Genomic DNA, 235,128 nt, shown 5'->3' with positions numbered 1-235,128 from the left:
GCTAATTAGGGGTAAAATGGTCAAATAGTACCCAAGGGGAAAAATATCTAAAACTTAGTAAACTTTTCAACCGGCACGTCGCCGCGGCGACGAATCTTTCTTCGCTGCGGCGAAACTGTCCAGCAGCTTCCCCCCGTGGCTCAACACCTCTTCGCCGTGGCGACAAATATCCTTCGCCCCGGCGAGCCCTGTAACATCAAAACCCTTCTAACTTTGACTAAATCCAAGGCAAAAACTCAATATTTCAATACAACCTAAGACCAACCAACCACTATTCACAAAAACCGACTCAATTAAGAGCGAAATATGAAACATTAGCAACGTACCTCAAGTGGGGCGTTACAGCTTGATACTTTCTCTTAAACCTTAAACACAAACTCAATAAGGATCCTATTCTTTCACCAATAAAATTCACATCTTCTCACCTTTAAGTGCTTAGGATCAACTTGTATCAATTTCTAGTCAAAAGCTCTTCAAAGATCCTAGGAAAATTGAATGAAAGTTTGAGAGAATTGAAGGATGAAAGAGGCAGTGGAGAAGAATGAATGAAAGGGTTTCTACAGCTAAACCCTTAATATCTCATATTTTCTCCACTCTTTCCCAACATACCCTTGCTCCTTCTTTGAAATTACACTTATGCCCTTTAATTCTTTGCAAAAACATCCCTATTCAAACTATTCTCCATGCAATTTCCTTGCATTTCACTCCCTACTTTTCCTGCTAATTAGGGGTAGAATGGTCATTGAGTCCCAAAAGGAAGAATTCTCTAAAAACTCAAGGGAAAATTTCAGCCAAGTCTTCACAGCGGTGAAGCTATTTCTTAGCCCCGGCAAAAACTCACAGCAGCTACACGGGGGTTGTAGCCCTTCATCGCTGCGGCGAAGCTTCTTCTTCGCCCCGGTGAAGACTGTAACATCAAGATTTCACCAAGTCTTACCAATTTTCAGGGCAACCAATCAACCAAACCAATACACCCTTTCAACCAAGGCCCAACCAAACAATATTAACAACATATAGACTCAAATGAGGATAAATCAATAACCATTCAAGCTATTCATCAAATCTTAACTACGTACCTCAAGTGGGGCGTTACAAGTAGAGATTTCTTTATGCATGTATATATGATGCTTGTTGAGAAATTGAGTAGAGATATATGTCTACTTGTCGAGAAATTGAGTTGAGATGAGAATTCATGTTATGTTTGTTGGATATAGTTCCTTTATGAAAAGTGTTGATGTGTGATAAGTTTGAGATGAAGTTGGAGGAGATTGAGTAAATTTTTGGTGAGTGTTCTCCTATGATAGGAATTATGTCCATAGAAGGGAGCTTCCTCCCATTGTGGTTGGTTACAAAGAGAAATAGAGTTGTAGTTAGAGAAGAGTTTTTGTATGCACATGAGGTGTTTGATGAAATGCCTAAGAGAAATATGAGCATGAGTTGTGAGCCTTAATTCTTGCAACATTGCATATTGGCATTTCCTAAGTGCATTAATGAGCATGAACCATCCATGTATGTGCATTAATTGTGCATTGAGAAGTAGCTTAAGAAAGAGTAGAGAACTTTGTGAATAGACTACTCTAAGAGTTAAGCTACACTATGAGTTTTAGCTTGAGAAAGAGTAGAGATCTTTGTGAATAAATTACTCTAACAGTAAAGAGAATGAGAACACTCTAATTGTAAGAGAAAGAGAGATTGAGCTGTAGAGAAAAAGAGAGAGAAAAGTGTTAAAGAAGAGAATAGAGTAGGTTGTGCGATGGGGAACCTGTGAGTGATAAGAGAAGTCACGAAGAGTAGGTTGGTGCTTTGTGATCTCCACCTGGTCGTGCCTCCAGTTAGATGCGGCCGTGACAGTCACGAAGAGTGGGATGAGTACCCAGCAGTGCCTCCGGTAAGATGAGGCTGTGACATTCAAAGAGAGAGAGAGAATACACTCACGTGGCCAAGGGTTTCGAATCCATACATGAACGAGTCCGATCGGCAAAGAATGAGTAGAATGGTAACGAGAGTGGGTGCTTTGTGATCCCCAGTCGTGCCTTCGGTAAGATGAGGCCATGAGATGCAAGTGAGGAAGAATGAGCAAACATGAGAAAGAATAAAGAAAGATCGATAGAGAATCAGTAGAAGTCACGTAGAGCGGGAGAAGTCCCGGCCGTGCCTCTGGTAAGATGGGGCCCTGACATTTAAAGAGAGAGTTAGTAGAAAAGAATTATGAGAAATGAGAAAGAGATAATAGAGAGAACTAAAGGATGAGAAAGCTTGAGAAAGAATGAGATAGAATGTGAGAGTATGAGAAAGAATGAGAGAACTTGAGCTAGTAAGAATAGAGAGTAGGAGAAAAAGACATGCAGTTCTTTTGCATTAATTGCATGTACATCTCATACATGCATGCACCATGATTTTCCTTCATGGTGAGTATGATGAGAATAAGAGAGAACCATGATTTTCCTTCATGGTGAGTATGATGAGAATAAGAGAGAACCATGATTTTCCTTCATGGTGAGTATGATGAGAATAAGAGAGAACCATGATTTTCCTTCATGGTTAGTAAGAATAAGAGAAGGAGAAAAGAGAATAAAAACAAAGAGAAAGAAAGAATAAAAAGAACAAAACAAAGATCAAGGAGAATAAAAGTATTAGAAAGAAAGAGAAAAACAGTGAGAATTAGAAATAGAAGATCGGTAGAGTAAGGAAAGAACCAAAGAGTGAGTTGCGGGGAAAGGTAGTAGGGGATTTACTTACTGAGCATTGTTGTGCTCACCCCATTGTTCTTCCCTGTTTTGCAGGAACTAGGAGCAGCGGTCGAATGGACGTCGAGGAGCGGAGAGTATTGGCACTACTGTCCACCAGTTTTCATATTTTTGTACATGATATTTTGTACTATGTAGAGAGCTTCTATACATAGTATTTTGTATATGTAAAGAATTATATTTTGTGAGTAAAGAAAAGTTTGAGCCCACTATCTTCCATACGCTATGTATATCTATAATTTACATAGTATGTATTATAATAATAGTACTAGAAAGCAGGTGTTATAGTCTACAATTAAGATGGCGCCTTACGAGGCTTTGTATGGTAGACAATGTAGGTCTCCACTACATTGGGATGAGATTGGTGAAAAGGATGAGTTGAGTATAATTTTTGGGCCAGAGATGGCTATGAACATGCTAGAGGATGTAACGTTAATCAGAAACAGAATGAAGCAAGCCCAAGACAGACAGAAAAGTTATGCCAACTTGAAGAGAAAAGAGGTAGATTTCCAAGTGGGTGATAAAGTGTTTTTGAGAGTTTCCTCCTACAAGCGAGTGATGCGCTTTGGGAATAAAGGGAAGTTAGCACCGAGATACATAGGTCCATTTGAGATTTTGCAGTGAGTAGGAAAGGTAGCCTACAGATTGGCACTACCACCTAGTATGGACAAGGTGCATGATGTCTTCCATGTCTCGATGCTGCGGAAGTATGTAAGTGACCCCTCCCATATTCTGAGTGTAAAGGCTGTTGAGTTAGCAGAGAACCTTGTGTACGAGGAACGCCCAATTCAGATTTTAGACCGAAGACTTAAAGAGCTCCAGAATAAGAGTATTCCATTAGTGAAGGTCCTTTGGAGAAATCACAAGGTAAAAGAAGCCACATGGGAGGTTGAGCAAGACATGCAAAGTCGTTACCCTGAGCTATTTATGTGAATTTCGAGGCTGAAATTCTTTTAAGGTTGGGGGGGGGGGGGGGAATTGTAACGCCCCACTTGAGGTATGTAGCTAATTTATGTTGCATTGCTCGAATCTTTATTGTTTTGCTCTTAATGGAGTTGTTATATTGTTAATCTTGTTTGGTTGGCCCTCGGTTGAAGTGATGTGTTGGTTTGGTTGAGTTTTTGCCTTGAAATTGGTTAAGACTTGGCGAATTTTGAAGTTGTGGTTTTCGTCGGGGCGAAGAAGAGTCTTCATCGCGGCGATGTATGCCCTGGATTTCTTCCCCTGAGTTTTGTATTGAATTTGCTAGATATTTTTCCCTAAAGGCAAATGGACCATTCTACCCCTAATTAGCAGGAAAAGTGGGGAGTGAAATGTAAGGAAATTTCATGGAGAATATGTTAGTGTGGGGTTGTGAGTGTAAGGAATCAAAGGACAAGGATGGAATTCTAAGAAAGAGTAAGGGCATTATGGGAATGAACGAAGATATTTTGAACTAAAAAGGGATTAAACTTTGTAACCCCTTCATTCTTCATCTTCCACAACCTCTTTCATTCTCCATTTCCTCTTCAAGTTTTCCTTCAATCTTTCAAGGATTCTAGAGGGCTTTTTGAGTGATTTTGGTAGAAAGTTAATCTAAAGCATCCTAAGGTAAGGATTCTTGCTTTAGATGTGAATTTTACCTATTAAGGAGTTGAATTCTTATAGTATGGTTGGTTAAAATTGTAAAGAAAAGACAAGTTACCAAAGGTAAAGAGAAGTGCTAGTGGAATCACTCCATTACAAGTAAATCCAACCCAAGTTGAGATTTAAGAACTCTTTTGAGTAGAGAATTATGTATGCATGTGTATGCTATATTATTGAGAATTGAATTGAGATGAGTATTTGCTTTGTGGTTGTTGAATACACCTCATTTATGAGAAGTGTTGAGATTGCATGATGTGTGATGAGTGAGATGAAATTGGAGGAGATTGAGAAATCTTTTTAGAAGTGTTTTCCTTGATAGGAATTATAGCTATGTGAGGGAGTTTTCTCCCATTTTGGATGGTGAAAGAGAGTAGTAGAGTTATAGATAAACTAAAGTTTTTATATGCACTTGAGTTGTTTGATAAAATGCCTAGGAGAAGTTTGAGCATGAATAGCAAACCTTATTTCTTGCAACATTGCATATTGGCATTTCATTAGTGCATTAATGAACTTGAATCATCCATACGCATTAATTGTGCGTTGAGAAGTAGCTTGAGGAAGAGTAGAGAATTTTGAGTATAAGTTACTCTAAGAGTAATGAGAATGAGAAAACTCAAAGAGTAGAGTAAAAGAGAGAATAAGCACTAGAGAATAAATGCAAGAGTAGTGCTAAACAAGAGAATAGAGTAGGTCATGCGATGGGGAACCTGTGAGTGATGAGTAGAATCGTCACGAGTAGTGGGAGCTTTGTGATCTTCCAGCCGTGCCTCCGGTAAGATGAGGTTGTGACACTCGAGAGAGAGAGAGAGAGAGAGAGAGAGAGAGAGAGAGAATACACTCACGTGGCCAAGGGTTCCGAATCCATGCATAACCGAATCCGATCAGCAGAGGATGAATTAAGGTCACGAGTAGTGGAAGCTTTGTGATCTTCCGGCGTGCCTCCGGTAAGATGGGGCCGTGACACTTGAATGAGTATTGATCACGTAGAGTGGGCTTGAGTTCTCGGCCGTGCCTCCGGTAAGACGAGGCCGTGACATATGACTAAGTAGAAGTCACATAGAGCGAGATTGAGTTCCCGGTCGTGCCTCTGGTAAGATGAGGTCGTGACATTTAAATGAGAAAGAATAGAAAGAGAGAAAAGTATAAGTCACGAAGAGTGGAGTGAGTTCCAACTGTGAAATTCAACGAGAGAGTAATGTAAGGAAAGAATTAAGAGAAAGAGTTACAAGGATAGATGAGTAGAGGATTCACTTACTGTGCCTTTTTGTGCTCACCCCGTTGTTTCTATGTGTTTTGCAGGAACTAGGTGAGGACGCGGTCGAATGGGCGTCGGCAAGCGAAGAGCAATAGTTACACTGTCCATCATGTTTTTGATGACTTTTTGTATATGACACTTTATTTTGTGTAAAGTATATGTATATTTAATGAAAGAAAAATTTCGGCCCATCTAATTATGTTATTATACACGTATTTTATTATATGTATTTTTATGAGTATATGAGTAGAAAGGAGTCGTTACAGAGTGGGGAGTGGAATGCAAGGAAATTTCAAGGAGAATGCATTGGAGTGGGGGTGTATTTGCAAAGAATTAAAGGATAAAGATGGAATTTTCAAGAAAGTGCAAGGGTAAAATGGGAAAGAGTGCTTATTTATATGAGCTAGCAAGGGTTTAGCCTTAGAAACCCTCCCATTCTCTATACCCCATACACTTCTACTGCTCTCCATTTCTCTCATTTCTTCATCCATTTTGCTAAGGGAATTGAGGGCTTTTAATTGGATTTTGATAAGGATTTGATCCTAAGCATCAAAAGGTAAGGATTTTTGCGCTAGTTATGAGATTAAATTGAATAATGTTGAATTCTTATCAAGTTTATGCTTAGGGTTTGAGGGAAAGAACAAGTTTACGAAAGATCAAGAGCTTTTTGTGGAACTACCCAAGCACAAGGTAAGTAAATCCAACCTAAGCTAAGATTTAAGTGATCAAATGTGTTGTTTTGCATGTATATCTTATGCTTTTGTGATTGATTGTTGAGAATAAATCTATTGTTGAGTATATGGCTTTTGATGAGTAAATTTAAGCCATGAGAAGTGGAGTTGAGATTGTAGTGACCAAGTGAAGTTGGTTACAATTAGAAAGAATTTGAGTAGAATATTTGGAAGTGTATTTCCTGGCCAGGATTTGTGATGATTCAAAGGAGTTGTACTCCAATTATGGATGGTCCAAGAAAGAAGTAGAATTATGGTTAAAATAGAATTTTTGCATGCATGCTTATTGTTTGATGAAATGCCTAAGAGAAGCATATACATTAGTAGAGAAACTTAATTTTGTGCAACATTGCATATTTGCATTGCATAATTGCACCTAAGAAAGAAGCATAAGGAAGAACTATCCACATGCATAGATTAGCATATGCATAAGAACTTAAAGAAATAATAAAGAATTTTTAAGAATAAAGAGAAAGAAAGAAAAGCACTAAAGAACTAAAGAAAGAAAAGTACTAAAGAAGAGAAAAGAATAGGTTGCTGCGATAGGGAACCCCGTGGGTGATAAGATGAAGAAATTCTCATATACACGCCACCTTAATTGAGTGGCATAAGAAGAAGAAGAAGAATTTGTATGGCCCGTAAGATTGTATGTGGATGAGGGCTGTACCAAGAAGAAAGTCCTACATGCACGCCACCTTAATTGAGTGGCCTAAGAAGAAGAAAGAATTTGTACAGTCCACAAGAGTGCATGTAGATGAGGACTATACTCACTCACACGGCCAGGGTTCTGAATCCATGCAACAACCTAGTCTGATCGTCAAAAACATAAGAATAAGAATAAGAAAGAATGAGAAAGAATGAGAAAGCTGAGCAAGCAAGAAAAGAAAAGAAAAGAAAAGAAGAGCTCGAGCAAGCAAGAAAAAAAAAACAGAATAAGAAATAGAAAGAAGAAAAGAAAACGCATGTCTATGCATTACTGCATATGCATTTCATTCTTGCATGTTACCATGATTTCCATCATGGTTAGTGAGAATAAGGAAAGAAAGAATAGAAAGAAATAACATAGAGAATTAGAGTAAGGAAAGAACCAAAGTATAAGTCGCGGGGATAAAGGAGTAGAGGATTTACTTACTGAGCATTTTTGTGCTCACCCTGTTGTTTTTCCATGTTTTGTAGGAAATAGGTGAGAAGCGGTCGGATGGACATCAACAAGTGGAGAGAAATGGCATTACTGTCCACCATTGTAAAAGTTTTTGTATATGTGATTTTGTTATGTACAGAATAATATATGTTAAGTAAATAAAAAATTTGGGCCCAGCTACTTTTTATTTATTAAGTATGAATATTTTTCATAGTATATTTTCTAAGTATACTAGTAGAAAAGGACGTATTACACTAGGTTATTACAAATGGCTGTGGTAATACCTAGAAATGAAAGATGCCATGCCTATCTTGATTACCTCTGTGAATGGATGATCTGTGTCTATACGAATTGGTTCCTTTGTTGTTTAGACTAGGCTATACGCCACTAGCTAGTTTGAATGATGAAAGTACTAGGTTGAACTCGAAGATGTATGAACCCTAGAATGGAGTGGGGAGAATGATAGTTTGATGATGAACATGTAGCTTGATAATTATGATGGAGTTAGAGCCCTAAGATTCTTTGTAGATAGTTAGATTTTGATTTACTTTAAAGTCGATTTTATGCTTTCTTTATTTAAATTCTTGTTACTTTCGTCAAGGCTTAGTTTGTAGGATCACGAGAGCATCTCCAGTCTTTGTGGGATTGACCCTTACTCGTGCACTATGCTACAATTGCGACTCATACACTTGCAGATGAATTAAAGTTGTTTTTAACCAAACAGTAGTGAGTAGTTCGTGACTGTTAGAGTAGGTGCCCTAAAGCCAATCAATTATTGTAAAATTGACTCTGTAATAAATGTTTATTTATCATAAAAGGCATATTTTTCTATATCGTGCATGTAACGATATATGTCCTTAGGATGGTAGAACCATGACGAGGGTATCAAGTGTTTCAAATCTTGATAGTGAGAACCTTATGATCACATATGGTGGCCATTCTGGAAATGTCCGTAGCCCTAGTATTATTCTGACCAAGGACACAGATAATACGGTAAGGCAATTATAGTGTTGAACGACCCTGTCGAAAGGCAGTGACTAATCTCACTTCTCAAGGTTGTTTGCCGACAACCTGGTACTAGAGGCAAGTTCACTGGACAGACCCACCAGAGGATTCCATATGGATGGTAACCCCAGTGTCTATGGAATATGTAATGACTTCTTTCTACTAATATACTCATAACATATACTTAATAAAAATACATGCATAATTAATAGAAAATAGTTGGGCCCAAATTTTTCTTTACGTAATATATACATTCTTTACATAAAAATACATGTATAATTAATAGAAAATAGTTGGGATCTTCGCCCTGGCAAAAAATTACAGAAGATTCTTCTTCACCCCGACGAAGTCTGTAACTCTAGGATTTTGCCAAGTCTTCACCAAATTCAGGGCAACCACTTAACCAAAACAACGTATCAATTAAATTAGGAACCAACCAAGCAACATCAACAACATACAAGTTTAGCTAAGGGCAAACAAGAACATACATTAGCTACATACCTCAAGTGAGCGTTACAATTCCCCCCTCCCCCCCCCCCCCCCCCCCCCCCTCCCCAAAAGAATTTCATCCCAAAAATTTAACCGAACAACTCCGGGTAACGGTTTTGCATATCTTGCTCTATCTCACATGTGGCTTCTTCAACCTTGTGGTTTTGCCAGAGGACTTTCACAAACGGAATACTCTTAGGTCGGAGCTCTTTAATCTTCCTATCTAATATCTGAACTGGACGCTCCTCATACACAAGATCCTCTTCTAAGTCTACGTCCTCAATGCTCAGTATATGGGAGGGATCACTTACATACTTCCGAAGCATCGAGACATGGAAAACATCATGCACTTTGTCCATGCTAGGTGGTAGTGCCAATCTATAGGCCACCTTTCCCACTCGCTGTAATACCTCATATGGACCAATGTATCTCGGTGATAACTTCCTTTTGCTACCGAAACGCATCACATGTTTGTAGGGGGAAACTTTCAGAAAAACTTTATCACCCACTTTGAACTCAACATCCTTTCTTTTCAAATTGGCATAACTTTTCTATCTGTCTTGAGCTTGTTTCATTCTGCTTATGATTAACTTTACATCTTCTATCAATTTCTGAGTTATTTCTGGCCCAAGAGTTGATCTCAACTCATCTTTCTCGCCTATCTCATCCCAATGCAATGGAGATCTACAACCTCTACCATACAAGGCCTCATACAGAGCCATTTTAATCGTGGACTGGTAGCTATTATTATAAGCAAACTCCACTAAGGGCAACATCTCATGCCAGGATACTCTATAATCCCTACAGCATGCTCTCAACATATCCTCAAGCACTTGATTTGTTCTCTCTATCTGACCATCTGTTTGAGGATGATAGGCAGTGCTAAAAGTTCCTCTGTAAACTCGTCCAAAAAGCGGAGACAAATTTAGAATCTCTGTCTGATACCATCGTCTTGGGTACTCTATGCAATCTCACTATCCCTTTGATGTAAATCTAGGCCAATTGATCCGAAGTAGTGCTCTCCTTTACTGGAAGAAAATGGGCTGACTTAGTCAATCTATCCACAATCACCCATATAGCATTATACCCTTTCTATACTCTAAGGAGACCTATGATAAAATCCATTGAAATACTCTCCCATTTCCACTCTGGAATACTAAGTGACTAAAGCAACCCTGACGGTCTTTGGTGTTCTGCTTTCACTTGCTGACAAACCAAGCATTTATCTACAAATTCTGCAATAGTTTTTTTTCATACCTAGCCACCAATAGCCTTTCTTTAAGTCTTGATACATCTTGGTTGCTCCAGGATGAGCAGTGTACGGTGTGTCATGAGCCTCTATCAGAATTCTCTTTCTCAACTCATCAACCTGAGGAATACACAACCGATTCCTAAAACGAAGGACACTATCTATTATGTGGAAATCTGGTATCTCACTTTCATACACCCTCTGAATTATTTTCTGACACCACTCGTCGGCTACTTGCTTTTCTTTAATCTCTTCTAGCAAAGTAGGCTGAACCTCTAATCTGACAATCCTTCCCGAACTCACCTCAATTTGCTCTCTACAGAACTCTTCTATTAATTCTTTCTGCTTAGTAAGTCGGGACAGATAACCTTTTCTGCTTAAAGCATCGGCTACTACATTAGCTTTCCCCGGCTGATACTTAATCTCACATTCTTAATCCTTGACTAGCTCTAGCCATCTTCTCTGTCTCATATTCAGCTCCCTCTGAGTAAAGAAATACTTTAGACTCTTATGATCGGTGTAGATATTACTCTTGGCACCATAAAGGTATTGCCTCCAAATCTTCAATGCAAAGACCACAGCTGCCAACTCCAAATCATGCATAGGGTATCTTGTCTCATACTCTTTCAATTGCCAAGAAGCATAGGCTATAACCCTACCTAATTGCATCAACACAACACCAAGTCCCTGCAGTGAGGCATCTGTATAAATATCATAATCCACACCCTCCTGTGGTAACACTAACACGGGAGCTGTCGTCAATCTTTTCTTCAACTCTTGAAAACTCTCTTCACAGGCATCTGACCATACAAACGGAGTTCTCTGTTTGGTAAGAGCTGTGAACAGCTTATCTAGCTAAGCAAACCCTATTACAAATCGCTGGTAGTAGCTTGCTAGTCCCAAGAAACTTCTGACCTCTTTTACTGTCTTCAGCTTTTGCCATTCAAGGATTGCCGTCACTTTACTAGGATCCACTAATATTCCTTCTTTAGAAACAGTATGGCCCAGAAATATCACTTGATCGAGCCAGAATTCAAACTTAGAAAACTTGGCATACATCTTCTTTTCTCTCAACCGCTGCAGCACTAATCTTAAATATTCCTTATGCTCTTCTCTCGACTTAGAATAAACCAAGATATCATCTATAAAAACCACTATAAACTAATCCAAGCAATCCATAAAAATTGCAGGGGCATTGGTTAATCCAAAAGGCATCACCACAAATTCATAATGCCCATATCTTGTATGGAAAGCAGTCTTAGCTACATCTTGTTCAGTCACTCTTACTTGATGGTACCTCGACCTCAAATCAATTTTGGAGAATACTGCAGCTTCTTTCAACTGATCAAACAAATCATCTATACGAGGTAGTGGGTACTTATTCTTCACTGTTACTTTATTCAACTCTATACACATCTGTAATGATCCATTTTTCTTCTTCATGAAAAGTATTGGAGCTCCCTAAGGAGAATGACTTGGTCGGATAAAACCTTTATCTAGAAGCTCTTGGAGTTGCTTCTTCAATTCCTGTAGCTCGGTTGGGGCCATTCGATAAGGGGCCTTAGAAATTGGTGCTGTTCTTGGTGCCAGTTCACGACTAAACTCTACTTCTCTTTCCGGAGGTAAACCCGATAAATCTTTCGGAAACACGTCTAGAAATTCTCGGACCACTGGCACATTCTGAATCTCTGGCTATGGAACATCACTAATCTGCACCACATGAGCAATATACCCAAAACACCCATTTCTTAACATCTTTCTAGCCTTTATACTACTGATCAACATACTCAACTGATGGCCCTCTCCAAAACCTAACTTATCTCCACTATCGAGATTAAATCTCGCTTTCTTCTTTCGACAGTCAATTTCTACTCCATACTTCCCTAGGAAATCTACACCCAAAATCACATCAAAGTTGGGCATATCAAATACTATTAAATCAACTATTAATTCTCTGCCTTGAATCACTACGGCCTCTCCTGGAAGCATCTCATGGGTCAAAATACTAACCCTATCAGGTAACTCTATCTTAATGGGTTGGTCTACCACAACAGATTTCAGACCTAATCTTTCTATCATCCCATGAGATATAAAAGAATGAGTGGCTCTAAAATCATTTAAAGCATATAAAGGAACTGCATGAAATAATAACTGACCAGTTACAGCTGATGGACTGGCCTCTACTTCACCCTCTGCCACAGTAAACAACCTGGCATTTGTACATCTAAAAGTCTGTGCTACAGGTGGAAGAAGAGCTTTACAATCCTTCATTAGGTGTCGTGGCTGCCAACACCTATAACAAACATTACAGCCTAACTCCTTTAAACACTCTGCTAGATGGTTCTTCCCACACTTTGGACATGGGGGAAATTCAGTAGTTCTAGGCAGCTTACTCTACCAATCTCTTTTATTTTTCTTTGGGTGGAATCTTTTCTTATTTCTTATTTCTCTGCTTCTCGCAATCTCAACTCTTTCTTTCTGTGGAGCGGGGATGGTTCACTCAATACGGTTGTGGATGGCCCCTCTATACTAAGCTTGTTTACAAAAATCTCTGTCCTCAAAGCCCGCTCTAAGGCTTCACTATAGGTATGAGGGGGCTCGGCTCCTGCCATAACATCATGGGCTATTTCTGGCTTCAACCCGTGATCAAACTTGTCTCTTCTCAACTCTGGGGTACTAACTATTCTGGGTGCAAACCTTGCAAGGGAATTAAATCTCACCCAATACTCTTTCACTATACTCGACCCTTGCTTCAGATAAATAAATTCTTGTATTTTCTCATGAACCCGGTCCACTGTTTTGTACTCGGCATCAAACAACCTTCTAAACTCTCCCCAAGTCATCACAGACACATCATGAGTGTCTTCCATCAATTCCCACCAGATTCGGGCATCATCCCGAAACAAGAAACTGGCATACTGAATCTTCTCCTGGTTTGTCATGGGAAACAAAGTCGTCGTATGCTCCACGGACCTAAACCATTCCTCTGCCACTAAAGGGTCCGTTGTACCTTTAAACTCTGACTGTTGATGTTGGCTCAGAAGCCCATAAATCGGCTCAATCTGATTCTATACTGGTAGAGGTACTGGCCTTTCTCTTTCTGCACTTGTGGTCGGTACTTGTACGGGTCTCAACTCTTCCCTGACTTTCTACTAACACTTGTTGTATAAGACCCTGAATTTGGGCTTCATCAAAGGGAAGAGGCGTAGGTTCTGGTGGGTTAGAAGGTTCCCTCGTGCCCACTGTCTTTCTACTACTGGATCGGGTTCTACGCCTTATCTACAAGGCAACCATACTTAAATAACATTGTAAGTAAGGGAAGAATTAACTTACAGTAGTTGCCTACAGAATGTCGTGGCGGGGAGAAGAGCACACTATCAAATCCCAAAATCTTGGCTTTGATACCAAAAAAGTAATGACTTCTTTCTACTAATATGCTCATAACATATATGTAATAAAAATACATGTATAATTAATAGAAAATAGTTGGGCCCAAATTTTTCTTTACTTAATATATACATTCTTTACATAGTACAAAATAAGATGTACAAAAAAACTATCAAAATGGCGGACAGTGTAGTCGTTTCTCTCCACCTGCTGACATCCATCCGACTGCATCCTTACCTATTTCCTACAAAAACATAGAAAACAACGGGGTGAGCACAAAAATTTTCAGTAAGTAAATCCTCTACACCGCTATCCCCGTGTACTACTCTTTGATTCTTTCCTTACTCTACCCTTTTTCTTCTTTTTATTTCTTTCTTGCTCTTTCTATTTTATTCTTTGTTTCTATCCTTTCTTTCTTTCTGCGTCTCTCTTTCTTTCTGTTTCTTTGACAAAACATGATAGAAACCATGATAACAATGCATGAATGGAATGTACATGCAGTAATGCATAGGAATGCATTCTCTTTCTTCTCTTCTATTTTTCTTATTCTGTTTTCTATTTTGTGCATTTTTTTTCCTATTCTTTTCTTTCTCGTGTTTTCTCATTCTTATTCTTTCTTATTCTATGCTGATCGGACTCAGTTGATGCATGGATTCGAAACCCTTGGCCATGTGAGTGTATTCTCTCTCTCGGGTATAGCCCTCATCCGCGTGCAATCTCACGAGCTATACCAAGTCTTCTTCTCATTCTCAAGCCACTCACTAAAGGTGGCGTATATGCGGGAACATTCTGCTCATCACTCACGGGTTCCCCATCGCACAACCTATTCTTTTCTCTTCTTTAGCACTTTTCTTTCTTTTATTCTCCAGTGTTTATTCTTTCTTTCTCTAGTGCTTCTTAAGTATCCCACATATATAACTACATGCATATGGATGGCTCATGCTTAGAATTCTTTCTTAAATGCATTCATGAAATGCAATATGCAATGTTGCATAAATTAAGGTTTTCTACTCATACTCATGCTTCTTTTAGGCATTTCATCAAACAACTAATGTGCATACATAAACTCCACTTTAACTATAATTCTACTTGTCTCTTAAACCATCCAAAATGGGACTAAAACTCCCTTGCATCATCACAATCCCTGCAGGGGAAAAACACTACCAAAAGTTTTCTCAAACTCTTCCAATTTCAACCAAACTTCAATCCATCATCATACAATCAAAACACTTCTTATAACCCAAATATATTCAACAACAAGCATAAGCATAAATAAACACCAATCTCATCTCAATTCCTCAAAAATCATAGCATATACATACATAAAGAAATCTCTACTCAATTGATTTCTTAAACCTTAACTTGGGTTGGATTTACTTACCTTATACTTGAGTAATCTTCACTAAGGCTCTCTACTCTTGTTGGACTCAAACTTTCTCTTATTTCCTAAGCATAAACTGAATAAGGATTCAACTCTTGCACAAATAAAACTCATAAATATAGCAAGGATTCTTGCCTCTTGTTGCTTAGGATCAATTCCTTGTCAAAAACCACTCAAAAGCCTCAAAAATCCTTGGAAAATTGAGTGAAGGATTGAGAGAAAATGAAGGATGGCAATGGCAGTGGAAGAAGAGAAATGAGGGGGTTTATAATACTAAACCCTTAATATCTCATATTAACAAGCATCCTTTCCCATTTTGCCCTCACACTTTCCTAGAATTCCATCTTTGCCCTTTAATTCATTGCAATCACAACCCCAACTCTAATATATTCTCCATGAAATTTTCTTAGATTTCACTCCCCACTTTTCCTTCTAATTAGGAGTAGAATAGTCACTTTGCCCCTAAGGAAAAATTCTTGAGAAACTTCATCAAGAAGTTCAGCCGACTCTTCGCGACGGTGAAGACTTTTTCCTCGCCCCAGCGAAAAATTACAAAACCTCATCGCTGCGGCAAAGATTCTTCTTTGCCTCGGCCAAGTTTGTAACTCCAAGATTTCGCCAAGTCTTCACCAAATTCAAGGCAACCACTTCAAAACAACATATCAATTCAATTAGGAACCAACCAAGCAATATCAACAACATACAAGTTTAACTAAGGGCAAACCATCAATACTAAGGGCAAAATGAACATACATTAGCTACATACCTCAAGTGGGCATTACAGAATAAATCCTCTAATAGATGGTGGTGCATGTGATCCTTAGACTTGAGATCACCGAAGCGCCTTATGCACCAATTGGTGTAGTTTGACACTAGCCCAACATAGTTCTATTCAGAGCTATCAATACGAAAGTGATTGGCTATATTGAGAACTGTATCGAGACTATGGTGGATTGAAAAAGTATTCATCGCTCCTGGGTACAGAAGAAGTTATCTCATTGGGTAATTTAGTAAATGACAATGACACTAAATCTGTAGCTACAGTGGGATTGAGTTGATGGTCAATCCAATTTAATATTCCTATCATTGGTCTAGTAACTGAATACAAACATGTTGAGGATATCTGAGGTTGACACTATTTTTGTACCTCAGTCTCGATGAGATAACAATTTATGAAAGGATTTGATTGCACGGTAACCTTACCATTGACAGGCTGCGATTTCGCTGAATCCGAATCTATCGGGTGCCCATGATGCCTTGTTAGGGGTTAATCTTGGTCTGTGTGTAATGAGACGATTAATTGGTGTTAATCGCAATACTACACACTACCGATATGATGAGGAGCCTACTGGTCACATACTTAGAATTTAAGAATCAATTTGTGAGAAAGGTATTTTCATCTTTAAGGATGAAAGGGTATTTTGGTAATCTCACAGTGCAATTAAATTTGAAGGTTGTTGCCTGTATTTAATTTTAATATTAAAATTAAATTAGTGAGATTATATTTAAATATATCATGTATATATATTTAAATGAATTATTATTATTAATTAAATGTTAATAAATTATTATATATATTAATTGATTTTAATTGTAATAATAATTAATTAATTAAAATACCATAAAGGGTGTGTTTGGTTGCAAGGGTGAACCAGGGTTGGAGCCCATGGCTATTCCTAAGTGGAATAGGGTTTTAATTGTTGCACTATATAAGTGCAACTTAAAATTAAAACAAAGAGAATTATTCATTCAATTAAAACCCTAGCCACCCAAAAGGTTCTCTCTCTCTCACGTTTTCTTCTTCAAGTGAAGAAGAAAGTTTTTCAATTTTGATTATTCTTGATTCTTGATGCCGGCAATTGTTCTAGTAAAACAATTATCGGTTCTTCAGATTATCTTTGTGTGGACTTCCATGAATGCGACCCTATATTGAATCGATTAGCGAAGAATCACGTGAACAGTAACCGGTGAATAGTAACTAGTGAATAGTGTTTGTGTCTGAAATCAGAGCTATTCGGGGGAGCCTCCAAACATCGGTATGAGCTAATTCCTTGTATGGATTTGTTTTTAATACAGTTTTATTTTACGTTTCAGTTTATGCATAAAAACATTATAATCTGTACTCGGATATTGGTTCGTGTAATTGATCGATTCATTTTAAATATTACGTTTTTCTGCTGCGCGAATCCAGTCAATTACTAACAGTGGTATCAGAGCCTCGGGTACTAGATTATAATGTTTAATCGTTGATTGATAACATGTATATTTAATTGATACATGTTGATGCATAAATTGATTGTTTTTAAATCTGTAAAATTTAGTTTAATTGATCAATTTACTAATGATGTGTTGATGAGTTATTTTTGGTTGGTTGATGTCCTGGTCGAATGCTTATGCATTCGATTTGATTAGGATGCATATCGTTATGTGAAAAACTGTAAAAAGGGTTACTGTACGATTCACTGTTTTGCGGCATTAGCCGTGGCAAAATAACATTTCACCACGGCGACCTGCCGGAAAAGTAGATCTAGCCACGACAAAATAAAACTTCGCCGCGGCAAAAAAGTCTTTGGAACGTTTTGTGTTTTTTGGAAGTTTATGGTATTTGCCACGATGAAACAAAACTTCGCCATAGCAACCATGTGTGTATGAACTTTGCCGCAGGAAGAAAGCTACTATTCCATTTTGCTTTTCTGTTTTTCGCACAGGGGGCCAAATTATAGTTTTTGAACCTATAAAGCCAATAATAATTCTGCACATGTAAAAAGGGTAATTTAATAATTCCACCCACCCAAATTCAAAATGTTAATTTTGGATGTATGCAATGTTCTTGTTTGAAATTGCACGGTGCCTAGTACATGAGCCTTAGACCTTTGGTTTGTTTTTGTAATTCTGGGTTTGCTTGTAATTTTATAAAGAAATAAGACTTGCGTGTCCTGCCTCTCTCTGTCTCTTATATCTCCATGTATTTCTTCTTCTCATCTCACTCCCCTCATATGTAACGCGAGATTTCTATTTTATCAATGTAAATTAGAATAGGAATTTTATTATAAAATACTTTGTAATGATCATGAAGAAGAAACGAAGGAGCTATGAAGAGGAATAACTTGAAGACCCAAGATTTACTTTTAAAACCCTAGGTTGACCCACCGATTCCTCTAGGCTTGAGGAAAATGGTTTTAGTGGGCCATGTACTGGTACATTTTGTTTTGTTCAGAATGCATGCTAAGGTTGAATGTTCAATAACATGCTAAACAATGACATTCTAACAAAGATAATAATCTGGTGAGATATTAAATAAAAACCCTCAACTTAAGTATATTAAGTCACATATGCCTTCCATCACCATGGTTTTAATCAAACCATTGTTTGTCAGAACCTTGTTTGCCAAAGCGAAGGGTACACTTCTACCAGTGGGAGGTTAAAATTCATTGGAGTTTTCCTTAATGGTAATGGGTCGACTTAAAATGACTATTTGGCTTGTTCACCAAAGCAAAGGTTGATAAACATGTCATAGGCATAGTAGGGAAGTACACTTGTTATGTGTCCGTGGTGACATGTAGTGTCCACTCTACTAATACTAAGAATCACACTTGAGGACAATGGCTTCAGTCATCGTTTTGTGTGATTGGCTTGTTGGCTTGCTTCACATTTGAGGTTGGTAGTGAGAGCTATCAACTGGTGTGGATTAAGTTTGTTGGCCTACCTAATCAACCCATTTTGGCTTGTTTGCCAATGTGAAGGTTTGAAATGGGCCAGATGGGATCTCAGTCCACCAGGAAAGCCAACGGGCTTTCCGAGTTAATAGTGAGGGCTATTGGCTTGAGGAAAATAGTGGGAGTATTTTTTTAATAAAAGACCGTATGAAGGAATAATAAACATTATATTGACTTTACTTTTCTGAATTGTAGATTCACTTAAAAATGAGCATTATTGTAAGTAATTGATCTACCATAGGTAGCGGAAAACGAAAATTCAATCTGTAAATCAATTACCTTTCTTTGCCTAGATCCGAGTATAGATTATACCGTTTACATGTTTATAAACAAAAATCTGTATAAAGTAAATCCATTCAAGGATTAGAATACTTACGTACATTTGGAGCCTACTTCGAATATCTCTGATTTAGGACAGGAACACTGTTCACGATTACTGTTCACTTGATTTTTCGCCAATCGATCTAAAGCAAGATCGCACTCACAGAAGTCCACATGAAGATAATCCGCAGAACGCTTGATTATTTTGCTAGAACAATCAAGGGCTTCAAGAATCAAGAAAGAAGAACAAGAAGAATTTTCTTCTTGAGAGAGAGAGAGAGATAGGTGGCTAGGGTTTTAATTGAATGAATAATTCTTTATGTTTTAATTTTAAGTTGCACTTATATAGTGCAACAATTAAAACCTTACTCCACTTAGGAGTAGCCATGGGCTCCAACCCTAGTTCACCCTTGCAACCGAACACACCCTTTATGGTATTTTAATTAATTAATTATTATTATAATTAAAATCAATTAATATATTATAATATATTAACATTTAATTAATAATAATAATTCATTTAAATATATACAGAGATATATATTTAAATATAATCTAACTAATTTAATTTTAATATTAAAATTAAATACAGGCAACAACCTCAGCAAATTTAATTGCGTTGTGAGATTACCAAAATACCTTTTCATCCTAAAAGATGAAAATACCCTTCTCACAAATTGATTCTTAAATTATCTTCCAAGTGTGTGACCCGTAGGCACTTTATCATATCGGCAGTGAGTAGTACCGCGATTAACACCAATTAATCGTCTTACTAAACAGAGACCAAGATTGGCCTCTAACAAGGCATCATGGCCACCCGATAAATTTGGATTCAGTGAAACCGCAGCCTATCAACAATATGGTTACCGTGCAATCAAATCCTTTCATCAACTATTATCTCATCGAGACTGAGGTACAAAAATAGTGTCAACCTCAGATATCCTTGACATGTTTGTATTCAGTTACTGGACCAATGACATGAATATTAAATTGGATTGAGCATCAACTCAATCCCATTGTAGCTACAGATTTAGTGTCATCGCCATTTACTGAATTACCCAGTGAGATAACTTCTCCCGTACCCAGGAGTGATTAATCCTTTGTCGATCCACCATAGTCTTGATACACTTCTCAATGTAGCCAACCACTACCGTATTGATAGCTCTGAATAGAACTACGTTGGGCTAGTGTCAAATTACACCAATTGGTGCACAAGGCGCTCCAGTGATCTCAACTCTAAGGATCACATGCACCACCACCCGTTAGAGGATTTATTCCATAAACACTGGGGTTACCATCTGTATGGAATCCTCTAGTGGGTCTATCCAGTGAACTTGCCTCTAGCAAGCACCCGTACATTACACTGGGTTGTCGACAAACAACCTTGACAAGTGGGATCAGTCATTGCCTTTCGATAGAGTCATTCAACACTATGATAGCCTTACCATATTACCTTTGTCCTTGGTCAGTATAATACTGGGGCTACAGACGTTTCTAGAATGGCCACCATATGTGATCATAAGGTTCTCTCTATCAAGATTTGAAACACTTGATACCCTCGTCACGGTTCTTCCATCCTAAAGACATATATCAATACATATAATATGATTTACATTATATAGCAGAATATGCCTTTTATTGATGATTAAACATTTATTACAGAGTCAATTTTGCAATAATTGATTGGCTCTAGGGTACCTAGTCTAACAATCTCCCACTTGCACTATAGCCAATCATTCATGTATTTAATACCAAATAACCTTAAATGTTTTTCATGCTTTTGCTACGACAGAGGCTTCTTCAGTGGATCGGTGAGATTGTCATCGGTATGCGCTTTACTGATGTGTACATCTTTCCTCTCAACCATTTCTCTGATGAGATGAAAATGTCAAAGCATGTGTCTGGACTTCTGGTGAGACTGTGGTTCCTTTGCTTGAACGATTGCTCCATTGTTGTCACAATCGACATCTAGCGAATCAACAATCATGGAAACCACACCAAGTTCGGTGACAAGCTTCTTAATCCAGACTGCCTCCTTGGTCATATTGGATAATGCAATATACTCAGACTCCATGGTAGAGTGCGCTGCAGTGCTTTACTTGGAGCTCTTCCAGCTCACTACACCCCCATTAAGACAAATTACAAACCCTGATTGAGATCGATAATGATCTTTATCCGTTTGGGAACTAGCATCACTGTATCCTCTTATAGTGAGCTCATCTTCCCCTCCATAAACCAAGAACATGTCCTTAGTCCTCTTCAGGTACTTAAGGATGTTCTTAATAGCCATCCAGTGACGCTCACCTGGATTCGATTGATATCTACTACAAGTGCTTAACACACATGAAACATCAATCCGAGTACATAACATGGCATACATTATGGATCCAATTGCTGACGCATATGGGATCCTTTTCATTCTATCTCTCTCATCGTGTGTTTTAGGACACATATCTTTAAAGAGATAGGCACCATGTGACATCGGAAGAAATCCCTTCTTGGATTCTTCCATACTGAATCTCTTCAGTTCCTTGTTAATGTATATACTCTGACTTAGGCCAAGCAACCTATGTGATCTGTCTCGGTAGATCTTTATTATGAGGATGTATGTTGCTTCTCCTAAGTCTTTCATGGAAAAGCACTTGGATAACCAAGTCTTTACCGACTGCAAGTTCGATATATCATTCCCGATCAGAAGTATGTCATCGACATACAACACTAGGAATGCTACTGCACTCACACTCATTTTCTTGTAAACACAAGGCTCATCTTCGTTCTTGATAAAACCGAATTCTTTTACGGCTTTATCAAAACAAATGTTCCAGCTCCTTAAAGCTTGCTTGAGTCCATAAATGGATCTCTGCAACTTGCATACCTTCTCAGCTTGCCCATCAAGAACGAAACCATCGGGTTGTGTCATATACACATCTTCTTCAAGGTTTCCGTTTAGGAAAGCTGTTTTGACATCCATTTGCCAAATCCCATAATCATGATATGCAGCAATCGCAAGCATAATCTGGATGGATTTAATCATAGCAACCAATGAAAAGGTTTCCTTATAGTCAATACCATGTTGTTTGAAACCTTTGGCAACCAGTTGTGCTTTATAAGTGTGCACCTTGCCATCCATGTCAGTCTTCTTCTTGAAGACCCATTTATACCCTATGGGTTTTACCCCTTCAGGTGGTTCCACCAAAGACCATACTTGGTTCTGGTACATGGAGTCCATCTCAGATTTCATGGCTTTAAGTCATTTAACAGAATCTAAATCCGATATAGCGTCTTCGTAGGTTCTGGGTTCATTGTCTTGGTAGACAAGTACGTCACCATGTTGAGTCACGAGATAACCGTATCTCTTAGGCTCATGGCGTACTCTCCCAAATCTACGTAGCTCGTGTGCTATTTGAGATGGTTCACTTTGATCCACAAGTTGTGTAGTAACCTCCTCTTGATGTTCAACCACTGCTTGTGGCACATCTTCCCGTCCTTCATCTAGTATATCTTGTGGCTCTAGAACTTCATCGAGTTCTATATTTCTCCTACTAGTTCTTCTTAGAAAAAATTCCTTTTCTAGGAAGACACCATTACGAGCAACAAAAATTTTGTGCTTTTCTGAATGGTAGAAATAGTATCCTTTTGTCTCTTTAGGATACCCCACAAATATACATTTGTAGGATTTTGGGCCCAACATGTTCGAAGTCAATTTCTTAACATAAGCTACACAACCCGAAATCCTTAGATAAGACAAATTGGGCTTTCGCTCATTCCATAGTTCAAATGGAGAATTGTCTACAGATTTTGATGGCACATGATTCAAAATGTGAGTTGCAATCTCTAGGGCATAACCCCAAAATGATGTAGGTAAATCACTAAAACTCATCATGGGCCTAACCATGTCAAGTAAGGTCCTATTCCTCATTTCAGACATTCCATTGTGTTGGGGTGTATACGGAGGGGTAAGTTGTGATACTATCCCACATTCCTTTAGGTATTCAGAAAACCCTGAGCTTAAGTATTCACCTCCTCAATCCGCCCGAAAAGCTTTAATAATTTTGCCCAACATATTCCATACTTCATTCCTGAATTCTTTGAACTTATCAAAGACTTCAGATTTATGTCTCATGAGGTAGACATAACCATATCTACTGAAATAATCAGTAAATGTGATGAAATAGGAATAATCACCTCTAGCTTCAACTGTTAGTGGACCACATACATCAATGTGGATGATGCCTAACAGTTCAGTAGCCCTTTCACTTTGTCCTGTGAAAGGTGACTTGGTCATCTTGCCTAAAAGGCATGACTCGCATACTTCAAACGTTTGGAAGTCAAAAGGGTCCAAAATTCCATCCCTTTGAAGTTTTGCAATACGGGTCTGATTAACATGACCCAATCTACAATGCTAGAGGTATGTATGGTTTTGTTCGCTATGTTTAGCTTTCTTAGTTTCAACGTTGAGAATATCCTTATTGTTCAAATCAAGAACATATAATCCGTTATATAACCTTGCAATTCCAAATAGAATACCATTCAAACTAAAGGACAACAATCCATTAGAAATCTTAAAATGATATCCTATGTTATCCAAAGCAGATACTAAAATAATGTTTCTAGAAATCGCAGGTACAAAATAAAAGTCTTTGAGTTCTTATAATAAGCCCAAAGGCAAAGACAAACAATAAGTCCCTACAGCTAATGTAGTCACATGTGCTCCATTTCCAACTCGTAGGTCCACTTCTCCTTTAGCGAGCAATCTATTCTACCTTAGTCCCTACACATCAGTACAAATGTGAGTACCACATCCTATGTCAAGACCCAAGATGTTGAAGGAGAGAAGTTAATCTCAATCATAAACATACTTGAAGTTGAAGCATCTGACTTCTTCTTGTTTGTGAGGAAAGCCTTGCAGTGTTTCCTCCAGTGGCCAGGCTTACCACAATAAAAGCAGACTACCTTCCCACCTTTCCCAACACCACCCGTAGGCTTGAGAGCATCCTGTCCTTTAGGCTTGGGCTTGGGATTGGCCTTGGCCTTTCCCTTACCCTTTCCTTTACTGGCAACTACTAGTAAAACAGGCTTGGACTTCTTAAAGTCTTGCTCTGCAGTCCTTAGCATGTTCAAAAGCTCCGACATGGTTTTCACCATAGCATTCATATTGAAGTTCATTATGAACGGTGCATAAGAATCAAGTTCATAATGCTCATTTTGGTGAATCTACAATTGCAGAAAAAGAAAAAGTCATTATAAAGTTCATTATTATTTAAGATGGTCTTTTATTAAACGACGCTCCCACTATTTTTCTCAAGTCAATAGCCCTCACTATTAACTCGGGAAAGCTCATTGGCTTTCCTAGTGGATTGAGATCCCATCTAGCCCATTTCAAACCTTTGCTATGGCAAACAAGCCAAAATGGGTTGATTAGGTAGGCCAACAAACTTAATCCACACCAATTGATAGCTCCTGAAGTAAGCCAACTAGCCAATCACATAATCCAACGGCCTAGCCATCGTCCTCAAGTGTGATTCCCAGTATTAGTAGAGTGGACACTATATGTTGCCACATACATTGAACATATGTACTTATCTACTATGCCTATGACGTGTTTATCAACCTTCAGTGTGGCGAACAAGCAAAACTATCCTTTTAAGTCGACCCATCATCATTAAGGAAAACTCCAATGAATTTTAACCTCCCATTTGTAGAAGTGTACCCTTCGTTGTGGCGAACAAGGTTCCGCGAACAGTGGTTTGATTAAAACCATGGTGATGAAAGGCATACGTGACTTAATATATCTTATTTGAGGGTTTTTATTTAATGTCTCACCAAACTATTATCTTTGATAGAATGACATTCTTTGGCATGTTATTGAACATTCAACCTTAGCATGCATTCTAAACAAAAAACTTAAACATGCTGGTACATGGCCCACTAAAACTGATTTCCTCAAGCCTAGTGGAATCGGTGGGTCAATCTAAGGTTTAAAAATAAATCCTGGATCTTCAAGTTATTCCTCTTCATAGCTCCTTCGTTTCTTCTTCACAATCATTACAAATAATTTTATAATAAAAAACCTATTCTAATTTACATAAATAAAATAGAAACCTCGCGTTACATATGAGGGAGTGAGATGAGGAGAAGAAATACATGGAGATTTAAGAGAGAGAGGTAGGACACGCAGGTCCTATTTGTTTATAAAAAATTACAAACAAACCCAATAAACAATAAACAATAGGTCTAAGGCTCATGTACCGGGCACCATGCAATTATCAAACAAGAACATTGCATACATTAAAAAACAATCAATTTTTGAATTGGGTGGGTTGAATTATCAAGTTACCACCTTAAACGTGCAGAATGAATATTGGCTTTAAAGGTTCAAAAAACTAAAATTTAGCCCTATGCGAAAAGCGGAAAGCAAAAACGGAATAGTAGGTTTCTTGCCTGGGCAAAGAATTGCAGAAAACACAAATCGTTCCAGAAAACACAAATCATTCCAAAGAGTTTTATTTTGCCATGGCAAAGTATTATTTCAGAACGAAAAGCAAAAATGAAGTTCATGCACACATGGTCGCTACAGCGAAGTTTTATTTTGCCGCGGCGACCGTGAACTTCCAGAATACACAAATCGTTCCAGAGAGTTTTATGTTGTAGCGAAGTTTTATTTCGCCATGACTAGATCTACTTTTCTGGAATTTCACTGCGGCGAAGGTTTATTTCGCCGTGGCCAGATTTACTTTTTGCATCTCGCCGTAGCGAAGTGTTATTTCGCCGCAACTAACATCGCAAAACAATGAATCAGGCACAATAACGTCTTTTACAATTTTTCACATAATGACACAAATCCAAATCCAATCAAATGCTTAAACATTCGACCAGGAGACTAACCAACCAATACACATTCAATCAACACATTATTTAATCAATTTATTAATTAAGACATTCAACATACAGAATCTTTCTAGCTTTAAAAAAAAAAAACACTTCAAATCATGCAATAACATGTTATCAAACAAATATACATGTTATCAAACATCAATTAAACAATATAATCTAACACCTGAGGCTCTGATACCACTGTAAGTAATTGATCTACCATGCACAGCGAAAACAAAAATTCAATTAGTAAATCAAATACCTTTTTTTACCTAGATCCGAGTATAGATTATAATGTTTACATGTCTATAAACAAAAATCTGTATAAAGTAAATCCATTTAAGGATTAGAATACTTACGTACGTTTGGAGGTTCCTTCGAATATCTCTGATTTCGGACAAGAACACTGTTCACGGTTACTGTTCACCATCTACTATTCACATGATTTTTCGCTAATCGATCCAAAGTAAGATCGCATTCACGGAAGTCCACCAGAAGATAATCCGCAAAAGCCTTGATTATTTTGCTAGAACAATCAAGGGCTTCAAGAATCAAGAAAGAAGAACAAAAAAAATTTTCTTCTTAAGAGAGAGAGACATAGGGTGGCTAGGGTTTTAATTGAATGAATAATTCTCTATGTTTTAATTTTAAGTTGCACTTATACAGTGCAACAATTAAAACCCTATTCCACTTAGGAATAGCCATGGGCTCCAACCCTAGTTCACCCTTGTAACCAAACACACCCTTTATTGTATTTTAATTAATTAATTATTATTATAATTAAAATCAATTAATATATAATAATAAATTAACATTTAATTAATAATAATAATTTATTTAAATAATATATATTTAAATATAATCTCACTAATTTAATTTTAATATTAAAATTAAATACAGGCAACAACCTCAGCAAATTTAATTGTACAGTGAGATTACCAAAATACCATTTCATCCTAAAAGACAAAAATACCCTTCTTTCAAATTGATTCTTAAATTATCTTCTAAGTGTGTGACCCATAGGCTTCTTATCATATCTGCAGTGAGTAGTATCACGATTAACACCAATTAATTGTCTCACTACATACAGACTAAGATTGGCCCTTAGCAAGGCATCATGGCCACTCGATACATTCAGATTCAATGAAACTGCAGCCTGTCAACGATATGGTTACCGTGCAATCAAATCCTTTTATCAACTATCATCTCATCAAGACTGAGGTACAAAAATAGTGTCAACCTCAGATATCCTTGACATGTTTGTATTTAGTTACTGGACCAATGACAAGAATATTAAATTGGATTGAGCATCAACTAAATCCCACCGTGGCCACAGATTTAGTATCATTGCTATTTACTGAATTACCCAATGAGATAACTTCTCCCGTACCCAGGAGTGATGAATCCTTTGTCGATCCATGATAGTCTCGATTCATTTCTCAGTACAGCCAATCACTACCATATTGATAGCTCTAAATAGAACTATGTTAGGCTAGTGTCAAACTACACCAATTGGTGCACAAGGTGCTCCAGTGATCTCAAGTCTAAGGATCACATGCACCACCATTCGTTAGAGGATTTATTCCATAGACACTAGGGTTACCATCCATATGGAATCCTCTGGTGGGTCTGTCTAGTGAACTTGCTTCTAGCAAGCACTCATGCGTTGCACCAGGTTGTCAGTAAACAACCTTGACAAGTGAGATCAGCCACTGCCTTTCGACAGGGTCGTTTAACACTATGATAGCCTTATCGTATTATCTGTGTCCTTGGTCAGAATAATACTAGAGCTATGGACGTTTCTAGAATGGCCACCATATATGATCATAGGGTTCGCACTATCAAGATTTGAAACACTTCATACTCTCGTGATGGTTCTACCAGCTTAAGGACATATATCAATACATATTATATGATTTATGTGATATAGTAGAATATGCCTTTTATTGACAAATAAACATTTATTACAGAGTCAATTTTACAATAATTGATTGGCTCTAGGGCACCTACTCAAACATTATGAACCTGCGACCTATAATCGAGAAACAAAACAGGTTGGATGGATCCAATTTCTTGGACTGGTATCTTAATCTTCAGATGATACTCAAGTATGAAAAGAAATTGTATATCCTTGATAAGCCATATATGGTTAAGCTTGATCCTGATGCCACTCAGGAAGTAAAGGATACTTATCAAATGTTCCTTGATGATGCTGATGGCGTTCAGTGCTTGATGTTAGCATCGATGACACTAGTGCTGCAATAGCAGCATGAGAATATGGACACTGCTTCCATTATTCTACACCTCAAGAAGCTTTACGAAGTGAATGCTCAACATGAGAGGTACAAGGCGTCAAAAGCACTGTTTGGAAGTCGCCTGACCGAGGGAGCCCAAGTTGGCCCTCATGTGCTCAAAATGATTGAGCACACGGAGAGGCTTGAGACTTTGGGGTTTGAGTTAGATACAGAATTACAAGTGAATTTAATTTTGCAATCCTTGCCTGACTCTTATGCACCATTCATAATGAAATTTAATATGAACACAATGGTGAAAACCCTGTCGGAGCTTTTGAACAGGTTAAGGACTGCAGAGCAGGACTTGAAGAAGTCCAAGCCTGTTTTACTAGTTGCTGCCAATAAAGGAAATGGTAAGGGCAAGGGAAAGGCCAAGGCCAATCCCAAGCCCAAGCCTAAAGGTTAGGATGCTCTCAAGCTTGAGGTTGGTGTTAGGAAAGGTGGGAAGGTAGTCTGCTTCTATTGTGGCAAGCCTGGCCACTAAAGGAAACGCTGCAAGGCTTTCCTGCAGCGTTTCCTCACGAACAAGAAGAAGTCAGATGCTTCGACTTCAGTGTAACACCCACACAGAGGTATGTAATTTAAATTATGTTTTATAGCCCTTAGTTGATTTTTGTTAGAATTATTTTAAGAGAATATGAAGAAATTGCCTTAAACTTGCATTAAGGGTAAAATAGTCTTTTCACTCAAAATTAGTTAAAATTGTGGGTAGTGAAAAGAGATAGAATTTCATAGAGAATACAATAAAAATGAGGGCATTATGGTAATTAACTAAGGGACAAAGATGGAATTTCCAAGAAAGAGTAAGGGCAAAATGGGAAAGTGTGGTTATAAAATAAAATGTCAAGGGTTTGAAACCTTTATCTCTCTTTCCACCGCCACTCTCCTTCTCCTTTTTTCTCTCAATTTTTCACTCAATTCTCCAAGGATTTTGAGGGCTTTTGAGTTGATTTTAATAGGGTTTTGATCCTAGGCAACAAGAGATAAGAATTCTTGCTATTTATCTATGATTTATTTATGTAAAAGCTGAGTTCTTATGAAGTTTATGCTTAGGGTTAAGAGAAGGTTTCAATCCAACAAGAGTAGAGAGCTTAGTAGAGATTACTCAAGTATAAGGTAAGTGAATTCCACTCAAAATCCAACTTAAATTAAAGTTTAAGAAATCAAGTGAGTGGAGATTTCTTCTAAGCATGCATATGTTAAGATTATTGAGAAGTTGAGATGAGATTGATGATTATTTATGCTTGTTGTTGGATATATTTGAGTATGAGAAGTGTATGTGATGGTATGATGATGGGTTGAAATTGGAAGAATTGGAGAAAACTTTTGGGAGTGTTTTTGCCATGTAGGTATGCTGATGAGACAAGAGAGTTTTTCCCTCAATTTGGATGGTTTACGAAACAAATAGAATGATAATTAAATTAGGGTTTGTATATGCACATTTATGTGTTGATGAAATGCCTAAGAGAAGTATGAGTATGAGTAGAAACTATTTGATGCAACATTGCATATTTGCATTTCATGAGTGCATTTAAGTAAGAATTTTAGCATGAGCCATCCATATGCATATATTTGTATATGTGTAATAATTTAAGAAAGAATGAAGAATTTTTAGAATAAACACTTTAAGAGTAAAGAGAAAGAAAGAATAAGCATTAAAGAATTAAAAAAGAACACAAAGGTAAAGAAAAGAAAAGAATAGGTTGGTGTGATGGGGAACCGTGAGTGTTGAGAAGAAATTCCCACATACACGCCACCTTAATTGAGTGGCATAAGAAGAAGAAGAATTGTACGACCCGTAAGAATGTATGTGGATGAGGGTTGTACCAAGAAGAATTTCCTACATGCATGCCACCTTAATTGAGTGACCTAAGAAGAAAGAAGAATTTGTACGGTCCGCAAGAGTGCATGTAGATGAGGACTGTACTCACTCACATAGCCAAGGTTCCAAATCCATGCATCAACCGAGTCCGATCGGCAAAGAATAAGAAAATAAAGAATAAGAATAAGAAAGAATGAGAAGGCTTGAACAAGCAAAGAAAAGAAAAGAAAAGAAAAGAAAATAGAAAAATAAATAGAAAGAAGAAAGAAAATGCATTTTTATGCATTATTGCATATGCATTTCATTCATGCATATCACCATGAATTTCATCATGGTTAGAAAGAATAGAAAAAATAGAAAGAAAGAAAGAAAGAAAGAACAAAGTGAAGGAAAGAACAGTGAGACTTAGGAAGAAAGAAAGAACAGTAAGAATTAGAAACAGGGAAAGAAAAAAGAAAGAACTAAGAATGCAAGAAAGAAAGAAGAAGAGAATTAAGTAAGGAAATAACCAAAGAAGGAGAAGAGTTAAGGGATTTACTTACTGAGCATTTTTATGCTCACCCCGTTGTTTTTCCATGTTTTTGCAGGACATAGGTGAGCAGCAGTTGGAAGGACGTCGACAAGCAGAGAGGATTGGCATTACTGTCCACCGCTGCTAAGTTTTTGTACTTGTTATTTTGATATATGTAAAGAATTATATTTTGTAAGTAATGAAAAAAAAAATTGGGCCCAACTATTTTCATATGCTAATTATGTATATTTTTATTGTATATGTTCTAAAATATACTATTAGAAAGAAGTCATTACATTCGGGTATGTGTATGATTGAGATTAAGTTTTCTCCTTCAACATCTTGGGTCATTGACACAGGATGTGGTACTCACATTTGTACTGATGTGTAGGGATTAAGGCAGAGTAGATTGCTCGCCAAGGGAGAAATGGACCTACGAGTTGGAAATGAAGCACATGTGGCTACATTAGCTGTAGGAACTTATTGTTTGTCTTTGCCTTCAGGCTTATTATTAGAACTCAAAGATTGTTATTCTGTACCTATGATTTCTAGAAATATTATTTCAGTATCAGCTTTGGATAATATAGGATATCGTTTTGAGATTTCTAATGGATTGTTGTCCTTTAGTTTGAATGGTATTCTATTTGGAATTGCAAGGTTATATAACAGTTTATATGTTCTTGATTTGAACAATAAGGATATTCTCAACATTGAAACTAAGAAAGCTAAACATAGCGAACAAAACCATTAATACCAATGGCATTATAGATTGGGTCATGTTAATCAGACCCGCATTGCAAAACTTCAAAGGGATGGAGTTTTGGACCCTTTTGACTTCCAATCATTTGAGGTATGCAAGTCATGCCTTTTAGGCAAGATGACCAAGTCACCTTTCACGGGACAAAGTGAAAAGGCTATTGAACTGTTATGCATCATCCATAGTGATGTATGTGGTCCACTAACAGTTGAAGCCAAAGGTGGATATTCCTACTTCATCATATTTACTGATGATTTCAGTCGATATGGTTATGTCTACTGATAATCTGAGAACTATATTGTTTTTATTAGGGTTTTAGGCTGGATTTTAGATACTTCTTAGTTCATTTATGCCTAAATTGCTACTTATTTCTTTACATTTTGTGTTTCAGGCTAAAATGCACATTTTGAGCAAATAATGAGCGAATTGGAGTTTTTGGACTCATAAGTAAGTGGGTCTCAGAATTTGGGAGAGTTCTGAAGCAGAGTGAAGCACTATGAAGCTTGTTCCCATGGGAGAGCATCAAAGATCAAAGATTCAAGCAAAGAAGCAAGCGGAGGGCAATTCTGTAATTTCAGAATTCTTCATGGAGGTTCGCCACAGAGAAGTTTGTTCTTCGCCATGGCAAAATGAGTCATGCACGAGAATCCATTTCACTTCGTCGCCGCGGTGAGATTTCTTCTTCGCCGCGGCGAAGTTTGCAGTTTTCAGTTTCTTTAAAACGCACAGTTTCAATTTTAGGCAAATTGTTAGGTTTTTGGGCAAGGTATAAAAGCGAAACTTTACCATTTTGAGAGGGGGTTGAGTTTTCCTTATTCTAGAGCAGCTTTTTCATCTTCTTAGTTTTAGATTTGACGAATTTGTGTTGAAAAGTGAGAAGATTTGGGATTAACTCCGGTGGATTCTTCAATTAGAGGAGATTTCTTGTCTTTTTTCTCATTTTTATTATGTTGAACTTTGTGTTTATTGTTTTTCCTGCTTATTGTATTGATTTAGCTATGAACTAACCCATTTTGGGTTAGGGTTTTGATGTAGTTCGGATTCTCATGGATTGAGCAATTGATTTTTATTATTTTCATATGCTAATGCAAAGATTGTGTGATTATTCTGAATTTATTGTTTTTAATTGATGAACATGACGAGATTGAGAAATGAGTCATGTTAAGCTTCTTGGGTAATCACCATTGTAGTATTAAATGCTAGAGATAGATTTAAGAATCAATGAAATCAATCTAGGATTCTAGGTGCTTAATGAGCTTAGAACTATTAATCTTTAAATTATTGGGTGTGGAAGTTTAATAGGGAAAAGTAGGAAAACATAGCCTGAGAAGATATGTTTACAATTTAGAGAATTCGATTTCCAATCAATGCATGTGAATATGGAAATAACTTAATCTGTAGGTTTAATCCATAGAGTCCGAATGAAATCAAAACCCTACCCATTTGTTTAAATTGATATTACCTTGTTTTTAATACTGCTTTCATAATGCAGCTTTGAATATTTAGAAATTTTGTTTTAGTTTTAAGTTTAATTTTCTCCCAGTAATCCAAACAAACTCGATTGCTCCAACTTGAAAATAGTAGAAAACTTAGTGCTTAGCAACCAATCCTCATGGGAACGATACTCACTCATCACTTTATTACTTTGTGCGACTAGTACACTTGCTATTTATGCATGTTGTATTAAATACGCATCAAGTTTTTGGGGCCGTTGCTCGGGATTGAGTTTTGTGTTAACATTAAAATTTTCTTGTGTTAGCTAGATTGGAGTGTTATTTTTACTTAATTGTTGTTGTTTAATTTTTGTTAGTCTTTTAGGTTGGTTTGATCTCACTCTTTCTATCTTTCTGTGTAGTTTATGCGAAGAGTAAGACGTCGGCCAGTGGTTCCTGTTGATCCTGAGATTGAAAGAACCACTTGAAGACTGAACAGAGAGAGAAGAGAAAGAGAAGCTATAGTTGAACCAGAAGTAATAGTTGTAGAGATGGCAGAGAATAGAACACTGAGGGAATTCTCAGTTCCCATAGTTGAAGGTAGTGGGTCAAGTATTACTAGACCAGCAGTATAAGCCAACAACTTTGAGATAAAGCCGACAATCATCCAGATAATCCAGCAGTCGGTTCAGTTCAGGGGTGATTTGAAGGAAGATCCGAATCTACACATTACAAATTTTTTGGAGATTTGTGATACGTTCAAGTCAAACGGGGTGTCAGATGATGCAATCAAATTGAGACTATTCCCATTTTCATTGAAGGATAAAGCTAAGGGATGGTTACTGGCACTACCATCTGGAACAATCACCACATGGAATTATTTAGCATAGAAGTTCCTGACCAAATTCTTTCCTCCAGCAAAGTCAGCAAAGTTGATAAATGATATCATGTCATTCATTCAGGAAGAGTTGGAATCATTGTATGAGGCTTGGGAGAGATACAAAGAATTATTGAGAAGGTGTCCACATCATGGGTTGCCAGTTTGGATGCAAGTCTAAACATTTTATAATGGATTAATGGTGAATGTGCAAACTATGGTGGATGCAGCCTTGGGGGGAGCACTACAGAATAAGACTCCGGAAGAAGCTCATGAGTTGCTTGAGGTTCTAGCAAGCAACAATTATCAAAGACCTAATAAGAGGGTGCAACCAAAGAAATCTATGGGTCTTTATGGAGTTGATGCATACACAGCCATTTCAGCCTAACTGACAGAACTTCAAAAACAATTGGGAGGTATGCAGGTAAACTCTAAAGAAGCTCCTCAACTAACTTGTGATTTTTGTGCAGGTAATCACGTGAGCAGTGACTATCAAGTGGGGACTACGTTTGCTTCAACATCATCATCAGAGTAGGTTAACTACTTGGCTGGAAATCAAAGGCAACCGAACAATTCGTACTCCAACACATATAATCCTGGTAAGAGGAATCACCCGAACCTGTCTTGGGCCAATCAAAACCAACAGAATCAGCAAAACAATCAATGGAATTAAAGGGCATTGCCAAACAACCAAACAGGGGTGAACAACCAACAAGGAGACCCAGGAGTGACAAAATTGGAAGACATGTTTGGGAAGTTTATGCAAGAGACCACAGGTTTTATGAATGAGACGAGAACTAATTTTAGAAATCAAGGGGCATCCATTCAGAACTTGGAGGTACAGATGGGGCAGTTAGCTGAAAAGCTAAATGAGAGACCACAAGGGTCTTTACTGAGCAACACAGTGGCTAACCCACGAGAGCAAGTGAACGCAATAACCTTGAGAAGTGGGACAGTCTTGGAAGAGGTGGAACAATCAAGGAAGGAGAAAACCCCATCGAGGAAAAATGAAGAATCTGATGAGTAAGTTGATGAAGAAATCATTGCTGAAGAGAAACCACCTTGTCCTAGGGAGGATGAGCGGAAGCGGGAAGAGAGGCAAAATAGAAGGAAAGAGAAATTGCCATTTCTCGAGATACCACCAGAATTGGCACATCACACTCCACCTGTGTCTTTTCCTCAGAGGCTCATAAAAGAAAAACAGGATAAGCAGTTCATTAAATTTTTTGATGTATTTAAAAAACTACATATTAACATTCCTTTTGCAGATGCATTGCAACAGATGCCAAGCTACGCAAAATTTCTCAAGGAGATCTTATCAAACAAAAGGAAGTTAGAGGATGAGGAAACATTGATGCTTACGGAGGAGTGCAGCGCCATTCTCCAGAAGAAGCTACCCCTGAAACTAAAAGATCTAGGGAGTTTTACTATTTCTTGCATTATAGGAGATATTACTTTTGATCGAGTTTTATATGATTTAGGTGCAAGCATAAATCTTATGCCTTTTGTTGTTTTCAAGAAATTAGGAATTGGTGAAGTGAAGTTGACAACCATATGCTTGCAGCTTGCAGATAGATCCATAAAGCATCCTAGGGGCATCGTTGAAGATGTGCTGGTTAAGGTGGACAAATTTATTTTTCTGGTAGATTTCTCTGTGTTGGATATGGAAGAAGATAAGGAGATTCCTCTCATCCTGGGATGACCATTTCTGGCAACTGGAAGAGCGTTAATTGATGTTCAAGAGGGGAAGTTGATAATGAGGATGCAAAATGAAGAAGTGACATTTAATGTCCTTGAATCTCTAAAAGCTCCATTAAAGCAAGAGTCATGCTTCAAAAAGGATTCGGTGGGTCAGTCCACAATTGAAACTTCCCAACTTAATGCTCACAATTCATCTATTAAAGGATGCACGATCAAGTCAAGGCGACCTAATGAGGAGGACCACAACCCAGAGAGTTTTACACCAGTCCAAGATAAGCCACAACTGAGCATGTATCCTCAGAAGGGACGGATCCCTCCACTTAAACAACCAAAAGAAAAATCAAGAAAACTGAAAGCTATTGGTAAGAATGTTCAAGCCATGAGAGGAATGATGAAGGAATGGAAATGGGTGGTTAAGCTCTCAACAAGGGCCCCAGGTGACAAAAATCATCAGCAATTGAAACTTCGATGTAAGGACAATGCTTGGGAGTTGATGCATTTAGATAGTCCGGATTGACATGAGAACTTAAAAGAGTCGAGCTTTCCGACTATAAACAAGAACTCCTTGGGAGGCAACCCAAGTGTTTTTAGTTGTTGTTGTTATTTTTAATTGTTTAGTTTTCTTATAATTTTAGATGAAGTCTAATTTGTGTTTTTTTTGGGTGTTTCAGGTGAGTTATTGAATCAAGGCGAAAAACGGAATTGTCCAGTTTTCGCCACGGCGAAGCACATTTGTGAAAAATTGGAATTTGAAAAGTCCCAGCCTTCGCCGTGGTGAAGTATCTTTTTCGCCGAGCCGATTCATCTCTATAATTTTTAGCTGCGGTGAAGAAAGTTTGGCAAAAATCATAGAGGGCAATTTTGCTGGGGCGATTCGCTATTGGAATTTTTCGCTGAGGCGAAGACAAATGGGTTGTTTATAGGGTTTGAAATGAAGAACTTCGCCGAGGCGAAAACTGGTTTTTATAAAAACGCGCGTGACTTTTCATTTTTTCACAAAACTTTTCAAAGCCATTTGAGAGAAAAATTTTCCAACTTCAGTCCAGAGACTTCCCAGTGATTTCCCAGCCAAGTTTCTCACTCCTTAACTTCCTAAACACCAAAACAACTCGATCTAACCACGATCTTTACGAAAAATTGAAGAAATTTGTGGGTTCAAGAAATTGGGGATTTTGCGATCTAGGTGATTTTTGGCTAAATTGGTTGCACATACTCCATTGTTTTAGTAAGATTTCAAGTTCCCTTAACTTTTAATCGCAATTTTTCGAGTTTAAATTTGTGGATTTGAAAATTTTGATTGTGGTTGAATGTGTGAATTTTGGTGATATTGTGCGTGGATTTGAGTTAGGGGAAGTGTTGATTTTTAATATTGTGATATTGAGGAGTGTGGATTTTAATTTTTGAAGTGTTTGGTTGAGTTTGGAAAAATTGCAGTTTGGGGGTTAAGTGCAAATTTTTGGAAGTGTTGTTTTACTGCAGGGTTGATTGTGTTTCTCATAGGGCGAGTTGAGTTGAGTTTTTAAGTTGAATTTGTGAGTTGATTGAGAGTTTAGAAAAATGCCGCTCAAAGTGTTGTCCAAGGGAAAAGGAAATGGAAAGAAAATGGACAACCGATTTGTGAGTGATGAGGCCCGGAAACGCTATGAAGAGGCAGCCCAAAGGAAAGATAAAGGATTTATCCCTGAGCGTGGATTAACCGCAAGCCAGGCTATGGATTGAAGTCAAGGGAGACATTGGGGACTGTTTATGAGTGTACCTACACCAACAGCGGTAGAGCCGCTAGTGAGAGAATTTTATGCCAAGCTCCTGGATTGTGCATCTGATACTGTGTTTGTGAGGGGTAATGATGTGGCATTTACTGCGAAGGTCATCAATGAATTTTATAAATTGCCTAACATTTACCGTGATGAGTATGAGGAATTCAGGAATACACAGAAAAGGGATGAGGTAATCCTTCATGCTATAGCAAAACCGAACACCACTTGGGAGGTTTCAAAAAAGGGTAAAAAGAGCATCAAGGGAACTAACTTGACACCGGTGGCTCGGTTGTGGCAGTATTTTATTTGTACTAGGATGATGTCGGAGACGCACTATAGTACGGTGACGTATAAGAAGGCATTACTGCTCTATTCTATTGCCACGGGAAAGAATATGGATATGGGACAAATTATCCTGACCAACATTCGGCATGCAACCAAACCAGGGCGAGGAAGTTACCCGTTCCCACATCTCATTCTAGCTTTGTGCACTAAAGTAGGAATCGAGGTACATGATGTTGAGCCACTTATCCATGCTGCCCCAATCCTCGACTCACACTACTATCACAAGCACCTTGAACGTCTAGACGATGAGCAACCTAGCGTCTGGACAAAACGACAGAGAACTGCACAAGGAGCTACCACATCATCCAGTTCCACAGCCATTATGAAGGAAATGATGCAGCAGATGATGTGTCAGATGAGACATATGGCAAAACGTCAGGATTGGCTGGCAAAGTAGACCTATATGATGTATGACATGTAGAAGAGTAGCTTCGACAAGCTCAACATTAATACTGCGGCATTCCAATGGGCTGACTAGGATTCAGATGAATGGATGGGCTCCGAATCATAAGAGGATGACGCTGAGGGAGACGAGGAGGCCGACGAATGAACCGAAGCACCTGTTTTGTATTTTGTTTTTGTTTGTTTTTATTTTGGTTTATTGTTGGGTATTGTGGAACTTTGAACTGATTTTTGATTTGTTTGTGGTTTGTTTTTGGATTGTTTTTCGTTTAGTTTAAATTTTTACTAAACTTTTTAGTTGAAAATACGAGATTAGGGTTGTAATATTTCCATATTAGTTCATGAATTTTTCTAACACAGTGGACACCACAGTTTTCAATTGTTTTAAAAATTTTGGTGATGAAAAAGTCAAAGATCGAGTGTGCACACTGTTAAGCGAAACTTCAACTTCACGGATTAAATCAGGGAACTATCTCGTTCCTTTATCAATTTTATTTTTCTATTCCTAATTTGTGCATAATGTGACATTGGGGATAATGTCATCTTTAGTTTGGGGGTAGGAAAAATTTGAGATCTTTAGTTTGGGGGTAGGAAAAATTTGAGAATTTTTGAACTTTTTATTTTATTTTTTTTCTATGTTTTGTTGTGTATGCCAATGATGAATTGTATAAATTATTGATGAGATTAGGGTTGTTGGGATTTTATTATTGAAAAATGTTAAGCATTGCTTCAAGTTTTTGTTTATTGATTGGATTTTGATTGATGTTTGTTGAGTGGTTCAGCCACTATTTTCATTTATTTCGACATGCTTAGATTCATTTTATGTGGTTAGGTAAAGTTTGATAATGTTGGTGGATTGTAGAACCTAATGGAGAAATGCTTGAGGCAAAATTCTAGGAATAGACATTGTTGAGGAAATGATTTAGGCATTTTTCGGAACGTTTGAGCCTTCCCAGCCAACCCACGAATGAATTGTTCCCTAGTCACCCACTTGAGCCTTATGAGATTATCATTGCTTTGTAGTTTCTTACAAACCAAAAATTTTCCAATCCAACTATCCTAAACACATAATCATATCCTTTAGGAGAATTTTGGACTTAATGCAAACACAAGGAACCTGAAGAGTTGTATGAATGTACTAAAAGAATAGTTTGGTGGTTGTGAGATGAACAAGAAGAATAAGAGAGGGTTTTAACCTAAATTGATGTGTAAAAAAAAAATATAAAAAATAAAATAAAATTTTAGTTTGAGAATTGCATTACAATAGCAGCAATAAGAATTGTTCATGGTTGAAGCTTGTTAAATGGTTGACATTTTGAGTAATGGTTGAGAAAAGAAGTGGGAGTTGGAGTAAGTCTTAGTGTTTGCTTTAAGGAAACCAAGTTCTTTTGTTTGTTTATCTTTTTTTTCTTTCCTTTGGAGCCCACTACCCGAGCCTAATGTTATAAGCCTACAAAGACCTTTTGATTCTTAGCGATGTCTAATCCTCATTAGTGGAGAGTAGTTCGATATTTAGGCTTATGAAGTTTGCCGCCATTTGATAAACTTTACATATCTGCATAAAATAATCCGAGAAGTCGGAAGGTGGATTAAAGTGGGGATCACCTACTCGGGGGACCAATAAAGAAAGATAGTCGATGTAACTTATAACTTCTTGGAGTGTTGAACATTTTTCCAGTAATAATTTTTCAACAATCTTTGAGACTTTTATAAATTCTAGGCAATTCGTATGTTGAGTGAAGTCTAATTCTTGTTGTTCATTTCTAGTCTTATTGTGTTGTGTTTTAGTTTTTATTGTTTTCTTTTTGAGTTTTGTACATGATGCTCGAGGACGAGCATGTCCTTAGTTTGGGGGTATTTGATAATCTGAGAATTATACTGTTTTTATTAGGCTTTTAGGCTGGATTTAGATACTTCTTAGTTCATTTATGCTTGAATTGCTACCTATTTCTTTACATTTTGTGTTTCAGGATAAAATGGATATTTTGAGCAAATAATGAGCGAATTGGAGTTTCTGAACTCAGAAGTAAGCGGATCTCAGAATTTGGGAGAGTTCTAAAGTAGAGTGAAGCACTATGAAGCTTGTTCCCATGGGAGAGCATCGAAGATCGAAGATTCAAGCAAAGAAGCAAGCGGAGGGCAATTCTATAATTTCAGAATTCTTCATGGAGGTTCGCCACGGCGAAGTTTGTTCTTCGCCGCGGCAAAATGAGTCAAGCACGAGAACCCATTTCACTTCGTCGCCGCGGCGAGATTTCTTCTTCGCCGTGGCGAAGTCTGCAGTTTTCAGTTTCTTTAAAATGCACAGTTTCAATTTTAGGCAAGTTGTTAGGTTTTTGGGCGAGGTATAAAAGCGAAAATTTACCATTTTGAGAGGGGGTTGAGTTTTCCTTAGTCGAGAGTAGCTTTTTCATCTTCTTAGTTTTAGATTTGACGAATTTGTGTTGAAAAGTGGGAAGATTTGGGATTAACTCTGGTGGATTCTTAAATTAGGGGAGATTTCTTGTATTTTCTCTCATTTTTATTATGTTGAACTTTGTGTTTACTGTTTTTCCTGCTTATTGTATTGATTTAGCTATGAACTAACCCATTTTGGGTTAGGGTTTGATGTAGTTCGGATTCTCATGGATTGAGCAATTGATTTTTATTATTTTTATATACTAGTGCAAAGACTGTGTGAGTATTCTAAATTTATTGTTTTTAATTGATGAACATGACGAGATTGAGAAATGAGTCATGTTAAGCTTTTTGGGTAATCACTATTTTAGTATTAAATGCCAGAGATAGATTTAAGAATCAATGAAATCAAACTAGGATTCTAGGTGCTTCATGAGCTTAGAACTATTAATCTTGAAATTGTCGGGTGCGGAAGTTTAATAGGGAAAAGTAAGAAAACATAGCCTGAGAAGGTATGTTTACAATTTAGAGAATTCGATTTACAATCAATACATGTGAATATGGAAATAGGATAATCTGTAGATTTAATCCATAGAGTCCGAATGAAATCAAAACCCTACCCATTTGTTTAAATTGATATTACCTTGTTTTTAATCTTGCTTTCATAATTTAGCTTTGAATATTTATAAATTTTGTTTTAGTTTTAAGTTTAATTTTCTCCCAATAATCCAAACAAACTCGATTGCTCCAACTTGAAAACAGTAGAAAACTTAGTGCTTAGCAACAAATCCTCATGGGAACGATACTCACTCATCACTTTATTACTTTGTGCAACTAGTGCACTTGCTATTTTTGCATGTTGTAGTAAATACACATCATCTACCTTATAAGACATAAATTTAAAGCCTTTGATAAGTTCAAAGAATTCAGTATGTTAGGCAAAAGTATTAGGGCTTTTCGATCAGATCGAGGAGGTGAATACTTGAGCTTACGGTTATATGAATACTTGAAAGAATGTGGGATTGTATCATAACTCAACCCTCCGTATACACCCCAGCACAATAGAGTGTCTGAGAGGAGAAATAGGACCTTACTTGACATGGTTAGGTCCATGATGAGTTTTAGTAGAGGAGAAGTAGGACCTTACTTGACATGGTAAGGTCCATGATGAGTTTTAATGATCTATCTGCATCATTCTGGGGCTATGCCCTAGAGACTACGACACATGTATTGAACCGTGTGCCATCAAAGTTTGTAGATAAGACTCCATATGAACTATGGAGTGGGCAAAAACCTAACTTGTCTTATCTAAGGATTTGGTGTTGTGAAGCTTATGTCAAGAAATTAACTTCGAACAAGCTGGGCCCAAAATCTGAGAGATTTTTTTTTTTATCGGGTATCCTAGGGAAACCAAAGGGTACTATTTCTACCACCTAGAAGAGCGTAAAATTTTTATTGCTCGTACTGGTGTCTTCTTAGAAAATGAATTTTTCTTAAGAAGTACTAGTGGGAGAAAAGTATAATTGAATGAAGTTCTAGAACCACAAGGTACATTAGATGCAGGACGGAAAGATGTGCCACAGGAAGTGGTTGAACATTGTGAGGAGGCCACTCCACAATCCGTGGATCAAAGTGAACCACCTCAAGTAGCACAGGAGCTACATAGGTATGGGAGAGTATGCCATGAGCCAGAGAGATACAATTATCTCGTGACTCAACATGGGGATATACTAGTCTACCAAGACGATGAATCGATCCAGATTCCATTAAATGGCTTGAAGCCATGAAATCTGAGATGGATTCCATGTACCAAAACCAAGTATGGTCTCTGGTGGAACCACCTGAAGGGGTGAAACCCATAGGGTATAAATGGGTGTTCAAGAAGAAGACTGACATGGATGGCAAGGTAGACACTTATAAGGCACGACTGGTTGCCAAAGGTTTCAAACAAATTCATGGTATTGACTATGAAGAAACCTTTTCACTGGTTGCCATGATTAAATCGACCCGGATTATGCTTGCGATTGTAGCATATCATGATTATGAGATTTGGAAAATGGATGTCAAAACGGCTTTCCTCAACAGAAACCTTGAAGGGGATATGTATATGACACAACCCAATGGTTTCGTTCTTGATGGGCAAGCTGAGAAGGTATGCAAGTTGTAGAGATCCATCTATGGACTCAAGCAAGCTTTAAGGAGCTAGAACATTCGTTTTGATGAAGCTGTAAAAGAATTCGATTTTATCAAGAATGAAGATGAGCCCTGTGTTTAAAAGAAAATGAGTGGGAGTGCAGTAGCATTCTTGGTGTAGTATGTCGATGATGTACTTCTGATCAGGAATGATATACTAAACTTGCAGCCGGTAAACACTTGGTTATCCAACTGCTTATCCATGAAGGACTTAGGAGAAGCAGCCTACATCCTTGGAATAAAGATCTACCGAGACAGATCAAGTAGGTTGCTTGGCCTAAGCCAGAGTATATACATTGACAAGGTATTGAAGAGATTCAGTATGGAAGAATCCATGAAAGGATTTCTTTCGATGCCACATGGTGTATGTCTCTCTAAGGATACGTGTCCTAAAACACATGATGAGAGAGATAAAATGAAAAGGATCCCATATGCGTCAGCAATTAGATCCACCATGTATGCCATGTTATGTACTCGAATTGATGTCTCATGTGCGTTAAGCACTTATAGTAGATATCAATCGGATCCAGGTGAGCATCACTGGATAGCTATGAAGAACATCCTTAAGCACTTGAAGAGGACTAAGGACATGTTCTTGGTTTATGGAGGGGAAGATGAGCTCACTGTAAGAGGATACAGTGATGCTAGTTTCCAAACGGATAAAGATGATTATTGATCTTAATCAGGGTTTGTATTTTGTCTCAATGGGGGTGTAGTGAGCTGGAAGAGCTCCAAGAAAAGCACTGTAGCGGACTCTACAATGGAGGCTTAGTATATTGCATTATCCGATGCGGCCAAAGAGGTGGTCTGGATTAAGAAGTTCATCACCAAACTTGGTGTGGTTTCTACGATTGTTGATCCAATAGATGTCTATTGTGACAACAATGGAGCAATAGCTCAAGCAAAGGAACCACAGTCTCACCAGAAGTCTAGACACATACTCAGATGTTTTCATCTCATCAGAGAAATGGTTGAGAGGAAAGATGTATAGATCAGTAAAGTGCATACTGATGACAATCTCGCCGATCCACTAACGAAGCCTCTGTCGCAACAAAAGCATGAAAAACACTTAAAGTCATTCAGTATTAAATACATGAATGATTGGCTATAGTGCAAGTATGAGATTGTTAGAGTAGGTGCCCTAGAGCCAATCAATTATTGTAAAATTGACTCTATAATGAATGTTTATTTATCAATAAAAGGCATATTCTTCTATATCGTGTATGTAATGATATGTGTCCTTGGGATGGTAGAACCATGATGAGGATATCAAGTGTTTCAAATCTTGATAGTGAGAACCCTATGATCACATATGGTGGCCATTCTAGAAACGTCCGTAGCCCCAGTATTATTCTGACCAAGGACACAGATAATACGGTAAGGCTATCATAGTATTAAATGACCCTATCAAAAGGCAGTGACTGATCTCACTTGTCAAGGTTGTTTGTTGACAACCTGGTGCAACGCATGGGTGCTTGCTGGAGGCAAGTTTACTGGATAGACCCACTAGAGGATTCCATATGGATGGTAACCCCAGTGTCTATGGAATAAATCATCTAACGGATGGTGGTGCATGTGATCCTTAGACTTGAGATCACCGGAGTGCCTTGTGCACCAATTGGTGTAGTTTGACACTAGCCCAACATAGTTCTATTTAGAGCTATCAATATGGTAGTGATTAGCTATATTGAGAAATGAATCGAGACTATGGTGGATCAACAAAGGATTCATCACTCCTAGGTACGGGAGAAGTTATCACATTAGGTAATTCAGTAAATGGCAATGACACTAAATATGTGGCTATAGTGGGATTGAGTTCATGCTCAATCCAATTTAATATTCCTGTCATTGGTCTAGTAACTGAATACAAAAATGTCAAGGATGTCTAAGGTTGACACTATTTTTGTACCTCAGTCTCGATCCTAGTTATTAAAAACACGTATTATACGCGAATTGTACGGACAGCCGTATAATTTGCATATAAAATGCACGTATACGTATTTTGTAAAATCTGCCAAATTATACGCTTATAATAAGGCTTCCCGTATAATTCGCAAATTATTGGGAAAAAAAAAAAAATAGAAGCTCACCCCCAAAAGGACGTCGTTTTAGTGGGTTTTTACTAAAAATTAAAACAGATCTCTTTTATCTCTTCTTCGGTTCTTCTTCAGTTCTTCAGTTCTTCTTCTTCCTCAGTTCTTCTTCAGCTTTTCTTCCTCAATTCTTCACATTTTCAACTTTTCTTCATCTCTTGTTCTCTTCTTCCAAGCTTCAACTTCAAGTTCAGGACTTCAAGGTACACACTTAACACTTGTTCTCTTCTCTTTGAATCTCATTGGTTGATTGCTTGTGTTTGTGTTGGTGTGACTTGTGAGTAGTAGTAGTAGGAGGGGCTGGTGGATTGATGGATTTGTTATGTTGATGGATTGATGGATTTGTTTGAAACATGTTTGATGAAATGCTTGTGAAAGTTATATTTGTATTTGTTAATTGTTACTGTGGTCTTTGCAACATATATGTATGAATTACTTATTATCGAATCAAATAGAGGTTTGTTGTTTATAAACTGGGCCAAGTTGAGCAAATATAAGTAAGTATTTAAACATTAATCATAAAATGGCTTTTGATGATCATGGAGATTGGTGGACTCTGGGCTTGATTGGTCGTCTGGTTGCACGAATGGCTTGAGGGGATGCTTTTAAGTTTGAAGTAACTCATGATGAGTAGTACATTTTTAGGAGTTTGGTGTCATAGGGGACCTGATGCCCTGATTCTTTTGTTGTTCCAAATCTCAAGTTCCCTTTTGCTTTAAGTACAGTTTCAGACATATATGGATTATCATTTTGCTTTTGATGCCATAACTGGATTGAAGTGCATAGGGTGCTCTGTTTTGGATCTCATCCTTAGTAAAGAAACAACATAAAAGTGCAAAAAGTTTGAGCTCTCTTTAACTTTCCAATTTAATATTTTTCTTGTTCAAAGAATTAGTCTTTTTTTTATCTTTTAAATCTTACACGGATGGAAAGCTTAGATGTACAATTAGCATGATGAAATGCATTAATTTCCGTAACTTTTTGGCTTTTCAATTGGATATGGTTTTAGAGTAAAAGGAAAAAGTTACAATTGTGAGATGCAATGCATGGTACAAGTTATAAAATTTAGAGGAAAATATTTCATTCACTTTATTACACACACTGAGTTTCACATTGTTTATTGATTTCATTTTCGTAGCCTTGTGTTGAGAGAATAGAAGAATAAAAATTTTAGTTTTTATTTTTTAGTACTAATAATATATCGGAATATTGAAGTGTGTTGGGTTTCATGTAGTGGATATATGGTTGGAAAAGCAAGAATATATCAGTACCAAACATCGAGTGGGGTCTGCCTCATAATCATTCAAAGTAGAGAAATTAAGATGATTAGATGGTTGTAAGACAATTGAATCATACTTTTACGTTATTAACATTTCTGATCTTACTACAAAATTTTGCTGTTAATCTGAAAATTTTGATACAGACACTATCGAGAAGATTTAAAGTTTATTTTATCAATAATTTCCGTCCAGAACCTTATAGATTAAAGACTGATCTCCCTCTGCACCTGACAAATAATTATACGTTTCCTCTTTGACTCAAGGCCTCAAATCTATGGATTGCATGGCAGATTAGTTGATAATAATCTTAACTAAATTCATGTATACGTGTGATGTAATAGCCACTGTCTACTCAAATACTTATATAATAAAATACATATAAAATAGTATAAAGAGTTGGGCCCAAAATTTTATTTTTATTAAACATATACATTCTTTACACCAAATTTGTATCATGTACAAAAGTTATCGAAAACATGATGGATAGTGTAACCACTTCTCTTCGCGTGCCGACGTCCATCCAACCGTGTCCTCACCTAGATCCTGCAAAACATAGGAAACAACGGGGTGAGCACTAAAACAATGCTCAGTAAGTAAATCCTCTGCTCGTCTAACCCCATAACTCTCTCTCTAATTCTTTCTTTACAAATTCTCATTTACTCTCTCTTTTGTACTTCTTTCTGTGTCTCTTTCTTAGAACTCTTTTCTGCTGACTCTCTTTAGTAAGTCACGGCTCCATCTTACCGGGGGCACGGCCAGGACTCATCCCGCTCTCTGTGACTTCCACTCTTTCTTAGCCGATCGGACTTAGTTATGCATGGATTTGGAACCCTTGGCCATGTGAGTATATAATCTCTCTCTTGGGTACTCTCGGGTATAGCCCTCATCCGCATGCACCCTCACGGGTACACCACTTCTCTCTCTTATACTCATGTCACTCTCTCAATGCGGCGTACATGTGGGAATACTCTACCCATTACTCATGGGTTCCCCATCGCACAACCTACTCTATTCTCTTTTCTCTTTTTAGAGACACACCCAAAATACTCTACTCTTTTTCTACTCTTTCTCTAATGCATAATTAATGCATATGGATGATTTATGCTCATTAATGCACTTATGAAATGCAATTATGCTATGTAGCAATAATTAAGGTTCTTTACTCTTACTCATGCCTTTCTCAAGCATTTCATCATACAACTCATGTGCATCTAAAACTTTACTTTAACTATAACTATTCTCTTTTCTTTAATCATCCAAAAATGGGAGAAAACTCCCTNAGCTTAAAATAAAAAAGTTTATTTCAATTTATTCACTCCTATTCATAACATTACAACCCATTAAAGCTCAGGCTTCACTATCGATCTTCTCAAACATTTCAATCGTAACATAAAGTAGCAAAACGCCATAAAGTAACCAATGTTTTAAAACCCGATCCAGTCCAACCAGTTGAATCAGGGCCCAAGGCCTTCATCGGGCCAAGTTACCAATTTTGTTGTTCCTGACAAACCCTAGAGATTAGAAAGACTATCGACGAACAATTGATGGCTAAGATGTTAGGGGTTTTGAAAAAGAAGGCCGATGAGTCAAAAGAAGGCGATGAAGGTGATTTTTGGTGAGTGAAACAACCTGAAATTCCAAAAATTGATTGACAGCAACAACGCAATGTTGCCAGCAATTGGCGAAGCGAACAAGGGTAGGGTGAGATAGGTTTTGGTTAGGAGGTTGAGAGGAGAGTTTTTGTGGTGACAAGGTGTGTTGTCGATGCCAGAAACATGCCCTATTTGGCCTAGGTTGTCGACACCAATAGTGTAATTTAGGATGTTTTTGTAAGATTTCAAACCTATAAAAACATAAGTGTAATTTGTAAAGATGTTTTTGTTGAATTTCAAACCTTTATATACATGTTGATGTCACCGATTTAACCTGCTAGTCAAACCGGTTCAACTAATCAACTTGAGACCCAACCACTTTGCTAAGTTCCACCTTGGGCCGGGTTTGAAAGCCTTGAAAGGAACACATTTCGCATCGAGTGTCACTATCTTGCTGAATATTGATTCATCTTCGTTTTATTAACTCAAAACTTTTAATTTACAAATTAGTTTTATTAATTTATGCTTACATTGGTAATAATTGATATTTGTCTACGTCTCTTTGTCCAGGTTTTGCACATTCATATATATGTATTTCGAACCAAATGCTTACAAAATATGAAACTTGAGACTTGAGTGGGTGGGCACAAAGTCATGGAGCTCTTCATCATTGACAAGCCAGAGAGACAAAACCAAGCTTGAACCAAAATGCTCTCATTATACGTTACAAAATATAATACAAGTATACACATTGTTTCAACTGGAAAAGACAGTTTCAGGATCAGACCGTTGATATGGAGCACGACGCTCAGGTACCCCTTCTTCAGCACGTCTGTCCTCAAACCACTTCACAATTCTTCGGCGGGGCAGGTTAGTCACTTGAACAATGCTGCTTATCAATGCATTCTGCATCGCTTGCAAAAAAGAGCACAGAATATTAAAAACAATGTTCAACCACAGAACAGGAGTTGACTCATTACCAATAAGCTGCTTCATGGTGCAGCAAAGTTGTTAACCAAATGAAAACAAGGTTTATAAACAATCAAATTTAGAGACGTAAGAAGCACATATAACTTTTCAATTACAGATGAAAAATTTGTTCCAGTGCATAAATTGCAATATTAATCTAGAGAAATATTTACTTACAGTGGGTCGCTTTGATCTTCTATAAACCAGTTCAAGGGTTTCCACTTGTACTTTCTTCAGTCTCTTTTGTGCAAACCATCTATGTTGCCTAGCATGGACTGGCTCTTTCACCTTAGACTCAAGTTCTACAGCATCAACGGCAGTTTCCTCCATAACAGTTTCTTCTGGTTTGACTTCAGGGACTGATACTCTAGGTGTTGGTTCATCAGGTAAAGCAGCACTCATCATAACAAGACTTGGAGGGGGATCACGAAGCATTTCAAGAACAACAGCCCTATCAAGACAAAGCTCAGCAGCAAGATTCTTTATCTGCACAATAAGAGGAGAGTGGTCATAATCTAAATTATCAAGAAACATGATCAAGCACCTAACTAGCACAGTCAATTAATTGAAAACCATGCTGAGAGGATTTTCTTCCATTTATGCACGCTGAACAAATATTTTCTGCATACAAATCAAAGGGCTATGAAGAAAATTAAAATTAACCTTGCTGTAAGTCCACAATCACACCAGGATTTCAAACAAGAACAATTCTTCAGGAATTCTATTTCTCTTTCAACATAGAGGCATTTTCTGAACTAATCTTTGACCACATAATTGAACAAATTATAGCAATTTTCCCAAAGAAATGTTATAATTTACCCAACAGATTTTCAATTTCATACGGATTCCCCCAAGTTATTATCAAGTGAAGCAGATAGAGTTCACTATGCGAGATGTCCAGCTAGGGTCTTGCAAATTCCAAGCAAACCGTACATCAACCATATTTATAATAATTAAGGTAATGGATCTCATTTTTTTAATTAATACCACTATTGATTTTCAATCGAACATTCAACCTACTTAACAATTTGGCCATTGGGAAACGAAGGACTGTGCAGCTGATGGGTAATTAGATTTTATATGTTCTGGTCCACATTTGACAAAACACAAGGATCAAATTGACAGACTTACACTAGTTTTACGACGGCCAGTTTTTAAAGCATAAGCCAATTTTCGAAGTTGCCAATTCTTAAGCCTGACTTGTCCTTCTTTTTCTTCTTCTTCTTCTTCTTCTTCTTCTTCATTGTCTTCATCTTCTTCATCCTCATCATCGTCATCATCATCATCATCATCATCATCATCTTCTTCTTCTTCTTCTTCTTTTTCTGCCACTACTACTTCTTGAGCATCATCACCATCGCTTTCTGTCTCAGTTGTATCTGTATTTGACATTTCCATATCAATATCCCCAAGTGCCTCCGCTAATTCACATGCAAGCTTATCAATATCTTCTTCATTAATCTCATCGTCATCATCTACCTCTGAGTCATCATTTTTAAGATCTTCTTCCAGCAGACTAAATAGCGCCTCAAAAGGATCATCCTCAAAATCATCACCAGCGTCATCTGTTTTAGGCCTAATCTTCTGTGGAAACAAGGAGACATATCATTCAAAACAAATACTTATATGCCAGAACTAAGTATAAATAAGTTCCTTATTGACAGATGATATCAAAATTCAGTCAAAAATTATATCAGCAAGGATAAAAAGGTATCAAGAAAAAACTAATTAATTAATTAAAAACAAAATCCATAGCAGCCAAAAACATTTATTGGTAAAAAATTTAGTTGCTTTAGCTCAGGTAAGCGTTAAGTTTCAATTTTTTTTTTTTTCCATAATAATTGCTGGAGCAGGTAGATTCAACATGATAATTGGAGGAAGCATAATGAACAAATTCATTAAGTCATTACTATCCCACGCAGAAACCAAGTACTCAATCCGAGGCAAGATAGAAAAAATTTCTAGCACAACCCCAAACAACAGAAAATGCACAAATTTAAAATTCGAGTGCCGTATTCTATTTCTCAGAAACCAAACAAGACAAAGTTGTTAGTCTTACCTTGTTTTTCTTCTTAGAAGAAGATGAGGTGACTGCAGGGCGGTTGTTTCGACGGCGTGAGCAGACGAGAGTAGAGGGAGGAGGAAGATAACGTGGGAGAACCAAATTGACGGGTTTAGAATGGCCCAAAAAGAGTCGTTCTTTGTGAGAAGAAGTTAAGCACCGAACACCCTTATAACTGAAAATCCTGGTCGATAAAGCTAACTCCATGGCTCTCTCTTGCTCCCTCCTCTGGGGTTTTGGGATGGTTTTATACTATCCACGAAATAAGGAATGCCGTTCCAAACCCTTTGCCAAACACAAACTACTTAAACGTAATTACAAAAAATTATTGATACATTAATCTACTTTAATTAATAAATATAATATCACCGTTGTGGTTCTGGGCTTCTGGCATCTTCAACTTCGTGAGGTATCTAGACTAAGAGTAAAGCTACAGAGTATATATTGAATTTGTACATCGTGATAAAATTCTGATCATTAATTTATTATCAATAATCAATAGTCAGAATTTTATCATATCATTCAATACACAAATTCAGTGTAAATTTTTCGATAATTCTATCATTTTCCCTAAACTAAAATCCCCTGTTAAGTACTGGTGGAAGAGGTGGGGGATAAAAATCATGTTTAATGAAACCTAATCGGCCTTTTATCATGCTTGGGTCTGGTACTTTGGGCTCTTCAGCCCACTTAGTCGTGGCTTCATCATCTCATTTAATTTAATGATTCAACAAATTTCTTACATTCTTAACTTAATTTGTTTGACACTTTTATGAACCGATCATTTCCATTAATCCAACAGTTTTAAAGTTAAAAATTCAATCTTTAATATTATTTACATTTTCTAGAAACATAAAGTTTTAATTGTGTAATAATCAAATATGGAAGACATAACAATTATATATTAACTAAAATGAGACTTTCGGATATATTATTCGAGAAGTCTTGAGTTTATAACTCTTCAATTGCTAATAAGTTATTAGAGGGTTTATCTAATTGTTAATTTCAAAAACCTGGAGAATTAAACGAGTGATACGTAAATTAATCTAAACACTTTGGAAAAAAAAATAAAAAATTATCTTATTAAAATTTGTCCATAACATTAATTATGGGGTTATGACTGTGGAGAGCGGAGAACCTTTGGGCAAATATAGTCTTTAAATTAATTAAATGATTAAAAATATCATGGGATGTGTTTGACTTATTATTTTTATCCATATTTCTAATCTTATTCTTCAAATATTGTCTAATACGTTATTCCCAAAATATTAGTCTATTTTTTTTAATTACTTTTAAACCCTATAAGTTTATTAATTTCATTAAATACCCAAAAAAAAAAAAAAAAAGGTTTAAAAACTAACAAAAACACTTCCATCCACCAATACTTGCCAGATTCTGGCAATCACCGCCGGTGGTGGCTGGAATCTGTCACAACAGTCACATGAGCACCGAAAATGGCCGGTAATGGCTAGATATGGCCGTCAGCGATGGTCATATCTTTGGCCGTCAACGACCCACATCCGGCCTTAGATCTGGCATTTTCCAACCAGATCCGTGGTGGATATGGCCAGAAAAAGCCATATCGATCAAATACCAGCCAGATCCGACCGGTATATGTGGTTATCTAATTTTTTGGCCAGATTCTAACGATGGTGGCTGAAATCTGGCACTACTGGTATAGGAATGTTTTTATCATTTTATAATATTTTAATATATTGGGGTGTTTATTAAATTAGAAAACCTTGAAAGCTTTTTTATAACTTTTTAAATTTTATTTCGTAATACTTTCCTATCCAACTATCCCTAAAATACTACCCAAAATAATAAACCAAACGCCACCATGAGTGCAATAGCCAACGAAGCAAGCATATGATAGCGAAATAATTGTTAGATTTTGAAACCCCAAAACAAAAACTGTCCATAGCGATGTTGTGTAATTAGGCACTAGAACTAGACTGTTCGATTCTGATACCACGACTTTTGAGAGGTAAGTTGAGTTGAACCTTCCCTTAACAATGGCAACTCCTTCATCATCATCAAAAGGATGGATAAGCAATATTACATCAGTTGCATCTCGGGTTTATTTCTTCCTAATCATTCTCCAGATCCCGCTCTTCAGGTATTACAATCACATAACCAATACCCAGATTAAGAATTGTTCTTTTACCTTCTGGGTTTTACCTTTTTTTTTTTTAAACGCATATAAGTGTTTGTGGGTTTTTTGGGTCTCAGAATTCACTCTAACTAGCTTATCTGATCATCAAACTGAAAGGAAAAAGTTACACGAAATGCCACAGATTGGGCCTTATAATATGGTGGTGATAATTTTTATCAATCGGTTTTGAGGTTGACTTTTGATAATTTTGCAGAATTCTGCGTGTTAGACATCTGTGTGGTACTCAAACGTGTTTCTGAGTTTTCTCTTTAATCATGAATAATTTTATTTTGCACCTTTGTGGCTAATTTTGCTTTTGATTGTTCTTGATGCTTGCTTGAGTTAGCACTTAAATCCAGAGTTGCGCAAGAATTTTTATATGTATGAATTACTTGTTATCTAATCAAATAGAGGTTTGTTGTTTATAAACTGGGCTAAGTTGAGCATATATAATTAAGTATTTAAACATTAATCATAAAATGGCTTTTAGTGATCATGGAGATTGGTGGACTCTGGGCTTGATTGGTCGTCTGGTTGCACGAATGGCTTGATGGGATGCTTTTAAGTTTGAAGTAACTCATGATGAGTGCTACATTTTTAGGAGTTTGGTGTCATAGGGGACCCGATGCTCTGATTCTTTTGTTGTTCCAAATCTCAAGTTCCCTTTTGCTTTAAGTACAGTTTCAGCACATTTTAGGATTATCATTTTTCTTTGATGCCATAACTGGATTGAAGTGCATAGGGTGCTCTGTTTGGATCTATCCTTAGTAAAGAAACGACAGAAAAGTGAAAAAAGTTTGAGCTCTCTTAACTTTCAATTTAATACTTTTCTTGTTCAAAGAATTAGGCTTTTTTTTATCTTTAAATCTTACAGGATGGAAGCTTAGATGTACAATTAGCATGATGGAAATGCATTAATTTCCGTAACTTTTGGCTTTTCAATTGGATAGGGTTTAGAGTATAAAGGAAAAAAGTTACAATTGTGAGATGATACAAAGCTGATTTATGCTATTTTTAGTTTGATTCTCTAATCATGTTATGTTGACTTTGATGAAGTTTCAATGAACTTTCAATTTAGGTAAGCTGGATTCACTGCTCAACTGCCTCTAAAAATTGTTCTGCCATTTTCTAATAGCATATTTTGTGGAAAAAGAGATGTAGTTCAGACAAGCATATCTATTTGTCTACTGCTGTGTAGATTAGAAATCCAAAAATAAGTGAAAAAAGTTGATGTATTTGCTTCAGTTGGCTTAGTTTCTTTAAATTTTTGTTTTTACAGGGTCCATGCAGAGCTGGTATGTGGCAACACCCATCCATGTCACTTTTCTCAGGTGATTGCAAGTGATATCTTTCCCACCTGTGTGAAGGCCCTTCTTTATCCTGGAGCTGTTGTGCACGGCCTTCTCCAAGACATGACTGTTCCAAGCTGGGATAACTGTTGGACTTATAACTTAACCAGCGGGAAGGAGGCCTCTGCAGTGACTGATCTCCAGCGCTTAGAGGTTCCAATTTTCCACTTTTCATCTTCCTCTAATTGATTTTTGTTATTTATTCATAAGTGGTTCTCAATCTTCCCCCCAAGTTTCCCAGTCAGATCTTTGATATGCAAATCATTTCTAGAATATACAATGACTTGTGTACATCTAAGAAATTGGGAATTTAAGTAGACAACATAATTGATCCTAAGCCACAGAATCGTGTTGTCCACTGGTAACTGGCTTCACTTTTGTTCTCAAATTCCCTGGATTTAATTTTTACTGTAATATGTCATATTTTGAGTTCGTTTTCTAATTGTAGCTATTATTGATTTCTCTGTCATGCTGTTTTGTACCAGGTTCTTGCAGGAAGCTACTCTCTGTGGCAGGAGCACTTGTGGGTATCTTAAAACCTGGAAGGATGGGTATGTTTGGGAACTTTTAATAAATGGGGCCTTATCAAGGAAGGGATCCTCGGAAAGTCAGCAAGCAGATCTACCAAATCTGTCTATGTCATCCAACAATGTTGATTGGTGCTATGTGCCTTCTATCAATCAAGTATGATATGAAGAAGTTGGAAGAATGCACCAGCTCGACCATTGCAAAACTGGGCAGAGGTCTTCAAAATCTAAACTGAAATGGTTGAAAGTTAATTCAGATTGAATGACTCAATTTTTGTGGTTCTTGAGTTCAAACTGTAAACCCGCTGGCAATTTTCAGGACTTGTGGGCGTGGAACTGTACTCCTGTCTGAAGTACAACATTCAAGAATTTTTCCAATTTGATCATTTGAAAGAACCAAAAGAAACAAAATGGGCGATATTTATTTAAGTACTCCATTTGTTCAAATTTTCCCCACATCATCATATAATACTAATTTTTTCGTAAGTTTAACACTATTTTGAGCGTTTGGATAGTATATTTGGGTGGCTAAAATTCAATTAGCTCATTTTTAATGCCAAGTATAGCAACATAGCAAACATATCAATTAAAAACATCTACAAAAACAGTATATCTTTAGTATAGATGAAGATGAAGTTACACCAAACAAATAGCCTTTAGATGCTAAAGACTGATGCTATGTAAAAAGAATGCATCCTCTATATGAAGTGCCCTCTCTTCGGCCCCTACACACCATAAGTGACCTTGCAACTCCAAAACCCCTTCATGTTTGCTGTTTCCCTATAAACTTGAACAATCTAACTGCCCTGTCACATGCTAACTCCTCTCCAGACCATCTTTCCTCACCTGATGTCAGAATTCTTCCCATGCACAGTGTAAACTTGTTCTCACCACTTGGATATATATTCACAAAACATCCACTTCAATGTCCTAACTTGTCCATACAGGTAATACACCAAGAGTGTGAATAAGCATTGCGATGAGTGACCCAATGTCTTGGAAAGTTTCTTCCGCAGTAAGATTCTTGATGTCGAACCTCTGTATCCAATATTACAACCAAACACTCCTGATTTGAAACAATCCTTCTCTCATGACTTCAAGCTTCGACATTGATAAAGTAACCCTTTTCACTGTCTGAACACTTGATGAGATCATTGACATCTCAAGAAATTCTTCCATTTGCAGGAAACTGGAGAATCGACAACTTTTGCAGAGTTAAGCTTCATCCATGACATGGAGTCAAGATCATTGGAAGTTTCCGGTCAGCTAAAAACTTTAGACAGCTGGAAACAATCTGCTGACCCATCTTGTCCCTTGGTGGGGCATGATTCAATAAATCAATTTCTAATTTCAATTCATTAATATCTCTCAGTGCACGGTCCATATCCGGGTGTGTAACCGTGGGCATATAGTGAGACGAACAGACTTCCTTTGCTGGGGAGAAACTTTGAGGAAGTCGTTCACCTTGGTGAGTGAATTCACAACCAAAGGCTCTTTTCCCCTGGTTTATCAAAACAAATCAGTGGGGCACTTTTTGAATCCCCTAAGGAGGACACCACATTCTTCTGTATCCTTTGCTGAACTGAAGGACACCCAAGAAAAACCCTTACAAACGACTTAAAAGTACGCCTTCTATTCTCAACGCCTTCATCAATGACAACCGAATCATCTTTGATATTAAACTAGTCTCATCAATCAAATCCACATTTTTAAATAACTGGCTCATCTTGTTATCTTTGGAAACACTTTCTCATACATGCATAGCTCAAAAATTCTTTAGGGGACTCTCCAGAGCAGTGTAAACATAAACGTCAATTGCACAGCTCCATTCCGCTTGGTTTATAATATTTTGAACCTTGTAGAAATATTCCACTTGTATAAGCCATAGCTAGTCAAACCTCAAAACAGAAGTGTAAATTTAGCTCCTTACTGACCTGCAAAACCAAAACTCAAATTCCAGGTATAATTAAATAAAATAAAATAAAATTCTCTGAAGCATATATCGAACATATGGTAGTAGGGCCATATTGGATAAAAGAATACAGGAGACTAAAACGTAAAACTTGCCTTAAACTCCTTGATGCAAAAATCACAATTACAGAACCCGGCAACATTCTCTATTTTTGTTCAAAGGCCTTTTTTAACGTCGGCCGAAGCTTAGGTGAAGCAAACGGTCCACTTCATTTAAAAACTTTGGGTTAAATAGACTTTGTGAGTGTTCTGGAGCTGGGCGTAGGCCCATTAGTATATATATAGAGAATGGGTTAAGTTTTGCAGAGAAGGGTAAAACGTTTTTCTTCATTTGTTAATTGATGAGGTTGGAAACAAATGTAGATTTCTGTTTGTTGATGCTTAAAGCGGGTTCAGGAACATTACGGGTCCATTGGTTTGTGATTTTAGATAAGATTTTGGAAACTATTAGGTAGTTGAATAGGGTGAGTATTACGAGGTAAAATTTAAAATAACAAAAACCTCGTAGGTTTGCTAATTTAATTAAACACCCTATAATAAAATTTTATAAAATGACAAAAAACACCCCCCACCACACAGTGCCAGATTCGGCCACCACGTCGGAATTGGTCTAAAAATGGCGTTACGAGCAGACGATCGGATCTGGTAGGTTGTGCGGCGATATGACATTTTTCGGTAGAAATACCAGATCTGGCTGTCGACCACCTAAAAGGCCAGATCAACGAATAAACAGCCAATTCCGATCGTTTCTACGTCGTTGTGACAGATTTCGGCAACCACCGACGATGGCTGCCGAATCTGGAAACTATGGGTGGGGGGGTGTTTTTGTTAATTTTAAACTTTTTTCTAAGGGTGTTTAATTAAATTAATAACTTAAAGAGTCTAAAAGTAATTAAAAACATATAATATATTTCTCAAATAAAAACAAACAGTTATTTTGGGAATATGATAGAGAATATGTATGAAATAATAAAAAAAGGAATCCTAGGCTCCGTTTGGTTCAAAATTGGGGGTTTTGGGAAAGTTTTTTGAAAAAAAGTTAAAAAAAAGTTGATGGGGGGTATACGATGTAGAATTTATAAATTAAAAAATACCCTTATGTGTTTTTTACAAATACCCCCTTAATAAAACATTAAAGTTAACAAAAATACCCCTAACCCACCTCAAACACCCCTAGCCGCGACCACCATCGGAGGTGGCCGGAGTCGCCTGATGGGGGCATGACCGGTTGGATCTGCGATATGCGTCGTATGGCCTTTTCGGCCAGATCCACGGTGGATCTGGCCGTATTTGCTCTCAACAACGGCACACAAACGGTCGTCGTTGATGGTCAACGACGACCGTTTGTTGGTCATCGTGACCGAGTGTTACGGCCAAAGATCTGGCCGTCAACGGCCAGATCTTTGGCCTTAGATCTGGCCTTTTCGGCCAGATCGCCATCCTACCAGATTCGGCCATTTTCCGGTAGTGGTGGCCGGAATCTGGTAAATGTGGATTATGGGGTGTTTTTGTAATTTTAAAAAAATATTTAGGGGTATTTAATAAATTAACAAATTTAGAGGGTTTAAAAAAATTAAATAAATTGAAATAGTATCCCAAAAATGAGAATTTTAGGTATTTTACTGTTTAACTTTTGGGAATACCAAGAGTAGTATTCCAACTGAACCCAACGGAGCCTAATATTGTACATTTCATTAACTTTCTCCCAATATAGTGTGCCATGGAGGTTACATACAACTCAATAAGAAAGATTTTTAACACTTTGGGTTGCTAATAAAGATAGTTACTGGAATTTTTATCCAACCAAGAATTTTAAAGTCTCGAAATATTAGTTGAGGTGCACGTAAGTTAGCCTGACACCAAAAAGAATAAATAAAAGTTGAATATTTCAGCACCCCACCCCTTGGAGATCTGCTTCTACCATCGCTGCAATCAGCTATCATAAAGAATAAATTCAGACTTCAGTTCAGCATCAGCCATGTGATTCTAATATCAGAATTTTGATTTTTAAATCTATCATTTATGTGTAAAACAATTTAATTGGAAGTGTAACCTTAGTTGCATTACTGAACCAGCAGAATCAAAATCCATATAAAAACTTTCTGTTGAGCATTATATCGAACACATTGCGTCTGCATATTATAGTATAAATACTAATTAACAAACAAACATACTATGTGAATAATTTAGGGTTCGTTTGTTTTATTATTTTGGATATGATTTTGAGAATAATATTGGGTAGTTGAATAGGGGAGTATTACGAGGTAAAATTTAAAAATTTACACAAAAACCCCCTAGGTTTGTTAATTTAACTAAACACGCCAATACATAAAAATTTTGTAAAATAACAAAAACACCTCCACCACCCACAGTGCCAGATTCCGGCCACCACCATCGAAATCTGACTGAAAAATGGCGTTACGACCCAGACCAGTCGGATCTGGTGAGTAAGGCGTCGATATGGTCTTTTCCGGTCAGATCCACCACGGATCTAGCCATCGACGGTCGTAAAAGTCCAAATCTAGCCGTCAACGACGACCAAAGATATGACCATCATTGTTGGTCAACGATGGCCAAGATTTGGCTGTCGTTGACCGTCAATGACGGCTAGATCGGTGAATTACTAGCCAGTTCCAATCGTTTGTAGGCGGTTGTGACAGATTTTGGCTATCACCGACGGTGGTTGTCAGAATCTGGCAAGTATGGGTGGGTGGGGGTGTTTTTGTTAATTTTTAAACTTTTTTTCTAGGGCTATTTAATGAAATTAATAAACTTAAGGGGTCTACAAATAATTAAAAAAATATACTAATATTTCTCAAATAACAAAACAAATAAGTATTTTAAAAATAAGATTGGAAATATGGGTAGAAATAATAAAACAAACAGAGCCTTAATCATATGGGATCCAAAATACGAGCACCTAAACTCTTAAAACTAACCTTCAATTTCTTGATGCAAACGCCATTTTTTGTTTTTTGTTTTTTTTGTCTTTTTGTCTTTTTGTTTTGAATCATGATGAACCAAACTTCCACTTTATTTGAAATTTGGACTAAATTGTGGACCTTCCCAAGCTGGACTTCGGCTCAAATAGGGTTAGTGTCAATTGGGTTAGGGTTAGGTTTTTCAAAGAAATCTCCATGAACCAACTAAGAATTGATAAAAGGTGAAAAATCTAGTTGTAAGTATATGTATATCCCGGCTATAATTATATAACACCAAATTTAGATTTAAATAAAAGGCAGAATGTTAAGATGATATAATACGACAAGTAATGATGTTCCCTGAAAAATTAAAAGATGCATGCATGCTTGGTTTTATTAAGATAAAAAAGGGAATTACTTTGACGATATTTGAACATGGTGCTTGGTGGTATATAAAGTTTACAAAAGGAAAAAACTTTAAAAAAGGAAATATTAGAGAGAAAAAAGTTGTCTTGTTTTTCTTAGCATTTGACTATCACAGTTGTTGTTGATTAAATATATTTCAACTCTTAACACTGAATTTCTTCAGTTTCAGATCAGTAGTATAGCTAGTTTCGATGGTGTTTTCTGGGACCCAATTCCGCCATTTAAATTCACCATTAAAGATCCTCATGTTCTTCTTTCTTCAGCATCGATCCTCTCCATCTATTGTCTTGTCTTGTCTTTGTTGTAATTACTTATCTTAATCATCTATCAATAACCTCCTCATCATCATCATCATCTCTCCAATTAGAAACTACAACAAGAACTATTAATTATAAAATATAAATAGAAAAAACATGATTAAATGAGATGTACTTGGCTTCACTAACATCAAAAAAAGTAAAGCAAAAACGTAACATAAAGCTTAAGCTTTAAAGTGAAACAAAGAATCTTGCTAAAAGCTAAGTAATGGAGTGTAGTAGCAGACACTAATGAATGTGTGGTTACTTTTTGACCAATCAATAAAATATTTTTCGCTGTTATATAAACCCAAAGAGGTCAATGAGGGAACCCATGAAAGTTTGTTTTTAGCTTAAAAAGCTTTGGAATCCTATGTGAATTTTCTTACTTTTCTTACTTTTCTTTTTTTCTTTTTAAACAGACTCTCCCATTTAACTTCATTTTCCCTCATTCAAACTTAACCCCATCCGTTAATCATAATAAGATCATTTTTCATTACAGAATTAAGGACATGCTATGCATATGCATGTAAACTGTCAAATAATGTATCAGATCCAGGGGGTTTACATTACATAGAGCTTATCAGCAAAACATTCAGTTCTCCAGTAAAATATACAGATATAGTTGATGAGAGATCGATGCATCTGATTCTCATGTTAAACATAATTAATTCTCATCTTTAATATGTAGATATGATTCTTATTAATTTAAGTAGGGTATTGTTTCATGTCTGTAGCCAGAAGGTTAGATTAATACTCCAAAGATAGGGTTTGAATATCATTATCTCTGTCTTTTATCTTGCATTGGTATGAACAAAAGATCCCATAGTGGTCCATCTATATAACCCCTTTAAATTGCTTTGCAGAGACGAGCAATATGCTAATTGTTTACAGTTATAAGTCAAATATTCCTTGGACCACTTGTAGTTCATCAAAAAAATAAAGCAGTCTTGAACTATCGATAATTTTAACACATTCACAAAGATATATATAATTAAAGAGATCTAGAGAGAGAGAGAGAGAAGAAACATGAGCAACCATTTTTAAAGTAGCTTCAAATTAAACCATCACAAAAAAAAGACACTGATAGATATCAGATTGATAATACAGAACTACATGCGTATACTTGATATTAGAAACCTCACAAAATGCTAACAACTGAAGCCTTCATCCCTAGCTAGCAGAAGAAAACCCTTAAATCTCTAAAATTAAGAAATAAATAGATATGTAGATAGGGAGCAAAAAGGAGACTGAATTCTTCGATGCCATAGCCATTGTCTTAATTTCTTCATTCCATGTTGGACTGCAGTGGCTGAAAATTTGAAGTTAGTCAGTCTTTTACATGAAAGAAATTAATATTGTAAATTATTAAGGAAATATATATTAATTAATTAGAAAACCCTTACTCGAAAATTTAAGGACAATATGATTAATACGAAAACTTATTGCCAGAATCCCTAGGAGCATTGCATCTGAAACATTCCATACGACTAGCAAAGTTGTGTTCATTGCAACCAGACCTGTCCAATTCAATCAAGCTTATCAACAAGAATAGTATTTGAAATCACAGTGCATCGCATGCACGGACTCGTACACCATATAATATATCTATAAAGAGAGAGATGTGCAAATTTATGTTTGCACTAGACGTTTCCAAAAGGAAAAATGTAACGAGCAAATTAAATTAATGAACCTGGTACAAATCCAGTCCCCAGATTTCCATCCAGAGCGACTAGAGCTACCACTGGCGAAGCCAAAACTACTTCTCATTCGAGGCATGTCACCCTCAACTAATCCACCAGAGTCATCTTTGGAAGCGCCACACTTGAAGCAGCTGGAGCGGCTAGCGAAGTTATGGGCTCCGCAGTTGCCAACGGTGCAGTACCAGTCACCAGGCCTAACATCAGGACCAGTACTGAATCCAAAAGATGAGCTACTACCTCTCCCACCAAAACTTCCGTAATCACCAGGTCTTGGCTCTCCACACCGTTGGCATGAGTCCCTTCTTTGGAAGTTCAAGTGGTTGCATGACCTGCAATTCCAGTCTCCTGGCCTACTCATGATCTGATCATCAACTCACCCCACAAGACAAGAGAAAGTTATTAAATGAAATAAAAATAAATAAGTGCCGTAACATATAACATAATTGATAACTTTACATGCATAGAATTAGTTGCAGAAATATATAGGAAATGAAGAAGAGAAGAGGAAAAGCATGAAAATTAAAATAGATGTGGTGTGTAAGCTCTCACCTCAACCAAACAGAGTTGAAAAGGAGTGTTTAGGAAGAGAACAAGAGAGATTTGTGATTTTGGATTGGGGGTTAAGGTGGTTTATATACTTGTTATAAGACCTCGAGAATCGGAGCAGATTGAGGTTGCCAGAGGGAGGCTTACATTTTCTTTTTCATAGTCTTCACTTTCGCTCCTTGAACAATGGAATCACACAACACAACAAACTAAAATTTAAAGAAGAAATAAAAATTTTGAATTTGGATTTAAAAGATACTATTAAAGCCAATTACATTACACCCTCTTTTGAGGCTTCTAGTTCTAAAGGTGGCAACTGCTTAAACAATATGGCCACAACACAAATTGCATATCCAAGTTCCAAAAATGCCCACACAATAGCTTCTTGTATTGTAAAAGCACAACTTAATTAATTTGAAGAAAACTATATAGAATTCGATCCTCTGTCCATCAAATTTGAGATATTTCTAATAATCTCCTAAGGGAAATTAAGAATTATATATCATGGAAACCCTTAAAGGGTTGGTTTGACAGTCAAAAAAGTTTGTTCAATTCTTTGAGTTCTTACGTTCAAACTTTGAGGTCACTTATCACAATAACATTGTGGCTTACCTGATTATTTAAGCTTGTAGGATGTTTAAAAGATATCAAAGATTAGTTGAGGTACGCATAAACTGCTTCAATCACCCCGATTACCAAAAAGAAAGATTATATATCATAGAAGTATGACAATTTATATTCAGGCCCTCAATTTCTGTGTTGTCAACTGAATTAGGGTTCATGCTAATAGTAGAAGTATGGCCTAAATGTTTTCTTTATGAGTGGGGATAGGATGATGAGGAACAAAGTTCACTATATATGTCTCAAACAGACAAAATGAATATTCTTCAAAGCAGAACAAAATAGATAAATAAATAAATAAACCTTAGGGAAAAAGGACCCACGTCCCTTATTCTTATTTATATCTTAAGATATAACCAAGGACTTGTCATGTCTCCTCTCGCATTCCATACTTTGTAACTTTGAGATCCCACTTCCTCCACAGTCACTGTATGAGGGAAAATGGTGGTTACTTTTCAAATTTGAATATTCCTTCTATTTTTTCTTCGTACTTCAAACCCTAATTTTACAAAAAATAAGTCAAATGGGTTCTTATGAAACCCTAATTAATTAAATTTTCCAAGAGTTTGGACATCTTTTGCTAGACCATTAAATACCCTGATCGATCGTATGCTTGGTCATATATCTTCTGGTCATATATCTTCGTCAGTAAAAATCATTGGATTGCCTGTGTGTATATTATTATCTTAATTGGGGCCACTCGTGCATGTCAGATTTGGTAAATTTAGAGGGATATATTTGGTACTACTGAGCCTGAATCAACGTCGCGAAGGTTAAAGTAAAAGTTGTGCATGGCTATAATTTCAAGAAACGTTGTTTAAATATTTTATAGGAGTTAGATTGTTGAAATTAATATAGAATTGAATGAGACGAGACGAGAAAATTAATATATGATGATAATTATTTAAGAGAAGAGAATAAATATAGAGAGAGAGCTAGGGGAATTAAAGGAAATGGTAGAGTTTCGATAAAGATAGTCGAAGCTGATGATGGAAGAGGATCGAAGTCTTCGAGGTTCATCAAATTTTGACCATCTTTTTCTTTTCTTTTTCTCTTCACTACTGCAATGGCTTTTTCTCTGTCATTTTCTTTTTCCCCCTTCTCGTCCTCTTAATTGGTTTTTTTTTTTTTTTTTTTTTTTTCGAAATCTTGATCAATCTCTCTCTCTCTAGAGAGGAACAACTTGGAAAGACAGAAAAGAAAAAATAAATAAATAAAAATCCATAAGAGATCTCTACCAATTTCTTGGGCTGGTAAAGAAGCTGTAGCAACTGTGAAAAAGCAAAAGGAAAGGGGGACTGATTCGATTCTCTTATTGGGAAATCTCCATGCATACCATGACCAACCCAATACACCCTAACGTATACATATACACATCCCTTTCTCTTCTCTTTCAACTTTAAACTCTCTGGTTTACTCTCTTTTTCTCCTCTAACAATCTCAATATATCAAGACATGGTAACGCACCCTTGCATGAAGAAGTAAATATGTCTTTTGGATTTTTATACGTACGTGCTCTGAAAAATATATATATTTTTTATTTATATTTAATTTACAATTGTATTATTTATTGTTACTGTATTTGTTTACGTAATGCGTGCTAGCAGGTTGCATGCACGTGAGGTTGCGTAGATAATAGTTACCACATTAATGAATAATGTAAAGTTCTCCCTTTCTTTACTTTTTAGTTATCCAATACTTTCTCTTCTCATCGTGACTTCCCAAATGTCCTCCTCTCCTCTCTTTCTTATTCACCATTTTCACTCATTTTTTTACTTTCAATTCTACTATTATTGTATAAATTTAACAAAGAGCCCACTCTAGACCACCAAATTTACTGGAAGACGAGAATAACTAAATGGCTTAACTCTGTTGTCGAACCACACCATTCGATCAAAAACTCACCTTGTCTTCTCAACCTCTTAAATTTTATCCATATTCCCCATTTTTTCTCATTCTCTTGACTTTTCAACCCTAAAAAATAAATTTCACACTTCTCTTATCAATCTATACAACTTAATACGGGCTTATATGTCAACCATATTATCCAACTCTCTCTTTCTCTCTCTCTCTCTGTGTGTATATATATATATATATGTTTGCTAATATGAAGTTTAAAGGGGTATTTTTCTTCCAAACCCTTTTTGTCAATATTTTGTTATACAGGTATATATATAGATATTACAAGATAAAGACACCACAACATGTATATTTACCAATTGGATGATCCATTTCAGGAAGATGAGATTGAACTAGAAATAGAAATAATTACCCTACAAAATAGAATGATATAGCTGTAATGCTCCCCTAGATTAGATGCAAACTCATGATTAGACTCGAAGTCATGAACATGAATTACTCTGAGTTTACGTTGTACCGTCACTTTTAACTCTAACCCTAAGAGCAATGTCTTACTTACACTTAGTCATACTAGATAAAAAAACAAGGACATAATAGTTATTTTATATGAATTTTGTGTAATTTTTGTTTGGTTGTATAATTCGATTGATAACTCAGTTGAAGTAAAATATATTGAAACCCTAAAAACTAATTAAGAGATTAATTATATTGCATAATAATTCGCATACATCTTAAACAGTAGAAAATTAAAGACCACAAAAATATTTATATGAAGAATCCAAAATAAACCCTAAGCCAGTCTTCACCTTTGTCCACTCATTAATAAATTTATAACAAAACTAATTATTATTGCTGGGAATGGGACATTGCATGGTGATGGGTTAAGTTTCTGTCTGAGATTTGATGGGCTTCGGCCCATGGACCATAAGTCCAAAAAAGGCCTGACTAATTAAATTTCCGCTCGGATTTTGAATGCCCGCCCTCTTAGCCGCTACGTCTCTCTGCCACACGCATTTCACTGTAATAAAGATAAAAATTAATTAAAGAAAAAAAACAAATTAAGATTTTTTTTTTTCATCAGTTTCAACTCTCAGTTTTCAGAAGATTAGCAGCCAGTGGGCGAGAAGAAAATGCAGAGACTGACCTCAACGATTAGTGTCTCTTCTTCTCTTAGATTCTCCTGAGCCAACTGCCAAAACTACCACCGCCGCCTCTGCCTCTGCCTCCGCCTCCGCCTCCGGCGCCACCTTAGCTACTCCATCATCAGCTTCTCCAGTTCAAGTAACTACACATTACTTACAATTTAATTTTATTTGCTGGTCTTGTTTTATTTTTTTTATAGATTTTTACCAGCATTTGCAGTTTTTGTGGATCTCATTCTATTGTGACATTTTTGGTATGTTGTGTGTCAGATGGGTGGGAAATTTCGTTACTTAGTTGGCTTCGTTCTAGTATTAATTTAGGTTTTAAAAGTGTTTTCATTGCTTAATTGTGTTGGTGTGATTGGGCTTTTGTGGATGTATATTATCTAGATAGTTGTGAAAGTTTTTTTTTTTTATTGAGTAACCGGTGACACAATTTTGAAGTTAATTGATGTGGTAAATGCATAATATAGATTCATTTTCATTAAATTTTGTTGTTGCAATAAGATTAAAGTGGGTTTACTAGCTCTTTTACTGATGTTTATAGTTTACTAGGGCATGGCTTCAAAAAGGATAATCCCATTTACTTAATTTATTGGTGTAACTTGTATGTCTTAACTACATCTTTTGCAATTCTAGGTCTATGTTTCTTTCTTTGTTTATTGGTTTTTGCATATGCAGTGATTGATTGCTTATAATAACTGAAGGATACAAAGATTTTTGAGTTCATTTAATTTTTATCCATAATGCGTAGTCCATTGACAAATGAAGTCGCTTATTAAGTAAAACAAGTGTAGGAGTATCTACTGGAGTTAAATCCCTTTGCTTGTTTGGAACCTATACCAGACACTGAAGGTTTTTGATATTGTTTTCTTTAGTAGTTCTTAACCCATGCAGTTTTTTGTACAAGTCTGAGTATTGTGTTTCATTTACTTTGTGATCCACTAGGGGAAGTTAACTAATGGTGTTCCCTTATTATTTCAGGAATCTCCTTTCTCTAATTTCCTTAGCAACCTATCCCCTATAGGGCCTGTCAAAGCACCCCATGTATTACAAGGGTTCTTGGGACTTAATTCTCCTCCACTTGTATTCACTTCTCCACGCATAAATGCACTCCGAGAAACAAGTTTCTTTAAAAGGTTTGAGAAAACTTTAATTTCAGATTGTTTTCAAATTGATATCAACTGTAACTTGAACATTGGATGTGACACTTCATGTTTGTTATCAGGTCTCCGTGTCCTCAGTTGCCCAGTGCAGAAGTGCCCCAACATGATGATGGAGCCAGAAAGTCTGCTGATGGTCCTGGTGATCTGGAGAAATCAGATTTGTTATTGCATGGTGGGTTGACTGCCGTCACTCATAAAGACAGTGATATAAAGTACTCAGTGCAAGTACAACCCAGCAGCCCCGCAGGGTGTGTGGATGAATACTTGGCTGATCATGTGGAGGTTGATGGTGCAAACTCTACTTCTGTAGCTCAAAATTCGAAACAGTCTTCCAATGTGGTTCAGTTGTCACAAAGTGGTACAAGCGACTCAAAGAAGACCATGTTAAAATTTGATGACCAAACTTATATGAAGACGAAAGTGGTTGTACCTGAGGCTATGCCTGGGGAAACTGAACAAAACATTCAAGGAAAAACCACATTTGATTGTGAGCCAAACAAGATTAAAGATGAGAAAACATGTGGAGAATGGACATCTAATGAAGGCTCAAATATTGAGTCTAACTTGTCTTTGGACCATGCTTCCAGTAAGCAACAATACGAAGGCTCAAATGCTCAGGTACCCACTTATTTTGCATTCTCAATTTTAGTTAGGATGGAATCCATTATTTTGAATTCTTAATTTTAGTTAGGGGTCCATCTTGATGCATAGGAGAAAAAATATTATACTCATATTTTCCTTTTTACCTTGCAGAATGACGCGAGTGCCCATGGGGATGAATCTAATTGGCCCCCTCAATTGCTGCCTGGACAATTGCAGATTGTTCAGACATATGAGCATTCTGAAGAAAATGCCGGAGCAATCCCGCGTGCACTCGTTGATAGTACAACAAATAATCCTGAGGTATGAATAACCAATCTCAAATTTTTCTGATAAATTCTAATGTCATTTCTCTATAGCTAGTTTTGCAGATTTCTTTTATTTTTTATTTTTAAAACTTAGGAATAGTCTATTGTTGTATTTTGACGTTTTTCCTTGTGGATGGGATGCCTTTTTTACTCTAAGCTTTATATATGGCCCAACATAAAGTTGTATAGGGTGGAGGGAAGAACTTTTAGTCCGCTGTTGGGAAAAGTGGCAATTGTTCTTTATGTCAAATATTCCATGGTGAATTTCATCATTTCATAATTCTATGGAGAGATGCCTGTGCTAATTACCCTTGATGTTTATTTGTTTTTTGGTTCTAGAATTCATTAACTGCAATGCTTTTTTGGCATGGCATTTTTATCTGCTAGTTAGACAAAAATGTTCCCAAATTTTGATATATGGCAATAACATAACCTGAACCTTTTTTTATTTTTTGTTATCAAATCCTACTTTATATTCTTTGCTATAAAATAATTGCCACAGTCAATGTAGGCCAGTCAAAACCAACGTGGCATGAGTAGGCGTTGCCTTCAATTTGAAGAAGCTCAACCTAAAGCTATTGTGAAAAGCACAAATCCTTCGGATCAGGCAAATGATGTAACTGATTCAAGATCACCTGCTACCCCCCCAGAATCAGAGAGCTTGGACTCGTCTTACTTGGATTTAAGTGCAACTTTCAGCAAGAGGCAGCTGGTTAACTTGCCCCAACCAGTGACTCCCCTGTTTCCTCCTCGTCATACTGGAAAGTCTCCCTTAACTATTTCTAAGCCATCAGGCATTGGCCTGCATCTAAACAGCATTGTCAATGCTTTGCCTAAGGGTCATGCTGCAACAGTTGGTGTAAAATTAACTACTGCTGAATATGGGATGCTTGAAACTAAGACTTCAATTGCTGTGAGTTCTATGACTTCTGAATCATTTGACAACATGCCTTTGCATATTTTGCCTCCGATTGAACATCATGCAACTCCTCATGCTAAAAGAAAGTATAACTCAGAGCATACTGACAGTTTTGAGGAGTTCAATCAAACAAGCCCGAAAAAGAAAAGGCAAGTTTGTATGTGATCTTTCCTGATTCGATTCCATATTTTTGATACTTTTCCCGAGCACTCAAGTTTGTACAATTTCTTCAGGAAGAAACCATTAGGCACCATAGATGGTGAAGGTTGCAAACGTTGCAATTGTAAGAAGACGAAATGCTTGAAACTGTAAGTTATATTATTTTTTTTGTGTAAAAGTCACACTTCCATACCCCATATAATTCCCATATATGTTTCTTTTAAACCTTTGTTTTTTATTTTATTGTCAAACAGTTACTGTGATTGTTTTGCTGCTGGAATCTATTGTGCTGAACCTTGTGCCTGCCAAGGGTGCTTTAACAGACCAGAGTATGAAGATACTGTTCTTGAGACAAGGCAACAAATTGAATCCCGTAATCCACTAGCTTTTGCTCCCAAGGTTGTGCAGCATGCTACTGAATTTCCGGTAAGCCATGGGGCACTGAAACCTCCAAGTTCAATCTCTTAAGAATTTTTCTTCTTGATTCTCTTTTCTTTGGTTTGGCAATTTCGTAATGGTACACCCTCCACAGGATGATGGAAACCGAATGACACCAGCCTCAGCTAGGCACAAAAGAGGCTGCAATTGCAAAAAGTCAATGTGTCTGAAGAAATATTGTGAATGTTATCAGGTGAAACTTTTTCTCTGTGCCACATTTCATATAATTAATTTGTCTCTCAATTACTAGCTATATATTAAATAGGCTGATCTTCCATTTTTTGGTTTATTTTGAATAGGCTAATGTTGGCTGCTCAAGTGGATGTCGATGTGAGGGTTGTAAAAATGTCTATGGAAGGAAGGAAGGTGAGAAATCACGCTCGAACTTTTAGCTCTCAATTCTGTATGCCATCATGATGAATCATGTCATGTGTCGAATTAGTAATTGTCATCACAATGCAGGGAAAGAAGAATTAATGGTTTCCTAGTCACTTGCTAATCTCCATTGATAATATTTTGAACTGACATTTTAAGGGTTAAAGCTTTGCCTCGTAGGGCTCCTTTTCTCTATTGGTTAAGGGTTCATTTTTTTATTGCAATTTTGAAGCTGATATGTACTAGGTAACCTTTGGTTTTGAGTACTCAATTGAATCACGGTTTATTGTTACTATAAACCTTTGGTTTTGGGTACTCAATTGAATCACGGTTTATTGTTACTATAAAATATCACTCTTGTTTTGAATATTTGCATTTTTTCAATTTCTACATTCTATCTTCTTAACAATACAGCCCAAGATATATACACAGACTACAATTATATATATGCCCTTGACTACATATATACATAGTTTCTAACACTCTCCTTTAAGTTGGAGCATATATATCTATTATACCCAGCTTGTTACAAATATAAGTTATCCTTTTACCAACTAGAGACTTTGTAAAGATGTTAGTTAGTTGTTCCCCTGTTCTAACATGATTAGAAGTAATTAGCTTTTGTTCAAGTTTTTCTCGCACAAAATGACAATCCACTTCTATATGCTTAGTCCGCTCGTGAAAAACTGGATTGTTTGCTATATGTATGACTTTTTGGTTGTCACATCACAAGTCCATAATCCTTGGATCACCAAACTCAACTTCTCTAAGAAGATGTCTTGTCCATATAAGCACACAAGTTATTTGTGTCATAGCTTGATACTCATACTCTGTACTTGATCTAGCTACAATTGGTTGTTTTTTACTTTTCCAATAAATAAGATTTTCTCCAACAAAAACACAAAACTTAGTCACAGACCGTCTATCCACAAAAGATCCTGCCCAATCTATATTTGAAAATCCTTCTACCTTATTATGACCATGATTACTATAAAGAATCCCACGTCTAGTGGCTCTTTTTAGATACTTCAAAATATGGTGGATCGCATCCCAATGAGATGTCCTAGGAGATGACCTAAATTGACTCACCACACTCACTAGAAAAGCAATATTTGGACGGGTTATTGTAAGATAGTTCAACTTTTCAACTATCCGTCTATATTTCTCTGGATCACCAAACATCTCTCCATCCTTAGCACTCAATCTCACATTAGGAACCATATGTGTGTCACAAGGCTTAGCCTTAATTAGGCTTATTTTGGTCAACAAATCTAACACATATTTGCGTTGAGAGAGGAAAATCCTTTTCTTACTCTGAGAAACCTGGACTCCCAAAAAATACTTTAGAGTGCCCAAATCTTTTGTGTGAAATTTGGAAGCCAAAAAGTTTTTCAAACTTTGAATGCCAACATCATCACTGTTAGTGATTACAATGTTATCAACATAAACAACCAAAAGAATGATGCCATAACTAGATTGTTTATAAACGACAGAATGATCACAAGCATTCCTATGTAAACCAAACTGAGTCACCACTTCGTTGAACCTCTCAAACCAAGCCCATGGAGATTGTTTTAACCCATATAAAAATTTCCTTAGTTTGCATACCTTTCCTGACTCCTCCTGAGCAACAAACCTCAGAGGTTGCTCTATGTAAACCTTTTCAAGAAGATCACCATGTAAAAAGACATTTTTTATGTCAAGTTGGTGAAGAGGCCAACTATATAAAGCTGCAAGTGAGATGAATAGCCGGACAGAGGTCATTTTAGCGACTGGGAAGAATGTCTCAGAGTAATCAATACCATACGTCTAGGCATAACCCTTAGCAACCAACCGAGCCACAGACCCATCGGGATTAGACCTTCACTATGAAAACCCATTTGCACCCAATGACCTTTTTATTTTTGGGTAAGTCCATTAGAACCCATGTATCATTATGTTTTAGAGCCAACATCTCTTCTTCTATAGCTCTTTGCCACCCATCATGAGTAATTGCTTGAGGCACAGAGTTAGGAACAGACACAGAATCTAAAGAGGCAATAAAAGGCTTGAAAGACGAAGACAAAGAGTGATAGGAAACAAATGAAGAGATAGGATAGGTATGAGAGCGCTTACCTTTACGAAGAGCAATAGGAAGATCTAGGTAAGAAGCAAGAGGAACTGGATTTGAGGGCGAGGTAGTTGATAGAGGCAATGGATCATATGTTGATGCAAGTGCCTCATGGTGCTGGTGAATCTTGTGAGAGTATACCTGGGTGATAGGAGGACAAGATGGTAGAGGACCATAATAGGTAATGTTGTAAACAAGAAAATCATCAGGGGGGCTTCAAGAGAAGTAGATGGAATGAAGGACTCAATATATAGAATGGTTTCAAAAAAGGAAACATCAGCTAAGACAAGGTACTTACCTAGGATAGGAGAAGCAATGATAACCCTTCTGATATCGGGAATAACCCAAGAATATACACTTAGGGATCTAGATTCTAATTTGGAGACATGGGGTCTAACATCTTGAACAAAGCATGTGCACCCAAACACTTTAGGAGGAAGGGAGAATAAAGGTTGAGATGGAAAAAGGATGGAGTACGGGATTTGACCACCCAAAACAGAGAAAGGGATGCGATTGATCAAGTGACATGCAGTAGAGATAGCATTTGCCCAAAACTCTGTAGAGACTTTCATGTGAAAGAGGAGAGTACGAGCGACTTCTAATAAATGATAATTTTTTCATTCAACAATCCCATTTTGCTGAGGTGTATATACACATGATGATTGATGAATAATACCTTTAGTAGACAAAAAGGTGGAGAAAGGTGCAGAAAAGTATTTTTTGGTATTATCACTTCTAAAAATTTTAATAGATGAAGTAAATTGATTTTGTATTTCAGCATAAAAGGTACAAAATATGGAGAATAATTCAGAACGATTTTTCATAAAGTATAACCAAGTCACACATGAAAAATCATCCACAAAAGTAACAAAGTATCGATAACTAAACTTAGACAATATAGGGCAAAGACCCCAAACATCAGAGTGTATAACATCAAAAGGGGTTGACTCTTTTGTTTATCCCAGGGCTATACCTTACACTAGGACATAACTTTTTCAAAATAAGAAGGAGGGATGACCAAGGCGACCATGTAATATGGATAGAGATAAATCACTAGTACACATAACAGGTTAAGGAACTGGAGTGGAGACATCATCGAGCATATACATGCCACCTGATACACAACCCCTACCAATAATTTGCCTCGTCTCAAGATCCTAAAATATACAATGAGTAGGAAAAAAATAAACACCATAGTTGAATGCATTAGTATTTTGACTAACAAATAATTGGTTAAAGGGAAAGTGAGGAAGACATAAAACAGAGAAGAGAGACATAGATTTGGTGAGATTAGCGGTACCACATCCAATAATAGGTGCAGTAGATCCGTTAGCTAAGGTAACAGAAGACAAATTGGAAGAAGGTGTAAATGAGAAGAGAATACTTGTATCGCTCGTCATATGGTGAGTAGCATCAGAATCAATGACCCAGTTACTACTAAAAGTGGATAAACAGGCTGTAGGATTACCTAACTAGGTTAATGTAATGGTAGTCAATGGGATGGGTGACTGAGAGCTAGAATTCTGAGTGAGGCGAGCATATTTAGTTGTAGAGATAATAACCTGTGATGGGGTGGGTAAGAGATCATCTTGAGTTGCAACATGAGCAAACTTCCGAGTGCCTTGCATATTTGAAGGCCTGCCATGGAGTTTCCAACAATTCTTTTTTACGTGGCCCTCAGCACCACAGTGAAAGCTAGTACGAGGGCCATTACCACAATTGCTCCCAGTATCATGACTTGCCCTTTTGTTGCCTTGCCATCACTATGTTTCATGCTAGCTAGGGCCACATGATCTACATTAGGATCTTTAAGGGTTTTTTTGTCTTTAGAAACTCCTCGATCTTTCCCTTTACTAACTCTGAGAAGTCGAGCAAAGACATCCATAAGAGAGGGAAGTGTCTCGCCGATAAAAAGTTGTGTATGAGTTATCTCATATTTCGGCCTCAACCCAACCAGAAAACATTGCACTACCACTTGTTCTTCTTTTGCTTGCATCATCTTCACATCATTAGGGACAAGAAATATAGCCTTTTTTTCTTCCAAGGCTTGTTTTATCTCTGTATAATATTCGAGCAACGTCTTCTCTTGCATATTTGCTCTGTAGATCTTCAATAACAATTCATGAGCATGAGACAAGTCTTGTTTACTAGCATACTGTCAAAGAGTTATTGTCGGAGGAAGCAGATGATGGGACTAGTCACTGTAATTGTAGTGTGTGTATATAATAGAACTCAGAGGAATCAGAGGGATTGCGTCGCTAGAAAATCGAGATGAACAGAGAGGAACCAGAGGAGAGATCACCAGAATGAGCAAAAGAATGGGACAAGTTAATTGGAACAGAACCAGCATTTGTCGGAAAGGGAGAGGTTGAGAGCAGAAGTCGCCTGAAAGAGAGAAACCAAGAGTAGACGTCGTCGGAGATTACAAAGGAGGCCAAGGGTTTGTCGGAAAGATTCAGATGTTGCCGAAAAGAGAGAAACCATGGACAGAAGGTTCGTCAGAATCGTCGACCGCCGGAAAACAGAAACGCAGAAATGGGTTCTAGGGTTTAGTCCTGCTCTGATACCATGTTTTGAATATTTGCATTTTTTCAATTTCTATATTCTATCTTCTCAACAGTACAGCCTAACATATATACCCTTGACTACGTATATACATAGTTTCCAACAACTCTCAGCATCCTTGCATGAAAATAAAAATGAAAAATCAGTCACTCTTAACAACTGAACGATGCACATCTATGTCATCTTTATTCTTGTTATACAGATTATGTTGAAAATGAAGAAATGGTGAGCAACAGGTTAAGCAAAGACAGATCAGAAGGAACATTTGAGGACAGGCTAGAAACAATAACAAACAAGAATGATTTCTTACATTCTGAGTTGTATGATTCCCGCAACCTGACGCCATTGACCCCGTCATTCGATTGCTCAGAGTAAGGTTTCTTTGATCATAATTTTTTTTTTTTTTTTTATTTATTAAATTTTGGCTGGAAGGTTGAGATAATTAAATTCAACTTGAACAAAGCTGATAAAATCCTTGTACTTTATTTAGCCATGGAAAGGATGCACCAAAATCTCGAATTCTCTTTGGAAAATGCATTCCATCACCCGAGTCTGATCTTACCATATTGTCATCTTATACAAGAACACTGAGATCTCTGGAAAAATCAGATTTTAATGACATGCTTCTTGAAACAAGTAAAGAAGTACTGGATGTAGGTGCTTGTGGTCAGAGAATGGATTACAACAGCACAGACATGACAGACCAGTTCTCTTCAAGATGTGACACGCTAGCTGATTTTCGCAATCTCACTCCGCTGGATTTTCCTTCAACAGCCATGGCCTCCTCAACTTCATGCAAGGTATCTGACTGGACAAATGCTTCAAGACTCCAATTATGCCCCAAAAGTGGTAGCCTCTCATCAGGTAGTTCCCTTCGTTGGCGTAGTTCACCTATTACCCCACTGACTCAGTCAGATGGGACCAAGAATCACCAGGAGCTTGACTCTGACAACAGGCTTTGTGACATTCTGGAAGATGATACACCTGACATTTTGAAAGATGCATCTACTCCCATTAAATCGGTTAAAGTAAGTTCCCCTAGTCGCAAGCGAGTTTCACCTCCTCACACTCGTGGGCATGAGCTTAGGTCAAGCTCTTCAGGAGCCTTGAAAAGTGGCCGCAAGTTCATATTAAAGGCAGTGCCATCTTTTCCACCTCTCACCCCTTGTATTGATTCCAAAGGAAGCACCAATCAGAACAAAAGTGATTTTCAGGAAAAGAAGTAATAGCAACAAATGATTGATGCCCCGGCCATGTGAGGTAAGTCAATAAATTTTAACATGCCAACTCATTATACGGTCATATACTAATTGTCTAATGCTAATATTTGTTTATTTCTGGCTACAGCAAACTCTTTCTAGGCGACAGTGGTGTTGGGTTGATCTTGAGCTCAGAAGTTAGAATCTTTAATTGAAGCTATTGTGCCAGGTTTGGATATGAAGACCTCTATTGACTTGGTACAATATTTTATGTGCGATTCCCTATCACAATCATCACGTATTGTTGTGCTGTATAGGTGCTAGAGTAGCCACGTGTTCAAAGGAGCAGGGCACGGTTCAATTATAGATACTTTTACTGCATCACCAGTTGTAATATTGTCTTTCCATAATTCCCTTTATTTTATCTTTGTTTAAATGCCATTATATCTTTGTTGAATTGGATTATATTGTTGTTAATTTCTGTTGCATATTTCATGGTTGGAGGAGACTATTCTGGGATATCCGATTCAACAGGGCAAAATAAATCCACTTACTGAATCATGGTTGAAACAGTCTTCTTGTCCCTTTCATTTTTTTCTTTTGTAGTCAATATTTTGTCTTTTATAATATAATTCAATCTTCTTTGTTTGCCAAGATGTTGGTTATCAGATTTTATCATTTTGTCTTTGATTTTTTTAGCTCTTCACCGCTACAAATGTCAAATGTGTAATAGCGTTGGGGAAATGCTTTTTATCAGTTTTATTTTTCATATTTACTGGTTTCAGCAGTACCAGACTCAATATTAAGGCTTGTGTATGTGTATATCCAGGCAGATTTGATAAAGCAAGGATAGACAGTACGGAATGAGAAATAAATTAAACCCACCCTGAATTACCTTTTATTATCAACTTCAAAATACATCCAATGTTAGGGCACATAACAATACAGTAATAAATTCACCCAAGCAACAAAATTTCCTAAGAACCAAAGCAACTGAGAGTCATCTATCTCCACTCCATCCCAACCCAATTTCTCGGTAGCAAACCAAATACAATCTAACCCATATTTTAAAAGTTTATTTCTTCTCTCATCCCCCTCCCCCCCCTCCCCCCAAGAAAAAGAAAAAAAAAAGAAAAAGATTACATTGGAATAGTAAGTCAAACCATGCCGCTATACCATATACCCAACACCAAACTTGTATTCTAGAGTGCCTTCTCTAATCCTTGTACACAATATGACTACCCTTCTGCCGTATCCCCTCGTTGCTTTGATAAAATTCTTGTCATCATGCTTACAAACCCTCAAGTCCCAACTTGGCCATTAGCCAATTACAGACTTCATCCATCTCTTCAGGGACGGTATAATGACCTAGCCTGCATAACAACGTTAGGGATCATGAGTACTATTTTATATACAGTGTGCACAAACACACACACACACACACACACACACACACATGATGTCGCATTTCAATACCCGTTATATGATCTAAATGTGAGATCCCGAAAGCCAACCGAATTTAAGGTCTGTGCTGATCTCTCTCCATGTCTATATGCAACTACATCATCACCTGCAGGAAGAAGAAAAGTAAACTTTATGCTTAGAGAAAAATATTTCTTAAATACAGAGAAGTGTAAATCAATCAAGCATTATATCAAGTTTTTGTTCAACAATTTGCTTTTTCGAATAGGGTAGGCGAAGAAGAGACAAGACTGATACACATAATTGTTTGAAACAAAAGATGAGCTATGTTACTGGTACTTATGGCCTATGGGTGTATATGATAAATGTGTTAGCATGCATAATAGGTCTGTTTCACTTTTATAATGGCTGCCTATGGGTTGTTTATGTTACTTTAATAATAGATTATTCTATATCCTTTTAATTACAGACAAGCTCAGGCAAGATGCTTGAGCTGCAGAACCATTATATTAATATTTTACAGACACTAAAATAGGCAGTAAAAATTTAACTCTCTAATCTATATCACTTTGACACCTAAAGAGGAGCTGCTCCAAAACTTTTTATAGAGAAGTTAAGACATTCTATTGTTGACCATTCAAAAAATATTTGTAAGATCTACAAACCCATTAACTCAGCATCTTGTTACTCCTCCAAATAAGTCAGAGTCTGACTTTGTCATATCAAAATAGTGATGTGTTTACTGAGAGTAAATTGAACCAGTCTCATTAAAATTTAAGAGATGAAAAGGAATACCTAAACCATGGCAGAGCAAAATAGGCAAGGATGCAGCTCGCCTTGCTGCCTCGTGTGATCTTTCCATTCGACTTTTCAATGTCCTACCAGGAAAAAAGAAAAAAAACAACAGCTGCTGAGCTGAATGAATAGGTAACCAGTTTGAGGACAACTGAGTTCTAGATGAGCTAATATGTGCATGTCTCAGTGCATGTAACAGGTGTCAAACCTTGAACATGGAAGCCAGCCACTTAAACCCACAACTGCACTTAGGTTGACCGAATAGGGATTTCCATTTCCATATTGTCCTAATATGCGGCAAGTGGCAGAATAAAGTGCTGTTGCAGCACCCATACTGAAGCCACCAATTCCAAGTTTGACTGCAATATATCAATATACTCAAGTGAATTATGATATAGTACATATAATATGCTGCATGATTTCAAGGAAACTGTGCAATTTGGACATGATCACAAGAAGCTTACATATTCAGAAGGCTACATGGTTAAATTCAGTTATTACATCATATAATTTTTAATGAATTAAAAAAATTACAATTCAATTTAATTTTACAGTTCTGCTTCTGTAAACTTTAATCTCCTTTCCTTTCCTTCTCTTTTCTTTTTAATCAAAACTTCTCAAATCTAAGTGTTACAATGACTTTATAGATGGAAAGGCAGATGAATTTTCTAGCAAACGAGCTCTTACTCACCAAGAAGTAATACTGGAAATTAAGTTCTGAAAAATCAAAGTGACTTGGTATCAAAGTATTGCCATGACAAATGAACAGGTTCATCAAAAGGACATTAGAAACACAAGATTCCATTAACCATCTCAAAATGAATCTATTCAAACGAAAGTGAGAAGCAAAGAGAAGAGCAAGTAAAGAGAGAGAGAGAGAGAGAGAGAGAGAGAGAGAGAGAGAGAGAGAGATTGCAAAGAAGAAAAATCAGTTTTAGGTCATGAACACTGAAAGATCAAGGGGCACAACCAAATTCATCTTTATAGTAAAATGAAACTGGGAAGAGTTAGAATGATAAAAAGATAAATGACCTTAGCCTTTTCCACTCTTACTTTTTAACAAAAATAAAGTAATGTATCCACCCCGGAGTATTCAGAAACCCTGGAAAATATTTAATTTATTTATACACTTAAGTGAACAAATTTATTAGACTCCTGTGATCCATTGGAACTCATTTTATAAAATATTCATCCATAAAGAACTAAGTATTTATATCTTATGCTATTCTGAAAACTACCAAGGGAAAAACCTACTGTCAGCAGGTTCTGTTGACAAAAGATTAGCCACATGTGCTGCTGAAGCATCTAACCCCTCCAAATCATCAGGAGCATCTTCTGAAAGATCTCCAACATCAAACCCTGTGATAGAAATTATCAAGCTAGTTATACCATATTCATTAATGTCAAAATAACAGAGAAAATACCAATTGTTCGCATAAAATTCATTTTGATGGGATATTGGGGTCATATACGAGAACTTTAATGTGGAACTGGACACAAGTTTGAAGTTTTCAACCATGGATGTTTAGAACACATTGAATTCAGAACCAGTTAAAACAATTAAATCTTACAAGCAGTGCAAGAATATCCACCAAATATCGCTACTGGCCTAGTAGGAGCAGTTGGGCAAATCCACTTAATCTGCAACAATAACATTTCGACAGATAATTACAAAATAAAATCATTGTCAATTGAAAACTCCATCTATGAAAATTAGGGTAACCAGTGATGCATGTTGCATGTGCACACAAATTGAAGAAACTAACTTACATTTGGAAGAGGAAGTGTTTCCAAGAGCTGGGACCAGCTGCAAAAGGAAAAAAAAAAAGGCACAAAAATTCACCTTAGGCCCCATTAGATATCCTTTATGAAAGTTTGACTAGCAATAAGATGCTGAAATATTATGATATCACAATTTAAGGTTTGCTAACGCCCTTCAGGAAGTTTGAAGACATTATAATATAATGTAAGGAGTACCCTGAACCATTTAACTTTGGGACCACATGCAAAGTTGAGTACAGAGCAACAGACCTTAACAACTCTTTGTATAATTCTAACAACCTGAAAATATAAATTACTCATCTAGAATTGGTTTCGCAATATGTTAGAAAAATAAGAATAAATTTCTTGATCATAATATTATATCATTTAAGATTAGTATATATCATTTAAGATTAGTATATTTCTCTTAGCTGAAATGAAAGGACATCAAGCTAGTGAAGCAGTGGTCCCCCATTCTGAGTTTTGTAATATGTACTTTTTGCATTCGAGGCTGTTCCAATATACCTTAGAATCAATATAGAGAGGATGGAGGAAAATGACAACTATTAATGTTATTGTTTAGTACACAGCACTACTGCTCTCTCCCACCAATTCAATCATTGTGAGAATCTTCTAGAAAGGGAAGCAAAATTCAGCGAGTTATGTGAACACCAAATTTCTCCACCAGAAAAGGACAAGACATTGACATTCTTTAAGTCCCTTTTGTTTATTTTGGAACAAAACAAGTCCACCATTCCCACACAAGGAATATGCTTAGTATAAAGAGAAAAGAATCGAACTTCATGAAATGTCATTTGCAAAGCAAGAACACAATGATATAAGATGATTATTAGTAGCTCAAAGTAAATCTTGATATTTTTTTTTTAATCCATGCATAACCATGATTTTTCTTATAAAAGAAAGCATAGTATTTTACTTAATATTTGTGAGTTGTAACAACAGAATTATAAATAAATTTATCTATGACTTCCATTTCCATGAAACAACCAACTTGAAGAATCAGGCTTTCCCAGCTAGAATATCAAATGCAAACCAAAAAACAGAAATAAAAAAAATAAAAAATAAAAAAAAACAATAATGTTAGAGAGGAAAAAACCCATGAAAAACTAGCTCCACTACCTTGATCCCTTATCACCAAGGCCATGCAGCCAAACTATGGTGGCCTGGTGTTTCCCCTTGGGCCTAACCACATGGGTTCTTCCATACTCGAATGTACTTCTAGTAGTTCTACTACCTGAAACGTTGCAATTATACACTTAAAAAGTCATTACAAAGAAGAGCCAGAACCAACAGAGTTAATACTTAAAATGAATCAATAAGTACACAACATATTTACAAAGAACAGCAAGTGAAAGAGGAAAAAAAAGACTAACCAGAACCCATATTGGAGCCACTATAACTCATTATATTCAACCAAAATAAGCACACTACGCAAAGCGCTGGTTGCAATGTTCAGGCTGAGTTCCTGCAATGAAGCAAATAACAATCGACCATCTCTATTTATAAACATATAGGAGGGTGAAAATGGAATAGAACCTATCAAATCACATCGACTATTCTTGCTTACACCAGTTATACACTCCCTGAAACCTTCCAAAGAAACTAGCAAGAAAGTGAAAGGCACCCAAGAAAAGATGAAAGAGAGTAATAAAGAAAGGGACAAAAAACAAAAAAGCAATCACTCTTTATATGCAAAGAATCTACAAACGATCGAAGCACATTAATGCAAAAAAAAAATGAAGTAACACAGTCTATAGGCTGCAATGCATAGAGTGAGAAAGAATCAATGCTTGTGTAAAATGGACAAAATAAAGCACTTCAACTAGAAGAGAATATAACCACAAATTTAAAATTACAAAAAAGAAAAACCAATCTTTGCCATATGTTTGATAGACACCATTTACCCAGAAAAGAATAAGTTAAAATTTGACTTGATGAATGAGTTATATAAGTAGAATGAACTTACAAGATCTGATTAAAAAAAAAAAAAAAAAAAAAAGGAATGGTAATATGAATAAGTAGAGTTACCAAGCTATGTAGACAGAGAAAAAAACCAAACCCAAAAGCATAAGAACTTTTTCACTTTCCTATCTCTTTGTATTGCCTTTCTTTGCTTCCCCACAACTTTCTGCTGCTTGCTTTTCTCCTTGTTTTAGTTTGTTCATACTACTGTCTATTACTGCTACTTTCACAGTGAAACCCCCAAACACATTAATCACACAAAGACAAAACCTTATAAAACCTCCGAATTTTTACTGGTCCTCTTTTTCTTGACCAAAATGTCCTCCAAAAACTTTAAGACCAAAATGAATCAAAAAAATTTCAAATAAATAATTTAACTTTATTTTAAAAGAGTGAGTAATGAGAATTTCCTTTACTAACTATATAAATTTTATAATATAATAAAGTAAAGGGTTGTCGGATTAGGTCATAAATAAAATCACGTAAATTAACCTAAATTAGATGTGTTCTTGGTTAATCGTCTATTTAAAAAAACACACGTGCCCGTTTTTTATGAAGGAATTATTAGATTGATTGGAGAATATTTTTGGGGACCATTAACAATGCAAATCTTTGCTTTAAATTAAATAAATAGGACACAATTAATTAATTAATTAATTAGAAGGAAAGCCCGCCTCATCACATGACAACAACATTCATATTACTATGCAGGAATTTATATAAACCGAAACATGAAAACGAAGAGAAAAATAAAGAAAGCATTTTTTTTTTTTTCCAAATTGGCGTCTAGGATTTTGCTTTTAGGAAAGTTGTAAGAACAAAGTGTTTCTCTTCACATTCACTTAGAATATGATTGCATGGGCCTCTCTATACATTAATTCACATCAAAGGGTCACTAATGGCATGCATCATAGGTTTCTTGAAAAAGGCAACCCTTCTACTTACAACTTTTGCCATTTTAGTATTTCAATTATACTTAATACCTAACTCACAACTTTTTTTTTTTTTTTTTTTTTTCCGGTATTCGAGGCTATCCGAACCAGCTTGTACCACATAGCCCTGAAGTTAACAGTAGGGGTGTTCAGTTCCAGGTACCCTACATTTTTTGAAGGAACCGAAACCGACGGTTTTGGTTTCTAGGTACCCAGAACCGGAACCTGTAACAATGGTTCCGGTTTCGGTTCTGGGTACCCTATAAAATTCAATTACCCCCAAAAGTTTTTAAAATGATAAAAAAAAAAAAAAACCTTAAAAACTTACAAATACCCCCCACCTGGCACTTGTTAACAAAAATTAAATTACAAATTATAAATTCAAAATTACAAACTCTGTTACTTTGTAAAAGTAGATTCTCAAAAGTCAAACCAACTTACTTTAAATGTAATGAAATATAAATATAAATGTATTCACATTACTTTTTCTACAAAAGTTTTTATTAACCCCCCCTACTTTTTAATTTTGTTTTATATTAGTCTCGGTTACCGGTTACCGGTTACCGGTTTCGGTTCCTAATCCTAACTATAGGAACTGGAACAGGAACCGCACAGTAACGGTTCCAAAAATTTAGAACTGGAACCTATCCATTGATGACCGGTTCCGACTAAGAACCGGAACCAAACCCCAGGTACCCGCTGGTTCCGATTCCAATAGGTTCTTTTGAACACCCCTAGTTAATGGCTATGTAAGTCTTCAATAACTACCCCTTATTAATAGTCGTTAGGGTTCGAACTCATGATCTCTTGAGTAATACACCTAAGAATTCCAAATGAACCGTCAAGCTACCTAGAAGTAGTTACTATACTCAATACCCAACTCACTACTTTTCTTTTCCCTTCTTTTTAAAGTATTGGGTTTCATACCATTTTCTATCAATCGATTACCTCAATGTTTTGTATAACCATTACAAATTACTCGAAACCCTAACTCTATTATTTCGACATTAGTATCCAAATGTTGACGAAGTTAGGACAAGTGGGTATTAGTGATACAATTTCTAAAGTAGAAGGGTGCATTAAAAATGGGATTAAAATTCACAAAACTTTAGAGTTGTCAACTCTATAGGCATACCCTACACCAAAAAAAAAAAATGGTGGGTTTGGAATAATCATGGAATGGACCTACAATAGATTTTGGCACTAGCTTTAAGCTTTGTACAAATTAGAATTACATATTAATTAATCAATGATAATTGGTAAAGTGAACATATGCTGATGCCACTATAACTATTCTCTTCAAAAAGTCTTAATATATTTATTACCTANACGAAGTTAGGACAAGTGGGTATTAGTGATACAATTTCTAAAGTAGAAGGGTGCATTAAAAATGGGATTAAAATTCACAAAACTTTAGAGTTGTCAACTCTATAGGCATACCCTACACCAAAAAAAAAAATGGTGGGTTTGGAATAATCATGGAATGGACCTACAATAGATTTTGGCACTAGCTTTAAGCTTTGTACAAATTAGAATTACATATTAATTAATCAATGATAATTGGTAAAGTGAACATATGCTGATGCCACTATAACTATTCTCTTCAAAAAGTCTTAATATATTTATTACCTAAGATTAGACAAAAAGTTCCATTTTATTATTACATTTTTGTCGGGAATTTTTCGAATTTTTCAATGATTTTCGATGTGCTTCTTAAACAAGTTATATATGAAATCGAATCACGTGAAGAGGATCCAAGAATTTCACGTACAATGGAGGCTTAAATTTAAGAATTATAATAATGTTAGTGGAATTTGATTAGCATAAACACTAAACACTAAAAGTGGGGGAGATTAGAGGTGTTATTTTTATATTTTATATTATACTATCAGGGTTTTCATGCTAGTTTACACGTATCTTAACTATTCCTCTAAAATTCTGAAACTGTCGATAAGTAAGAGCCCCGATAACCACCTCTATTAGTGTCTAGATAATTCAAATTCAGGAACTTATAAAATCTCTTTTTATTCTTTTACTACCAGATCACCTTATTAGAGGTGTTGATTGCAAAGCCATCCGGTTAGAACTACAATTACAATGAAATGAAACGAAAGAATGAATTGAGCATTGAATTAGAGAAGAAGAAGACGAAATTGCGTATCAATATTTGATTTGGCCATAGGGCAATAGCCATAGTGAGTGGGTATCTTAAATGTTCCCAATCATCATTTTTTGATTTAATTTTAGTGGAATCAGAATCACCCTATAATCATTCATGGGTAATTAATTTGAATTGATGTTGAAGTTGAAGTTGAAGTTGAGGGTGAGCTCACTATGATAACGAAAGTAATGGCTACTTAAAAATGATCTCATAATTAATTAAATATGAACGGTGAAGAAGCATGCTTCCCAGCTTTTATATACAAGAAAAGATTGATTCTATATAGCTTTATCATCCTCACTTAAAAATCTTTTTTTTTTTTCCTTTTTTGTACATTGATTATACAGAAACCTAATTTTATTCTACCCATCTCATTAACCAATTAATTATTCAGTTTTTTCTTTAATCTTTGAAGCATGAAATATGGGGATTTCCATGCTTCAATTCAATACCCAGCTCATTTTCATGGTGTATTCTTTGTCAATTTGTGATTCTATTAATAATTATTATTATACTTTTAGCTGCTCTTCATTATCATCATCATTTGAGACAATGAATGACACACAACTCCACCTAATTTGTCCTGTAATACATATTTATGGACATGATCATGGCGATTTGAAACCTTACTGGCACTGCCCCCACCACTTATTTTCAGATACATGGCTGGGAATGAATTGAAAGGATCAAGTTTTCAGGGTTTATCCAAATCCAATGTCATTTCTTGTTCTTAAACACAAACCCACCAAGAAAATAAGGAAAACTATTGCACCAGAAAACTTATATAACTTAGTTGCATTTTGCAGCTCAATATAACCTCTTGAACAAAAGTTGTAAGCTAATTGAAATTATGAACCAGTCGTGTATTACTGTATGCATAAATTGTATAAACGTTAGTAACATTTAGCAAGTTCAAATCACCTTAATGGTGGCTTAATCTAACCATTTTGTCTTCCAAGATTGAACTAGTTAACAGTTTGAAAAATTGTTGTTTTCATTAATTAGTTTAAACTGAAATTCTCAACAAGGAGGAGGATCATCAGTCCAACCTTGCTCTATTACCATTGATAAAACATGGAGTTTCCATCACTATATGATTCCAAATTAGCTTCCATCATCTTCTTCATCAACTGACCAGCCCTTTCACGAGCTATAGCTGATCCCCTGATTGAAAGATCGGCCAGCACACTTGAGGATTCCGATAGCCGTAATGCATCTCTCACACAACCCTCACTTTCATCAAACAGGCGAATCAGAATTTCAGCTGCACCCTCCTTACTAAACATGCACCTCCTTTTTAACACATCAAACATTGAACTCACAATCTGGTCTGTTTTTCTCAAAGCATTCAACCCTTCATCAAACCTTGCAAGAAGACCAAGAACGGCAAGCGAAGTTCCAGCTAGATCCTCAGTTTCCGTGTTTCCTATTACTTGGATTAGTATCGTGACAGCTTCTGATCGGACTGCTAGAGTGCAATTCCCATGGAAGTGCACTAGCTCAGCCAAACAACTAAGGAGATGATGGCCAGCAGGACCATTTGGTGCTGAAACTTCCTTCACAAGCAACTGTATGGTACCGGCTACGCCAAACTTTGCCTTGTTCTTGTCTAGCATTGCCAAGCTGCAGATCAGAGAGGAAGCTAATTTGCTGGATTCTGGGGAAGCTGGGGACTCAATTACTGCATTGAGAAGATGAATGGTTTCCATCTCTGCCAGAGAGAGCTTAAGGTCAGGATTCAGGGACAGGTTGAAAAGAATGGACAACGAGAGAGTTTGGATGAAGGTAGAGGATGATTCTGAGAGCTCGAGAAGGGTTGATATTGCTCCATCTGTTTGTGCTAGCAAACTCCTGTTTCGAGGACTGACTTTAGTAATGGAAGCTAGGGTTTGGAGAGCTTTCTGTTGAACTTCGTCGGAATCTGATTGCAGTTCATAGAGACAATCAACAATGGTTTCACGAAGCCGAGGTGCTGACATGACTTGAAAGTTCAAACAGTTGTTCTACAAAGCATAACAATTCTCTATCCTTAAAAATTCTATAAAGGTGTCCAAAATGTTCCAGGTTAAATATTGATCATTCAAGTCTTGACACAGTGTAGATAGTTTCAATGTTCAAAACCATTGGAAAATCCTTCTTGAGCTGAGAAAGCAAATGTTATATCGAAGCGTTGAAGAATCGTTCCAGTACACAAGGAATTTAGGATTTAACGGAAATGGAAAAGAAAATTATTTGTATTTTGTCTGTAGATGGCCGCACTATCCCAAGCATCCCAATGTTAGAAGCAAAATACATTACCAAGAAACAATGTAGGAAAGAAATAATAATAATTATAAAAAATCCCATGGTTTCACTTTCATCACTTGAAGACACAACACTCACCAACAAAGTGCCATAAACAATTATGCAATATATTTGGGACAAGAAAATTCATGAAACAGATTTATTAACATTGGAATTGCTAACAACAATCTTCTATAAGCTCTTATTCATTCACTCATACGATAAAACTATTATACATAAGCATAATGACAAAACTGAACTTAGAAGAAATCAATCACTATCATTTGACTCTTTCATCCATAACGCCTTGGTGTTACTTCGTGAATAAATTAAAACAGCCACATTACTGTCATGTGTAGAAGAAGATAAAAAGAAAGTGCTAAACAGCACATACAGAATATTCAGGGCAAAATAATTTGAAGAAATCAAAATGTAGCCATCTATTATTTCATAATGCATTGAATACGGCTAAAAAGAATCATGTGGTCCATTGGATAACTAGGACATGAATCCAAAACCATTGTTGGACACAGTAAACTCAGTATAAAACCGCCAAGAAAGAAACAGAACAAAAGGTGTTTCGTCTGCAGAGTGTAGCAGACGGTCAGCTCAACAATTAATAAAACTTTTCTCCAAAAGAAACTAGCAAGCCAGATCAATGATGGTCATTGTCTCAATGGCCACCTGGTGGACCTCCAGAGCCGTCCACTTCCAGCTGTAGTTGCAATGTAATAGAAATTAGATAAACTTCACTGAATCAACCAAAGATGTTTGCTTTATAAAATCAATGAAGTGGAGTGAAGGATGAAGGGGTTTCATTAAATGAGAACTTTTAAGGAAGAACACGAAAACTTTAACCTTGAAGTGTTGAGAACACACTGGGCATTCATGAGGCTTGCCTTTCTCCAGCCAAAACCACACAACGTCATGCTCATCCTCTATAGATATCATCCAGAAACATGATTAATTACCAAACCATTAAATGAAAACATAGATTGGTACAGAAAACATAAATTTTCTAAGGGAGGCAAAAGACTCAAAACAACAAACAAAAAATCATGAAAAGAGGAGGGTCTTACCTCCCTCGCCACCAGGACATCCTACTATTCTTTTATCATAAACAGACTTAACAATTGCAGGTGCTTCCTACAATCAGAAGATTAAGAAGCATAAATTTTTGCATCTTCACATAAGCACAATACAAGAGATTACCATTGAAATTGATCAATCAAGATTATATGAAATAAACAAAAGTAAATAAATGATATACATCATTTCGCTCATCATGTGCACAAACTTCACCTTCATCGGTACTGAAAAAACTTAAACGTGTAAATTATTGAAGGCATGCTTCTCAAAGTAATTTCAACTAATGGGAACATTAATTTTCTATTTTTATAAGCAAGTTTATGTTACCATTAATCAGCTGATACATCATTAAATGAGAATCCAAGGTGAAAATAGAATGGATACTGACCTTGGTACCAAAAGGACCAACAGGATGATTGATTTCAAGAACGTTCCTTCCCTGTCATATACCAAATCAAATCACTCCACTCGGTTCTCGAAAAACTAAAATTTATACGAAGTGTAATTGTAACAAATATATATAAATCATAAATAAAACCTGAAGCTCAGCGTCAAGTTCCTCAAGCTCGTGTCCAGTAGCAATGGGCATTATATCTTCAACCTTTTTCCTCAAATTAATATCTACTTTATTAAACACAAAAATCACATATTTTTTTTGTACAATTAAAATTAAAATTATGATTTTGTAGTGTTTGAAAATGAATGATGCTATGGTTACCGGAAGAGGCGGTGAGTTGGTGAGATGAAAAAGTAGGTGTAGCGAGGAACGGCGTGGTGGAAGAATAGGAGGATGTTGATGGAGCAGAGTTGAGAGATCGTCTGAGATTGAGAGTAGAGGATCGCCATAAACTTGTTAGGGTAACGAGCTTAGTTGATCTTCCCCACATCTTGTTCTTGCTTCTGAATTCTGATAATCAACTCTCGCTCTCACCATACCTTTATTCCGTCAGGTTCAGGGATAGTCCCCTCAATTACAAGTGTCAACACTAAGTTAGCCAGACAAAATGACTTTTCTCTCCCCACTTCCGCACCAATCCATTATAATAAATGGATTCTAAACTTTTAACATTATTCTTATGCGATAATGAATTTAAAGATGCAGTAAATAATTAAAATAAAACCAATTTATAATAAGATTTTGTAAACATAATTTGTCTTAAAATATGCAATGCATTCAAACCAAGCTAAGATTTAGTGGAAAATTCAGTAAATTGTCACAAGCCAAAATAGTGAGACAACCTGCCATAACTAATTCTCTCATTTTCTTGTCTCTAAAATAAATAATGTCATTATTCAAATATATATATATTCTTAACAACACACCAAATGTGAAACTAAACCAAACTACATATTCCATCAGCATCAGCTAAAAATTCAACTCTTCAAGCATTATATGCCTAACCGGCATTTAGAAGTCAATAAGACTTCAAAAAGTCACAAGCCACCTCAACACCATGATAAATACTGATTAGCTCGTTGGTATCGACAACTATAAATAAATTCACCGCCCTGAATCTGGAGAACCATCTTCATATGAAACCAGACCCTTCTTCCCATCTGGGCTATCAGATGAAGATCTTGACCTTGCTTTGCTACTTCGCTTTGGCGACTCAGAGTCAAGTGAAGACCGTGATTCTGAGGGACTCCTACTTCGAGATGGTGACCTCCTCCTCTCATTCCGTGGAGACAAACGAGATCTATACACCTCAACTGGGGAACGGCTCTTGATGGGGCTACGGCTATAGCGACGGCTTCGGTAGCGAGGGCTACGTGATACAGATAGACTACGGCTCCGGCTTCTCCTGCCTCTGTATCTGCATATAGGTGTTTAAAATGTCTAAGATATCACCAGAAATAAAACCACCTAGAGAAGAAGTCAGACAAGGACCAAATATCATTCATACGTGTGTATTTTTTCACATTATTAAATAACCTTCCATTTAATCTATTCAATAGTTGAAAGAAGTTGCATGTTGTTTGACTAATTTAAGTGTGTCAAAAATTTAAGTATCCCAACCCTACAGACACCAATATTAACCAGGCATCCAACACACAGCACGACATTAAAATGGCCCTTGAGGCGGCCAAAGGCCATATACGCAAACATGAAAACTTGAACCATTGACATTTGTGTGACTAATGAAAAATAGACAACAACCACAACCAACCCTTAAGAAAATAAGAACCAAAGAGCCTAAAGAAATAACTATCCAAGAACTCTTTTAATAGATGAGCTGAATAAAGAAAAAAGAAGAGTTTTGGACATCTGTATAACCCAAGGCCCAAAGAGATGCTGGAAACAAGGTCCAGTCCAATATGAAAATACCCCAGATGTACACACAGATGCAGAGAGCTTCCCCGAACATAAACAGGCAAGGAAAAGCAAGTAGCCAAAATAATAATAATAATAATAAAACTGCTGTACCATACATGTAAAAAAGAACGGCAAATATAATAAAAGCACATACCTGGGCGGAGTTCTTCCTCTTGGAGGACTTCTAAATCGCCTAGGTGAGAACCTTCTGTAACTTGAATACCTGGGAGAGAAACCATTCAGGCAGCGAAATCAGCACTCACATTAATAGCATCATTAATGAACTAATCATTGAAAAAATTCAGGCCCACACCAACTCCTTGGAAAGAAAGAGATTAAATATTTAAACATAAATTTGCTGGCCACTAACCTGTCGCGGTCACCTCTACCACCATAACGGTAAGACCTGACTGGAGAACGATCAGGTGAAGGGGTTCGATATCGTCGAGCATACGAGTAACGCTGACTGAAACCCCTGCCCCTTCTGATGCGCTTGGGCGACCCATCAGGGGAAACACTCCTGGACAAACTTCTTCGAACAAAAGGAGGAGACCTTGCCCTACGTACAGGACTAGGGCTTCTAGAGTAAGTGCGACGGTTAGTCCTGCTTGGAGCCCTAATGGGGCTTCGACTAATACTTCTCCTAGAAGCAGCCCTGCCCGAGCTTCTGCTTATGCTTCTCCGAGAAGATCGAACAGGGCTTCTGCTAATGCTTCTCCTAGAGGATCGAACTGGGCTTCTGCTAATGCTTCTCCGAGAAGATCGAACAGGGCTTCTGCTAATGCTTCTCCTAGAGGATCGAACTGGGCTTCTGCTAATGCTTCTCCGAGAGGACCGAACTGGGCTTCTGCTAATGCTTCTCCGCAAAGATCGAATTGGACTTCTGCTAATGCTTCTCTGAGAAGACCGAATTAGGCTTCTGCTTAAGCTTCTATGAGAAGATCGAATAGGGCTTCTGCTTATACTTTTCTGAGAAAATCGAACAGGACTTCTGCTCACACTTCTCTGAGAAGATTGAACTGGGCTTCTGCTTATGCTTCTTTTGGTAACTCTTATGGGGCTTTTGCTAATTGATTTTCGCAATAATGTTCTCCGAGGGCTCCTGCTTTGAGTTCTTCGGGACAGGGACCTCACAGGGCTCCTACTCAAGCTTCTTCGAGACTGAGCTCTCACTGGGCTCTCACTGATGCTCCTTTCTTTTCTACTCCTCAATGGGCTCCTACTGCTGCTGCTTCGAGGAGGACTTTTGCTGATACTTCTCCTCTGCTGAGGTGGGCTTCTACTCACACTGGGAGTCCTACCCATACTACGATTAGGACTAATACTACGGCTCCTGCTCAGACTCCTCCTGGGACTAATACTCATACTCTTACTCATGGTCCTCCTAGGACTCATGCTTCGGCTCCTGCTCATCAACTTTAAATAAAATACCAGATCGGGAAGAATCCGTAAACATAAAGAATAACTAAGTCAGAAGTATGGAAAGTAGACCTAGATTTGCCTGGGTGATCATCTACCACATCAGGTTGTCTATCTGTAATTCTGTAAGATTTAGCATCTGCTCCAATGCCATTGCTCCGCTGATCACCATTTTCCTTGGGAGTTTCTTCACCCTCTTTTTCAAACATGTCATCCTCCCTCTTTTTCAGCCGGAAGGAAGCAGCTTCTTTTTCCACAAGCAAAGCAGACTTATTACCAACTGCAGATTAAACAGAACATTGTCAATGAATAAACTTCCATTCAAATGTCAAATGAATGGAGTAATGTATTATTAAAAGCCATGAATGCCTTAATTACAAGACATGGCTTTTAATAATGCATCTACTTTCCAATAAAATGACCAGACAGTGTAAAATTCCAACCCATTAGAAGCCTCTATATGTACGTGTAAGCTTATGTTGCCAAGAATTATTTTACCATTTGTTTAGCAGAAAGTCAAACCAAGGGAAAAAACTAAAACCACAAACATGAGAAAAGAAACATTTGCAAATTTTTTCACTGACTAATAACACTTGGTCAATAAAAAGATATTAACAGCAACCAGCTAACTGAGGAAAGTACCAGCTTTCTGAGTAGGGTCTTTCCGTTTTCGATCTTTAGCTTGAACATCAAGATCATCATCTTCACTGCTAGTATCACTTTTACTATCACTTCCAGTATCTGTAATACTATCCGATGACCTAATAAAAAGAAGAGAGGGGTATTTTAGCATAAATTACAAAGAAATCATCCCAAGTTAGCTCATCCATCATGCAGACTAATTTCCATCAATATTAGCTTATATCTGTTCATAGAACAAGACTACAAGAGGTATCTGATATAAAAATAGCAAGCTATAACAAATAAAGTTAATAGCAAATATCAAGCTACAACATCAAGAAAAATGCATATATATAGTGACAGATCACAACCAAGAAAAATCCCAATCTTAAACCCTCAATGTTTTCCAAGCAAGGCACACTCACAATCAAGAGCATTAAAGAAAAAAAAGATCCTCCTTTTCTCAAAAAAGAAATAATAAATAAAACAAAAAATAACCTTCTTATATGCAAGGATGAGCACACTCCATTCATATACAAAGAAAGCCTTTTGTTATGCATGAACAGGTGTGCTGTTACCTATGATATTCTTTGAAAAACAATATACAACAGAAGGAAAACACAATAGACATGTATCAACCTATAAATATAGGTTACATCTACCAATTGAGGAGCCTCTCAACATATGCCCAGAAAATTTCTAGCCAAATTTTGGTAGGATTGTAATAATTAACAAATGGATAATAACATTCAAGATTTAAAGATATTGTGCACACAACCTTCTTGATCTGTGTTTGGATCTCTTATCACGCCTCTTCCGCTTCTTGTCACGCCGTCTATCTCTTCGTTTTCCACGTCTATTTTTTTCCCGTTTAGAAGATCTCTTTCTTTTTTTACGCCTGTCATCACTTGAAGAACTAATGTCAGATGAGGAGGATAAATATGAATCAGAATCGCTATCAGAATCAGACGATTCCATCTCAGAATCTGAGGAACTCTCTGAATCAGAGGAATAGTATCTTCTCCGCTTCTTCCTCTTGTCTCTAGAAGATTTCTTGTGCTTTCCCTTCCTCCTCACTTCATAATTGTTATCATCCAAGGAAGCATCCTTCGCCATCTTCAGTTTGTTTCCTTTCTTTTTATCTACATTTTGGAACAATCAAATTAATACATCATATTAATAATTGATCTCAAAAAGAAAACAAGACTATCCAACACAGAGGTAGAATAATTACTTACCATCACCAAATTCACCACAATTGATTATCTTCACTGTTACAGTTGGCCTCCCTTCTTCATCACCAGCATTTTCAATTTTTTTCAATACCTCTTTCCCCTGCACAAGCTCCCCAAAGACTACATATTTCCTGTTAATAAATGACAAAGAACCCACACTAATTAAATGAATATTCATTGAAATAATATATAAACAAAAGAAAATGTTAGCCATAAACTAATAGATAAGTTATTTTATAACTAGAAACTGTTAAAAACTTAAATCTGCATAATTAAACTAACATACCTGTCAAGATTATGATTAGCCTTAAAGGTGATGATAAAATGAGATCCCAATGAGTCGCGGTCAGCAACAGACATAGATAAGAGACCAGGTCCATCATGTTTTAGCCTGGGTGACTCATCTGAAATTACATCACAGCTACCACTTGTTACTAAGCAGTAAAATTATTCAAGAGACTTGTTTGTCTAAATCATCTATATAAACACTATAGTAGCATCTCAATAATACTTGGAAAGGGATATTAACAAATTTTAAGAGCATATCAGTTACATCTTTCATAAATTTAAAATGAAATAGTTTGATCAATTTCTACAGCCACGAATAGAAGATTTTAGATGCAGCTGAACTGTAAATGGCTTAAAATTAATAAATTAAAGAATCAAAACTACAGTCATAATGAGAAAATAGATATAAACATAACATGAAATGCCTGATTTAAAGGAATTCTACAACATAATATCTAAGTATGTAGTAGCATCCAAAAGAAGGCAATTTAGAAGCACCTTGCAATGGGGAAAGTCAAACAAACGTTTCACAACCTGCTTGTCATACATAATCAGGAACCACTCAGATAAACTAGTATTCACAAAAAATAAATTACAAATCCTCACATCAATGAGCATAATATAAACGATGCATTATTCTAACAGTACATGGGAAACTCTAAAAATTTTACAATATAAGTAGACATTTTTTTTTTTAAAAAATAAGTAAATTATTTACTCATGAAATTTCCCACTATTCATACATCCTAACTGATGGTGTTAAACTTATAGGGCAGGAAACATCCTCACCTGGAAAATTTCCCTCAAAAATGCTTTCGCCACTAGTCCCTGCAAAATCAAATGAAATTGTTCAGCCAATAAAAAATAAGGTTCAAAAAATAAACCATGGCTGCATTATCCCACATAAATTCTTAATTATGATTACTAAGCTAGTCCATACATTATCTGAAAACCACAAAAGTACTAGTAAAACATCAAGACAGTTCCCAAATAATTATGACAAAGAAAAATCACTTGTAATCAGGACAACATAACCTAGACAGAAGCACAAACTCCCATGATATGATCATGGAGTTAAAAATGTTTGGGGTGCAATTCCCATAACCTGTAAATCCTACACTCTAGTACCCTCAATATATTACTTTACAATGATATCATACCACCAACATATAGTTCAAGTAACAACCCCGAAGTTTGCTCAAATTTCCCTTCTATGTGGTCACTAGTTCATAATAGTTCTATGGTCAATAGTTCATAATAGTCCAAACAAGAACTCAAAATTAGCATAACTCCACAGCCACTATTGATGGTAGTGACCAGAAAAGCAAACATGACTAGCAAGAGGTTTAAAAATCAAAAGGGCTGTATTGTACTCGAGCATGGCAATTTCCAATAAAGACAATACCCAACAGCATTGGGAGAAAATTATTGAAGAAATCAAATTGTATCATCAGAACACCTTTAGTTTAGGCATACCAGAAAGCTGTCACTGTAATAAAAAAATTCAGCTCAAGATATTGGAAACGATAAATCTAACAGATTCATTATTCCACCACATAATACATTGGTCAGCTTTTTAGGCAATAATATATTTAATACTACATTTCCTTTATAGCCCCTAACTTAAGAACTTTTTTATTAGCCTTTTAAGAGTTCAACCTGAGAATTTCCGCTTAATCCAAAATTACAAAACAAAACTATACAAATTACATGTAACATTAATGCCTATTGAATAAACAAAACTAAAGTCTATAAATATACAAAAATGAAGTGTTTATGCAAAGAATACATACCATCTCGTTTTACAAAATCACCACCCTGCAAACGGAAACAAACTATTAGTGCACCAGTAAGCAAAATAAGACAACTGAAGTTGACAAAACTGCATTGGGTGAGGTTAAGCTCAGTAAATTTTGAATATAGACAACTTAGTAAGTACAACCTTAAAACTACATCACAAGAAAAGCAGTCGTGACCATCAGCCCTGTGTCCTACAGCATAAACAATAGTAACTGACTAAAGTAACTGACTGAAAGACAGACCACTTCTAAGCCATGTTCAACAAAAATGAGAAAACACATATTCTGAATCCATTCAAAGGAAAAACAACTAAATGTAAATAAGATAAAACAACAAACCTCAGCCATGGAACCTTTAATGATGCGATGAAAGAAGGACCCTTTATAGTGCAGTGGTTTCCCAGTTTTTAGACCAATTCCTTTTTCCCCTGAAGATGCAATAATAGTTAAACAATATAAATGTCTCAGCAAAACCATAAAATGATTGAAATTAGACCAGATGAATCAAAAGGTAATGCTACAATATCACAACCATGAGCCTACTATAGAAAAACATGTGACAAAAAAAGAAGCTATACACATGTATTACCTGTACAAAGTGCTCGAAAATTTTCTGCAGTCTTAGGAGCAACATCAGCAAACAGCTGTATGATAAAGAGAAACCATGCAATTAATTCAAGCAGAAAATTTGGAAGGGGGAGGGGAGAATGCCAAAAAATCATAAAGATGGTGAGTCCAAGCATAATAATACCTCAAAAACCATTCTTTCAACAGGATCACCATCGATTGAAACATCCATAAAAACCAGAGGATTCTTCTTCTTCGCCATTTATGCTTTCCAATATCAAAAATCAAGCTAGCTTAACAATGATCTATCTGACAAAATTAACAGGAACCCAAATCAAGCCAGTTCATCTGATTACATTCATGGAAAGCATAAAACTAAGTCAACTATACTGAGATACTGGATAAAAGTAACGCCAAAGAGCACCACTTCAGCATTGTGGAGACATCAATTTTATATTTCGGGATAAAAAAAGAAAGCATCTCTAGAGAGAGTTAACCCTCCAGAACTTTGCACTTCACACTCGTACATATTACAGACCGAACTCCAGTTGACAAAAACCAACATTTGTGACCAAAAATATCGATGGCTTAAGTGACAAGAAATATATCTCAGTTAACAAGTCAAGGCATCAAATCAATGCTGGTAGCTAACAACCATCTGGAGTAAAGCTCACAAGAAAATTATTCAGTGCTTGTCATCGGAGAAATCATATGTCCAAATAAACTCCAAAGTAGTAATGGCATTCAGCTAATATGAGAAAGATCAGTAAATCAATTGAGCAACCAGTAAAACCAATCTAGAGTAACCACAGATCTAAACTCCAAGCTTTATAAGCTTATGAACAGAATGAATCGAATAGAAGTCTAAAAAGCAAAAGAATCTGAACTTCCCTCAAGTTAACCAATGACCATCAAACTGATTTCACCCAAACAAAACGAAAAAACGAACGCATTAACAATCGTAGACAGGTCAAATAAACTAGAACAGTAAACCCTAGCAAGATTCCCGCAAAACCCTAATCTAAAACTAAACATGATTTAACAGCGAATAGGCTGAGAAATAGTTAATTACATTAACCACGAATTAGATGTAAACTAAAATCAAGTATATACAAACAAATTCAAGCAATATTAAAAATAATTGAGCAGAATAAAATAAATTTGACTAAGAATCAGATTAATGGTTTGAGAAAACGAGATAAAACAAAATAAAAATAATTGACATATAAAAGTTATTTACTCGTGTTGCAGAAAGAGTAAGCAATAAACCCTAGAATTCACCTGAGAAATGCAGAGCCACATAAAAAATGCAACGATATGACAGAAAGAACAGAAACCTTCCCCCAGCAAAACCTAGTCGCCTTTAAAAGAAGCCTAGCTACTTCTGCTCGCTAAGTGAAATTATCCATCCGTCCTCAAATTTCAAAGCATATTCTCTTAATTACCCTTTCCTTTTCTTAAAATCACGTGCACATCCTCCGTTGGATACTTGTATTCGAACATAAATAATATAATTCATTTTAATTTTAATTATATAATTCATATTAATTTTAATAATATAATTCATTTTACTTTTAATAATATAATCCATTTTATTACTCATTAACATAAAGGTATTATTAGTGAAATTCTTCTTAATATTTTGGATTTAATTATAAAATTTGTCGTAACTCTTTTCTTATTTTTTTTTATATAATTTGGAAAAAAATATGTAGACCAAAATCTTATAGAAAATAAAGATTTCCACACAAGATTGTAATATTGAATGATTTTATTCTCTCTTAGGAGGAATTATGCTCTGAAATGAACATATTTTGATTAGACATTAGTTGTTTTCTTGTCTTCTCAACTTGAAAATACTGCTTTATTCTTGTTCATAAGCATACTACAAGCTACCTTCCACCCTCAGATTTTTCACCTTCACCCCAAATAGCATAAGCTTCTTCCCCATGAATAGCTTCATCACCAATCTCCATGTCTTCATCAGACATTCTCAGAGGTATAAATAGTTTAATTAAATTACAGATTAAGCTTGTACTAATGATGTTAAGAGTGACGATATAGACAATTCCAAGAAGCTGAATTCCAATTTGCCGGAATCCGATATGGATTTTTCCCATATCAAAACCATAGAACAGACCAACATATTCACCATATGAAGCATAGAACAAATAGTTGAGTCTTGGTTTTGCAAAGAGACCACTTAGGATTCCCCCAAGAGCGCCGGCAATGGCATGAGTGTGTAGAACTGCCATTGTGTCATCAACTTTTTGAAGAAGCTCAGATCTCTTATGCACAACCATCATGGTGAACCATGGAATTGAGCCTGAGCATATCCCCATTACAATTGCTGCCCATCCTTGGACAACCCCTACATCAAAGCATGAGCAAAACCTTATTATAAAATTTCTTTCCATGTGATATGATAAAGTTTTATGTAACACACAATTAGATGCATTGTTGACTTACCAGCTGCTGGGGTGATGCAAACTAAACCAGTGATCATGCCTTGAACGGCACCAATGACAGAAGATTTGCCAAAAAATACAAGATCTAGCTTGACCCAAACAAGCAAGCTGGTTGCAGTACATATATGTGTGTTTAAAACTGCCAAGGAAGCATCAGTGCTTACAACGTAAGGGTCTCCTCCATTGAACCCTGTCCAACCCATCCACAGAAGCCCTGCTCCCATTAACATGAGAAGAATATTATTTGGGGGAAATCTTTCCCTGTCCTTGGTTAGACGAGGACCGACCTGTGATGAAAATTAGAGTGTAATATGATCAAATGGATTTTTTAATGCATACTAGTCCTTAATTATTCTAACATACTAATACATATATAAAAATTACTAATCCACGGTGATTCTAAGTCACTTTTTTTGTCCTAAAACAAAACTTCTGCCAAAAAAAGGGGTTAATAGTTCTAGTATTCTAGAGTTGGATTAGCTGCTTATATTGATCCAAGTAAAATGAATTTTATGAAAAAATTTCATACCCAAAATGCAGCTGTGTAACCAGCAACTCCTGCAGACAGGTGAATCACATACCCACCAGAGTAATCTATAAGGCCTTTCTTGAAGAGGAAACCATTAGGACTCCAGATACTAAATGCTCCAATTGTGTAGGAAAAGGTTAGCCACAGTGGCACAAACATCATCCATGCATAGAAGTTCATGCGTCCTAGCACGGCTCCAGCAATCAAAATCAAGGTAATTGCTGCAAAAACAAATTGGAAATACACCATAGTAGCGTTGGGAAACTTTCCAGAAAATGTCTGTTCAAGGAGAAAACCGTTCCCTAATGAAGCATTTGGAACTCCCCAAAATGGAACATACCTTGTCCCAAAAGACATCCTGTAGCCCCAACAAACCCAACAAAGAAGAACACAAGCAAAAGCATAAAGTGCCATGAATGCAGAATTGACAGCCCATTTTTTCTTCACCCCTCCTCCATAAAGGAGAATAAGTCCTGGAACACTTTGCATACCAACCAGTGTAGCAGCTGTGAGTTGCCATGCATTATCACCTTTGTTCATCCAACCAGGGCTTGCCTCATCTGGCGCTAGATTTGAAGGGAAAGGAAAGGGTGCATCAGCCATGTTTAGCTATCCTAATTCTGAATCAAACAACGTGATAATAATTCTCAAGAATAGATTTAAGTTCTACATTGGTGAGCTTATAACCAGGCCTTTGTTGTTTTGATTCTGCCGATAAGCTGTCTCACTGACAGTATCTCTCTTGTCATTGTTTAAATTTTTTTAACTTTTCTATGACATTGTTTGGATTGTATACTTGCTAAGGCTCATCATTACTGATATTTTATTAATATTGGCGGTTACTCCAACCAAATTGAACGGTATTTACAAAGATACATTAGCATCTTGCTGTTGCATATTTACAGCCGCAATTAGCATGGCATATTCCAGGCTGTCTACTAATCGAAGTGGGTCTTGGAATGTCATATGTAACTCTTAGTATGCACACAAATATTAGAAATTAGAGTTCTATCAGTATCTGAGCAATAGTATCTTCCCTTCTTCTTCCTTTTGTCTCCAGAAGATTTCTAGTGTTTTCCCTTCCTCTCAGTACTTCATATTGATTGTCATCCAAGGAAATATCCTTCACCATCATTCAGTATCTGTATTTAGAAACAATCAAATTAATAATTGATACTTAACCTACAGTCTCAGGTTCGATTCTCCGTTAGACACAAAGGTAATGCTTTTCCTTATAATTCACCTGAGGGTTGTGGCGGTGGGTTACTGTGAGATAACTTCCCTTAAGGATTAGTCGAGGTGCTCGTAAACTAGCCCGGACACCTCGATTAAAAAAGAAAAAAGAAAAAAAAGTGCTAGATGAATTTCTAACCTTCACCAAATTCACTGTCACAGTGGGTCTCATCGCCAGCATTTTCGATTTTTTTTCAAAACTTGTTTTTCCTGCACAAGCTCCCCATAAGAGTACGTATTTGATATTTCCTGTTAATAATTTAACATCACTTGACAAAATAGCTTTAAATTTAACACGAAATGCCTGAGTTAAATGAATTTTACAGCCTCATAATATTCAAGTATGTAGTAGCATCCAAAAGAAGGCAATTTAGATGCACCTTGCAATGGGGCAAGTCAAACAAACGCTTCACAACCTGCGTGTCTTACATAATCAGGAACCACTAATATACATCACAAACCGTCACATCAATGAGCATAATATGATGTATTATTCTAACAATATATGGCACTGTTTGATACGATTGATTAGAGTAGAGTTTATGAAAATTTGGATAGGATTTTAGGAATAATATTGGGTAGTTGAATAAGGGAGTATTACGAGGTAAAATTTAAAAATTTGCAAAAAAAAAAAAAACCTTTAGGTTTGCTAATTTAACTAAACACCCCAATATATAAAAATTTTATAAAATGACAAAAACACCCCCACCAACCCACAGTGCCAGATTTCGGAATGGCATTACGACGCAGACCGATTGAATCTAAAGGGTGGGGCGTTGATATGACCGGAAAAGGCAAGATCTATAGCCAAATCTGGTCATCGACGGCCGAAAAAGTTCAAATCTGGCCATCAGCGACGACCAAAGATAAGGTCGTCATTGTCAGTCAACGACGGCCAGATCTGGCCTTTTCCAGCCAGATCGGTGAATTATCGGCCAATTCCGATCATTTGTAGGTCGTTGTGACAGATTCTGGCTACCACCAACGGTGGTTGCTAGAATCTAATAAGTATGGGTGGATGGGGGTGTTTTTATTAATTTTTAAACTTTTTTCTGGGGGTATTTATGAAATTAATAAACTTAAGGGGTCTAAAAGTAGTTAAAATAATATACTAATATTTCTAAAATAACAAAACAAACAATATTTTGGGAATATGATTGGAAATATGGATAAAAATAATGTGCCAAACAGAGCCATCATTTTTATGAAAAGATCATTACTGTAGTTATGTGTGGGAAAAAAATCGTTTTGATTATGACGAGTTCCAATAATGAAATAAATATATTATAGCCAGTGTTTTAACCCAATTCCGATTAGGTTTACGTCTAAATTCACCTTGTAAACTAATCACTCTATTAGTTGGATAATACTACAAGTTAAACTAAATCGAATTTTCAGTCCCAAAGTAGGAATCAGAATCCTATTTACTTTCCGCTTTAGTCAAGATCCAGAATCTTTACTTGAAGTGGTAAATATAAGCAAGTGATAAGACTTTCTTCCTCATTGAGACTCATCTACTAAGTAGGACTTAGAGTTCTACTAGGATTTCAACCTCTTTGGTTTACTATATAAACAGAGGTTAGACCTCTTATTATTCATTCAGAAATCACCCATTCAGAAATCACTCATAAATTATTGCTTCCAAGAATCACTGCCTTTGCTCACAGTGAAGCTTAGTTTCGATTAACTTCATCACCCTACCACCCTCAGCCACTGCAAAACTGTGCTTCGACCAGTTTGTGTTAGTCTAGCCTTAGCCACATTATTATAGTAAACCCTTCCCGCTCTCAACTCTCACTAAATACTAACTTGAGTGTACTGGTGTTCCTTGAGCCTTCACGTTCCTTTATTCTCTCTTAGTGTAGGTCCATCAGATTTTCAGTAACTTGCTTCTCACAAAATCAGTCCCTTCCGAATAAATCATAGATTTTACCATCTACATTTATTTTGTTAAATAAGCTTAGAAAGAGCTTACTAAAGAAGCACAAACTGTAAAGTGATTTATTTTAAATATTATAAATACTTTTTTAAAATTCAACCAAAGTAACATAAAAGAAATTCGAAACTGTGTTGTTGTTTTAGACCATTTCCAATCTATTGCACTAAATTAGTGCAAGTTTCATACCAAATTGGTGTGATTTTTTTGTGTAAAACACTATTGCATCTCTAACCCATTACACCAAAAAGAATATTTCTTAGAATATTCTCTTTCTTTTTATTTTTCTTTTATTGTAATAATCAATGATTAATTTATTTCACTCATTATTTTTGTATATATTAATTAAATATTGGGAATGATATTTTTATTAAATAATAATTACTTTGAAAATTATACTAATTTAATAAAATTAAGCATTTATTTATTCAAATAAAGATTAAATTTAATATATAAAAACATTACATCTAATATAAAATGATACCAAAAAAAACAAAAAAAAGACAACAACAACACAAAAGTAAAATTTCATATTGATAATAATTTAATTTTCTGAATTAGTATATTATTCCCACAAATGATCAATTAGTGTTAATTTTTAGTTTGAGTTATTGTAGGTTAACATTTGTATTGAATAAAGTTTTGTTTTTAATTTTTCATCATATTTTGAATTATATAATTATTATTATAAATAATAATATAAATAATAATCAAACTAACTTAAATACAAATAACAAAAAAACATATATATATTTTTTATACTGTTTGAACGATGTCACGCCAAATTGGTGTGTATAAACAGTGCTACACAAAATTTGGCGTGGTACTATACATGGACACCAAATTGCTGTAAAAATTGGTGCTGGGTTGGAGGCTATTTTCACACCATTTAGCGTTGGGTTGAAGATGGCCTTAGAAAAAGCTGTTATCCTATTACTAGTTTTTTTTTTTTTTTTTTTACTTTATTAAATTTGATCAGAATTCAGATCAGTTTCTTGTCACCGCAGTTATGCATTGCTGGGAAAAGGATTTAAGCATAGCAGTGATATCTCCCTTTCTCAGCCATCACGATATTCATTTAAAGACTCCATTTGACAAATTCCAGATCTGTGTGAAGTTGTATACAAGTTACCAATTTTTGCAGGATTGATGAGTTCAAATAGCTAGCTTATAATGTCTCAACTTTGCTAGTCCTCGTAGTTGAGCCAAGGATCAAAGGGGCTTCACCTGTCAGGAAGCTAGATTTTCAACAAGCTGCCTGTTGTATTGAATTTATATAAGTGTTACACTTGTTAGAGAAGGCCAATGGAAATAGAGAGCCTCGTAATATATCCTCATTTCTACAGGTGCTAACTGCTAAGTGCCAAGAAACAACATTTTTTTTTTGTTTGCCATGGTGAGAAATAGTCGAGTCAATAGTTCCAGTCTCAATGGATTAGTAGAGATATGTGTAAGCTGGATCGGACAATCCGTCGTAAACAAAAAAGAAAAAAAATATCTATACAATGATGTCTGATGATCTACTGTACGTGAAAGAGAAATTTAGAGTTCGAGGTAATTATTTCCATAAAACATTTGCTTGATGGTTAAATTTATGTTTTATTTTCGAGTAATATTACGTTTACACAATTCTTTTACACCATATTCATTACATCATCATATGACATATGTCACAATCATACAGATTTTTAATTCTAATTTATGTGATTGTGACATATACGATGTAATAAAAATGGTGTAAAAAAGTGGCGTAAATGTAACATTACTCTTTATTTTCTGCTGGGTCAAAAGAAAGAAAAGGATTAATCTGGGCTAAATCTGGCCATAGCCCAGCCCATGTCGCCCAAATTCTTCGTTCTCAATTTCAAAGCAGAAGGTTAAATTTCGAAACAAAAGGGTTCAACCAGTAGGGTTTTATCTGCAGCTTGCCTTGCAAATTACCCACCAAACAACAATGAGATTTACACTTACTTCTTCACCAATCCGTCTATTTCTTCTCCGCTCTTTCAAGTATCCTAGGCCTCTATGCTCCCAATCAGCTTGTCTCAACGAATCGATTTCATCAGAATACCCATTTTCGGAGAATCCTGAAAGAAACTTGGAATTTTCCGAGAAAATCACCTCAGACTTCTATTCGCTCCGAAACCCAACTTTCTCAGAATCCGAACACACTCGTTACACCTTACCCACTTTAGAGTCCACAGATTTAACACAAACTAGTGTGATAAACACTCTTTTAAGCTACAAAAACGATCCACTTTCAGCTTTGAGACACTTTAATCTGGTTGAACAGAAGCGAGGTTTTTCCGAAAGCCTCTATTCATTCGGTGTTTTGCTTCACATTCTGATGAAAAGCTCAACGACTCATGGGCAGGCGCGCAATTTGCTCGATCAATACGTTTCGGGCTTTTCCGGACCAACATCGATTGCTCTTGTTGACTACTTGATCGAGTGTGCAAAAAGGTTCGATTTTGATTTAGATTCGAGAGTTTTCAATTACTTGTTGGATAGTTATGTTAAAGCTGGTGAAAAAAATGATGCTTTTGAGTGTTGTTGTAGAATGATGGAGCGTAATATAATTCCTCGGGTTGAACTGGTAAACAAAGTTTTGACCGATTTGGTTAAAAGAAACTTTATTGATGAAGCGAAAGAATTGTACAATAAAATGGTTTTGAGAGGTGTGAGTGGTGATCGAGTAAAAGTTAGCACTTTTTTAAGAGGAGAGAAGAATCAGCAAAACCCTTATTTAGATGATACTTCAAATCATCGTCAAAACCCTAGTGATTTTAACACTGAGAACCACAGCTCTATAGATTCTCAGCACATACCAAACGGGGTTTATGTGGGTGGTTCAAGGAGTTATAGGGAAAGCACTACAACTGATTACCAGAATAATGCATTTCAACAAACTGTTAACTTTAGTGGGTATAATTTGAATAATAATGGACAACCGCAAATAAACCCTAATGGGGCTCAAGCACAAATGTCTTGGGGTGGACATTATAATATGCAGAATCAGTATGGTCCTGTTAGGGAGGGAGGTGGAGAAGCAAGCCAAAAGCTTCACGTTAATGGGAGTGTTATGCAGAATGCTGGGCAATATCAGCAAATCTCAAGTGATCATCATACTGGAAATTTTGGAATTGATCATAATAGCCCAAGTGACAATCTGCAGAACCAAAATGCTGGACAATATCAGCAGAATCCTAATGTAGGACAATGTTTGTCCTACTCAAATGAGATTCATGACAGAATGGTGACTTCTCAAGTGGTAACTAACCCTATATCTGGGGAGGAATCAGCAGAGGCCTCAGAAAGTAGCCAAAATAATGGTACCCTGGAGGAGTTGGATAGTTTCATCGAGGAAGGAAAAGTGAAAGAAGCTGTTGAAGTTTTAGGGTTATTAGAAAAGCAATGTATTCCAGTTGATTTGCCACGATTGGTTCAGCTAATGCAGGCGTGTGGGGAAGCCAAAGTTTTAGAAGAAGCAAAAGCTGAGCATGAACACATTGTAAGAACAATGACCCCACTTAAAGTCAGCAGCTACAATAGGATCTTAAAAATGTATTCAGAATGTGGCTCTATGGATGATGCATTTAATGTATTTAATAATATGGGGCAACGCAATTTGACATCTTGGGACACTATGATAACGGGCCTTGCAAAAAATGGTCTAGGGGAGGATGCAGTTGATCTCTTCTCTCAATTCAAGCAAGCAGGACTGAAACCAGATGGTCAGATGTTTATCAGGATTTTCTCTGCCTGTAGTGTTTTGGGTGATGCTGATGAGGGAATGCTGCATTTTGAATCAATGATCAAGGACTATGGTATTATTCCATCTATGAAGCATTATGTGAGTATAGTTGACATGTTGGGAAGCATAGGGTATTTATATGAAGCCCTGGAGTTTGTTGAAAAAATGCCAATGGAGCCAAGTGTTGATGTTTGGGAGACACTGATGAATCTTTGCAGAATTCATGGGAACTTGGAGCTTGGTGACCGATGTGCTGAGCTTGTTGAACAACTAGATCCTTCCCGTTTGAATGAGAAGTCAAAGGCAGGCCTTGTACAAGCTTCGGATCTTGTAGAAGAGAAAGTAAAGAAGAAAATGGCAAGTCAAAATCCTCTAGAAATTAGGAGCAGGGTCCATGAATATCGAGCAGGAGATAAATCTCATCCGGAGACTGATAGGATATATACTCTTATAAGAGGTTTGAAGTCTCAAATGAAAGAAGTTGGTTACATTCCGGAGACAAAATTTGTGTTACATGACATTGATCAAGAAAGTAAGGAGGAAGCTCTTCTTGCTCATAGTGAGAGACTTGCTCTATCACATGGTCTCCTCAACAGCCCAGCCCGTGCTACCATCCGGATAATAAAGAACCTTCGGGTTTGCGGTGATTGCCATACTGCACTGAAAGTCATCTCGAAAATTGTTGGTAGAGAATTCGTTATACGAGATGCTAAGAGATTCCACCATTTTAAAGATGGATTGTGCTCCTGTCGGGACTATTGGTGACGATAATTTAGTCCAAGGTACTCAGTCTGTCTGACATTTTGAGTCTATTTCTGGTGTTCTCCACTGTGCCATGATTGTCTTTTAAATTTCCTCATTCATTTTTTGTTTGACGCCTTTTTTCTAGAGGTCTATATTTTTCTGACATTATCTTTCTCTGGTCTTTACGTTTACAATTTGATTGAAGTGCAGCCAAAGAAGAAGGGAAAAACATCACTGAAGGAGTAATGCCTTAGATATTTTACCCCCAGGTATCTTATTGTTCACAGGTGAATGATATCTTGTTGGTTAATTGATTGATTTAGAAGGTTGTCAGACTCTGAGTCTAGTATGGCACACTACAGTGCATAAAAAAGATGTCAACTTTATTGTAGATTCAGTAGGAGTGGAGGATATCAGATACAGAGAAAAGGGGGTTGTTTCTAATCCCAGGGCAAAATATGCTGCAGGCCTTAAAGAAAACACCAGAGCTCAGTGATATGGCTTGAACCAAGGGCAGTGTGCACAAACTGCATAGAATTGTTGTGTCAAAAGCTAATGTGAGCATTGTTCTACTTTAGTTACTTCACAACTGGGCTGTCTTGAGTGGAGCGGAAACTTGCTGGCAATCTTTTTTGCTGTCAGTTGCCCTTTTGATGGCTAAAAAGGATGCACCTTTGGTTAAATTGGTAATTATTTGATGTACGGTAAAGTTAGATTAGTTTCTTTCTCAGCTAGAATTCAAAGCAATCCTGATTGGTAAAAATCCCACAAATCAGAATTGTAATTAGAAATGCCAAATCTAATAAGGCTATGATGCTTCTCCTCTTTGTGTTCCCTTTAAAATGAAACAAACTACAGTGTTAACTATATTCTATAGTACTAAATGGGGTTAAATACTTAAATCTCAATAATGATAGACGATTTTGATCTAATTTTTTTTCCATATTGATTGATACACCAAGGGCTTTTGGCAGATCACCAGGGCCTTGAACATATACAGGTTTTATTCCATACTAGGGAAGCATGTTGTAAAGTATAGTAGTGAGCCCTCAATACCTCCAGTTTCTCCTGAATTTATACCACCGTTTCTAAAGTCACCAGATTTGATAGTCATTAGAGGCGAAGACCGAACAATTTTCAGAATTCACTTTTTGGTTTAATGTCAGCTGCCAATACTGTTGAGCATCCAGTTCTTTTGTTATGATTTTGCCACAGCAAAGTTATTAAATTAGGCATTCAGGAATCATGCATTGGCATACTAACTTGGGTTTTTTTGAACATGACAATACATTAAAAATTTATTGGGTGACAATGATAGCATAGAAGAAAAGGTAGCACACACCCAGTAGTCACTAGAAATTGTTTATTAGGATTACTACAAGTAGTCCATTGCCACATTAACCAAAAAAATTAACAAAATAATTTCAGTTATATTGAAATAAACCAAAAATTTTAACTTTGCAGCTGAGAGGGGTCCTATTGCATGCTCAGGAGGATTTGCTAGTTATCCAGCTAGAGTGACTATTAGTTGCCCAGTGAAAGGTGAAGTTGCTGGAAAGCTTGTTCCATTGCCTAAATCACTCGAAGAATTATTCAATATTGGTACCCAAAAATTTTGGTTTCTCGCCCATCAAAATTCTAACCAAAGAAGGAGCCGAAATTGATGATATAGACCTTATCAGAGATGCTGATCATCTAATTCTTGTCGGTGACAATTCAAGAAACCAAATGGCTGAAGAGCCAAGCAGTAACACTCATGGTGGGTCTTAAATTTTTCAAGACGAGTGCCACTAACAAAATCTGAACTTGAGGGAAGTCAGAAGATGGTTTTCTTTCTTCTTTTGCTTCTGTTTACATCGTGTAGATTTTTACCTTATGATTTCATCATATAATTTGGGATCATAATGGAAGTGATCATACAAAGGGATGTAAATGGGAGAATATAGAATATACATAAGTGATAACAATTCCAGAAGTTATTTGACAGTTTTTTACCTTAATGGAGTTTCAACAAGTTGTTCATACAAAGGGGGTTTGGGGACAAAAGACCTGATTTTTTTCCCTTCAAAATATTACTGCAATGTGATGTTAATTCTATTATAGGTCGTTTATCTTTTACTTCTCCAAAAATGTATGCAGAAGCTTGGCAACTACATGGGTTCTGTTTAACTTAAAACATGAGGATGATTTCTTGTTGCTTAGCATTGCAAGTTTGCTTATACCATTACATATTTTTTGCAAAAATTGCTCACTCAAGTAAGTAAACAGCTGTATCTCTTCTTGAATGCTGTTTATTGTCCATAGAATTGGACAGACCCTGGAAATCTAAAAACCTGAGAAATCAAAACATGACAAATAAAGCTAAACATGTAATTTAAGTGTGTCCCGAATTTTTGTTGGAAAATACTTGAAACAAAATGTGAAAACAATAAAAAGAATGGAACAGATGGTTCATTTTTCTCTTGAAAAAAATAATACATGTAGCAGAAACTTTGCCTGAAAATGGAATTATCTATATCCTCCTTGCTCCCATTTCTCTCCATTTCTTAGTCCCTTGAATTGCTAACAAAATATTTTAAAAAATGCATTTAAAATTCTTATCCCTTGTTCTTTCTTGTATTTTAACCGAATCTAAGATATGGTTGATTTTCTTCGATTGACATTATTTTCTCTTCTCTTCATTGTAGATTGATTCACTACAAAAGACATTGGTTTTTATCTGGTTGATTAAATGTTTCTGACCTGATAGCATCTTCTGGATGTACCTGCAGACCTTGAGCCTGGATTAACAAAAAGTTACATTACACAAGAACCTGGAACAAACTTTCTTCTTTAAAACTTCTAAGCTGTAATTGTAAAAGGATGAAGTTTACTGAATATAATTTGACCATGCGTGGAAGAGGATAAAATGCTTTGCCACAAGTGTTATCAGTCTTGAAAAATATGGACTCCCGGAGTTAACAGTGAAGTTTATGAAAAGAGGGCAAACAGGTCTTTTAATTGCTAAGTTGGCCTAATATTATTTCAACTGAAGAAAACGATACCGTTGAAGCAGAGTGTCTGTTATTTACAGTTGAGCCTTAAACCCTACTACCAGGTGAAGATCGAAGAAAACACGAGATCGAATGGAAAAAGATTTGTTGAAAAACGAAGATGAACCATGGAGGGCACTCGAATTCTACAGTGGAATAGGCGGAATGGTATCCCTCTCTAAACCCTAACCCTAACGCTAAAACTAATTTAGCTTCTTAATTCACTCTGTAATTACGTGCGCTGTTGTTAGAGGTATTCGTTAATGAAAGCCGGCGTGAACGCAGAAGTAGTAGAAGCATTTGACATCAACGAAAAATCCAATGATGTTTATCAGCACAATTTTGGTCACCGTCCTTATCAGGTTTAACCACTTGTTTAATTTCGTTTTGAATGTTTTCTATTTTCATTTTGTCTTAATTCTTCTTGTTAATTGTATAGGGTAATATTCAGAGCCTCACTGCAACTGAGCTGGACAGCTATAAGGCACAAGCATGGCTTCTTTCCCCTCCTTGACAACCATACACTCGACAAGGTCAATTTTTTCTCTCCCTCTTCTCTTTTGTGTTACATATATTATATATTATTGATTGGTGAATATTTTTTTCTCAGGACTCCAAAAGCAATCTGGTGATGCTCGAGCATTTTCGTTTCTCAAACTTCTTGAACTTATACCACATATTTCGCAACCTCCTGTTCTGTTATTTATGGAAAATGTTGTTGGATTTGAGGTCTGTCCATGAAAATATCAGCTCATTATACTATAAAAATTGGACTATTAGAATTTTAAGCTAATTTATTTATTTATTACTTTTTTGTTGATTACAGACCTCAGATACTCATACAAAAATGATTGAGATATTGGGCAAGTCTAACTATGTTACGCAGGAGTTTATCTTGAGCCCACTACAGTTTGGTGTGCCTTATTCCAGGCCACGTTATTTTTGTCTGGTAGCCTCCTCCATTTTACTTCGCTTTTTAGCTGTCTATTTTATTTGTCATTATCTTTTTTTTATAATTTTATATATTCATATATAATGTTCTTGTCTATATAATACTGTTTGGTGGAAATCAGTGTTATGAATTTTCATTTGGGTCAATGGTGTTTCTGTTAAGAGTTATGTAGGATATATCCCATCACTGCTATAGTATGAGGTAGTTTTGTGGAGGATGACCACAACTGGCTTTTAAAGCAGATTTTTCATATAGTTCACTTGATGGGTGACTATATATTATTATGATTTTGCAGTTGGCAGATATAAGTAAAGATAGTGATTATTTTGTCTCACATTGTGAAGAAAAGATCTTATGCATTTTAGTGACTTATTTTAATTTACTTTGCAGGCAAAAAGAAAACCTTTCTCCTTTAGGTGCCAACTCTCTAATAACCAACTCCTATGGTCTCCAGGCCCATTGCATGGGCAGGATGATATTACTGTGATCAACAAACATGATCAATCTGAAGAGAGCTGGGATAAGTTGCTCCAATCTTGTGACCCTGTAGAAAGGTTTCTTGAATTCAAAAGCCCAAGCCACCAAATAAATACAGAAACTGATTTCTTGGAAACTAACAACGTTGCTACAGATAGTTTTGGAGCTTCAGAGAAAATTGCTGAAGCAAATGAATATGAGTCTATGGACCAGTATCTTGTTCCACTAAGCTTGATAGAGAGGTGGGGAAGTGCTATGGGTATCCTTATACTACTATGAAATCATATATCTATTATCATAAGTATTCTTCCTTTTAGTCGTAAATTGATTTCTGTATCTCTAGAGAAATCCTCAACAGAGTTTAGATATTGTCTATCCAGACTCAAAACGGTGTTGTTGTTTTACAAAGAGCTATTATCGATATGTCAAAGGTACTGGTTCTCTTTTGGCAACTATCCAGGTAAGATTTAATTTCAAACATGCAGTGATTTACAGAGTTGTCTGCTTAGAGTTGGTTCTAGGTATCAACCTGCTACATACTGGATGATAAATTTGTTTTATTCATATCAAATGTTCCAATATCCGTCAATGTCAGGTTATGTGTTTTGCTGCATGCTTATTTACCCTGCCAAACAGATTTGATTAAATTTAACTCAGGTTTCAAAATAGTAACTCAGTCTGTTTGACTTTTTGGTCAATTTTCTGGTGTTCTGTGGAGTGCCATATTTTCTTTTAAACATTGCTCATATCCATCTTTTGTTTGATGTAGTTTTTCTAGAGGTCTACATTTTCTAACAGTATCTTTTTGTGGTCTTTACATGTACAATTTGATTGATATGCAGCCAAAGAAGAAGGGGAAAACAACTTCTCTGAAGGAGCAATGCCTTAGATATTTTACCCCCAGGGAGGTATGACGAGTTACCTTGTATCTTGTTGTTCACAAGTGTTTGATATTTTGTTTGTTTTAATTTAGAATGTTTTGTCATTTTGATAATTAGGTTGCTAATTTGCACTCTTTCCCGGAGGATTTTCAGTTCCCACAGCACATAAGCCTTAGACAACGGTATGCAATTGTTTCCCGTACATTGTTTCCCCATTGTGACGAGTAAACATAAATCTGCTGCATCATGTTATTACCAGTTTTTTTTTATGTCTTCATTAAATTTGATCAGATCAGTTTCTTATCACTGCAGTTATGCATTGCTGGGAAATGGTTTAAGTATAGCAGTGGTCGCTCCCTTACTCCAGTATCTGTTTGCTCAGCCGTCATGATATTCATTTAAAGACTCTATTTTACAAATGCCAGATGTCTCCATGTGAAGTCGCGCACAAATTACCAGTTTTTGCAGGGTTGATGAGTTGAGATAACTAGCTTATAAGTGTGAAAATTTGATGAGTTCGAATAACTAGCTTAGAAATGTCTCAACTTTGCTAGCCCTTATGGCTGAGCCATGGCCCTTATAGTTAAGCCGGGGTGTGAGAGGCTTGGATCAAGGCGGATTGAGCTGCTATAATGAGCAGGAAGTTGGATTTTCAACAAGCAGTCCAGTTGTTGTATCTAATTTGTAAACGTGCTACACTTCTTAGAAACGGCAGAGAAAATTGTGTTGAGGGAAATATAGAAGGTTCTAATACATCATCATTTCTACAGGTCCTTAAGTGCTAATTAATGTCATTTTATTCTTTAAACATTTCAGAGAACTGGCAGGATAGAATTTGTAACCCATTGACCATCTAACCAATGACTTCGCTGGCAACCGCCATTTGCAATCGCGTTCAGCATATCCTCTACTTACTTTCTAGCTCTGTAAAGTTTTGTATTGTCTAGAAAATTAAAATTTAAGAGGACAATATGGATTTTTGGCTGGAGTTAAACAAATTTTTTTTCATCCAAATAATGACTTAATAACATTTTTTTCACCCATAGACTTTTAAAAAATAACTGTATTATCCAAATTTATATTATGACAGTTAATAGAGAGTAAATTCGGTCTAGACTATTGGAGTTCTTAAAGAGAGGAGGCCGATAAGTCTTTTAGTGGTGGAATGTTATACTTTCGTAGTCGAGATTAATTGAAATTTAACTTAGAAATTATGGCTACGCAAACTCTATTTGCTCGATTATCGGTGATTGACGGGGTTAGCAAGAATAGGGTTTGAGAGGTTTGATAAATGATAATTGAGAAAGAGAATAAGATGATATGGGATCGGAACAATGCCAAAATCAGAAAATATAAGATAATAAAATACTATTCTCAAAAGTGTATACTATTATTTTGATGAGAAACAGTGGTTTACTGTTTCTGACCTTTCTGCTGGGTCAAAAGAAGAGAAATAACGGTGTGTTATTATAGCAAGATCCTCAAGCAAAAGAAATAATTGATTAACCTGGGCCAAATGCGGGCATAGCCCAGCGCCCATGTCGCCGAAGTTCTTCCCTTTTAATTTCAAAACAAAAGGGTTTAACCAGTCGGGGTTTAGTACTTTAGTCTGCAATTCGCCAACTTCCGACGAAATAACTATGAGATCTTCACTTACTTCTTCACCAATCCCTCCATTTATTCTTCGCTCTTTCAAGTACCCTAGGCCTCTATGCTCTCAACCAGAATGTCCCAACAAACCGATTTCATCTGAATCTCCATTTTCCGGGAATCCTGAATCAAACTTGGATTCTCCCGAGAAAATCACCCCAGACACCCTTTCGCTCCAAAACCCAACTTTCTCAGAATCCAAACAGCCTCATTATGCCTCACCCACTTTAGAGACCACAGATTTAACACCAACCGATGTGATTAACACTCTTATAAGCTACAAAAACGACCCAATTTCAGCTTTGGAATATTTCAGTCGGGTGGGACGTTTTGTCAAAAGCCTCGATTCATTCTGTGTTTTGCTTCACATTCTGATGAAAAGCCCAGAGACTGGGCACGCTCGTAAATCGCTCAATCATTTCGTTTCGGGCTTTTCCGGACCACCATCGATCGCTCTGCTTGACCACTTGATCGATTCTGCGGAAAGGTTCGATTTTGATTTAGATTCGAGGCTTTTCAATTACTTGTTGCGTAGTTATGTTGAAGCTGATAAAATAAATGACGCTTTAGAGAGTTGTCGCGAAATGATAGAGCGTAATATAATTCCTCGGGTTAGATCGGTGAACATAGTTTTGAATGAATTGGTTAAAAGAAATTTGATTGATGAAGCGAAAGAATTGTACAATAAGATGGTTTTGAGAGGTGTGATCGGTGATCGAGCAACAGTTAGCATATTGATGTGCGCTTGTTTAAGAGAAGAGAAGCCTGAGCAAGCTGAGAAGTACTTTAGAGAAGCGAAGGCTAGAGGTATAGAACTTGATGCAACGGCATATAGTATCGTTATTAAGGCTTTATGTAAGAAGCTTGATTTGAAAATGGCATGTGAGTTGTTGAAGGAGATGAGAGATATGGATTTGGTTCCTTCGGAGGGTACATATGCAGGTATAATAGGTGCTTGTGTGAAGCAGGGAAATATGATGGAAGCATTAAGGCTTAAGGATGACATGGTGAGTTGTGGCTGGCCGATGAATTTGGTTGTTTTAACAAGTCTGATCAAGGGATATTGCAAGAAAGGCGATTTGAGTAGTGCTTTGAATTTGTTTGACAAGATGATGCAAGATGGCCCTCGTCCGAATAACTTTACATTTTCGGTTTTGATTGATGGGTGTTGTAAGAATAGGAATGTGGAAAAGGCTTACGAGCTTTACACCCAGATGAAACCTATGGGTATTAGGCCTAGTGTATTTAATGTAAATTCATTGTTACGGGCATTTTTAGAAGCTCGATCTCTGGAAGAGGCATCTAAGCTGTTTGATGAGGCAATTGCTTGTGGTATTGCAAATGTTTTTACATACAATAATTTCTTGTCGTGGCTCTCTAAAGAGGGTAAGGTAAGTGAAGCTTGCTGTTTGTGGAAAAAGATGGTGTCTAACGGTGTAGTACCCAATGTGGTTTCTTACAACAACATGATCCTTGCACACTGCAGAGTGGAAAATATGGATACGGCATATAGTATATATTCGGAGATGCTTGAAATGGGTTTAAAACCAAATGTTATCACGTATTCTATTCTGATGGATGGATACTTTAAAAATGGTGATGCTGAACATGCCCTTGGTATGTTTGACAAAATGGTGGCTAAGAAAATTTCTCCAACAGACTACACAATCAACACAATTATCAATGGTTTGTGCAGAGTTGGTCGCTCATCCGAGGCCAGAGACAAATTGTGGAGTTTTGTTGAGGAGGGCTTTGTCCCTATGCGTTTGACTTACAACAGCATCATAGATGGGTTTGTCAAGGAGGGTGATGTCAATTCTGCTCAGGCAGTTTACAGTGAGATGTGTGACAATGGACTTTCCCCTAATGTTGTTACTTACACCAGCTTGATTTGTGGGTTTTGCAAAAACAAGCGTATGGATCTTGCATTGAAAATGCAGAATGAGATGAAGCAAAAAGGTCTTGAACCAGATGTCATTTCTTACAGTGTTCTCATTGATGGATTTGGCAAAACACAAGACATGGAAAGTGCATGTAGACTTTTCTCTGAACTCCTTGAAGTTGGGCTATCTCCTAATACTGCAGTTTACAATAGCATGATTAGTGGCTTCAGGAATATAAGTAACATGGAAGCGGCACTTGATATGCATAAAAAAATGACGAATGAGGGGATTCCCTGTGATTTGCAAGCATACACCACATTGATTGATGGATTGTTAAAAGAGGGTAAATTACTCATTGCATCAGATCTTTACTTAGAGATGCTTTCCAAGGGCATTGTACCGGATTTAATTGCATTTAGTGTTCTGATAAATGGTCTTTGTAGAAAAGGACAGCTAGAGAATGCATGCAAGATTTTGGATGAGATGGACAGAAAGTGTGTAACTCCTAATGTTCTTATTTATAATACATTGATTGCTGGACATTTTAAGGAGGGTAATTTGCAAGAGGCTTTTAGATTGCATAATGAAATGCTTGATAGAGGACTTGTACCTGATGACACTACGTATGATATTCTTGTAAATGGAAAAGTAAGAGGGGAAAAATCTGTTCCTGGAGCTTTAGTGGCCTGAATGAGCAGTTGTTAATTGTTGTTGTAAATTCCTGCCAACTTTTATATCGTCCTTCAAAGCTGAAGGACGTCATGGCCTGCAGGATCTGGTCTAAAACGTTAATGAAAGGACCCTTCCAGAAGGTTGGTCAGACTGAGTCTAGTATGGAACACTACAGTGCAACAAAAAGATGTCAACTTTATTGTAGATTCAGCAGGAGTGGAGGATGGTTATTTCTAATCCCAGGGCAAATTATGCTGCAGGCCTTGAAGAAAACGTTAGAGCTCAGTGATATGGCTGAACCAAGGATAATGTGCACAAACTGCATAGAACTAGCTACTTCTGCTCGCTAAGTGAAATTACCATCCGTCCTCAAATTTCAAAGCAATTCTCTTAATTACCCTTTCCTTTTCTAAATCACGTGCACATCCTCCGTTGATACTTGTATCCGAACTAAAATAATATATTCATTTTAATTTAATTATATAACATATTAATTTTAATAATATAATTCATTTTACTTTTTAATTATAATCCATTTTTATACCATTAACATAAAGGTATTATTAGTGAAATTCTTCTTATATTTTGGATTTAATTATAAAATTTGTCGTAACTCTTTTCTTATTTTTTTTTATATAATTTGGAAAAAAATATGTAGACCAAAATCTTATAGAAAATAAAGATTTCCACACAAGATTGTAATTTGAATGATTTTATTCTCTCTTAGGAGGAATTATGTTCTGAAATTAACATATTTTGATTGACATTAGTTGTTTCATGTCTCTCACCTTGAAAATACTGTTTTTTTTGTTATCTTTAATCATACTACAAGCTACCTTCCACCCTCAGATTTTTCACCTTCACCCAAATAGCATAAGCTTCTTCCCCATGAATAGCTTCATCACAATCTCCATGTCTTCATCAGACATTCTCAGAGGTATAAATAGTTTAATTACAATACAGATTAGCTTGTACTAATTGTTAAGATTGACGATAGACAATTCCAAGAAGCTGAATTCCAATTTGCCGGAATCCGATATGGATTTTTCCCATATCAAAACCATAGAACAGACCTACATATTCACCATATGAAGCATAGAACAAAAGTTGAGTCTTGTTTGCAAAGAGACCACTTAGGATTCCCCCAAGAGCGCCGGCATGGCATGAGTGTGTAGAAACTGCCATTGTGTCATCAACTTTTTGAAGAAGCTCAGATCTCTTATGCCACCATCATGGTGAACCATGGAATTGAGCCTGAGCATATCCCCATCATAATTGCTGCCCATCCTTGGACAACCCCACATCAAGCATGAGCAAAACCTTATTATAAAATTTCTTTCCATGTGATATGATCCAAGTTTTATATAACACACAATTAGATGCATTGTTGACTTACCGCTGCTGGGGTGATGCAAACTAAACCCAGTGATCATGCCTTGAACGGCACCAATGACAGAAGATTTGCCAAAAAATACAAGATCTAGCTTGACCCAAACAAGCAAGCTGGTTGCAGTACATATATGTGTGTTTAAAACTGCCAATGAAGCTCTGTGCTTACAACGTAAGGGTCTCCTCCATTGAACCCTGTCCAACCCATCCACAGAAGCCCTGCTCCCATTAACATGAGAAAATTATTTTGGGGAAATCTTTCCCTGTCCTTGGTTAGACGAGGACCGACCTGTGATGAAAATTAGAGTGTAATATGATCAAATGGATTTTGTAATGCATACTAGTCCTTAAATTATTCTAACATCTAATACATATATAAAAATTACTAATCCATGGTGATTCTAAGTCACTTTTTTTGTCCTAAAACAACATTCTGCCAAAAAAAGGGTTAATAGTTCTAGTATTCTAGAGTTGGATTAGCTGCTAATATTGATCCAAGTAAATGAATTTTATGAGAAAAATTTCATACCCAAAATGCAGCTTGTAACCAGCAACTCCTGCAGACAGGTGAATCACATACCCACCAGTAATCTATAAGGCCTTTCTTGAAGAGGAAACCATTAGGACTCCAGATACTAAATGCTCCAATTGTGTAGGAAAGGTTAGCCACAGTGGCACAAACATCATCCATGCATAGAAGTTCAGCGTCCTAGCACGGCTCCAGCAATCAAAATCAAGGTAATTGCTGCAAAACGATTGGAAATACACCATAGTAGCGTTGGGAAACTTTCCAGAAAATGTCTGTTCAAGGAGAAAACCGTTCCCTAATGAAGCATTTGGAACTCCCCAAAAGGGAACATACCTTGTCCCAAAAACATCCTGTAGCCCCACAAACCCAACAAAGAAGACACAACAAAAGCATAAAGTGCCATGAATGCAGAATTGACAGCCCATTTTTTCTTCACCCTCCTCCATAAAGGAGAATAGTCCTGGAACACTTCATACAACCAGTGTAGCAGCGTGAGTTGCCATGCATTATCACCTTTGTTCATCCAACCAGGGCTTGCCTCATCTGGCGCTAGATTTAAGGGAAGAAAGGGTGCATCAGCCATGTTAGCTATCCTAATTCTGAATCAAACAACGTGATAATAATTCTCAAGAATAGATTTAAGTTCTACATTGGTGAGCTTATAACCAGGCCTTTGTTGTTTGATTCTGCCGATAAGCTGTCTCACTGACAGTATCTCTTGTCATTGTTTATTTTTTTAACTTTTCTAGACATTGTTTGGATTGTATACTTGCTAAGGCTCATCATTACTGATATTTTATTAATATTGGCGGTTACTCAACCAAATTGAACGGTATTTACAAAGATACATTAGCATCTTGCTGTTGCATATTACAGCGCGCAATTAGCATGGCATATTCCAGGCTGTACTAACGAAGTGGGTCTTGGAATGTCATATGTAACTCTTAGTAGCACACAAATATTAGAAATTAGAGTTCTATCAGTATCTGAGCAATAGTACTTCCTTCTTCTTCCTTTTGTCTCCAGAAGATTTCTAGTGTTTTCCTTCCTCCTCAGTACTCATATTGATGTCATCCAAGGAAATATCCTTCACCATCATTCGTATCTGTATTTAGAAACAATCATTAATAATTGATACTCAACCTACAGTCTCAGGTTCGATTCTCCGTTAGACACACAAGGTAATACTTTTGCTCATAATTCACTTGAGGGTCGTGGCGGTGGGTTGCTGTGAGATAGCTTCCCTTAAGGATTAGTCAAGGTGCTCGTAAGCTAGCCCGGACACCTTGATTAAATAGGAAAAAGGAAAAAAAGTGTTATGAATTTCTAACCTTCACCAAATTCACTGTCACAGTTGGCCTCCCTTCTTCATCGCCAGCATTTTCATTTTTTTAAAACCTGTTTTTTCCTGCACAAGCTCCCCATAAGAGTACATATTTCCTGTTAATAATTTAACATCACTGACAAAATAGCTTTAAATTTAACACGAAATGCCTGAGTTAAATGAATTTACAGCCTCATAATATTCAAGTATGTAGTAGCATCCAAAAGAAGAATTTAGATGCGCCTTGCAACGGGCAAGTCCAACAATGTTTCACAACCTGCGTTCTTACATAACGAAAATGATAGAGCCACCGAAGGTTGCGTACCGAATCTGTGCACCGAATGACGTTGCAAAATCTTGACCTTATTATAATATTAACTGATAATGAATCAACGGTCAGGATTTTGCCACGTTATTCGGTGCACAGATTCGTGGCGCAACCTTCGGTGGCTATAGCATTACTCCTTACATAATCAGGAACCACTAATATACATCACAAATCGTCACATCAATGAGCGTAATATATGATGTATATTCTAACAATATATGGAACTGTTTGATCACGATTGATCGGAGTAGAGTTTATGAAAACATCATTTTTGTGAAAAGATTATTACTGTAGTATTGTGTGGAAAAAAAAAATCGTTTTGATTCTGTCGAGTTCCAATAATAAAATAAATATATTACGGCCAGTGTTTTAACCCAATTCTGATAAGATCTACGCTTAAATTCACCCTTGTGAACTGACCACTCTATTAGTTGAGTAATACTACAGTTAAGTTAAATCGGATTTCAATCCCAAAATATGATCAATTCTATTACTTTTCACTTTAGTCAAGATCCAAAATCTTACTTGAAGTGGTAAATATAGACAAGTGACAAGACTTTCTTCCTCATTGAGACTCATCTACTAAGTAGGACTTAGAGTTCTATTAGGATTCCAACCTCTTTGGTTCACTATATAACAAAGGTTAAATTTCTTATTATTCATTCAGAAATCACTTAGCTTTAGCTTTTAATTATTGCTTTCAAGAATCATAGCCTTTGCTCATAGTGAAGCTTAGTTCCAATTACTATCACTCACCCTAACCACCCTTAGCCGCCGCAAAATTGTGCTTCGACCACTTTTGTTAGTCTAGCCTTGTCTAGCCCTAGTCACATTGTTTTAGTAACCCTTCCCGCTCCACCCTCACTAATATTACTTGATTGCACGGTATTCCTCGAGCCTTCACATCTTTATTCTCTCTGTGTAGGTCCATGATTGTCAGCGACTTGCTTCTCACAAAATCCGTCACTTCCGAATAAATCATAATTTTACCGTCTAGCTTAAAAAGAGCTTACTAAAGAAGCACAAATTGTAAAATGATTTATTTTAAATATTATAAATACTTTTTAAAATACAACCAAAATAATGAAAAAAAAAAGTTCGAACTGTGTTGTTGTTTTAGACCATCTCCAACCTGTTGAACCAAATTAGTGATTTTTTGTGTAAAACACTATGCATCTCCAATCCATTGCACAAAAAGAATATTCTCTTTCTTTTTCTTTTGTTGTAATAATTACAATTAATCTATTTTACTCTTATTTTTGTATATATTAATTAAATATGGGAATGATATTTTTATTAAATAACAATTACTTTGAAAATTATACTAATTTAATAAAATTAAATATTTATTTATTCCAATAAAGATTACATTTAATATAGAAAAACATTACATGTAATATAAAGATACCAAAAAGTAAAAAAAAAAAAAAAGACAACAACAACATAAAAGTAAATTCCATATTGACAGTAATTTATTTTTTGAATTAGTATATTCTTCCCACAAATGATTAATTAGTATTAATTTTTATTTGAGTTATTGTAGTTTAATATTAATTAAATAAAGTTTTGTTTTTAATTTTTCATCATTTTTTTATTATATATTATTATGGATTTATTATTATAAATATTAATATAAATAATAATCAATTAACTTAAATACAATAACAAAAAAAAATTATATTTTTATACTGTTTGAACATGCCACACCAAATTGGTGTACTGAACAATGTTACCACCAAATTTGGCATGACACTGTCACTGGACACCAAATTGCTGCAAAAATTGGTGCTAGGTTGGAGGCTGTTTTCACACCATTTTGGTGTTTTTATACCAAAATAGCGTTGGTTGGAGATGCCCTTAGAAAAAGCTATTATCCTATTGCTAGTTTTTTTTTTTTTTTTTTTTACTTTATTAATTTGATCAGAATTCAGATCAGTTTCTTGTCACTGCAGTTATGCATGCTGGGAAAAGGATTTAAGCATAGCAGTGATACTCCCTTTCTCAGCCATCACGATATTCATTTAAAGACTCCATTTGACAAATTCCAGTTCTGTGTGAAGTTGTATACAAGTTACCAATTTTGCAGGATTGATGAGTTCAATAGCTAGCTTATAATGTCTCAACTTTGCTAGTACTCGTAGTCGTAGTTGAGCCAGGATCAAAGGGGCTTCACCGTCAGGATCCTAGATTTTCAACAAGCAGCCTGTATTAATTTATAAAATTGTACACTTGTTAGATAAGGCCAAGGAAATATAGAGGTTGTAATATATACCCTCATTTTACAGGTGCTAACTGCTAAGTGCCAAGAAACAACATTTTTTTTGTTTGCCATGGTGGAAATAGTAGAGTTGATAGTTCCAATGTCCTAATGGATTAGTAGAGGTTAGGCTGTTTAACGAACCGAGCCGCTCGGGAGCTGGCTCGATTCGTCTGATAACGAGCGGCTCGACTTGGCTCGTGAGACAGAACAGGCCAGTTCGAGCCATACTTGACTTGGCTTTTTAGGCTCCGAGCCGAGCCTGGCTAGAAATACCGGGGTGCTTTTTTGAGAATTTCTGAACTACTGGGATTTATGAAATAATGCAATACAAGTTTTATAAAATAACAGAAGGGCCCCTGTTATTAAAATCCCCAAATCGTCGAAATCCTTCGCCAGTATAAACCCTTTTGTAAAGTTTGAATCAAATTTGTTTCTCTCAAACTAACGATTTTATTCTCCATCATCAACACAAATTTCCGTCGCATTTCGTGGGATCTTCGTCAGCTTCGCGGGATCTCGTCATAGTCGTTTGATCTTGTGTCTGATCTCCGTCATCTTCGTCCAGCTTCATCAGATCTGAATCATCTTCATCGGATTTGAATCATCTTCGTCGGATTTTCGTGGGATTTAATCGGTGAGTAAGGGAAAATGATTGTGGTACCTGGAAGGGTCAAGGTGATTGGGAGGAGGATTGGGGAGAGACCAATGCGGGAAAGAGGCAGCCTTCTATTGCTATGATTAGTTAAAGAGTTTATATTCGAATGTTGAAACCTAAAACTAGTCTCCCATTTCTGTGCAGTGGAGAAGTACAAGCTGTAAAGGAATTCCAAAGTCTTGAGTGTTGGGCAAGTTGTCAGGGCATTTATTGGGTTTATGGCATTTCAACAATCAATGCGCAGTGCTGCCCAGCAATTTTTTTTTTTTTTTAAAAAAAAAGGAGTTAGCTCGCAAGTCGGCTCGAAATATATTAAAACCATTACCGAGCTGAGTTAGTCTTATAATTTATGACTCGACTCGGCTGGTCGTCAAATTTTTCTCTTTCATGAGCCGAGCTCGCTAGGACCGAAAATTTGACTCAGCTCGGCTCGATAACACCCCTAGTAGAGGTATACGTAAACTAGCTTGACACCCTGTCCATATATATATATATATATAATATATATTATATTATATATTATATATATATATATATATATATATATGCAATGATGTCTGATGACCTAATGTACATGAAGAGAAATTTAGAGTTGGAGGATTATTTCGTAAAACTTTTTCTTGATGGTTAAATATATGTCTGTCTGTTCATATTTTCAATGTTCCGAAAACCGAACCGACTATGACCCGTTCAAGGGTCTGGTTCCGGTTTGACCGGTTGATCGGTCGGTTGGACCGTATTCTATAAAAAATTTTAGTCCCTGAATGTTTGAAATTCATCAAAACACACCCTTATATACTCCCTTAAGGTTTGAAATCTCCCAAAACACCCTTGTCACGCAAAGGGACTGGTGATGTGTGTGGCAAAGACGATCGTCGGCCAATCGAGGTTTGGAATCATGAAGCTTTGATGTATAGGTGCCGGGGAACTGATGTGGTGCAAGGGAGTTCCATCGGTGTAGAAAACTACCGAAATCAACAAAAGAGTCCGACGATCGCGTGAACTTTAGGTGAGCGTGACGACGAAGGTTGGATGACGCGACCGAAAATGGCTGGGTTTTGTCATGAAATGCCATCAAGTCTAATGGTGGTGTTTTCTCTATCGAACATGTCAGATCCGACAGGTTGAGCTGCGATTGGACCGCGATTCGGCACTATTCCGACTGTCCACCGTGTCCAATTCGGTTTGAATACAATTACGGTTTTTAAAGGATTTCGGACTGATATGCCACCGGTTACGGGTTAAACCGGATGGTCCGGTCAAGTTTTCAGAACATTGCTATTTTCTCTGGGTCAAAAGAAAGCAAAGGATTAATCTGGGCTAAGTCTGGCCATAGCCCAGCCCATGTCGCCCAAATTCTTCCTTTGCAATTTCAAAGCAGAAGGTTAATCGAAACAAAAGGGTTCAACCAGTAGGGTTTTATCTGCACCTTGCTTGCCATTACCCACCAAACACAATGAGTTTTCACTTACTTCTCACCAATCCGTCTATTCTTCTCCGCTCTTTCAAGTATCCTAGGCCTCTATGCTTCCCAATCAGCTTGTCTCAAACGAATCGATTTCATCAGATACCCATTTCGGAGAATCCTGAAAGAAAACTTGGAATTTTCCGAGAAAATCACCTCAGCTTCTATTCGCTCCGAAACCCAACTTTCTCAGAATCCGAACACACTCGTTACACCTTACCCACTTTAGAGTCCACAGATTTAACAAACAAACTAGTGTGATAAACACTCTTTTAAGCTACAAAAACGATCCACTTTCAGCTTTGAGACACTTTATCTGGTTGAACAGAAGCGAGGTTTTTCCGAAAGCCTCTATTCATTCGGTGTTTTGCTTCACATTCTGATGAAAGCTCAACGACTCATGGGCAGCGCGCAATTTGCTCGATCAATACGTTTCGCTTTTCCGGACCAACATCGATTGCTCTTGTTGACTACTGATCGAGTGTGCAAAAAGGTTCGATTTTGATTTAGATTCGAGAGTTTCAATTACTTGTTGGATAGTTATGTTAAAGCTGGTGAAAAAAATGATGCTTTTGAGTGTTTGTGTAGAATGATGGAGCGTAATATAATTCCTCGGGTTGAACGTAACAAAGTTTTGACCGATTTGGTTAAAAGAAACTTTATTGATGAAGCGAAAGAATTGTACAATAAAATGGTTTTGAGAGTGTGAGTGGTGATCGAGTAAAGTTAGCACTTTTTTAAGAGAACAGAAGAATCAGCAAAACCCTTATTTAGATGATACTTCAAATCATCGTCAAAACCCAGTGATTTTAACACTGAGATCACAGCCTCATGATTTTCAGCACATCCAAACGGGGTTTATGTGGGTGGTTCAGGAGTTATAGGGAACGCACTACAACTGATTACCAATAATGCATTTCACAAACTGTTAACTTTAGTGGGTATAATTTGAATAATATGGACAACCGCAATAAACCTAATGGGCTCAGCACAATGTCTTGGGTGGACTTATATATCAAATCAGTATGGTCCTGTTAGGAGGGAGGTGAGAACAAGCCAAATCACGTTAATGGGATTTGCAGAATGCTGGCAATATCAGCAAATCTCAATGATCATCATACTGGAAATGTTGGAATTGATCTAATAGCCCAAGTGACAATCCAGAACCAAAATGCTGGACAATATCAGCAGAATCCTAATGTAGGACAATTTGTCCTACTCAATGAGATTCATGACAGAATGGTGACTTCTCAAGTGGTAACTAACCCTATATCGGGGAGGAATCAGCAGAGGCCTCAGAAAGTAGCCAAATATGGTACCCTGGAGGAGTTGGATAGTTTCATCGAGGAAGGAAAAGTGAAAGAAGCTGTTGAAGTTTTAGGGTTATTAGAAAGCAATGTATTCCAGTTGATTTGCCACGATTGGTTCAGCTAATGCAGGCGTGTGGGGAAGCCAAAGTTTTAGAAGAAGCAAAAGCTGCGCATGAACACATTGTAAGAACAATGACCCCACTTAAAGTCAGCAGCTACAATAGGATCTTGAAAATGTATTCAGAATGTGGCTCTATGGATGATGCATTTAATGTATTTAATAATATGGGGCAACGCAATTGACATCTTGGGACACTATGATAACGGGCCTTGCAAAAAATGGTCTAGGGGAGGATGCAGTTGATCTCTTCTCTCAATTCAAGCAAGCGACTGAAACCAGATGGTCAGATGTTTATCGGATTTTCTCTGCCTGTAGTGTTTTGGGTGATGCTGATGAGGGAATGCTGCATTTGAATCAATGATCAAGGACTATGGTATATTCCTCTATGAAGCATTATGTGAGTATAGTTGACATGTTGGGAAGCATAGGGTATTTATATGAAGCCCTGGAGTTTTGTTGAAAAAAGCCAATGGAGCCAAGTGTTGATGTTTGGGAGACACTGATGAATCTTTGCAGAATTCATGGGAACTTGGAGCTTGGTGACCGATGTGCTGAGACTTGTTGAACAACTAGATCCTTCCGTTTGAATGAGAAGTCAAAGGCAGGCCTTGTACAAGCTTCGGATCTTGTAGAGAAAAGTAAAGAAGAAAATGGCAAGTCAAAATCCTCTAGAAATTAGGAGCAGGGTCCGAATATCGAGCAGGAGATAAATCTCATCCGGAGACTGATAGAAGATATACTCTTATAAGAGGTTTGAAGTCTCAAATGAAAGAAGTTGGTTACATTCGGAGACAAATTTGTGTACATGACATTGATCAAGAAAGTAAGGAGAAGCTCTTCTTGCTCATAGTGAGAGACTTGCTCTATCACATGGTCTCCTCAACAGCCCAGCCCTCTACCATCCGGATAATAAAGAACCTTCGGTTTGCGGTGATTGCCATACTGCACTGAAAGTCATCTCAAAATTGTTGTAGAGAATTCGTTATACGAGATGCTAAGAGATTCCACCATTTAAAGATGGATTGTGCTCCTGTCGGGACTATGGTGACGATAATTTAGTCCAAGGTACTCAGTCTGTCTGACATTTTGAGTCTATTTCTGGTGTTCTCCACTGTGCCATGATTGTCTTTTAAATTTCCTCATTCATTTTTTGTTTGACGCCTTTTTTCTAGAGGTCTATATTTTTCTGACATTATCTTTCTCTGGTCTTTACTTTACAATTTGATTGAAGTGCAGCCAAAGAAGAAGGAAAAACATCACTGAAGGAGTAATGCCTTAGATATTTTACCCCAGGTATCTATTGTTCACAGGTGATGATATCTTGTTGGTTAATTGATTGATTTAGAAGGTTGTCAGACTCTGAGTCTAGTATGGCACACTACAGTGCATAAAAAGATGTCAACTTTATTGTAGATTCAGTAGGAGTGGAGGATATCAGATACAGAGAAAAGGGGGTTGTTTCTAATCCCGGGCAAAATATGCTGCAGGCCTTAAAGAAAACACAGAGCTCAGTGATATGGCTTGAACCAAGGGCAGTGTGCACAAACTGCATAGAATTTTGTGTCAAAAGCTAATGTGAGCATTGTTCTACTTTAGTACTTCACAACTGGTGTCTTGAGTGGAGCGGAAACTTGCTGGCAATCTTTTTTGCTGTCAGTTGCCCTTTTGATGGCTAAAAAGATGCACCTTTGGTTAATTGGTAATTATTTGATGTACGGTAAAGTTAGATTAGTTTCTTTCTCAGCTAGAATTCAAAGCAATCCTGATTGGTAAAAATCCCACAAATCAGAATTGTAATTAGAAATGCCAATCTAATAAGGCTATGATGCTTCTCCTCTTTGTTCCCTTTAAAATGAAACAAACTACAGTGTTAACTATTCATAGTACTAAATGGGGTTAAATACTTAAATCTCAATATGATAGACGATTTTGATCTAATTTTTTTTCCATATTGATTGATACACCAAGGGCTTTTGGCAGATCACCAGGGCCTTGAACATATACAGGTTTTATTCCATACTAGGGAGCATGTTGTAAAGTATAGTAGTGAGCCCTCAATACCTCCAGTTTCTCCTGATTTATACCACCGTTTCTAAAGTCACAGATTTGATAGTCATTGAGGCGAAGACCGAACATTTTCAGAATTCACTTTTGGTTTATGTCAGCTGCCAATACTGTTGAGCATCCAGTTCTTTTGTTATGATTTTGCCACAGCAAAGTTATTAAATTAGGCATTCAGGAATCATGCATTGGCATACTAACTGGTGTTTTTTGAACATGACAATACATTAAAAATTTATTGGGTGACAATGATAGCATAGAAGAAAAGGTAGCACACACCCAGTGTCACTAGAAATTGTTTATTAGGATTACTACAAGTAGTCCATTGCCACATTCCAAAAAAATTAACAAAATATTTCAGTTATATGAAAAACCAAAAATTTTAACTTTGCAGCTGAGGGGGTCCTATTGCTGCTCAAGGATTTGCTAGTTATCCAGCTAGAGTGACTATTAGTTGCCCAGTGAAAGTGAAGTTGCTGGAAAGCTTGTTCCATGCCTAAATCACTCGAAGAATTATTCAATATTGGTACCCAAAAATTTTGTTTCTCGCCCATCAAAATTCTACCAAAGAAGGAGCCGAAATTGATGATATAACCTTATCAGAGATGCTGATCACCTAATTCTTGTCGTGACAATTCAAGAAACCAAATGGCTGAGAGCCAAGCAGTAACACTCATGGTGTTCTTAAATTTTTCAAGACGAGTGCCACTAACAAAATCTGAACTTGAGGGAAGTCAGAAGATGGTTTCTTTCTTCTTTGCTTCTGTTTACATCGTTAGATTTTACCTCATGATTTCATCATATAATTTGGATCATAATGGAAGTGATCATACAAAGGGATGTAAATGGGAGAATATAAATATACATAGTGATAACAATTCCAGAAGTTATTTGACAGTTTTTTACCCTTAATGGAGTTTCAACAAGTTGTTCATACAAAGGGGGTTTGGGGACAAAAGACCTGATTTTTTTCCCTTCAAATATTCTGCAATGTGATGTTAATTCTATATAGGTTTTATCTTTTACTTCTCCAAAATGTATGCAGAAGCTTGGCAACTACATGGGTTCTGTTTAACTTAAAACATGAGGATGATTTCTTTTGCTTAGCATTGCAAGTTTGCTTATACCATTACATATTTTTTGCAAAAATTGCTCACTCAAGTAAGTAAACAGCTGTATCTCTTCTTGAATGCTGTTTATTGTCCATAGAATTGACAGACCCTGGAAATCTAAAAACCTGAGAAATCAAAACATGACAAATAAACTAAAATGTAATTTAAGTGGTTCCCGAATTTTTGTTGGAAAATACTTGAAACAAAATGTGAAAACAATAAAAAGAATGGAACAGATGGTTCATTTTTCTCTGAAAAAAATAATACATGTTCAGAAACTTTGCCTGAAAATGGAATTCTATATCCTCTGCTCCATTCTATTTAGTCCTTGAATTGCAACAAAATATTTTAAAAAATGCATTAAAATTCTTATCCCTTGTTCTTTCTTGTATTTTAACCGAATCAAGATATGGTTGATTTTCTTCGTTGACATTTTTTCTCTTCTCTTCATTGTAGATTGATTCACTACAACTACAAACATTGGTTTTATCTGGTTGATTAAATGTTTCTGACCTGATTGCATCTTCTGGATGTACCTGCAGACCTTGAGCCTGCATTAACAAAAGTTACATTACACAAGAACCTGGAAACAACCTTTCTTCTTTAAAACTTCTAAGCTGTAATTGTAAAAGGATGAAGTTTACTGAATATAATTGACCATGCGTGGAAGAGGATAAAATGCTTTGCCAAAGTGTATCAGTCTTGAAAAAATGGACTCCGAGAGTTAACAGTGAAGTTTATGAAAGGGCAAACAGGTCTTTTAATTGCTAAGTTGGCCTAATATTATTTCAACTGAAGAAAACGATACCGTTGAAGCAGAGAGTCTGTTATTTACAGTTGAGCCTTAAACCCTACTACCAGGTGGAGATCGAAGAAAACACGAGATCGAATGAAAAAGATTTGTTGAAGCGAAGATGAACCTGGAGGGCACTCGAATTCTACAGTGGAATAGGCGGAATGGTATCCCTCTCTAAACCTAACCCTAACGCTAAAACTATTTAGCTTCTTAATTCACTCTCTAATTACGTGCGCTGTTGTTAGAGGTATTCGTTAATGAAAGCCGGCGTGAACGCAGAAGTAGTAGAACATTTGACATCAACGAAAAACAATGATGTTTATCAGCACAATTTTGGTCACCGTCCTTATCAGGTTTTTTTTTTTTTTTTTTTTTTTTAACCATTTGTTTAATTTCATTTTGTGTTTTCTATTTTCATTTTGTCTTATTCTTCTGTTAATTGTATAGGGTAATATTCAGAGCCTCACTGCAACTGACGGACGCTATAAGGCACAGCATGGCTTCTTTCCCCTCCTTGCCACCTACACTCGACAAGGTCTTTTTTCTTTCCATCTTCTCTTTTGTGTTACATATATTATTATTATTGATTGGTGAATATTTTTTTCTCGACTCCAAAAGCAATCTGGTGTGCTCGAGCATTTCGTTTCTCAAACTTCTTGAACTTATACCACATATTTCGCAACCTCCGTTCTGTTATTATGGAAAATGTTGTTGGATTGAGGTTGTCCATGAAAATATCAGCTCATTATACTATAAAATTGGACTATTAGAATTTAAGCTAATTTATTTATTTATTACTTTTTGTTGGTTACAGACCTCAGATACTCATACAAAAATGATTGAGATATTGGGCACTCTAACTATGTTACGCAGGAGTTTATCTTGAGCCGCTACAGTTTGGTGTGCCTTATTCCAGGCCACGTTATTTTTGTCTGGTAGCCTCCTCCATTTTACTTCGCTTTTTAGCTGCTATTTTATTTGTCATTATCTTTTTTTATAATTTTATATATTCTATATAAGTCTTGTCTATATATACTGTTTGGTGGAAATCAGTGTATAATTTTCATTTGGGTCAATGGTGTTTCTGTTAAGAGTTATGTAGGATATATCCCATCACCGCTATAGTATGGTAGTTTTGTGGAGGATGACCACAACTGGTTTTAAAGCAGATTTTTCATAAAGTTCATTGATGGGTGACTATATTATTATGATTTTGCAGTGTTGCAGATATAAGTAAAGATAGTGATTATTTTGTCTCACATTGTGAAGAAAAGATCTTATGCATTTTAGTGACTTATTTAATTTACTTTGCAGGCAAAAAGAAAACCTTTCTCCTTTAGGTGCCAACTCTTTAATAACCACTCCTATGGTCCCAGGCCCATTGCATGGGCAGGATGATATTCTGTGATCAACAAACTGATCAATCGGAAGAGAGCTGGGATAAGTTGCTCCAATCTTGTGACCCTGTAGAAAGTTCTTGAATTCAAAAGCCCAAGCCACCAAATATACAGAAACTGATTTCTTGGAAACTAACAACGTTGCTACAGATAGTCTTGGAGCTTCAGAGAAAATTGCTGAAGCAAATGAATATGAGTCTATGGACCATATCTTGTTCCACTAAGCTTGATAGAGAGGTGGGGAAGTGCTATGGGTATCCTTATACTACTTTGAAATCATATATCTATTATCATAAGTATTCTTCCTTTTGTCGTAAATTGATTTCTGTATCTCTAGAGAAATCCTCAGAGTTTAGATATGTCTATCCAGACTCAAAACGGTGTTGTTGTTTTACAAAGAGCTATTATCGATATGTCAAAGGTACTGGTTCTCTTTTGGCAACTATCCGGTAAGATTTAATTTCAAACATGCAGTGATTTACAGAGTTTCTGCTAGAGTTGGTTCTAGGTATCAACCTGCTACATACTGGATGATAAATTTTGTTATTCATATCACGTGTCCAATATCCTCAATGTCAGGTTATGTGTTTTTGCTGCATGCTATTTACCCTGCCAAACGATTTGATTAAATTTAACTCAGGTTTCAAATAGTAACTCATCTGTTTGACTTTTGGTCAATTTTCTGGGTTTCTGGGAGTGCCTATTTTTTCTTTTAAACATTGCTCAGATCATCTTTTGTTTGATGTAGTTTTTCAGAGGTCTACATTTTCTAACAGTATCTTTTCGTGGTCTTTATGTACAATTTGATTGATATGCAGCCAAAGAAGAGGGAAAACAACTTCTCTGAAGGAGCAATGCCTTAGATATTTTACCCCAGGGAGGTATGACGAGTTACCTTGTATCTTGTTGTTCACAAGTGTTTTGATATTTTGTTTGTTTTAATTTAGATGTTTTGTCATTTTGATATTAGGTTGCTAATTTGCACTCTTTCCCGGAGGATTTTCAGTTCCCACAGCACATAAGCCTTAGACAACGGTATGCAATCGTTTCCCGTACATTGTTTCCCCATTGTGACGAGTAAACATAAATCTGCTGCATCATGTTATTACCAGTTTTTTTTTTGTCTTCATTAAATTTATCAGATCAGTTTCTTATCACTGCAGTTATGCATTGCTGGGAAATGGTTTAAGTATAGCAGTGGTCGCTCCCTTACTCCAGTATCTGTTTGCTCAGCCGCTGATATTCATTAGGACTCTATTTTACAAATGTCAGATGTCTCCATGTGAAGTCGCGCACAAATTACCAGTTTTTGCAGGGTTGATGAGTTGAGATAACTAGCTTATAAGTGTGAAAATTTGATGAGTTCGAATAACTAGCTTAAAATGTCTCAACTTTGCTAGCCCTTATCTGAGCCATGGCCCTTATAGTTAAGCCGGGTGTGAGAGGGCTTATCAGGCGGATTGAGCTGTATAATGAGCAGGAAGTTGGATTTTCAACAAGCAGTCCAGTTGTTGTATCTAATTTGTAAACGTGCTACACTTCTTAGAAACGGCAGAGAAATTGTGTTGAGGGAAATATAGAAGGTTCTAATACATCATCATTTCTACAGGTCCTTAAGTGCTAATTAATGTCATTTTATTCTTTAAACATTTCAGAGAACTGCCAGGATAGAATTTGTAACCCATTGACCATCTAACCATGACTTCGCTGGCAACCGCCATTTGCAATCGCGTTCAGCATATCCTCTACTTACTTTCTAGCTCTGTAAAGTTTTGTATTGTCTAGAAAATTAAAATTTAAGAGGACCATATGGATTTTTGGTGGAGTTAAACAATTTTTTTTTCATCCAAATAATGATTAAACATTTTTTTCACCCTAACTTTTAAAATAACTGTATTATCCAATTTATATTATGACAGTTAATAGAGAGGAAATTCGGTCTAGACTATTGGAGTTTTAAAGAGAGAGGCCGATAGTCTTTAGGGTGGAATGTTATCTTTCGTAGTTGATTAATTGAAATTTAACTTAGAAATTATGGCTACCAAACCTATTTGCTGATTATCGGTGATTGACGGGTTAGGAAGAATAGGGTTTGAGAGGTTTGATAATGATAATTGAGAAAGAGAATAGATGATATGGGATCGGAACATGCAAAATCAAAAATATAAGATATAAATACTATCTCAAAGGTACTATTATTTTGATGAGAACAGTGGTTACTGTTTCTGACCTTTCTGCTGGGTCAAAAGAAGAGAAATAACGGTGTGTTTATTATAGCAAGATCCTCAAGCAAAAGAATAATTGATTAACTCGGGCCAAATGCGGGCATAGCCAGCGCCCATGTCGCCGAAGTTCTTCCCTTTTAATTTCAAACAAAAGGGTTTAACCAGTCGGGTTTAGTACTTAGTCTGCAATTCGCCAACTTCCGACAATAACTATGAGATCTTCACTTACTTCTTCACCATCCCCCTTTATTCTTCGCTCTTTCAAGTACCCTAGGCCTCTATGCTCTCAACCAGAATGTCCCAACAAACGCGATTTCATCTAATCTCCATTTTCCGGGAATCCTGAATCAAACTTGGTTCTCCCGAGAAAATCACCCCGACACCCTTTCGCCGAAAACCCAACTTTCTCAGAATCCAAACAGCCTCATTTGCCTCACCCACTTTAGAGACCCAGATTTAACACCAACCGATGTGATAAACACTCTTATAAGCTACAAAAAACGACCCAATTTCAGCTTTGAAATACTTCATCGGGTGGGACGTTTTGTCAAAAGCCTCGATTCATTCTGTGTTTTGCTTCCATTCTGATGAAAACCACAGACTGGGCACACTAACAAGAACTCAAAATTAGCATAACTCCACAGCCACTATTGATGGTAGTGACTAGAAAAGCAAACATGACTAGCAAGAGGTTTAAAAATCTAAAGGGCTGTATTGTACTCGAGCATGGCAATTTCCAATAAAGACAATACCCAACAGCATTGGCAGAAAATTATTGAAGAAATCAAATTGTATCATCAGAAACACCTTTAGTTTAGGCATACCAGAAAGCTGTCACTGTAATAAAAAAATTCAGCTCAAGATATTGGAAACGATAAATCTAACAGATTCGTTATTCCACCACATAATACATTGGTCAGCTTTTTAGGCAATAATATATTTAATACTACATTTCCTTTATAGCCCCTAACTTAAGAACTTTTTTATTAGCCTTTTAAGAGTTCAACCTGAGAATTTCCGCTTAATCCAAAATTACAAAACAAAACTATACAAATTACATGTAACATTAATGCCTATTGAATAAACAAAACTAAAGTCTATAAATATACAAAAATGAAGTGTTTATGCAAAGAATACATACCATCTCGTTTTACAAAATCACCACCCTGCAAACGGAAACAAACTATTAGTGCACCAGTAAGCAAAATAAGACAACTGAAGTTGACAAAACTGCATTGGGTGAGGTTAAGCTCAGTAAATTTTGAATATAGACAACTTCGTAAGTACAACCTTAAAACTACATCACAAGAAAAGCAGTCGTGACCATCAGCCCTGTGTCCTACAGCATAAACAATAGTAACTGACTAAAGTAACTGACTGAAAGACAGACCACTTCTAAGCCATGTTCAACAAAAATGAGAAAACACATATTCTGAATCCATTCAAAGGAAAAACAACTAAATGTAAATAAGATAAAACAACAAACCTCAGCCATGGAACCTTTAATGATGCGATGAAAGAAGGACCCTTTATAGTGCAGTGGTTTCCCAGTTTTTAGACCAATTCCTTTTTCCCCTGAAGATGCAATAATAGTTTAACAATATAAATGTCTCAGCAAAACCATAAAATGATTGAAATTAGACCAGATGAATCAAAAGGTAATGCTACAATATCACAACCATGAGCCTACTATAGAAAAACATGTGACAAAAAAAGAAGCTATACACATGTATTACCTGTACAAAGTGCTCGAAAATTTTCTGCAGTCTTAGGAGCAACATCAGCAAACAGCTGTATGATAAAGAGAAACCATGCAATTAATTCAAGCAGAAAATTTGGAAGGGGGAGGGGAGAATGCCAAAAAATCATAAAGATGGTGAGTCCAAGCATAATAATACCTCAAAAACCATTCTTTCAACAGGATCACCATCGATTGAAACATCCATAAAAACCAGAGGATTCTTCTTCTTCGCCATTTATGCTTTCCAATATCAAAAATCAAGCTAGCTTAACAATGATCTATCTGACAAAATTAACAGGAACCCAAATCAAGCCAGTTCATCTGATTACATTCATGGAAAGCATAAAACTAAGTCAACTATACTGAGATACTGGATAAAAGTAACGCCAAAGAGCACCACTTCAGCATTGTGGAGACATCAATTTTATATTTCGGGATAAAAAAAGAAAGCATCTCTAGAGAGAGTTAACCCTCCAGAACTTTGCACTTCACACTCGTACATATTACAGACCGAACTCCAGTTGACAAAAACCAACATTTGTGACCAAAAATATCGATGGCTTAAGTGACAAGAAATATATCTCAGTTAACAAGTCAAGGCATCAAATCAATGCTGGTAGCTAACAACCATCTGGAGTAAAGCTCACAAGAAAATTATTCAGTGCTTGTCATCGGAGAAATCATATGTCCAAATAAACTCCAAAGTAGTAATGGCATTCAGCTAATATGAGAAAGATCAGTAAATCAATTGAGCAACCAGTAAAACCAATCTAGAGTAACCACAGATCTAAACTCCAAGCTTTATAAGCTTATGAACAGAATGAATCGAATAGAAGTCTAAAAAGCAAAAGAATCTGAACTTCCCTCAAGTTAACCAATGACCATCAAACTGATTTCACCCAAACAAAACGAAAAAACGAACGCATTAACAATCGTAGACAGGTCAAATAAACTAGAACAGTAAACCCTAGCAAGATTCCCGCAAAACCCTAATCTAAAACTAAACATGATTTAACAGCGAATAGGCTGAGAAATAGTTAATTACATTAACCACGAATTAGATGTAAACTAAAATCAAGTATATACAAACAAATTCAAGCAATATTAAAAATAATTGAGCAGAATAAAATAAATTTGACTAAGAATCAGATTAATGGTTTGAGAAAACGAGATAAAACAAAATAAAAATAATTGACATATAAAAGTTATTTACTCGTGTTGCAGAAAGAGTAAGCAATAAACCCTAGAATTCACCTGAGAAATGCAGAGCCACATAAAAAATGCAACGATATGACAGAAAGAACAGAAACCTTCCCCCAGCAAAACCTAGTCGCCTTTAAAAGAAGCCTAGCTACTTCTGCTCGCTAAGTGAAATTATCCATCCGTCCTCAAATTTCAAAGCATATTCTCTTAATTACCCTTTCCTTTTCTTAAAATCACGTGCACATCCTCCGTTGGATACTTGTATCCGAACATAAATAATATAATTCATTTTAATTTTAATTATATAATTCATATTAATTTTAATAATATAATTCATTTTACTTTTAATAATATAATCCATTTTATTACTCATTAACATAAAGGTATTATTAGTGAAATTCTTCTTAATATTTTGGATTTAATTATAAAATTTGTCGTAACTCTTTTCTTATTTTTTTTTATATAATTTGGAAAAAAATATGTAGACCAAAATCTTATAGAAAATAAAGATTTCCACACAAGATTGTAATTTTGAATGATTTTATTCTCTCTTAGGAGGAATTATGTTCTGAAATTAACATATTTTGATTAGACATTAGTTGTTTTCATGTCTTCTCAACTTGAAAATACTGCTTTATTCTTGTTCATAATCATACTACAAGCTACCTTCCACCCTCAGATTTTTCACCTTCACCCCAAATAGCATAAGCTTCTTCCCCATGAATAGCTTCATCACCAATCTCCATGTCTTCATCAGACATTCTCAGAGGTATAAATAGTTTAATTAAATTACAGATTAAGCTTGTACTAATGATGTTAAGAGTGACGATATAGACAATTCCAAGAAGCTGAATTCCAATTTGCCGGAATCCGATATGGATTTTTCCCATATCAAAACCATAGAACAGACCAACATATTCACCATATGAAGCATAGAACAAATAGTTGAGTCTTGGTTTTGCAAAGAGACCACTTAGGATTCCCCCAAGAGCGCCGGCAATGGCATGAGTGTGTAGAACTGCCATTGTGTCATCAACTTTTTGAAGAAGCTCAGATCTCTTATGCACAACCATCATGGTGAACCATGGAATTGAGCCTGAGCATATCCCCATTACAATTGCTGCCCATCCTTGGACAACCCCTACATCAAAGCATGAGCAAAACCTTATTATAAAATTTCTTTCCATGTGATATGATAAAGTTTTATGTAACACACAATTAGATGCATTGTTGACTTACCAGCTGCTGGGGTGATGCAAACTAAACCAGTGATCATGCCTTGAACGGCACCAATGACAGAAGATTTGCCAAAAAATACAAGATCTAGCTTGACCCAAACAAGCAAGCTGGTTGCAGTACATATATGTGTGTTTAAAACTGCCAAGGAAGCATCAGTGCTTACAACGTAAGGGTCTCCTCCATTGAACCCTGTCCAACCCATCCACAGAAGCCCTGCTCCCATTAACATGAGAAGAATATTATTTGGGGGAAATCTTTCCCTGTCCTTGGTTAGACGAGGACCGACCTGTGATGAAAATTAGAGTGTAATATGATCAAATGGATTTTTTAATGCATACTAGTCCTTAATTATTCTAACATACTAATACATATATAAAAATTACTAATCCACGGTGATTCTAAGTCACTTTTTTTGTCCTAAAACAAAACTTCTGCCAAAAAAAGGGGTTAATAGTTCTAGTATTCTAGAGTTGGATTAGCTGCTTATATTGATCCAAGTAAAATGAATTTTATGAAAAAATTTCATACCCAAAATGCAGCTGTGTAACCAGCAACTCCTGCAGACAGGTGAATCACATACCCACCAGAGTAATCTATAAGGCCTTTCTTGAAGAGGAAACCATTAGGACTCCAGATACTAAATGCTCCAATTGTGTAGGAAAAGGTTAGCCACAGTGGCACAAACATCATCCATGCATAGAAGTTCATGCGTCCTAGCACGGCTCCAGCAATCAAAATCAAGGTAATTGCTGCAAAAACAAATTGGAAATACACCATAGTAGCGTTGGGAAACTTTCCAGAAAATGTCTGTTCAAGGAGAAAACCGTTCCCTAATGAAGCATTTGGAACTCCCCAAAATGGAACATACCTTGTCCCAAAAGACATCCTGTAGCCCCAACAAACCCAACAAAGAAGAACACAAGCAAAAGCATAAAGTGCCATGAATGCAGAATTGACAGCCCATTTTTTCTTCACCCCTCCTCCATAAAGGAGAATAAGTCCTGGAACACTTTGCATACCAACCAGTGTAGCAGCTGTGAGTTGCCATGCATTATCACCTTTGTTCATCCAACCAGGGCTTGCCTCATTTGGCGCTAGATTTGAAGGGAAAGGAGAGGGTGCATCAGCCATGTTTAGCTCTCCTAATTCTGAATCAAACAACGTGATAATAATTCTCGAGAATAGATTTAAGTTCTACATTGCTGAGCTTATAACCAGGCCTTTGTTGTTTTGATTCTGCCGATAAGCTGTCTCACTGATGGTATCTCTCTTGTCATTGTTTAAATTTTTTTAACTTTTCTATGACATTGTTTGGATTGTATACTTGCTAAGGCTCATCATTACTGATATTTTATTAATATTGGCGGTTACTCCAACCAAATTTAACGGTATTTACAAAGATATATTAGCATCTTGCTGTTGTTGCATATTTACAGCCGCAATAATTAGCATGGCATATTCCAGGCTGTCTACTAATCGAAGTGGGTCTTGGAATGTCATATGTAACTCTTAGTATGCACACAAATATTAGAAATTAGAGTTCTATCTGTGATACTGAGCAATAGTATCTTCTCTTCTTCTTCCTTTTGTCTCCAGAAGATTTCTAGTGTTTTCCCTTCCTCTCAGTACTTCATATTGATTGTCATCCAAGGAAACATCCTTCACCATCATTCAGTATCTGTATTTAGAAACAATCAAATTAATAATTGATACTCAACCTACAGTCTCAGGTTCGATTCTCCGTTAGACACAAAGGTAATACTTTTGCTCATAATTCACATGAGGGTAGTGGCGGTGGGTTACTGTGAGATAGCTTCCCTTAAGGATTAGTCAAGGTGCTCGTAAGCTAGCCCGGACACCTAGATTAAAAAAGAAAAAAGAAAAAAAAGTGTTAGATGAATTTCTAACCTTCACCAAATTCACTGTCACAGTTGGCCTCCCTTCTTCATCGCCAGCATTTTCAATTTTTTTTTAAAACCTGTTTTTCCTGCACAAGCTCCCCATAAGAGTACATATTTCCTGTTAATAATTTAACATCACTTGACAAAATAGCTTTAAATTTAACACGAAATGCCTGAGTTAAATGAATTTTACAGCCTCATAATATTCAAGTATGTAGTAGCATCCAAAAGAAGGGAATTTAGATGCGCCTTGCAACGGGGCAAGTCAAACAAATGTTTCACAACCTGCGTGTCTTACATAACGAAAATGATAGAGCCACCGAAGGTTGCGTACCGAATCTGTGCACCGAATGACGTTGCAAAATCTTGACCGTTTATTAATATTAACTGATAATGAATCAACGGTCAGGATTTTGCCACGTTATTCGGTGCACAGATTCGGTGCGCAACCTTCGGTGGCTATAGCATTACTCCTTACATAATCAGGAACCACTAATATACATCACAAATCGTCACATCAATGAGCGTAATATAAATGATGTATTATTCTAACAATATATGGAACTGTTTGATCACGATTGATCGGAGTAGAGTTTATGAAAACATCATTTTTGTGAAAAGATTATTACTGTAGTTATTGTGTGGGAAAAAAAAATCGTTTTGATTCTGTCGAGTTCCAATAATGAAATAAATATATTACGGCCAGTGTTTTAACCCAATTCTGATAAGATCTACGCTTAAATTCACCTTGTGAACTGACCACTCTATTAGTTGAGTAATACTACAAGTTAAGTTAAATCGGATTTCAATCCCAAAATATGAATCAATTCTATTTACTTTTCACTTTAGTCAAGATCCAAAATCTTACTTGAAGTGGTAAATATAGACAAGTGACAAGACTTTCTTCCTCATTGAGACTCATCTACTAAGTAGGACTTAGAGTTCTATTAGGATTCCAACCTCTTTGGTTCACTATATAAACAAAGGTTAAATTTCTTATTATTCATTCAGAAATCACTTAGCTTTAGCTTTTAAATTATTGCTTTCAAGAATCATAGCCTTTGCTCATAGTGAAGCTTAGTTCCAATTAACTTCATCACCCTACCACCCTTAGCCGCCGCAAAATTGTGCTTCGACCACTTTGTGTTAGTCTAGCCTTGTCTAGCCCTAGTCACATTGTTATAGTAAACCCTTCCCGCTCTCAACCCTCACTAAATATTAACTTGAGTGCACCGGTATTCCTCGAGCCTTCACATTCCTTTATTCTCTCTGTGTAGGTCCATAGATTGTCAGCGACTTGCTTCTCACAAAATCCGTCACTTCCGAATAAATCATAGATTTTACCGTCTAGCTTAAAAAGAGCTTACTAAAGAAGCACAAATTGTAAAATGATTTATTTTAAATATTATAAATACTTTTTTAAAATACAACCAAAATAATGTAAAAAAAAGTTCGAACTGTGTTGTTGTTTTGACCATTCCAATCTATGATTTGAATCCAAAATAGTGATTTGTGGTAAAACACTATTGCATCTCAATCCATTGCACAAAAAGAATATTCTCTTTCTTTTTCTTTTGTTGTAATAATAACAATTAATCTATTTTACTCGTTTTTTGTATATATTAATTAAATATTGGGAATGATATTTTTTTAAATAACAATTACTTTGAAATTATACTAATTTAATAAAATAAATACTTTATTTATTCCAATAAAGATTACATTAATATTAGAAAAACATTACCTGTAATATAAAATGATACCAAAAATAAAAAAAAAAAAAGACAACAACAACATAAAAGTAAAATTCATATTGACAGTAATTTAATTTTTGAATTAGTATATTTTCCCACAAATGATTAATTAGTATAATTTTAGTTTGAGTTTGTAGGTTAAATTATATAAATAAAGTTTTGTTTTTAATTTTTCATCATTTTTAATTATATAATTTATGATTATATTATAAATATAATATAAATAATAATCAAAAACTTAAATACAAATAACAAAAAAAAAATATATATTTTTATATATGTTTGAACATGCCCAAATTGGTGTTGAACAATGTTACACAAATTTCGTGACTGTACATGGACACCAAATTGCTGCAAAAATTGGTGCTGGTTGGAGCTGTTTCACACATTTTGGTGTTTTTATACAAAATAGCGGGGGTGGAGATGGCCTTAGAAAAAGTTTTCTATTGCTAGTTTTTTTTTTTTTTTTTTTTACTTATTAAATTTGATCAGAATTCAGATCAGTTTCTTGTCACTGCAGTTATGCATTGGGAAAAGGATTTAAGCATAGCAGTGATCGCCCTTTCTCAAGCCATCACGTATTCATTTAAAGACTCCTATTTGACAAATTCCAGTGTCTGTGTGAAGTGTATCAAGTTACCAATTTTTGCAGGGATTGATGAGTTCAAAATAGCTAGCTTATATGTCTCAACTTTGCTAGTACTCGTAGTGTAGTTGAGCCAAGGATCAAAGGGCGTCCACTGTCAGGACTAGATTTTCAACAGAGCCTGTTGTATTAAATTTATAAAGTGTTACACTTGTTGTAAGGCCAAGGAAATATAGAGGTGTAATATATACTCATTTTACAGGTGCTAACTGCTAAGTGCCAAGAACAACATTTTTTTGTTGCCATGGTGAGAAATAGTAGAGTTGATGTTCCAATGTCCTAATGGATTAGTAGAGGTTAGGGCTGTTTAACGAACCGAGCCGCTCGTGAGCTGGCTCGATTGTCTGATAACGAGCCGGCTCGACTTGGCTCGTGAGACAGAACAGGCCGAGTTCGAGCCATACTGACTTGGCTTGTTAGGCTCGCGAGCCGAGCCTGGCTAGAAATACCGGGGTGCTTTTTGAGAATTTTGAAATACTGGATTTAATGAAAATAATGCAATACAAGTTTTATAAAAACAGAAGGGCCCTGTTAATTAAAATCCCCAAATCGTCGAATCCTTCGCCAGTAAAACCCTGTGTTGTAAAAGTTGAATCAAATTTGTTCTCTCAAACTAACGATTTATTCTCATCATCAACACACAATTTCCGTCGCATTTCGTGGGAATTCGTCAGCTTCGCGGGATCTTCGATAGTCGTTTGATCTTTGTTGATCTCCGTCATCTTCGTCCAAGCTGTCATCAGATCTGAATCATTTCATCGGATTTGAATCATCTTCGTCGGATTTTGTGGGATTTTAATCGGTGAGTAAGGGAAAATGATTGTGGTACCTGGAAGGGTCAAGGTGATTGGAGGAGGATTGGGGAGAGACCAATGCGGGAAAGAGGCAGCCTTCATTGCTTTGATTAGTTAAGAGAGTTTATATTCGAATGTTGAAACCTAAAACTAAGTCTCCCATTCTGTGCAGTGGAGAAGTACAAGCTGTAAAGGAATTCCAAAGTCTTTGAGTGTTGGGCAAGTTGTCAGGGCATTTATTTGGGTTTTATGGCAGTTCAACAATCAATGCGCAGTGCTGCCCAGCAAATTTTTTTTTTTTTTTAAAAAAAAAGGAGTTAGCTCGCAAGTCGGCTCGAAATATATTAAAACCATTACGAGCTGAGTTGAGTCTTATAATTTATGACTCGACTCGGCTGGCTCGTCAAATTTTTCTCTTTCATGAGCCGAGCTCGCTAAGCCGAAAATTTGACTCAGCTCGGCTCGATAACACCCCTAGTAGAGGTATACGTAAACTAGCTTAGACACCCGGTCCATATATATATATATATATATTATATATATATATATAATATATATATATATATATATATATATATATCTAATATATATGCAATGATGTCTGATGACCTAATGTAAATGAAAGAGAAATTTAGAGTTGGAGGTAATTATTTCCGTAAAACTTTTCTTGATGGTTAAATATAGTCATGCTGTTCTATTTTTCAATGTTCGAAAACCGAACCGGACTATGACCCGTTCAAGGGTGGTTCCGGTTTGACCGGTTGGATCGGGCGGTTGGACCGTATTCTATAAAAAATTTTAGTCCCTGAATGTTTGAAATTCATCAAAAACACCCTATATATCCCTTAAGGTTTGAAATCTCTCCAAAACACCCTTGTCACGCAAAGGGACTGGTGATGGTGGTGGCAAAGACGATCGTCGGCCAATCGAGGTTGGAATCATGAAGCTTTGAGTATAGGTGCCGGGGAATCTGATGGTGGTGCAAGGAGTTCCATCGGTGGTAGAAATCACCGAAATCAACAAAAGAAGTCGACGATCGCGTGAACTTTAGGGGGACGGTGAGCGACGAAGGTTGGATGAGGCGACCGAAATGGCGGGGTTTGTCATGGAAATGCCATCAAGTCTAATGGTGGTGTTTTCTCTATCGAACAATGTCAGAATCGACAGGATTGAGCTGCGATTGGAACGCGATTCGGCACTATTCGACTAGTCCAACCGTGGTCCAATTCGGTTTGAATACAATTAACGGTTTTTAAGGATTTCGGACTGGATATGCCACCGGTTACGGGTTAAACCGGATGGTCCGGTCAAGTTTCAGAACAATTGCTATTTTCTGCTGGGTCAAAGAAAGCAAAAGGATTAATCTGGGTAAGTCTGGCCATAGCCCAGCCCATGTCGCCCAAATTCTTCGTTCTCAATTTCAAAGCAGAAGGTTAAATTTCGAAACAAAAGGGTTCAACCAGTAGGGTTTTATCTGCAGCTTGCCTTGCTAATTACCCACCAAACAGCAATGAGATTTACACTTACTTCTTCACCAATCCGTCTATTTCTTCTCCGTTCTTTCAAGTATCCTAGGCCTCTATGCTCTCAATCAGCTTGTCTTAACGAATCGATTTCATCAGAGTACCCATTTTCCGAGAATCCTGAAAGAAACTTGGAATTTTCCGAGAAAATCACCTCAGACTTCTATTCGCTCCGAAACCCAACTTTCTCAGAATCCGAACACGCTCGTTACACCTTACCCACTTTAGAGTCCACAGATTTAACACAAACCAGTGTGATAAACACTCTTTTAAGCTACAAAAACGATCCACTTTCAGCTTTGAGACACTTCAATCTGGTTGAACAGAAGCGAGGTTTTTCCGAAAGCCTCTATTCATTCGGTGTTTTGCTTCACATTCTGATGAAAAGCTCAACGACTCATGGGCACGCTCGCAATTTGCTCGATCAATACGTTTCGGGCTTTTCCGGACCAACATCGATTGCTCTTGTTGACTACTTGATCGAGTGTGCAAAAAGGTTCGATTTTGATTTAGATTCGAGAGTTTTCAATTACTTGTTGGATAGTTATGTTAAAGCTGGTGAAAAAAATGATGCTTTTGAGTGTTGTTGTAGAATGATGGAGCGTAATATAATTCCTCGGGTTGAACTGGTAAACAAAGTTTTGACCGATTTGGTTAAAAGAAACTTTATTGATGAAGCGAAAGAATTGTACAATAAAATGGTTTTGAGAGGTGTGAGTGGTGATCGAGTAAAAGTTAGCACTTTTTTAAGAGGAGAGAAGAATCAGCAAAACCCTTATTTAGATGATACTTCAAATCATCGTCAAAACCCTAGTGATTTTAACACTGAGAACCACAGCTCTATAGATTCTCAGCACATACCAAACGGGGTTTATGTGGGTGGTTCAAGGAGTTATAGGGAAAGCACTACAACTGATTACCAGAATAATGCATTTCAACAAACTGTTAACTTTAGTGGGTATAATTTGAATAATAATGGACAACCGCAAATAAACCCTAATGGGGCTCAAGCACAAATGTCTTGGGGTGGACATTATAATATGCAGAATCAGTATGGTCCTGTTAGGGAGGGAGGTGGAGAAGCAAGCCAAAAGCTTCACGTTAATGGGAGTGTTATGCAGAATGCTGGGCAATATCAGCAAATCTCAAGTGATCATCATACTGGAAATTTTGGAATTGATCATAATAGCCCAAGTGACAATCTGCAGAACCAAAATGCTGGACAATATCAGCAGAATCCTAATGTAGGACAATGTTTGTCCTCCTCAAATGAGATTCATGATAGAATGGTGACTTCTCAAGTGGTAACTAACCCTATATCTGGGGAGGAATCAGCAGAGGCCTTAGAAAGTAGCCAAAATAATGGTACCCTGGAGGAGTTGGATAGTTTCATTGAGGAAGGAAAAGTGAAAGAAGCTGTTGAAGTTTTAGGGTTATTAGAAAAGCAATGTATTCCAGTTGATTTGCCACGATTGGTTCAGCTAATGCAGGCGTGTGGGGAAGCCAAAGTTTTAGAAGAAGCAAAAGCTGTGCATGAACACATTGTAAGAACAATGACCCCACTTAAAGTCAGCAGCTACAATAGGATCTTAAAAATGTATTCAGAATGTGGCTCTATGGATGATGCATTTAATGTATTTAATAATATGGGGCAACGCAATTTGACATCTTGGGACACTATGATAACGGGCCTTGCAAAAAATGGTCTAGGGGAGGATGCAGTTGATCTCTTCTCTCAATTCAAGCAAGCAGGACTGAAACCAGATTGTCAGATGTTTATCGGGATTTTCTCTGCCTGTAGTGTTTTGAGTGATGCTGATGAGGGAATGCTGCACTTTGAATCAATGATCAAGGACTATGGTATTATTCCGTCTATGAAGCATTATGTGAGTATAGTTGACATGTTGGGAAGCATAGGGTATTTATATGAAGCCCTGGAGTTTGTTGAAAAAATGCCAATGGAGCCAAGTGTTGATGTTTGGGAGACACTGATGAATCTTTGCAGAATTCATGGGAATTTGGAGCTTGGTGACCGATGTGCTGAGCTTGTTGAACAACTAGATCCCTCCCGTTTGAATGAGAAGTCAAAGGCAGGCCTTGTACAAGCTTCGGATCTTGTAGAAGAGAAAGTAAAGAAGAAAGTGGCAAGTCAAAATCCTCTAGAAATTAGGAGCAGGGTCCATGAATATCGAGCAGGAGATAAATCTCATCCGGAGACTGATAGGATATATACTCTTATAAGAGGTTTGAAGTCTCAAATGAAAGAAGTTGGTTACATTCCGGAGACAAAATTTGTGCTACATGACATTGATCAAGAAAGTAAGGAGGAAGCTCTTCTTGCTCATAGTGAGAGACTTGCTCTATCACATGGTCTCCTCAACAGCCCAGCCCGTGCTACCATCCGGATAATAAAGAACCTTCGGGTTTGTGGTGATTGCCATACTGCACTGAAAGTCATCTCAAAAATTGTTGGTAGAGAATTCGTTATACGAGATGCTAAGAGATTCCACCATTTTAAAGATGGATTGTGCTCCTGTCGGGATTATTGGTGACGATAATTTAGTCCAAGGTACTCAGTCTGTCTGACATTTTGAGTCTATTTCTGGTGTTCTCCACTGTGCCATGATTGTCTTTTAAATTTCCTCATTCATTTTTTGTTTGACGCCTTTTTTCTAGAGGTCTATATTTTTCTGACATTATCTTTCTCTGGTCTTTACGTTTACAATTTGATTGAAGTGCAGCCAAAGAAGAAGGGAAACACATCACTGAAGGAGTAATGCCTTAGATATTTTACCCCCAGGTATCTTATTGTTCACAAGTGAATGATATCTTGTTGGTTAATTGATTAATTTAGAAGGTTGTCAGACTCTGAGTCTAGTATGGCACACTGCAGTGCATAAAAAAGATGTCCACTTTATTGTAGATTCAGTAGGAGTGGAGGATATCAGATACAGAGAAAAGGGGGTTGTTTCTAATCCCAGGGCAAAATATGCTGCAGGCCTTAAAGAAAACATCAGAGCTCAGTGATATGGCTTGAACCAAGGGCAGTGTGCACAAACTGCATAGAAGTGTTGTGTCAAAAGCTAATGTGAGCACTGAGCATTGTTCTTCTTTAGTTACTTCACAACTGGTCTGTCTTGAGTGGAGCGGAAACTTGCTGGCATTCTTTTTTGCTGTCAATTGCCCTTTTGATGGCTATAAAGAATGCACCTTTGGTTAAATTGGTAATTATTTGATGTACGGTAAAGTTAGATTAGTTTCTTTCTCAGCTAGAATTCAAAGCAATTCTGATTGGTAAAAATCCTACCAATCAGAATTGTAATTAGAAATGCCAAATATAATAAGGCTATGATGCTTCTCCTCTTTGTGTTCCCTTTAAAATGAAACAAACTACAGTGTTAACTATATTCTATAGTACTAAATGGGGTTAAATACTTAAATCTCAATAATGATAGACGATTTTGATCTAATTTTTTTTCCATATTGATTGATACACCAAGGGCTTTCGATAGATCACCAGGGCCTTGAACATGTACAGGTTTTATTCCATACTAGGGAAGCATGTTGTAAAGTATAGTAGTGAGCCCTCAATACCTCCAGTTTCTCCTGGATTTATAACACCGTTTCTAAAGTCACCAGATCTGATAGTCATTAGAGGCGAAGACCGAACAATTTTCAGAATTCAATTTTTGGTTTTAATGTCAGCTGCCAATACTGTTGAGCATCCAGTTCTTTTGTTATGATTTTGCCACAGCAAAGTTATTAAATTAGGCATTCAGGAATCGTGCATTGGCATACTAACTTGGGTGTTTTTGAACATGACAATACATTAAAAATTTATTGGGTGACAATGATAGCATAGAAGAAAAGGTAGCACACACCCAGAAGTCACTAGAAATTGTTTATTAGGATTACTACAAGTAGTCCATGCCACATTAACCAAAAAAAATTAACAAAATAGTTTCAGTTATATTGAAATAAACCAAAAATTTTAACTTTGCAGCTGAGAGGGGTCCTATAACTATTGCATCCTCAGGAGGATTTGCTAGTTATCCAGCTAGAGTGACTATTAGTTGCCCAGAGAAAGGTGAAGTTGCTGGAAAGCTTGTTCCAGTGCCTAAATCACCTGAAGAATTATTCAATATTGGTGCCCAAAAATTTTGGTTTCTCGCCCATCAAAATTCTAACCAAAGAAGGAGCCGAAATTGATGATATAGACCTTATCAGAGATACTGATCACCTAATTCTTGTCAGTGACAATTCAAGAAACCAAATGGCTGAAGAGCTAAGCAGTAAGACTCATGGTGGGTCTTAAATTTTTCAAGACAAGTGCCACTAACAAAATCTGAACTTGAGGGAAGCCAGAAGATGGTTTTCTTTCTTCTTTTGCTTCTGTTTACATCGTGTAGATTTTTACCTTATGATTTCATCATATAATTTGGGATCATAATGGAAGTGATCATACAAAGGGATGTAAATGGGAGAATATAGAATATACATAAGTGATAACAATTCCAGAAGTTATTTGACAGTTTTTTACCTTAATGGAGTTTCAACAAGTTGTTCATACAAAGGGGGTTTGGGGACAAAAGACCTGATTTTTTTCCCTTCAAAATATTACTGCAATGTGATGTTAATTCTATTATAGGTCGTTTATCTTTTACTTCTCCAAAAATGTATGCAGAAGCTTGGCAACTACATGGGTTCTGTTTAACTTAAAACATGAGGATGATTTCTTGTTGCTTAGCATTGCAAGTTTGCTTATACCATTACATATTTTTTGCAAAAATTGCTCACTCAAGTAAGTAAACAGCTGTANGCAGTTATGCATTGCTGGGAAAAGGATTTAAGCATAGCAGTGATATCTCCCTTTCTCAGCCATCACGATATTCATTTAAAGACTCCATTTGACAAATTCCAGATCTGTGTGAAGTTGTATACAAGTTACCAATTTTTGCAGGATTGATGAGTTCAAATAGCTAGCTTATAATGTCTCAACTTTGCTAGTACTCGTAGTCGTAGTTGAGCCAAGGATCAAAGGGGCTTCACCTGTCAGGATCCTAGATTTTCAACAAGCAGCCTGTTGTATTAAATTTATAAAAGTGTTACACTTGTTAGATAAGGCCAAGGGAAATATAGAGGGTTGTAATATATACCCTCATTTCTACAGGTGCTAACTGCTAAGTGCCAAGAAACAACATTTTTTTTGTTTGCCATGGTGAGAAATAGTAGAGTTGATAGTTCCAATGTCCTAATGGATTAGTAGAGGTTAGGGCTGTTTAACGAACCGAGCCGCTCGTGAGCTGGCTCGATTCGTCTGATAACGAGCCGGCTCGACTTGGCTCGTGAGACAGAACAGGCCGAGTTCGAGCCATACTTGACTTGGCTTGTTAGGCTCGCGAGCCGAGCCTGGCTAGAAATACCGGGGTGCTTTTTTGAGAATTTCTGAACTACTGGGATTTAATGAAAATAATGCAATACAAGTTTTATAAAATAACAGAAGGGCCCCTGTTATTAAAATCCCCAAATCGTCGAAATCCTTCGCCAGTAAAACCCTTGTTGTAAAAGTTTGAATCAAATTTGTTCTCTCAAACTAACGATTTTATTCTCCATCATCAACACAAATTTCCGTCGCATTTTCGTGGGATCTTCGTCAGCTTCGCGGGATCTTCGTCATAGTCGTTTGATCTTTGTCTGATCTCCGTCATCTTCGTCCAAGCTTCATCAGATCTGAATCATCTTCATCGGATTTGAATCATCTTCGTCGGATTTTCGTGGGATTTTAATCGGTGAGTAAGGGAAAATGATTGTGGTACCTGGAAGGGTCAAGGTGATTGGGAGGAGGATTGGGGAGAGACCAATGCGGGAAAGAGGCAGCCTTCTATTGCTATGATTAGTTAAAGAGAGTTTATATTCGAATGTTGAAACCTAAAACTAAGTCTCCCATTTCTGTGCAGTGGAGAAGTACAAGCTGTAAAAGGAATTCCAAAGTCTTTGAGTGTTGGGCAAGTTGTCAGGGCATTTATTTGGGTTTTATGGCAGTTCAACAATCAATGCGCAGTGCTGCCCAGCAAATTTTTTTTTTTTTTTTAAAAAAAAAGGAGTTAGCTCGCAAGTCGGCTCGAAATATATTAAAACCATTACCGAGCTGAGTTGAGTCTTATAATTTATGACTCGACTCGGCTTGGCTCGTCAAATTTTTCTCTTTCATGAGCCGAGCTCGCTAAGCCGAAAATTTGACTCAGCTCGGCTCGATAACACCCCTAGTAGAGGTATACGTAAACTAGCTTAGACACCCGTCCATATATATATATATATATATTATATATATATATATAATATATATATATATATATATATATATATATTAATATATATGCAATGATGTCTGATGACCTAATGTACATGAAAGAGAAATTTAGAGTTGGAGGTAATTATTTCCGTAAAACTTTTCTGATGGTTAAATATAGTCATGTCTGTTCTATTTTTCAATGTTCGAAAACCGAACCGGACTATGACCCGTTCAAGGGTGGTTTCCGGTTTGACCGGTTGGATCGGGCGGTTGGACCGTATTCTATAAAAAATTTTAGTCCTGAATGTTTGAAATTCATCAAAAACACCCTATAATATCCCTTAAGGTTTGAAATCTCTCCAAAACACCCTTGTCACGCAAAGGGACTGGTGATGGTGGTGGCAAAGACGATCGTCGGCCAATCGAGGTTGGAATCATGAAGCTTTGAGTATAGGTGCGGGGAATCTGATGGTGGTGCAAGGAGTTCCATCGGGGTAGAAATCACCGAAATCAACAAAAGAAGTCCGACGATCGCGTGAACTTTAGGGGGACGGTGAGCGACGAAGGTTGGATGACGGCGACCGAAAATGGCTGGGGTTTGTCATGGAAATGCCATCAAGTCTAATGGTGGTGTTTTCTCTATCGAACAATGTCAGAATCCGACAGGATTGAGCTGCGATTGGACCGCGATTCGGCACTATTCGACTGTCCAACCGTGGTCCAATTCGGTTGAATACAATTAACGGTTTTTAAGGATTTCGGACTGGATATGCCACCGGTTACGGGTTAAACGGATGGTCCGGTCAAGTTTCAGAACAATTGCTATTTTTGCTGGGTCCAAAGAAAGCAAAAGGATTAATCTGGGCTAATCTGGCCATAGCCCAGCCCATGTCGCCCAAATTCTTCTTTGCAATTTCAAAGCAGAAGGTTAACTCGAAACAAAAGGGTTCAACCAGTAGGGTTTTATCTGCACCTTGCCTTGCCAATACCACCAAACAACAATGAGATTTTACACTTACTTCTTCACCAATCCGTCTATTTCTTCTCCGCTCTTTCAAGTATTAGGCCTCTATGCTCCAATCAGTTGTCTCAACGAATCGATTTCATCAGAATACCCATTTTCGGAGAATCCTGAAAGAAACTTGGAATTTTCCGAGAAAATCACCTCAGACTTCTATTCGCTCCGAAACCCACTTTCTCAGAATCCGAACACACTGTTACACCTTACCCACTTTAGAGTCACAGATTTAACACAAAATAGTGTGATAAACACTCTTTTAAGCTACAAAAACGATCCACTTTCAGCTTTGAGACACTTTAATCGGTTGAACAGAAGCGAGGTTTTTCCGAAAGCTCTATTCATTCGGTGTTTGTTCACATTCTGATGAAAAGCCAACGACTCCTGGGCAGGCGCGCAATTGCTCGATCAATACGTTTGGCTTTTCGGACCAACATCGATTGTCTGTTGACTACTTGATCGAGTGTGCAAAAGGTTCGATTTTGATTTAGACGAGAGTTTCAATTACTTGTGGATAGTTATGTTAAAGCGTGAAAAAAATGATGCTTTTGAGTGTGTTGTAGAGATGGAGCGTAATAAATTCCTCGGGTTGAACTGGTAAACAAAGTTTGACCGATTTGGTTAAAAGAAACTTATTGATGAAGCGAAAGAATTGTACAATAAAATGGTTTTGAGAGGTGTGAGTGGTGATCGAGTAAAAGTTAGCACTTTTTTAAGAGAACAGAGAATCAGCAAAACCCTTATTTAGATGATACTTAAATCATCGTCGAAACCCTAGTGATTTTAACACTGAGATCACAGCTCTATAGATTTTCAGCACATACCAAACGGGGTTTATGTGGGTGGTTCAAGGAGTTATAGGGAAAGCACTACAACTGATTACCAGAATATGCATTTCAAAAACTGTTAACTTTAGTGGGTATATGAATAAGGACACCGCAAATAAAACCTAATGGGCTCAAGCCAACATGTCTTGGGGTGACATTATACTATGCAGAATCAGTATGGTCCTGTTAGGAGGGAGGGAGAAGCAAGCCAAAAGTTCACGTAATGGGAGTGTTATGCAAGCTGGCAATTCAGAAATCTCAGTGATCATCATACTGGAAAGTTGGAATTGATCATAATGCCCAAGTGACAATCGCAGAACCAAAATGCTGGAAATATCAGGAATCCTAATGTAGGACAAGTTGTCCTTAAATGAGATTCATGACAGAATGGTGACTTCTCAAGTGGTAATAACCCTATATCGGGGAGGAATCAGCAGAGCCTAGAAGTAGCCAAATATGGTACCTGGAGGAGTTGGATAGTTTCATGAGGAAGGAAAAGTGAAAGAAGCTGTTGAAGTTTTAGGGTTTTAGAAAAGCAATGTATTCCAGTTGATTTGCCACGATTGGTTCAGCTAATGCAGGCGTGTGGGGAAGCCAAAGTTTTAGAAGAAGCAAAAACTGGCATGAACCACATTGTAAGAACAATGACCCCACTTAAAGTCAGCAGCTACAATAGGATCTTAAAATGTATTCAGAATGTGGCTCTATGGATGATGCATTAATGTATTTAATAATTGGGCAACGCCATTTGACATCTTGGGAACTATGATAACGGGCCTTGCAAAAATGGTCTAGGGGAGGATGCAGTTGATCTTTCTCTCAATTCAAGCAAGCAGGATGAAACCAGATGTCAGATGGTTATCGGATTTTCTCTGCCGTAGTGTTTTGAGTGATGCTGATGAGGGAATGCTGCATTTGAATCAATGATCAAGGACTATGGGATTATTCCTCTATGAAGCATTATGTGGAGTATAGTTGACATGTTGGGAAGCATAGGGTTTATTATGAAGCCCTGGAGTTTGTTGAAAAAATGCCAATGGAGCAAGTGTTGATGTTTGGAGGACATGATGAATCTTTGCAGATTCATGGGAAGGAGCTTGGTGACCGATGTGCTGAGCTTGTTGAACAACTAGATCTCCCGTTTGAATGAGAAGTCAAAGGCAGGCCTTGTACAAGTTCGGATCTTGTAGAAGAGAAAGTTAAGAAGAAAAATGGCAAGTCAAAATCCTCTAGAAAATAGGAGCAGGGTCCAGAATATCGAGCAGGAGATAAATCTCATCCGGAGACTGATAGGATATATACTCTTATAAGAGGTTTGAAGTCTCAAATGAAAGAAGTTGGTTACATTCCGGAGACAAATTTGTGTACATGACATTGATCAAGAAAGTAAGGAGGAAGCTCTTCTTGCTCATAGTGAGAGACTTGCTCTATCACATGGTCTCCTCAACAGCCCAGCCCGTGCTACCATCCGGATAATAAAGAACCTTGGGTTTGGGTGATTGCCATACGCACTGAAAGTCATCTCAAAATTGTTGGTAGAGAATTCGTTATACGAGATGCTAAGAGATTCCACCATTTTAAAGATGGATTGTGTCCTGTCGGGATATTGGTGACGATAATTTAGTCCAAGGTACTCAGTCTGTCTGACATTTTGAGTCTATTTCTGGGGTTCTCCACTGTGCCATGATTGTCTTTTAAATTTCTCATTCATTTTTTGTTTGACGCCTTTTTTTAGAGGTCTATATTTTTCTGACATTATCTTTCTCTGGTCTTACGTTACAATTTGATTGAAGTGCAGCCAAAGAAGAAGGAAAAACCTCACTGAGGAGGTAATGCCTTAGATATTTTACCCCAGGTATCTTATTGTTCAACGTGAATGATATCTTGTTGGTTAATTGATTATTTAGAAGGTGTCAGACTCTGAGTCTAGTATGGCACCACGCAGTGCAATAAAAAGATGTCACTTTATTGTAGATTCAGTAGGAGTGGAGGATATCAGATACAGAGAAAAGGGGGGGTGTTCTAATCCAGGGCAAAATAGCTGCAGGCCTTAAAGAAAACATCAGAGCTCAGTGATATGGCTTGAACCAAGGGCAGTGTGCACAAACTGCATAGATGTTGTGTCAAAAGCTAATGTGAGCATTGTTCTCTTTAGTTACTTCACAACTGGGCTGTCTTGAGTGGAGCGGAAACTTGTGGCAATCTTTTTTGCTGTCATGCCCTTTTGATGGCTAAAAAGATGCACCTTTGGTTAAATTGGTAATTATTTGATGTACGGTAAAGTTAGATTAGTTTCTTTCTCAGCTAGAATTCAAAGCAATCTGATTGGTAAAAATCCACAAATCAGATTGTAATTAGAAATGCCAAATCTAATAAGGCTATGATGCTCTCTCTTGTGTTCCCTTTAAAATGAAAACAAACTACAGTGTAACTTATTCTATAGTACTAAATGGGGTTAAATACTTAAATCTCTAATGATAGACGATTTTGATCTAATTTTTTCCATATTGATTGATCACCAAGGGCTTTGCAGACACCAGGCCTTGAAAATTAGGTTTTATTCCATACTAGGGAAGCATGTTGTAAAGTATAGTAGTGAGCCCTCAATACCTCCAGTTTCTCCTGATTTATACACACCGTTTCTAAAGTCACCAGATTTGATAGTCATTAGAGGCGAAGACCGAACAATTTTCAGAATTCACTTTTGGTTTAATGTCAGCTGCCAATACTGTTGAGCACAGTTCTTTTGTTATGATTTTGCAGCAAAGTTATTAAATTAGGCATTAGGAATCTGCATTGGCATACTAACTTGGGTTTTTTGAACATGACAATACATTAAAAATTTATTGGGTGACAATGATAGCAAGAAGAAAAGGTAGCACACACCAGAGTCACTAGAAATTGTTTATTAGGATTACTACAGTAGTCCATGCCACATTAACCAAAAAAATTAACAAAATAATTTCAGTTATATTGAAATAAACCAAAAATTTTAACTTGCCGCTGAGAGGGGTCCTATTGCATCTCAGGAGGATTGCTAGTTATCCAGCTAGAGTGACTATTAGTTGCCAGGAAAGGTGAAGTTGCTGGAAAGCTTGTTCCATGCCTAAACACTCGAAGAATTATTCAATATTGGTCCCAAAAATTTTGGTTTCTCGCCCATCAAAATCAACCAAAGAAGGAGCCGAAATTGATGATATAGACCTTATCAGAGATCTATCACTATTCTTGTCGTGACAATTCAAGAAACCAAATGGCGAAGAGCCAAGCAGTAACATCATGGTGGGTCTTAAATTTTTCAAGACAGTGCCACTAACAAATAACTTGAGGGAAGCAAAGATGGTTTTCTTTCTTCTTTTGCTTCGTTTACAGCGTGTAGATTTTATCCTATGATTTCATATAATTTGGGATCATAATGGAAGTGATCATACAAGGGATGTAAATGGGAGAATATAGATATACATAAGTGATAACAATTCCAGAAGTTATTTGACAGTTTTTTACCTTAATGGAGTTTCAACAATTGTTCATACAAAGGGGGTTTGGGGACAAAGACCTGATTTTTTTCCCTTCAAATATTACTGCAATGTGATGTAATTCTATTTAGTCGTTTATCTTTACTTCTCCGAAAATGTATGCAGAAGCTTGGCAACTACATGGGTTCTGTTTAACTTAAACATGAGGATGATTTCTTGTGCTTAGCATTGCAAGTTTGCTTATACCATTACATATTTTTTGCAAAAATTTCCACTCAAGTAAGTAAACAGCTTATCTCTTCTGATGCTGTTTATTGTCCATAGAATTGACAGACCCTGGAAATTAAAAAAATGAGAAATCAAAACATGACAAATAAAGCTAAAAAGTAATTAGTGTGTCCGAATTTTTGTTGGGAAATACTTGAAACAAAATGTGAAAACAATAAAAAGAATGGAACAGATGGTTCATTTTTCTCTTGAAAAAAAATACATGTTGCAGAAACTTTGCCCTGGATGGAATTATCTAATCTCCTTGCTCCCATTTCTCTCCATTCTTGTCCCTTGAAGTGCACACAAAAATTTAAAAAATGCATTTAAAATTCTTATCCCTTGTTCTTTCTTGTATTTTAACCGAATCTAAGATATGGTTGATTTTCTTCGCTTGACATTATTTTCTCTTCTCTTCATTGTAGATTGATTCACTACAACTACAAGACATTGGTTTTTATCTGGTTGATTAAATGTTTCTGACCTGATTGCATCTTCTGGATGTACCTGCAGACCTTGAGCCTGCATTAACAAAAAGTTACATTACACAAGAACCTGGAACAACCTTTCTTCTTTAAAACTTCTAAGCTGTAATTGTAAAAGGATGAAGTTTACTGATTATAATTTGACCATGCGTGGAAGAGGATAAAATGCTTTGCCATAAGTGTTATCAGTCTTGAAAAATATGGACTCCGAGAGTTAACAGTGAAGTTTATGAACAGAGGGCAAACAGGTCTTTTAATTGCTAAGTTGGCCTAATATTATTTCAACTGAAGAAAACGATACCGTTGAAGCAGAGAGTCTGTTATTTACAGTTGAGCCTTAAACCCTACTACCAGGTGGAGATCGAAGAAAACACGAGATCGAATGGAAAAAGATTTGTTGAAAAACGAAGATGAACCATGGAGGGCACTCGAATTCTACAGTGGAATAGGCGGAATGGTATCCCTCTCTAAACCCTAACCCTAACGCTAAAACTAATTTAGCTTCTTAATTCACTCTGTAATTACGTGCGCTGTTGTTAGAGGTATTCGTTAATGAAAGCCGGCGTGAACGCAGAAGTAGTAGAAGCATTTGACATCAACGAAAAATCCAATGATGTTTATCAGCACAATTTTGGTCACCGTCCTTATCAGGTTTAACCACTTGTTTAATTTCGTTTTGAATGTTTTCTATTTTCATTTTGTCTTAATTCTTCTTGTTAATTGTATAGGGTAATATTCAGAGCCTCACTGCAACTGAGCTGGACAGCTATAAGGCACAAGCATGGCTTCTTTCCCCTCCTTGACAACCATACACTCGACAAGGTCAATTTTTTCTCTCCCTCTTCTCTTTTGTGTTACATATATTATATATTATTGATTGGTGAATATTTTTTTCTCAGGACTCCAAAAGCAATCTGGTGATGCTCGAGCATTTTCGTTTCTCAAACTTCTTGAACTTATACCACATATTTCGCAACCTCCTGTTCTGTTATTTATGGAAAATGTTGTTGGATTTGAGGTCTGTCCATGAAAATATCAGCTCATTATACTATAAAAATTGGACTATTAGAATTTTAAGCTAATTTATTTATTTATTACTTTTTTGTTGATTACAGACCTCAGATACTCATACAAAAATGATTGAGATATTGGGCAAGTCTAACTATGTTACGCAGGAGTTTATCTTGAGCCCACTACAGTTTGGTGTGCCTTATTCCAGGCCACGTTATTTTTGTCTGGTAGCCTCCTCCATTTTACTTCGCTTTTTAGCTGTCTATTTTATTTGTCATTATCTTTTTTTTATAATTTTATATATTCATATATAATGTTCTTGTCTATATAATACTGTTTGGTGGAAATCAGTGTTATGAATTTTCATTTGGGTCAATGGTGTTTCTGTTAAGAGTTATGTAGGATATATCCCATCACTGCTATAGTATGAGGTAGTTTTGTGGAGGATGACCACAACTGGCTTTTAAAGCAGATTTTTCATATAGTTCACTTGATGGGTGACTATATATTATTATGATTTTGCAGTTGGCAGATATAAGTAAAGATAGTGATTATTTTGTCTCACATTGTGAAGAAAAGATCTTATGCATTTTAGTGACTTATTTTAATTTACTTTGCAGGCAAAAAGAAAACCTTTCTCCTTTAGGTGCCAACTCTCTAATAACCAACTCCTATGGTCTCCAGGCCCATTGCATGGGCAGGATGATATTACTGTGATCAACAAACATGATCAATCTGAAGAGAGCTGGGATAAGTTGCTCCAATCTTGTGACCCTGTAGAAAGGTTTCTTGAATTCAAAAGCCCAAGCCACCAAATAAATACAGAAACTGATTTCTTGGAAACTAACAACGTTGCTACAGATAGTTTTGGAGCTTCAGAGAAAATTGCTGAAGCAAATGAATATGAGTCTATGGACCAGTATCTTGTTCCACTAAGCTTGATAGAGAGGTGGGGAAGTGCTATGGGTATCCTTATACTACTATGAAATCATATATCTATTATCATAAGTATTCTTCCTTTTAGTCGTAAATTGATTTCTGTATCTCTAGAGAAATCCTCAACAGAGTTTAGATATTGTCTATCCAGACTCAAAACGGTGTTGTTGTTTTACAAAGAGCTATTATCGATATGTCAAAGGTACTGGTTCTCTTTTGGCAACTATCCAGGTAAGATTTAATTTCAAACATGCAGTGATTTACAGAGTTGTCTGCTTAGAGTTGGTTCTAGGTATCAACCTGCTACATACTGGATGATAAATTTGTTTTATTCATATCAAATGTTCCAATATCCGTCAATGTCAGGTTATGTGTTTTGCTGCATGCTTATTTACCCTGCCAAACAGATTTGATTAAATTTAACTCAGGTTTCAAAATAGTAACTCAGTCTGTTTGACTTTTTGGTCAATTTTCTGGTGTTCTGTGGAGTGCCATATTTTCTTTTAAACATTGCTCATATCCATCTTTTGTTTGATGTAGTTTTTCTAGAGGTCTACATTTTCTAACAGTATCTTTTTGTGGTCTTTACATGTACAATTTGATTGATATGCAGCCAAAGAAGAAGGGGAAAACAACTTCTCTGAAGGAGCAATGCCTTAGATATTTTACCCCCAGGGAGGTATGACGAGTTACCTTGTATCTTGTTGTTCACAAGTGTTTGATATTTTGTTTGTTTTAATTTAGAATGTTTTGTCATTTTGATAATTAGGTTGCTAATTTGCACTCTTTCCCGGAGGATTTTCAGTTCCCACAGCACATAAGCCTTAGACAACGGTATGCAATTGTTTCCCGTACATTGTTTCCCCATTGTGACGAGTAAACATAAATCTGCTGCATCATGTTATTACCAGTTTTTTTTTATGTCTTCATTAAATTTGATCAGATCAGTTTCTTATCACTGCAGTTATGCATTGCTGGGAAATGGTTTAAGTATAGCAGTGGTCGCTCCCTTACTCCAGTATCTGTTTGCTCAGCCGTCATGATATTCATTTAAAGACTCTATTTTACAAATGCCAGATGTCTCCATGTGAAGTCGCGCACAAATTACCAGTTTTTGCAGGGTTGATGAGTTGAGATAACTAGCTTATAAGTGTGAAAATTTGATGAGTTCGAATAACTAGCTTATAAATGTCTCAACTTTGCTAGCCCTTATAGCTGAGCCATGGCCCTTATAGTTAAGCCGGGGTGTGAGAGGCTTGGATCAAGGCGGATTGAGCTGTTGTAATGAGCAGGAAGTTGGATTTTCAACAAGCAGTCCAGTTGTTGTATCTAATTTGTAAACGTGCTACGCTTCTTAGAAACGGCAGAGAAAGTTGTGTTGAGGGAAATATAGAAGGTTCTAATACATCATCATTTCTACAGGTCCTTAAGTGCTAATTAATGTCATTTTATTCTTTAAACATTTCAGAGAACTGGCAGGATAGAATTTGTAACCCATTGACCATCTAACCAATGACTTCGCTGGCAACCGCCGTTTGCAATCGCGTTCAGCATATCCTCTACTTACTTTCTAGTGCTGTCAACTTGAATTGCTAAACCAATGTATATCATAAACTAGACTGATTAATTCGTGATTAATTGTTGTGTCAATTATGCAATATAATCAGATAGATATAAAAGAGAATCTAAAGCTGTATTAATTTCATGGGTAACTTATAAATCAATGGTATCATAAATCTATGTTAAAGTTTTGTATTGTCTAGAAAATTAAAATTTAGGAGGACAATATGGATTTTTTGTTGGAGTTAAACGGTTTTTTTTCATCCAAATAATGGTTTAATAACATTTTTTCATCCATAAACTTTTAAAAAATTACTTTATTATTCAAATTTATAGTCCTACAGCGAATAGAGAGTAGATTGGGTCCAGACTATTGGAGTTTTTGAAGAGAGGAGGCCGATGGGACTTTTGGAATGTTGGACTTTGGTGGTTGAGATTAATTAGAGTTTGACATAGAAATGATGGCTATGTAAACCCTAATTACTTGATTATCGGTGATTGGCGGGATTGGCGAGAGTAAAGTTTGACGAGTTTTGATAAGTGATAATTAGAGAAAAGAATGATGATGACGTGGATCATAACGATATCATAATTAAAAATAAAATATAAATTTGAATAATAAAATAATATTCTAAAACTGTATAGGTGGGAAAGCGTCGTGAAAACGATTAGAAAAAGGCTTTCTGACTTTTCTGCTGGGTCAAAAGAAGAGAAATAACGGTGTGTTATTTTAGCAAGATCCTCAAGCAAAAGAAATAATTGATTAACCTGGGCCAAATGCGGGCATAGCCCAGCCCATGTCGCCGAAGTTCTTCCCTTTTAATTTCAAAACAAAAGGGTTTAACCAGTCGGGTTTAGTACTTTAGTCTGCAATTCGCCAACTTCCGATCAAATAACTATGAGATCTTCACTTACTTCTTCACCAATCCCTCCATTTATTCTTCGCTCTTTCAAGTACCCTAGGCCTTTATGCTCTCAACCAGAATGTCCCAACAAACCGATTTCATCTGAATCTCCCTTTTCCGGGAATCCTGAATCAAACTTGGATTCTCCCGAGAAAATCACCCCAGACACCCTTTCGCTCCAAAACCCAACTTTCTCAGAATCCAAACAGCCTCATTATGCCTCACCCACTTTAGAGACCACAGATTTAACACCAACCGATGTGATTAACACTCTTATAAGCTACAAAAACGACCCAATTTCAGCTTTGGAATATTTCAGTCGGGTGGGACGTTTTGTCAAAAGCCTCGATTCATTCTGTGTTTTGCTTCACATTCTGATGAAAAGCCCAGAGACTGGGCACGCTCGTAAATCGCTCAATCATTTCGTTTCGGGCTTTTCCGGACCACCATCGATCGCTCTGCTTGACCACTTGATCGATTCTGCGGAAAGGTTCGATTTTGATTTAGATTCGAGGCTTTTCAATTACTTGTTGCGTAGTTATGTTGAAGCTGATAAAATAAATGACGCTTTAGAGAGTTGTCGCGAAATGATAGAGCGTAATATAATTCCTCGGGTTAGATCGGTGAACATAGTTTTGAATGAATTGGTTAAAAGAAATTTGATTGATGAAGCGAAAGAATTGTACAATAAGATGGTTTTGAGAGGTGTGATCGGTGATCGAGCAACAGTTAGCATATTGATGTGCGCTTGTTTAAGAGAAGAGAAGCCTGAGCAAGCTGAGAAGTACTTTAGAGAAGCGAAGGCTAGAGGTATAGAACTTGATGCAACGGCATATAGTATCGTTATTAAGGCTTTATGTAAGAAGCTTGATTTGAAAATGGCATGTGAGTTGTTGAAGGAGATGAGAGATATGGATTTGGTTCCTTCGGAGGGTACATATGCAGGTATAATAGGTGCTTGTGTGAAGCAGGGAAATATGATGGAAGCATTAAGGCTTAAGGATGACATGGTGAGTTGTGGCTGGCCGATGAATTTGGTTGTTTTAACAAGTCTGATCAAGGGATATTGCAAGAAAGGCGATTTGAGTAGTGCTTTGAATTTGTTTGACAAGATGATGCAAGATGGCCCTCGTCCGAATAACTTTACATTTGCGGTTTTGATTGATGGGTGTTGTAAGAATAGGAATGTGGAAAAGGCTTACGAGCTTTACACCCAGATGAAACCTATGGGTATTAGGCCTAGTGTATTTAATGTAAATTCATTGTTACGGGCATTTTTAGAAGCTCGATCTCTGGAAGAGGCATCTAAGCTGTTTGATGAGGCAATTGATTGTGGTATTGCAAATGTTTTTACATACAATAATTTCTTGTCATGGCTCTCTAAAGAGGGTAAGGTAAGTGAAGCTTGCTGTTTGTGGAAAAAGATGGTGTCTAATGGTGTAGTACCCAATGTGGTTTCTTACAACAACATGATCCTTGCATACTGCAGAGTGGAAAATATGGATAAGGCATATAGTATATTTTCGGAGATGCTTGAAATGGGTTTAAAACCAAATGTTATCACTTATTCTATTCTGATGGACGGATACTTTAAAAATGGTGATGCTGAACATGCCCTTGATATGTTTGACAAAATGGTGGCTAAGAAAATTTCTCCAACAGACTACACGATCAACACAATTATCAATGGTTTGTGCAGAGTTGGTCGCTCATCCGAGGCCAGAGACAAATTGTGGAGTTTTGTTGAGGAGGGCTTTGTCCCTATGCGTTTGACTTACAATAGCATCATAGATGGGTTTGTCAAGGAGGGTGATGTCAATTCTGCTCAGGCAGTTTACAGTGAGATGTGTGACAATGGACTTTCCCCTAATGTTGTTACTTACACCAGCTTGATTTGTGGGTTTTGCAAAAACAAGCGTATGGATCTTGCATTGAAAATGCAGAATGAGATGAAGCAAAAAGGTCTTGAACCAGATGTCATTTCTTACAGTGTTCTCATTGATGGATTTGGCAAAACACAAGACATGGAAAGTGCATGTAGACTTTTCTCTGAACTCCTTGAAGTTGGGCTATCTCCTAATACTGCAGTTTACAATAGCATGATTAGTGGCTTCAGGAATATAAGTAACATGGAAGCGGCACTTGATATGCATAAAAAAATGACGAATGAGGGGATTCCCTGTGATTTGCAAGCATACACCACATTGATTGATGGATTGTTAAAAGAGGGTAAATTACTCATTGCATCAGATCTTTACTTAGAGATGCTTTCCAAGGGCATTGTACCGGATTTAATTGCATTTAGTGTTCTGATAAATGGTCTTTGTAGAAAAGGACAGCTAGAGAATGCATGCAAGATTTTGGATGAGATGGACAGAAAGTGTGTAACTCCTAATGTTCTTATTTATAATACATTGATTGCTGGACATTTTAAGGAGGGTAATTTGCAAGAGGCTTTTAGATTGCATAATGAAATGCTTGATAGAGGACTTGTACCTGATGATACTACGTATGATATTCTTGTAAATGGAAAAGTAAGAGGGGAAAAATCTGTTCCTGGAGCTTTAGTGGCCTGAATGAGCAGTTGTTAATTGTTGTTGTAAATTCCTGCCAACTTTTATATCGTCCTTCAAAGCTGAAGTACGTCATGGCCTGCAGGATCTGGTCTAAAACGTTAATGAAAGGACCCTTCCAAAAGGTTGGTCAGACTGAGTCTAGTATGGAACACTACAGTGCAACAAAAAGATGTCAACTTTATTGTAGATTCAGTAGGAGTGGAGGATGGTTATTTCTAATCCCACGGCAAATTATGCTGCAGGCCTTGAAGAAAACGTTAGAGCTCAGTGATATGGCTGAACCAAGGATAATGTGCACAAACTGCATAGAAATGTTGTGTCAAAAGCTAATGTGGGCATCATTCTTGTTTACTCACTTCACAACTGGTCTGTTTTGAGTGGAGCGGATACTTGCTAACGTTGCTTGGGCTTCAGAAAGGCAATGCCTTTATAGTTCCTAACATGGTCATAAAATACTATTCCTTGTTGGAAAATCCTTCTACTACTCTGATGTAAGGTACAATGTGTTTGTCACTATCTTATGGTATTTTTTTCAATTCAAAGTCATGACTTTGTTGGAAACTTTCTAACAATTTCTTTTCCTGTTTATTTACCAGGTTGAGTTCCTATCTCTCTCTGAATCATAAAGCAGAATTGTAAAAGATTCCCTAGTACTCATCTAGTATGCACTTTTGAATTTTGATAACGTTTGCTTTACTATTTAAGCAATTACGGCATATTATTACGGCACTATGTGACAAAGCATGTTATTTTATGCTGGTAAAGTTGATGATATTCTATAGCTGATTTGCTATGTGGAATATTTGTTACAATACATGGAATGCTAAAGACCATAGGAGGAGCAACAACATTTCAAGCTGGACAACAAAGTCTCCTCAATGTAATTTAAATTCAGGATTTTTGTAATGAAAGTATTGACCAAGGACATCAGCATGCTTAACATTTACCTTTTATGTGATCTTTAGAAACTAATTTATTTCCTCCTTGTATTCTTGTTATGAGAAGGTAATGTTACTAGCAGCGTTTTGCATTTATCAAAGCCCTGATGCTCATGCAACATACTTGCTTGAATATTGGGTGACCTCTTTTCAGAATGCTGAAGGTTCATCCCTGAAGCGTGTGAAATAAGTAATAACAATGTTTTTGATGTTGAGAAGGTTGAGGAGGCCTGAAATAAGGAAATCACTTAGCTTATTTTAGTTTACAAAGAATAAATTCTCTAAGCATTTGGGTTTATTTCAAAATATAGAATCTCTCAGCTCAGACCCTTTTGCCGGCAGCTTTGTTTATGACAACTGATAAAAACAATAACAGCCTAAAAGGTAAGAAACAGACAGTACTTGGCAGTTGGCACAATGCTTAGCGTAACAGGGTGAAGTTTATTGAATATAATTTGACCATTCACAAATCTCTATAATTCAAAGATATTCTGTTCAATTATAAGCCATGTAATATGAATATATGATACAAGAGTTGGAATATTATCTGTATATCTACATTAAATATTTCAACCAAAAGAGGATATTCCTTATTCAGGTCAAATATAAAAACCCTTTTAAATTAATTTTGAAGGCATTATAAAAATAAATCCATATTTAAGAATGAAATAAGTATCCATCCGTAAGTAATCCAGATGGTTATGACAAATAGAAGATATTATAAATAAACGCACAATCTCAGGTTAATGGAAAGTCGTAACGATGAATTATTTTACTATGCTAGTTTCTCTCGAAGAGATAGGAACCGTGGCGGTCGATTGTTTTGCTGTGCTCGTCTCTTTAGAGGAGTTGATGTGTCATATGGCTAACACTTTAGTTAAAAAAATAAAAATTAAAAGATGTGTAATTTTTAATTAAATTTACCATATTAATTATGTTTTAATCAAGTTGTTTTGCACGCTCCAATGTGCGAGTGGATAAATTGGATGTGACTGATCTGAGGGTGCGCACTACGCACCCAACCCTTTTATGGTTGAGATTAAACTTAAATCCCACGTATTAAAAAACTATTATAAAATTAAAACTCATCTGAAAAATAAATAATTTTTGTATTTTGTTCTTCAAAATTCACAAACCCTAAAACACAAAACACAAAAGATCTCTCACGAAGACAGGTACTTAGGAATTCTTAAGCTATTATATCTTCAATTGACCTCCGGTCGATCATCGGAAATAGGTCAGTTTATGATAATAATTAGGGTTTTGATTACTGCAATTCTAATTCTGTAAAATTTTAAGCGATTTTTTTTTTTTTTTTTGTTGTTGTTTCTGAGGACAGTTATTTTATCTCGTGCTTCATAAATTTTTACTTGCAGTGTTTTTTTATTTTTATTTTTATTACATTTAATTTTGTGCATATAGACTAACCTTTGATTGTTTGTGTAATTTTAGTTGTTTTAATTTTAAAGATACATTCATATATTTTTTTATTATTATTATGTTCTTTTTTTTTTTTTTTTTTTAATTATTCTAACAGAAGATTTTGGTTTTAATATGTTATTTAACTGATTAATTTTTGGAACTCTATTTAGATCATTTGATAGAGAAATTGTTATTAAGGATTGAAAATTTTCTCAGTATTATGTGTTTGCTTTTATGAGAAGATCACCGTTTTAGCAAAAGTCTATTTTACTGTAGAGATAACTATGTTTGAGAGTCAGAGACATAACCAACAGTTATTCAGAATCAGTGATTACTTGATCCAATAACTAGTGTTTATTTCTCTGAGTACATGGAATTAATGTTTAAGTTCTTTCTCTTTCTGGATTTCACTTTTTTCATGGGAACTCTTGGTAAACGTTTTTGGAAAATGTTTATCTTCTAAAAGTTAATAGTGAGATAATTGGAGTCTTGAAGGATTAAATTTTTCCAAGAATATTTATGGATTGTGATAGTTATATGTCTTTTGTTGCAGATATTGTGAGCCATCATGAGATTCAAGAAGGGAAGTAAGATTGAGGTATTTAGCAAAAGTGAAGTGCCTTCTGGTGCATGGCGGCCAGCAGATATTATCTCGGGCAATGGACACAATTACACTGTTAGATATGTTCATTTTCTGGGCAGGACAAACGAAACAGTCAAGGAGAGGGTGTCAAGAAAGGCAATTAGACCTTGTCCTCCACCTGTGAACTGTAAGGGAAATTTGGTGACTGGAGATGTCGTGGAGGTTTTTGATTATTTTTCCTGGAAAATTGCTTCGATTCTGAAGGTTTTGAGTGCAGAGTGCTATCTGGTTAGGCTACTTGGATCTTCGAAGGAATTCCAAGCTTACAAAGTTAATATCAGGGTTCGTCAATCATGGCAAGATGGTGAATGGATTGTGATTGGGAAGGTAAATTTCTTAGATTTTGTTCTTAGCAATTATTTTCATCCTCTTTCTTTCTTTCCTTGTTAATACATTTATTTTCAGTGTTTGGTAAAATTTTCTGAATGTTTTTAGGGATTTCTTTTTGGTTCTTATCTGTCTCATTTTTCCCTTATGATATTTTCTGTTGAGTTGCAGATCTAGTTGAGAATCTTCCTTCTCTTTTTGATTCTATATGATTAGTTGGCTGTGAACTACTGATAAAATGATTTTGTGGTTTATGTGTTCTTCTGTTTTTGCCTTTAATATAGATGCATGTGCTACAGTTTTTGTTGCAAAGTTTTAACTAGTTGAGTTTTGTTTGTTCGTTTTGGACCTCTATCTTATCTTCTGTCCTCTTTTGGTCTCTTTTCTCTATGTGCAAACATATTAATGCTTCATGAATACATACCACTCAATTTCTCTTGGTTGCCTGCAATTTTTCTCTAACCATCTATTGGCTATATTGTTCACAGGGTTCAGGAGATTCTGAAGCACAATCAAATATAGCTTCAATGATAAATTTTCGAAAGAAGAGAAACTTCCCATTGGTGCGAGCTGATGCAGATTTAGAAGTGCATGCTGGATGTGATTGTTCTGGTATCAAGAACACCACTGATATTCAGGAGTCACATGTTGTCTCAGCTAGAACATTGAAAAGAGCCTACCCTTTTGTATCCTCTTATGCTGAAGCATGGACTGGAAACATTCAGAAATTGAGAGCAATTGAGAAAGAGGGTGAGCTCGAAAGAGTGATTTCAGGAAATCCATCCTCCCTACAAAACAAGGTAGATGCTGTTGCTTACCCACGAGAAAATCTGGGTGAAACATACATGCATACTTCCCCTAACAATCAAACAACTGCCTATCATGAAATAGAGATGGGAAAACCAATTTGTGTTTTTGATTGTTCTCAGGGAAGGGGCTCAGATGCTAACGATTCTGATAGTGATTTATGCTCTGTTGGTAGTTGTAGTGTTATTAGTAACAGTAACAGTACCAGTAAGTTGTCTAGTCGTATTTTAGCAGGTTATTGTGAGGATGCAGATACCCTTAGTAGTGATGCTGAAAGTTTTTCTGGTCGTGGAGATGAGGAAGAAAAATCCCCCCATCCTGTAATTGATGATGTAGCTGCAAGAATCCATAGTTTAGAGTTGCATGCTTATCGTTGCACTCTAGAGGCATTGTATGCTTCTGGACCCTTAAGTTGGGAACAAGAAGCATTATTGACAAATCTACGTATTACACTTCACATTTCAAATGATGAACATTTGATGGAGCTAAGGAATTTAATATCTGCTGGAACAAGCTTACATCATAGTGAATAGTAAGTCTAGTGATTTTTCTTTTAGCCTCTCTAACAGCATTCTTCTTTACTTGGTTATGGTGGCCTCACAATATTGTAAGAAGCAGTGTGAATGCATTTTTAGCTTTGTCAAATTTGTTCTGAATCCACTATGGTCTAGACAGCAAAAATCTGTAACTTGAAAAAATTGTGTACCAAAACTCAATAAAAATGGATATCTCTAGCTCATTATGGAGTTCTGTTTATTTCCTTATTTATTTTCTGTGAGATGTTGCATTTTAATTCCAAATATAGATTGTGAAATTGCAATGATTAGAAGGTCAAATGACAAAATAGCCCTGAATTAATTTGCAGCTGCTAAAGAGATGATTTTTTCTGTGGTTTAACATGTATCCTTTTGTTACCTGTTGATGCGTGAGGGGTTGACCAGATGTTGGCAGATTGTTGGAATAATTTGTAGTGACTTCCGATTGTTTGATCTGTAAAGAAAATGCATTTGAATATGATGCTCTGTATACTAGGGTGACTCATAAATAGTGTACATATACCTCATTTATCTACATACATAAACAAAATCGTTGCAAGACAAGGTGATTAACCAGAACATTTGTAACACTTGAAAGCACTTTAGTTGTTTGCCAGGTGTCTGTGGATTATGAGATCTTAATATTGATCTTTATTATATCTTATGTCGAATGATATTTTTATTCCTGCTCCCTCTATTTTCATTCCCCCCTCATAGTGAAGTGAAGTTAAATGTTGTTATTGCTCATTTTAGGAAACCATCCTCTTTTATTTTGGTTTAAATATCTTGTTGGATTCAATTCAAATGGCCGGACTTTCTCAATAGCTTTTGATAGCATTGGAAGTGTCTTTTTGTATATGTTATTGATGATCCCCTGCATTTTCCAGGGCCAGGGTTGGAGGCATGTGTGCCTTGCTTCCACAGGTCTAAAGATGGGGCTGGGGTTTACCACTTTGTCCTGGCTTAATTAATGGGACAATATCAGCATTGAATGCTCTACGAATAAGACAATTGATGACAAGCCACTGCATACTGGTTTCATCATCTTCTGTTGTTTGATGATGAAGTTCATTTCAGGTGTGGTGTCCTGGTGGAACTTTGAACTCATCCTGATCCAAAGAAAGTAAAAGCAGAATCTTGAGATGGAAGGTTCTGATTTGATTTTAGATTGAAAATGTGCATCCTGACATCTTGGCTAGCTGACTATGTTCTCTCACTCATTTATTATTTGCTTAATGCATGTGTTTATCTGTTCTGAGTAAAAAATATTACCAGATTTCTAGACTTACATCCTAAGCCATCCAAAACAGTAACTGTATTATGACTTAAATATATCCTTTCTTAACCCAGGCTTGAATTTAAGAAGTGCACTTATTGTGCTTCTCCTTCTATTTCAATTTCATTGTGAATATATTTTGTTTTTTTCATAAGTAAGATCTTTCTCAAGCAGTGCCAGGGAGCATGGGAGGTGACCCCCACCCTTTGTCAGTGTAGCAGAAAGGTAGGTGTAAGGTATATTCTTAATACCTATTGAGTTTTTCCTTTTAATGAATGCACATAATAGAAAGCTGTACCATACATTAATTAAGAATGTTGTATTGACATATTAATTTTCTGTGATTCTTTCAAAACCAAACTGCAATTAGGAAAGTTAAGGCAAGCAGGAACTTCGGATCAAGCTTTTCATCATAAAAATGAGGTGTGACTTCATTTGAATCACAACATGTTATTTTACTCAATCACTCTAATGATTGCATTTTGTTCTGTGAATGGGTTTGAATATTGTTCTTCATTTTGAGTTGTAAGTTAGAATTGATGAGTGTTTTACTCATCACAAACAATTTATCATACTCTTTTGGATCTGTAGATCATATTTAATTTTGTTTCATTCAACAACTTGATACAGATTTTGATTTGTTGCTTGTCTTGGCAAAAATAAACAAACTGCCCCGCCATGAGACATCCTGATCCATTCAGAATGGAGTTAAAGATTTTCTTTATCCCTTTTCTTCGGTTCACATGATGTTGGCATTTACTTCCATTTTGGATTGTAATTGTCTTCTAAAATTGCTTTACATCTTTTACTTGACTTCAAATTGTTGCTCTCAATTTTAACATATTGAATTTTGCTTGGTTTTTATGGAGGAGCGGATTAACATATGTAAGTATAACACTCATCACCTTATGGAGAAGATGTAAAGCAAATTTCTATATGTTAAAATTGAAGAATAGCTCAATTTGGTATTTTCTCTTAACGTTTTGTAGATATGATACATGATTTCAACCAAAGTCTCCCGGCAGGATGTATATTTGGGTATTTCTTTCAATTTGATGTAAAATGCAAACCCTCATGTCAGCGGGGTAAATTGACAACTTCCAACTTTTGAGGAATTTCTGGTTGATCAGAATAGGGTTTGCAACATGGCTGTGAGAAATGAGGATTTTGGACTCCAGGAAGAATGATCAAAACTACATGAAGGTCAACTGGATTATCAAAACATGGCTGTGATTAAGAATGTAATTCAATTTTAATTTTGCTACCCTTTCTGCAGGCTCATAACTCCGGGATTAAGGGTGAACTGCTGGGATTTAATCTACAGATTCAAAAGTTCCGTTGGATTTTAATGAAAAGGTCAAAGTTTTGAGGAAAGAACCTGACAGTTCCTTACTATTACTCCAGTATAAACGCTCATGTGATTAAAGCGCGTGATGTTATGTTTTGAATAAAATAATAATTTGATAAATTACATCTTCCATTTTAATTTATTTGAAATTTGTCTTTAATGATATTATTAAGTTTATACAATTTCTAGGAAGAGATTAATATCTAATATTAGTATTAATGCATCATGAGACTATTTTGCATTTACACTATTTATTATACTATTTTCATTATATATAATGTAACATATATCACGTCTACACAGATTTTTTTTTTAAATTTTTAATATTATAATAAAATAATTATTCCTAAAATAGTCATTACATATAACATAATAGTTGATGTAAACGTAACGTTACTTTTTGCCTTATTACTGTAAAATAATTTTATTATTTTACATAATAAAACCATTACTGTAAAATAATTTGACATTGGTTACCCAATTATCGTCAACCATAGTGACCGTTTAGGTGCAGAATTAGCTGGATTATCCACGAAGAGTTCAGTTACCCTTCACACCAATTCACAATAACACTAAACAATGTCAAATTCACTGCCAACCTCCTCGAAACACATCCTCACATCTCTAATCACCGCGTATCATTAAGAGATGGTTGCCGCCAAAAACAAAAGCACTTAAAAGTGCATATATGGTCAGGAGACAGAATCTTCGACCATCAACACAATAATAACAATGATAGATTAGGATGGGAAAATGGAGCAACATTTAAACATCCTACAGAAAATTGGATGGCTCCCTGACAAGTAACACAGTGCAAAACGCACCAAACCCATAAGGCAAATAATAGAGACATAAATAGGCAATAACTAAAAACACACTAACAATACGCCAGGAATAATTCAATCCAAAACTCTTGTCAAAAGACACAGAAGTTCCTCGAACAATCTATATATTTTGAGCCTTTCACTCCAACAATCACACAGCCCATCATTTTTCCTTTTTTTTTTTACTCAAATGCATCGTCGTCGTCATCTGGGAGAGGTTGACTAGCAGCAGCAGCAAGCTCAGCCTCATGCCTGAAAATAAATAAAACCATTATGTGATAAATAAGAGAACTCAGTGAGACATACAGTATACTGTTCTTGTGTTTGTAGGTGGAAGAAAGTGATCAAAATCGCTTTAAGATTAAAGAGTACTTACTGTTGCTGAGCAGCCAAATCAATCTGCACCTCTGGAGGAGCCAGAGCAGGAGACTCCACAAAATGCAAATTAGGATCCCTACAAGTAAAACAAGATTTAGATCTACATCCATTCCCTAAAGATAATAAAGACAAGCTTCTATATTGGAAAATATTTGTATATTTACCCAGCAAGTTTTCTAGCAAGGTACAAGAAAGGCTTCTCAAAGTTATAATTGCTCTTTGCTGAGATCTCATAGTATTGCAGATTCTTCTTCCTGTGGAAAGTAACCTGCTTTGCTTTCACCTGCCTGTTCTTCACATCGACCTTGTTCCCACAAAGAACAATTGGGATGTTTTCGCACACCCTGAAAAAAGCAACAGAAAAGGATTGGATATAGAATGAAAATAATCACGCTACATTACAAAAGTAGAGGAACAAAATAAGGTTTTAGATTTGAACCTGCAGAGATCACGATGCCATGTTGGAACATTTTTATATGTCAACCGGGCAGTAACATCAAACATGATGATAGCACATTGGCCATGGATGCTGCACAATCAACAAAATACTTAGCACATTGTAAGAATAGGAACTCGTAAACTTTCACAATAAAAGAACTCACATATTGCTAATAACCATTTATAGTGCAAGAGACCAAGCACATAAAATTTGCCAATAAAATGACTTACTAATAACCATCTCTAAGGCCACCAAACTTCTCTTGCCCAGCAGTATCCCAGCAGTAGAACCGAATTTTTCCACAGTTAGTAAAGAAGTCCAAGGGATGAACTTCAACACCAATGGTTGCTGAGATTGATCATTAAAAAGCAGTCAGATTTGCAAATAAGATTCCAACCAAACAAACAATACCAATCAAAATTAAAACTTACGCTCGTATTTCTTCTCAAACTCCCCAGTGAGATGCCTTTTCACAAAGGTTGTCTTTCCTGCACACATATATAGTTAGAAATATATATATTACACATTAAAAAAAAAAAAAAAAAAAAAAAAAGAGCCACCAACTCATTCCTAATTCAAGCCAAACCAAAGACTATCACTTAGCACCAAAAATGAAAACACTAATAATTGCATTTCAACCAAAACAAGAAATAGCCTGAAGTAATTAAGAAGTTCACAAAACCAGCTCCTAATCCACCAAATATACAACAAGCCAGTGCTCCCAACAAAAACCACAAAACGACCAAAACCCTAACACCCAATATAAAAAAAATGATTCACCAACTTCAGAGTTACTTGATGAAATACACCGCTCACTTCTAAATAATAATAAATAAATAAAAAAACCAAAGCAATCAAATCGTATTCGTACCAGTTCCACCATCGCCGACGATAACAAGCTTGAAGCTTGGATAATCAACGGTCTGCTGATTTGGTAGAGCCTGAAACACAAATCACAAACAAACAGAAGACCATTAACACATCCGCAATTACAGATCCAATCACATCGACAATTAAACAAATAAAAATAATGAATTTAAAAAAAAAAATTACCATGTAGTTTCCTTTGAGTTTTGATTTTGAATTTGATTGAGAAGCGAGAGTTAGGGGTTGGGGGACTCGTCTCTAAGGGGGTTTATATATGAGGTTTAAGGACACCCTAATTGTTTCTAGATACAATCTCCTACGTTCGGCTGCACCCTATACAAAGATCTCCACTCTTAATAATCCCTAAATTGTTATACTTTTTTAAATTTTTGGTCAAAGTCGGTGTAATTTCTGTAACGTGTTGCAGGAGATCTCTCCTCCGCTATATCTCACTTCTTAGGTAGCTTTACCCTGACGCGACTCTCTGGACCGTTTGATTTATTTACTCAGTCCATGATTGTTTCACGTGTACTTATGTCTTATGTGGGTTTAAATCAGGGGTTTCTGTTTGGGCCTAGATATTTTGGGCTCGGTCTTTTATTACATGGGCCGAGCTCAAATTTTATGTTACAACTGTTTGGATCTCCGTATAAATGAAAATGATTTGGACATGCTCATCAAATATTTGTTATTTAACTTCAAATTTTATTTAATGGATAAATCATCGATATTAATTTTGTTTCATAACTTATGATTTTAGACAAAATTTCATAGATGTTTTATACTTTTTTTTTTTTTTTTTGAATTTACATGTATGAAAATGTGCGTTGAGTGATTGATAAGGTAAATATATGTATATGCCCAATACCGCATTTTACTCAGTTTTTCAATTGGTAATGAATCTCGATTGCAGGTGAATTGAGTACTATTTTTCAAGCGTTTTCTTTACTGTCTAATCAATACTGAGGTTAGGTAAATAACATGCTCGATCTTATCAAAAATTTGTGGATAAAACAAGCAAAAAGTCGCATGGGCCCGAACCCTGTTTTACTCAATTTTTCAACATGTAATAGATCTCGATTATGGGTGAATCGAGGACTATTTTTAGAGCATTTTTTTTTCTGTCAATATTGAGGTTAGGTAAATAACATGCTCGATACTGTCAAAAACCTATGGATAAAATGAGCAAAAAGTCGAATAGGCTCGATACCTCGATTTACTCACTTTTTCAGTCGGTAATGGATCTCAATTATAGGAGAATCGAGACTATTTTTGGAGTTTTTTTTTTTTTTTTTTTGTCTAATCAATACTAAGGTTAGGTAAATAGAACGCTCGATATTGTCGAAAATCTGTTGATAAAACGAGTAAAAAGTCACATAGCCTTATATCGCGTTTTACTTAGTTTTAAGCGGGCAACAAATCTCGATTATGGATGGATCGAGGACTATTTTTGGAACGTTTTCTTTTCCGTCTAATAAATACTAAGGTTAGGTAAATAACATGCTTGATCCTATCAAAAATCTGTGGATAAAACAAGAAAAAAGCCAAATATGTCTGATACCTATTTTAATCAATTTTTCACAAGTAATAGATCTTTATTATGGGTGAATCGAGAACTATATTTGGAGCATTTTCTTTTATTTCTAATAAATACCGAGGTTACGTAAATAACATGCTCTATCCTGTAAAAAATTTGTGGATAAAATGAGCAAACAACCAAATATGTCTGATACCTCGTTTTATTCAGTTTTTCAGCCGGTAATGGATCTCGATGATGGGTGAATCGGAGACTATTTTTTAAGTGTTTTCTTTTCTCTCTAATCAATACGGAGGTTGGGTAAATAGCAAACTCAATCAAGTCAAAAATCTGTAGATAAAACAAGTAAAAAGCCGCATAGGCCTAATACCTCGTTTTACTCAGTTTTTTAACTAATAATGGATCTCGATTATGAGTGAATCAAATACTATAACATATAATTACTTAATTGGCCCAACTATTTTAGTTATCTAACTCATAAGTCCTTAATTTCTCATATAAAGACAATTTAATAATTTGACACTAGACATAATTATTACTTAATTAATGTCATTAAATGCAATTAAGTCTATTCATCATTGACTTTTTATAATTCTTATCCATAGGTAAAATGACTATTTTGCCTCTGATATCTTTTTATGGATAATTGATTCATATGGTTTTCAATGAATTGACTATTTTACCCTTAGTTGGATTTTATGATTTTTAACATAAAATTAACATTTAAAAGACTATTTTGAATTGGGAACATATCTTTGACATCTTAGATATTACACATCTGAACATCTCTGATTTAAGTGAAGGGGTCGTGGAGTATTGTGCTAGTCTACGCAAAATTATGATCATGGAACCACTTGAAAGGTTTGTTTACAATTAATTGACAAGAATGGATATTATGAAACCCTTCATAGTTCATTATATATTCATATATTAATATTCCTTAATTATGCAACAAAAACATTCTTAGTATTACAAAAGATCCAATTTATATATATATATATAATCCAAGCCCTCTAGTTAATTTTGCTTGATTATGGCAATGGCTTTCACTTCTTCATATCCATGCTTCGTGGGTTACCAATCCAAATACTCAACACCTTCATTAAGTCAAATTGCTGGCTCATGGTTTACGAAGACTCAACAGTGTCACATCATCAAGAACCGGGCCGCAGAGAGAAGCTAAGTCATCGCTTCTCATGGTGTAAAATGTGCTAAGGAACATGATGCGAGTTCGTGTTGAAACAGCCACAAACTTAAGCACTGCACGTTTGAATCCACCTTTGCCTTTTGATTCATAAGGAACTTTGATTGTATCTCTCCCAGCAAAGGCTTCAACAATCATGGATCCTTCACATGAGTTGCTGGCATCTCCCACTGAGAATGAGAGTGTGTAAATTTTTCCAGGGATGGTTCGAACGATTTGGGCAATGGCACTTTCTTTTCCTGCAACAAGTTCAACCGCTCTCCTCCCATGTGGGACTGAGAAATGCTCGGCGTCTATGTACTTGACAGCTTTCAAGGATTCAACCATCCAGCCTGGTAATGGAGAGTGGTCGTCTTCAATGTTGGGTGGGATTAGGACACCCCAAGATGTGTTGGGAAACACATATGGACCTTCTTCAAAACTTGGATTTTTCACCAAGTTTTCTGCACAAATAAAATGGTAAAAATTAATTTCACCATAATTCTTCACTGAATCCACATGCAAAGTTTTTAATGGGTCTCCAGTACTATGTCATTTGAGGAACATACTGACAAACAATCTGATCTTGGTCGCTATCATTTATAGCTGTTTAGCCCCACACCAAATAATATTACGACCGATTACTGACTCTTTCCCAGAAAAACAATTGCTACAGGTAATCAATGCAAAAGTTGCGAGCCAAAAAATTTGAAGTTTTAATTGTAAAAATCATCATGGCACATAACATGAATGCGACCAAACTACCTAACTCCTCAGAAGTAATTGATCAAGCAAACAAAAAACAAAAAAACAAAAAAAAAAAAAAAATGGCCAACATGCCTCTTCGGAGGTCCCTATGATCCTGTCACCGTCTTCCAGCTCTAATGAATTAATACACCTAATTAAATATATGCATAACTGATATTCTATATCATATAGTTTTAATTCATTTCAGAAAAGAGATAGAACTTACTGTTGTTTGCTCTAGGAGGGTAAAGTGTTCTAATGGCAACCGAATCGACGAGCGGTCCGCAGGCAGGATCCTCCTCGACTCCTGGATTGTGTAAAACAAACTCTACAGGATCATATAAAGCTTTGAAAGCCCATGCATAAGTGTCCCAACCATTACTACTGTAGAGTGTTTGCACAGGCAGCACACCATAATCTGGCGCCACGGATATGTTGAGCGACTCATCTTGGGCACAAGTGCGAGCATAGCTGAATGAGATGGCATAGTACATGCCCTTAGTCACTTTGATTCTTTGCTTAACTGATGCCTCGTTTCCTAGCCTAACTGCAAAGGCTCCCTCTGGCACCACTAGCAACATGTCCCCTTGCTTTTGCCCCGATTTTATGTACTCCACGAACCCCGAAGTTTCCCATTTTGGTATTGCATACTTTCCGAGAACCACTGTGCCATTGATGTCCGTGGGCTTTGGTCCGAGCTCAAAGTTACCATTTGGTACTAGTCCTGGCGTAAATGAGCAATAAATGATAATTACGTTAGCAGTAAAATACTTACAGCTGGATATATTCCCAGTTTAAGCAATAAGAAAACAAAAGTGACTTCATTTACTATTTGCTAAAAACAAGATATATGTCTTCATCTCCTTTAATTAATGCAACAATGAGCTGGATGTTGTACAGAATAGCAGGTCACAGTTTTTTACAGAAAGACAAATATGGCATATTAATTAAAGAATTTGAAATTTAAAAGCTGTTACTGTTCACATCAATGACACTATTCTTAAAGCAATTGAATACTATATATGCGGATAATCAGCCAGAAAATACTGTGGTCATGTCGGTCATGCCACCACAACAAACTTTCAATACTCAGTTGCCAGTTGCCACCTGCTCTACGGCAAGAAATTAACCAGGCAAAGCCTCAAGAGCTCCCAAGCCAGTTCTTGATATGGGGTTAATGTAACAGACTAATGAACTAATACACGTATTAATTCATGAATTTAAAACTGCGGCTTTGGCTTACCGTCTACTATGAGGGAGAAGGAGACGTGGAAGGTGGAACAGAGTAGCACCGACAGAAAAATGAACCCTCCTCGCATCGTTAAACAAAACTGTGCGCGCAAAAGCCAAAAAAAAAAAAAAAAACAAAGAAAGAAAAAATCCTTCGGGAAAAAGAGAGAAGAGGATATGTGTTTTAGATAGACTGATGATCAGAAGATGGGCTTATATGCATGTTGATGAAGAATAAGGCCCTTGGATTTAAAAGGAAATTACAAATTATGCCATTTATTATGACTGTATCATCACGTGGGTTGACCAATGACGAATTTGCCCTTTCCTTTTCATAATGCCCCGAATGTGGGTGGGTTGGCTGGACGTGGTTGAAGAGGGGACAAAAACTGTTCAACGTCACATGGGTTCTACTGCAACGTTTAGGCTTTTTGAGGGCATGTTCGTCATCTAATTCATCACCTTTTTTTCACTAAATAGCTAAAATAAGTAATTCTTCTTCTTCAGTCAATTCGCCAAAAATATAAAAATTATTTAACATTCTTGTCAGTTTTGCTATTATTTGTCTGATACTCCAGTGACGATGATCAATATCCCTGATTCCTGGGCTATTCACTGCCATAAGTAGGATTAATAATTCACCATGTGCATGGTAGATATTATCAAGTTTTTTAATTAATAAAGATGTTAAGATTTGCTTGTTCTCTCCTGAAGGAGAAGGAAGATGGATTTCAATTTCATTCATGTCTTTCACGGTGAAATTACAGGGAGGGTACCATCAACCATGGGAGCCAGCCATCCCCAGATGTTTTCTATTTTTGCCCTCTGTGTTGACTCCATATCAATACAATCTTCCAGATGTCATTTATTTAAAAAGCAAAGGCCATTCTTTTTTTGGAGAAGGTAGATTCGAAAGTTTGCCTTTTGGATTCTTATTTTTATGAAAATAGCTCTGCAACTGTTAAAAAGTTACAAGAAACATAGCACGAGGAAAGTGGGCCAAGTTTTCAGGGGAGAAGAAAGAGTAACCTAATCCAAGGAACTCTAAATCGTGGCTTGTTCTTGGGCTTTCATGGTTGTGGACCCATTTTTAACCTTAAAATAATATTACAACTATGAAAGTGGGCCGACTTTCATCTCAAACCTAATCTTCTTCTTCTTCCTCTGATCACTTTGCATGTGGACGACCAATCTTAGACTGGATATCGAGCCACCCCTGTCCTTACCCTTTTTTGGATTTTTTCTTTTCATTTTCAGATCAATCTCTTCTCAATTACTCACCACCTCCCTTCATTTGCTTCTTCTTCTCTCAAATGGGATATAAATAACCATTATTATGAAACCTTCATAGTTCATTATATATTATATTAAATTCCTTAATTAGCAACTAACATTCTTAGTATTACAAAAGATCCAATTATATATATATATATTCATCCAGCCCTCTAGTTAATTTGCTTGATTATGGCAATGGCTTTCACTTCTTCATATCCATGCTTCGTGGGTTACCAATCCAAATACTCAACACCTTCATTAAGTCAAATTGCTGGCTCATGGTTTACGAAGACTCAACAGTGTCACATCATCAAGAACGGGCCGCAGAGAGAAGCTAAGTCATCGCTTCTCATGGTGTAAAATGTGCTAAGGAACATGATGCGAGTTCGTGTTGAAACAGCCACAAACTTAAGCACTGCACGTTTGAATCCCCTTTGCCTTTTGATTCATAAGGAACTTTGATTGTATCTCTCCCAGCAAAGCTTCAACAATCATGGATCCTTCACATGAGTTGCTGGCATCTCCCACTGAGAATGAGAGTGTGTAAATTTTTCCAGGGATGGTTCGAACGATTTGGGCAATGGCGCTTCTTTTCCTGCAACAAGTTCAACGCTCTCCTCCCTGTGGGACTGAGAAATGCTCGGCGTCTATGTACTTGACAGCTTTCAAGGATTCAACCATCCAGCCTGGTAAGGAGAGTGGTCGTCTTCAGTTGGGGGGATTGGAACCCCAAGATGTGTTGGGAAACACTATGGACTTCTTCAAAACTTGGATTTTTCACCAAGTTTTCTGCACAAATAAAAAGGTAAAAATTAATTTCATCATAATTCTTCACTGAATCCCATGCAAAGTTTTTAATGGGTCTCCAGTACTGTCATTTGAGGAACATACTGACAAACAACTGATCTTGGTCGCTATCATTTATAGCTGTTTAGCCCCACACCAAATAATATACGACCGATTACGACTCTTTCCCAGAAAAACAATTGCTACAGGTAATCAATGCAAAAGTTGCGAGCCAAAAAATTGAAGTTTTAATTGTAAAAATCATCATGGCACATAACATGAATGCGACAACTACCTAACTCCTCAGAAGTAATTGATCAAGCACACAAAAAAAAAAAAATAACAACCAAAGCAATCAAATCGTATTCGTACCAGTTCCACCATCGCCGACGATAACAAGCTTGAAGCTTGGATAATCAACGGTCTGCTGATTTGGTAGAGCCTGAAACACAAATCACAAACAAACAGAAGACCATTAACACATCCGCAATTACAGATCCAATCACATCGACAATTAAACAAATAAAAATAATGAATTTAAAAAAAAAAATTACCATGTAGTTTCCTTTGAGTTTTGATTTTGAATTTGATTGAGAAGCGAGAGTTAGGGGTTGGGGGACTCGTCTCTAAGGGGGTTTATATATGAGGTTTAAGGACACCCTAATTGTTTCTAGATACAATCTCCTACGTTCGGCTGCACCCTATACAAAGATCTCCACTCTTAATAATCCCTAAATTGTTATACTTTTTTAAATTTTTGGTCAAAGTCGGTGTAATTTCTGTAACGTGTTGCAGGAGATCTCTCCTCCGCTATATCTCACTTCTTAGGTAGCTTTACCCTGACGCGACTCTCTGGACCGTTTGATTTATTTACTCAGTCCATGATTGTTTCACGTGTACTTATGTCTTATGTGGGTTTAAATCAGGGGTTTATGTTTGGGCCTAGATATTTTGGGCTCGGTCTTCTATTACATGGGCCGAGCTCAAATTTTATGTTACAATTGTTTGGATCTCCGTATAAATGAAAATAATTTGGACCTGCTCATCAAATATTTGTTATTTAACTTCAAATTTTATTTAATGGATAAATCATCGATATTAATTTTGTTTCATAACTTATGATTGTAGACAAAATTTCATAGATGTTTTAAACTTGAATTTTTTTTTTTTTTTTTTTTTTTAAACTTGAATTTTTTTTTTTTTTTTTCGAATTTACATGTATGAAAATGTGCATTGAGTGATTGATAAGGTAAATATATGTATATGCCCAATACCGCGTTTTACTCAGTTTTTCAATTGGTAATGGATCTCGATTACAGGTGAATTGAGTACTATTTTTCGAGCGTTTTCTTTACCGTCTAATTAATACTGAGGTTAGGTAAATAACATGCTTGATCCTGTCAAAAATGTGTGGATAAAATGAGCAAAAAGCTGCATGGGCCCGAATCCCGTTTTACTCAGTTTTTCAACATGTAATAGATCTCGATTATGGGCGAATCGAGGACTATTTTTAGAGCATTTTTATTTGTCTAATCAATATTGAGGTTAGGTAAATAGCATGCTCGATACTGTAAAAAATCTATGGATAAAACAAGCAAAAAGCCATATAGGCTCGATACCTCGATTTACTCACTTTTTCGGCCGGCAATGGATCTCAATTATGGGAGAATCGAGACTATTTTTGGACATTTTTCTTTTCTGTCTAATCAATACTAAGGTTAGGTAAATAGAACGCTCGATATTGTCGAAAATCTATTGATAAAACGAGTAAAAAGTCACGTAGCCTAATATCGCGTTTTACTTAGTTTTTAAGTGGGTAATGAATCTCGATTATGGGTGGATCGAGGACTATTTTTGGAATGTTTTCTTTTCCGTCTAATAAATACTAAGGTTAGGTAAATAGCATGCTTGATCCTATCAAAAATCTGTGGATAAAACAAGAAAAAAGCCAAATATGTCTGATACTTGTTTTAATCAGTTTTTCACAAGTAGTAGATCTCTACTATGGGTGAATCGAGAACTATATTTGGAGCATTTTCTTTTATTTCTAATAAATACTGAGGTTACGTAAATAGCATGCTCTATCCTGTCAAAAATTTGTGGATAAAATGAGCAAACAATTAAATATGTCTGATACCCCGTTTTACTTAGTTTTTCAGCCGGTAATGGATCTCGATGATGGGTGAATCGGAGACTATTTTTTAAGTGTTTTCTTTTCTCTCTAATCAATATGTAGGTTGGGTAAATAGCATACTCAATCATGTCAAAAATCTGTGGATAAAACAAGTAAAAAGCCGTATAGGCTCGATACCCTGTTTTACTCAGTTTTTTAACTAGTAATGGATCTCGATTATTAGTGAATCAAAGACTATAACATATAATTACCTTATTGGCCCAACTATTTTAATTATCTAACTCATAAGTCCTTAATTTCTCATGTAAGGACAATTTAATCATTTGACACTAGACATAATTATTACTTAATTAATGCCATTAAATGCAATTAAGTCTATTCATCCTTGACTTTTTATAATTCTTATCCACAGGTAAAATGACTATTTTACCCCTGATATCTTTTTATGGATAATTGATTCATACGGTTTTCAATGAATTGACTATTTTACCCTTAGTTGGATTTTATGATTTTTAATATAAAATTAACATCTAAAAGACTATTTTGAATTAAGAACATACCTTTGACATCTTGGATATTACACATCTGAGCATTTCTGATTTAAGTGGAGGGGTCGTGGAGTATTGTGCTAGTCTACGCAAAATTATGATCATGGAACCACTTGAAAGGTTTGTTTACAATTAATTGACAAGAATGGATATTATGAAACCCTTCATAGTTCATTATATATTCATATATTAATATTCCTTAATTATGCAACAAAAACATTCTTAGTATTACAAAAGATCCAATATATATATATATATATATCATCCAAGCCCTCTAGTTAATTTTGCTTGATTATGGCAATGGCTTTCACTTCTTCATATCCATGCTTCGTGGGTTACCAATCCAAATACTCAACACCTTCATTAAGTCAAATTGCTGGCTCATGGTTTACGAAGACTCAACAGTGTCACATCATCAAGAACCGGGCCGCAGAGAGAAGCTAAGTCATCGCTTCTCATGGTGTAAAATGTGCTAAGGAACATGATGCGAGTTCGTGTTGAAACAGCCACAAACTTAAGCACTGCACGTTTGAATCCACCTTTGCCTTTTGATTCATAAGGAACTTTGATTGTATCTCTCCCAGCAAAGGCTTCAACAATCATGGATCCTTCACATGAGTTGCTGGCATCTCCCACTGAGAATGAGAGTGTGTAAATTTTTCCAGGGATGGTTCGAACGATTTGGGCAATGGCACTTTCTTTTCCTGCAACNCTTAGTTTTTCAGCCGGTAATGGATCTCGATGATGGGTGAATCGGAGACTATTTTTTAAGTGTTTTCTTTTCTCTCTAATCAATATGTAGGTTGGGTAAATAGCATACTCAATCATGTCAAAAATCTGTGGATAAAACAAGTAAAAAGCCGTATAGGCTCGATACCCTGTTTTACTCAGTTTTTTAACTAGTAATGGATCTCGATTATTAGTGAATCAAAGACTATAACATATAATTACCTTATTGGCCCAACTATTTTAATTATCTAACTCATAAGTCCTTAATTTCTCATGTAAGGACAATTTAATCATTTGACACTAGACATAATTATTACTTAATTAATGCCATTAAATGCAATTAAGTCTATTCATCCTTGACTTTTTATAATTCTTATCCACAGGTAAAATGACTATTTTACCCCTGATATCTTTTTATGGATAATTGATTCATACGGTTTTCAATGAATTGACTATTTTACCCTTAGTTGGATTTTATGATTTTTAATATAAAATTAACATCTAAAAGACTATTTTGAATTAAGAACATACCTTTGACATCTTGGATATTACACATCTGAGCATTTCTGATTTAAGTGGAGGGGTCGTGGAGTATTGTGCTAGTCTACGCAAAATTATGATCATGGAACCACTTGAAAGGTTTGTTTACAATTAATTGACAAGAATGGATATTATGAAACCCTTCATAGTTCATTATATATTCATATATTAATATTCCTTAATTATGCAACAATAACATTCTTAGTATTACAAAAGATCCAATATATATATATATATATATCATCCAAGCCCTCTAGTTAATTTTGCTTGATTATGGCAATGGCTTTCACTTCTTCATATCCATGCTTCGTGGGTTACCAATCCAAATACTCAACACCTTCATTAAGTCAAATTGCTGGCTCATGGTTTACGAAGACTCAACAGTGTCACATCATCAAGAACCGGGCCGCAGAGAGAAGCTAAGTCATCGCTTCTCATGGTGTAAAATGTGCTAAGGAACATGATGCGAGTTCGTGTTGAAACAGCCACAAACTTAAGCACTGCACGTTTGAATCCACCTTTGCCTTTTGATTCATAAGGAACTTTGATTGTATCTCTCCCAGCAAAGGCTTCAACAATCATGGATCCTTCACATGAGTTGCTGGCATCTCCCACTGAGAATGAGAGTGTGTAAATTTTTCCAGGGATGGTTCGAACGATTTGGGCAATGGCACTTTCTTTTCCTGCAACAAGTTCAACCGCTCTCCTCCCATGTGGGACTGAGAAATGCTCGGCGTCTATGTACTTGACAGCTTTCAAGGATTCAACCATCCAGCCTGGTAATGGAGAGTGGTCGTCTTCAATGTTGGGTGGGATTAGGACACCCCAAGATGTGTTGGGAAACACATATGGACCTTCTTCAAAACTTGGATTTTTCACCAAGTTTTCTGCACAAATAAAATGGTAAAAATTAATTTCACCATAATTCTTCACTGAATCCACATGCAAAGTTTTTAATGGGTCTCCAGTACTATGTCATTTGAGGAACATACTGACAAACAATCTGATCTTGGTCGCTATCATTTATAGCTGTTTAGCCCCACACCAAATAATATTACGACCGATTACTGACTCTTTCCCAGAAAAACAATTGCTACAGGTAATCAATGCAAAAGTTGCGAGCCAAAAAATTTGAAGTTTTAATTGTAAAAATCATCATGGCACATAACATGAATGCGACCAAACTACCTAACTCCTCAGAAGTAATTGATCAAGCAAACAAAAAACAAAAAAACAAAAAAAAAAAAAAAATGGCCAACATGCCTCTTCGGAGGTCCCTATGATCCTGTCACCGTCTTCCAGCTCTAATGAATTAATACACCTAATTAAATATATGCATAACTGATATTCTATATCATATAGTTTTAATTCATTTCAGAAAAGAGATAGAACTTACTGTTGTTTGCTCTAGGAGGGTAAAGTGTTCTAATGGCAACCGAATCGACGAGCGGTCCGCAGGCAGGATCCTCCTCGACTCCTGGATTGTGTAAAACAAACTCTACAGGATCATATAAAGCTTTGAAAGCCCATGCATAAGTGTCCCAACCATTACTACTGTAGAGTGTTTGCACAGGCAGCACACCATAATCTGGCGCCACGGATATGTTGAGCGACTCATCTTGGGCACAAGTGCGAGCATAGCTGAATGAGATGGCATAGTACATGCCCTTAGTCACTTTGATTCTTTGCTTAACTGATGCCTCGTTTCCTAGCCTAACTGCAAAGGCTCCCTCTGGCACCACTAGCAACATGTCCCCTTGCTTTTGCCCCGATTTTATGTACTCCACGAACCCCGAAGTTTCCCATTTTGGTATTGCATACTTTCCGAGAACCACTGTGCCATTGATGTCCGTGGGCTTTGGTCCGAGCTCAAAGTTACCATTTGGTACTAGTCCTGGCGTAAATGAGCAATAAATGATAATTACGTTAGCAGTAAAATACTTACAGCTGGATATATTCCCAGTTTAAGCAATAAGAAAACAAAAGTGACTTCATTTACTATTTGCTAAAAACAAGATATATGTCTTCATCTCCTTTAATTAATGCAACAATGAGCTGGATGTTGTACAGAATAGCAGGTCACAGTTTTTTACAGAAAGACAAATATGGCATATTAATTAAAGAATTTGAAATTTAAAAGCTGTTACTGTTCACATCAATGACACTATTCTTAAAGCAATTGAATACTATATATGCGGATAATCAGCCAGAAAATACTGTGGTCATGTCGGTCATGCCACCACAACAAACTTTCAATACTCAGTTGCCAGTTGCCACCTGCTCTACGGCAAGAAATTAACCAGGCAAAGCCTCAAGAGCTCCCAAGCCAGTTCTTGATATGGGGTTAATGTAACAGACTAATGAACTAATACACGTATTAATTCATGAATTTAAAACTGCGGCTTTGGCTTACCGTCTACTATGAGGGAGAAGGAGACGTGGAAGGTGGAACAGAGTAGCACCGACAGAAAAATGAACCCTCCTCGCATCGTTAAACAAAACTGTGCGCGCAAAAGCCAAAAAAAAAAAAAAAAACAAAGAAAGAAAAAATCCTTCGGGAAAAAGAGAGAAGAGGATATGTGTTTTAGATAGACTGATGATCAGAAGATGGGCTTATATGCATGTTGATGAAGAATAAGGCCCTTGGATTTAAAAGGAAATTACAAATTATGCCATTTATTATGACTGTATCATCACGTGGGTTGACCAATGACGAATTTGCCCTTTCCTTTTCATAATGCCCCGAATGTGGGTGGGTTGGCTGGACGTGGTTGAAGAGGGGACAAAAACTGTTCAACGTCACATGGGTTCTACTGCAACGTTTAGGCTTTTTGAGGGCATGTTCGTCATCTAATTCATCACCTTTTTTTCACTAAATAGCTAAAATAAGTAATTCTTCTTCTTCAGTCAATTCGCCAAAAATATAAAAATTATTTAACATTCTTGTCAGTTTTGCTATTATTTGTCTGATACTCCAGTGACGATGATCAATATCCCTGATTCCTGGGCTATTCACTGCCATAAGTAGGATTAATAATTCACCATGTGCATGGTAGATATTATCAAGTTTTTTAATTAATAAAGATGTTAAGATTTGCTTGTTCTCTCCTGAAGGAGAAGGAAGATGGATTTCAATTTCATTCATGTCTTTCACGGTGAAATTACAGGGAGGGTACCATCAACCATGGGAGCCAGCCATCCCCAGATGTTTTCTATTTTTGCCCTCTGTGTTGACTCCATATCAATACAATCTTCCAGATGTCATTTATTTAAAAAGCAAAGGCCATTCTTTTTTTGGAGAAGGTAGATTCGAAAGTTTGCCTTTTGGATTCTTATTTTTATGAAAATAGCTCTGCAACTGTTAAAAAGTTACAAGAAACATAGCACGAGGAAAGTGGGCCAAGTTTTCAGGGGAGAAGAAAGAGTAACCTAATCCAAGGAACTCTAAATCGTGGCTTGTTCTTGGGCTTTCATGGTTGTGGACCCATTTTTAACCTTAAAATAATATTACAACTATGAAAGTGGGCCGACTTTCATCTCAAACCTAATCTTCTTCTTCTTCCTCTGATCACTTTGCATGTGGACGACCAATCTTAGACTGGATATCGAGCCACCCCTGTCCTTACCCTTTTTTGGATTTTTTCTTTTCATTTTCAGATCAATCTCTTCTCAATTACTCACCACCTCCCTTCATTTGCTTCTTCTTCTCTCAAATGGGATATAAATAACCATATAACGCAAGGTATTTTCAATATATTATATCAATTCATAACTCACAAAACCTTTTATCTGAAATTTAATAAACAAGGATTTTAATGACCTAATGGCTCCATCTCCAAAAGGGTTAAATTTGAACTTTAGTTATTTGTATTCTATGAATAGGACAGATATGGGAACTTCCACCATTAATAATGCCAAATTCACCTCACAAACTCATTGAAGAAAAAACCCAGAAATTAAATAATTAAAAAAAAAAACATGGACAACCTAATCAGAAATAATTGCCACGACTTAATAAATTAAGACTACTGTTTATAATTATTATAAAGTACATAAATTTAAAGTTTCATACCGAGCCCCCAATGAGATTATTACCTTAAATGTTTTTTTTTTCCCCAGAGTAGATTGATGATGACATTTGAACCAGCAGTGGGGAGATCTAGTTTTGGGCTCCTGCACGAATGGGAAAGGGGTGGCCCTACCTGATTGTGATCCCAGATTCCTCATCAAGTGTTTATAATAGAAGGGTTAGTTCTGATAGATCTCCAACTTCTCACCGTTTACAAGGGGATGAAATGTAATGACGTTGATGCTTGATTTTGGATACCAACGACTTGCACGTGTAAAGTACTAAAAAAGTCTTTAAAAATTACACGTGATGGATCCATGAGATTTTAATATGGTGCTGAGATTATATATTTTACAGAAAACATAAATAATAGAATGACAAGAGAGGTTTTTATAATGGTTCGGATGCTTAAAGCAAATCCTACATCTATTGTTATTTTATTGTTCTCTTACTATTTCTATGATATTGCCCGTAAGACATGCAAAAATGAAGAAATATTTTGCTTACAAAAAGAAAGAATGAAGTTCAAATCTATGTCTAATTCTCGTATGTCCAACCCCCCTTTTCGTGAAGAGAGTTGCTTATTTATACACTTTTTAGACCAATATAATGACTGTTTTTGTAAGTTGTCATGACACGTGGGAACCACACCTTAATCTTTATCAACTTTATTTTGATAGAGTTGAGACAAGTGTGCGATCCTTATTCATTCATAGACAAAACTTGAATCTGTTAGATTAATGACAATTATATCTCTTCTGTCTTGAGGTGACGTGGTAACTCACTAACTATTGGAGAGTATAAAACCTTTATAAACTCTGATTGATTGGTGTTACCATTAATGTGATTTTGTAGGCACATCAAATGAAAAGAACGTGAAGTCTATAATAAATGAGAAATGTAAATGGTGAAGAATTTTGAGGGGCTGAATCGTGGAAAGAGACAAGACAGCCGACGCGGGTTGTGTCTAGACAAATCATAAGGGGGGTTGAGAAAACTACTCACGTGGGTGGCATTAAATAAGGTTGTTTCAAGATAAGACTGTGACCTCTTCTTAAAATGGGGGATGTTTGGCANTACTGTTTATAATTATTATAAAGTACATAAATTTAAAGTTTCATACCGAGCCCTCAATAAGATTATTACCTTAAATTTTTTTTTTTTTTTTCCCCAGAGTAGATTGATGATGACATTCGAACCAGCCGTGGGGAGATCTAGTTTAGGGCTCCTGTACGAATGGGAAAGGGGTGGCCCTACCTGATTGTGATCCCAGATTCCTCATCAAGTGTTTATGATAGAAGGGTTAGTTCTGATAGATCTCCAACTTCTCACCGTTTACACGGGGATGAAATATAATGATCAGAACGTCAAGTCTATAATAAATGAGAAATGTAAATGGTGAAGAGTTTTGAGAGGCTGAATCGTGGAAAGAGACAAGACAGCCGACGCGGGTTGTGTCTAGACAAATCATAAGGGGGGTTGAGAAAACTACTCACGTGGGTGGCATTAAATAAGGTTGTTTCAAGATAAGACTGTGACCTCTTCTTAAAATGGGGGATGTTTGGCAACCTAAAAAATTTTAATCTTTTCAACATGCTACTGCTTTACTGTTATTTCCTTAATCCCAGCTGTTGTTTATTGCACCACCACCACAAGAGGAACTGTGTATATGAATTATTCAATGGAAGTTGGATTGAGATGGTTGAATTTAGCCGACGTACAAATTATTTAGTTAATAAATTTATGATAACGATGGATGTCTGAATGATGTGATTTTCGATACACAAAATGGGACTTTACATATGAAATGAGCATCTTCAATAGATTACATGAAGATGGAGATGGCGGTGTTAAGCTTACCACTCCTCAATCATTGAACGTAGACATCCTAACTACTGAAATGCAGATTTTGAAGATCCCATAAGAAGCAAAGTAGGTGTATGTAAAAAGCTACTGGCATCAGCACATGGGTTTGTGGTCGAAAATGTGGCAACCAATCAGTTCATGTGTTGCGGTCTAAACTCTAAATCAGCTAGTGGAGGAGAAAGAACTCTTTTGGGTGAAAGCGTGGAAGTATCATCATTCATTCGCGCCCCTGACAGATATAATGGGTCTCTTCGTTACAATAGAAGCTTTTTGATGGTAAAAAGAGCCACCCCATCCAGGCCTCAAATGGTTAATCAATTGGGTTAAAACCAAACAACATCCATGGCCTATTGAGAAATTCTGGACAAGCAGATAACCCTTAGGGGGCGTTTGGTTGAGGAATGTTAGATTATTAGGAATGTTAGATTACTGGGAAGATAGATTACCTTAGAAGATTACTGGGAATCTTTAAAAAAATGTGTTTGGTTAGTTGGTGGGTATGTTATATGAATATGTTTGGTTATGGGGAATAAATTGGTGGGTATGTTATTTAAATTACTAAATTGTCCCCCTTTTAAATATTAATATAAGATTATTTTTATTATTAATTTTTGAATAATTTTTTTAACCCCCAATATTTCAGATTTACTAAAACACCCCCGCTTATATAAAACTGACGAAATCACCCCCACCTGCTGCCGCCGTCTGTCGCCACCGCAAACCACCGCCGGAAATCTCCGAAAGCACCCGTGAGTACCTCACCGTGACGAAGAGGCTTCGATATGGTCGTTAACGGCCAGATCCCTGGCCATTAACGGCCAGGTCTGGGCTAGATCTGGCCGTTAACGGCCATGTCCGTGGCCGTTAACGGCCAGATCTAACCCAGACCTGGCCGTTAATGGCTTCCATTGATCTGGCCGTTAACGGCCAGTTCCATTGATCTGGCCGGAAATGGCCAGAATAGATCTGGCCATTTCCGGCCATATCGAAGCCTCCGGAGCCTCCCACGGAATTTCGTTCATTTTCAAGAACTCTGACGATTTTTCGGCGGTGGTCCGTAGTGGTTGGCCGCTGTCGGTGGTGGTGGCTGGGTGGCAGTGGCAGTGGTGGCTGGGTGAGTGGTGGTCTGTAAATTATTTTAAATATAAGGGTATTATTGTCCAAAATTTTAATTAACAAGGGTAAAATTGAAATAGAATATTTATGTAAATTTGTTTTAAAGTAGGGGTATTATTGTCCAAAATTTTTATTAATAAGGGATAAAATTGTAACAAAAAAAGATAACCCTGGTAATCTCAAAATACCTAAAAAAATGGAGGTAATCAGATTACCTCTTATATTACCAATAGTAACTACTATTGGTATTTGAAGATTACCGGAATCTTATATTACTTGACAACCAAACGTGGTAATCAAATAATATAAGATGACATTACCCCAATAATCTGATAGTACCGCGAACCAAACGCCTCCTTAGAAGGGTTTGGTTGAGGGTAATGTGAAATTACTAGGGTTATATTATCTTATATTATTTGATTACTACATTTAGTTGTCAAGTAATATATGATTCCGGTAATCTTCAAATACTAATAGTAGTTACTATTAATAATATTGAAGCTAATCTGATTATCACAATTTTCTTAGGTATTGTAAGATTATCAGGGTAATCTTTTTTTTGTTACAATTATATCCCTTACTAATAAAATTTTAGGACAATAATGCCTTTATTTTTAAATTTATTTACATGAATGTTGTTTTTACTATTTTACTCCAATTAATTAACTTTTTGAACAAAATTACCCTTGAATTTAAAACAAATTGCAACCCATCCAAGCCACCACCCCCACCCACTTGCCGCCGCCTGCAGCCACAACCACCGCAGGAAAGGTGGATAGAAGGCTAAAAATGGTCGCCGTGCGCCGATATGACCATTTCTGACTAGATCGTGACAAATCTGGCCATTGACGGCCAGATTGATGGCTATTAACGGCTACAGACGTGGCCATTAACGGCCATCAATCTGGCTGTCAACAGCCAGATCTTTGGCCGAAAATGGCCATACGGCGCATGAAGGTCATTTCCTACTTTCCGTGCGTCGTTAGGTTGCTGACGACCGGCGGTGATTGCCGACGGCCAGTAGTGGCTAGGTTGTAAGGGTGCTTTGTTGATTTTCCAAACTTTTATTATGGAGTTGTTTTTACTAAGTTTTTAAATGCAGGGGGGTTATAATAATCCAAATAATCATCAATATTAAAAAATAATATAATAACAATATTTAATTAGAGAACAATTCAATAATTTAAATAATATACCCACCAATTTATTCATTTCAACCAAACATATTAATAAAACATACCTATTAATTTATTTCAACTAACCAAATAAATTTCCTAAAGATTCTTAGTAATCTTCAAAGTAATTTAACTTTCCAGTAATTCAATATTCCTTGAAGTAAACACCCTTAAGGAAATTCCTACACAGGTTAAAATTTCAAAATTCGGCCCCTACAAAGATAACTTTAGTCAAATTAGAATGCCATGGGTCAAATTTACAGCCAAGGTCGAAATACCAATCATAATAACAGAGATCCTCCCAGAAAATCATATGCACGCAATACTAGCAAACTTGTACCAGTCAACTTAGTTGTTTATCTTCAATGATCTGGTTTCTAGAGTATTATAAATGGATAAATCTATCCTTATAAAGAAGTTTACAAAATAGCTTACAAAGTGAAAGAAAAAACAAAAGAAAAATGGAAAAAGAGAAAGAGAGAAAGAGAGATAAATGATGAAGATGGAGGGTGGAGATTAACTTTGTATACCTCCTTTGTAGGCTTCTTTGTAAGAATAGCAACTCCCATTATAAATTGTCATATTTTACCATTTGATAACCAAGTTATTAAGATAGCGTTTGGTTTGAGTGATATAAGATTAATCCTATAATCTTTGTTTAATTTTCAAAATTCTTTCATTTGGTTGTCAAGTAATAAAATATTACATAACTTTTTACTGTAAATAGTATTTACAATTGATAATATTAGAGGTAATCAGATTACCTTCCTAATGGGTGTTAATATAAGATTACCCAGGTAATCTTAATTTTAACCATATTTTACCCTTAATCTTTTATCATTTAGGACACATTTACCCTCATATGTCTACTAAATAACAATTACCCAGACCCCCCACATTTGAGAATTTAGCTAAAACACTCCCGTCACAAAAAAGTTTAAAAGTTAACAAAATACCTTTAACCACCCAAGACCACTGCCGACTGCTAGCCACCACCGCTGGCTGTCGACGAAAGTCGTCATGTCAACCCAAGACCAAAGATGTGGCCGTAAAACGCCATAAATCTGGCCGTGAAATGGTCGCCGTTTCACAACCAAAGATCTGGTCTTTTAATGGCCACATCTTTGGCCGTGAAACAACCATATTCACGACTAGATTTGGCCAGATTAGACTTTATCAGCGTACGACCAATCAAATCCAACTGATAATACACCATTACGATGACTTTCGATGGTGATAGTTGGTTACCGACAATGACTTGGGGTAAGTGAAAGTGACTTTACTATAAATTAAAATTGTATATGATTGGAGTGTTAGTAAAATTTCAAATAAAAAGAGATTAGAAGAAATAATTTAAAAAATAATAATATATTATTATTTAAAAATGACGAGAATTTAGTAATCTACATAAGATACTTACTCATTTATCCTCCTAACAAAACATATTTCTAAAGATTCCTTAATAATCTATCTTTCCAGTCATACAACATTCCTCAATAATATAACATTCCCCAAACCAAAAGCATCCTAAGCACCATCCTACAACAAACTAACGATATAAATCATGAAATATCAATTTTAATAAACTTTTTGACTCTCCAAATTCGACAAGAGTATACAGGGAGATCATATTGGAAGCGAACATACAATAGAAGCTATAAGTTTGGTTGTTCATATTTATTGGAAAAAGGCCAGTGTATCAGATCCAAGTAGTAACTCCAATGAAACACTGGCACAAATGATTGAGAAACGAAATCCTGACATTCATTTAAAACTTCACCATTTAGTTATAGCTACATGACACACTAAGATACTTAAGGGATTGTGCGCTGATAGAGAGGCAATGCTCCCAAAGCCTCGCGCTCTGCATTCTCCTTCTTAACCTGCAGAAACATAACCATCAGGACATTTTTAGCAGACTTCAAACTTTATACATAAATTTCTAATATATAATTTTTTGAATACCTAACCATTTATTTCTATATTCTAAATTAACATTATCATTAAATGTGCATATTTGGTTTCAATATTTATCAGAAATGAATTATTCCATATTCCTTTTTTTTTTTTTTTTTTTTTTCATATAACAAGACAAGACAACCATATTAAAATGAAGTGTTATCTTCATTTTCCATATATGCACAGAGACACACAAAAAGAAGCACAAAAATTTACAAAATCAAAACACAAGAGATACAACAAATAACTAAAGGAAACAACCTATGTCAATTAATATGTTTTCACTCAATATTTCTTATTGAGAGTGTAAAACATGAAGAAGATCCACAATGTTGAAAAATGCTTTGTCAAAAATTGACAAGAAAAAGGATCTCCATAAATATCTTTAACATAACATTTTCCACAGTAATATACACCATGATATAGATCAGGCAGAATGCTTTGAATTATTCCAATTATATATAATGTGTACATGTGTTAATAATTTTTTTGATAAGAAACTGCATAACTAATAAATGTATAGACACTAGAAGTCTATATCAACTAGCAGATGGAGAGAGAAACACAGTTCTATCGAATATAAAAATTATTTACGACATACTTATCATTCAAACATTACCAAAGAGAACTTTAGCACCAAATATAGTTTTTAACGATTTGCACCACCAGTAGAAAATAGGGATAATGGATCTCACTACATGGATCATGTGGAACATCAGAATCAAAATGGTAGCAGGGCCAGCAAAAGTGACAAAAGCAGATAAAATAGATTCCCTTAAAGACTTTCTAATGTAGGTTGGGAAAACTTACAACAATATTATTCTCTAGTCCAGGAGTTTCAGACCCAAGGAATAATCCAAAACCATAGTAACTTATGAGATAAAAAATTGAGCCCAGAGAAATTTTTTTGCCATGATATCTTCAGGAAAAAAAAAGCACAAAAGGCTGCCCAGTGACATTGAAACAAGGTGAGAAAGGTATAGTAACATACCATCCCATTCTCTGCCAAAGGCATCATGTTGAACTAGCAAAGAAATTCATACAATAGTAGGATAGTAAATAGCTTGAAAAAAAAAAATTAATGGTGGTGAAAAAGTGATCAAAGCAGAAGACTGAATAACATAAAGCACTACCATTAAAAAGCAGATTCTAAATTCTATGTAGTCATCTCATAGTCATAAACAAAACTCTCCAACTACAACTATAAACTAGTATTATTAAAATAATAATAATTACAAAATCTTATATTACTTGACAACCAAACGTGGTAATCAAGTAATATAAGATGACATTATCCCAGTAATGCCACTTAACCCCGAACCAAACGGCCCCTTAAGGGCATTGGTTGGGGATAACGTGGGATTATTAGGGTTATGTCATCTTATATTACTTGATTACCACATTTGGTTGTTAAGTAATATAAGATTCCGGTAATCTTCAAATACTAATAGTAGTTATTGTTGATAATATTTGAGGTAATCTGATCATCTCCATTTTCTTAGGCATTGTAAGATTACCAGGGTAATCTTTTTTCTGTTACAATTCTATCCCTTACTAATAAAATTTTAGGACAATAATGCCCTTATTTTTAAATTTATTTACATGAATATTGTTTTTACTATTTTACCCCAATTAATTAACTTTTTGAACAAAATTACCCTTGAATTTAAAACAAATTGCAACCCACCCAAGCCACCACCCCCACCCACTTGCCGTCGCCTGTCGCCACAACCACTGCCACAGCTGTCGCAGGAAAGATGCACAAAAGGCTAGAAATGGTCACCGTGCGTCGATATGACCATTTTTGGCCAGATCGTGACAGATTTGGCCGTTGAGGGCCAGATTGATGGCTGTGAATGGCTGCAAACATGGCCGTTAACAGCCATCAATCTGACTGTCAACAACCATATCTCTGGCTGGAAATGGCCATACGACGCACGAAGGCCATTTCCTACCTTCTGTGCGCCATTAGGTTGTTGACGGCTAGAGGCCAACAGTGGCTGGGTTGTGGGGGTGCTTTGTTGATTTTCCAAACTTTTATTATAGGGTTGTTTTTGCTAAGTTTATAAATGCAGGGGGTTATAATAATCCAAATAATAATCAATATTAAAAAAATAATATAATAACAATATTTAATTAGAGAACAATTCAGTAATTTAAATAATATACCCACCAATTTATTCCTTCTAACCAAACATATTAATAAAACATACCTACTAATTTATTTCAACTAACCAAATAAATTTTCCTAAAGATTTTCAATAATCTTCAAGGTAATCTAACTTTTCAGTAATCCAACATTCTCGGAATCAAACACCCTTAAGGAAATTCTTACACAGGTTAAAATTTCAAAATTCGGCCCTTACAAAGATAACTTTAGTCAAATTAGAATGCCATAGGTCAAATTTACAGCCAAGGTCGAAATACCAATCATAATAACAGAGATCCTCCCAGAAAATCATATGTACCCAATACTAGCAAACTTATACCAGTCAACTTAGCTGTTTATCTTCAATGATCAGGTTTATAGAGTATCATAAATTGTCATAATTTATCAATTGATAACCAAGTAATTAAGGCAGCGTTTGGTTTGGGTGATATAAGATTAATCCTGTAATTTTTGTTTAATTTTCAAGATTCCCTCATTTGGTTGTCAAATAATAAAATATTACGTAATCTTTATTATAAATAGTGTTTACAATTGATAATATTGGGGATAATAAAATTACCTTCTCAATGGGTGTTAATATAAGATTAACGAGGTAATCTTAATTTTAATCATATTTTGCCCTTAATCTTTTATCATTTAGGACACATTTGTCTTCATATGTCTACCAAATAACAATTATCCAGACCCTCTACATTTGAGAATTTAGCTAAAACACCCCGCCATAAAAAAGTTTAAAAGTTAATAAAATATCCCCAACCACCCAAGACCACTGTCGACTGCTAGCCACCACCGCTGGCCGCCGACGAAAGTCATCATGTCCACACAAGACCGACCATGGATAATCCATGGCCGAAAAGTCGTGAAACGGCTAGATCTGACCATGAAATGGTCGCTGTTTCACAACCAAAGATTTGGTCTTTTCACGGCCACATCTTTGACCGTGAAACAACCATATTCACGACCAGATCTAACCATAAAACGACTATATTCACAGCTAGATTTGGTCAGATTAAGCCTTATCAACGTACGACCAGCCAGATCCAACTGATAATGAACCATTACAACAACTTCCGATGGTGATGGTTGGTTATCGACGGTGGCTTGAGATGAGTGAAAGTGATTTTGCTACAAATTAAAATTGTATATGATTGGGGTGTTAGGAAAATTTCAAATATAAGGAGGTTAAAAGAAATAATTGAAAAAATAATATAATAAAATAATAATAAAAATAATATTATATTATTATTTAAAAATGACGACAATTTAATAATCTACATAACATGCCCAGTCATTTATCATTTCAACAAAACATATTATTATAACATACCCACCAAACACATTTTTCTAAAGATTCCTTGATAATCTATATTTTCAGTAATACAACATTCCTTAATAATATAATATTTTCTAAACCAAACGCACCCTAAGCACCATCCTATAACAAACTAATGATATAAATCATGAAATATCAATTTTGATAAACTTTTTGACAATCCAAATTCGACAAGAGTATATAGGGAGATCATATTTGAAGCGAACATACAATAGAAGCTATAAGTTTGGTTGTTCATATTTATTGGAAAAAGGCCAGTGTATCACATCCAAGTAGTAACTCCAATGAAACACTGGCACAAATGATTGAGAAACGAAATCCTGACATTCATTTAAAACTTCACCATTTAGTGATAGCTACATGACACACTAAGATGCTTAAGGGATTGTGCGCTGATAGAGAGGCAATGCTCCCAAAGCCTCACGCTCTGCATTCTCCTTCTTAACCTGCAGAAACATAACCATCAGGACATTTTTAGCAGACTTCAAACTTTATACATAAATTTCTAATATATAATTTTTTGAATACCTAACCATTTATTTCTCTATTCTAAATTAACATTCTCATTAAATGTGCATATTTGGTTTCAATATTTATCAGAAATGAATTATTCCATATTCCTTTTTTTTTTTTTTTTTTTTTTCATATAACAAGACAAGACAACCATATTAAAATGAAGTGTTATCTTCATTTTCCATATATGCACAGAGACACACAAAAAGAAGCACAAAAATTTACAAAATCAAAACACAAGAGATACAACAAATAACTAAAGGAAACAACCTATGTCAATTAATATGTTTTCACTCAATATTTCTTATTGAGAGTGTAAAACATGAAGAAGATCCACAATGTTGAAAAATGCTTTGTCAAAAATTGACAAGAAAAAGGATCTCCATAAATATCTTTAACATAACATTTTCCACAGTAATATACACCATGATATAGATCAGGCAGAATGCTTTGAATTATTCCAATTATATATAATGTGTACATGTGTTAATAATTTTTTTGATAAGAAACTGCATAACTAATAAATGTATAGACACTAGAAGTCTATATCAACTAGCAGATGGAGAGAGAAACACAGTTCTATCGAATATAAAAATTATTTACGACATACTTATCATTCAAACATTACCAAAGAGAACTTTAGCACCAAATATAGTTTTTAACGATTTGCACCACCAGTAGAAAATAGGGATAATGGATCTCACTACATGGATCATGTGGAACATCAGAATCAAAATGGTAGCAGGGCCAGCAAAAGTGACAAAAGCAGATAAAATAGATTCCCTTAAAGACTTTCTAATGTAGGTTGGGAAAACTTACAACAATATTATTCTCTAGTCCAGGAGTTTCAGACCCAAGGAATAATCCAAAACCATAGTAACTTATGAGATAAAAAATTGAGCCCAGAGAAATTTTTTTGCCATGATATCTTCAGGAAAAAAAAAGCACAAAAGGCTGCCCAGTGACATTGAAACAAGGTGAGAAAGGTATAGTAACATACCATCCCATTCTCTGCCAAAGGCATCATGTTGAACTAGCAAAGAAATTCATACAATAGTAGGATAGTAAATAGCTTGAAAAAAAAAAATTAATGGTGGTGAAAAAGTGATCAAAGCAGAAGACTGAATAACATAAAGCACTACCATTAAAAAGCAGATTCTAAATTCTATGTAGTCATCTCATAGTCATAAACAAAACTCTCCAACTACAACTATAAACTAGTATTATTAAAATAATAATAATTACAAAAAAAAAAAAAAAAAAAAAAAAAAAAAACAACAACTGCAAAGTATACCTGCAGAATCATGGACCTACTTAATAGTAGATTAGTTTTTTCTGGTCACATTGATTAATTGATTCCAAGTGACCAGTCAAGTCTCAGTATTGTTTGTAAACAAACAACCAATGAAAATGTCGGTGCTCATTATTAGACTCAGTATGTTGCAAATAGAGAAGCTCAATATTCATCTAGAAAAGGTATCCAATTATAAGGACATGATAAAGTAAAATTGATTTGAGAACAAGATTTCACTGTATTCAACAGAATATCAACAAATACAATCTAACATTAGTGAAATAGCAGTATTTATAGTTAAAACAATACAAAAAACATATTTATTGATATTTCTAGAAACACTTACAAGGGTCAGCATATCTTGAAGGTAGCTCCTAAATGGTGTTTGCATAGCCTGAAAAGAGATTGAAGAAAATAAATAAACTATCAAGTTAAATGTCAAATTCAGAAGTATAGTGAACCCATATTAGCTATGACCAGTATCACTTAATTATTATCAGAAATCATATTCATACTAACACAAGTTATATCCAACAAAAGGTATCACAACATGATTAAAAACTGAGATGTGTACGTTTGTATCACTATGTGTGTGTTTGATATCAACTCTTAACACAAAAGACAGATGCATTGGTACATTGTGAAATACCTATAAATATGATCAATCGTGTTTGGCAAACATGCGACTAGATTATGGTCTCATAAAACGGTTCCATCTATATTGTCAATATCAAGACATAATGAGACAAGCTGTTTGATCAGAAGGTATCACAATACGAAAAACGAGATGTGTGTTAGATATCAATATACTAACACCAAAACATAGCAGTTGTAGTTCTCAAGATACCTATATGTATAGTTACACTAACAATTGGACTGTTTGTTACAGTAAAACAGCTACGATCTTATCTAGTACAAAATCACAACTCTCGTAATTAAATGATTTATAACAAGATATACCCACTACATAATTCCAGACAGCATTCCTAATTCTCTAAAACGAGTTTATAATTAATAGACTTCTTATTCATAATCAAAATTAACGAGAATTTTTTAAACATGTTTAGTGAAAGCTTGTATATATTCCAAATACCGACCTAAAATGAAGTTAAATACCTGAAGATTTTCAGGAAGGTACTCGTGTTTCATGGAAAGGTCCATGGCACGCTTGAGACGCTGGTTACGAGCGTCGACGATCTCTCTCGGCAACCGATTCAGCGCCTCCTTAATGTCCAGATCGTAGTAAGGATCGTAGAGATCATCGTACCGGAGCCCTGTTAGTTTCGATTAGATCAAATACAAAAACAACAAATAGGCAGCTACGAAAAATTAGGTTTTCGAAAAGCTAACCGTATTTGCGAAGTCGTTTAGAGAGGGTTTTCATGTGCTGAGCCGCGAACCAGTTCTTCCTGGGATCAATTAAAGACTGCAAAAACGACATATTCCTCTCGCTTTGCTACCTGCTCTCCTCTGGACTTCTCTACCTATTTCTCCAGAACCCTCGTTCTAGAGATTTCTCCTTAGCGACATTGTTGGGTCACGAACACGGCGCCGTTTCTAGCGTCGACTTAGTGGGCCCTGAATTGCCCGAAATTGGGCGAGTAATGTATCATAATGGGCCTGTATCTTCCTTTACTCTAATTTCCGGAAAAATAGCTAATTTTAATACCACCGGAATATAATTTTCATAATTGGGCTATTGTAATTCTTCAAGAGTTTGGTTACAGAAGCCCCCCATCAAAATTACAAATTCATATGTATTAAAATAATTTCCTCTCTTATTAATTTCTTTCATATAATTAATTAATTATTTATGAAATTTTGTAATAATTATCTTCAATTTAAACTAATATTATCATGCAATTTTGAAATTTGTGGAGCTTAAAAAGAGTATAACTACAAATATAACTTGGAAGCATGACAAATTGATTATTAGATTGAGGTTATATAAATATTAAAAACCAAAAAAAAAAAAAAATGTAAATTCAAGAGATAAGGATATTCAAGATACGGAAACTAAACACTGTAGAGGAGAGGAGAGGTAGATGTTCGAGCTAGTTCACGTGATGCTCAGATAGGAAATCAAACATAAGACTAATATACCTATCTACATTACTTTCGATTCGTCCTACTGGCAATCCACATATGGGTGAAGATTTTTGAAACGTTTGGTGATAATTTAGGAAAAGCTGAAACGACAGAGGATTACTTGATAATAAGCATCAAAAAAGTATTTGGGCATTATAAATAGACACAAACTCATTCAACTTTGTGATGGTGTTTTCATGTCTGGTGTTAAAGCAATCAACAGTTTACAAGAATCTGCATTTATTGATCTAGACAAAATCATCAGAGAAGAGACAATGTTATAATTAACTTGCATCGTTAAACTTGATATGCTTCATTTAGAATCACATCTAATCTAATCACCCATCTGTCTACTACCAATTGGCTGCTAAGACCTAAGATATCACTGTGGCCCATCAAAGATTTTCTTAATATTCTAATTTGATTGCCAATTTTGAGGTATGATTAAGCTACTAATCATCAGACGAACATCTAAAAAGAAAAAGAAAAGAAAAGATAATGGGATTTGAATGTTTTCTAAAAGATATTAAAGCTTTGGACCAAAGTAAATGAACCCGTTGTGCCTACAAAATCACACTACCAACCAATCAGAGTTTGAAAGGCTTTGTATCGTTCTGAGTTGTCATGTTGCCCCAAACAAAAGGGATACAGTTGTCAATTAATTAAAAGATTTAAGTTTTATCTATGAGTGGATGAACCGCACACCTGTCCCAACTTTATCAAAACAAAAAGATAAGGGTTAAGGAGTGATCCCCACGTGTCAGAGCAACTTACAAAAGCATTCATTGAATTGACCTAAAAGATGTATAAATGAGCGGGGTTGGGCATATGAAAGTTAGACATAGATTTGAGCTTCATTATTTTTCTTTATAAGCAAAATATTTCTTCATCTTTATATGTCTTACGGGCAATATCATAGAAATAATCAGAAAACAATAAAATAACAGTGGATGTAAGATTTGTTTTAAGCATCTAATCTACTATAAAAACCTCTCTTGTCAGTCTATTATTTATGTTTTCTACAATATATATAATCTCAGCACTATATTCAAATCTCATAGATCCATCACGTATAATTTCTAAGACTCTCTTAACACTTTGCATGTGCCAGTCGTTGATCAACCATAAATATTTTTTGTGCTAATTTCACGTTCTTCTGCAGATTCCTCTTTCAACCAGCCATTCAATGTGATGTTGCGAATTCCAATTTGAATCTTCTCTTTATATATCACATTTAGTGATCGTAGTTATTCTTTTGACAATTAATCACGGTCTCAATCTGAGTTTATTTCAACCATATAACAAGATTCTGCCTTCTGCTAAGCAACACGTACATCTCTGGTTCCTTCATGTCTTATCACCCACTCAAACACAGAATAATCCATCTCATTAATTAAAAACTCCTTATTATATATGTTAATAACATGGAGAAAATTGCTTTTGGTTATGTTTAACTGTTAAGAGATCCAAAAGCTAACCAGAAAACCGGGGTAAAATTGTCAATTCGTGTCATAGACTGAAGTTTTGGAGGGACGAGCCACGTACCATATTTATAGTACCAGTGTAGAGTAATCTTCTTAACTGATCACTCTTTGCACAAACCGCTCTACTTGCCGCATCTCTACGCGTGGTGGCTGAGAAATGAAAATAATGTGGCTGAGAAAGAGAAGAATCGGGCAGTTTTGTAACGGAGGAGGAGGTCTAGATGACGATGATAGAACCGATGGAGGTGTAGAGGCATTGTCAAGAGATGAAGGTAGCCAAATGAGTGTTACAGATGGCGTTCTTCCTTCTCTCGGTGTAACTGCTCGTAGCTGTCGCAGAATCAAACAACGTCGTTTCATTATCTCCCCTTTCGATCCCCGTTACAGGTTCCTTTTAATTCTTTCTGCATGATCTGTTTACATTTCTATTTTATATTTGTTTCCAGATTCCGTTTTTGACAATTTTGGCTTTGACCCTGTTAGATTTTAATTTGTTGGGAATATAGTATAACTGACTTAATTTAAGCTCATCATTTTGCAGATGTTGGGAGGCATTTCTGATTTTACTTGTTCTCTACACAGCATGGGTGTGCCCGTTTGAATTTGGATTTCTTTTAAAACCGTCAAAGCCACTGGCTATACTTGATAATATTGTTAATGGGATTTTCGCCATTGACATCATTTTGACCTTCTTTGTTGCATACCTTGATAAAGCTTCTTATCTTCTCATTGATAACCCAAAGCTGATTGCTTGGAAATACACAAGAACCTGGTTGGCTTTTGATGTTATTTCTTCAATCCCTTATGAAGCTACTACAAAAATATTACCTTCTCCACTTCAGTCCTATGGATACTTTAATATACTTCGTCTCTGGCGTCTCCGAAGAGTCAGTAAACTTTTTGCCAGGTGGGATATCATATCTCTTCTTCTTTTCTCCTTTTCAATAGTAATTGATCAAAACATATATTTTGATGATCATTATGACAGATTGGAGAAGGACAAGAACTATAATTATGTTCGGGTTCGATACGTAAAGCTATCATGTGTGAGTATATAGAAATACATATGTTATTTCTTCCATTATGAGATGGATTGATATGTGTCTAATAATACTAGGCTTGGGGTAACTTGTAGGTGACTCTCTTTGTAGTTCATTGTGCTGCGTGCTTCTTCTATTTTCTTGCCGAGAACTATCCAGAGCCAGACCGCACATGGATTGGACAAACCTTGGGAAACTTTAAACAAACGAGTTTGCGGGTCAAGTATGTTACGTCAATTTACTGGTCCATAACCACATTTACAACTACTGGTTATGGTGATATCCATCCTGCAAATACAAGGGAAAGGCTATTCGACATATTCTACATGTTCCTTAATCTTGGCCTGTTATCATACTTGCTTGGTAATATGAACAACCTCGTCATCCATGGGACCAGTCGCACAAGACAATTCGTGAGTAAATCTATCTTGTATTATTTTACTTGCCATTTTTCCTTCCTACAAATTTATTATTTTCTTTTGTAAAAATTGCTTGCGGCAGAATCCTTTTTGCTGTGGATGTTCCTTTCTGATAATGTTGTACCAAGAATGATGGGACTATTTCTAGGAGTAATGTTTGAAGCGTAATATCTAGGAATATTTGCTGCATAATATTGAAGGGTGGTTTAGAATTATCTGCTTTCATCTATATTTGGGTAGTTCTGATTTGAGTTTGTTTTGGGTTTGATTTAGAGGGACACAATCCAAGCTGCTTCGAGTTTTGCAAAAAGGAACCAACTACCTGTTCGGCTGCAAGATCAAATGCTTTCTCATTTGTGTTTGAGGTACAGAACTGATTCAGAAGGGCTGCACCAGCAAGAGACCATTGAATCCCTTCCTAAAGCCATTCAATCAAGCATTTCACACTTTCTCTTTTATTCACTAGTTGATCAGGTTTACTTGTTCCGTGGAGTCTCAAACGACTTACTTTTCCAACTGGTAAAGCTAATATCACTACTTTGGTAAAGCTAATATCACTATTTTAAGTAGGAAGAATGCATATTTTACAGTTAAACATTCAATAGGAAGTTATTATCTTACAGCAAGACCAAAAATATGCACATTCATACAGATAAACTCTCAATTATAAGTTGGACCCTTTTTTGTTTTTTAAGCTTAATGTCTGAATTTTATTATTTTGAAGGTAACTGAGATGAAAGCCGAGTATTTTCCTCCCAGAGAAGATGTAATTTTGCAGAATGAAGCACCCAATGACTTCTATATTTTTGTCACTGGTGCTGCAGTAAGAATTCTATTTGATCTTTTTGTCCTTTGTGTTGCTCCCCTGTTTTCTTTATTAAAGAACATTTTAGAGAAAAAAGTGAATAAGCTGAATCTCATTCCATCAATCTACTCATAAATAAATACGCTTTTGTATCATTCTGTTGATCTCCCTTCCTTTCAAGTGTAGTCATTAGCTAGGAATTTTGATTACTTATGTGTTACTCTATTTAACAGGATCTTATAACGCGAAAGGGTGGAATAGAACAGGTAAGCAACGATACAAATCTTCAGGATAATTTCCTACCGTTTAAATTAGTTTGATTGTTTTGGAAAAGAAAATGCTAGAGTCTATTTGCCATCACAATGTAAATTCTGTTTGCAATGAATGAATGTAGGTTGTTGCAGAGGCAAAACCAGGAGATGTTGTTGGGGAGGTTGGTCTGTTGTGTTATAGGCCACAATTATTCACAGTCCGAACTAAACGATTGAGCCAGCTGCTTCGTCTGAACCGTACTGCTTTTCTAAATCTTCTTCAGGCAAATGTTGGAGATGGGACAATAATAATGAACAATCTTCTTCAGGTTTGTTATATTTTTTGGCAGCCGTTATGTTTGATTAGTTAATTTCCTTTCGCTTTCCTGGGCTGACCAGACAATATCAGCAATCAGGACTTCCAAAAACAATTATCTACACAGATTTTATTGTCATGCACATTTTCTTTGCTTTATGACAATCTTTTAGCTGCCATTTACCCTTTTTATGGCTAAAAAGACTGCAAATTTGGTTAAATTGGTAAATTTTGATGTACGGTGAAGTTAGGTTAGTTTCTTTCTGAGCTTGATTTCTTTCTTCATCTGCTGCTGTATCTAAAATTGAAAAGCATTTTGTTGTCAGGAGCCATATAGCGATTCCCACGAAGCTGGTGGTAAAAATCTTTCCAATCTGAATTATAATAGAAAGGCCTAATCTAATAAGGCAATGATGCTTCCCCTCTTTGAGTTCCCTTCAAAATGAAAACAACCTATAATGTTGACTACGTTCTATAGTACAAAATGGGGTTAATTCTCCATATTGATAGATGATTTTGATCTAATTTATCTTCCATACTGATTAATACAGCATTTGAAAGATTCGGGGGATCCAATGATGCAACCAATTTTGACAGATACTGAACAAAAGTTGGCTCAAGGCAGAATGGATTTGCCTCTTAGTCTATGCTTTGCCGCAGTTAGAGGAGATGATCTATTGTTACAACAGTTGCTGAGACGAGGTTCAGATCCAAATGAATTGGATAACAGTGGGCGAACAGCATTGGTATCTTATTTCCTCCCTCTATGTATCTCTGTGTGAGTATCATCCTTATCATCCCAAGGCTTAGAGCTTACTTTGGTTCTCTCTGCAATAGCACATTGCAGCATCTAAAGGATATGGGCATTGTATAGTGCTACTTCTTGAGTATGGAGCAGATCCTAACATCAAAGGTTTGTTCTAGCACAGTAGTGTAGAAATCATGTATACTGCTGCCACAAAAGGATGTGATGATTTTACTAGACTATTTTTACGCAAACATGGTTTCTCTACTATTAAAGGCAGATGTAAAATTTGTGGCTTTACTTTTTACAGATTTAGAAGGAAGTGTTCCTTTATGGGAAGCGATATTAGGGAAGCATGAATCTGTGGTTAAAATTCTTGCAGAAAGTGGGGCAATGATATCTTCTGGAGATGTTGGTCAATTTGCTTGCACTGCAATTGAGCAAAACAATTTGGATTTACTCAAGGACATTGTTTGTCATAGAGGAGATTTAACACGACCGAATAGTAATGGGACGACTCCACTTCATAAAGCAATCAGTGAAGGAAATGTTGAAATAGTTAAGTTTCTCATAGATAAAGGAGCTAACATTGATAAGCCAGATATCCATGGTTGGACTCCAAGGGCTTTGGCAGATCACCAGGGCCTTGAAGAAATACAGATTTTGTTAACGACTAGGCAACAAACCAAGAAATCACCAGTTTTTTCTATTCCAAAGGAGCAGGGGTTGCCATATTTTGGGAAGCATATTGTGAAGTATAGTAGTGAGCCCTCAATAGGTCCATTTTGTCCTGAATTTATACCACCTGTTTCTAAGGTCACCAGATCTGATAGTCACTGGAGACGAAGAACTAACCATTTTCAGAATTCACTGTTTGGTATTATGTCAGCTGCCAATACTGGTGAGCATCCAGTTCTTTCTTATGATTTTGCCACGGCAAAGTTATTTAATGAGGCATTCAGAAGTCGTAGTGTTTTTGAACATGTCAAAACAATAAAAAATTATTGGGTGACAATGAAAGCATAGAAGAAAAGGTAGCACAAACACAGAAGTCACTAGAAATAGTTTATTAGGATTGAGAAATACATGAAATAATTAATGGCCACACACAAAAAAATTAACAAAATAGTTTATATTGAAATAAGCCAAAATTTTAATTTTGCAGCTGAGAGGGATTCGGCTGCATGCTCAGGAGGATTTTCTGGTTTCCCAACTTCAAGCAGTTATCCAGCTAGAGTGACTATTAGTTGCCCAGAGAAAACTGAAGTTGCTGGAAAGCTTGTTCCATTGCCTAAATCACTGGAAGAATTACTCAATGTTGGTGCCAGAAAATTTGGTTTCTCTCCCATCAAAATTCTAACTAAAGAAGGTGCTGAAATTGATGATATAGACCTTATCAGAGATGGTGATCATCTAATTCTTGTCAGTGACAATTCTAGAAACCAAATGGCTGAAGAGCCAAGCAGTAAGACTCATAGCCGGTCCTAAAGTTTTCAAGCCAAGTGCCACTTACAAAATCTGAACTTAGAGGGAAGTCCAAAGATGGTTGTTCTTACCTTTTGATTTCAACAATGTGCACCATATCGATACTATTTCAATTTGTCCTAAGCAATCCACATATGGGTGAAGATTTTGAAAAGTTTGGTGATAATTAGGAAAGCGAAACGACAGAGGATTACTTGATAAATAGCATCAAAGTATTTGGCATTATAAATAGACACAAACTCATTAACTTTGTGATGGTGTTTTCATGTCTGGTGTTAAAGCAATCAACAGTTTACAAGAATCTGCTTTATTGATCTAGACAAAATCATCAGAGAAGAGACAGTTATAATTAACTTGCATCGTTAACTTGATATGCTTAATTTAGAATCACTCTAATCTAATACCCATCTGTCTACTACAATTGCTGCTAAGACCTAGATATCACTGTGGCCCATCAAAGATTTTCTTAATATTCTAATTGATTGCAATTTTGAGGTAGATTAAGGTATTAATCATCAGACGAACATCTAAAAAGAAAAAGAAAAGATACTGGATTTGAATGTTTTCTAAAAGATATTAAAGCTTTGGACCAAATAAATGAACCCGTTGTGCCTAAAAAATCCACATACCAACCAATCAGAGTTTAGAAGGCTTTGTATTTCAGAGTGTCAGTCGTCCAAAAAAAGATATGGTGTACCAAACAGCAGATTAAAAATTGTTTTATCTAGAGTGGATAAGAACCCAACCTGTCCCAACTTTATCAAAACAAAAGATAAGGATTAATGAGTGATCCCCACGTGTCAGACAACTTAAAAGCATTCATTGAATTGACCTAAAGATGTATAAATGAGCGGGGGGTTGGACATATGAAAGTTAGACATAGATTTAGCTTCATTATTTTTTCTTTTAAGCAAAATATTTCTTCATCTTTTATGTCTTACGGAATATCATAAAATAATCAGAAAACAATAAAATAAAGTGATGTAAGATTTGTTTTAGCATCTAACACTATAAAAACCTCTCTTGTCATCTTTATTATGTTTTCTCAATATATATAATCTCAACATTATATTCAAATCTCATAGATCCATCACGTATAATTTCTAGACTCTCTTAACACTTTGGATGTGCCAGCGTTGATCAACCATAAATATATTTTGTCAATTTCACGTTCTTCTGAGATCCTCTTTCAACAGCCATTAATGTGATGTTGCGAATTCCAATTTGAATCTTCTCTTTATTATCACATTTAGTGATCGTAGTTATTCTTTTGACAATTAATCACGGTCTCAATCTGAGTTTATTTCAACATATAACAAGATTCGCCTTCTGCCTAGCAACACGTACATCTCTGGTTCCTTCATGTCTTATCACCCACTAAACACAGAATAATCCATTCATTAATTAAAACTCCTTATATATATGTTAATAACATGGAGAAAATTGCTTTTGGTTATGTTTAACTGTTAAGAGATCCAAAGCTAACCAGAAAACCGGGGTAAAATTGTCAATTGTGTCATAGACTGAAGTTTTGGAGGGAAGAGCCACGTACCATATTTATAGTACCAGTGTAGAGTAATCTTCTTAACTGATCACTCTTTGCACAAACCGCTCTACTTGCCGCATCTCTACGGTGGTGGCTGAGAAATGAAAATAATGTGGCTGAGAAGAGAAGAATCGCGCAGTTTTGTAACGGAGGAGGAGGTCTAGATGACGATGATAGAACCGATGGAGGTGTAGAGGCATTGTCAAGAGATGAAGGTAGCCAAATGAGTGTTACAGATGGCGTTCTTCTTCTCTCGGTGTAACTGCTCGTAGCTGTCGCAGAATCAAACACGTCGTTTCATTATCTCCCCTTCTGCATCCCCGTTACAGGTTCCTTTTAATTTTTCTGCATGATCTGTTTACATTTCTATTTTATATTGTTTCCGATTCCGTTACTTTATTTCCGTTTTTGACAATTTTGGCTTTGACCCTGTTAGATTTAATTTGTTGGAATATAGTATAATGAATTAATTTAAGCTCATCTTTTGCAGTGTTGGGAGGCATTCTGATTTTACTTGTTCTCTATACAGCATGGGTGTGCCGTTTGAATTTGGATTTCTTTTAAAACCGTCAAAGCACTGGCTATACTTGATAATATTGTTAATGGGATTTTCGCCATTGACATCATTTTGACCTTCTTTGTTGCATACCTTGATAAAGCTTCTTATCTTCTCATTGATAACCCAAAGCTGATTGCTTGGAAATACACAAGAACCTGGTTGGCTTTTGATGTTATTTCTTCAATCCCTTATGAAGCTACTACAAAAATATTACCTTCTCCACTTCAGTCCTATGGATACTTAATATACTTCGTCTCTGGCGTCTCCGAAGAGTCGTAAACTTTTGCCAGGTGGGATATCATATCTCTTCTTCTTTTCCCTTTTCAATAGTAATTGATCAAAACATATATTTGATGATCATTATGACAGATTGGAGAAGGACAAGAACTATAATTATGTTCGGGTTCGATACGTAAAGCTATCATGTGTGAGTATATATAAATACATATGTTATTTCTTCCATTATGAGATGGATTGATTGTGTCTAATAATACTAGGCTTGGGTAACTTGTAGGTGACTCTCTTTGTAGTTCATTGTGCTGCGTGCTTCTTCTATTTTCTTGCGAGAACTATCCAGAGCCAGACCGCACATGGATTGGACAAACCTTGGGAAACTTTAAACAAACGAGTTTGGGGTCAAGTATGTTACGTCAATTTACTGGTCCATAACCACATTTACAACTACTGGTTATGGTGATATCCATCCTGCAAATACAAGGGAAAGGCTGTCGACATATTCTACATGTTCCTTAATCTTGGCCTGTTATCATACTTGCTTGGTAATATGAACAACCTCGTCATCCATGGGACCAGTCCACAAGACAATTCGTGAGTAAATCTACTTGTATTATTTTACTTGCCTTTTCCTTCTACAAATTTATTATTTTCTTTGTAAAAATTGCTTGGGAGAATCCTTTTTGCTGTGGATGTTCCTTTCTGTAATGTTGTACCAAGAATGATGGGACTATCTAGGAGTAATGTTTGAGCGTAATATCTAGGAATATTTGCGCTAATATTGAAGGGTGGTTTAGAATTACTGCTTCATCTATATTGGGTAGTTCTGATTTGAGTTTGTTTTGGGTTTGATTTAGAGGGACACAATCCAAGCTGCTTCGAGTTTTGCAAAAAGGAACCAACTACCTGTTCGGCTGCAAGATCAATGCTTTCTCATTTGTGTTTGAGGTACAGAACTGATTCAGAAGGGCTGCACCAGCAAGAGACCATTGAATCCCTTCCTAAAGCCATTCTCAGCATTTCACACTTTCTCTTTTATTCACTAGTTGATCAGGTTTACTTGTTCCGTGGAGTCTCAAACGACTTACTTTTCCAACTGGTAAAGCTAATATCATATTTTAAGTAGGAAGAATGCATATTTTACAGTTAACATTCAATAGGAAGTTATTATCTTACAGCAAGACACAAATATGCACATTCATACAGATAAACTCTCAATTATAAGTTGGACCCTTTTTGTTTTTTAAGCTTAATGTCTGAATTTTATTATTTTGAAGGTAATGAGATGAAAGCCGAGTATTTTCCTCCCAGAGAAGATGTAATTTTGCAAATGAAGCACCCAATGACTTCTATATTTTTGTCACTGGTGCTGCAGTAAGAATTCTATTTGATCTTTTTGTCCTTTGTGTTGCTCCCCTGTTTTCTTATTAAAGAACATTTTAGAGAAAAAAGTGAATAAAGTGAATCTCATTCCATCAATCTACTCTAAAAAATAACGCTTTTGTATCATCTGTTGATTCCCTTCCTTCAAGTGTCGTCATTAGCTAGGAATTTTGATTACTTATGTGTACTCTATTAACAGGATCTTATCACGCGAAAGGTGGAATAGAACAGGTAAGCAACGATACAAATCTTCAGGATAATTTCCTACCGTTAAATTAGTTTGATTGTTTTGGAAAAGAAAATGCTAGAGTCTATTTGCCATCACAATGTAATTCTGTTTGCATGAAGGATCCTTCGTGTGACCCTTCAAAAGGATTGCCCCCGTGCGAAGTTCCTTCACATGAAAAGAGGATGGTAAGAATTCAAGAGAGACATTGTTTGATGTACAAAATTGAGAAATGAAAATTAGATTCTTTTTCATGCTAGGGACACACAAAACATTGTCTAATTTAAATGATGTGTTATGAGTGGTAAAAGATGTAGAACCAGTGTGAGTTATAGGAAGACTCGATCCATCGCCAATCATAATGTCATCTGAACCATTGTAAGGTGTGTGGAGAGATAGATTAATCAGGTCGGCAGTGACATGATGAGAAGCACCACTATCCAGTAGCCATTGCGGAGTGGTGGGAGTATTGCTAGCTGCAAAATGAGCTCGAGGTTGCCATGGTGTCGTAGTGCTATTCACTGGTACAACTGGAGTTGTATTGGGTTGATTTGGCACCAAGCGAAAAGAGGGACATCTATTGGCAGTGTGCCCCTGTAGTCCACATATCTGGCAATAACCAAGATAAGGTCGAGAAGGAGGTCGTTGGCTACGAGATGAGTTTTGTCTAGCGTTAGGAAACGCGGAGAAGCGATTGTTGGTATTGGGTGAAGGACGCCAACCTGTACTGTTGTTACCAGAGTGTGTTGATGGACGCCAATTATTATTGGTGTTACCATAGTTGAAAGAGGACGCCAACTTGTAGTGTTACGATTTGCAGGATTTGCTGGGAAATGAGAGGGTTCAGATTTTGTACCTTGAAGAGACGTTTCAAAATTTAGAAGCTTTTCGTGGAGCTCATCAAACATGATCATGGTATTGCGGGCTTGAACTGCACATATAAGCTCTTTATAGTCATCCCCAAGACCATCAAGAATTTTGTCAGTGAGGTCATCTTCATCCATTGGTGCCCCAAGAATAGCAAGTTCATCAGCCTGACACTTCACCAATTGAAGAAACTCTGTAACAGTTTGAGACCCCTTGGTTAGATAATTTGATTCTTTACCTATTTGATGCGCCCTCGAGATGGCTTGGCATATGTGTTTGCTAGGATCAACCAAGCTTCTGCTGATGTTTTGGCTTTAGCAATGAACAGGATAAGTGTGGGAGAAAGAGATCCAACTAAAGCATTAAGGATCAGTTGGTCTTGTCTAATCCAGGTATTGCGAGCAGGATTTGGTACAGTGGTGTCGTTTTGAGTGATAATGGAGGGTGGACAAGGTTTGGATCCATCTAAATATCTAAGAGGTCATAGCCGACAAAGACAGTGTGGAATTGAAGTTTCCAAGAAATGTAATTGGTTGTGGTGAGTTTGAGTGGGGCTTGGGCAGCGATATTGATGGAGATGAGAGATGTGTTTGGTTCATTTGTGTTTTGAATAACAGGTGGAGAGTTGGAATTATTGGTTGTTGTCATGGTACTGGTGGCTGAAGAAGAGAGCAGCAACAATTAAATGCTCTGATACCATATAATTAATGAGAGAAACAAAGGAACAGAGGAGAGGAAATATGCCACACGGCTTCTCATTAAAGTAGCAGATATAAATACACAAGATTGTAACAGATTGGAAACTTATCACTAAAGATAAGTGTACAGCTGTAACTTAAAATACAAATTCAAAAATTAAACAAACAGGAGCAGTTACAATAATTTATGAGAAGGAATCGGAAGACTCTCTAATAATATATATATTAAAAACTAAAAAAAAAATAAAAATGTAAATTCAAGAGAGAAGGGCTCCGTTTGGCTTATTATTTCTATCCATATTCCCAATCCTATTCCCAAAATATTTGTTTGTTTAATTATTTAGGAAATATCAGTATATTTTTTAATTACTTTTAGACCCCTCAAGTTTATTAATTTCATTAAATACCCCCCAAAAAAAGTTTAAAAATTAACAAAAAACACCTCCACCCACCCATACTTGCCAAATTTTGGCAACCACTGTCGGTGGTAGCCAGAATCTGTCACAACGGCCTACAAACGATCGAAACTGGTTGGTAATTCACCGATCTAGCCATCAGCAACAGGCAAAGAAATGGCCGTCGTTGACCGACAATGACGACCTTATCTTTGGCCGTCGCAGACAACTAGATCTGGACTTTTGCGACCATCGATGGCTAGATCCGTGGTGGATCTGACCGGAAAAGGCCATATCAACGCCCTACCCGCTAGATCCGACCGGTCTGAGTCGTAATGCCATTTTTTGGCCAGATTCTGGCGGTGGTGGTCGGAATCTGGTATTGTGGGTGGGTGGGGGTGTTTTTGTCATTTATAAAATTTTGATATATTAGGGTGTTTAGTTAAATTAGCAAACCTACGGGGTTTTTTTGTAAGTTTTTAAATTTTACCTCGTAATACTCCTCTATTTAACTATCCAATATTATTTCCAAAATCATATCCAAAATAACAAAACAAACGAACCCAAGGATATTCAAGATACAGAAACTAAACAGTGTAGAGGACAGGGGAGGTAGATGTTCGGTCCATGTGATGCTGAAATGGGAAATCAAACATAATACTGTGCACCTATCTATACTATTTTCAATTTGTCCTAGGCAATCCACATATGGGTGAAGATTTATGAAAAGTTTGGTGATAATTTAGGAAAAGCAGAAACGACAGAGGAATTACTTGATAATAAGCCTCAAAATGTATTTGGACATTATAAATAGACACAAACTCATTCAACTTTGTGATGGTGTTTTCATGTCTGGTGTTAAAGCAATCAACAGTTTACAAGAATTGCGTTTATTGATCTAGACAAAATCATCAGAGAAGAGACAGTTATAATTAACTTGCATCGTTAAACTTGATATGCTTAATTTAGAATCACATCTAATCTAATGACCCATCTGTCTACTACCAATTGACTGCTAAGACCTAAGATATCACTGTGGCCCATCAAAGATTTTCTTAATATTCTAATTTGATTGCCAATTTTGAGGTATGATTAAGGTATTAATCATCAGACGAACATTAAAAAGAAAAAGAAAAGATACTGGATTTGAATGCTTTCTAAAAGATATTAAAGCTTTGGACCAAATTAAATGAACCTGTTGTGCCTAAAAAATCGCACTGATGTCAGCACCAACCAATCAGAGTTTAAGAAGATTTTGTATTATCCAGAAGTCGTCACGTCGTCCCAAGATAGAAGAGATATGGCTGTCACCAACCCAGCAGATTCAAGTTTTATCTATGAGTGGATGAACCGCACACCTGTCCCAACTTTATCAAAACAAAAAGATAAGGGTTAAGGAGTGATCCCCACGTGTCAGAGCAACTTACAAAAGCATTCATTGAATTGACCTAAAAGATGTATAAATGAGCGGGGTTGGGCATATGAAAGTTAGACATAGATTTGAGCTTCATTATTTTTCTTTATAAGCAAAATATTTCTTCATCTTTATATGTCTTACGGGCAATATCATAGAAATAATCAGAAAACAATAAAATAACAGTGGATGTAAGATTTGTTTTAAGCATCTAATCTACTATAAAAACCTCTCTTGTCAGTCTATTATTTATGTTTTCTACAATATATATAATCTCAGCACTATATTCAAATCTCATAGATCCATCACGTATAATTTCTAAGACTCTCTTAACACTTTGCATGTGCCAGTCGTTGATCAACCATAAATATTTTTTGTGCTAATTTCACGTTCTTCTGTAGATTCCTCTTTCAACCAGCCATTCAATGTGATGTTGCGAATTCCAATTTGAATCTTCTCTTTATATATCACATTTAGTGATCGTAGTTATTCTTTTGACAATTAATCACGGTCTCAATCTGAGTTTATTTCAACCATATAACAAGATTCTGCCTTCTGCCATGCAACACGTACATCTCTGGTTCCTTCATGTCTTATCACCCACTCAAACACAGAATAATCCATCTCATTAATTAAAAACTCCTTATTATATATGTTAATAACATGGAGAAAATTGCTTTTGGTTATGTTTAACTGTTAAGAGATCCAATAGCTAACCAGAAAACCGGGGTAAAATTGTCAATTCGTGTCATAGACTGAAGTTTTGGAGGGACGAGCCACGTACCATATTTATAGTACCAGTGTAGAGTAATCTTCTTAACTGATCACTCTTTGCACAAACCGCTCTACTTGCCGCATCTCTACGCGTGGTGGCTGAGAAATGAAAATAATGTGGCTGAGAAAGAGAAGAATCGGGCAGTTTTGTAACGGAGGAGGAGGTCTAGATGACGATGATAGAACCGATGGAGGTGTAGAGGCATTGTCAAGAGATGAAGGTAGCCAAATGAGTGTCACAGATGGCGTTCTTCCTTCTCTCGGTGTAACTGCTCGTAGCTGTCGCAGAATCAAACCACGTCGTTTCATTATCTCCCCTTTCGATCCCCGTTACAGGTTCCTTTTAATTCTTTCTGCATGATCTGTTTACATTTCTATTTTATATTTGTTTCCAGATTCCGTTACTTTATAATTTTCCGTTTTTGACAATTTTGGCTTTGACCCTGTTAGATTTTAATTTGTTGGGAATATAGTATAAGTGAATTAATTTAAGCTCATCGTTTCGCAGATGTTGGGAGGCATTTCTGATTTTACTTGTTCTCTATACAGCATGGGTGTGCCCGTTTGAATTTGGATTTCTTTTAAAACCGTCAAAGCCACTGGCTATACTTGATAATATTGTTAATGGGATTTTCGCCATTGACATCATTTTGACCTTCTTTGTTGCTACTGATTAAAGCTTCTTATATTTCATTGATAACCAAAGCTGATTGCTTGGAAATACACAAGAACCTGGTTGGCTTTTGATGTTATTTCTTCAACCTTATGAAGCTACTACAAAAATATTACCTCTCCACTTCAGTCCTATGGATACTTTAATATACTTCGTCTCTGGCGTCTCCGAAGAGTCAGTAAACTTTTTGCCAGGTGGGATATCATATCTCTTCTTCTTTCTTCCTTTTCAATAGTAATTGATCAAACATATATTTTGATGATCATATGACAGATTGGAGAAGGACAAGAACTATAATTATGTTCGGGTTCGATACGTAAAGCTATATATGTGTGAGTATATATAAATACATATGTTATTTCTTCCATTATGAGATGGATTGATATGTGTCTAATAAACTAGGCTTGGGGTAACTTGTAGGTGACTCTCTTTGTAGTTCATTGTGTGCGTGCTTCTTCTATTTTCTTGCCGAGAACTATCCAGAGCCAGACCGCACATGGATGGACAAACCTTGGGAAAATTTAAACAAACGAGTTTGCGGGTCAAGTATGTTACGTCCATTTACTGGTCCATAACCACATTTACAAACTACTGGTTATGGTGATATCCATCCTGCAATACAAGGGAAAGGCTGTTCGACATATTCTACATGTTCCTTAATCTTGGCCTGTTATCATACTTGCTTGGTAATATGAACAACCTCGTCATCATGGGACCAGTCGCACAAGACAATTGTGAGTAAATCTATCTTGTATTATTTTACTTGCCATTTTTCCTCCTACAAATTTATTATTTCTTTTGTAAAATTGCTTGCGGAGAATCCTTTTTGCTGTGGATGTTCTTTCTGATAATGTTGTACCAGAATGATGGGACTATTTCTAGGAGTAATGTTTGAGCGTAATATATGGAATATTTGCTGCTAATATTGAAGGGTGGTTAGAATTATCTGCTTTCATCTATATTGGGTAGTTCTGATTTGAGTTTGTTTTGGGTTTGATTTAGAGGGACACAACCAAGCTGCTTCGAGTTTTGCAAAAAGGAACCAACTACCTGTTCGGCTGCAAGTCAGATGCTTTCTCATTTGTGTTTGAGGTACAGAACTGATTCAGAAGGGCTGACCAGCAAGAGACCATGAATCCCCCTAAAGCCATTCAACAAGCATTTCACACTTTCTTTTTATTCACTAGGATCAGGTTTACTTGTTCCGTGGAGTCTCAAACGACTTACTTTTCCAACTGGTAAAGCTAATATCACATTTTAAGTAGGAAGAATGCATATTTTACAGTTAAACATTCAATAGGAAGTATTATCTACCGCAAGACTACAAAATGCACATTCATACAGATAAACTCTCAATTTAAAGTTGGCCCTTTTTGTTTTTTAAGCTTAATGTCTGAATTTTATTATTTTGAAGGTAAGAGATGAAAGCGAGTATTTTCCTCCCAGAGAGATGTAATTTTGCAGAATGAAGCACCCAATGACTTCATATTTTTTGCACTGGTGCTGCAGAAGAATCTATTTGATTTTTGTCCTTTGTGTGCTCCCCTGTTTTCTTTATTAAAGAACATTTTAGAGAAAAAAGTGAATAAGCTGAATCTCATTCCATCAATCTACTCATAAAAAATACGCTTTTGTATCATTCTGTGATTTCCCTTTCAAGTGTCGTCATTAGCTAGGAATTTTGATTACTTATGTGTTTATTTAACAGGATCTTATCACGCGAAAGGGTGGAATAGAACAGGTAAGCAACGATACAAATCTTCAGGATAATTTCTACCGTTTAAATTAGTTTGATTGTTTTGGAAAAGAAAATGCTAGAGTCTATTTGCCATCACATGTAAATTCTGTTGCAATGATGAAGTAGGTTGTTGCAGAGGCAAAAAACAGGAGATGTTGTTGGGGAGGTTGGTCTGTTGTGTTATAGGCCCCAATTATTCACAGTCCGAACTAAACGATTGAGCCAGCTGCTTCGTCTGAACCGTACTGCTTTTCTAAATCTTCTCAGGCAAATGTTGGAGATGGGACAATAATAATGAACAATCTTCTTCAGGTTGTTATATTTTTTGGCAGCGTTATGTTTGATTAGTTATTCCTTTCGCTTTCCTGGGCTGACCAGACAATATCTAGCAATCAGGACTTCCAAAAACAATTATCTACACAGATTTATTGTCATGCACATTTTCTTGCTTTATGACAATCTTTTAGTGCCATTTACCCTTTTATGGCTAAAAAGACTGCACATTTGGTTAAATTGGTAAATTTTGATGTACGGTGAAGTTAGGTAGTTTCTTTTGAGCTTGATTTCTTTCTATCTGCTGTGTTCTAAAATTGAAAAGCATTTTGTTGTCGAAGCCATATAGCGATTCCCACGAAACTGGTGGTAAAAATGTTTCAATCAGATTATAATAGAAAGGCCTAATCTAAAAGGCAATGATGTTCCCCTCTTGAGTTCCCTTCAAAATGAAAACAACCTATAATGTTGACTACGTTTATAGTACAAAATGGGTTAATTCTCCATATTGATGGATTTTGATCTAATTTATCTTCCATACTGTTAATACAGCATTTGAAAGATTCGGGGGATCCAATGATGCAACCAATTTGACAGATACTGAACAAGATGGCTCAAGGCAGAATGGATTTGCCTCTTAGTCTAGCTTTGCCGCAGTTAGAGGAGATGATTATTGTTACAACCGTTGCGGAGCGAGGTTCAGATCCAAATGATTGGATAACAGTGGGCGAACAGCATTGGTATCTTATTTCCTCCTCTATGTATCTCTGTGTGAGTATCATCCTTATCCATCCCAGGCTTAGAGCTTACTTTGGTTCTCTCTGAATAGCACATTGCAGCATCTAAAGGATATGGGCATTGTATAGTGCTACTTCTTGAGTATGGAGCAGATCCTAACACAAAGGTTTGTTCTAGCACAGTAGTGTAAGAACTATGTATACTGCGCCACAAAAGGATGTGTGTGATGATTTAATAGACTATTTTTATGCGAACATGGTTTCTTCACTATTAAAGGCAATGTAAAATTTGTGGCTTTACTTTTTACAGATTTAGAAGGAAGTTCCTTTATGGGAAGCGTATTAGGGAGCAGAATCTGTGGTTAAAATTCTTGCAGAAAGTGGGGCAATGATATTCTGGAGATGTTGGTCAATTTGCTTGCACTGCAATTGAGCAAAACAATTTGGATTTACTCAAGGACATTGTTTGTCATGAGGAGATTTAACACGACCGAATAGGAATGGGACGACTCCACTTCATAAAGCAATCAGTGAAGGAAATGTTGAAATAGTAAGTTTCTCATAGATAAGGAGCTAACATCGATAAGCCAGATATCCATGGTTGGACTCCAAGGGCTTTGGCAGATCACCAGGGCCTTGAAGATATACAGATTTTGTTAACGATAGGCAACAAACCCAGAAATCACCGTTTTTCTATTCCAAAGGAGCCGGGGTTGCCATATTGGGAGCATATTGTGAAGTATAGTAGTGAGCCCTCAATAGGTCCATTTTGTCCTGAATTTATACCACGTTTCTAAGGTCCCAGATCTGATGTCACTGGGACGAAGAAATAACCATTTTCAGAATTCACTGTTTGGTTTACAGCTGCCAATACTGGTGAGCATCCAGTTCTTTCTTTGATTTTGCCACGGCAAAGTATTTAATGAGGCATTCAGAAGTTGTAGTGTTTTTGAACATGTCAAAACAATAAAAAATTATTGGGTGACAATGAAAGCAGAGAAGAAAGGAGCACAAACACAGAAGTCACTAGACATAGTTTATTAGGATTGAGAAATACATGAAATAATTAATGGCCACACACAAAAAAAAAACAAAATAGTTTATATTGAAATAAGCCAAAATTTTAATTTTGCAGCTGAGAAGGATCGGCAGCATGCTCGGAGGATTTTCTGTTTCCCAACTTCAAGCAGTTATCCAGCTAGAGTGACTATTAGTTGCCCAGAAAACTGAAGTTGCTGGAAACTGTTCCATGCCAAATCACGAAGAATTACTCAATTTGGTGCCAAAAATTTGGTTTCTTTCCCATAAAATTCTAACAGAAGGTGCGAAATTGATGATATAGACCTTATCAGAGATGGTGATCATCTACTCTGTCAGTGACATTCTAGAACCAAAGGCTGAAGAGCCAAGCAGTAAGATCATAGCGGGTCCTAAAGTTTTCAAGCCAAGTGCCACTTACAAAATCTGAACTTAGAGGAAGCTCAAAGATGGGTGTCTTACCTTTTGATTTCAACTATAATGGGATCATAATGAGGTGATGATACAAAAAGATGTAAATGGGAGAATATAGGAGTAGATAAGTGATTCAATTCCAAAAGTTATTTGACATTTTTTACCGTAATGGAGTTTCAGGAAATTGTTCATACAAAGGGGGCTTGGGGACAACAGACTTGATTTTCCTTTTCCTTCAAAATATTACTGCAATGTGATGTTAATAGTATTATAGGTTGCTTATCTTTACTTCTCCAAAAAAATATTCAGAAGTTTGGCAACTACATTGCTTCCTTTCAAATTAGAAGCAAGAGAATGATTTCTTGTTGCTTAGCATTGCAAGATTCTTTAATGATATTAGAACAGACACTGGAAATATAAAAACATGACAAATAAAGCTAAACATGTAACTTGAATGTGTTCCTACGAATTTTTGTTAGAAAATTTACTCCAACCAAAATGTAAAACCAATCAACCACCATTGGATGGCCCAGTAGTCAACTAGGACTTCTGGGTGTGTTACTTAAGAGATCCTAGGTTCGATCCACCTTGGTTGCTACTTGTTAATAAGGGTGTCCATTGAGGGGATTTTCCCGACTGTCAACTTCAAGGCCTTGGAGGATTAGTTAAGGTACGTGCAAGTTGACCTGGACATCCCTAGTCACCCAAAATAAAAATAAAAAAAAAGGGAAATTGAAACAGATGGTTTATTTTTCTCTTGGAAAAAGTAAATACAAGTAGCAGAAACTGTGCCTGAAAATGGAATACACTATATCTAAATCTTTCGGTCTATATCTCTTCACATATCTACTTCCTCCCTGCTCCCATCTCACTCCCTTTCTTGTCCCTTGAATTGCTAATAAGAATATGAGCAAAGCTGACTGAAGGGTGTTATCAAGCCCTGCTGCTGACATTCATTGGTGTTCCCAACTAAAAAAAATTTAACCAATGCATTCAAAATTCTTGTCCCTATTTCTTTCTTGTATTATAACCGAATCTAAGTATGGTAGATTTTCTTCAACTGAAATTATTTTCTTTTCTGTGTCTTGTAGATTGATTCACTAAAAGAGATCCCTCAATCCTCTCTAAGGAGCATGGTTTTTATCTGGTTGATAAAATATCATTGGTATCATCATAATGAGCTTATTGTATATCCTGATCATCCCTTTGGTTTTTGTTCTGACCTGACAGCATCTTCTGGATGTACCTGCAGACCATGCATATTCTAGCATGAACATGCATTAACTAGAAACTTTTGACAAATCATTACAGTACCCAACAAGAAGGAGATTAATTGCTTTTACCTGGAAGAACCTTTCTTCTTTATAACTTCTATGCTTTAGTTCACCTCTGCTTGTTGTCATCTCATCCAATATTTCAGCATCATAGAATTCATTTTCATTGTCTATTATTCCACTGTCAGGTGTTTCATTATCCTACACACAATTTACCATGCCTATGAGTGGAAAGATTTGCAAAGAAACAAGCAGAATAATCGAAGAAATAAATGACAAGAACACCAAAAGGATTTTCAATAAAGCAATCATAAACAGCCCAATTAATTGAAATTGGATAACTTCATAGTCATCTTGGATAATGACCCTAGAACCCAACATTCATCTATAGAGAAAGGTAAGGAAACGTACCTTGGGTGAGAGACAGCGGTGAAGCTTTGGAGCTCCAGCAATTTCTTCATATTCAGCAGCATCCAGTTCCCGAAGATGACTAGGGTGGAAAAACTTTGGAAGGATGTGCTGTCTTATGCTGATGAGAAGGAAGAATGGGAGGGGGAACAATATTCCAGCTATAGGTATCCATGTTATCCCGAAACAAACCAGAAAATATACAATTTGGAAGAGTGTAAAGTAAGCAATATATTTGAATGGTACCAACTCCACAAATGAAGCATGAACACCCTCCAGAACTCTGCCAAATTCCAAGCCAACAGAAAATAATCAAAATTAGGAGGGAAATAATTGAATTTTGGCATATCAAATGAATGGCAAGGCATTGTGTTTTATAAATTATAAAAGCATGTATCTTATTCTCAGGTGCATGACTTACTTGTAACATCGATCAGGGGTGATGAAAAGCAGCACTATCCTTTCCCAGAACTGATTACCTGGTAGACTGTCGATGGCCATGTAGGCAAAGTAACCCCAAAGAACTGAGGTAGGTATCATATTGATTATGGGCAGAGCAAACACTGATAGACCTACAAGTAATGACTGTAACATGTTGCTAACTCTTTGCTCATTAACTCTAACAGGCAAGTAGGCATCAATGTGTTTCTCTGGATCAAATTTTCCTTTTTCATTTGCTCCATCATCACCTTTCATCACAGCCTCCTTTAAGTTCTCCAATTCTTTAGCTACTGAAGAAGTTTGCTGCAACTCTGATTGAGTTGGAGAGGCATCCATTTCTATAAAGATAGCCTGCATCCTTCTATAAATTTCTAAGTTGTTTGCTTCTCGTTTTATGCACTCCTTTGCACTCTTCACCATTTTCTTCCGTATTTGCTGAAAATCACAAGCATCTGGTCTAAGAGTTTAAACTGATTTTGCTTTGACACAAATAAAGAAAATAAATTTTCCTTCAGAAGTTACACCCCACCTGCCTCTTGAGAACTGCAAGACTTTTTGTGTGCATGGGGGACTGTGGGAGTACCCCATTTGAAGGAGGGAGTCCAAGAAACCCACAAATCAAAGTCTGAAACCATCACAATATGCAGCACATTGAGACTAAATTCTATATGAAATATTGATTGGGAGATATAACTTGGAAAGAAAAAATTAATCTATCATATGAATACCATGATTCCAAGCAACAGGATATCGTAATGATAAGCAGAGGGGTTTCTGAGATTAAACTCCTTCTGCTGCGCCATTTGCGAAGCTACACTGTGGTCAAAAAAGTATAGACCTGCTATCATCACTGCTGGTATAAAGGCTGCAAAGATGTATAATCCAGGAACCTTGGGCATATCCTGTAATTTGAGCGTTTGAAAACATCATTAGATACACAATCACAAAGTTTTTACATTTAAAACAAAACCTTTTGCTTCTATTAACTTGAAGTTTCTTATTCACATATTAATCTAAGAAATTAACAACCTGAGAAATTTTAGGCCTATATGCGGTGCGGTTATGACCCCCAAATACGAGCTTGTGAAATTTTCTAGAAGTAAAAACAACAAAATCATTCAAGTCTTGCACAATCCATACCTTGATTACTGTCCAATGGGACAATGATGTAGAGTCCCAGGGAAGTGGACCAAACAACCTCCTGGGAACTCCTGAAGGGACTTTGCCAGGAACACTGTAAGACAATGCCGTCCACAACACCACCATGAGGGGAACCCCATAGTCTGCAGTAAAGCCGCGGAGGCAGCCTGTACCATCAAAGAAATTAAATAAAGTTACTTAGATCCCAGGACAACAATCCCTGGCTACAATGATCAAGTTAGTTACTCACCTGTCCAGTAACGCCATGATCTTGCCTGTCTGCTTTTGAGCGCAGTTAATAGTAGACCGACTGAGAAAATGATAGAAAGCAGCCCATTTGTGTACAACCACGGGAAGTTATACTTCTCCAATTTAGGGTCTTCAGCTTCAGGAATACTAAATTCACCAATAACTCCCTGTGATTTAGAAAACAAAAGATTAATCACAATATATTCAGAAATTCACAGCTATTTTCAGAAATTCACAGCTTCATTAATTTATTAGTACAGATAGATCAGTACCTTAATAGCCTCTTGAATAAAAAGAACAGCTATCAACATGCCAAAAAGTTCCCCTGCAACTCTGGTAAATCTAGTGATGATGCTGCAGGCATTGAATATTGCAAGAAGGAAGAGCAAAATTGCTGTCCATACACAAACCCTATGGAACAAATAAATGAAGACATATTAAGAACAATCATCCCTTACAAAAAGATAAATGAACACATATTAGAAAAAGAAGTGATCGATTCCCTCACCAACCGGCCCAAGCTAAAAACAGCTCCCGTCCCAATTCTTGCCTTCCTTTGCTGAAATCGTACAAATAAGTGTACATTATAACTGTTGGTTCTGCAACTCCTAATATCAACAAGGGCTGGCCACCAAAAATTGAGTGGATGATTCCACATATAGCGGTAGAAGCTAAAGTTTCTACTGTGCTCAGGCTTCCATCTAATATAAGGTGTAAAAAAAGGTAAACATTAAACATCAACTAAATATTCAGAATCAATAGTTTCCTTATCGCCAAAGATACTGACATTTAAGTAACTTCTACTTCATGAATGTCAGCTTAGTTTTAGAACAAATCAAAGACATTAATTACTGTAACTTTGAGAATCTAAAATCCAGCTTTAATTGATAGAATGTTTCAGGAAAAGAAAAGTTCTATGTATGTACCTGTCTCTCTGTATAATTGTTCTCCAAAGGCAATTACAGGAAGAGCAGAGGCAAAGAAGATGTAGGTTGTGGGAGCCAATATCCTGATACAGATTTAAAAAACCATGAGTTGAATTTATATATAGGTGCCCACAAGGAAAAAAAATGCAATTTCTAATAAATTATTATTGGTTACAAAAATACCTCACGCCTGAACCAAGTGCACCCATCCAGTCTTGTTTATAGCAAGCAAGCCTTCCTTTAACATCTTTGCTTATTCCCTTGAATGGAGTTCTGCGGCTATCCATAGCCGATGAAAGATACTATGACAAATATTAACTTTCGTTTACAGGGAAAGAGGGGGAAAATGTTTCAAAAGAGTGGGATACATGTGATATGACTGACTATTTTATAAGTTAATAATAAAACCATAAGCAGAATCCTCCATAAGATTAATGCAAAGCTTTGTGTCAGAGTTTTTCTTTCTTATTTTTTATAAGTTTATTTTCTAAGAATTCTGCAATTGAATCCCCTGTTTGGATATGACAGAACCAAAAGATGATTTCACAAAATGCATTTCTAACGTTATATGACAATGAGCAGAACAGCTCGCCTGACGGATGTAACCGTTTATGGAATCTTGCTGTAAGTAAAGGAGAAACTTAACGTTCACAACATTTTTCTAAAAACAAATTGAAACAGAACATTAAGGTTATCAGTAATCACCCTGTTTTATCTTTAAGGAAACCAGAAATAAAAAAAAAAAAAAAAAAATTCCAGTCTTCATATAACCGATATGTACCTTTTCCATTTCTTTAGAAACAACATATTCAAAATGGTTAAAGAACAGAAACCCAGCAATTTTTAACGTGCATGCACGTAAATATCTGGACAAAATTATAAATCAAAACCAACAATTATTCTTGACAAAGAAAGAGAACCCACCTTAGCCCTTTTACGTATAAACGTCTTAAGAAAAAAAATGATCAAAGAAAAAAAAGGAAAGGGAATGAAGTCTCCCGGCGCCGGAGCAATATAAAGAAGGCCGGGAGATTTGGAATGTGGGAAAGGATTTTATATATCTTTGAAACAAACTTGTTCTCGTTGTTATTTGATCTGAAGAAAAAGAGTTTCGTTTGTCTGTGTGCGCGAGTTTTAGTGAAGAAAAAACTGGGCGGGGTTTATGGGTGCCCACACATACAAATTCCAGTAAGCTCAATCTAAACGTGAGGCCCCAAAGTTTGGGAGGTTTCACCAAGTGGCTGGATGATATTGGTTTTAGTAGTCCGCGGGATCGACTCAATGTCTGTCTGTAACAAACTCAACTACGTTGACATTTTTTTGGTCCGTATGAAGTTTGTTTTGAGTTCCAAATTTTGCTAATTACATCTTGTGGTTAATGGTTCTGGATAAAGCATTCTTAATTTGTTTGATGTGAATACAGGTTATCTTATACTATTAATAGAATATTTAAAGAAAAAGATTGGTAACGAAGGTGATGGAGTTTGAAGCTATTAAGTTATTTGATGTTCACCTCCGTCCGATGATCATTGGAGGATATATCCGTTCGTTAACTTTAAGATCCAAAAGATTAGTTGAAATTGGTAATGAAGATGATGGAGTATGAAGCAATTGAGTTGTTTGATGTTATGTTGGAAGAAATTTTGGTTAAATGTGCAACGACTCCTGAACATTTCTTGCCAAAATTTTCAGTTTCTTTTATTGTTTTTAAGATGATAAAAACACACAACAAATAACAGATGCACATGGATGACAGTCCATAGGATTTATTTACCTAACCCTCATCTTCCATCTCGACCACACAAGTTTTTCTTACGTGAAATCTTCTTCTTCAGTTGTATGAGCATGACAGTATTTAAACAGCATGCACATTAGTTACATGTGTATCCATTAACAAAATGCATTGCAAATACAACCAGCCTCGAAATTTATGCATTTTGCCTAACTTTTACTTCTTATACATTTCCAGAATTAGCACCAAAGTGCCCACTTTACTTCTTCTTCTTCTTCTAACGTTACCTGCAACATCGGAAGCTGTCAACTAAGGAATTGCTACATGAGTAACCTATCCCTGTATGCGTGCTTAAGAGAGATGATATAGTGAATTTTGGCTATAGTGTAGTGTGTTTGAAGTTCTATGTGATTATGAGTATAACCATACAAGGTATCAATACAAATCTGTATTTTTATCTTGTGAGTACTGTACAATTTTGTGTACTTTCAACACCAATAATCAAATTATTACAATAATGTACAGATTACAAAGACATGTACCCAAAATCAGCTGATCTGGTGCGGCATATTACCTACCGTCTGTTGTTTTTTTTCAGCTCATCTTTTCTGTTACAGAGCTTCAAGTCTTCAACCTGCAGTGTTCCAAGAAGGCTTCGAAGAAACTGAGTAGATTTCTAGCACATTAAAAGGAGCGCTTCACGGGTGCGGCCGAGCAGACTTAGTGCTGTTGCAGCAATGTGATGTCCAGTCAGCCCCGCAAAAGAAAGTTGTTCAGTTGGTGATGCATGCTCAATGTAGTTATTTGGCAAAACAATTGGTCGCCACTGGGATAAAAAAAAATAGACAAAAGAATTGAAAGCAAGTGAAAACTTACCCAAAGCAGTTACTGTCCATGCAAGAAGTATAACCATTACAATTTAAGTAGCACTGCATTAAAAATCACTAGCTACAAGGAAAGAGTAAATGGTACATAACCCAGTAACCCCACCCTAGCAATTTAAGTTTAATGAGATTTTTGGTTTGAATTTTAAGACGGATAAATTTGAAGTAAATAACATAGTACAAGGACTACTCCCACAGGGTTCTACTGGCATCTTTAAAAAATGCCTTCCTCCCCCTTCCATAAGATAATAACCGAATAATTAATGTGTATACCTCTCTCTCTTACCAAAGAATAATAATTTTCATAAGTATGAACAAAAGTAGCACCTTAATTCTCCCATCAAGCTGTCCATCAAGAGCAATAAACTGTGAAACATGTGATCCAAATCCTCCAATAGAACCTTCCTCAACTGTGACAAGAAAGGCATGGTTTTGACAAAGCTCCCTGAGAAGCTTAATGTCGAGGGGCTTGCAAAATCTTGCATCAGCAACAGTTACCTCAACGCCAAGCTTCGAAAGAAGGGCTCGAGCTTTGAGGCAGTTCTGAACCATTGCCCCATACCCAAGCAAAGCAATATCTTTACCCTCTACGAGAACTTTCCCTTTTCCAATCTGCTACAACAAACAGTAGTCAAATTAAATCAAAACTTTTAAATGATTAGTGAAGAATAATAAGTAATATATTGGAAGATGCAAATGTTAATTGTCAAGTGCAAAGTCAAATAGTAGATCTTATGTGCAAAATCTTGGATATAAATTATTTTATGAGACTAGGAATAATTTGGGAAAATACAGAATAAGGTGGTAAAACATGTAATTACCACGTCTCTTAATTAAAAAAAAATGCAATAAGTGACACAATTTCCTAAGTAACAAAACATCAAAGCTTAAGAAGAAATAAGATCAGTAAGTAGATAAGTTAATAAAGGGTGCCAAGTGATTACCTCAATTGGAATTCCACTGACCATAGGATAGTCCGTCCTGACAATGGCGCCCCTTGGATACCGAAAGCAAACTGGCCGATCATCAATTTGAGCAGCAGTCGCAACCATGTGTACAAGCTCATCCTCATCAGATGGTGCCATGACAATCATGTTTGGCAAACATGACATGAAAGTTATATCAAATGCCCCACACTGCGTGGGGCCATCAGATCCTACCAATCCTGCACTTGTAATGACAAAACGCACTGGAATCCTCTGTTGATCTACATCTTGGATCACCTAAAGAGGCCATAAGGAAAAGACTCCAGAAAAGTTATGAACTTTATTTTCACAATGAAGGATGCCATGCATTTCCAGTTGTAAGCTAAAACATGGTTTCAATCTATGCCATTGTATTTTGAAATACATCATTACTGTCAAAACGACCCCAGACAACATGTTTGTATGCAATTGGTGAATGTTTACAGAGTATTCACAGACACACATAGCACGTGGGGGAGAGAGAGAACCTGATCATAAGCTCTCTGCAGAAAAGCAGAAGGAATTATGCAAAATGGCTTCAAGCCTCCACATGACAGACCAGCAGAAAATGTAACAGCATGCTGTTCAGCCATTCCAACATCAAAATACTTCTCTGGAAATTTTTCCTGAAACAGTTGAAGCGAGGGATCCATTTCCATTCCAGCATGGACCAAAACAATATCCTTGTCTTTCTCTGCCTCCATAACCAACGCTTCCACTAAGCAATCACTATATGTTCGAGAATTGTTATTGAACAATAAAGAGTCTGAGTTACTTGATCCTGTGAAGTGAGAGAAAAAGAAAATAAAAAAAAGGTTCATGAAGCTTCAAAACAGAAGAGCAGCAGTGAAAATTTACTCTCTGAAATGCTTAAAAGTTGGGACATGATAATTTAGCACAAAGTACTCTATGCAGCAGGAATGACAAGTCCTTTTAAATGAAAAAGAAAACAATTAATACCAATTCTTTTCTATCCTAATATGTTCAGTAAGCCACAATTCTCAGGATATAAATCTATGAGCCCATACAGTGGAAATGAGTTCTGTTAAAGTCCATAGATAGTCCCACACCCTAAATAGTCAAAGACTAAGGAAGACTTTTATCATTCTACCTCCAATGATGGCCTCAATTAAGACCAAGGCCCATCCCCAACCAACAAATTGAACTTGGGTAAGCCAGGGAAAGGCAAAGAAGTGAACATACCTTCCAGCTGCTTCACCGTAATCTCACTTTTTTGGTTATTCAATGTACCCCGGTTTTCCTCAGTTATCACATGCACTAACACAGGACCCATCGAATCTAGAGATGCCACTTGCTGTAGAACACAAATTAGGTCTTCAATGTTGTGTCCATCAACAGGGCCTATGTAATACAACCCAAGCTCTTCAAAAAGAGTTGATCCTGCTGGACCGATCAAACCACGTGCATACTCATCAACTTTGGCAGCCCATTCATGCATACCCTTGCCAATTCTTTTAGTGACACCCTGAAAAAAAGCCAACCAGTTTAACAGCCAAATAATTATCAAGGATATATTAAGTCCACACAAGGCCTTGAATTTATGGAGTAGTAAGTACCAACAATACACAAAAAATATTCACATACTAAGTGGACTACCCACATTCTCCAGGACTAACTCAGAAAGTGGTAAACTATTACTGAAGATAGTGCGATAGTCTTTCTAGCATCAACCTACCTATATGCCTTTTTCAGTGTTAAAACATTCATATTTTTTAAGAAGGATGCGAGAAACCTTACTTTAGCAACTTCTCTTAACCTTCGGAAAGATTTACTTGACTGGAGCCTGCTTAGGGTACTAGATAGAGCATTAATGGATGTCTTGGGGCCCTCTTCAATCTTTGGGTGTAAAGAATGACGGCTGTCATTTAGTATGACTATCATATTTGAATCCAGGTAACCTGCATTGCTCATTGCCTCGTAGACCTGACCAGCCATAGTTGTCCCATTGCCAATGATTGTAACAATGCGTTCCCGTTTCCCTTTAATATCCCGGGCAATTGCCATTCCTGAAGGAAAAAAGATTAACAAAATTTTGATTTCTCAATTACAGAGCATGATAATGTAGATTAGAATGAAGAGAGAGGAAAGACTCATTTATCTTTGCTAGCTCACTTATGTATATATTATGCACCTCCTTTTTGTTTTTAACAAATTTACCAATCAAGAAATTTAATCAAGTTAGTTTGACATTAATAACAATATAAAAATACTACTTTCACATAGAAAGCTTGTTTGCCAACAGCCTAATGTATATAATATTATCACCAAAATATACAACAAAGAGCTTGTAATAATGAAATTCAAATTCAAATAAAATGTAAGATAACATGTGAAAGGTGGATGGCAAGCATGAAAATTATTTAAGATAGGTATTCTTTAATCTGAAGAAAATTAAAACAGAAGGCAAGGAAATTCTACCAAGTCCAGCAGAGATGCTGTTGCACCCATGTCCTGCACTAAAAGGATCAAATTCACTCTCAGATCGAGAAGTATAGCCAGAAATACCATCCTTTTGTCTCAGGGTATGAATGAGAGACCGCCTCCCAGTAAGAATTTTATGTGCGAATGTCTGCCAACAAAAGATAAGAAATTGCATAATAGCAGATCATATATCAATGTTCTGTGCTTCTTTTTGCCCCAAGTACTGCAATGTATAGAATTTTATCAGTTATTATCTTACTTGTTCCCCAACATCCCACAGTATCTTATCCACTGGAGCATGAAAAACATGGTGTAATGCAACTGTCAGTTCCACCACTGCCAAACTAGCCTTGAAGGATTTTTGGGTTTTGGGCATTATAGAAGACAATTCTGATCGGATTTCATCAGCTAATTGTTTCAGTTCCTGCACAGACCAACCTTTAGTGCGTAAACAAGCTGTCGAGATTATGAAACAAGTAATTCAAAAGCAGCAGAAACGTTGTAAACTGACCTTAAGAGTGAAGTTCTTCAAGCAGATAGGGTTTTCAATTGCATCAAGCATAGGCGTAGGAGTTTTCTCCCAAAAGAAATCATCAAAATCAGGTAGAGAACATATTCGACTAACCAAAGCAGGCTGCAGCAAGAAAATTCAGAAATTACCTTCCTATATAACAATAAATGAATCCTAAAAATTATTTCATTATGAGAAATTTAGCTCCCGTCTGGTTCCAGCAATATGTTTGCTCAGAGCTAAGAGCAAGAGAACATCTTATATTTTAATGAACTCCATATAGAACTATTAAACAATGTATAAAAAAATGTTCTACAAGAAATGATGGCTATGGTCGTTCAATATATCAGTCCCAAAATAATTTAAGGCTCACTAAAGTTGAAGCATTGAACATAAACAAATGATGCGACTACTTCCAAACTTGATTAAAACACTACTACACATGTAATTACAAATTCTTAGCAGCAGAACAAACTACATAAAATACACAGAAGAAAAAAGCAGATGATGCTGCGACACAGTTATTAACGTAAAGACTATGGCATCCCAATCTTAAGCATAATCATTAAACATATAATAAGTGCACATATTTGGAGAAACTCTAAGCACACCTTTGGAGTAGTCTTTGGAACAGAACTAGGGCAAAACTTAATTCTTGAAATTTCCAATTGATGAAAAGAATTAGAGCTTAAAAACTCCAGTTTTTCATAACCAAATGTTCCATTGCAATGAGCAGTGAATCCAAATGGGAATTGAGTAGAAGCCGGAACCATGTGGAACAAAGTAAACCCAGTTCTCCAAATTGATGTATTTCAATAAAAACAACAAACTTTGAGAGCTCAGTTGCATGAACAAAGCTGAAATTTGTAATCAAATGACGAAAGGTAGCCAATGTGAGGGTTAAAAAAGTTCCAAAATTTGGATAATGAGAAACAAGAAAAGTTGCAGAAAACTTCGAGACTAGAGAAGTTGACAGAAAGTGCGAACGGCTGAGGGCAAAAATATAGTAAAAAAATTAAATTTGGAGAGAGAGGTTGAGAGGAGACAAGTAAAGCATAATTTGCATACTTGAAAGCATCAATATTTCATTTGCTTGATTTTCTCAGTGAAACTGAAAATTATTGACAGAGTCTGTTAACCCACTTAGTTTTGGGCTTTTTGGAGATTAATGGGCCAGCCCATATATGGCCCAATATTTAACTTGCTGTTATTGCCAAATTAAGCCTAATCATAACAAAACCTCATAAAGAGAAGAAACCATATATAGATTATTAAAGAAATAAGTATCAATAATTAATTATAATTAAGAAATTTAGTACCCACATTAGGAAATTTCCTTAATACTTTCCTAATACTTCGCTTCACGGTTAATTAATTAGAGAATTCTAACAAAATCTTAGCTTAAACTCTAATTATAAATACTTATATTTGGAAAAAGAAAGAGGAATTACACGCTATATAATAGTGTTTATAGCCTCACACAAATTGTAGTTTTGGTGAATCCATTTCAACTCCTGAAAATCTTGTAAGGTATAATTCATTCCTTTTCCTCTTTCGATTTTTTTTTTTTTTTAAATTTGTATGATTAGATTTTTAATTAGTGTAGTTACTTATACTATTATGATGAAAGTTTAATATATGTTATGTTTTAGATTTATTTGTTAATCATTCAATCCTATATTTTCCAATGGGAATTACATACACTAAAATCAATTATTTACGTTCCGTTTGATTCACTATTCTGATGTTTTTTAAAATAGTAATTTAGAAGTTGAATTGAGTTAGGTTATTTTTGCGAGAAAGGTAATTGTTAATGTTTTGAGTTGAATAAAATAGGATTAGATTTTGAGAATATTGAAACAAATACAAATTTGGGAGGCAAAAACTTAGGCTTCGTTTGGTTGCATTTTGGGAATAATACTTTTAGTATTCCCAAAAAAGTTAAACAATAAAATACAAAAAACTTACAATATTATTCAACTTTTTTTAAATCCCCTAAATTTGTTAATTTAATTAAATACCCTTAAATATTGTTAAAAAAATTACAAAAACACCCCAACAATCCACATTTACCAGATTCCGGCCACCATTGCCAGAAAATGATCAGAATTTGGTAGGATGGCGCACTACCGGCTGAATCTGGCCGGTAGTGCGCCGATCTAGCCTTTTTCAGCTAGATCTTTGGCCGTAACCAGTCGATAATGAAGGCCAACAAACGGTCGTCGTTGACGAGCAAATACCACCAGATCTAGCCATAGATCTGGCCTTTGCCGGCCAGATCCATTGTGGATCTGGCCAGAAAAGGCCATATCAGTGCACGACTGGCAAGATCCAGCCGGTCATGTGTCGATACGGCGACTCCGACTACCCTCCGACGGTGGTGGCTAGCTGTCCGTATTTGAGGGTGGGTTAGGGGTATTTTTGTTAATTTTTAATGTTTTATTATAGAGGTATTTTGTAAAAAAATAAACATAAGGGGTATTTTATTAATTTGTAAATCCTACATCGTAATGCCCGCTCAATTTAACTTTTTTTTAATTTTTTTCAAAAAACTTTTTCCAAAAACACAAAATTGTAAACCAAATGGAGCCTTAGGCACTTTTGTGTCAAGTCAGTAGTGGACGGCCAAGATTAGCAGTCAACGGTTTTGTTCTGTTATTTGGAGTGATTTGGCTCAATGAGATACAGTTGGGAGTTAGAATCAACAGCTAATGGGGGCCCCGGCCTGTTCTATTAGCCGGAGACGGCACTCAGCCGTTTCATAAGAAAGAGAGAAA

The 235,128-nt window shown here is 36.3% G+C and overlaps 25 protein-coding genes, 1 long non-coding RNA gene, 1 other non-coding gene and 7 pseudogenes across 49 annotated transcripts; 15 read left to right on the top strand and 19 right to left on the bottom strand.

Annotated features, from left to right (window-relative positions):
• Positions 1 to 33,667: 33,667 nt before the first annotated feature.
• On the bottom strand, positions 33,668 to 33,774 carry LOC116115759. The gene has a single exon (XR_004125713.1). It is a non-coding gene; the product is annotated as a small nucleolar RNA R71 (small nucleolar RNA).
• Positions 33,775 to 48,073: 14,299 nt separating this feature from the next.
• On the bottom strand, positions 48,074 to 50,613 carry LOC116115757 (protein OVEREXPRESSOR OF CATIONIC PEROXIDASE 3-like). Its single transcript, XM_031401886.1, has 4 exons — positions 50,404 to 50,613; positions 49,476 to 49,928; positions 48,522 to 48,830; positions 48,074 to 48,281 (listed from the first exon to the last, which is right to left on the bottom strand). The coding sequence occupies exons 1-4, from the start codon at positions 50,611 to 50,613 to the stop codon at positions 48,132 to 48,134; spliced, it is 1,122 nt and encodes a 373-aa protein (XP_031257746.1). The 3' UTR covers positions 48,074 to 48,131.
• Positions 50,614 to 52,421: 1,808 nt separating this feature from the next.
• Positions 52,422 to 54,673, top strand: LOC116115756 (annotated as a pseudogene).
• A 6,414-nt stretch (positions 54,674 to 61,087) lies between these two features.
• LOC116115736 (uncharacterized RNA-binding protein C17H9.04c-like) lies at positions 61,088 to 62,154 on the bottom strand. 2 transcript variants are annotated; one of them, XM_031401873.1, is made up of 3 exons: positions 61,745 to 62,154; positions 61,458 to 61,571; positions 61,088 to 61,354 (listed from the first exon to the last, which is right to left on the bottom strand). In XM_031401873.1, exons 1-2 carry the CDS (start codon positions 62,110 to 62,112, stop codon positions 61,481 to 61,483), a joined length of 459 nt encoding a protein of 152 aa, XP_031257733.1. In that variant the 5' UTR covers positions 62,113 to 62,154; the 3' UTR covers positions 61,088 to 61,354; positions 61,458 to 61,480. The 2 variants fall into 2 exon arrangements, with proteins under 2 accessions (XP_031257733.1, XP_031257732.1); XM_031401872.1 differs by having other exon boundaries at positions 61,088 to 61,363; positions 61,745 to 62,153.
• Positions 62,155 to 64,514: 2,360 nt separating this feature from the next.
• Positions 64,515 to 68,097, top strand: LOC116115754. Its single transcript, XM_031401885.1, has 6 exons — positions 64,515 to 64,539; positions 65,956 to 66,062; positions 66,908 to 67,062; positions 67,152 to 67,707; positions 67,843 to 67,992; positions 68,092 to 68,097. The coding sequence occupies exons 1-6, from the start codon at positions 64,515 to 64,517 to the stop codon at positions 68,095 to 68,097; spliced, it is 999 nt and encodes a 332-aa protein (XP_031257745.1).
• Positions 68,098 to 68,529: 432 nt separating this feature from the next.
• Positions 68,530 to 75,789, top strand: LOC116115753. Its single transcript, XM_031401884.1, has 7 exons — positions 68,530 to 69,035; positions 69,150 to 69,224; positions 69,330 to 69,508; positions 69,606 to 69,706; positions 69,813 to 69,879; positions 74,766 to 74,934; positions 75,054 to 75,789. The coding sequence occupies exons 1-7, from the start codon at positions 68,530 to 68,532 to the stop codon at positions 75,787 to 75,789; spliced, it is 1,833 nt and encodes a 610-aa protein (XP_031257744.1).
• A 1,442-nt stretch (positions 75,790 to 77,231) lies between these two features.
• Positions 77,232 to 82,021, bottom strand: LOC116115711 (acyl-protein thioesterase 2-like). The gene is made up of 10 exons (XM_031401837.1): positions 81,790 to 82,021; positions 81,298 to 81,344; positions 81,135 to 81,226; positions 80,881 to 80,995; positions 79,750 to 79,786; positions 79,551 to 79,620; positions 79,234 to 79,338; positions 78,188 to 78,338; positions 77,980 to 78,062; positions 77,232 to 77,332 (listed from the first exon to the last, which is right to left on the bottom strand). The coding sequence occupies exons 3-10, from the start codon at positions 81,163 to 81,165 to the stop codon at positions 77,232 to 77,234; spliced, it is 693 nt and encodes a 230-aa protein (XP_031257697.1). The 5' UTR covers positions 81,166 to 81,226; positions 81,298 to 81,344; positions 81,790 to 82,021.
• A 3,853-nt stretch (positions 82,022 to 85,874) lies between these two features.
• Positions 85,875 to 86,795, bottom strand: LOC116115752. The gene has a single exon (XM_031401883.1). It carries the CDS (start codon positions 86,793 to 86,795, stop codon positions 85,875 to 85,877), a length of 921 nt encoding a protein of 306 aa, XP_031257743.1.
• Positions 86,796 to 87,245: 450 nt separating this feature from the next.
• On the bottom strand, positions 87,246 to 89,105 carry LOC116115712 (cytochrome c oxidase subunit 5b-2, mitochondrial-like). The gene is made up of 6 exons (XM_031401838.1): positions 88,907 to 89,105; positions 88,727 to 88,812; positions 88,577 to 88,627; positions 88,179 to 88,245; positions 87,958 to 88,037; positions 87,246 to 87,814 (listed from the first exon to the last, which is right to left on the bottom strand). The coding sequence occupies exons 1-6, from the start codon at positions 89,073 to 89,075 to the stop codon at positions 87,773 to 87,775; spliced, it is 495 nt and encodes a 164-aa protein (XP_031257698.1). The 5' UTR covers positions 89,076 to 89,105; the 3' UTR covers positions 87,246 to 87,772.
• A 377-nt stretch (positions 89,106 to 89,482) lies between these two features.
• Positions 89,483 to 101,060, bottom strand: LOC116115710 (peptidyl-prolyl cis-trans isomerase CYP95). Of its 4 annotated transcripts, XM_031401835.1 has the most exons (15): positions 97,713 to 97,809; positions 96,616 to 96,740; positions 96,454 to 96,508; positions 96,204 to 96,292; positions 95,859 to 95,883; positions 94,855 to 94,893; positions 94,064 to 94,181; positions 93,781 to 93,908; positions 93,321 to 93,684; positions 92,564 to 92,682; positions 91,994 to 92,201; positions 91,293 to 91,907; positions 90,873 to 91,220; positions 90,657 to 90,725; positions 89,483 to 90,002 (listed from the first exon to the last, which is right to left on the bottom strand). In XM_031401835.1, exons 2-15 carry the CDS (start codon positions 96,691 to 96,693, stop codon positions 89,690 to 89,692), a joined length of 2,568 nt encoding a protein of 855 aa, XP_031257695.1. In that variant the 5' UTR covers positions 96,694 to 96,740; positions 97,713 to 97,809; the 3' UTR covers positions 89,483 to 89,689. The 4 variants fall into 4 exon arrangements, with proteins under 4 accessions (XP_031257695.1, XP_031257693.1, XP_031257694.1 ...); XM_031401833.1 differs by having other exon boundaries at positions 90,873 to 91,907; XM_031401834.1 differs by having other exon boundaries at positions 90,873 to 91,907; positions 96,616 to 96,736; positions 97,713 to 97,785.
• Positions 98,324 to 100,065, bottom strand: LOC116115751 (ammonium transporter 3 member 1-like). Its single transcript, XM_031401881.1, has 3 exons — positions 99,429 to 100,065; positions 98,901 to 99,186; positions 98,324 to 98,802 (listed from the first exon to the last, which is right to left on the bottom strand). The coding sequence occupies exons 1-3, from the start codon at positions 100,029 to 100,031 to the stop codon at positions 98,324 to 98,326; spliced, it is 1,368 nt and encodes a 455-aa protein (XP_031257741.1). The 5' UTR covers positions 100,032 to 100,065.
• A 3,446-nt stretch (positions 101,061 to 104,506) lies between the features above and the next one.
• LOC116115728 (pentatricopeptide repeat-containing protein At4g32450, mitochondrial-like) lies at positions 104,507 to 109,191 on the top strand. 8 transcript variants are annotated; one of them, XM_031401863.1, is made up of 4 exons: positions 104,507 to 105,060; positions 105,157 to 107,133; positions 107,306 to 107,364; positions 107,488 to 108,027. In XM_031401863.1, exons 1-2 carry the CDS (start codon positions 104,552 to 104,554, stop codon positions 107,114 to 107,116), a joined length of 2,469 nt encoding a protein of 822 aa, XP_031257723.1. In that variant the 5' UTR covers positions 104,507 to 104,551; the 3' UTR covers positions 107,117 to 107,133; positions 107,306 to 107,364; positions 107,488 to 108,027. The 8 variants fall into 8 exon arrangements, with proteins under 8 accessions (XP_031257723.1, XP_031257722.1, XP_031257720.1 ...); XM_031401862.1 differs by lacking the exon at positions 107,488 to 108,027 and adding an exon at positions 108,560 to 109,191 and having other exon boundaries at positions 104,507 to 107,133; positions 107,301 to 107,364; XM_031401860.1 differs by lacking the exon at positions 107,488 to 108,027 and adding an exon at positions 108,560 to 109,190 and having other exon boundaries at positions 104,507 to 107,133.
• A 964-nt stretch (positions 109,192 to 110,155) lies between these two features.
• Positions 110,156 to 113,336, top strand: LOC116115730 (tRNA (cytosine(38)-C(5))-methyltransferase 2-like). The gene is given in 10 exon segments (XM_031401864.1): positions 110,156 to 110,295; positions 110,379 to 110,489; positions 110,567 to 110,660; positions 110,738 to 110,856; positions 110,954 to 111,076; positions 111,470 to 111,815; positions 111,922 to 112,016; positions 112,399 to 112,464; positions 112,555 to 112,619; positions 112,750 to 113,336. Coding segments are annotated over 10 exon segments (1,173 nt in total). The 5' UTR covers positions 110,156 to 110,220; the 3' UTR covers positions 112,829 to 113,336.
• A 642-nt stretch (positions 113,337 to 113,978) lies between these two features.
• LOC116115727 (pentatricopeptide repeat-containing protein At3g54980, mitochondrial-like) lies at positions 113,979 to 116,718 on the top strand. Its single transcript, XM_031401855.1, has one exon. The coding sequence runs from the start codon at positions 114,078 to 114,080 to the stop codon at positions 116,658 to 116,660; it is 2,583 nt and encodes an 860-aa protein (XP_031257715.1). The 5' UTR covers positions 113,979 to 114,077; the 3' UTR covers positions 116,661 to 116,718.
• A 749-nt stretch (positions 116,719 to 117,467) lies between these two features.
• On the bottom strand, positions 117,468 to 119,143 carry LOC116115750 (annotated as a pseudogene).
• A 6,532-nt stretch (positions 119,144 to 125,675) lies between these two features.
• Positions 125,676 to 127,105, top strand: LOC116115749 (annotated as a pseudogene).
• Positions 127,106 to 134,754: 7,649 nt separating this feature from the next.
• Positions 134,755 to 136,706, bottom strand: LOC116115735 (peptidyl-prolyl cis-trans isomerase CYP63-like). Of its 2 annotated transcripts, none has more exons than XM_031401870.1 (6): positions 136,610 to 136,706; positions 135,513 to 135,637; positions 135,351 to 135,405; positions 135,101 to 135,189; positions 134,905 to 134,953; positions 134,755 to 134,780 (listed from the first exon to the last, which is right to left on the bottom strand). In XM_031401870.1, the coding sequence occupies exons 2-5, from the start codon at positions 135,588 to 135,590 to the stop codon at positions 134,912 to 134,914; spliced, it is 264 nt and encodes an 87-aa protein (XP_031257730.1). In that variant the 5' UTR covers positions 135,591 to 135,637; positions 136,610 to 136,706; the 3' UTR covers positions 134,755 to 134,780; positions 134,905 to 134,911. The 2 variants fall into 2 exon arrangements, with proteins under 2 accessions (XP_031257730.1, XP_031257731.1); XM_031401871.1 differs by having other exon boundaries at positions 135,513 to 135,633; positions 136,610 to 136,691.
• Positions 136,707 to 137,129: 423 nt separating this feature from the next.
• LOC116115748 (ammonium transporter 3 member 1-like) lies at positions 137,130 to 138,928 on the bottom strand. Its single transcript, XM_031401880.1, has 3 exons — positions 138,326 to 138,928; positions 137,798 to 138,083; positions 137,130 to 137,699 (listed from the first exon to the last, which is right to left on the bottom strand). Exons 1-3 carry the CDS (start codon positions 138,926 to 138,928, stop codon positions 137,221 to 137,223), a joined length of 1,368 nt encoding a protein of 455 aa, XP_031257740.1. The 3' UTR covers positions 137,130 to 137,220.
• A 5,843-nt stretch (positions 138,929 to 144,771) lies between these two features.
• On the top strand, positions 144,772 to 147,113 carry LOC116115721 (pentatricopeptide repeat-containing protein At4g32450, mitochondrial-like). The gene has a single exon (XM_031401847.1). The coding sequence runs from the start codon at positions 144,796 to 144,798 to the stop codon at positions 146,965 to 146,967; it is 2,172 nt and encodes a 723-aa protein (XP_031257707.1). The 5' UTR covers positions 144,772 to 144,795; the 3' UTR covers positions 146,968 to 147,113.
• Positions 147,114 to 152,729: 5,616 nt separating this feature from the next.
• On the top strand, positions 152,730 to 154,051 carry LOC116115747 (annotated as a pseudogene).
• Positions 154,052 to 156,999: 2,948 nt separating this feature from the next.
• On the top strand, positions 157,000 to 160,094 carry LOC116115717 (tRNA (cytosine(38)-C(5))-methyltransferase 2-like). Its single transcript, XM_031401842.1, is given in 10 exon segments — positions 157,000 to 157,237; positions 157,321 to 157,431; positions 157,509 to 157,602; positions 157,680 to 157,798; positions 157,896 to 158,018; positions 158,412 to 158,757; positions 158,864 to 158,958; positions 159,341 to 159,406; positions 159,497 to 159,561; positions 159,692 to 160,094. Coding segments are annotated over 10 exon segments (1,173 nt in total). The 5' UTR covers positions 157,000 to 157,162; the 3' UTR covers positions 159,771 to 160,094.
• Positions 160,095 to 161,185: 1,091 nt separating this feature from the next.
• Positions 161,186 to 164,906, top strand: LOC116115758 (pentatricopeptide repeat-containing protein At3g54980, mitochondrial-like). Of its 4 annotated transcripts, none has more exons than XM_031401888.1 (3): positions 161,186 to 163,890; positions 164,011 to 164,264; positions 164,365 to 164,906. In XM_031401888.1, exon 1 carries the CDS (start codon positions 161,186 to 161,188, stop codon positions 163,766 to 163,768), a length of 2,583 nt encoding a protein of 860 aa, XP_031257748.1. In that variant the 3' UTR covers positions 163,769 to 163,890; positions 164,011 to 164,264; positions 164,365 to 164,906. The 4 variants fall into 4 exon arrangements, with proteins under 4 accessions (XP_031257748.1, XP_031257751.1, XP_031257750.1 ...); XM_031401891.1 differs by having other exon boundaries at positions 161,186 to 164,264; positions 164,365 to 164,418; positions 164,598 to 164,906; XM_031401890.1 differs by having other exon boundaries at positions 161,186 to 164,259.
• An 894-nt stretch (positions 164,907 to 165,800) lies between these two features.
• On the top strand, positions 165,801 to 170,859 carry LOC116115704. Of its 5 annotated transcripts, none has more exons than XR_004125710.1 (5): positions 165,801 to 165,943; positions 166,682 to 167,098; positions 167,587 to 168,437; positions 169,329 to 169,590; positions 169,892 to 170,859. XR_004125710.1 is itself a non-coding variant. In XM_031401826.1 (4 exons), coding segments are annotated over exons 2-4 (1,254 nt in total). In that variant the 5' UTR covers positions 165,801 to 165,943; positions 166,682 to 166,696; the 3' UTR covers positions 169,330 to 170,859. The 5 variants fall into 5 exon arrangements, 2 of the variants coding, with proteins under 2 accessions (XP_031257686.1, XP_031257687.1); XR_004125711.1 differs by having other exon boundaries at positions 169,329 to 169,942; positions 170,707 to 170,859; XR_004125709.1 differs by having other exon boundaries at positions 169,329 to 170,602; positions 170,707 to 170,859.
• A 913-nt stretch (positions 170,860 to 171,772) lies between these two features.
• Positions 171,773 to 173,917, bottom strand: LOC116115705 (GTP-binding nuclear protein Ran-3). The gene is made up of 8 exons (XM_031401828.1): positions 173,760 to 173,917; positions 173,578 to 173,647; positions 173,138 to 173,194; positions 172,937 to 173,054; positions 172,707 to 172,796; positions 172,432 to 172,611; positions 172,266 to 172,343; positions 171,773 to 172,141 (listed from the first exon to the last, which is right to left on the bottom strand). Exons 1-8 carry the CDS (start codon positions 173,760 to 173,762, stop codon positions 172,072 to 172,074), a joined length of 666 nt encoding a protein of 221 aa, XP_031257688.1. The 5' UTR covers positions 173,763 to 173,917; the 3' UTR covers positions 171,773 to 172,071.
• Positions 173,918 to 175,994: 2,077 nt separating this feature from the next.
• On the bottom strand, positions 175,995 to 178,386 carry LOC116115725. The gene is made up of 3 exons (XM_031401851.1): positions 178,284 to 178,386; positions 177,267 to 177,764; positions 175,995 to 176,757 (listed from the first exon to the last, which is right to left on the bottom strand). Exons 1-3 carry the CDS (start codon positions 178,357 to 178,359, stop codon positions 176,231 to 176,233), a joined length of 1,101 nt encoding a protein of 366 aa, XP_031257711.1. The 5' UTR covers positions 178,360 to 178,386; the 3' UTR covers positions 175,995 to 176,230.
• A 1,342-nt stretch (positions 178,387 to 179,728) lies between these two features.
• On the bottom strand, positions 179,729 to 180,466 carry LOC116115746 (annotated as a pseudogene).
• A 236-nt stretch (positions 180,467 to 180,702) lies between these two features.
• Positions 180,703 to 181,045, bottom strand: LOC116115706. Its single transcript, XR_004125712.1, has 2 exons — positions 180,886 to 181,045; positions 180,703 to 180,773 (listed from the first exon to the last, which is right to left on the bottom strand). It is a non-coding gene; the product is annotated as an uncharacterized LOC116115706 (long non-coding RNA).
• Positions 181,046 to 183,155: 2,110 nt separating this feature from the next.
• Positions 183,156 to 186,798, bottom strand: LOC116115719. Of its 2 annotated transcripts, XM_031401845.1 has the most exons (4): positions 186,696 to 186,798; positions 185,679 to 186,176; positions 184,966 to 185,169; positions 183,156 to 183,717 (listed from the first exon to the last, which is right to left on the bottom strand). In XM_031401845.1, exons 1-4 carry the CDS (start codon positions 186,769 to 186,771, stop codon positions 183,395 to 183,397), a joined length of 1,101 nt encoding a protein of 366 aa, XP_031257705.1. In that variant the 5' UTR covers positions 186,772 to 186,798; the 3' UTR covers positions 183,156 to 183,394. The 2 variants fall into 2 exon arrangements, with proteins under 2 accessions (XP_031257705.1, XP_031257704.1); XM_031401844.1 differs by lacking the exon at positions 183,156 to 183,717 and having other exon boundaries at positions 184,511 to 185,169.
• Positions 186,799 to 194,058: 7,260 nt separating this feature from the next.
• LOC116115733 (cytochrome b-c1 complex subunit 7-2) lies at positions 194,059 to 201,317 on the bottom strand. 2 transcript variants are annotated; one of them, XM_031401868.1, is made up of 4 exons: positions 201,128 to 201,317; positions 200,894 to 201,051; positions 200,124 to 200,171; positions 194,059 to 194,391 (listed from the first exon to the last, which is right to left on the bottom strand). In XM_031401868.1, exons 1-4 carry the CDS (start codon positions 201,216 to 201,218, stop codon positions 194,323 to 194,325), a joined length of 366 nt encoding a protein of 121 aa, XP_031257728.1. In that variant the 5' UTR covers positions 201,219 to 201,317; the 3' UTR covers positions 194,059 to 194,322. The 2 variants fall into 2 exon arrangements, with proteins under 2 accessions (XP_031257728.1, XP_031257727.1); XM_031401867.1 differs by lacking the exon at positions 194,059 to 194,391 and adding an exon at positions 198,259 to 198,416.
• Positions 201,318 to 203,515: 2,198 nt separating this feature from the next.
• Positions 203,516 to 208,468, top strand: LOC116115745 (potassium channel AKT1-like). The gene is made up of 12 exons (XM_031401878.1): positions 203,516 to 203,736; positions 203,891 to 204,256; positions 204,338 to 204,395; positions 204,485 to 204,802; positions 205,082 to 205,327; positions 205,533 to 205,631; positions 205,847 to 205,879; positions 206,008 to 206,193; positions 206,732 to 206,926; positions 207,018 to 207,093; positions 207,236 to 207,826; positions 208,091 to 208,468. The coding sequence occupies exons 1-12, from the start codon at positions 203,516 to 203,518 to the stop codon at positions 208,411 to 208,413; spliced, it is 2,712 nt and encodes a 903-aa protein (XP_031257738.1). The 3' UTR covers positions 208,414 to 208,468.
• Positions 208,469 to 210,938: 2,470 nt separating this feature from the next.
• Positions 210,939 to 212,358, top strand: LOC116115744 (annotated as a pseudogene).
• Positions 212,359 to 216,621: 4,263 nt separating this feature from the next.
• LOC116115743 lies at positions 216,622 to 221,157 on the top strand (annotated as a pseudogene).
• A 1,420-nt stretch (positions 221,158 to 222,577) lies between these two features.
• LOC116115742 (probable boron transporter 7) lies at positions 222,578 to 226,104 on the bottom strand. Its single transcript, XM_031401877.1, has 12 exons — positions 226,001 to 226,104; positions 225,818 to 225,900; positions 225,400 to 225,592; positions 225,164 to 225,302; positions 224,893 to 225,058; positions 224,643 to 224,809; positions 224,231 to 224,404; positions 224,032 to 224,127; positions 223,483 to 223,937; positions 223,065 to 223,344; positions 222,723 to 222,854; positions 222,578 to 222,625 (listed from the first exon to the last, which is right to left on the bottom strand). Exons 1-12 carry the CDS (start codon positions 226,102 to 226,104, stop codon positions 222,578 to 222,580), a joined length of 2,037 nt encoding a protein of 678 aa, XP_031257737.1.
• Positions 226,105 to 227,948: 1,844 nt separating this feature from the next.
• Positions 227,949 to 233,430, bottom strand: LOC116115702 (probable 1-deoxy-D-xylulose-5-phosphate synthase, chloroplastic). 2 transcript variants are annotated; one of them, XM_031401823.1, is made up of 10 exons: positions 232,963 to 233,430; positions 232,352 to 232,474; positions 232,100 to 232,264; positions 231,838 to 231,988; positions 231,157 to 231,425; positions 230,602 to 230,884; positions 229,887 to 230,179; positions 229,378 to 229,656; positions 228,761 to 229,048; positions 227,949 to 228,375 (listed from the first exon to the last, which is right to left on the bottom strand). In XM_031401823.1, the coding sequence occupies exons 1-10, from the start codon at positions 233,122 to 233,124 to the stop codon at positions 228,226 to 228,228; spliced, it is 2,163 nt and encodes a 720-aa protein (XP_031257683.1). In that variant the 5' UTR covers positions 233,125 to 233,430; the 3' UTR covers positions 227,949 to 228,225. The 2 variants fall into 2 exon arrangements, with proteins under 2 accessions (XP_031257683.1, XP_031257684.1); XM_031401824.1 differs by having other exon boundaries at positions 228,761 to 229,045.
• Between the last annotated feature and the right edge of the window lie 1,698 nt (positions 233,431 to 235,128).

The sequence above is a fragment of the Pistacia vera genome, unplaced genomic scaffold (assembly GCF_008641045.1).
Source record: "Pistacia vera cultivar Batoury unplaced genomic scaffold, PisVer_v2 Contig752, whole genome shotgun sequence".
NCBI classification, from domain to species: domain Eukaryota; kingdom Viridiplantae; phylum Streptophyta; class Magnoliopsida; order Sapindales; family Anacardiaceae; genus Pistacia; species Pistacia vera.
This window is presented reverse-complemented; position numbering and strand designations above follow the sequence as displayed.

Excerpts from the sequence above, each read along its gene's own strand:
- LOC116115757 (XM_031401886.1), bottom strand. The coding sequence starts at position 50,613 with ATGGAGTTAGCTTTATCGACCAGGATTTTCAGTTATAAGGGTGTTCGG. Across the intron at positions 49,929-50,403 it reads CTTCTAAGAAGAAAAACAAG|AAGATTAGGCCTAAAACAGA; the intron begins GTAAGACTAACA and ends TTGTTTCCACAG. Across the intron at positions 48,831-49,475 it reads CTGGCCGTCGTAAAACTAGT|ATAAAGAATCTTGCTGCTGA; the intron begins GTAAGTCTGTCA and ends CTTATTGTGCAG.
- LOC116115736 (XM_031401873.1), bottom strand. The coding sequence starts at position 62,112 with ATGAGTAGGCCAGGAGACTGGAATTGCAGGTCATGCAACCACTTGAAC. Across the intron at positions 61,572-61,744 it reads GGGGACTGGATTTGTACCAG|GTCTGGTTGCAATGAACACA; the intron begins GTTCATTAATTT and ends TGAATTGGACAG.
- LOC116115754 (XM_031401885.1), top strand. The coding sequence starts at position 64,515 with ATGCGTGCTAGCAGGTTGCATGCAC. Across the intron at positions 67,063-67,151 it reads GAAACAAGTTTCTTTAAAAG|GTCTCCGTGTCCTCAGTTGC; the intron begins GTTTGAGAAAAC and ends GTTTGTTATCAG. Across the intron at positions 67,708-67,842 it reads ACGAAGGCTCAAATGCTCAG|AATGACGCGAGTGCCCATGG; the intron begins GTACCCACTTAT and ends TTTACCTTGCAG.
- LOC116115753 (XM_031401884.1), top strand. The coding sequence starts at position 68,530 with ATGAGTAGGCGTTGCCTTCAATTTGAAGAAGCTCAACCTAAAGCTATT. Across the intron at positions 69,036-69,149 it reads CATACTGACAGTTTTGAGGA|GAAGAAACCATTAGGCACCA; the intron begins GTTCAATCAAAC and ends CAATTTCTTCAG. Across the intron at positions 69,880-74,765 it reads TGTCTATGGAAGGAAGGAAG|ATTATGTTGAAAATGAAGAA; the intron begins GTGAGAAATCAC and ends CTTGTTATACAG.
- LOC116115711 (XM_031401837.1), bottom strand. The coding sequence starts at position 81,165 with ATGAGTTATAGTGGCTCCAATATGGGTTCTG. Across the intron at positions 79,339-79,550 it reads TGGATATTCTTGCACTGCTT|GGTTTGATGTTGGAGATCTT; the intron begins GTAAGATTTAAT and ends TTTCTATCACAG. Across the intron at positions 77,333-77,979 it reads TTTGCTCTGCCATGGTTTAG|GTGATGATGTAGTTGCATAT; the intron begins GTATTCCTTTTC and ends TTCTTCCTGCAG.
- LOC116115752 (XM_031401883.1), bottom strand. The coding sequence starts at position 86,795 with ATGTCAGCACCTCGGCTTCGTGAAACCATTGTTGATTGTCTCTATGAA.
- LOC116115712 (XM_031401838.1), bottom strand. The coding sequence starts at position 89,075 with ATGTGGGGAAGATCAACTAAGCTCGTTACCCTAACAAGTTTATGGCGA. Across the intron at positions 88,813-88,906 it reads CCAACTCACCGCCTCTTCCG|TAGATATTAATTTGAGGAAA; the intron begins GTAACCATAGCA and ends TGTTTAATAAAG. Across the intron at positions 88,628-88,726 it reads AACTTGACGCTGAGCTTCAG|GGAAGGAACGTTCTTGAAAT; the intron begins GTTTTATTTATG and ends GGTATATGACAG.
- LOC116115710 (XM_031401833.1), bottom strand. The coding sequence starts at position 96,693 with ATGGCGAAGAAGAAGAATCCTCTGGTTTTTATGGATGTTTCAATCGAT. Across the intron at positions 96,509-96,615 it reads TTGAAAGAATGGTTTTTGAG|CTGTTTGCTGATGTTGCTCC; the intron begins GTATTATTATGC and ends TTTATCATACAG. Across the intron at positions 92,683-93,320 it reads TCCAAACACAGATCAAGAAG|GTCATCGGATAGTATTACAG; the intron begins GTTGTGTGCACA and ends TCTTTTTATTAG.
- LOC116115751 (XM_031401881.1), bottom strand. The coding sequence starts at position 100,031 with ATGGCTGATGCACCCTTTCCTTTCCCTTCAAATCTAGCGCCAGATGAG. Across the intron at positions 99,187-99,428 it reads GTTACACAGCTGCATTTTGG|GTCGGTCCTCGTCTAACCAA; the intron begins GTATGAAATTTT and ends TTTTCATCACAG. Across the intron at positions 98,803-98,900 it reads TTGCATCACCCCAGCAGCTG|GGGTTGTCCAAGGATGGGCA; the intron begins GTAAGTCAACAA and ends GCTTTGATGTAG.
- LOC116115728 (XM_031401862.1), top strand. The coding sequence starts at position 104,552 with ATGAGATTTACACTTACTTCTTCACCAATCCGTCTATTTCTTCTCCGC.
- LOC116115727 (XM_031401855.1), top strand. The coding sequence starts at position 114,078 with ATGAGATCTTCACTTACTTCTTCACCAATCCCTCCATTTATTCTTCGC.
- LOC116115735 (XM_031401870.1), bottom strand. The coding sequence starts at position 135,590 with ATGGCGAAGAAGAAGAATCCTCTGGTTTTTATGGATGTTTCAATCGAT. Across the intron at positions 135,406-135,512 it reads TTGAAAGAATGGTTTTTGAG|CTGTTTGCTGATGTTGCTCC; the intron begins GTATTATTATGC and ends TTTATCATACAG. Across the intron at positions 135,190-135,350 it reads TTTTCGAGCACTTTGTACAG|GGGAAAAAGGAATTGGTCTA; the intron begins GTAATACATGTG and ends TTGCATCTTCAG.
- LOC116115748 (XM_031401880.1), bottom strand. The coding sequence starts at position 138,928 with ATGGCTGATGCACCCTCTCCTTTCCCTTCAAATCTAGCGCCAAATGAG. Across the intron at positions 138,084-138,325 it reads GTTACACAGCTGCATTTTGG|GTCGGTCCTCGTCTAACCAA; the intron begins GTATGAAATTTT and ends TTTTCATCACAG. Across the intron at positions 137,700-137,797 it reads TTGCATCACCCCAGCAGCTG|GGGTTGTCCAAGGATGGGCA; the intron begins GTAAGTCAACAA and ends GCTTTGATGTAG.
- LOC116115721 (XM_031401847.1), top strand. The coding sequence starts at position 144,796 with ATGAAAAGCTCAACGACTCATGGGCACGCTCGCAATTTGCTCGATCAA.
- LOC116115758 (XM_031401888.1), top strand. The coding sequence starts at position 161,186 with ATGAGATCTTCACTTACTTCTTCACCAATCCCTCCATTTATTCTTCGC.
- LOC116115704 (XM_031401826.1), top strand. The coding sequence starts at position 166,697 with ATGAGATTCAAGAAGGGAAGTAAGATTGAGGTATTTAGCAAAAGTGAA. Across the intron at positions 167,099-167,586 it reads AATGGATTGTGATTGGGAAG|GGTTCAGGAGATTCTGAAGC; the intron begins GTAAATTTCTTA and ends TATTGTTCACAG.
- LOC116115705 (XM_031401828.1), bottom strand. Across the intron at positions 173,195-173,577 it reads CGTCGGCGATGGTGGAACTG|GAAAGACAACCTTTGTGAAA; the intron begins GTACGAATACGA and ends ATATGTGTGCAG. Across the intron at positions 173,055-173,137 it reads GTTTGAGAAGAAATACGAGC|CAACCATTGGTGTTGAAGTT; the intron begins GTAAGTTTTAAT and ends GATCAATCTCAG.
- LOC116115725 (XM_031401851.1), bottom strand. The coding sequence starts at position 178,359 with ATGCGAGGAGGGTTCATTTTTCTGTCGGTGCTACTCTGTTCCACCTTC. Across the intron at positions 177,765-178,283 it reads CTTCTCCCTCATAGTAGACG|GACTAGTACCAAATGGTAAC; the intron begins GTAAGCCAAAGC and ends CATTTACGCCAG. Across the intron at positions 176,758-177,266 it reads CCCTCCTAGAGCAAACAACA|AAAACTTGGTGAAAAATCCA; the intron begins GTAAGTTCTATC and ends TTATTTGTGCAG.
- LOC116115719 (XM_031401845.1), bottom strand. The coding sequence starts at position 186,771 with ATGCGAGGAGGGTTCATTTTTCTGTCGGTGCTACTCTGTTCCACCTTC. Across the intron at positions 186,177-186,695 it reads CTTCTCCCTCATAGTAGACG|GACTAGTACCAAATGGTAAC; the intron begins GTAAGCCAAAGC and ends CATTTACGCCAG. Across the intron at positions 185,170-185,678 it reads CCCTCCTAGAGCAAACAACA|AAAACTTGGTGAAAAATCCA; the intron begins GTAAGTTCTATC and ends TTATTTGTGCAG.
- LOC116115733 (XM_031401868.1), bottom strand. The coding sequence starts at position 201,218 with ATGTCGTTTTTGCAGTCTTTAATTGATCCCAGGAAGAACTGGTTCGCG. Across the intron at positions 201,052-201,127 it reads TAAACGACTTCGCAAATACG|GGCTCCGGTACGATGATCTC; the intron begins GTTAGCTTTTCG and ends CGAAACTAACAG. Across the intron at positions 200,172-200,893 it reads ACCTTCCTGAAAATCTTCAG|GCTATGCAAACACCATTTAG; the intron begins GTATTTAACTTC and ends ATCTCTTTTCAG.
- LOC116115745 (XM_031401878.1), top strand. The coding sequence starts at position 203,516 with ATGTGGCTGAGAAAGAGAAGAATCGGGCAGTTTTGTAACGGAGGAGGA. Across the intron at positions 203,737-203,890 it reads CCTTTCGATCCCCGTTACAG|ATGTTGGGAGGCATTTCTGA; the intron begins GTTCCTTTTAAT and ends ATCATTTTGCAG. Across the intron at positions 204,803-205,081 it reads CCAGTCGCACAAGACAATTC|AGGGACACAATCCAAGCTGC; the intron begins GTGAGTAAATCT and ends GGTTTGATTTAG.
- LOC116115742 (XM_031401877.1), bottom strand. The coding sequence starts at position 226,104 with ATGGATAGCCGCAGAACTCCATTCAAGGGAATAAGCAAAGATGTTAAA. Across the intron at positions 225,593-225,817 it reads ACAATTATACAGAGAGACAG|ATGGAAGCCTGAGCACAGTA; the intron begins GTACATACATAG and ends ACCTTATATTAG. Across the intron at positions 224,128-224,230 it reads TCCTGTTGCTTGGAATCATG|ACTTTGATTTGTGGGTTTCT; the intron begins GTATTCATATGA and ends TGATGGTTTCAG.
- LOC116115702 (XM_031401823.1), bottom strand. The coding sequence starts at position 233,124 with ATGGTTCCGGCTTCTACTCAATTCCCATTTGGATTCACTGCTCATTGC. Across the intron at positions 231,989-232,099 it reads TGTGGGATGTTGGGGAACAA|ACATTCGCACATAAAATTCT; the intron begins GTAAGATAATAA and ends TTTTGTTGGCAG. Across the intron at positions 229,049-229,377 it reads TCAGTGGAATTCCAATTGAG|CAGATTGGAAAAGGGAAAGT; the intron begins GTAATCACTTGG and ends TGTTTGTTGTAG.